Source organism: Ursus americanus, chromosome 12 (assembly GCF_024610735.1).
Source record: "Ursus americanus isolate L20-20 chromosome 12, mUrsAme1.1.p, whole genome shotgun sequence".
Lineage (NCBI taxonomy): Eukaryota > Metazoa > Chordata > Mammalia > Carnivora > Ursidae > Ursus > Ursus americanus.
In genome coordinates, this window is record NC_142138.1 from 62,930,075 (window position 1) to 63,218,432 (window position 288,358).

Consider the following 288,358-nt stretch of genomic DNA (forward strand, 5'->3'; position numbering starts at 1 on the left):
CTCACCTGATACTGCTGAGTCTAGAGCATCGAGCTGAGGCTACTAGACCTCTTCTGGCTGCAGGTGACAGATACCTAAGCTATTCAGATGTGTGTGGCAGAGCGAAGTTTCATAAGCCCGCCCAGTGACGCCCATGATGTTCTCTCGGACTCCGGAGTCTCTCTCCTGCTGAGAACAGCTCCTTCTGCACCGTGGGTGGTGTGGTCCACCCACAGGCTCACATCTCTACCCCCAGAGACCTGAAACCCTCATACTAACCCAGGGAAGGGCTCTCGTTGGCCCCTCTTAGGCTCAGTTCTTATCTCACTCTGAACCATGGATTGTGGCCAGGAAAGGGGTCAAATGATTGACCTGGATCAGGTTACATACTGACCTCTGAAACCATCACTCTGGCCAGTGGGGTGGGATCGAAAGGAAAACAGTGAATTCTATTCAAACCACATGGTTGTTCCGGGGGGTTGAGTATGTCCAGGACAATGTAGGAAGCTTGCTCTCTTGGGCATTCTGAACAACAAATATTCACTGTTCAGGGACAATCCGTAGTTTGGAATTTCATTTTTTTACATGTTAAAAAACACCAAATTGTTTTGACTTTAGAGTTAAAGAGCCATCTATTTCAAATGATTATTCCATGTGTTCCATGCACCAAGTGAAGAGGTGTTAGCATATTGTCTTCAAGGACCTGTAGAAATAGAAAGGACTCGTTGCTGTTAATGAGTAGATCTACCTGCCACACCTCCAAGAGCTCTTGCTTCTTGGCAGCCTCCAGTAAGCCTTTGATCAAATTCAAGGTGATTGGACTATTACATCCATTAATCATACTCGAGAGACTCATTTCCCGACCCCCCTCTCCCTTCCTTTGATCATGCTCTTATTCATTCACTCAACAAATATTTAATGAGTGCCTATTATGTTCCAGTTGTCTAGATAATAGAAATAGAGAGAGAGAAATAAAGCATGGTCCCTGCCCTCCAGGGCTACATCAAAGAGGGGATATTGGACAAGTAAACAGCCTGTTATAATACAGTAGGATAAGTGCTGTGATCAGCCTATTCCATTTTTCACTAGCCTCTAGGCCACAACGAACAACCTGTGCCTTTGTCCCTCAAAATACTCCATTCGCGTTACTTACTGACATCTACATTTTTTGAAGCAGGGACTCGCTTTCATTTACAAATTTAGAGAAGAATTAAAATGGGAGGCATGATGGGAAATGAGTTGACAGGGAAAAAAACAGGGAAGAGGGACCTAAGTAGAAAGTTTATGCCTTTATGAAACACCACGATATTCTGTCCCCAGAAGTTAAGCAATCAGTAAATTCACTCATTCATTCATTCATTCATTAAGCAACCATTGCTTCTGAATAAGGTGGGAACACTGGTCTACAGGGGTACCCCACTGAAGCCATGATTCTGTAAGCTCCTTACAGACGGTCCTTTCATGGAGCAGAAGTGAACTTTTGTTCATGAAGATAAATTATTGGAACCAAGCTCTACTGAATGCTTTTTAATGTATAACATTACAGGCTTTATTAGCCAACATGAAATATTCCTCACAGACCTTCTAACCAATACAATATTCTGTTACGTCTGGACATGAGCTCTGTAGTTGACCCTTGGTATTTCAGAAGAAGAAGAATTGTTCCAGAAAACCCTCCTGTCTTTTTTCGGAAATCAATGTGCTAGGGACCCACGTGCATTTCTCTTTTCCTTCCGCTCTGCTCGCTGGTTGCATGAAGTGAAATTCAGAGTTCCCTGGGATATAACCGGTAACCAAGCACCATTTTAATGCATTGTTAAACATCGTCTGGTTTTCTCCAGGTGAGAGCAACCACTGAGCTCTCTTTTACGGTGGAAATGTGAAGAAGCATATTTCGTGCACTTGTTTTTATGAGTCCTTTGGCTCTTTGAGGCTTTTCTTTGCTTGAGCTCAGCCCACAAACCAAAGTGAGTATCTGTTAATATTTCCCCAGACTGCTATTCAAGAAAAAGAACCATTTGATGTTAATCATGGCAGAACTCCCTGACTGACAGCCTTTGGTTCATTCTCGAGGCTACAGTGGCTGTGGCACACTGCTCTGCAAACTTTGTTCACCCAGGAACCTCCCTGAGGAGTTTGTTAGCAATGGCAAGTCCAAAGTCAAATTCCCCCAAGGGCTCTGCTTAAGCGGGTTTAGGCTAGGACTCAGACACTTGCAGTGGTAACAAACCCCCTGGCTGACTCAAAGGCAAGTAAGAAAGAGCTGAGGAACACAATTCAGAAACCCTGCAATATAGGTGTCTTTCTTTTTCCTTATTAGTGAAGTGGTCAGCTCCTGGGGTAAGTTCACGCATTCGTTCGTGCATTCATTCATTCACTCTTGTTATTAAGCACTTACTATGTGCCTCCTAACTTGATTTTCCATCTCCAAAGACTTTTAATTTAAATTCCATCGTCAAGTTTCACTTTTCTGGGGAGAGCTGCCAAGGGCGAGGCTCCTAAGAGACAAAGTGAAATTGGCCGCAAGCGTGGTCCCTCCAGCTGCAGGCCAGGAGGTGGGAGGGATGACATCCAGGCAGTGGAAACCATCTGGTAGGGAAGCAAATCCGATGATGACCCTCACCTAAGGAACTTGGCTGTTTGTCTAAGCCTCCGGAGGGAATGATCCCTGCCCCATAATGGGCTGAAGCAATTTTAAGCATTACGAGGGAATGGAGGCTTCAACGCGTGTGACCAGGAAGCTGAATAAGACCTTTGTTTGGAAAGCTAGTGGACTTCCTTCTGTTTTCTTTACTATTGTGCTGTGACCAACAATTGAGCATTTGACGTTTGTTATAACTCGAAGACTGTGGTTGGTGCATGTGAAATGAGGTCGTGTAAATGTTCCACGTGAAGGCAGCCCCCCACATCCTCAGAGTGTTTCTGGGGAATGACAATCCCTTAATGTAAGCACGGGCTCCACTTTAGGGCTGGCCCTAAATCAAGGAGTTGGATGTAGGCTCGTCCAAGGAGGCCTCAGTCACCCCGTGGGTTGGGGCATGTGAGCAAGCAGTTTTGAGCTTTTGGTAGGTTGGTTTCATTTTTGGGGTGTTTTTTTGGGGGGTGGATGGTGAGGGGGTGGATGGTGAGGGGGTGGGGGGTGAGAGGTAGCCCAGGGAGGAGGGAGACGGGACACCCACATCGCCCTCTGACCTGTGTTAGCCCATTTGGGCTGCTATAACAGAAGATCGTAGACTGGGCAGCTTACAGACAACGGAAATTCATTTCTCACAGTCTGGAGGCTGGAAGTCCAAGAGGAGGGTCCCGACATGGCCAGGTGATGGCCTTCTTCTGGGTCTCGGAGTTCTTGTTGTGTCCTCACATGGCAGAAAGGGCAAGAGAGCGTGCTCGGGCATCTTTTATAAGGCATTAATCTCATTCCTGAGGGCAGAGCCAAAGACCTCTCATTCAAATTCCATCACATTGGGCATTAGGGTTTCAACATAAGAATTTTAGGAGATACAAACAGAGCATAGTGTGACCTCACATTACTTAATGGACTGTGACCTGTCAGACTTGGGCTAAGTCACGTGTGTGTGCGTATGTGCATATGTGTGTGGTGTGTGTGTGTGTGTGTGTGTGTGTGTGTGTGTGTGTGTGTGACCTATGTGTTTGCTGGGGAAGGCCATACATGAGTGAGTGGGTATGCAGCATTCCCAAACCTACAACTGGGTCACCACGCTGTGGTCAGTTACCCATCCATGGTAACATATATGCCTTTTGGTTGGCTTGCCCCTTAAGTGTGGAGTTTTCAGGGTCCTGATCCTGGAAGTATATGGAGAAAAGTGATTTCAGCCCGGATACAGAGCGATGACAGACAACAAAAATCCAGGCAGGAGGGAGAAATCTCATGGTTGTTCTAGCCCCACTCAGCATCAGAGCCTGTGTTCGCCTACCCCGCCATGATAAATGGGGATGTCCATGAGGACAGGCTACCCACGTGAGAAGGTAACATGCACAGCAGACCTGGTTCTGGGCACTGCAGGCTGACACCCAGGTTCTGCCTTCCAAGAAGTTCTATCCCAACCTTCCACTTTCACTTCTTCGGTTGCCATCCCAAGCCTAAACACAGACTCAAGAGATTCTCCTGCTCCCTGAGAGGCTCTCTGGCAGGCTTACATGCCAGCCTTACTAGCACTATGGACTTGCAGGGCAGGACTCACTTCCTGGGCACATGACCTGTGCTGTCACATGGGGTCCTGTGTGTTGAAGGGCCCCTGCTCGGTTCAATACTCTACCATCACCATCTTGAAATAGTGATGTTGGGCAAAGGGCCTGGAGAGCATGTTACCGATCATGCCTTCAGGACCAGGAGGATGCTTCTGGCTCTGTGGGAGTCGGGGTAGGGTGGCTCTTCACGGGTGGCCCCTGTAGCAGAGTGGCCTGTGAATCTCTTGTAGGTCTGTTATTCATCCTCTGCCTCCTCCTTACTCCATATAAGAAAAGGACAGAGGGGAGAGAGCTCTGTTGTCATTTATTACCCTTTCTGGTAGGTTCCGGAACAAAGCAGAAGATGGTGAATGTTGGGACTGGGAGAACCTTGATGAGGTGACAGGAATGACCCTCAATCAGGCCTCGAGCACAGGGACAAGTGCTTCTCAAGGGGCAGAGGCCAGCTCCCAGCTCCCAGGGAGAAGGTCCTGCCATGACCAGCTCTATCGGCAGCCTCTGTGCCCTGGCCTGGATCCTGGGGAGGCCTCATGTGGCTTATCCTCACCTGGCTTGGCTTTGGTCTAAGGTGCTGCTGAGGACATAGCCTCTTCCTGCTGCACCTGCATGCTGAATGCCGGCATCCCACATGCCACCTTCCCTCATCATCCCAGGAAGAAGTAAGCTCATCAAATGGAAGTGTCTTGGGGTCTTTGCTGGTAGCCAGTAGTGGCTGCCACTTATTGAACATTTATCGTCTATCAGGCAATGAGACTTGCTTCCATTTAATCCTCAATACGATGCTGTCAGATAAATTATACTATTCTCCCATTTCATGGATGAGGAAATTGATATTCAGGGGACGTATAACTTTCCAAGGCTGACAAAGCTCATATTTGATTCTGAGCTTTTCTGACAACGGAGATCAGGCTTTTTCTTGTTACAATTTATTATCTCACTAACATCTACTCACCTCATTGGACTCTTGTGTCTAACATAAACCCTACATCAGTCACAGGCACATACACAAGTGTATTGGTCAGTGACACATGCGGGTGGATGATAGAAGAGGCCCATGGGTTATTCTACTCCTGTAATCCTGAGAAATCAGAATGAAAGAGTGTCCTGTCTCTTCGCAGGATGCATTTACGTCCTGCTCCACCATCTTGCTCACACCTGGTCAGTGAGAACCCTTGGTGGTGAGAGCCATGATGGCGGCTAACACCTGAGTGCTCTTCCCCAGCACTTCGCCAGTTAATACTCACAAGAACCCTGAGAAGTAGTCACCGCCATTGTCTCCATTTTCCAATGATGAAATCTTGGAGAGGTGAAGTGCCAAGTTCATGCAACTGGTCATGGAGGTCATTTATCAATTCACTTAACATTCTTTAAGCACCTGCCTTGTGCCAGACCCTGTGCCAGGCACAACAGTAAACAGCAGGCAGCACAGAGCTGGTCCTCACATGAGTCAGGACGGTCAGAGAAGGCTTCTCTCAGGAGATCCCAGGTATGATCATGAGCTCACTGGGTCCAGCAGATATGGAATATGGAGGAGATTTTCAGCTGAAGGACCACTATGTGCAAAGCTCATGGTGAGATGTAGCATGGTCTATTCAAGGAGTTGAAAGAAGGTCAGTGAAGCTGAAGTGGACAGAAGGAGAGGGACACAGAGGGAGAAGAGCCTAACGCAAAATGGCATGTTGAGTTCAGCCATTACCTCTGCATTCCAGCCAGCAGGAGAGAGGATGAAGAGAAAAGGCATGCCTCTTCCCCTTGAGGTCATTTCTTGGAAGACACATACCAAACTTCTGATTATATCTCATTTACCAGAACTCAGTCAGTGGCCACGCTAGCTGCATAAGAAGCTAAGAATTAGCACCTTTATTTTGGGCACTGAAAGGCCAGCTTAAATTCAAGGGGTCAATTACTAAGAAGGAGGGAAGAATGGATGTCAGGGTACAGCCAGCAGGCTCCACTACAACCACAAGTTCCGAGTCTGTGAGATACCAAACCACATGCTGAATGATGAAAAGTCAGAAGCAGAGACTCATGTATACTGAAGTCAATTTCTCTAGGTCTCAATTTTATGCGTATTTTCATGGTCCATTTTTGTCCAGTCGTTAGACTGTTTACTAGGTTCAAAATCCGCATCTTAAATGTAAAACGGTATTGCCATTGTGGAAAACAGCTTGGCAGTCCCTCAAAAAGTTAGGCATAGAATTACCCTACGACCTATAATTCCACTTCTAGGTATACACCCAAGAGAACTGAAAGCACATATTCACGCAAAAATGTATTCATGACCGCATTATTTACAGTAGCCAGAAAGGGAAGGCAGCCCAAGTGTCCACCAGTTAATGAATGGATAAACAAAATGCGGTATATCCATACAGTGAAATATTATTCGGCAGTAAGAAGGAATGGAGTACTGATACATGCCAGAACAGGGATGGACCCGGAAAACATGACACTAAATGAAAGAAGCTAGACACAAAAGGCCAAGGAGATCCAAGGACTGTATGATTACATTTATATGAAGTGTCCAGAATACACAAAGCCATACAGAAAGAGAACAGATTAATGGTTGCCAGGGAATGGGGGCAGGGAGGAACCAATAAGGGTCATATTTTTGGAGTGATGAATATGTTCTAGAATTAGATAAAGAATTAGATAGTTGCATGGCAGAGTGACTACAATAAAAACCACCGATTGTACACTTTAAAGGTGAATTTCCTTTCTTTTCTTTTCTTTCTTTCTTTCTTTCTTTCTTTCTTTCTTTCTTTCTTTCTTTCCTTCCTTCCTTCCTTCCTTCTTTCCTTCTTTCCTTCCTTCTTTTTTTTAGAAAGAGAGAGAGAATGTGTGGGGAGGGAGAGGGGCATGGAGAGAGAGAGAATCTTAAACACGCTCCACACCCAGCACGGAGCCCGATGCGGGACTTGATCTCATGACTAAGAGCATAACCTGAACCAAAATCAAGAGTAGGACACTTAACTGACTGAGCCACTCAGGTGCCCCTAAAAGGGTGAATTTTCTGTTATATGACTTATATATCAATTTTTAAAAACCTCCATCTTTAGCTCCATGTGTGGTTTATTTAAAAAGGAAAAAAATCTCATATATATACATATATGTTTGGTTAAATCTGTTGTGATGACACTGTTAAATTCCAACTTTTGATTCACGACCTCAAAATCATAGTTAGCAGTCGGAAGGCAAATACTTGTGTATTTTTGCCTGAATTTCAAGTTTCCTCGAAGGTACTCATCATCACACATCACGGACTGCCGTGGTGTATTGGTTATTGAGTGCTGGGTAACAACTTACACCCAAACTCAGCAGCTTAAAACAATGAGAACTGACGACCTCGCAGCGTCTGTGGGTTGGGTATCCAGGAGCAGTTTAGCTGAGTGGTTCTGGCTCAGGGTCTCTAGTAGCGTTTCAGTCAGCCATCAGCCAGGACTGGCTTCCCTGAACACAGGACTGGAGCTGTGGGATATGCTTCCACGCGCTCTGGTGTGGCTATTGGCAGTGGACTTCACCACGAACCTCCTCACAGGGCTGCTCACAATATGGCTTCCCCCCAGAGTGTGTGATGACAGAGAGCGAGAGAGAGAGGGAGAGAGAGAGAGCGAGGGAGAGAGAGAAGCCGCTGTATTTTTTTAACTTAATCCAGCACTTCTGCTGTATGCTACTGGTCACACAGACCAACCCGGCACAATGTGAGAGGGTACTCCAGGGTGTGAATACCGGAGGCAGGGGCATGGGAGCCATCTTGGGGGCTGGCTGCTCCAGGGAGACAGCAGTACTCAGGCTGGATAGACCCAGACATCGGAAGCGAGCGATGGTGCTGTCACTCAGCCAGAGAGGGCTCCAGCTTGCCTGCTGTAAAATGAAGGGCCCACTGCCCAGTCATAGTGACAGACAGAGGTCCAGCTGTTACTGCTGCTCTGGGAGCTGCTGCCGAGGACAACATGTCAGAGGGCAAAGGGCACCAGACCCAGAGTGAAGCCTGTCTGAGTCCGCGGCCACTTAACCCCCTGGGAGCCTGGACAAGCCACTGTTCCTCCCCAGGCCTCTGCTTCCTCCTTTGTGGAACGGATGATGTGATTGGAACCAGGTTTTCCAGTTAGGCTCTCTATGCCCCCAGGGAGCCAAGGACGTGCTGCCAGGGAAAGTTCCAGGTTTATCAGGCCCCCAGGTAAGGATCCATTGGAGAAAAAAATAAAAGTGTGCCGCTGATGGCAAGTAACAAAAAGAACAAAGTGAGCTTGGAATCACTGTACCGTGCGATGCTCAGACTCCCCGATGTCTTCACTTTTGAACGTCCGGATCTCAGAGTCAGCCAAGCCCGCCGTGCTCTGGGATGGCTCTCAGTCATGCGGACGGCATGCGAAGAATGTGCAGTTAGGTTCCATCCTGTGCTTGGCTAACCAGAGGGAAATTGCCCTTGTATCAGATGCCACGATAACTGTCATTCAATCATTTTCTTATTGCCTGGAAGGGAAATCATCATAAAGGAAGGGTGGTGTCGGCAGTGCTGACACAGGGCCAACCGATCTGGGTGGAAAGAGAAAGTTCCGTCACTGGGGCTTGCAGCCTAAGCAGAGAGGCGCGGGGAGGAGTGCGTGCAGAGAGGGCACGGGCTCGACAAAGGGCTGTGCCAGGAGTCCTCGGTTCTTCCCTCCTCACCTGGGATCACCTCGAGGATGGCCGGGATGACCCAAAGAGGTCGTGGCTCACTGGGGAAAGGCATGGAAAAGTCAGTGCCCTCGTCCCGGAGGCTGAAATACAATAGGGGTGGTGGTGCTAGAGGGGACAGGGAGGGGAAGTCCCTGGAATGGGGGCAGCCTCTGCTGACTCCCTCTGCCACGCAGGAATGCAGGCCAGGGTTCCCACACCTTCTCAGTTTTTAGGAGAAGCCAGAAATCTAGGTTTTTATGTGAATAAAACGTAAGATTTCCCAATTTTTGAAATACCGTGTGGGCCAAACACAACTTGTCACTGGGCCAGACCTGATCCATTGGCCATCAGTTTGCACCCCTGAATTCCAAATGAGTGACTGTATTGTAACCAAGGCACCAGGAAAAGTAAATAAAAGTTTCCATTCTCCTTCTGAGAATGTAGCCTTCCTGGAGTCACCTTAGTTGTTCAACTATTAAGTGCCTACTGAATGCCTGGCACAGAGAGGATTCTAGAATGTTCCCATTTTCTCATCTTCCCTTTGACCACAGAGCCCCCTTTCTCCCTTGTTCCATCTATTGGGTTTTCTATATATAGGAAAGTGGGAAGAAAGGAAATAGAAGGGAAGAAGGGCAAGGGCCTTAGAAGAAAAGTTTGCCATGTGTCTTATTCCACACGTGGAGGGTAACATTATGCCCCCAAGCCACCATCTACAAACTAGTCCAGAGCTCATTATTACTTATTGAAAGACTCAATAACAGTCACAGCATATATGCTCGATGGTGTATGCGCCTGCCCCAGTGGTGATATGATCCTGTTATTGGGTCATGCGTTTTATTCCTTATAACGTTTCCATTATGCACGAACCGCTTGGAGGAAACTGAAGCCTATAGGGGTTAAGTAACTCACCCCCGGGGGTTTGTAGAGCTCTCAAGAGGCGGGGCTAGAATTTGAATCCAGAGGAGCCTGACTTCAGAGCACACATTTTTAACATTGTATGGAATGAATGAATGAGCAAATGAATGAGCGAGCTGAGGTCCTGCTCCCCCTCTGCCTCCTCCCACCACCCCCAGCCCCACCCTGCCCTCCAACTCGGGTGCTGGTTCTGAGGCAGAAAGACCCGACTTTCAGTTGGGCAGATCCCAAAGGAATCTTGGGCCATCACTCTCCTGTGCGGTTCAGGCTTCTCCTCTCTGTCCCGGGCCCCCCAGGAGCTATCAGCGTTTAGACCCACGCTTAGCTCCCTTCCTGTCACACCGAGACACTCGGCATCATTTGCCTTTCAGACATGTTGGTGAAAGGGGAAGCTTCAGGAAAGCGTAGGTTTTTCGCATCAAGGAGGGCTATGATTGACCAGCGCACTAGTTTCTGTTATTTTTTTCTGTACCCTAGTGTGTAATCAGAGCTCATAATAGTGCTACTGTGTGGGAGGTCTACGTTTCCTCCCGATTAAGCAGCCCCAGATGTTGTAGAGCCTGACACTTCATGCCTCCCTGCTTCCGTTCACCTTCCAGCCTCACTCTTCCTTTTTGCTCCAGCCAGGAGCTCAGCGCCCCCCACCCTGTGGTTGGCTAATCAGTGGACATTCCCCAGCCTGCAACTCGATGTCTGCCGGAAAGTCTGTTTCCTCCTTGATGTGGTCGAGCGTCTCCTGACTGCTCTGATTCAGAAATCCCTCTTCCGTGCAAACCTGATTCCCAGCTGCAGATGGATTTCCTTGCCGCTTTCGGCAATCGCCAGTAGTACTCCCCTGAGGCAGTCAGAGCCGTCCCTGGGTGGTGCGTGCTGCCCCGATGGCCAGACGGGGGCTCATCAAACATCGCTCCACACTGCAGTTCATGAACTTGCGATTTCAGGGTCGGGACGAAACCAGGAGGCACCGCGAGTCTCCAGATAGGTCCAGCGGCTTATGTTTGCAAAGTATCATACCCAAAGGATGCCAGGGATAATCCAAATAGGGGCCTCTCCCCCACCCCCAATCCACCCAAGACCGGCTCTATGGGTTTAAGAGCTTGGTGTCCTGAGGGTTTTGGCCTTTCTTACCCAGAAAAGGATACTGCAGGGTCTTAGGATAACATACGATTTTGGAATCTGCAGAACTCGGATCACATTCTCACTGTGCCACGTGCTAGTTCTGGGATCCTAAGAAAAATGAATTGGTGGGCTTCATTTTCCTCACCTGCAAAATGGGAATAATAAGAATAAAAATTGCCTTACAAAATCGTTGTAAGAAATAAATTAGCATGTGTGGGTGTCCTTGGGACAGAGTAGGCTTTCATTAACTACCATTTATAACATTTGGGACCTTGCACAAATTGCCTAATGCCCTACAACTCAGTTTTCTCACCTCTACAATTAGGGTTAAGAAGAACACCCCATGGGTTCAGTGTGACAATTAAGCGAGATAATCTATATAAATCAATTAGCAAAATACCTTGCACATGGTAAACGCTTAATAAACATTTGCTAGTATTACCGTCCTTAAGTTAGGAAAACATTTGTTTCTGAGGTGCTTGGAAGTATTTTTTTTTTATATGTAGATGGAATATTCTTCCTGAAATGTTTTTGATTCATTGTGATGCTTTTTACTAATTATCTTCACTATAATCTTCATTAATTTGCAGAGTTAAAAGTTAGTGTTTAGCTAGAGAAAGTTCAGTGCAGCCCCTGGCATCATTATCAACACTTCCCAGAAAAGAGAAGAACTGAATTAATGACATGATCCTATCCTGTTGGCGGTCCCAGAGTCAGATGGCTGGGGGATATTATCTTTCATTCCAGGAACGAGGGGAGGAGGTGGGAATGTTGTCACTTGTTTATGCCTGATGCAGTTTTCTGAGTCAGAAACTGGATGACCAAGATATACATATACCAGCACCCCAGAGACCCACTGTTTCTGCTCCTGCTCCTCGGCACATTTCAGGGATAGTTCTTTTGCTGGTTGGAAAGGGCGTGGGGGTGCAAAGATATTTAAATATTTGTGAAAGCAACACCACGGACACTTCAGAACATTTAAGTAAAGCAGAGTTTATTCTAAGACTAACCACGAATAATTTCTTAGAATATCCAGGTGAGAAATAGCCACCTTGAGCGCAAAAAGGAACATTGACCATAGAATTTGGAAGCCTGTCTTGGTTACTGAGAGCTGATGAAACAATATCACGAACTTAGTTGACAAACCACTAATTGGTTCAAGTTCTTCTATTAATATCCTTTTACCTGAATGAACACTCACATTTGGACCCAATCCCGCTGTTGCTGCTACCAGATGGTTTATAGGTGCATGCTGAGACACATTTGAAAAGCAACATCTGGAAATCTTTGAATCACATTCTTCTTGCTAAAATATCCCTGGGGGAACAGGGGCTTCAAAAAGAGAAAAAATCCAAACTTTTAATGGATATTGCAAAGGATGTGAGATAGCAAAGTTTTTCGGTCTTAATTAAAACTTTCAGAGAACAAAACAGAAACTGACCTTAAATTCTAATTGGAAAAGCATTAATGCCACATATAAAAGAGTGTCACCTTTCGAATTGTATTATGAAGATGTCATTTATGAGAGTGCCCTCTTTAATACACATTTATGAAAATGTCCAACCACTCATAAGGTCAGTGCTCAAAACCATTTGTTCCACGGTGGTGACAGATTTGCACTGACCCTCTACACACATGTTTGCTCCAAGGGGCCTGGAGCAAACAACCTCCCTGGGTTGTTTCAAGATTTAATGACATAATGCCCATGAAAGTGCTTTGTAAAATGAAGAACACTTTATAAACTGTAAAGAGCTACATTAACACATGATTAGTTCCTGTTAAAGACAAACTGACCAGAACGCATGGTATAGCAAATACTCATGGAGTAGAGCAAAGAAAAATGTTTAGCTCGGGCAGGTTCAAAACCACAGCTCAGGCTTTAGTTTCAGACCAATGATCAAACCACCAGAATTAAAGGGTTGGTTTGCATTACAGACCTGGGGGGGGGGGATGGGGAGGCGGTTCTATCTTTTTTCTAACTTTGAAAATACCCTATATAGAATATTATCCTAATTTCGGACTTCCTTCCCTACTTGTGATTCTCAGACTTCCTGGGGCCATAAGGTGATTACACAGGGTCTGTGCATCCTTATGTGGAGCCAGCCTGGAGGGTAGCCTGAACAATGTGAGTGTAGTAGGCCCTGATCAATATTAAATGAATGAATGAATGCTCCAGGGGATTCATTTACATACTAGTATATTTCAAATTATGTAAATATCATTGTGTTTTGGTTATCTACTGCTGCATAACAAACTAGTCTACTCCAGAATTTAATGACTTAAAACAATGATTTGTTATTTCTCATGACTGCTCATGGGTTGGGTGATTCTGCTGGTTTTGCCTGGGATCACTCACGTGGCTGCATTCAGCTGGTAACTGGGCTGACAACTCAGTCGGGGCAGCTGGACCTCTCTCTCCCCTTATGGTCTTTTACCCTCAAGGAGGTTAGACTGGCTTCCTCACATGATGGCGGTCATGAGAGTGAGCACTGAGCAAGCTGATGCTGGTGTCAAGTTCATGGGGTCTTCTTGGCCACAGCAGGCTACACCATCCAAGTCCAGAGAGTCAGCGTAGCAGAAAACTAAACCAGGAGGTTTGATTCTTTACCGACCAATAGTACGAGAGTCTACAACACCATCATTCACTAATTGTAAACTCATTCAAAAGAGTTACTGAATCCATAAAAGCTGTTGGTTGGTCAGAATGTTTTCTCAATCATTAGGACGCCCATTAAAACCTCAGATACACTTGTGAGGCTCCGCTAAATTGTTTGACATTTTAAAGAGATCCTCATGGTTAGAAGAGATGGGAACCTCTGCTTTAAATAAATGCATCATCTGTCAGAAATTTAAAATATTTGCTCTTACTGATATGTTGGGGATGAGATTTGACATAGTTGGGAAATGCTGCTTTAACGTTTACCATGTTTACTACCGTACTAGCACCGTGGATATTAAATGAAGAAAGTTTAAAAAGCTAATTCATTATTGTACCTTTGCTAGAGGAATAAGATGGGGTGTGTGTTCTTTCTCACCCAGGGGCAGGCCATGTCACCCTGAATGCCTCAGGCCCCCCGCTGGTTCTCATGGCTTCAATGTGGCAAAAATCAGAGATAAATACAGAAGGATAAATACCAAAGGATAAAACCAAGGATAAATACCAGGTCAAGAGGAAAACAACAGCAACAGATCTTTCCAAACGACACTGTTTGCAACATTGTAAAACTGGCAACTGACGAATATATATTGTCTACATTTTTTGAGGTATAATTGACATACAGCATTATATTAGTTCCAGGTGTGCAACATAATGATTCAATATTTGTATATATTGTGAAACGATCACTACGATAAGTCTAGTTAATGTCTGTCACCATATGAAATTACAGAATTTTTTTCTTGTGATGAGAACTTTTAAGATTTTTCTCTCATAGAACGCCTGGGTGGCTCAGTCAGTTAATTCTCTACCTTCGGGTCAGGTCATGATCCCAGGGTCCTGGGATCGAGTCCCACGTCAGGCTCCTTACTCAGTGGGAAACCTGCTTTTCCCTCTGCCTGTCTCTCCCCCTGTTTGTGCTCTCTCTTTCTCTCTGACAAATAAAAATCTTTAAAAAAAATATTTTTCTCTCCTAGAAACTTTCAAATATGCAATATGGTGTTATTAACTATAGTGTCCATGCTGTACATTACAACCTCATTAATTTACTTCTTTTATAACTAGAAGTGTGTATCTTTTTCCCCCTTCATTCATTTTTGCCACCTCACCCTCCTCTGGCCACCACCAATCAGTTCTCTGTATCTATGAGCTTAGTCTTTTTTTTTTTTTTTTGCTTTTGTTTGTTTTGTTTTTAGATTCCACGTGTGGGCGATATCATCTGGTATTTGCCTTTCTTTGACTTATTTCACTTTGTTTTCACTTATTTCTCTTATTTCAGCATGATACCCTCAAGTTCCATCCCTGTCATTGCAAATGGCAAGATCTCATTCTTCTTCATGGTGAGTAATATTCTATTGTTTATATACAGCATATCTTCTCCGTCCGTTCATCTTTTGACCCTTGGGCTGCTTCCATATCGTTGCTATTATTAATCGTGCTGTAATGAACACGTGGGTGCAGATATCTTCTTGAGTGAGGAATTTCATTTTCTTCAGATAAAGACCCAGAAGTGGAATTGCTTTTTCTCCACTTCCTCGCCAACACTTGTTATTTCTTGTCTTTTTGATATGAACCATTTTGACAGGTGTGGGATGATGTCTCACTGTGGGTTCGATTTGTATTTCCCTGATGATTAGTGATACTGAGTATCTTTGCATGTACTCGTTGGCCCTCTGTATGACTTCTTTAGAAAAATGGATATTCAGATCCTCTGCCCATTTTTCATGAGATTGTTTGGCTTTCTGCTACTGAGTTGTGTTAGTTCTTTAAATAATTTGTTTATTAACCCCCTATCGTATGATTTGCAAATATCTTTTCCCATTCAGTAGGCCGCCTTTTCATTTTGTTGATGGTTTCCTTTGCTGTGCGGAAGGTTTTTAGTTTGCTGTAGTCCTACTTGTTTATTTTTGCTTTAGTTCCCTTTGCTTTTGGTTTCAAATCTAAAAAAAGCATTGCCAAGACTGATATGAAGGACTTATTGTCTATGTTTGCCTCTAGGAGTTTTTGGGGTTTTGTTATTTGGTTTTTGGGGGGGGTTGTTTTGTTTTTTTAAATAGACTTTATTTTTTAGAGCACTTTTAGGTTTATAGAAAAACTTTGCAGAAAGTACAGAGAATTTTTATATCTATAATAAGTCTCCCCTTATTATTAACACCATGTATTAGTGTGGTACATTTGTTACAATTGATGAGCCAATATTGATACATTATTATTAACTAAAGTCCATAGTTTACATTATTAGGGTTCTTTCTTGGCTATACATTCTGTGGGTTTGGACAGAGGCATAATGTCGTGTGTCTACCATGCTAATGTCACGCAGAGTAGTTTCACCGTCATAAAAATCCCCTAAGCTCCACTATTCATCCCTCCCTCCCCTCAACCCCTGGCAACCATTGATATTTTTACTGCCTCCGTAGTTTTCCTTTCCCAGAATGTTACAGATTTGGAATCCTATAACGCATGGCCTTTTCAGACTGGCTTCTTTCACTTAGCAATATGCACTGAAGATTCCTCCATGTCTTTTCATGGCTTGATAGCTCGTTTCTTTTTATCACTGATTAATACTCCATTGTGTGGCTGTCCCAAAGTTTGTTTAGCCATTAACATATTGAAGAATATCCACTTCCAAGTTTGGCAATCATGAATAAAGCTGCTATAAACATCTGCGTGCAGGTTTTCGTGTGCACATAAACTTTCAACTCATTTAGGTAACTATCAAGGAGCACGATTGCTGGATTGTACGGTAAGAGTTTGTAAGAGACCACTGAACTGTCTCCCTAAGTGGCTGCACCATTTTGCAGTGAGTGAGAGCTCCTGTTGTTCCAGATCCTTGCCAACATTTGGTGTTGGTGCTCTGGGTCTTGGTCATTCCAATAGGTGTGCAGTGGTGTACCACCATTTGAAGCTGCATTTCCCTGAGGGCATAGGAAGCTCAGCATCTTTTCTCGTGCTTGTTTGCCATCTGAATATCTTCTCTGGTGAAGTGTCCAGATCTCTTGACCACTTTTTGAGCAAGTTGTCTTCTTATTTGGGAGTCTTCTTCTTCTTTTTTTTTCTTTTTGCTCTGCACAATTAAGTTTCCATTTGTTGCTTTTTGTTTTTAAGAAAGAGAGAAGGGGGAGGGGCAGAGGGAGAGAGAGAAAATCTGAAGTCGGCTTCGTGTTCAATGTGGAGGCCAACACAGGGCTCGATCTCACGACCCGGGGATCATGACCTGAGCCAAAATCAAGAGTTGGATCCTTAACTGAGTGAGCCACCAAGGCGCTCCTGCCTCTAGGAGTTTTAATGGTCTCAGGTCTTACATTCAAGTCCTTGATCCGTTTTGAGTTAATTTTTGTGTCTGTTGTAAGAAAGTGGTCCAGTTTCATTCTTTTGTATGAAAAACTGGTCCAGTTCCCCCAGCACCACTTACTGAAGAGACTGTCCTTTTATTTGTTTGACTCAGTGCATTTTTCATTTCACTTTTGAGTTCTCCATCAATGCATTGGTTGTTCAGTAGCATGTTGTTTGGTCTCCACATATTTGTGAATTTTCCAGCTTTCTTCTTGTGATTGATTCCTAGTTTCAAACCATTTTGGCCAGAAAAAATGCTTGATATGATTTTCAATCTTTTTCCATTTGTTCAGACTTGTCTTGTAGCCTAACATGTGATCTATCTCGGAGAATGTTCCATGTGCACTGGAGAAGTATTTTATTACTTTTGAATGGAATGTTCTGTATATGTCTGTTAAGTCCATCCGGTCTAACGGTAAAACTTCCGCTTTTAAATACTAGTCCTATAGCACCAGATAATGACTATAAAGTGAGAAAGGCGTCAACCAGTAACAGGAGAGCCAGCAGGGGAAATAGTGGGTGAGTAAATTTTGCACATTGACAAAGAGAATCTAGTGGTCATCCGGCTCATAAAAGTGAAATCAAAAGTAGAAACTTGTGGGGCTCCTGGCTGGCTCAGTCAGAGGAGCATATGACTCTTGATCCCAGGGTTATGAGTTTGAGCCCTGTTGGGTGTAGAGATTACTTACATAGATAAATAAGAAAAGAATTTTTTTTTTAAAGTAGGGACTTGAGTTTCCTGGTGAAATGGTTATTTTCATTGATGATATGAGTCAGTGCTTTCTTTGGGCAATCAATCAGCGAGCTATGTAGGCAGACTCAGTTCCTTTCCAAAGCAGCCTCCCTGCAAGAATGCACACTGCGTATGTGGGCAGAAGGCAACACTTGGGCTTATGGCCCGACTGCAGAGAGCATTACTCCGGGGGATGGTGAGAGGTTGTCTGGGGCACGCCATCCCCAGAACAGGGTATACCCATCCATTTTGGAGCCTCCATATCCCACCCCCATAGTTTTCTGTGTGGTCTTGATGTTTCTCTTAAGCTATTTCTCGCAGACCATTTTCTCAGTTTCCCTCTGTGACTTAGAACTCCTTTCCAGTCTCTTCATTTCATAGCTCTTTCTATTAATTTACTCAACATGTATGAATGGCAACCATGTGCAAGGCTCTATGCTGGTCAGGGGGGCTACACAGTAGAAATGCGGTTGGTTAGGGAAGGAATATTCCCAAATAGCCTCCATAAAGGTAAGAAGTGATAATACAGGTCGCTAGTGGTAGAATAAAGGGTCAGAGGAAGGAAGTGTTCCACAGCTCCCCTACCTCTGCTGCTTTCCAGCTTTCTTCATGGCTCCCTTCCCTCTTTGCCAGAACTCATTTCCCACCCTCTGGTCTTCTCACTCTTGGGGCCATGCAGCCACCCCTTTGGCTTTGATGTCTCATTCCCAGCCCTGACCTGTTGCCTGAAGTCCCAACCATATTTTCAACTAGCTGTTAGATGTTGTTGAAGGCTTCCAGGCTTCTCTCACGTTTCTCTCATTCTTCTGGAAACTACTGCTCCTCCTGCATTCCCAGACTCCAACAACGGCAGCAAGCAAGCGATCTTGGATAATCCTGGATGCATCCTATCACTGGATTTCTGAATCTAATACCTGGCTGAGTGTTGGTTGGTTTTACCCTGGAAATGCCTCATCACCTCCTCTTCTTCCTGTGTCTTTTCCTGGGACCATCACACCAACCTACTCACTGAACCCCCACCTCCATGTCTTTCTTCTCTATATGATCTCCCACTGATCTTTTCTTTAATATACGAAATTATATCTTTTTAAATATATTAAAATTATATCAATAATTTTAATATATAATTAAATATATATATATAAAGCGATCACATCACTTCCCTGCTTCAGAACAAAGTGCAGATTTTTTGGCATGGCGTAGAAAGCTGTCACAATTTGGTCTCATTGCTGATACATGAATAACCCCTCACCTGACCCCAGCACCTCCCCCATCCCTACACACAGACATCTTAACTCCACTAAAAACCTCCCTGCTTTTCGGGGGGGAAAATATGTCAGAGACTTGAAAATGAAGAAAAGTGACTCCTAGGAGCACTTTCTAGGAAATTCTGGCCTGGTTTAGTGGAACTGTCAGGGATGGTCCAGCTCTAGGGGGCTGTGTACCCTCGACTGCCTTTGATAGACTAGGTTCTTCACAGCTCGGTAGGATTTTGGGTTAAGTTGTAGAACACTGATGTCATGCAAATGTTTTCTTCCACAACAACGTGAATGATCCGTGTCCATAACTGAGCAAATGAGTTTTGTCCCAGAGAGACTATAAATTACTGTCAGTCATATCTTGATTTATTTTTTTTAAAGATTTTATTTATTTATTTGACAGAGATAGAGACAGCCAGCGAGAGAGGGAACACAAGCAGGGGGAGTGGGAGAGGAAGAAGCAGGCTCCCAGCAGAGGAGCCTGATGTGGGGCTCGATCCCAGAACGCCGGGATCACGCCCTGAGCCAAAGGCAGACGCTTAATGACTGAGCCACCCAGGCACCCCTGAAATCTTGATTTAAATGGATTTTAACAGCAATTGCACTACTTGGTATTTACCCAAAGGATACAAATGTAGTGATCTGAAGGGGCACCTCCTCCCCAGTGTTTATAGCAGCAATGTCCACCATAGCCGAACTATGGAAAGAGTCTGGATGTCCATCAGCAGATGAATGGAAAAGGAAAATGTGATATATATATATATATATATACAGAACTAGAAGGTATTATGCTAGTCAAAACCACCATTTGCATCAACATGGATGAAACTGGAGGGTATTATGCTAAATGAAGTAAGTCAAACAGAAAAAGACAATTATCATATGGTTTCACTCATATGTGGAACACAAGGAATAGCACAGAGGACCATAGGGGAAGGGAGGGAAATCTGAAGGGAGAGAAATCAGAGAGGGGGACAAACTATGAGAGACTATGGACCCCGGGAAACAAACTGAGGGTTTCAGAGGGGAGGAGGTGGGGGGAATGGGATAACAGGGTGATGGGTATTAAGGAAGGCATGTGTTGTGATGAGCACTGGGTGTTATACACAACTAATGAATCATTGAACGCTACACCAAAAACTAATGATGTACTATACAGTGACTAACTGAACACAATAAAAAAAAAGAAATAAGTCAATCAGAGAAAGACAATTATCATATGATTTCACTCATGTGGAAATTAAGAAACAACACAGAGAATCATAGGGAAAGGGAGGGAAAAATAAAATAAGACAAAATCAGAGAGCGAGACAAACCATTAGAGACTCTTAACAATAGGAAATAAACAGGGTTGCTGGAGGGCAGCTGGGTGGGGGGATGGCGTAACCATGTGATGGGCATTAAGGAGGGCAGGTGATGTAATCAGCACTGGGTATTATATGCAACTGATAAATCACTGACCTCTACCTCTGAAACTAATAATACATTATAAGTCAATTAATTGAATTTAAATAAAATAAAATTTAAAGAATTAAACTGATTTTAACATCTTATCCATTCCCTCTTTAATTAAAGAGTTATTATCTTTGACACACGTGAAATTTAAATTTCTATGAGAGTCATGAATTTGCCATTTTGAAAGTCATGTTTTTGTGGTATTTGGAGATCATCACGAAGTTACTCCAGTGCCCTCTCGTGAGGGGGCAGGTGAGCTGCGTCCAGTGAGGTGTGTTCCTCATGGGCTCTTAGCCTGCAGACCTAAAGGAATCTTTGAGGTAACCCAAGGGCTCGTGGGAAGGGGCAACAATTTGTCATTTTGCCTTACAAAACGAGAGATGTTAGGAGTAATTCAGTTTGTTTGCCATGCCCCACATTTCCTAGTTAGCTCGGCACCCTTGTACGAGCTGCATAGGGACAATCACCGAATCATAAAAAACACTTAGGCCTCCTGAATTAAGTTAGAATAGGTAAACTATTATTAATATGAATATTTTTTAAATTGTATGCTTTATGTGAAGACCCTGGAAATTTTTCACTGCACTCACTCTCCATAATACGTTTTTACTCTCAAGGGAAAACATTGATTCAAACTCATCTGAAATGTACCCCAACAGAGAATTTTATTTTCCTCGTCTGGTATTATTGATCACTGTAATAATCGACCTTAGCCTTTCCATGTTTGTCATCTACAGATAATTTCTGTTTTACTTGGAAATTTGCCTGATGGCTGTCTCATAAGCTACAGGCTAGGGTTTCTGCCTTCAACTAGGAAGGAGTCAGGAACTTTGAGCTATCGATACTTCAGAAAATAGATTCTTGGGTACAGGCTTCCAAGCTGACATTTCTTAGCCAACTTCAGACCACATCAGTGGACTAAGGGGGGTTTTCAAGACTTAATCTAGTCTGGAAGCAAATAGTGTCACGAAGACAAACTGTAGACGAAAAACTCAGCAGCAGCAGAATTATTGATGTTATTACATTAGACAGAGTGAACTTGGTAAGTTTAATTGGAGCTTTTTGTTTGGAGTATGGTTCATGTTGTTTTTATGTATTTTTTTCAATGGATTTATCAGGAAACATGTTCTCCTTTTCTTAAGCTGTCTCTAACCCTCAGTTTAGCAGACTCTTTCTACCCAAAATGAAACAAATGGTATTCAATTCTCACTGGCATTCCCTTCATTCGCCAATTCAGGAAGTCTTAGGGAGTCTCCTAAATGTTTTTGAACACAATGTAGTTACTGCATAGGTTTGATAAAAATCTGGCTTTGTGTTCACCAAGGTATAATTGTAAACATCGACTGTACAACCAAGGCCATATGTGGAGTGCCATTTGAGAAAGATTCTCATTTAATCAGACATGAGAAAGAGGATGTGTGGAGTCAATCCCGCAGAGCTCTCTGTCAGAGAAATTGGAAAACACTTTGAAAGGGTCAAAGAAGATGACGTGGTGTCCTGTCTAGTATATCCTACCAGGTTATCTCCACCTGTCATTGCCTTTTACAACTCTGATGTTGTAGAAATTAACAATAAAATTGGATTCTTGTCCATGGAAATGCAAATTATAGTTAGTGAAGGTGAAATTGATTATTTCCCTGCAAAGACTGGGTGATTTCACATAATTAAGCAAATTTATTTGGACAATCCTGGTGGCCCATGCAAGTATCTTCTCTGACTTTTTTGAAGCAGTCGTAATGTCCTGTTGTTCCTCACACTAACAAACGAGTTAAATAAAATGTTTGCATGTGTTTATTTTATGTTTGAGTGAATTATGATTTTATTTTTATTAAAAATATTATTCTTTAGTGGTTTTGGAGATTATCTAAGTCATACACTGGGTGCACCTGGTACGTTGTGCCATCTGAGGGTACACCTTGTGGGGTGCTTAAGCCCAGATATATCTTTTCTCACTGACTATTGGCCAAAAGCCTTCCTCAGTTTCCAACTGCAGGGCCTTTCCATAGAGCAGATGACAACATGGCAGTCACTTCTCTCAGAGTGAGTAAGCCCCAGAGGGAGAGAGAACACCCAAGAAGGAAGTCACAGTCTTTTCGTAACATCACATCAGAAGTGACATCCCATCCCTTCTGTCATATTTTCCTCATTAGAAGCAAGTCAGGAAGTCCAGCCCACACTCCAGGAGAGGAGACTACACAAAGGCGTGACTAGCAGGAGGCAGGATCACTAGCGATCATCACAGAGACGGTCTACGATAGATCTCAAGGAGCTTTTATATAAGTGGGTTGTAACTGTCAATTTTATCCATATTAGAAATTGATACTGAGAATTTTTAAGACACTTATTGATCAATTGGATCATTTAAAGATAGCAAATATGAATGCATTGAAAGTTAGCAAAAATAACATCTTGGTACTATTAAAGTAGTTTCAACCTCATGGACCCTTGAGAGAGAACGACCAACCTAAAGTAGAAGGGTCAGTTTGTTCCAGAATACAAAAGAGTATAATGAAGGACAAAACTTGAAAAGTTAATTTATTTGCCTTGGTTCAACTGCATCTGAAAAAAAGCTATGAAATTGTTACAATTATAGCAAAGTGCATTCAACACTGATGGACTTACTTCTCGATTTACTGATTAATGTGTTTACCTCTGAAAGGCTAGTCTCTGCTTTCTTTATAATCTACCTATATAATAGGGAATCGGGTCTTGCCAGAGTAATTTCCTAAATTCTATATTCACTTCATCAGGACCTTTATCGTTTAAGGAAGAAAAGTGTCTCCATTTACAAAGGAACAAAAATTCTTTTCCATTCCACATCACTTTTTACTTTTAAATGTTTATTGTCGTTTTGACTGAACGGGTAACCAATACTGTTTCTCATTCAGCCCATGATCCTATCTTAGGCAACTATCCAAATCTCTTCTTATGACTTTTTTTTTTTTAATTTTGCCTGCTCAAATTTGGATCCCACACGCAGGAAAAAATAAAACCTTCAGTGTCTCTCTTACACCTGACATTTCCTGGAAAATCACAACGATTTATTCTTTTACCTGATAAAAGGAGAAGAATTAGAAATAATTTGATTTGATGTGCGTTTACTGCAAGAGTTGCATGGGAAGAGTCGTCACTTTAGAAAAGATCATTGACGACGTTCCCTGTGTTAAATTTGCATATGCAAATATTATTAATATAAACATTTCAGGAATTATATGCTTTGTCCCTCGGTATTTGGCAGTGCCTTTGCTGCCATAATGTTTTTTCCCTCTGCGATAACACTCATCAAAACTCTGATGAAATAGTCAGTTGCCTTTTCCTGTACTTAACAGAGTCCTAAAGGTGCTTTGCCAGAAAACAATGGTATCATGTTATTGGTGATAAGTTTGCATATTATTCAAATGCTTAATTGGCCACTTCTTTAATTTGCATAAAGCATCTTCTAGGCCAGTGACTCTTAAGTTGGGAGGCAGACTTATTCATGGAGTTTTATAAAAATGCAAATATCTAGGCCTTAGTCCGTACTTGCTGAATCTCCTTAGCTAATACTCTAAGAAAAAAAAATGTCTTGGCATTTATTGTATGTTAACCTCAAGATTTTTTAATCTTTAAACTTGAAACAACCAAAATTCCTTGACAACTGCAGTTTTCATTTTATGAACATTCCTCAGATCTTTCACACTTGACAGTCATCAGCCATAAAATAGCCACAGACTTAGGGTGTGTGTTTTGGAAATCAACAAAAACCACCCAAGTAAGAAGAAGCAAAGGTTAGTAATTCTGAGTTTGCTACAGCAGGGGAGTCACCCATTGTCACTTGCATGTTAGCTGAGACCCAAAGGCAGGCAGAGTGGGAAATCTCTGTAGTGGGAAAGAGGCAAGGCTTTAGATGTGCCCTGTTGACTTGGGAAAGCCATGGACAAACCAACTAGAGCTAACTAAATGGGCATCCTATGTGATTGGTTAGGGGGTCATATCTGGCTTTCTCTAGTTGGCCCTTTTTGGAAGTGGGGGCAAAATTCAGGGAAGCTTTCAGTTATTAATCAAGTCTTGGCCATTTGGAGCACATTGCTACAAAAGTTCTCCTTTGGATCCTTGAACAAGTGACTATATATAGTAGCTTGACTTCCTGGGCTGGCTTCTGCAGGTTGTGGATCAGTTCCACATACAGTCCGCCCCTTGTCTGTTGGTAATATTTAGTCTCTGTCAATTACAGGTAGCTTGTCTCACTCAGCTGCTTGCTTGAAGTCTCTTCTGTAAGCTACAGGCCAGCATTTATGTCTTCAGCAAAGGAAGTCTCCCAGCCCAGCTTGTTGGGAAAAGACTGCACCATGGACTATAAACTAATGATAGTTCGAAGACTGGCTCTTTGGTCCAGGCTTCTATCCTGGCATCAATTAGATGACTTTCAGGCCATAGCAGTGGACTGAGTCAGGATTTCCAAGACTCGTTTTAGTCTAGAAACAGATGGCTTCATGAAAGGAAACTACAAATCCAGGAACCAGCAGAATAAGAATTAATGACATAAGGGGACACCTGGGTGGCTCAGTGAGTTGAGCATCTGACTCTTGATTTTTGCTCAGGTCATGATCTTAGGGTTGTGAGATCGAGCCCTGAGGGGGCTCCATGTTCAGCAGGGAGTCTGCTTAAAGATTTCTCTCCTTTCCCTCTGCCCCTCCCCTCGCTCACACGCGGCATGTGCACTTTCTCACTCTCAGATAAATAAATAAATCTTTAAAAAAATTAATGACATAAGACCAAATAAAATGTTGAGGGACATTTTTGTGATTATTTTCTTTGAAGATTGTCAATATCATTTTAATGGTCTGTCTTCCATATATATAAGGAAGTCCTGGGTGTTACATGCAACTGATGAATTACTGAACTATATATCAGAAACTAACGATGTTTTATATGCTGGCTAATTAAATTTAAATTTTAAAAAAAGAAAGTCCTTTCTCTTTCTTCCTAAGCTTTCCATAATCCAAATCAATTTAATAAACTATATGAGTAAACTGAAATAAAACATTTAAAAATGTTATCTGATTATCCCTGAATCCCAAATCAGAAACTCTGAATTCGGAGTTTCCTTGTTTTCTGTGGTGATGTAGTTATTTGCATATCTTCTTACCAGGATATAATTGGACAAAAGATTGTACAACCAAGACCATAGCTGGGGTGCCACATTCAAGAATAATCCTCATAGAATTAGGTGTGACCAGGCACTTTTAAGGACAAGCGTTGACTTTACTTACAGAACTAATGCCTACAAAATTCTGCTGGGAATATGAGTTGGGCTCCTGGCTTCTAGGGTCTTATTCTCACAGATGGTAAAGAAGGTCACTTCCGGGAAAGCCAGAAGGAAAAATAAAATAAGATGAAAATTGAGAGGCAGGCAAACCATAAGAGACACTGAACTCTAGGAAACAAACTGAGGGTTGCTGGAGGGGAGGTGGGTGGGGAAAGGGATAATTTGGTGATGGGCATTAGGAGAGCACTTGATGGAATGAACACTGGGTGTTATATGCAAATGATGAATCACTAAAGTTTACCCCTGAAACTAATAATACACTATATGTTAACCAAATTGAATTTAAATAAATAAAAAAAGAAAGAAAGCTGGGGACCTTAGCAAATTTGGGGAACCTTGAGAAGAGAGAGATTTACTTAAGAGTAAAGGTACTGCAGGTAATCTAGTGGAAAGAAATTCTTGGGTTTGGCTTTCTCGCTTGCTGTCCACCCCTCTAAAATTCCCACCTGCACTTCTCCAACAGAAGGATTCCTGCACCAAACACTAATATTCTTCCAGGCCCAGCTCAAACACCTCCTCCTCCAGGAAGCCTTCCCAGCACCTCCTCCAGCAGAAGAATCCCCCCTCTAAGGTTCTCAAAACACTTGCATGTTTTCATGATCTTGGCAGACCCAGGGCAGAGCACATAGAAGATGGAAATACAGCAAAAGAATAGAAGAAATAACTTACCGCTAAGATGAGGCAGTGTCTGAATTGAGAATTCAAGAGAGATTAGATTTTAAAGTCAGAGGAGGGAGGTCAGGTTTAAGTGTCTGATGCCTAAATGCTACTTCCTAAAAAAAACGACCCATAACTGCTGCCAGACCCTGCCTCCCTTCTTCCCTTCCAGGAATGGGGACATGAAAACGCTCACGTTGAAAGCTTGGGAGACAGATCTGGTCTGGAATTCTCCATCCTTTACTCCTAGGAGAGCCAGCAAGTTCCTGACCTCTGTTAGCCTTCAATGTCCTTATCTCAGGAGTGAAAAAAAACCCATACCTACAGTCCAGGGTGGCTGATAATTTCTGTAAACCAGACAGAGCAGTTCCTGGCAAGAAGGCAAAGTATTATCATCACTCCCTCCCTCCGGGACTCCCAGTGCCTCTTACACTAGCAAGTTAAGAAGGGGCCTGATCCAACTATTCTCCCTTATTTATAATCGTTGGTGGCTGCTTCTACCTGCCAAGCCTTTGATTTCTGGAAGCCAGTTTCTGCACTCGTCATTGTTCCCCAGCTGGGTGTGTGTTTCTGGGCCTTCGGTGCCCCGGGTGACTGCACCCAGCCTGGGAGGTGGTGCCTGGAGACATGTCTGCAGTGTCTCCTGAGTAGTCTGTGTGTATGTGGTGGAGGGGGGAATTGTAGTTGGCAGCTGTTGCTGAGGCAGGAGAAGCTGGCCTGTGAGGTGTGGCCCCTCCTGGGTCAACTGCAGCTGTGGCCTCGTGTGTTAGGGAAAGCCTGGCCCACCCACCTGGAGGAAGCCAGGGGAGGTGGGCAGCCTCAGCCCCAGGCCCTCACAAACTGCTTCACAGCTGGACCAGAATTTGCTTTGTGGGTTTCTCCTGACACTTGGGGTTCCTTTCAAGGGAGGATTGGGGAGGGGATGCAAGCTAGAACTCACCTATACCAAGCACCTGCTTCCTTTTAGATGCTCTAGGACCCTCTGGAGCAGGGCCCTCCACCTTCTGAGAAAGGCCCAGTCTGTTTCCATTTCTTGAAACTTCGGCTCTATCTTAAAGAAATGGATAAAAGCAAAAATGGGGTCCTAAGACAGGCAATTTATAAAATTGTCATTAATGCTTTTTAACATACAAGCACTAATGGAATGACTACATTAGACTGGGGTCACATTTCAGGCTTCTGGAGCACGGGAGACTCAGGCCTTCCCAGCCCTGCCTCTTCATGCCTTGCTCTCCTGTGTGGTCCTCTCCAGGCTGGGCGATGGAGGTAGGGGATGGGCGGTGTGCATTGAGGGGAGTGCAGTGTCCTAGAAACACAGGCTGCTGCTGTGCCTCGTGGGGGACAGTTTCTTCCTGATCTGGGGTGCGAGGAGGAGTGGAGGACCTCAGTCCTTCCTTCAGCAGCCTACCCAGCCTTGGAACCAATCCAGCCCAATCTCCTATTAATTGGTAAATGGTTGTTTCTTTGACCCTGGGATCACAGCCCCATCTCCTTATTGCAGGACCAGATCCCCATGCTTAGCCCTGAGCCCCAGGAGTACTGCCTGGCCTGTCTGGGCTTGCAGCTCACTGCGGCCCTGAGAATGTGAAGAACAGGCCTGAGGAGTGGGAGGGCACCAGCGGCAGGGGGGTGGACTGCTCGGCATATAATGAGGACATGGTAAGGGAAAAGACCCTTGGCCCTGGGTCCCGACATCTCCCCCTGGCCAAGACCAGGCTAATACCAGAGGCACACATTATCTCTTTGAATCCTCTCCCAAATCTGGGAGATAACGTTGTTACCATTGTGCCACGTTAGGCATTAAGGAACTTGCCCAAAGTGTCTTGTGTTTCAGGGTGGGGCCTAGGTCCCTACGGCTCCAAAAGCCCTGCCCTTGTCCCACTGCAACATGATGAACTTGTGAAGGACTGAAGGCCACCATGTGTCTTCCATGGTCCCAGCTTCTTGTGCTGCATATTCTCTTCTTGTTCCTCCTGGATCCTATTCCGCCTTCTCCTCTCTGCTCTCTGTCTCAGGCTGAACTTCACACCTGCATCAAAGGGACCCCTGCCTTCTGGTTTCTCACTGGGTTTGGCCAAAAGGAGGTCCAAATAGAGATCCCAGGAAGTAGAAATAGAGATCCCAGGAAGTGGAAATAGAGATCCCAGGAAGTGGAGATGGGAGGAAGCAGGAAGTGGAGATCCGAGGAAAGTGAGTTTGGGATATTTATTCCCCTGGGTCCCTCCAGTCCTCCTATAGATTCTCCTGGAGCCGTAGCTCTCTTGCTAGATTCCAGTAATTGCCCCTTAATTGGCCTGGGAATGAGAATAGCTCTCTTCTCTCTGTAGCTCGCACTACTGTGGTCCTCAACTGTCTCTGGTTTTCCGTGATCCTCTAATCCCTTGTACATCGCTCCATCATGGAACTCTCCTCCATTACCCTATTCAGATGTGTCTTCTCTCTCCCATAGGGCTCCTCACTGAACCCTCCCCAGTTCGTTCCCATTCCTCAGCTTGTGATGCTCCTGCCTTCCCTTTTTAGGTACTCAGCTGCCGCCCTGGTCTCCTGTTCACTTCCCAGCCCCCCTCCACTAACATTCCTGTGACGCAGGAGCTCCAGCAGTCTCTTATGCCAACGGGCCCAGAAGATGAGAGCCCTTAATGCCAGGCTAAGGCTTGAGACTTTGAACAGGCGAGCTTGGAGATCTAAGCAGCTGGATACACACTGACCGGAGGGAAGGTCAGCGAGTCTGGGGACGGGAGTGCAAGTCAAACGCTGTGGAAATGGCTCCGGGGTGAGGCACTGAGGGTCTACGGCGAAGGCAGAGGGCTGCTTGGCTGGGTCCTCATTCTGTCAGAGGCTTGCAGGGCTGTGTGGGCCTGACAGACAGGCAGCGCAGCGGCAGGAGCAGGGGTTCTTGACCAGGATGTTTGAGACAACTGTGGCATTAAGAGCTCTCCGAGGAAGGGCAGAGGAGATATTGCTTCTGAGGAAAGGGGTACAAGGCTGCGCCTGGCTCTGGAGGGTGACCCCCAGCTCTCTACAGCGCGGCCCCTGACTGGGTCTTAGGAGATTCACGCCATGACCTCCCAGAACCACCTGGTGGGACAGGTGTGGTTCCAGAAAGTCCGTTGGCAGAGAATTTTACTGTTTCCTGCCGATAATTTTAGCCTCTTCTGGGCAGACCTTTCGCAGGTGACCGATAGCGCCAGGGCAGGTAGCCAGTCAGCCTGCTGTCTTTATCTTTCCTTCACAGTGAGGAAGGGGGGCGGAAATCCTTTGACAGAATTTCTTCTAAAAAACCCAGAGGAGCCTCTTACAAGTCCTTTTCCATTTTGGCTGAGGAAGCAGCAGAACTGGAGATTTAGTGTGTGTTTGGTGCCATCTAGTGACGTAGGAGCCATCTGTCACCCTGTCAGAAATGGTTGTCCCATGAAGTCAGTTTGCCTTTTCGCTGCACAGATGTTCCCAGACTTCTTCAGCGTGCATGAAAATCACCCAGATGCTTGTTCAGAATAAGGATCCCTGGGTTCCAGGCCCTGAGGTTTTAATTTCGTTTGTGTAGGGGGAACCCAGGAATGTGTTGTTCTAATTAGTGTCTCAGGTGTTTATGAGGCAAGACTCTGGACCACACTTTGGGAACAACTCTCATGAAGGACTGTGTCTTCTAACTATCCTGTTTTGCATGGATAATTACGTACATTTGCATGGTTTTAAGAATTGTGCTGACTACCCCCTGAATCTGTATCTTCAGCAAAATTTCCCAAGTTTCAAGCTGGTATTTTTTTTACTGGTTATTTTAAAAACAGATACACAGATTCAACATGGTCATCTCTGGATCCTTAATCTCTGCACCTCATCCCCAACCCCCTCTTATTTGGGGGAAGGTCAGCTGTTTTTGCTCTATTCAGGTCTTCAACTGACTGAATGAGGACCACCTACAGTCAGGAGAGCAATCTGCTCTCCTCAGTCTATTGATTTAAACGTTCAACTCATCCATCTTGATCTTAGGTCATGAGTTCAAGCCCCACATTGGGTGTAGAGCTTACTTATAAATTAATAAAAATAAAAGCTAAATTTAAAAATGTTCTTAAAAAAAAACAATTCAGTTCAACATAAATGTTAACTCATCCAAAGAACACCTACCTAGAAACACTCAGCATGTTTGACCAAATATCTGGGCACCCCATGACCCAAAAAGATTGACACTTAGAATTAATCATCACAAGGCCAACCCTTATCAATGTGGCACCCACCACATCACCTTAAATCATATTTATTCTCCAAATAAAGACAATGAGAAAGTCATAATGCCACCTAACATGACGCAAATAGCTTGCATCCTGTGTACAACTGAAAATGCACTAACGCTTCCTTGGAAGAGGAGATAATGTCCTTGAGTTATGCTTATTCTTCTCCTTGATATCATGTAACATAATACATGATCTAAAATGACATACTTAGTTCCCCTCATCTCGAAGATGGTGGACTAGTAGTGGGGCCCTATGCTTGCCTTGTCCTCGGAAAACGGCTAGATCAATACCAAATTATTCTGAATACCCAGGAAATTGATCTGAGGACTGAGAGTACAAACTGCACAACTAGAGAGAGAGAGAAGAGGCTGCCGTCGTGGAATGTAGGAGGGGTAGACACATGATTTGGGGGAGAAAAGAATCACGAGTGCTGCAGAGGGGAGGGAGCCCTGATCACAGAGAGATGAGAGAGAGAGAGAGGGAGAGAGAGAGAGATTGAGAGCAGCGCATAGGGGACTGCACAAGAAAAACACTTCCCCAAAACCATTGACTGGGAAAGTGAGAGGGGCTGATTATCATGAGTCTTTACAACCAGCAAGGCTCAAAGCCTGAAGTTCTAGAAGTCTGCCCAGTGGCTTGTCTGGAGTCTGGTGCTACTATGAAGAAGGAAGGCAGAGGCCCTAGAAGCAGATGGTGCCGTCTGAGGATTCCCTAGAGAGAGAATTACCATGCTTGGAATGCATTTGGAAGAGGTGGCAGTGCCTCTCAGGGGACAAAAGAACTGGCAGGCGCCATTGTACTTCCCGTTCATTAGCATAGGAGCAGAGACACCTGCGGCAGGCAGCTAACCTGGACACCAGCTTTTTGCCACACTTTACCATCAACTGCAAGCCCCCGCACATTCGATCGACTGACCTTCTGGGACACGCTGACACCAGCCACAGTGTGGTATGACCCTCCCCTAGAGGATCAGCACAGATCTGTGCTGCACCGGGTCCCTAAAATTTGGAGTTTTGAAACCCAGCCGGCTCACCTGAGATAAAGCACAGGAGCACTGCATCCCCAAGTGGGCAGATGGCTCAGACACAGAGAGGATGAAGGCAGGGATCTGAGGGAAGCCTGGGACACAAGAGGGGAGATTGTCCACTCTTCTGTGAGGGCTTCCTGAACAGCAGTGCGTGCAAATACCCCTTTCCAGGGACAAGAGCGGCTGACGCCATTTTCTCCCACTCACCAGCATGGAGGGACTTCCGTGAGCAGCCCAGGGCCCACAGTGGAGGCTGGAGCTGCTTACATGAAGTCCTACCCACCCCATCCCCACCCCCCCACCCCCGCAGTGCTCTACAGGTGCTGCTGTACTAGGGCAAGAGTGCATGGCAGCCAGAGCAGCAGCGGCCACTCCCCCAGAAGACCGGCACAAACCCCCCATGCGCACACACCACGTCTCCTGACCAGAGAGAGCTGCAAAGCTTCAGCTCTAGGGGAAATAAGTTCTACCCTCTGTTAACAAGCAGAACAAAACACACCTAATTAAAACTAGCCACACACTCACCAAGGTCCAAATACTCCCCACTGCAGGCAAGGAGAAACTCTAAAGAGGGCTGACATGAGGGAAAGAACAGCCAAAAGACAAGAGCAGAATGAACACAGCAGACACCAGAAAGTCTCCTGAAGCACCAGGCCCTGGACAGTATATGACCTCTTTTCCATAAAGTCATTACTCTCAGGAGCAGAAAACATAATAGGCTTTCCTAATACCGAGAAGAAGACAGAGACCTAGACAAAAATGCTAAGATGGAGGAATTCATCCCAAAAGGAAGAACAAGAAAAGGTCACAGCCAGGGATCTAAAGCCATATATGAAAGACCCCCACAGCTAATAATATCCTCAGTGAGGAAAAGCTGAGAGCTTTTCCTCTATGGTCAGGAACAAGACAGGGATGTCCACTCCCACCACTGTTATTAAACAGAGGACTAGAAGTCTTAGCCTCAGCAATCAGACAACAAAAAGAAATAAAAGGCATCCAAATTTGCAAAAAACAAGTCAAACTATCACTAATTGCAGATGACATGATGCTCTATATAGAAAATCCAAAAGACTCAACTGAAAAATTGCTAGACCTCATACCCAAATTCAGCAAAGTCACAGGATACAAAACCAACATATGGAAATCTGTTGTATTTCTATACACCAAAAATGAAGCAGCAGAAAGAGTTCAAGGAATCAATCCCATTTACAACTGTACCAAAAGTCATAAGATATTGAAGAATAAACCTAACCAAGGAGGTAAAAGATCTGTACTCTGAAAACTATAGAACACTTATGAAAGAAATTAAAAAGGACACAAAGAAATGGAAATACATTCATGCTCATGGAGTGAAGGAACAAATATTGTTAAAATGTCTATACTACCCAAAACAATCTACATATTTAATGCAATCCCTATCAAAATACCACCAGCATTTTTCACAGAGCTAGAACAAACAATCCTAAAATTCATATGGAACCACAAAAGACCCCCAATAGCCAAAGCAATCTTCAAAAAGAAAAGAAAAGCTGGAGGCATCACAATTCCAGAATTCAAGTTATATTTCAAAGCTGTAGTCATCAAGACAGTATGGCACTGGCACAAAAACAGACACATAGATCAATAGAACAGAATAGAAAACCCAGAAATGGACCCCAAACCAAATGGTCAACTAATTTTCAACAAAGCAGGAAAGAGTATCCAGTGGAGAAAAGGCACTTTCTTTAACAAATGGTGTTGGGAAACCTGGACAGCAATATGCAGAAGAATGAAACTGGACCACTTTCTTACACCATACATAAAAATAAATTCAAAATGGATGAAAGACCCACGTGTGAGACGGGAATCCATCAAAATCCTAGAGGAAAACACAGACAGCAACCTCTTCAATCTCAGCCACAGCAACTTCTTGCTACACACGTCTCCAAAGGCAAGGGAAACAAAAGTAAAAATGAACTATTGGGATTTCATCAAGATAAAAAGCTTCTGCATAGCAAAGGAAACAATCAACAAAACTAAAAGGCAACCTACAGAATGGGAGAAGATATTTGCAAATGACGTATCTGATAAAGGTTTAGTATCCAAAATCTATAAAGAACCTATCAGGGGCGTCTGGATGGCTCAGTGGGGCGCCTGGGTGGCTCAGTCATTAAGCGTCTGCCTTTGGCTCAGGTCATGATCTCAGGGTCCTGGGATCTAGCCCTGTATCTGGCTCCCTGCTCAGTGGGAAGCCTGCTTCTCCCTCTCCCACCCCCCCTGCTTGTGTTCCCTCTCTCGCTGTGTATCTCTCTGTCAAATAAATAAAATCTTTAAAAAAAAAGAACTTATCAAACTCAACACCCAAAAAACAAATAATCTAGTTAAGAAATGGACAAAAGATATGAATAGACATTTTTCCAAAGAAGACATACAAATGGCTAATAGACACAGGAAAAGATGCTCAACATCATTCATCATCAGGGAAATACAAATCAAAACTACAATGAGATACCACCTCACACTGGTTAGAATGGTTGAAATTACCAACACAGGAAACAACAGATATTGGCAAGGATGCAGAGAAAGGGGAAACCTCTTACACTGTTGGTGGGAATGTAAACTGATGCAGCCACTCTGGAAAACAGTATGGAGGTTCCTCGAAAAGTTAAAAATAGAACTACCCAATGACCCAGCTATTGCACTACTAGGTGTTTACACAAAGGGTACAAAAATACTGATTCGAAGGGGCACATGCACCCTGATGTTTATAGCAGCAATATCAACAATAGCCGAATGTCCTTGACTGATGAATGGATAAAGAAGATGTGGTGTATATATATAATGGAATATTACTCAACCATCAAAAAGAATGAAATCTTGCCATTTGCAATAACGTGGATGGAGCTAGGGCATATTATGCTAGGCGAAATAAGTCAGTCAAGAAAGACAAATACTATATGATTTCACTCACATGTAGAATTTAAGAAACAAAACAGATGAACATAGGAGAAGGAAAAAAAGAGGGAGGCAAACCATAAGAGACTCTTAACTAAAGGGAACAAATTGAGGGTTGCTGGAGGGAAGGTAAGTGGGGATGGGCTAGATGGGTGATGGGTATTAAGGAGGGCACTTGTTGTGATGAGCACTGGGTATTATATGTAAGTGATGAATCACTAAATTCTATTCCTGAAACCAATATTACACTACATGTTAACTAAGTAGAATTTATATAAAAACTTGAAACATACAATTAAATAAATAAAATTGACAACACTTAAATACTATAATATTAAGTCAATATAGCTTATGTTACATGATAAAGGAATAAGAGAAGAAAAACGAAGATATGTTATATATACATATTTTTTTTTCCTTCCATTACCAATTCTATATTCCCTCTGCCTTCGGCAAGCACATGAGCTGGTTGTGGTTCTTTACCGGTGGTTCTTTACCCAGACCTACATTTCTGAAGGATCCGGACCATTGTAGTCCTGCCCAGACTGGGTTGTTGTAGTTTTCCCATGACTTAATCACAGGAAAATTAAAGGGTAATATTAAAGTTTCTTAAGTGATCCTCTGATTTTCACACATGCTCTTCCTAACCTCCATGGTGGAGTTCCTCCAATTTCTCTCACATATTTGGGACCAATCACCCCAGCCAGCATAGTAACTCCCTTCCTTGCCCATTGATTCAGAGGCATGAGGAGCTCAAAGTGGCCAGGCAGCAGTCTCAATTTCCAGTTCAATGGGATTGTTGCTGTGTCTCTCTTTGAAACTAAGACCTCTAAGCCAGCAGAACATAAAACTGCGGGAACAGGAAGTAAAAATTTTGCTAGTGGGTCACTAAGGGCTATAGTGAGTGGTACCACGCCCAATTCCAGTCCTTGATTCCTGCATTTGTGAATCTGGGCTATGGGAGAAACAGCATCATGTACTGGATGCTGATTCGAAGCATATATAGCCCTCTGGAGAACCTTGCCCTTGCCCTGCAAGGTATTGCCACCTAGCTGGCACTATAGCTGCGTCTTCAAATGGCCATTCCACTATCCTATTAAGCCAGCTGCTTCAGGGTGATGGGGAACATGGCAAGGTCAATGAATTCCACTAGCATGAGCCCACTGACTTCCTCTTGCCTAAGTGCCTTGAAGCTGAGACATGATTTTTTTCCTGCCTTCAGATTCAAACTGAAATAGCAGCTCTTCCTTGAGACTGCCAGCCTTCAGACTGGACCTATGCTATTAGTTCTCCTGGGTCTCTAGCTTCCAGATGCAGATCTTGGGACTTGTCAGCCTTGGCTTGTGTGAACTAATTCCTTTTAACTAATAAACAAACAAATCCTATTGGTTTTGTTTCTCTAAAGAACCCTAACACGGATCTTGGCACCAGGAGTAATATTTGGCCAAATATCGGCACCCCATGGCCCCATAGAGGTGAACATGAAATTAATCATCAACAACCCTTTTTCCTTCTTTTAGCTTTTTAGGCACCACCAGTTATTATTGTTGACAAGAAACCTACTTTAAATATAAAGGCACAGGTAGATTAAAGATCAAAGGATGGAAGAGGTTGTACCATGCAAACACTAATGGAGTGGCTATCTTAATATCAGACAGAGTAAACTTCAGAACAAGGAATATTGTCAGAAATAAAGAGGGTGATCACATAATGATGAAGGGGTTAATTCACCAAAAAGACATGACAATTCTAAATGTGTATTCACCTAGCACCTGATCTTCAAGGTACAGGAAGCAAAAACTAATAGCACTGAAAGGAGAAATTAATAAATCTACAAATGCAGTTTTCAATTTCAACATTCCTTTCTCAGTAATTGATAGAACAAATAGAAAGAAAATCTACAGTGGTAGAAAAAGCCTGAACAATGCTATTGAAACAATGTGACCTAAGTAACATTTGTAGAACACCCCACACATGACAACAGCATAGTACACTTTCTTTTCAAGTGCATATGAAATATGCACCATGATAGGCCATATTCTGGGCCAGAAAAGATATCTTATCAAGTTAAAAGAAGTGAAATTGTGCAAAGTATGTATTCCAACAATTTAATTTAATTAAACTAAAAATCAATAACAAAAAGCTATTGGGAAAAATCTCCAAATATTCATAAATTAAACAAAAAATGTCTAAATAACCCATGCACAAAAAGAGGAAGTCACTAGAGAAGTGAAAAAATAGTTTGAACTCAGTGACAGTGAAATTACAACATACCAAAATTAAAGTAGTGCTTAGAGGTTGATCTATTGCATTTAATAGTTATATAAGAAAGGAAAATTTCAAGTCAGTAATCTCAATTCTCACTTCAAGAAACAAGAAAAAGAAGAGCAAATTAATACATGTGTTGCCAAAGTGAGCACAAGAAGAGCAAATTAAACCCAGAGCAAGCAAATGATGTAAATAAGGATAAAAGCAGAAGATGCCAATTACCAATAACAGGATAAAAGAGAAGACATCACTACAGACCCTACACACATTTACCAGGATAATAGAGTAGATAATAAAGTAACTACGAAAGACTTTATGCCAATAAATTCCATAAAACTTACATAAAATGAATCAAATTTTTGAAAGATACAAATTACCAAAGCCCACTCAAGAAGATAACCTGAATATCTGAATAAAGAAAATTCTTGGTCCAGACTGCCCTGGTTGAAATTATGGCACTTCCGTTTACTAGCTGTGTAAACTTGGGGAAGTTACCTAACATCTCTGGGCCTCAGTCTCCTCATATGCAAAGATACTTGATAATATCCACCTCATAACGTTGTTTTGAGGTTTAAATGAGTTCATATTTACAAAGTGCTTAGAAATGCCTAACGCCCAGTAAAGGGTTAAATGTTTATTAAATAAACTAAATAAAAACAAGTCCACTTAAAAACTGTAGCACACACACAAAAAAAAAACAAAAAAAAAAACTTCAAAGCAGAGAAAAAAGAAACTAGCTATGAGAAATTGACAACTACACAGATAATTGCCCAAAGGCAATAATGAAAGAATATAGTGGAATAATATCTTTACTTTGCTGAGAGGATAATAACTCATGTTATGTAACAATAAAAATAATTTTTAAACACAAAGATGAAATAGACTCATTTTTAGGCCCATAAAAATGCAAAAGTTTACCACCAATGCCATCCATAAAAGGAAGGCCAAAGAGTATTCTTTGGGAAAAAAGAATTATTCCAGAAGAAATAGATGAGATGTAAGAAATAATAAGGAGAAAATGAAACAGTAATGGTGTGAGTAAATCTAAGTATACTGACTATATAATATGGTAATGAAAACAATGCCTCATTAACTTTAAAGAGAGAATGAGGTAAGCATGACAATAGCAGCAGAGAAGTTGCAAGTGGGCCATCAGAGTTCCTGTTCTTGGCTTCTCTCATTCTTTGGGAGCAGAGTGGAAAAACATTGATTAACTTTGATTACCATACATGTTAAAAATTTCTAAGTAACCATTGTAACATAAGAAAAAGACTGAATAACTTCTCAACTAGTAGAGTGGAATGTGGAATAAGAAAATGTATGAAATCAATCCAAAAGAAGGTACAAAAGAAGAAAAAAATAATGGAAACATGAGACCAACAGAAAGTTTAAAAATATGGTAGAAATAAATCCATATATCTGTAATCATGGTAACCATGAATGGCCTAAAGGCTCTAGTTACAAGACAAAAATTGCCAGACTAGATTTTTAAAAATCCCAACTATGTGTTGTGGTTTTTTTTTTTTTTTAAGATTTATTTATTTATTTATTTTGAGAGAGAGAGAGCACTATTGGGAGAAGGAGAGAGAATCCCAAGCAGACTCTGCACTGAGCAACCATGTGTTGTTTAAGAGACACAGCTGAAAATTAAGGATGTGGAAAGATGAAATGTAAAAGCATAGAAAAAAATATACCAGGAAAACAGCAACCAAAAGAAAGTGCTATAGCTTTATATTAAAGTCAGTAAAATAGACTTTAAGGCAAAACGCATTACTAGAGATAGAGATTGACACATAAAGATAAAATACTTTACCAGAAAAAAAAAGTGATTCTAAATTTAAAAGTACCTAATAGCGCCAACCTATAAAAAGCAAGATTGACAGGGCTACAAAGAGAAATGTGTCATTCCATCATGCTAGATTTTATCACCTGCTCTCAGTAACTAAACTGAGTAACCCAGGTAGATCTAATGGACATATATAGAATTTTGCATTCAATGAGTAGAGAATACACATTTTCTTCAAGCACACATAAAATCAATTTTCTAAATCATGGCCTTAAAACCAATATATTTAAAAATTTAGACAAATGTCTTAATAATTCATGAATCAAAAAATTCATTATAGTAGAAATTACATATTACCTATGGTTGGCAAAACAAATCTTGTGTGCCTTCTCCTTTCTCTTGCTTGGTCAGTCGCCCACCCACATCAGGTGACCTCTACACTTGGGACTGGAATGAACACCTCACTGTGGGGTGCAGGATCTGGCTTCCTGAGAACCCAGGGAAGGGCTCGATGTTACCTACTGGAAATGTAGGCAAATGAGTATCTTTTGGTATGAATCTTGACCAGTGGGGAGTGGGAGGTGAAAAGCAGCTGGGAAGACATATTTCTCCTCCTTTCTCTCTCCTGCAGACCACTCTAGGGTGAGGTCCCTTCTCGCAACCTTTCTGGAGAAATTTAATACATAAGTGGACATAGGTGCTGAGCAACCATTGCCTTTCCACAGCTCATAGTATATGGCACAACTAGGCACTGTGCCCAATTTCCTTCCAGGTTCTCTTGCCTCACTTCTCTTCCTCTCCTCCTTATTGCCTTGGACTTGTACCTTCCAAACATGTTAACATCCAAACCATTGCTTTAGGCTCTACTGTCTAATGACCCTGGGCTACAACAACTTAAAAGCAAGTAATGATGAACATACTACCTATGAAACTTTTGGAATGCTGCTACAACTATCTAAGAGGAAACGCTGTGCTTTAACTATGTTATAAAGGAGGAAAGATTGGAAAGTAATGACTTACCTATTCAATTAAGAAGTGAGAAAAGGAAGCGTAGAAAAAAGCCGAAGAAAATAGAAGGAAAGAAATAATGCAATTAAGAGGAGTCAATGAAATGAAAAACAAAGATATGGATCAATAACCCGTGTTTGGTTTAACTGAAAACGTGGACACTTTAGAAAAACCCATGATAAAAGGATCAAAAAATAAAATAAAAGGCAACCAATAACCCAATTAGTAGTGAAGGGGGGGAACTATAGCAAGGATCTTTTAAAATAATAAGCAAATACTTTAACTTAATTTTATGCCAGAAAAATTTGACAAAAGGTAAACATGACAATTTTCTACTTACAACTTTAATACTGACACAAGAAGAGAGAGGACACCGGAACAGAAGTTGAATCGGGAATTTTGATTCCCAGAGGATAATGGCAGCCATTCAAAGGAGGATCTCTACAGACATGCGCCAAAAACTATATAGAACAATAAGGGGAACCAATAGGATTATTCTTAACGAGCACCTATACTGAAAGGCCTTTGACATAGAAGTGGGCAATGACCATAGCTATACAAGGAGCCGAGCAGAGCCAGCTTTGGAGCCCTCTCTGGAGTTGAGAGTTCCCCAGAGATTTTGAGGGCGAGGAGCAGCAAGACTAAGCAGTCGCAGATGATAAATAGCCTTCCTGGGAATGCGGAACCCACTGAGCCTTCTGTCCTGAAAGGAGAAATACTGATGGTAAATTCGAGACCAAGTAGATCAGAGAAAGTGTGTGAGCCTCAAGGACTTTAGTAGGAGAGACATAGGAGACTAGAAAGGAGGAGGCATCCCCTAGAGGCTTGACAGCGAGTGGAAAGAAGAGGAAACGTTAGAATTTAAGGGTCCTCAGAAACTGTATCACAAGATCAGAAGCAGACCACCGATGACCCTACACCCACACCCCATGCATTAAGAAACTGAACTTCATTGTACCAGCTGAAGAGGGCACTGTTGAATTAAGAAACACGGTAAACTACTGTCAGCCTGGGTTCCCACAAAAGCAGAATTTGAGACCAGGCCTTGCGTGCAGGTAATCTGAGAAGTGGTTGCAAGAAACAGGAGTGAGGGGACACCTGGGTGGCTTAGTTGGTTAAGTATCTGTCTTCGGCTCAAGTCATGATGCCAGGGTCCTGGGATCAAGTCCCACATAGGGCTCCTTGCTCAGCAGGGAGCCTGCTTCTCCCCCTGCCTGTCGCTCCTGCTGCTTGTGCTGCTCTCTCCCTATCTCTGGCAAATAAATAGATATAATCATAAAGAAAGAAAGAAAGAAAGAAAGAAAGAAAGAAAGAAAGAAAGAAAGAAAGAAAGAAAGAAAGAAAGAAAGAAAGAAAGAAAGGGAGGAAGAAAGAAGTGAGGCATTAGGGACAGGGTCAAATGAAGGAAAATCAAACCTCGTTATTGAGCTCATTATTGCTGTACGCAACTGGGCTCAGTCTTGCTGGTGACCCTCTGGGAAGCCCTGTAGAATGCAGAATCTTCTGCCCTAGAGAAAGAAGAGGGGAGTATTTAATCCACTGGTTGAAGTTTAATTTAGTCCCATTGGTTAATGTGGCAGTCATCGAGGTGTGCTGTTCAATGTCCTTTCAAGGATTCGCCATGCAGGGGCGCCTGGGTGGCTCAATCAGTTGAGCGTCTGGCTCTTTATTTCAGCTCAGGTCATGATTTCAGGGTCCTGACACCAAGCCCCACATCAGAGCTCCCCACTCAGGAGGGAGTCTTGTCTCCCTGTCCTTTTGCCCCTCCCCCCTTTCTGTCTCTCTCTCTCTCTCTCAAATAAATAAAATAAAACTTAAAAAAAAAATTGCCATGTAGCTGCAAGAAAAACACTTAGCCGAAAGCCTCTAGCTGCAGTGCCTTCAGGATCCGTCTCAACTTTGGAGCCAGCCCCACCCTTCTGGAGCAGCACCCAGTTCATGAGTGAGCACAGTGGAGGTCCCAGTTTCTTGCCATTTCTACCCAACATGAGACTCCCCTAACGGGCGGCGTTTGTTCCAAAGCTCCCTGTTGGCCCAACACTTTGTCGGATCTGCCTCACCATTTGAGGCTCTCCCTGTCCAACCCTGCTTCCTCCAGTTTCCTTTCACAGGTATCTGATCTGTGTATGGTCTAGAAGTATTTCCTACCAAATTCTCCCCCCACCCCCATTGTATATTTCATTGGAGTTACACCCCCAATAAACCACACACACGCCTAGCTCCATCTCAGCATCTGTGTCTTGGAGGGCTCAACTGGACTGCCCTACAAGGTGTTAACTCTGCAGGTCAAGGTGGGCACATGACTGAGGATGGCCAAGTGTGCTCTTGCAGGTATATCACGTGACAGCAGCAGAAAAACCGCAGAGAAAAACGCCAGAGGGATTCAATGCAGCTGAGGCCAGGTGCTGAGGCCAGGTGCTGTCAGCTGGTGGCCTCAGGAATGATCAGAGTGGCAAAAGTGACCCAAGAAGATGGGTCTTTGCACCATTCATATCCATGCCAGACATTAAGTCCAAACTTACAGAGCCTTCGGTGTGGCCAGACTTAATACAGAAGATATAGTGAAATAAACCAGAGTGTGTGCTGTTGTAAGGGGTGCCAAAGCTCTCAATTATTTTCATCCTGCCCCGCCTCCAGTGCTCCTTCTAGATTTCCCTTCTGCTAAGCCAGCACTTCAGCGGGTCTAGGTTGCTTGCCTGGTATGGTCCTCAGACCTTCCTCTTCGAGAGATCAGAAGCTTTGTTGGACCATGGAGAGGCAGTCTTCTGGGTTCCAGAAGTATTTCCATGGTCCAGCAGCAACCTGACTCCAGATCATCATGGTAACTAGGGCCAACCGTCCCTCCCAATCTTGCAACTCCTTTCTTTGCCTGCTGCTCCACTGCCAGAAGGATCCTAGAATGGGCAGGGAGCAACTGTAGCCCCATTTTATTGGAATCCTTCCTGCGTCCCCGATTTTATATATATATATATATATATATATATATATATATATATATATATATATATATATATATATATATATATACATAATGCACCCTCCCCTCTAATCCCCCCAAACGAAGAGCTGGCCAGGATGAGAAAATCAGCCCTCCCTTGACTCCCCCCATTTTCTAAAAGTGGGATTTCTGGGCCCCTCATATTTGTCTGCAGGGTAAGGGATTTCCCCCTACATGGGGGAGAGGAAGAAAACTATAGTGTTCTCCACTCCACCATCCGTTTTAGAATCTCTTGTCTTCCTTACTGATTTAGTGCTTTCTCTTTATAGGCCCAAGGTGGGCAAGAAACCTCTGGGCCAGCTCAGTCACTCCTTAGCATTTGCTGTGGGGGAGGGCCCAGGGCCTCTCCTTAGAAATCCGGTAGTACACACCACCCATGGCTTTCCACTTTGAGGCTTCAACAGAAATTCTGGGAACCCTCTCAATGTCCAATTCAAGATGAAGAAATGTTCAACCTCACTGTGGTCATAGAAATGGAAATTAAAGCAACCATGAAATATCACTTTTGACGCACAGGGTTGGCAGAAATTAGTAAGAATAATCACAACCAGTGTGGGACAGGACCTGGAGCTGCCCTGCAGGCCGCTGATGAGAATGTGGTTATGATTTTTTCTTTCCTTTTTGTGGTACGGGGAAAGAAGGCGTTTGTACCTGGATAACACTAATTACAGTTCAGTGTGTGTGTGTGTGTGTGTGTGTGTGTGTTTAATCTAATATGCAACATATTAAAGTTTTAATTTTTAAAACCTAGCTTATCTTAAACCTTCAAGTTTAGCCTTCAAATCATCTTGTTCTATTTACAAATCCAGCAATTAAAAAGAATTAAAAACATCGATTCTACTGGCTCTTTGATCAATGTTCAACTAACAAGTTTAACAGATTAAATCCTTCTTAAACATTTGTTCCGCTTATTTTTTAATTAATCATATTTTCTCAGACATTTGAAAACACAATCACAACTTTATATATTGGATTCTTCCAGGCAGTTGAGACTCTTGTTGCGGCAGACTTAACAAGGAAAATTATCCTCAGCAGTGATGCTACTTTTGTAAATTAATCAATCAGTCTTGTACCTGTGGTATTTCAGATTCTCTTACCCATTTCAAACATCATAAAGACAGAAAAGCAGACAAAGCAGCAGAATGATTTCAAGAATTGTTACAAATCCCACCCAATATAAGCCACCAGAAAGAATTCCACATCTATTTATTCATTATCTCCATACTTCTTTGTATAGCTGTCCAGGGTTGTAAATTGCTCCTTCAACCAAGAGAAACAAAATTACAGTCTCAGCTGAATGATCCTTTTCAAGATGCAGGTTGAAAAGTTGACTGATTTTACTACTGGGTCCAAGATGGGTCTGCACCCTCTTCCTTTCACAGCCCCCCCTTACCTGTCTCATCGCCCACTTGGTCTGCAGTGCTGTGTGGACACAGGTGGAGGTGATGAGCCGACAGGGGGCGGTCCTACAAGATAAAGGGGCCTCATCCGTAACCACAGGTGGTGAGTTTGCACGTCCTCACACTTGAGACTGTCACCTCTCCTCCATGCCAGACTGAACGGAAAATGCCATGCAAGCCCACCCCTCTAGAATGCATCTTCCCATTTAAAACAAGCTTCCACAACGGCTTTCCTCTTTGTAAAATTTGACTCTTGGTTCAAAAAGTTCTTTCATATTCAGCCAGGGGAGTACCAGTGCAATAGCAACACTCTTATTAATGAATCTTCTGGAAACAAAGCCCTTTCATTTCAGAATTAACCATGGTTGAAACATGCACACCCACCCACCCACCCACCCACCCACACACACACACACACTTCATAAATTATGTTGGCATGTTATATAGTTTAGCAATCGTCCACTTCTCCCTTCCCTGTTTATCTAGGAGGAATCACAGATACCCTCCTCCTGCCTTCACGTCTTCCTAGTTTCTCAACTCCCTGGTCTGCCTTTCCGGGGATGGATCCAGTGGTTGGCCACCAGCTCTGAGCCCACACAGGCTCACTTAGCAGCCTCTTCCTGCTCTGATTTGCTGGTCTGCACACAACTCCAGGCTTCAGTGTCCACGGTCAGCAAAACACTCCCCTAAAACACTAGAACCGTTCTCTAGTCTCCAGCCTCCTTGGTGCCTCAGTCCCATAGTCCTTCCCCTCCTCTATCAGTGTTTCTTCAAGGGTGGCCCATGATCACCCGACATGCTTGTTAGAATGTCAAACCCCAGGCCACAATCCACGTATGCTGGATCTATGGGAACAGACACAGCAGTCTGCAAGTTTGGAAGGTGGTCCTCTGCACTGCAGAGTTTGATAGCCATGCCCTCCATCACTCCTGTCTGTGCCTTCCTTGAACCAGTGGAGGTGGTATCCTATTCTCTGCTGTGAATGACCTTGGCGTGAAGGCTCTATTGCCCCTCTGCTTGTGGGCATCACCTCTTACCAGCATGACCTTTGCCATGAGTTCCTTATAGGGGGTAATATGCAGCCAGTTTACTTACATCTCAGCATGCCCTGTTCCATGGCTGGACTTACATTCTTGCTTAATTTGACTTGACTCCTTTTATTTCCCTTTTAATGATAATTCATTCCACAAGTGCCCCCTGTTTTAGCAACTTGAAACACTAATGGCCCTGTTAAATGTCTCTCTTGGCTAAGCGAAGATTCCACCTCATCAGGACATTCTCTGAGAGGCCACTACTCACAGACCGGAGGGCTTCAGGCTGAAGAACTACATCTGTCAGTTAATCGCAGAACTGGAAGCCTGTCCTGAATTGCGCAGCTGCAGTGGGGTGCGCTTGCAGGCGGGGAGACAGCCCCCTTTAGGAAAGGTAGTCACTTCTCTTTGGAAGATGAGGCTTTCAGGTTTAAGCTGCAAATGAACAGGCAACCCAGCTGCTGGGCTGGCCAGGTTCCTGGACAGTGCGTGTGGGCAGCTGACTCGGAGCAGCTCCAGGCACCGCTGGGAGCCCCATCTTTTGCCCCCCTTCTGAATAGAACCTCATGTCCATCCAGGTGGGCCCCCAGTCCTGCCTTGCCCAGCTGTAACACCACCTGCCTATCTTCCCTGCCTTCCCCAAGTCGACAACTGCTAGATGGACCCACAGGAGGTATTAATGGTTTGTTGTGTTACTTCATCTTCCAAGTGTATCTGCGTCTTTGTGGGAAACCCACAGAACCTTAGTATGTCAGACCTAGGTCATCTGGTCCAGCTTCTCCTCCATGGACAAAGAAATGGGACCAAAGTCGGGGAATCACACATAGTGTGTAGAAGCACACATAGTGGAGCCTGGGTAGGAGCTGTCAGAGCCCCACCCTCATTCCAGAACCTTCTCTAAACCCTCCTAAAGCCATATCTAGAAGGAAAAAGGAACAGTCTCCAAACACTGCCTTACCTCTCCCTGTCCATTGCTATCTCCAGACTTCACCTCTCCTCTGCACGCCCATGTCTGTGTCTGCTTGACAGCTCCTCTTCGGTGTCCAACCAAACCTGTTCAAAACTAACCCTCTCCAAAGTTCCTAGTTCAGTAACTGGCTCACCTGTCCTTGCAGTTGCTTGAGTCAAGACAGCTTGGGGGTCATCCTTGCTGCCTCTCTCATACTACATTCTATTATCACCACATCCACTTTCTATCCAGAACCTGCTTCTCATTGCCTACACAGTTAGATCAAAGTCCCAGCCATCATTTCCTTGTATTCCAATGGCGTCCTAGACTGTCTCCCGGCCGTCTACACTCCACGCAGGATCCAGGGGAAAGTGGGCCCATGGCTCTCCTCTCCTACAGGCCTCCAGTGGCTCCCATCAGGTAAAGCTGTGGTTCTCAGCATGGCCCAGGAGTCCTGTGTGACATGACACCCCTCGGCCTCACCTCTCCCATGGCTCCCTGCTTCCTCACTCTGCTGCATCCACTCGGCGGTTCTCTGCACTCCCTCACACTTGCCCAGCAAGCTGGGGGCTCCAGACCTCTGTTCACTCTCCCCCCACCCCCAGATCTTGGGCACTCACTCCCTCACTTCCTTCAGGCCCTGCCCAAATTTCACCTCATGAAGGGGGTCTTTTTTTTTTTTTTTAAAGATTTTATTTGTTTATTTGACAGAGAGAGACAGCCAGCGAGAGAGGGAACACAAGCGGGGCGGGGGGTGGGGGGGGAGAGAGAGAAGCAGCCTCCAGTGGAGCAGGGAGCCCAATGCGGGGCTCGATCCCAGGACCCTGGGATCACGCCCTGAGTCAAAGGCAGACGCTTAACGACTGAGCCACCCAGGAGCCCCTGAAAGAGGTCTTCTGACCACCCCACAGAAAATTGTAATAGTGACCCTTCCCCCAGGATCCCTATCCGCTTGCTTTATTTCTCCCCAAAGTACTTACTATCTGACTGCTTTGTATTTATTTGTTTAGTTATTTTGTTACTGCCCTGCTCTAGAACAGGGGCCATGATGGCGGGAGATTTGTCTGCTGCTGAATCTCCGGCTCATAGAGTGGTACCTGCCGTTAGTAGCTGCTCAAGAAATACTCGGTGACTGGACAAATGGAGGATTCTTGCGGCAGACGCTTGTGCGGGACATCGTATGCACATGATCTCATTTCGTCCTCGTGACAAACCTAGAAGGTGGGTATCATTATTCTCTTTTTACCTGTGAGGAAATGGACACTCAGGGAGTTAAGAACTAAAAACAAAAGGTTCACAGTGCTCATTGTTGGTAATTGATAGAGTCAGGATATGAACTTGGTTCTAATGGATCCAAAGCCTTTGCAATTAACATAAGATTGAACCAAAAGAATCGAATATATTACCTTACCCTTAGAAAGATTAGCATTTTAAAGACATGGGATGGAGAACATGGTACAGTATTGAATCGCTGATGGTGGGACTCCATACACTGGCATTAGACCTTCCCCAACCCCTCAAGCCATTCACGAAGGTGCCTCTACCCCGGCCCACACAGCCAGCCTGGAAGAGGAGTCCCAATATGAGCTGTCATTATTACCCTGCTGGGCTAATTCTGTCTCATTTGTAGCTGGACACGTGCATCTGACCAAAACATTAAGACTGATAGATGTGGCATATCTCCGGGGCTGTTCTGAAATTATAATAAAATTAGCAATTTCATTTTTGCCTGTCTCTCCTCCCCTTTGAATACCCTCTGAGTTGTCTCCCACCTTTGCTGGGGCACTCTCTTCCTGCCATTCCTACTCAAAGCCTTTCTTTCATTTCACATATGCAATGCAAATGCGAGGCTTTTCCCTCATCCTCAGGTTTGGACAGGCAGAATCGCAGGTGGCGGAGAGCAGCTTTGTGGGAGTGAGAAGGGCATTGCAAGTTAGAGGACACCTTGAAGAGGTCCATAATGTCAGGGAAGGGAGGGGCATGCTTGAGAAATGGCTAGTGGGTGTGTCTGCATGGTGGATGGCGGTGGGGTGGGGAGCAGGCTGGGTGTGCTGGGAGAGCATTGCTGTGAAGGTCAGTGGGGCAGGCAGTAGAGGGCACAGGGCAACACATTGGCCTGGCCCCTGAAGGCAGTGGAGATGATCTCAATGCCCCTTCACCCCGGGTGGGGCAGTTCTTGGCCAGTGAGGTTGCAGAAGCCACCGGTTCTTTGTTCTCGGTTGGTCACTGGATTCTTGCCTCTGACAGAGGCGTGAGTACCTGTGACCCTCACCCCCTGGGCAGCCTCAATTCCCCATGCGCTCTCACCTCCCAGGACCCTCAGCCTTTCCGACTGCCCCGTCCCAATGAAGACCTCATACACTTGTGGTAGCCGGGGAGTCCCAGCGCCATCACCCACCAATGCAGGACCATACTCTCTCCAAGAGCCCAGCTTCCCGTCCGTGTGTGACATGGGAGACTCACCTCTTCTGGCTATGGAAAAAAAGAATGAATCGAGGATAACAGAATGAGGCTTCCACTCAGGATGAAGAAAGCTGGAAAGAACGTTGTTCCCACACTAATAATGAAGAAAAGCTGGGTAAGCTACAGAATTGTAACTTTTACGGAGCCCATGAGAAGTCTGACTTCACAAGGCCAGCCACCAAGTAAACCAAATTCCACAGAGGGACAGAAGGCAAAATGGACCCGCAGTATCTCTCCTTTGGCAGAGTGTGAGAGACAGATGTAGTTGGCAAACAATCGAGTGAGCAGTAAACTCAAATGTTAACAAACTCTTGGAGGCCAAGGGAGGGTCAGCATGTCAGTTTAGAACAGCTGGGGGCCCTAGACACCAGGAAAGCTGTTTCCGTTGCGAGTTCTTCTTCATGACCCTCCACTGGGCGCTCCCAAGAAAGATTGGGGGCAGGGAAGGAGACTGGCGGAGTCTCTTCTCTGACACAGGAGGGAAGAAGGTAGCAGATGGCTGAGGGGGACAAAGCCCTGCTTGCTTCCCTACCCCTTTTCTCCTCTGAAGTAAAAGCATTAAGCCACTGAGTAAGGGAAGTGAACTGTGTAGATCCATGGCTTCTGGGAGAAGGTAGAAAAGCCTCTCCCAGGACATAGGCAAAGAACAATTGTTGCGGGAAGAAGAGTAGAAGGAAAAATCCTCTATCCCCAGGGACAGCAAGAAACATCTTGGGTCCAGAATTCTACACTGATACCAAGAAGACACTGACAAGGCTGGGGAAGAGTAGATCAATGGAATGGAATAGCGAGCCCAGAAACAGACTCATGTGAAGAGAGTCAACCATATCTGACAAAACCCAAGAGCAGTATAATGGAGCAGAATGGACTTTTCGACGAATGGAGCTGGGACAACCGGATATTCACATACCAAAATTGTTGGTATTGACCTGAAAATGTAAAAATAATTATACGTTCAGAACTTCAAGTCTTTTGCAATTAAAAGAAGGAATTTTATTATATCCTGGAATTTATGATTTATTTGTCTTTCAGATTCTCACTAAGGCGGGAAAGAAACACAAAGAACAAAGCAAAGGAATTTTTTTAAAGGGAAAGGTAGAAAGAAAAGTGGTGGAGGATGGGGAGGGCAGTCATCTTTAGAGAAGAGGACAGGGAATGAAGAAACAAGAAAAAGAAATCCATCTTAACGATCTGTAACTAGTGCAGTGAGTCATTCCTGACTGGGAGCCAGAAGGCCTGGGTTTAGCCTCAGTCTCATGAGCTTGAGAATGTCCCTTAACCCACCTAAGCTTTTGTAAATTATCCACTTTAAAGTATTACCAGGAAAATACCATTAAATGAGATAAGAGATTTAAAAAATGACTATTACCATGCCTGACGCATAATTTAAAAAACCAACAAATATTAATTTTTTCTCTCTGCCTCGTCATTTATATGGCTTACAAATCAGCAAAGTTTCAGAAGAAACTTACAGAAAATAAAAAGGCAAAACGAAGGCAAACCCCAATCTCTAAGGTGGATTCATGGCGGTGTCCTTCCATGCCCAGACTTCCCCGCCGCAGCACCCATGAAGACCTTTTACGACACGGGCGAGGTGGCTCTGAGTGTGGCCTTCCGTCCATACCTGTGTGCGCCACTCAGCCCGGAGGGATCTGAGCCCAAGCCTGCAGCGCCAGAGGCTGGTTCGCCCTCAGGAAGTAATGCCACCTGGGGTTCGTCCAAGTAATTAGCTTAACGCCGTATGCAGGGTGTTATTCAAGTGTTTCTCATAAATAGGTAATGGATTACTGATGATGACTCCCTCGATTAACAACAACACCGAAGGAGGAACTTGCAGGCCCCAGAAGGTATTATTAGCCGGTTCAGCCCTGCCCACGACTGGCCCTGAGTGTGATCTTCTGCACTGCCCAGGCAAGTGGGATCGCCTTGGGAACGCCTAGAAGCGCCAAGGCCATGTGCGCGGACTGGTGTCTTCATCAAGCTCTCAGCCCTTGGTCCTATCCTTCCACCGATAACAAAGCCGCAGAAGCGGAGGGGTTGACGGTAGGCTTGGCAGGATCCTGCTCCTAAGATCTGAGCCCTACCTGACATTTCGTTCCCTCCCAGCCCCCAAGGTAATGACAGCCGTAGGGCCTGGGAGTGGGCCTGCCTGCCTGCCCAGACGTGCTCAGCAGCGTGGGCATGGGTGCCTGGCCTCACTGCAGAGCCAGGAGCGCACTTGGTCTGTGGCCATGACTGCTTGGTTAGGCTCCCGTGGGCCCCATGGCTTTACACAGAGCGGAGCGCGTCTGCTTTCTGGTCTTCCGCCGACTCCACTCCCAGGTCCAACAAAGCTATCTGCTAGAAAATCCCACCATTTCAACGGTTTTTGAACATCCTACCCTCACCTCAAACTCAACTCCTGAAAGATGACAGTTCTTAGACACAGAAGAGACTTTAGAGAGCACTGTGTCTGGGGTCCCCCGAAGGCCTTCAGGGTGTGCGAGTCCATTGAAATTTTTTGAAAAACTGGGAATGTGCATTTTTCTGTGGTTTCCATCCCAGGGGTAATCCAATTCTCAAAGGCATCTGGGAAACCACCCATATGCCTCCTCTCCCTGGCCTGACTTCATCTCCCAGCTCCCCAGGTTCGGCTGGAGCTTCCTGCCTCCTCCTTCATGGAGAATACCTGGATGCCCTTGACCTCTGACGCCCACCCTGTGCGCGCATCTCTGTCTCCACCTGTGCAAGACTTGTCCTTCCACCTGTTTCCCAGGTTAGCCTTTCTTTCTGAAATTCCGAAATCTAAGCTGTCTTCTCCCGGGTCTGTAATCAGGCTTGAGGGCTTCCTCTGTCGAAACAGCACTGCAGTGGTACCCCGCTCACCTCTGCCTGTCCTGGTCTTATCTCTCTGCCTCTCAGTCTGCATTTCTCTACCCATTTCTTGCTCCTTTATCTACTGCATTGTCAACTCATCTCCAAAAACATTATGCAGTCAGCCTCCTCCCGGTACTAAGCCCACACTGGCAGAAAGCAGGGTAGATGGGACATCTGTGGTCAGCCAATCTGGGTTCAGAGCCTGGCCTTCCCTCTTAGCTGCGGTGTGACCTCCTGCAACTTATTCCACTTTTCTCTGCCTGAGTCTTCTCCGTAAAATTCAGATGATATAATACCTACAGGGTGAGGAGTAAGTAAGACCTGTAAAATACAAAGTTCTATTACTGTTTACACCCACACATCCCAACGGTACTGACCTTCAACATGCCCAAAATGGACCTTCCCTGCCCTCCTTGAACTTCTTCCTCCTGGGTCCCCCCTGCCTAGGACGGCAGCATCTGTCATGCGGGTTCCCTGTGTCTCCCCAGCCCCTGATCGGGTCTTCCCTATCCTGCTTTCACTCTTTCCTCCGCAAATCACTTTGCGTACCTCAAACCAGCTCATCTTACTGCCGAGTGCCTACCAGGTAAAGTCCAAACTTCCTGGGTCACCACATAAAGCCTTCACAACTGTGGCCTCTGTTCCCTCTTCCAGGCTGTGTCCACCCCTCTCCCACCCACCCCGGACCTGCTTCTTCCCTTATGCTCACCCCTTGCCACACTGCTCACAGGTGCAGCCTGCTTCAACATCTGGCCTTCCTGTCCTTGGCCCAAGACACCACCGGCACTGGAACGCCGCAGGCCACCAGATCTGCGGTCCCACACTACGCCCTCCCTGCCCCGCTCTCCACCAGCTCGTCAAGCTGCCCGCCGCCATCCGATACCACCTCCTGGACATGCTCTGCCGCACTTCTGTGCCTTTGCCCAGAATGTTTCCTCCCTCTTTAACTGCCAAAGACTCATCTTCTGCTCCCAGGGTCACGGCCAGGGGAAGCCATGCTGCTTCTGCAGGATGAGCTGGCCCTTCTTTCTCTGCACCCACAGTTTTCATCCAATGTCTGGGTCAGTCACAGGGCTCTCAGATTGGTTGCAAGGCTGCCTGAGCTCCTGCAGGAGAATGAGGGGCACACACCCACCCCCAGCCCTTATCTCCCATCCTGCTTGGTTTTCTCCTTAGTGCTCGTGACCATCTGACCCCAATACACATGGTGCTCATTTGTCCTTCTCTCTCTCCCCTCTAGAATATACACTCACGAGGGCAGAAGCTTTTGTCTGCTTAGAACAGTGACCAGCACATAGTAAGTCCTTGGGAAATATTTGTTGCGTTATCTATCTGTGTATCCCTAGTAGTTCAAACATTGCCTGGCGTGTCGTAGGTGCCGAGCATATGTTTTTGAATGAATGGACGGGTGAATGAACACTTTATCATGTTGCTAGCCTGTTTAAAAAAGTTCAAACACTGGAGTTGGACTCAAAATTCTCTACCTCCTATCCTGGTCACTCAGTTTTAAATGCTCTGTGTCTTAGCATGAGTGTTCATCTTGAGCCTAACTGGTCTGCCACTGCCCTTGACCATATCTCAGACACGGGTCTCCCCACGCCTCTATCCATACTCCAAACAGGAATACTATTTACCCATTTATTCATCTCATAGCTATTAAGCACTTGAGATAAGCCAATCCCTGTTCCAGCCATGTCATCCACTTCTGCTCATTCTACTTCTTTCTTTCCTCGGGATAAGAACAAGTTGACCGTGACTGACCATCCAGGCCCCTGTGACTCTCTCCTTAGACACTAATAACCCATATTCTAGCACCCCATCACTGGCATTATTAACCTAAATAATATGTGGCTTTTACATATGTGGCCTTCACAGAACATTTCTCTTTAAAGAATCAGCACTTTATAACATTGCAAACATTTTGGATGGAAATCTTTCTAATTTTTTTTTTCAATTGTTTCTGTCTTCTTAGAGTACTGTATACAGAATATCCTTTATAACTCAGGCTCATCGCTATTATTCTGTGATGAGACAGTGTGCCAAGAGAGGTCACTGGCATTTAGGAATTGAACAAGCTTCCTGATGACCCCCCTTTGCAGACCCTGGGGTTTCCTGAGGTCACCTCCTGCTCTCCATTGCTAAGTGTCTAATCGACCGTGGGTTTAGCAATCAGATGATGAAGCTTATTAGAAAGGTTTGTAAACAAAGTGTAAACAGTATCTAAGTGAGGGTGTGAGAGATTCTCCTCCTTATGAAGTGGGTCTACTTCAAAGCGTAGATTTTGTACAGTCTACTTTGTTGATCAGAAGCCTTTCTCATTTAACTGCTGTTTTTCAGGTGTATTCAGAATCCTCAAGGCTGGGTAAGTGACTTCTTAAAAAGCGTGCCTTAGTGCATTTAGCATTTTATATATTTTCTTCTGTTGTTAACCATCTTTATGTGCATATGTCATAACTTTTCAATTAGATTGTTCCCTGATTAGATTATTAGCTTCTCAAAGGCAAGTGGTATTTTAGAGTCATTCATTCATTTGCTAGGCTTTTTTTTTTTTTTTAAGCAACTACTACGTGGAAAGATCTTTGATGGAAAAAAGATAAATAAGACATGGTACTTACACATTACTAGGGAGCGGAATAACCAATACAAGGTAAGAAGGTGAGTATAGAAACCCAGAGTGCTATGTGAATTCAAATAGGGGAGAGGAATGTTTTCCGCCTGTGAGAACTAGGGAAGGCTTTGGGAAGAGATGGCATTTGAGTTGGAGCTCGGCAAACATGGAGAATTTTAGTGAGTAGCATTCTACCCATGAGAATGGGCGGGAAGGGAGAAATATGAGCATGGATTTGTGAAACATACATAGTCATGCTGCAGTCTTGAGAGCACCCAACACAGTAGCACTTCCCTAGTTGAGTCTGGAACAAACAGAGAAGTGAAACAATGGAGTAGCAGATGGAGCGCACAATTTGACCCTCATTACTAATTCAGGTGAAGCTGGAGAACTCAACTTTAGGCAAGAGCTAAATAAGCCTCACCCACTTGCTGATAGAAAATGGGAGCCAGGGCAGGCCTCCAGGTTACACAGACCATCCTTTAGCTCCTGACAAGTTTCCCAGCTCTTACCTTTTACACTTGGATACTTGAGAATGTCAAATTAAATCACAGAGTAGATGGCATTTAAATGTGAATTTATTGTCTTAGAATAGAGTTTATTTTGCACTATCCCCCTTTCCCACAAAAGCACACAGTAAGGTAGCCAGATTTCATAAGCTACAGTGAATTATAGTCACTTCCCATCAAGATTTAGTGAGGATCTGTGTATTTCATGGGGGCTAGTCAGAAGCATCATAACTAGGAACGGAAATCCCTGGCCTGTTGTAACCTTGAAGGGTCTACATTTTAAAATGAAAGACACACGTTTTTATAAGGCTCTGTATTTCTGCACCTGGCTTTCCCCTTAGGAAGCTGGCTACCGGAGTCAGTAGCAGCTACCCTCTGGAGACAGTTGACAGGTTGGTGAGAGGTGGGCAGATGTCCTGGGTTGCCAAGGGTGAGCAGTGAAACCTGGTGGCAGCCTGGGGGGGGGAGGGGTCAAGGTTGGCACATTGAACATGTGATGTCCTCTGAAGTGCAATACATGGGAGAGACCATGGGGACTACAGGGATGGGGGAGAGAGATGGTGAGGGGACAGTGGCAGCTTTGGGGGCTTAAGTTCCCCAACTACCACTGGCTCAGGGTGGGTGTGTGTTTCCCCACACCAACTGCCCACAGTAGTTTGTTAGACATGCCTCTACAAGAGAGCTCAGGGTGTAAGCAGCTTTGGTTTCCAGCCAGATTCCAGACTCTCCGCAGGGATCCCTAGTCCTACCCACACAAGACAACTAAGTAAGAAGAACGCAAATACTCATAGAAACAGTTGACAACTGTTCGGCGCCTACTGGGCACCAGCCACTGTCCCTAATCTTCGAGACGATCCCACAAGGTTGCCGTTCTCATCCTCTCACTTTTTGGACAGGGAAACAGAGACTCAGAGATGGAAGCCGACCTGGTTGAATCAGGACTGAAACCTGGGGCTGCCTGCCCGCCCTCAGAGGTGTGCTCTTCCAGCAGTTTCCAGAAAAACGGGGGCGGAAGGGGGGCGGCGATTGATTGCTCTTTTCGAGGAGGACAAGGGGGAGGGCTGGCTGTGGGGGTCTGGGTGTCTGTGTGTGGGGGGTCATTTCTTGGGCTGTGTGTGAGTTTAAGTGTGAGTAACGTACATTGGTTGAGGTGTGGGTGTACATGGCTATTTGTAGTTCAGTTCTTGTAATGTGTGCATATGAGTGTATGTGTGTGTTGTTGGGGGTTAGTCCCTGGACTGCATTCGTATGAGGGTCTCCGGTGAGGGCAAACAGGCTTGGATTTTGTGCATGATTGTGAATGTGAGTGTGTGTGTGTGTGTGTGTGTCTGCGCGCGCACGTTTGAGGGTTCAAGTATGTTGGGGTGCAGGGCGGGGTCAATCCCGGGCCATGTGTTAACTATGTGTGAATGAGTGTGTGTGTGTGTGTGTGTGTGTGTGTGTGAGGTCAGTACCTGGGGTCTGTGTGTGCATGAGTGTGCACGCGCGTGTGTGACTGTGAGCGTGCCGCGGGTGTGGAGAGACAGGGGCAGGAGTGGGGGAGGGGCGGGGAGACGCCGGCTGGCCCCGCCCTTCGCTGCAGGTGGGCCGGGCCCGCGGCGGGGCCGGCCGCGCTCGCTGCTCTTGGCTCGCGGCCGCGCCGGGCTCCCAGGGCTGGGCTCGGGCTGCGGGGCGGCGCCGGGACAGGAAGCGGAAAGCGGCAGTGCAGCGGCGGCGGCGGGGCTCTGCCTCTAAGGGAGCCCAGCGCAGGCCGCAGAGCCGGGGCCGCTGTGAGCCGAGAGCGCGGGCCGCGGAGCCCGCACGGCCGGCGCAGAGGTGAGTCCCGCGAGAGGTCGGGCGCGGGGTGCAACCTCCGGCGCAGAGACGCCCCCGCCGCGGAGCCCCCGCTCCCCCACCCCGGACTGGGACCCCCGGGTCCCCTCCCTCCTCGCCTCGGGCTGGGATCCTGCTCCCCGCCTACGCACCGCACCCCGATCGTGCCTCCCAGGATCCCACTCCTTTCCCAAGCCCGCGAGGTGCTCCCCTCTTGCCCCGGCCCCTGCCCCGCGTTCTCTGCTACGCCCCACTACCCCGGCACTCGCTCCCCACTCCTCGGACGCCACCTTCTGCCGTGGCCGCACTTTGGGGTGCGCCCCGGGGTGCGCGTTCCCGCCGGCCGGCGGGGAGTGGCCGACGTTCCTGGGGCACCCGGGTGGCCGTACCGGCCCTGCCGGCGGGGACCGGGTCGCCCTACGCTCGCCGGGAATCGGGCGCGCACCGCGGTTCCCACCCTACCGCGGGGCTCGACCCGGTAACCGCCAGCGCCCGGAGCCGCCGGCCCTGGGCCAGAAACCGGCACAGAGCCGGCCTGTGTTCGCACCTCGGTTACAAAATTGAGCCGGCCCCGGAGGCCTGGGGGGCGAGTCCGGTTGCGCCTGGGAGAGCGCAACAGGCAGGTAGGAGTTTACTTTCAAAAACGCCGGGGTGGAGCAGAGAGCGTCCGGCAAGTCTCTGCCCGAGGTGTCCGGGTTGGAGGAAATCTCACCGCGCCGGGGCAGCCTTCGCCACGGGCAGGACTTCATTTCCTCCTGCAGTCTTTGAACTGCCCCAAGCAACGCGCCCAGAGAAGTGTGAAGCTTTATAAAAATTTAAACGCGTCGCCGGTGGAGGCAGGCGTGGGGCGGAGCCGTGGCCTGGCGGCCCGGAGATGAGCTGGTGAGCCTGGGAGCTGAGAAATCTCTTGCTCGGATTTCCCATCTTCAAACCAGGTATAATGGCCCAGCCGAGAAGGTGTTGTGAGCCCGTTTAGCTCCTCGTTAAGAGATGTCAGAGTGCTTTATTGTGATGATTGTGTGGCTGGCGCGTTTTGTGAAACCCATAGACCGGGCTGTGGTTGGAAATGCATGTATTTTTAGACCTTTATGCCAAAAGCTAGCAAGCTGTAAAGAAGCTGGCATTTTCCCTGATATGTTTATAAATTTTACAGAGTTGCTGGAAAATATTACAGCTTGTGTCACCAATCAACAAGGCTAATTAGCATTCTTCTTCCTGGGGGTGGGTTATTTGATTACACAGCTCCTAGGCTTTTTAAGTGACATGGCAGAAACTGTCTAAAACCAGGGAGAAGTAATTAGTCATTTTATGTAACCACTAATTAGAGTTTTTAGAGTTGAATTAAATCAGTGTGATATAGCTGGGGCTTTGATTTCAGGGAGGAAACTGTTGTATTCTGCAGTTCAGAGAAACAGCACTCTTCACCTACCCGTGGGCATTTAGCATTCCCAAACATTGGTGTCTCTCAAGGTAATTAGTGAAATACCTAGTGTGAAGTTTTCACTGTTACAGCCTTGGCAGTGTGACTTGGTTGCAACTAAATTTGTAAGTAAAATGGGAGAAGAATTTTGAGAATGGCATATTTCTAAGGACAGCTTGCCAGGCATTAATTTTTATGGTCTTAGGTGTTTGAGCAACGGGACAGAACCATAAAGGAAAGTTTCCATACGAGCACCGATTCCATGTCACCCCAGTGGGTTGAAGAATAAACAGGTGTTGAGTAAGAAAGGAGGTCTCCCCTCCATCCCCCTAACACACACAAACACGCCCCCTGTTTGTTACCCCAGACCTGCATCACATGCGTGCTTATCACCGTGTATTTTAATAGGCAGTGTCTCCCTTTTGGGCTGAGAACTCCTTAAGGAGCTACAACTGTCTCAGATTCTTTTCTCCCGGACTCCCCACAATGCTTGGGCCACGGAACGTGTGAGCAGGAGTTGGAATTGCAAAATTCTTTGTGGGATATGTGTGGTTTGGGACAATTTGTGATTGTTGCCTCCCCTCCGATGTGTAAATAAACAGTTCCGGTAATTGCTATATTGTTAACACGTTTTCCATAGTTTAAGCCCTGGCTCCTTCACTTTGACCTTGCTTTCCTTCACTGTCACTTGACATGAATACTTGTCCCTTATACGGCTTGTTCTGATGATTGAGATAGTACATACAAATGATTTAAACAGCCCACAACACATAGTAAACCCATGATGAACTCTACTCTGTTGTATTATTAGTGCCAGGCTCTCTCCCTTAGAGTGAACTCGCTGTGGTTAGGGGACTAGCCGTGTACGGGCATGTGATATGGGCATCGTGCTGTGCCATTTTCTAGAAGGTGGACTTGGGCCTGGACCATGTTTTTGCTAGTGGCTTCGGTCTCGCCTGAAGCCCAATGAAAAGGCATGTGCTGCTGTCCCCATCAGGGTCTTTCTGAATCCCATTTATTGGACAGGGATCATTGGACTTGGCACCATGGGATTTACAGAGGAGGTATAGTCGTCAAATCTATTTTTTGAAGCTTCAAAACCTAGCAGGGGATAAGGGGGTCACTTGAAAGAGGATCTACATCACAGAACCCTGGACACGTTAACCATTCACAGCTCTTCGGAAATCTACACCCAGCTGCCGGGGTGTTTCAGAGGTAATTAGGGCCTGGAGCCAAGAGCAGTTATTCTAGGAAGGGAAGTTGAAATCATCGGCAAAACAGGTCAAATGAGGTTGATATTTTCTTTGCTTGTGTATAGTGGCCCAGGATCGTTCATTTATAAGAGGTCGATTGTAATGTAAGTATCACTGGGTTTGTCACAGATGCCACAAGCCCTCTGATCCCCGCATCAGTGACCTGGATGATGTTTTATGGTTTATAGACCACGCATTCAGCAAAATGTTTTGCAAAGCTTGCCGTACTTCTTCCCACCCTCCCTTACAACTCCAAGGTCCTCCTAATAAATGCAGTAAAACACAGTTTTTTCTGATCTGTCTGATACTCACTTCTAACATGGGACTGGTAAAAGGAGGCCCAGGGAACAGAATGGAAATCACTAGATGAGCTATGGTATTCATTCAGGGGAGAGTCGCACTGACCAGACAGTGTACGTGAAGTGTCATGCAAGGGATACGGAGGTCTTGTGCCATACCAAGATATTCTTCCTAACCGAAGGACTTTTACTTTACTGATAAAGAAGAACACCTAACAGTGGTGCTTTCCGTGTGCGAGGCACTATTCTAAATGGCTGTGAATTCTCTCATTTGATACCCACCATGAGCCGATAAGTAAAATATCATTCTGTTGTTAGGCTTAGGGAAATAAGGTTAAGTAACTTGATCTGAGGTTATACAGCTGATATATACCAGAGCCAGGATTTGAGCGGTGACAGTGTTAACTCCAGAACTTGTGTTCGTTGCTTCTCCTCTGTCGAAGAAGAGCTGACCGTGAACAAAATTATTTCCGTTTACATCTTCCCCTTGAGTGCCATATAACTGAAAAGGGGTACCTTGAGAAAAATGTCCCCTGCAACACATAATAAAAATAATAATTAATGGGAAAAAATAACAGAGTAAACCCTCTAGCATTATATGCGTGATGAACAGTAACATGCAGGGGGCCTGGGTGGCTCAGTTGGTTAAGCATCTGCCTTCGGCTCAGGTCATGATCTCAGGGTCCTGGGGTTGAGCCCTCCACCTGGCTCCTTGCTCAGCAGGGAGCCTGCTTCTCCCTCTCGCTCTGCTGCTCCCCTTGCTTGTGCTCTCACTCTCTCTGTCAAATAAATAAATAAAATCTTAAAAAAAAAAAAAGTAACATGCACAGTCTACATAAACATGACTATACCAGAAACTTCTTTACCTCCACTGCAGGAGCAGCAGAACGGCTCTTTAAATGCAGCCTGTGTCTCTGTACCCCTCGTGAGATAACTTTCTACCCTCCAAACCAGAGTTCCCTTAATTACTTAATAGCTGTAGGCAGAGCCGTTGATGTTTTTATAATTTCCTTTTCGTCAAGGTTAACTTACTGTTTACCACTGTCATTACCGTAACATGTTATTTCCCTGAGATGATTTTCGGAACACTGTTTTTTTCTTTTAAGTAGTAGTCAGGTATATTTTATGTGGGTGAACTTAACTTTAGGGAAAGAGTCTCTTTGAGGCCACCGATCTTCACTTTGTTTTTAGGAAAGGGTGGCGAAGGGGGTTCTCCGTGACCTTTCTGCCCGGGGACCCCAGAAGATGCTGCCAGGCAGGCGACAGTGCAGCCCTCTCAGCACTGCCCTCCTTGGCCTTCGGAGATGTGGATGCACCAGCTCTAGCCCCGTCCTGGCCTTTGCCCCCTGCTGTCCCCCAAGCAGTGCCTGGCTGCTCCTACAGCGGGAGCTGCAGGGGTGAATGGCAGGAAGGCAGGGGGCGGTGGCTGCTCACGGTGCTCTCCCGCCTCGGGCCTTGAGCCGAGACTGTTGCTGACTTCTCCTTAGTGTGTCTGGAATAGAAATTTGGCCGCTGAGCGACACTGCCGTGGGAGCAGAAAGCTGGTGGTTCTGACGTCCCTGCTAACCTAATCTCAGCGTTGCTGTCCTCTCCTGGCCAACTGAGAATGGAAGATGGGCAGCCTCTAAGGTTCCTCCACAGTGGCTCCTGTGGCCTCCACAGCCTGGGCTCTGCCGCAGAAACCCTTCCTCATCTCACGTCTATTGAGTGCCTGTTCCGTTCTAGAAGCCGTACAGGCCGTCATGAACGTGGGCCCCGCCGTCTGCGAGCTTACCCTCTCTCTGGGGGGCAGGCGTGAAGTAATGATGCCCATGTGCGATGGGAAGTTGTGATGTAAAGGAAAAGTCCGGCGTGCTGTGAAGGGGCCTCCCACAGACTGAAGGATCTGGAAAGGCCTCTTGAAAGAAGCAGGCTTTAGTTGAGAGGGATGAGTAGGAGTTGGACAAAACGGGGCACGTGGAGGATATAGTAGTCATACACGGTTCTAAGGCTGCGAAGGGCCTGGAGTCCGAGAAGAAGAGTACGGGGCCCTGCAGACCAAATGGAGCATTTTGGGTTTTATTCCAGCTGTAGTGGGACACCACGGAAGGGTTTGAAGCAGAGAAGTGACATCCACATTGTGTTATGGACCATCACCCTGGCTGCTTGGTGTGGGTCATCTCCGGGGTCAGGATGAGAGAGGGACAGTTCCAGATTCCAAGAGCCATATTTGCACCTTCATGTGACGGTCCTGTGCAGGCCAGTGCGGCAACCTATTCGATTATTACCCCGGGGAACCTGATCCTTTTCATTACTTTATTATCTTCCTGATAAGGCGTCCCTCTGACCTTATTTGAGTTCTGCTAATTTCTTGTGCACACAAGCGAACTATCTAGTAAACCTATCATTGCAGTGATAAGCTTCACCATGGTTGTTTCTGGGAACTCTGTCCAAGCTCTTTCATTGGCCCTTAAAATGAGTCCCCTCAGGATTTTGTCAGTTTGCCTCCTGTTGCTCATGCTTAATCCTTACTCAGATCTGGGACAGGAGTTGATAGCTGTGAGAGAAACAGCATGACTTAGGAGAAGGAGCCTGAGCTCAGCGTAGACGGTAGACCGGATTCCATGGGGAAACCTGCAGGCGTTGTAATACGTTAGCCCCCTGTCCACGGAGCCTGGGGGAGGTGGGTGGCTGAGCACCAGGAGAGTGAGGGGAGGCCCCTGGGGACAGACAGTACTTAGTGGCAGTGGGATGTATGGGAATCACGGGAGAGAGAGGGTATCAGAAATGACACGGGGCTGGGTGGGCGGGATTGATGGGAGGACTATATCCCCCTGGCAGAGAACACTGGAAAGAATCGGCCAGGACTCCAGAAAGCACTCGTGGGGATAATGATAATCCCAAGGGCATCCAGGGGCAGCTGAGTGGGATATGTGCACTGGGGATTTATTCTTTTAGTGTTTGTCGAGTACCTATTACGTCCAGAGTATCCTGTGGTAGGGAAACCGTAGCTCTGTCTCCAAGGAGCTTATGCTAGAGTAAATCCATGGACGGAGAAGAAACAATGGGCGAGTTTTGAGCCTTAAGGGTTAACTTGATGGGGGAGAGGGAGGAAGTGTTGGAGAAGTAGTAGCATGAGTACCGTCTGTCAGAGGATAGCCGGCCTCAGAAAGCTCTGGGAAGACAGACAAGGAGCCGTGTGTGTTCCCTTGTCATTGCTGTGTCCCAGGGTTACTTGGCGTGCTCTCCCGTGGCTGCTTGCTAAATACAGAGAGAGATGAATGCAGAAATGGGATCAGAAGGTCTAGGGAAAGGAGGACGAGGATGTGACCTTTGGAGCTGGCCCACTTACAGCTGTTTCAGTGGAATGTTGAGGGAGGAGGATTGGGGTGACAGTTGAGAGGGAGGGAGTGGCAGCATATACAGACCACCGCTTTGAGGAGTACAGGTGGGACTTGTGGGAGAACCCGGACATGGTGCTGGTAGAGTTAGGTAAAGCCTTTCCCCAGAAGGCATTTGGGAGCCCATGATTTCCTTTGAGGGACGTGCCTGGAGTTGTCTTAATGAATGGCCAGAGATTTTAATGAGGACTTGGAATGATGTCCTCTTGCAGAGGGGGAAGGGGAATGGAGCCCGGGTTGCCATGTGCCTTATGTAGGGAGCCTGGTTTATTGCTCTCAGCGACCTAGGAAGACCTCATGTTAAATGGCCTCATTTTATGGGGGGCGGGGCAACAGTGGCTCAGTGATGTTGAGACCAGGAAGTATGAATAGCACCAGCCCAGGTCTGCAGGGCCTGGGTCATCTGCCTCTGCGACACCCCAGCAGCATTTAGCCAGAATTAGCTGGAAGTGGGGACCGGAAGGGGGATGACGGGAGAGCCCGGCCAAAGGTCTTCAGGGAAAGAGGCTCATGCTGGGCAGGCCTGGGGATCTTGGCTCACCTCCTGATGTAGGTGTGAGCCAGGTACAAAGCAGATGAACAAGCAGCAAAGCCCAGAGCAGAAAGGAGGTGAGAATCGAGGGCGCTGGCAGCTCGCTGAAATTGCTGGTTGAACACGGTGGGAGGCGGAGTCGGGAGCAAAGAGGATGAGTGGCTCTTGAAGCCTTCTAGGAAAGTGGAGGTGGTCCAGGAGCAAAACTCACATTCTGAAAAAATGCCCCTATGTTTGTTTTCACAGCCAGCCCACAAACTAGGGGCCTCATTTGCATTTTACGGGTGGGAAACTGCCTTGCTCCGGTGCACAGCTCGTTAGCCACCCCGGGGGCTGAGATGCACAGGTGCCGTGTGGAGATGGGCTGCAGGTGGCAGGGCCAGCGGGGCACCGGCTCTGCCCTGCTCCTGTCCAAGCTTTTCTCTTGCTGAGAAAGAGGAGGTGGGACATCAGCTTTCAGAGCCTGAACGGGGAGTACTGATAGCCGCAACTCTCACTTACCCGCTGCCCCTGCTGCCCTTGCTGGGCCCGCTCGCAGCCGGAGCCCCCTTGTCTCTCCCAGCAGCCCTGGTACTCACACTTTACAGAGCTGTAGTAATTTGACCAAGGATACATAACCAATACGTGGGGAAAGCCAGGGATTGGAACCCAGCTCCAGATCCTGTATGTGTTTCCCTTCTCAGATCAGCCCTGTGATTTATCCCAGTTTGACAGATGAGGAGTGAGAGGCCGAAGAGGGCAAGCGGCTTCTCCAGGTTGTATCAGACAGCGAAGAGCTCTGGCTAGAACCCACTGCTTGCCTGGGGCTCTTGATGGCGGAGGAGGAATGAAACCATGAGTCACAACACCCAGGACAAGGGAGGCTAGCCCCGTGGTCACAGCGCCTGGAAGTGACTGCACCTCACCTCCAGACGGAATGACTCTAAGGGCAAACACCTCTGAAGCGCTGTTTGAGGCTGGGAGCTGTGTTGGTGCATGGAGGTGGCCAGGAGATTGGCTCCAGGCCTGCAGGTTGCTGGGGAGGGGGGGCTGGTCAGCGAGCCTTGGCACCCTCCCAGTAGGGGTAGGGCTGTGGCATTTGCAGCTCCTTTGTTCTCCCTTCACACTTATGTCACTGGCTCTGTTTGCAGTTTCAGCTCCCAGGTTGGGGGGAGGGGGGCGGGGGGCGGACACTGGAAGGAGGAGCCCTGATGGGCGGAGACCAGCACTGGGGTGCAGAATGCCAGGAGAGAGGAACTTGTGTGTCCCTGGCCTTTAGAAGTAAAGGCCTTAACACGTGGGGCTCAGGAATGTACTTGGAAATGTTTCCAATTTATTTTTATTGCAAAGCAATATCTAATGAAAATATGAGGGGACAGAACCAGGAGCTGGCAAAGAATATATCACCTGCTTTCTTTCCTTTTCTGATGTTCCCTCTTAATCGCTGTGTTTACATAAGCCTTTCATATGATTGTTAAGTGTAAGGGACGTTCAGCATGTATCTACAATGCTGTAGTCTGCTTTTTAAATTTACCATTATGTTGTAAAACTTTCCATTCTTACTGATTATTTTAAACAGCTATATGGTATTTCTATGGGCGGAGGGATCGTGTTTTCCTTACCTATTCCCCTGCTTTCGGGGCATTTAGGTTATTTCTTGCTTTCTCCTGTTGTAAACAATGCAGTAATAGTTGTTCTTTTTTTAAAAAAATTAGTTCCCTAAGATAAATTCTTGTGAGCTTGGATTCCTGGTTTAAAGACATAGAGAACTTTTTTTTTTTAATTGTCTTACGGAAACTATGAGCAAAATCCCTTAAAAGCTGCTTCCCTGGGTATTGTTCTTGGAAGCAGCAAACTGGCGGTGGGGGCTGGGCACTGTCTGGGCTGTGGGATGGGAAGCCACTTCCTCCAGCCTGAGCCCATGCAGTGAGGCTGTGTCCGGGAAATGGCCAGGGGCCAGGTCTCGCCCATGTCCGGTATGCCGGCCTTAGCCCGCCCAGAACCTACCTGTCTCCCTGCTGGACACCTGGGGAAGCATTTAGCGTTCAGATGCTCCTTCCCTGCTTACTTGTTCTGTAACAGAGACCCCAGAGGGGAGGTGGCTGCTGTCATTTATCTTCTAGAATCTTTAGGTTGCCTTTGAAAGTTGATATCTTTTTTTCTCCCTGCTTTTCCTAGAATTTGTTCCCATCGACGAGTGACTCCTGGATCTCCAGACCCTTTGCGGTTTTCTGAGTCTAGTAGGTGAAATTCTCTCCCTCTAAGGAGAAACACTGCTGCTCCTTCCTCAAGAGCAAGCTCCCCATTGCTATGGATACCGAATCCACGTATTCTGGATATTCTTACTATTCAAGTCATTCGAAAAAATCTCACAGACAAGGGTATGTAAGCTCTTGATTGTTTCACATGTCCTTTGGGGGAGACTCGCAGGTTGGTCGAGCTTTCTAGACTTGCTTTTCAAATGGTGAAGCTGGGTTGCGGTACTGTGGCTGCTGGAGGTTCGGTCCACCAGCGCAGGAGAAGCCAGGCTTTAAGAGCATTTAACATGAGCTGGGAGTAACTATACCACCAATTTACATTTTATAGCTGCCATTACAGTTGATGACCTTAATTTCTCACAACTGATTTTAAATTAAAGTTTCTCCCTGCAGTGGAAATGTTTTTCATTTCTAAATACTTCTCATGGATGACTGTTCTCCCAAAGCTTTACCAAGAATGTAAATGAAAGTTTTAAAAAAAAGTGTTGATTTATTGCTTTCTACCTAAAGTTGCTGACTCATTGCCCGTTAGGCACTTGCCGTGAGGTTTATACACTAGGTGGTGGGATTGGCCCAGTGCCATATTTCTCTCTGATGAGTTTTCCCAGTGAACAAGCCTGGTAATGAAAACCCGCCATCCGGGGTGATGGGGCCAGACTCCCCTCCTCTGTGCAAAATGTGCAGGTCTGCACTGGTGTTTGTAGAGCCTGCTGTATTACAGACCTACGGAATGTTTGGTGAGTAAAGGAATGAGGGAATGAATGGAGGGAGAGGTTAGGAAGCCAGTTGGTGAAGTTGTAGTGCCGCCTCTTAGACTTCTCACTGTGAAATGGGTACAGCTGTCTCATGGGACTGTTGAGAGGATTCAATAAAATTGTGCATATGAAGCAGTTCACACGGCACACAGTAGAAGGTCACTAACCAGTGACTGTATTAATGCTGTTAACGGCCGTGGCATTTCAGCACCACATTCAAAAGGTCCCAACTGGCCACGGCCCAAAGGCCCAGCTGTGGCGGCAGCCCCCGGGAGGGCTGGGAACGGTGCTCGTGGTGGGTGTTTCCCTGACCAAGCGGTTCCTCACACAAGCAGCTGAATGCAGAGTGGGGCTTTGTTTTGTAATGCAGCAATAAGACGTGTCCATCTAATTGCCTTATTCATCTGTGAGCCTGTCTGGGTGCACACAGGCAGCCAGAGGTCTGGAGGGATACTCTCCGAGCTGCCCGCAGCGGTCACCCACAGGGAAGGGGCTGGACACGAGATGTTGACTGATGGGAGTTTTGTTTTTGCTTTATCTTTCCGTACCCATTCAGTCTTCTACAAGGGTGTGTCTTGTAATTAAAAATCTGAATGGAATAAAGAACATAAAACAACAATTTTCACAGATTGTTTAATGACCTGAGAAATCACGTTTATGATGCCATGATATAAATAACAAGAGCCAAAACTTTGTACATTATAATAGTTCTGTCTTCTTATGAGAAGATGAATGCTAACGTTATTGGCCATGTGTGTCCTGTCTCTGAATATAGGGATTATTAAGATTATGGGTGGGTTGGTTTTTTTTTTAAACCTCCATTATTTTCTAAATTTTCATGTATTGGTCTTAAAATCATAAAAATGTGGGGAAAGGACGTGAACGAGCTCTTCCTGGAGCCTGGGTTAGCCTTTCTGGCAGGATGCTGAACAGAAGCCTGCTGAGGGAGGCCTCAGGTGACAGGCAGAGCCCAGGTCTCCAGAAAGTCAGAAGGCCTTTGGTGATCAAAGATTCATCACAAATTTCAACCAGTGGGTGAACATATCAGATTCGTTCTAAAACACCAGAAACGGCCGTTTGGAAACATCCAACTGGAGAAAGCCATTCCCTTGTCAGTGTGCCAAGCTTCTGTTTTCCACACGGCAGTGACAGAAGTAGGAATTTGGGGTGCCGCTGGGGGTGCTTGGGGATGAATCGGGGACGATGCATTACAGGATTCTGAGGAGGAACCATCTCTGGTCCCCTCTGCCTACACGTGGGTCCCAACTGTCCTATGTCAGGGCCCCAGGCTCTGCTCTGTTTTTTTCTCAGGTCTCTGAGGCCCCCACAAATTGATTCAGCAGGGCTCTTGTGGTGACTGTAAGAGACAATAACTTCCAATTAAAACGGCATGAGGAACTCTTAGTGCCTTCTTGGACCCATGTGGAAAGTACTTGGCAAATGGTAGTACAAGCTGAGCCTTTTAATAAAGTATCAAGGAGTATTACTGAATGCCTTTTCAGAAAAGCTCTGGGTGGAAGGGATGGCCATTAGAGATTCCGTGGGTTCTTGAGGGAAAAACAACACCCGCATGCGGTGAATTCTCTGAGGGCCCTGCAAGGCCTAGTAGCTAACTACGGGGCAAAGCTTGTGGTCTGTACATGGTGTGTGTCGGGGTATAAGGAAGATTAAGTGGTAAGAATACCCCTCACTGGTGTGTAAGCAGGCCCTAGACCCAGTCAAGGGTATGGCATTCCCCAGGAGGGTTCCCATGAGGGCTGTTCTGCTCAGGGATTTGTCAGGAATTTGAATGGAAACATAGAAAAGGGGAGGAACCTTGCTTTTGGTAATTGTAGTAGACCTCTCACCCAGAGAGGAATAATGAAGTGCAGCAAACTCGATATGCCCAGTGACGCCGTGATCATCTTTGGGGGACTGGCTGGGTTCCAAACAGATGACAACTGACTCTTTTCCAACAAAGAGGTCAGCGGTCTGGTTTTGTGATGTCTGCTCTCTCCAGAGGGTGTCCAGTTAGTCAGCTTGCTGGGACAATGGTGTAGACTTCAGCCGACCTTGCCTTACCTTTGAGCCCGATGTAGCAGTTTGCTGGGTCACATACAGCAGCAGCCAGCGATGCTAAGGAACATTTGGTGGGTGCCTGCGAGGACCCTCACCCTGGCCCCCATTCCTCATGGCAGTCCTAGAACCGCGGGAGGTGGTACCCCCATTCAGGTGATGGAACGGGAGGTGTGGAGAGGCAGTGTTGTTTGCCTGACGTTACAAGGCTAGCAGGTGCCCTTGGCAGGTTTCAGGCCTGACTTCTTGGTCCTTTGGAAGCCCAGGCTCCCGCTGGGCTGTGCTAGATGGGGAGTAACTGGTAGGGGAATGAGGCGGGGCGGGGAGGGGGTAGAGAACTCACGTGACTAATATGCTGAAATGCCCAATGTCTGAAATGAACAAAAGAGAGTGGCCAGAGTGCGGAGGGAATTGGCACTTTTGTTTACAGGCGGCCTCAGAGTCCGTTTGCACTGTGCCCAGCCCTCCCACCCGAGTCTGATACGAGCCAGAGGAAGCAGCCAGGCAGCCCCGCCGTCAGCAGGGCAAGGACAGGTAGTGGGTGGTGGTGGAGAAGGAAAGGGAGGAGTGACTGGTGGGGCCGGCTTTCCCCAAATAGAAATAGACCAACAACAGAAACAGCTAAATAGTCTTCCCAGGAAATGCCGACTGTAGTGGGAAGGGAACAGGAATCGATGGGGGTTCTGGCTGGAATGAGGGGTTTTACAGCAGCCCCAATGGCCTAGCTCTGGAATTGCCTAAATACATGGGTTTACACACACACGCACACACAGACACGCACACACACACACACACACGTGCAGGTATGGCCACCTGCCCGGGCCTCCTGCGTGCTGTTTCTTGCTCTTCCCACCCTCTCGCCTGCACACGCACAAGCACAGATACACTGATCTGTGCCCTTACGGGCAGAGGGTGCATGGACACAGACTCCGAGGTAAAGATACAGCGATTCCTGTGGCTGGCATGCCTGCCCGGCAAAGGCACACTGGGGATCCCTACCACTCGGGCAGAGCGGGAGACACTCCCCAGTGTGCATGGGGTTGTAACAGCCCTTTTGTAGTTTGATAGCCATATACCCCCCCCCCACCTCTCTTGTTTCCACTCTCAGACCCCATGAACTGATTGTCTTCACCCCTGGGAAGCCCTTGCCCAGAATACACTTGGCACTTGCTTGGAGTCCCAGCGTGGGGAGCTGTCGAGATGAATGTGTGGGCTCCTTGTGCAGTGAAGCAGCCATCCTGTGGCCCGAGCTCTGCGCCCTGGATAACACTGAACGGCAGTGTTTTTGTTGGGCTTCTCTATTTAGTTCTGGCTCAGACACCTTCCCGGAGCAGTAATTCATGACCGGTGATTTTTATAAAAGCTGCGTGACAGGTCTTGCTCCTTGGACAACAGGGACCGGCACAAGGCTGATGCACACCGAGGCTGAGTCTGATGCATGCTGGCCTGAGCCTCTCCCCAGCCTCATCCACTGAATGCTATTTTAATACAGAAGCCACTCTATACCTCGTTGTACAGCTGAGCATTACGCTTACCTCTCTGCGCCCATTATTGAGCTCCTGCTGTATATAGGCATTTCACAAACAGCCAGACTTCCCAGCACTCACGCCCACAGCCCTCTCCCCAGGAGCATTTGGGTGGAAGAACCGTGGGGAAAGTTTCTTGGACCACCTGCATCCTGATCACCTGGTGTGCTGGTGAAAATGCAGATTCCTCTTGTCTCCCTTCCAGAATTCCCTAGGGGCGGGGCCAGTGACTCTGCACTTAAATCCCCACCCCGGGTGGTGTCTCTGCACACTCAGGTGTGAGAAGCAGTGGTCTCGGGTTTCTGGCTCTGGTGGATGAGGAAACCTTCCCAGGGTTATCAGATAATAGGCTTCTATCTGGTTTACCAGATGTCACCAAGGGAATGGTTCAGGCTATCCCTTCTCCTTTGGATGTCGTTGGGCCCTTTAAGAGCCAGGTGGGGTGGGCCAGGGGTCAGAGTGATGGCTGGCCCTGGAGAGGCAGTTTCCAGCCCTGGGTGTGTCCCCTACCTGCTTTCTGCCTTGGCCATGGTCAGGCTCCAGTATGTGGCGTTCAGTGAAAGAATTTTGATTTCCAGTGGAATTTGTGCTGTCACAGGATTTGACCCAGGGGACTAGTGAATAGATAGACGGGGTTAGGGAAGCACATGACTTGGCTGATGACAGAAAAAGTTGAGAGCTGGGGGAGCAGTTAGGGGTGATGGAAACACAAGATAGAAGAGGAGGCTCCTGGGTCTGGCTGATGGAGGCCCTGGGAAGCAGGGGTTCTAGACTGCGTCCGCACAGGTCATCCTGAAGACGGCCTAGGCACCTGGGAAGCCTCTCCCAAATTGTTTATTGTTTCTCACACTGGGGCCTTTTGAAGTGATTGTCGTTGGCAGCCCAGAGCGTTGGGCTCATCGCATTGTGCTGTCCAAGTTCACAGTGCGTTTGTGGCTGCCAGCAGTAGCCCCGCAGGCAGATTTCAGAGCTCCGGCAGTTCAAGTAGAGGGCGTCAGGAAGAGCATTAGGAATATTCGTACTACCAGGTCTTCCAGTTGCTCTTCAGATCAGTGCAGCATAGCGAGCGTGAATCCAGGTGGTGGGAGCAGACCTGGGGTCACGACTTCGGCAACTTAGTTAACCTCCGTGAGCCTCAGTCTCTTCATCTCTAAAGTGGGGACAAGACTACTGGCCTCATACGGTTATTGTTAGGATCGATGAAATTAACATCATAGAGCACCTAGTGAAGTGCTCTCTAAATTGGAGTGGGGAGTGGAATGATTGGCATTGATAGATACATCTCTTGGTAAACCGTTTTTCTGCTGTTCCCCTGGTTACCTGGTTAAACTGAAACACCCAGGTTGATCGGAACACATGTATTTCTAGACTCTAATTTAGCAGTTGATCGGGATGATGAGTGATGCCCTAGAAATTAGAAATGCTCTCACTGAGAGTGTCTGGGACCGAGGCCGCCTCCCTGCTCTTTGAAGGAGCTAACCAGTGCTTATCCTAGAGAGGCGCTGATAAGGTCGGAGTGTGCCCACAGGAAGTCTGCATGTGATTTTGTTGGCTAAGTAGCAGGTTATTAGGAGACGCACTACGGAGGGGAAGGAGTTGGACTATGTTTATAGTTCCTTCTACATCTCTGAGGCCCCTGTACCGAGCTCTGCATACATTATCTGTGTGGTATTATCATTATCCCCATTTCACAGAGAGGAAACTGAGGTTTTCAGAATAACTTGTGCAAGGTCACACGTCTAATAGGGGCAGAACTGAGATCTGACTCTTGTCCCCAAAGTCTGTGTGTGCAGTGCTCTGTCCTGCCTGGGCGACCGTGGGAATGAGAGCAGGTGTTTGAAGGGAGGACTGATGTCAAGGCAGCCTCTAAGACAGGAGGTTGAGGGAACTTACTCTTGGCCCCCGATGGACAGGCTCCTTCTGTGGGGCTCCTGGACTGACTGTTCACAGTTGGGGGACAGGAGTGCCAGTTTCCATAGGTGGTTCATGGCCAGGTTGTCACTTCTGAGCTTCGCGGTGGATTCCTTTCGTAATTTCAAGATTGACCTGTGGCAGGGTACTCTCGCAGTTACCCTGGAAGACCGCCCAGGAAGTTCATCTGGGGTAAAATGAGGCAGCAGCCTGCTTTCCTCAGGAAGCCTGAAAACACACACATATGCACACATGTACCTTTTGGTATCATTTGTCCTGGCTTTTATTGTTCCTCTGGGTGCCTTTGAATTCAGCCAGAACCTAGGGGAATGACTTTGAATTTGTAGGAATGAGAAGTAAATGCATCTTTGTACTGGTTTTGAATTTCCTTTCTTCTCAGCTTGTCCAAAGGTGTAGGGTGACAACATGGCCCAGATTTTTTTGGACAGACCAAAGCGTAAATATTTTGCAGTGTTGTCCCCACAAGAAGGCCCTAGAAAATAAATTTAGGCAAATTATAACCAAATCAAGTCAGTAATTTTACAGTAAAATTTTACAGTAAAAATTTACAGCTACAGAAATTCTAAAATTCACAATTTTAGGCTTTGAAAAAAATCTATTTTCAATTCCACTGTTGAGGGAGGAGTGACAGTCTTTGTTTTGGGTCTTGGAATGGCAGAAAGAAAATACTAAGTAGGGAGTAAAAATGAGCTTACTCCTTGCAGGGGGGAGGCTTGGGTGAGTATTGGCACTGTGTGTGTGTGTGTGTGTGTGTGTGTGTGTGTGTGTGTGTGTGTGTGTCTATATATGTGTGTATAGAATTGTCCTAAACTCAAAATGAAACGTATAATCTATTCCGATGAGAGGTGAGTCACACGGTATAAATGTGCTAGCTGATGATCTTTTTTTTTTTCAGGGAGAGAAATAGAGAGAGACACAAATCGCCCCGGAATAAAGATGGCAGAGGGTCAGAAAAATCTGTCACCATTCAAGCTCCCACCGGAGAGCCCCTGTTGGGAAATGAGTCTACTCGGACGGAGGAAGTTCAGGTAAGGATCAAAGGCAGTCTGTAAGCACGCTGCCCCTGGATCAAGACTCTTTTCAGTAAATGTTTTCCTAAGTCTTGTTGCAGTAGGTTCTCTTGGGTTTTTATCTTTATTTTTCTAGCATGGTAATTAGTTTATCTATGTCGCGTGGTTTCTCGTTGGTCTAAGGACAGCTCTTCCTGCCACTGGCTACCTTGGGGATTCTTCTGAAGTGTGATTGGTTGGCCTGCTTGGAATGGTGTTGAAAAGAAGCCGGCCAGGCTGATGACAGGGCAGAGAAAGGGAAAGTTACAGGCTGTCGTCTCCGGGGACGTGTTCCAAAGTGGAACAGTACGCCAGGGAAGGAAACTCTCTCCAGAAGCCCCAAGTACTGTGGGGAACAAGAGGTTCAGAGAGCCCAGACTGACCACTACGGGTTATATGAAGTAAATCGGGCGGGCTCCACTTAGAAGCCTGACAGGGGTGAATGAAATAGGCCCAGGGTCACAGAGAAGGGAGGGGCCAGAAGGTTTCAGGCAAGCTTGGTGGGGGTGGGGGGTGAGCAGCAGCACCCTGCATGGCACATCGTTATCAGGGCCATGGCGTGGAGCGATGGGGTCTGTAGCTAACTGGAGAAGGCAGCTCCTCTCTCAGAGGAGCTCAGGAAGGCAGGAATTCAGTGCTCCTGGGTCTAGTGGCATTTAAGAAAAGCTGGAAATTAGGATTTTTGTGAAATCAGCCCATTTTTAAATATTGGCAATGTATTAATTTTTAAAAGACACTGTGTGGGTTCTTCTCACGGGGTCCTAACTGTCTGGCAGCCCACCTGATCTAAATAAACATCCGAGCTGTCCTCAGAAACATGTTTGCATGCCCTGCACAGCTCCTGAAATGTATGCGTGGCCAGCCGTGGCCCCCAAGAAACCCCGACGTATGCTCACACAGGCAGGTACACACACGTATGCATTTATAAGCAGATAGATGGACTGAAATCGGAATTCCTCCGAGCACATGAGGGGCTCTTGGGTCCCCAAGCCCAGCTGTGGGATGAACGTGGAGTTTGTCCAGTGAGGAGTACATGTTGTCAGTCCTTACCGTTGCGCTACCTGCCATGGCGCTGGGAGGGCCAGAGGGATGGTTGGATGGTCGGGGCTAATCCCAAGATCGGACACCTTGAAGCGTTGTGCGCGGGTGGGGTCAGTTTCCTTCTAGATGAGGATTCAGAGGTGCTGGGGGCCCACTGTGAGGGCATCTTTTTTTGCAGCTTCTCCACATCTTGTGGCTCACTGGGAAGCTGTATTGGGAAGCTGTTGGTGTTTACACCAAGTTGATGTGGTGGGAAAAGCATGGAAATGGGCATTTGGAGGCTGTGTTTCTCAGTAACTCAGTGACCTAGGGCAGTCCTGACTTTTGTGGCTCTCGGGCTCTTTAGTGGAGATCTTGGGTATCAGATTAGAGGATCTCAGATCCTTTCTGTTCTTAAGAACCCCAAGCTTAAGAGGACCCTTTGGACATCTATATTTTTTATGTATATCCATTCTCAAAATGTATAGGGGATGTAATTCGCAGCTCTTTGGTGGGTAAAAGGGTGAATAGTTAAATCATAGCAGTGCAGTGGTCAACAAAATGACCATGAGATACTAGTAATAATTTCTTCCACATTGATCATCAACTGAATATTAGGCCCAGTACAAAACGTGGAATCTGGTATTTGCCCTTCACTCTTTCAGAGTTTTACCAAGTAAATTATTTTATGAACTTACCTTATATTACAATGAGTTGTCAGTCTTTGAATTTGTGGCTATTTTTTCCCCTATTGGTGATTTTTTTTAATTGAAGTCAGTCGACGCACAGAGACATGAACCAGATCTAAAGTGTATAGTTTGAGAAGTTCAAACAGCAGAATAAACCCATGTAATGTGTACTGTCTCTATATATATATGTATTTTTTTATTACTCTACAAAATCTCTTATGTTCTTCCCAATCAATTCCTGTCCCCACCCCCACCTCTCCAAGACAAACCCTGTTTTGATCTCTATCACTGTAGATTAGTTTTGCCTGTTTTAGAACTTAATATAATTGGGATCATACTCTTTTGTTTCGGACTTTTCCCAGTCAGCCTAATGATTTTGAGACTTACCCATGTTTTGGTGAGTTTTAGCAATTCATCCTTTTTTTTTTTTTTAAAGATTTTTTGTTTATTTATTCGACAGAGTTAGCGACAGCCAGCGAGAGAGGGAACACAAGCAGGGGAGTGGGAGAGGAAGAAGCAGTCTCCCAGCGGAGGAGCCTGATGTGGGGCTCGATCCCATAATGCCAGGATCACGCCCTGAGCCGAAGGCAGACGCTTAACTGCTGTGCCACCCAAGTGCCCCAGCAATTCATCCTTTTTAATATTTGCTGAGGAATATTCTGTTATATGAATTTATTACCCGTTCTCCTGGTGGATAGGTATCTGAGGTGTGCCATTTTGGACTATCACGAATAAAGCTGTTAAGAACATTCTGACACAGGTCTTCTTGCAGACATTATGTTTACATTTATTTTGGATAAAAACCTGGGATTGGAATTTCTGGATCATACATTTGAGCATATAGTTGAATTTATATGACACCGCCAGGTCCATTTTCAAGAGTGATGGTACCATTTTAAGCCTCCCTCAGCCGTGTGTGAGAGTCTTGGTGGCTTCTGGCTGTTGTCCTAGAGAGTCATTTATTTCATGGTATGTGACACTTGCAACTAACTTTCCAAGTTGAAGAACTCTTTATTCATAGGTCAAGACCTTTGCACCGCCAGCACTCCTTGCTGTAGCCTGTACATTCATAAATCCTATTTTTCTGACCATTAATAGATATAAGGTTATTGTTGGGTCATTGGAATCCCTATCTTGCTGATTCAGCTGTCAGCTTACACTAGATTTTTCTAAGTTGGTGTCTTCCACATGAATTTCACCCGGCTTGCCCCTACATCGGACTGTTTTTTCCAAGTTAAATCATATACACCAATCTCTGAGGCAAAACCTCTTTGGACCCCCTGTGGCTTTCATTGCCTTCTTGTCTTGTTGCTTCGTAGTGGAGTCAGGGTTGCCAGCAAAACAGCAGAATTGTTTAAAAATCCTAAACACTGGATCTTGTTCAATAAAGGGACTGATCGGTCCTACTGGAAACTACCTCAGGGTTTAAAAGGAGAGAGAAAGCCAGAAAGTCAAAGACACATTGCAATAGCCTGGGAGTTCTGTGCCCTCGATGTTCAGCGTATCATGAGAACGTGTGTTTGGGGAGGAATTTTTGAGCTGTCCTGGCCAGCAGTACTTGAATTTGCATGGCTTGCTCAATGAGAAACATGGTCAAAGAGTGCTTGACACTGATAATTATTAAAAAGAACCCAAACCAAAAACTAGCTATAGGTCAGCTGTGATTTCTACGTATAGCTTTTCAGAGCTGCTGGAGGGCATTATAATACCCCACTTCCAGAACTTGGATTTTGTCAGCCTTTTTAACCCAGCCATGACCTGAGAAGAGAATGCAGAGTCTTCTTCCACCATAGGTGAGCCCTCTTATGTTAGTCTCGCAGCGGGATTGCTTCCTGCGGGGCCCAGAGCCTCTCCAGAGATTCCAGCATTCTTGTCCAGGATTCCTGTTTCTGGGCAGGAGTTTCTCTAGATGGTCTTACACTGTGTTAGTGGACCATTTTTCTGTTTTCTGCCACAAATTGAGGCGGGGGCTGAGGACAGGGGCTGTGTCTCGCTCTCCTTGCCTCCCCAGTGCCTGGCCTGGAGCGTGGCATACAGTGGGCACTCACGTGGTTACTGGTGAGTGGATGAAGGTTCACAGTTCCTGTATTTGAAGGGCTCAGCTTCCATGTTCTGGGGTTGCCCGTGGGTGTGGGTTGGTTCGGGGAGGCGGGCCCTCTGTGTGTCCCAGTGCTGGCTTTGTGACTTTCACTAGTGCCCTGCTGCCTGCTGCCCTTCGCGCTCACTGTTCTCTCCCCATCAGGATGACAACTGGGGAGAGACCACGACGGCCATCACGGGCACGTCCGAGCACAGCATATCGCAGGAGGACATTGCCAGGATCAGCAAGGACATGGAGGACAGCGTGGGGCTGGATTGCAAGCGCTACCTGGGCCTCACCGTGGCCTCGGTCCTCGGACTTCTAGTGTTCCTCACCCCCGTCGCCTTCATCCTGTTACCCCCCATCCTGTGGAGGGACGAGCTGGAGCCCTGTGGCACCATCTGCGAGGGACTCTTCATTTCCGTGGCATTCAAGCTCCTCATTCTGCTCATCGGGACCTGGGCGCTCTTCTTCCGCAAGCAGAGGGCCGACGTGCCGCGAGTATTTGTGTTCCGCGCCCTTTTGCTGGTCCTCATCTTCCTTTTTGTGGTTTCCTATTGGCTGTTCTACGGGGTCCGCATCTTGGACTCGCGGGACCGGAACTACCAGGGCATCGTGCAGTACGCCGTGTCCCTCGTGGACGCGCTCCTCTTCATCCACTACCTGGCCATCGTCCTGCTGGAGCTCAGGCAGCTGCAGCCCATGTTCACGCTGCAGGTGGTCCGCTCCACCGACGGCGAGTCCCGGTTCTACAGCCTGGGACACCTGAGGTAAGGGGCGCATTCGAGAGGCAGAAGTGATCGCGGCCTGACATCATATGATGCTGGCAGACAGCACGTGAGGGGTAAAGACAGGTGCCGGGTGCCGGGCCCAGGGGCTGACTCCTTTCTTCAGGTTTTGGGAGGAGCTCTGTGTGTGTGTGTGGAGAGGGGGTGTCCCCGTCCATTGACTTTCCTGACTGCTGGGTGGGGTGACACCATTGCTGGCTTCATTCAGGTTGGAGTCTTACTGGGCCAGCTCTCAAACTCGGCAGCTCCTTGGAGGGATGGAGAGGGAATGCATCGTGACGGCTGCTGGCCTTGCCCCTGAAGTTGCCCGGTGAACAGTGAACAAAGTGACCAGCCCCTCCAGTTTGCTCAGAATGCTACATCTATTTTATACCCTTGTCCTGCTGGAATTGTTCCTCCTTCCTTTCTGTTTTCCACTCTCAGAGGTGTCTGGTTTTGGCACTAAATGATATGGCCACCCTAGGGGCCCTCAGTAAAGAATCAGGTGCAGGTTAGAGACCCCAGACTTGTGAGAGTTGAGTGTCTTGGATGTATACACATAATAAAGTTAGAAGTACATCGAGATGTCGTACTTCAAATCTATGCGTGCAGTCTATTTTGTGGTTAACTAAAAAAGGGATAATTGTATTTTATTTTATTTATTTTCATTTATCTTGAGGTAAGCACTTTGTATAGATTGTCAACATTTAGTCTTCATAGAACGCTTTGATTTAGGTATTATTCATCCCCGTGCTACAGATGAGGAAATGGGGGATTAAGGGATTTAAGCAATTTGTAGAAAATAACATGGCGGGCCTCATTTAGGTTTTACCCAGTTGTCACGAAGCTGGGCTTCAGTTAACGCCCCCATATGGCATCTCTCACTTATGTGTTTCTCCAGAGGGTTGGTGGTTTTTTTGGGTTTTTGGCCATTAATGTTATTTCAGTTTTATTTTATTTGTTCGCTATTACAAGCACAGCCGTTATGATCAGGATTGTGATTGTTCGGGATTCCTGGTGCACACGGGCAGAAGTTTTCCTAGATGGTCTTACTTTGTGTTTACTGGACCATTTCTGTCTGTTTTCTGCCACAAATTGAGGTGGGGGCTAAAGATGGGGGCTGTGTCTCGCTCTCCTTGCCTCCCCAGTGCCTGGAGCATGGCATATCATGGGCATTCACGTGGTTGCTGGTGAGTGGATCACCTGGGATGGCTGAGTTTGCCATCTCCTTGGGCTCTCCTGCCTCCTCCGGCAATACGCGCCGATGTGTGTAACCTGCTTGACACATGGTGAGCGCTTAGTTAATTGTGGCCATTAGGACCTGTGATCGTGTAACTGGTAAAGCAGCCAGGACCAGCAAGGCCACCCTACTGGGTATCAGAACAATGGGCTTTGTCATATTTTTGGCTGGGACACAAGAAGGTGGCCCAGCCCTGGTTTGGAGTTGGGTCACGCTGCCAAACCGTCTCGGTGTTGGCACGCACCCTCTTTCATTCCTCTGGCTTAGCTTGTACCCCCCGAGGACTGGGTGGTTTAGCACTGGAAGCGGCTGCCATCCTGACCGGTCCTTGGAAGGAGTCAGTGTGTGAGTCATGTGCTCTGCACAGCAGAGTCGTATGTCTCCGAGTCCTTTGCAGATGCCTGTGGGGCTCTGAAGGCAAGGAAGTCACTGCTGCTTATTCATCTCTGCTTTCTTTCCCCCCTTTTCTGGTGGACAATGGCCAGCTGACTTGCATTCAAAATCTGCCCCATGCAGAGCCCGGCCCTGGAGGGCTCCTGAGACACAGCACTGGCTGCGCTCAGGGCTCTGTCTGGAACTCCTGGGGCGCACAGTCCCTTGGTGGGAGACCAGTGTCCTGCTGTGCTTGGACAGTTGCCCACAACAGGCGTGGGTACGGGTGACGGGCGCTCAGGAGGACAAGGTGGTGGCGCCGGTAGAGCCAGTGGGAAGCGGTCTGTCCCAGGACAGGATGGGTTTTGCTCAAGCTTCAGGGGCTGGAGAGAAATCCAGCTCTGGTTACAGTAGACGTGAGTGATACTAGGGACTCTTAAGGTAAGTGGCCAAGACGTTGGCCTCCACCCTCATTGGCATGAACCCCATCGGTGGGGTGGAAAAGTGAAGCGAGTCGTCTCCCCTTGGGTCATCCAGGTGGTGGGGCTGACTCCCCCCCTACCCCCACAGCTCCCGCTTGGCCCCCCCCTCCAGGACTGGTTGCTCAGCCTGCTGGACAGGAGGGGGGGGCGGCGGGGGGGGGGGGACGAACAAAACAGCCCGGAGGCAGTACGCCTGTGCTGTGTTCAGAAAATTGGCAGCAGCCCTGGCACCTTACCCCACAGCTATGCTGCGGGGGGGCGGGGAGACCTGGGCGGGAAGGCAGGGCCGACTCTGCTGTATGGCCCGCAGGCTTGCTACACACCTCTCATGCCTGTCCTCGCCATGACCAAAACGGCCCGGCCTTGACTTGCTAACCCTGAAGCCACTAACGCCAGCTCCCGGGGAGACCCAAGGGTAGCACCTTTCTAGCAGCCCCGGGGTAGGGGGGGCAGCATGTCGAGGTGGTGCACGTATCTTTTTCTTGGCTTCTCTCCAGGACCCTTTCCCTGCCCTCAGGAAGGCCCCCTTGGTCCCTCACATGGAGGGAGACCCTGCTGATGGGATGGAAAGATGGCCAGGGAAGGGGCGGCGCCTTTGCTCTCAAACAGAGCCCTCGGGCGGGGCTGGCTGCCCATAGGCCAGCCAGTCTTTGCGAGCTGGAGCGGGCTTGGCCTCTGTCCCTGCTGGCACTGTGTGGGCTCAGTCCCCCGCTGCTTCTTGGGCTAAATCTGGTCTAAACCCAGCGGTGGCTGCAAGAGTCATGGGACCAGAAATATAACTTCTAACCCCCTTTGTAGAGTGTGGAGACAGACAGGAGGGATGGGGAGTCAGAAGAGACAAAGAGCGAGTCCGGGGATCAGAGTAGCAAGCCTTTCTCAGCGGACTGGCAGGCTGATCGGCCTTCCGTTCATGGAAAGCCTTCCCTGTGGCGGTGACCCACCTGAGGGGCTTAGGTGCAGAGTGCTGGTGAGTGCTTTTCTGCTGGTGTTCTCAGAGATGATTTTATGGCATCAACTGAGCTATTTTTGAGAGTTGTCAAAAGAATGACTATTCTTTAGTTTCTTAAAGATGCTTCTTGTTAGCTCTCCTAAAAGCCACAGTGGCCCCACTTGTTGGCAGGAATGGAGTTATGGGCTTATTTGAAAATTTTCAGAAAAATAAAAGGTTCTTGTGGTACAAAGTGAGATACTGTAAATAGATTAAGATACTTCCTAACCTTTCTGCCCAGGGCTTGGGGGATGACAGAGGGCTTTTCAGATGTCCGATGTCATTTACCCCTCCTGCCCTGTCAGGGCGGGGCAAGGGGTACAGGGCAGCCACCCTGTGCAGAGGAGAGCCCTAGCCGCAGGTTCGGGGACTGCGTGCTCCCTGGGGTCGCACCCCTCCCCTGTGCTTCTGGATAGACGTGTTCATGGTCACAGCACTGCTTCCAGAAGGCTCGAATGAACTCATAAGCATTTTTGAGTTGCGTGCCATGTGCCAGGCTGGGTGCTAGCTATTTTGTTAAATACATGATTCTGTGTAACTCCCAGCTTCAGGGCCGGACAGGAGAGAATGCAAAGGATTGTCAGAGATGGCTCGCTTGCACTGTGTAGCCATTCCTTAGCCTGTTGGTTCTTTTGCTTAGTCAGTTAGCAAACAAAACCTGGACCTTAAAACCAGTAGGGGGCGCCTGGGTGGCTCAGTGGGTTAAGCGTCTGCCTTCGGCTCAGGTCATGATCCCAGGGTCCTGGGATCGAGTCCTGCATCAGGCTCCTTGCTCAGCGGAGAGTCTGCTTCTCCCTCTGGCTGCTGCTCCCCCTGCTTATGCTCTCTCTCTGTCGAATACATACATAAAATCATTAAAAAAAAACACAAACCACAACAGTAGATTTGAGCCTTTGGTCAAAACTTTTTAACTGTTCTGTATGTCACATGTTCCCAAAGGGCCTCTTTTAACCACTTCTGTATAACCCCCTGCCCCCCACCAAATGTAGTAGTGTAGGGCAAGCTTTTATTTTTTTAATATTCTTGTGGGCTGGTCTCAGCTGGGAGGTTCTTTTGCCGGTCTGACCCACATTTTCTCTGTGATTGCAGTCACGTGGTGAGATGGCTGGGGCCGGGCTTCTTTCTCTTCCCACATATTCTGTGATTCTGCCCCTCCCCAGAGAGCCCTTCAGGGGAGTCGTTTCTTCATTAGGGTAGGTAGACTTCTTCTCAGGCCTCCCAAGAACACAAAAGCCTTCTAAGGCCTGTGTCTGGAACGGGCCCAGCACGACTTCCACAGCATTCTCTTGTTAAAGCAAGTCAGAGCCCCAGCCCAGACGTACAGAAGAGGGCTGCACGAGGCAGGGGTCTGGGAGGGTAGGTTAATTGGGATCCACGACCTGGCAGACTCCCGCACCCACCTCGGCTCTCATTCCTGGAGTCTGCTTCTTCTCACTTTGCATATAGTTCTAACATGTCATTACTAACTTCCATACCTCAGAAAGTCCGCAAGTAACTTATTTCAAGTGAGAGCTGCTCTAGGGAGGCATGTGAGCATGAATGAAAAGTGGTAGTCATCAGCAGAGAGACCGAAACCACAGAAGCAGGTAGAACGCTTGTCTATCCACAGTGACCCCTGTTCTGTAAGATAGTCCCCCATTTGGCTAAAGCTCCCTTGTACCCAGTTCAGCCAGTGGGCTTTCACGTGGGGTTCCTAAGCATGCTTCATTCTTTGACACTGAGGGTGTCTTATAAATTGGGGCTGACCTACACCTTTTTATCAAAGGTCTGGCTACTGACCACAGAACCACGTGTGCGTTAGGAGAAGCGATTCTTGGATTGCTTTTCAAGCAGTGCCAGTTCATGATCATGCGTGATTGTAGCATTGCTGTGTTGAAGGGAACTGTTGTGACCCCCCCATTCATAGTTGGAAATGAGAAACAGGTCATTGGGTAATGGTGGAAAGATGGTCCTTGTTATAAAATGGTAAGGACCTTGGCTGAGCTGTGTTCATGTTCTCGTGTTCTGTGGCAGGTGGAACTTGGGAGTAAGTGATGGAACTGGATATTTGGCTGAGGTATTTATTTTTATTGTTATATGTGTGTGGGGGTGGGGGGCGGAGGCAGAGGTGGAGAGAGACTCTTAAACAGGTTCCACATCCAGCGTGAGCCAGTCACGGGGCCCAGTCTCACAACCCTGAGATCATGACCTGAGCCGAAATCGAGAGCTGGACGCTTAACCGACTGAGCCACCCAGGTGCCCCTTGACTGAGGAATTTCTAAGCACAGCGTTGACGTCGCACCCACTGGGTCCCTCCATCACCCAAGCGATGCAGCTTGTGTCCTCCATAACTGCTAATACGAAATGTGAGAGGAGGGAGATGGGTTGCAGAAGGAATTGTTTAGCAAAGGGAATCCGTACTTGAAGATTGGGAAAATTTCTCAGCCTGTCCATATTGCAGTGACTGTGTACTGAAGAGAACACCAAGGGTGTGGTCACACAGCTGTTGGACATTTTTTTAAAGTTTATGTATGTATGTATGTATTTATTTATTTAAGTAATCTCCACACTTATCGTGGGGCTCGAACTCATGACCCCGAGATCAAGAGTCACACATTCCACTGCCTGAGCCAGCCAGGCGCCAACTGTTTGATTTAATTAGGATTTAATTAGCCCTTCCAGCAGAAGCCAAGAATAAAGGTGGGAAGATGGGATCGTACCAGTACAGCACCACTGTCTCCTGGGACTAAAGGAAACAAAAGCGGGGGGGAGGGAGTGGAAGGAAGGCTGCAAACGTGCGATATTCTTCAAGCAAAAGGAAGAATGACCCCAAAGGTGATCCAGAGATGATTAGGTCACCCTCCCACCACAGGCCTAGGGGACAGGTTGCTTCCTCATTGGCTTCAGAGGATGGGCCCCCCACCTTGGTTTCGGTGGGCCAGGCGGCCACGGCCAAGAGCTGCCTGGACAGGGCCACCCGCAGAGCCCCGAGGACACAGCATTGAACCGAAGAGGATTATCCTTAAGATCAAGATCTTAAGATCTAATGAGACTGGCCTTGCTAGGTTTTGGACTTGTTCGGGGCCCATCACTCCTTTCCTTTCAGTTTCTCCCTTTTGGAATGGGAATGCCTATCCTACGCCTGTCTCGTGATTATATTGGAAAGTTGTCTGGTAACACAGGTTCACAGCTGGAGAGGGGTCTTACCGCAGTGTGGGTTATGCCTTGAGTCCTGGCACTTAGATGAGACTTTGCGCTTAGAGCTGGTGCTGGAATGAGTCAGGACCTTCGGGGCTGTTAGGACAGCATTGGTCTATTTTGCGCGGGAAAAGGACATGAATTTTAGGAGCCAGGGATGGAATGTTATGGACTGAATTGTGGTCACCCGGAATTCATAGGTTGAAGCTCTAAACCCCATGTGGCTATCTTTGGAGATGGGGTATCCGAAGAAGTAATTAAGGTTCAGTGAGGTCATAGATGTGATAAAATCCGTGTCCTTGTGAGAAGAGACACCAGAGGGCTTGCAAACACTGTGTCTCTCCCCCTGTGCCTATGGACCAAGGAAAGGCCACGTGTGGATATCATGAGAAGGTCGTCATCCGCAAGCCAGCAGCAGGGCTCTCACCAGAAACTGAATCAGCCAAACCTTGATCTTGGACTTGTAGGCTTCAAAAGTCTAAGAAAATAAGTTTCTGTTGTTTCAGCCACTCAGTCTCTGGTATTTTGTTATGGCGGTCCAAGCTAAGACAGGAACAATACACACTGATGACTCTTGACCCCAGAGCCCCAGGAAACCGTGGGATCAATGGGCATGGTTCAACCCTGATGAAACAGAGCTCATATTATCCCTTCTCCAGCTCACGCCTGCATCCTCCCGGCTCAAGTGGGAGCCTGGCTTCTCTCGAATGTCCTTCGGTTTTCTAGTTAGAAGTGAGAAACGGAGTGTCTCCTGGGGAGGTTAAGGTTACTCCCGTAATTCCAGGGTAGATCCAGCTCCCCTTGAAATCTGACGTCTGTGATTGTGGGTCAAGTGATAGCCAAGCCAGAGATTACACCGCTGATCAGGTAGGACTGTTGCGCTGGGCCGATGGCCCTCCCTCCCACATTCAAGACTAGCATCAACGGTTTGCGGAGGACCCAGCGCCATTGGCTGTGAAGTTGGGGAGTATTTTTATTTTTTTTATTTTTTTAAAGATTTTATTTATACATTTGACAGAGATAGAGACAGCCAGCGAGAGAGGGAACACAAGCAGGGGGAGTGGGAGAGGAAGAAGCAGGCTCCCAGCAGAGGAGCCTGATGTGGGGCTCGATCCCAGAACGCCGGGATCACGCCCTGAGCTGAAGGCAGTCGCTTAACGACTGAGCCACCCAGGCACCCCTGGGGAGTATTTTTAAATGGCCACCAGTGGTTTTGGTTCACGTCACTTATGATCATGATTTCATACACAATTTCATTTTTAGAAACGCATGTTTTGTTTAACTGCTTTTCAGTAAAGACGTTGGCCAGTCTTCACTCCCACCTCCTTAAAAAGCAAAGGATAAAAATGAAAAAGAGCTGAAGGGTAGAGTGGAAAGATTTCTGCGCAGGTCTGCTTTGCTGTGGGAGAATTTTGAGGGTGGGCACAGAGCTGCCGTTTGTGGTTTGGCCCTGTGGTGCCTGTTCAAAGTGGCTGTAATGAGCACGGAAGGTGCTGGACACTGCAGCCCTGTGTTTGCACAGCTGCCTCCTGGCACCCGCTGCAGCTGGGAAGGCTTTCCTCGCACAGCGTCTGCCCGTAAGGCTTGCTCCAAGGCCGAGGGGAGCCACGCCTCACAGAGTGCAGCCACTGAGGGCCAGAGAGCTCGTGGATGCAGAGCCAGTGTGGATGGCCTTCCCACGGGGCCACAGGTGGCTGGGTGGTGGACCCCGCACCCTGGGTGGTGTGCCATTCCTTTCCTGCAGGACTCACGCTGCAGACAGGGCCTGGCCTTCTGCGTGTCTCCCCGCGGAAGGATGGGTGTGATTTGATGTGGTGTGGTCTGTGCTAATCTCAGTGCACACGGACGGGGGTCTGCTCTCCCTGTCCTACAGAGCCACTGCCCAGCTCTGCTCTTCGGCCAGGCTGGCTGCCCTCAGACTCCAGACCTTTCATGCTGTGCTCCTGGGGTTCTCCCCAAGACCAGAGGTACTGCCGGTGAGAAATGTGAGTCCGGATGAGAGAATGCCAGTCAGGCCTCCCAGGTGGGTGTGGGGTACCTTAGTTCCTATCTCAGTCTCGGTCTTAGAGAGCCCTAAGCAGGCAGTTGTCTTTGATGTTTATCTGGTGTGGTTCAGCACAGTCATTGGAAGTCTCGAGAAAGCTGCTTTTCCATCCCAGGCAGGGCAGGGGCAGCCCGAGTTGGACGGTGCGGGGAGGTGGCCGCGCGGTGGCGTCTGGGCCCTGGCCTGGAAGCACGGCTGCGGGCACTTGGACAGACTGTGGCAATAGCCAAAGCCGTCGCTTCCAGAGAAGTGTGTCTCACAAGTTTGCCAGCATCTCTCTGCGGTGGGAAAGGCCGTCAGGTGGACAGCCGGCCATGACGGAATCATCTGCTCAGAAGGAGGCTGCCTCAGGGTCATCGCCACACTCAGAGCCGCCTGGTGGATAGTGGCATTTTGGCCAGAAAGGATGACATGTGGGACAGCTTTCTGTTGTTTAGTCCCTGAGCCCAGAAGAACCAGGCCGGTGCATGTAGCCGTTAGCTCCTTCTTGGCCTCCCAGACTCCCCGGGCCAGAGAGCGGTCTCCTCTGGACACGTTCTCAGTGGGTCTGACTGACATTAGAGAGGGTATTTTCCAGCGTTATCCTTCACTGGGGACATAAAGTGCATAGGGCGGTACTCCAGTGCTCCCCCAGACTGCACTTTCGAGGCCATTCCACAGTGACCAACTCCTGTGGATTCTACCTCCTTTGAGCTGCGAGAGTCGATGTTCCCGGCTTCTAGTCTCTGTCGCCTGATGAGGATACCGTGTAGCTTGTCTGCAGCCCCGTATTTGGTGCCTGGGCCAGGGACACTTTGCAGCCTGGGAATATTGGTTCAAGAACTAGGTCGCGCTGCAGCTTCCATGGAGCTGGGGAGCCCACAGGCCGGGCCCCGCTGGGAATCCATGCGGCCTAGAGAAGGGCCTCCACAGGCCTCCCCTGCAGGTCGGGGCCCCAGCTCTGTGTGTCCTCCGTCGGGGTGGGCAGTCTGCCTCACGTCCCACGATCTCGAGCAGCAGTGTGTGTCCATCCCGGCCTACTGTGACGGAGTCCCTGAAATCCAGCCTCCCCACGCCCCCACCCCCAGATCTTTCTACTGTCTAATCCAGATCTGTCAGGAGACACAAGCCATTCCTTGTTTTTGGCCCTCCCTGCCCTCAAGTTCCAAGGTGGTCATTGCCTGTTATCTGTGTGGGACTCATGGAAGCCACACCCCAAAGGCAGTTGCTAGAGTAACGTTTTAATTAAAAGGCAGGAGGGCCGGGAGATGTAAACACTCGTGTGCCGGGCTCCCGGCTGAGTAGCAGCGGCATTCAGGGGCGGATTCTACTCGCGTCCCTGGGACTCCCAGGAACACTGCTGCAAATCGTCCAGACTCCTGGTCACCCCGAAGTCACTTGGTCTCTCCGTCCCGGGGACAGTGAGGCCCACACATCCGGGTTGCGGTCTTGCTGACTCGTCCAGGGAGAGGTCAGTCAGATAAAACTCGGTCCATCAGCTGGCTTGCCCCCATTGGGAGTTTTCACAAAAAGCTGAACCATTTTCGTTTTCTCAGAGACCCTGGCTTCAGGCCTAACATGCAGTTACCAGAGCAGGCAGGCCGTAAAGAGAGGGAGAGAGGGAGGCCTTGGTACCCAGGCAGCCTTTACTGTTGCCGTCCTTCGGGTCTTCACGGCCAGCTTGCCCTCTCTCCTGCCCACACCCTCCGTCTCTGTCCCACCCTCCCTCCTCACCCGCTCACTTTGCCGTCCTCTCCCTCTTTACCTGCCTCCATCCTGCTTGCCCTAAATACACATAGTCCGTTTCCTAAAGCTGTGGTAGCAGAGGACCGTAAACTGGGTGGCTTAAAACAGTGTTCTCTCGAGGCCTGGGTGGTTCAGTGGGTTAAGCGTCTGCCTTTGGCTCAGGTCGTGATCCCGGGGTCCTGGGGTCGAGTCCCACATTGGGCTCCCTGCTTAGCGGGGAGTCTGCTTCTCCTTCGGCCCCTCCTTCCACTTGTTCTGTCAAATCTCTCTTTCAAATAAATAAATAAAATATTTTTTAAAAAGAACAATAACAGTGTTCTCTCTCAGTTTTGAAAGCTAGGAGTCTAAAATGTGGGTAGGGGCAGGGCCATCCGCCCTCTGGAGGGTCTAGGGAAGAATCCTTCCTTGTCCTCCTAGCTTTCGGTGGTTGCCCGGATCCTCGGTGCACGTTGGTTTGTGACCATGTCACTGCAGTCTCTGTCCTGTCATCATAGGGTGTTCTCTGCCTGTGTCTCCCTTTCTTTATAAGGACACCAGCATGACCTTCACTGACTAATCACATCTGCGAAGATCGCATTCTGCGGTTGGGGGTATACATGTGGATTTGGGGAGACGCTCTTCACCCCACTACCACAGATTGTCACGGCCGTTCTGTGACTCAACAGTGTGGCCCTGTCACTCCTACTGAAGGTGTTTAGGAGGATTCTTCCACACCAGCCTGCTTCTGCCCACACTGCTTCCTCTGCCCGGAAGTGGCTTTATAGCCCGTGTCCACATGGTGTGGCCATCATTCATCATTTAAGACTTAACTCAGAAACTCAGCTTCGCAGAGAAAGACAACTATCATATGATTTCTCTCATCTATGGAACATAAGAACTAGAATGATCAGTAGGGGAAGAAAGGGATAAAGAAAGGGGGGGTAATCAGAAGGGGGAATGAAACATGAGAGACTATGGACTATGAGAAACAAACTGAGGGCTACAGAGGGGAGGGGGGTGGGGGAATGGGATAGACCGGTGATGGGTAGTAAGGAGGGCACATATTGCATGGTGCACTGGGTGTTATACACAACTAATGAATCATCGAGCCTTACATCGAAAACCGGGGATGTACTGTATGGTGACTAACATAATATAATAAAAAATCATTATTAATAAAAAAAAAAAAAAAAAAAAAAAGAAACTCAGCTTCGCCTCCTCAGATCTTCCCCTGAGGCCCCCACCCCCACCCCGGTCACGTGTTCTGTCCCAGCCCAGGGGTCACCACACCGACGGAAGCTTAAGCCTCTCGAGGTTCTGTTCACATCTGTCTCCGAGTCCTTGGGATTTAGTGGGTGAGCTTAATTCATACTGGCCTGTGAATGGCGTTGGAGAGACGGGTTATTAAGATTTTTGGGTGTCAGCATCCTTAGGTGGCTCGCAGCGTAATGAGTAGTTGCCCTGAAAGCAGGCCTTTGCAGATTTTTCTGTGCCTAGAACTCGGTCTCTTCAGTGCTTTCCCCTCAGCACACACGGATGTGATCAGGATCGTGGTGGCTGGCATTTACGTGGGGCGTTAACATGTGAGAGAAGCTTCCACGTTTTCACACATGAAGAAGGCTGTTTTTTGTTGACAGAGCTAAAGAGGGCAAGTGAATATTTCAAAAGACATGGCTAAAACCTGAATGAGGCTGCCCCACCCCGCCCTGTCTGGCAGGGCCTTTCTCACTGCCCTGGGAGACAGTAAAGATGTGAAGTGTGAGGGTCTCAGACTGACTGAGTGCTGAAGCCTGAATATTTCTGGTTTTAATAGTATTTTTTAAAAGATTTATTTATTTGAGAGAGTGAGAGAGAGCAGGGAGAGGAGCAGAGGGGGAGGGACAAGCAGACTCCACGCCGAGCATGGAGCACGATGTGGGGCTTGATCTCATGACCCTGAGATCATAACCTGAGCTGAAGTCAAGAGTCGGATGCTTAACTGACTGAGCCACCCCAGCGCATTACTAGCATGTCTTAATTACAGAGGCCACAACCAAACCCAGGGAAAAGTGAATGAAATCGGCACTTTACGTGTGCATGTGTGTGTATGCGTGCATGTATGTGTGTATACTCATGCTTTTCTAGGCCTCAGTGCCCTTATTTGCACAGTAAGAGAATGAAAAGTGGGGAGGTTTATGGCCACAATTGTTTCCTTGAAGTATTTGATGAACTTTCACAGGAAAGGAGGATTTGGGTCCAGAAGGAAGCAGTAGGTGGACCACTGCGTAGAACTTAGAGAAAGGTCATTTCTGGGCCAAGCGAGAGTGATTTTTCTTTTCATGGAGAGGCCGGTTGCTGTCTGGGGTGTTATAAAGAAAATGCATACATGGATTGGGAGTTTGGCCTGGCTGGACTCTGGTGTCTTTGCTTCTTGTGTCTCTGCTTGGGTGAGCACGAAGGTTCTCTTCGTGCTGTGACGAGTAAAATTTTGTGATCTGGTGTAAGTGGAGTTGAAGTCGTGCTTTTATGCCTAGAGACTGTGTGAAGAATCCAGCCACCAGCCAGCCTCATCCCTTGCTGCCAAGTGCTCGTGCTCCTTAGTAATAGGACCGTTTGTAGTTATCTGATGCCTCGTAGTTTATAAACGCGTTCCCCGGCATTATTTCGTTTGCTCTTCCCGACGTCTGCACGCAACAGTAGGTGCTCTCTGTCCATCGTGGACCAAGAAACAGGCCCAGAGAGGGCAATGACTTCGACAGGGCTCCGCAGGAGCAGATCTGGGATCTAGGCCTTCTGACTCTGAGGCTGGACCTTTTTTACCAGGCCTGATTTTTAAGGGGGTGAGAGTTGGCAGGAAATGCCGCCTAAAAGCAGAGAGTGGCATCACCGTAGGGTCTAAGTCACTAAGAAAGCAGTGTGGAGGGGATCTGTCCTGGGTCATTTCCTGTGGCAGTGCCCTCATGGTGGGCACTTGGTGGGGAGGACAGAGCAGGGGCACCTGGGGACAGAAGGGCTTCCCCAGCATACACGGACCTGGAAGCTCACGGTACTGCCATATTATGCACCATTTGCTTTGGGTCAGGTACTTGGGGGAATATAGTGTCTCGTTTAATCTTTAAGGCACACCTGAACCAGGCAAGCAACTCCTCCTTAGGAGCAAGAAAGTAGAGGGTGGGCTCCCCACTCTCCGGTATTTTCCCCCAAACTCGATGCCAGCTGACTCTGAAGTCTCGGAAAGTCATAGAATTTGGATTTGCCCCATTGATATTTCAGCTCCGGAGTTCACTGCCACAGGTGATACCAGGCTCCAGCCAGCACCTGGCATCTCTGGATCTCACCATCCGTCCCTGGAATTTCTGACCAGCGACCCACACCGGCCTCAGTCATTTCGTTGACCTTTCAGTAATACATTTTATGGAGTTCGGTGTTTTGGAGCCCACTTACGTTTGTAGCGCGGCTTTCTGTATTGTTCTTCCCATCCTACGGACAAGGAATCAGAGGTTTAGAGAACTGAATTAATTTTTTCAAGGTCAAAGAATAAATGATAGAGCCAAGAGTCATGCTGCCTGGGGCCAAAGCCTGGGGCCATTTGCTCTGTACGTACTTTCTCCCACAACAGATACGCACGGGACAGCAGGAAGCGTGGCTATGAGGACATTCGTTCGGTTTGGGTTTTGGTTTTCAGAATTCGTCTTTCAAGAACACATCTTTCAGGTTTTTATGAACTCAGATGTCAACTCTGTTTGGAGCTGCTTCTCTCTGCTGTAGCGCGAGCCCCTGGTCTCTGTTGCCATGGTGGCTGTGTGACAGTTGTCAACAACACTGGAAATGTTTTTGTGGTTGGTAAGACACAAAAGGCCACAACCCTTCTCGTTCCACCGTTTTTGCCCTGAAAGGAGAGTAGGCCAGTCAGGCAGCGTGGTCGGCGGTGAGTTTGACGTTTAAAAGTGGCTGTTGAATTGCTTTACCTGTGTGCTGATCCGTGGCTGGCCTGTCTTTTCCACAAGTTCAAGTTGGGATCAGCCCGGGCAGAGCTGAGGGGTTTGCTTTCACACGGGCAATAACATCAGCTTCTTCTGACCCTAAATATTGCCTCGTCCGTGTTGCCTTTCATGTGCGTATCTGGGAGTCGTGTCTGTGCAAAGGTCTGTGACAGCTCCGCGTATCACCATGCTGTTTTCCACAGCTGCGTGTGATCTGTGAAGGGGTGTTTTCCCGGGTGGGGAGATGGGAGGGCATGCTGGAACGCGGTATCGAGCCCAGCTTTCTCTGTCCTGGGAGAGTCTTGCCGTGGGTTTTTGGTGGGGCCACGTCTGTAATCTCTACATCAGGCTCAACCTGCCTATAATATGGGGTTTCCACGTAAGGATTGTTTAGTCAGATTACTATTTCTCGCAATAGGACGGTGATAAGAGAGATGGCAGGTTTCTCACCAGCTTGATTTTTCTTGCCTCCCTCCTTCCCCAGAGTTGATCTGATCTGGAGACGAGGACTAATTGAAGGATTTGCTTTTCCCCCTCTCTGAGGCCCTTTTTGCCTTGGAAACCCCATGGTTTTAGGAAAGGCATGCTTAGGACCGATCCTTCACCTGTTGGAGTTCTAGGGTTTCCTACACGAGCAAGTTGAGCCAATGAGTATTATGTACTTGGGGGAAGTCGTAGGAGGTATCCCTTGCGCACAGGGGAATTTCATGGCCTTGCGGAAGAGGGAGAGTAGCATGCTTGAAGACCTGTCAACTGCTGTGGGGGGCTATTGACGCTGTGCGTTTAGGGGCAGATGAGTGGGGGCCAGAGAGCTAGAAAAGGCTTCCTAAAAGAAATCAGACCTGCTTTGGCTTTGGAAGATGGCAAAGAATGGAGGCAGGAAGATACTAAACGTTGACATTGGCCGAGGAGAAGGGTGCCCTTGCATCCTGGCATTGTAGGCCATGGCTGAGGCCGATGCCGGGTGGCCGGCAGGATGTCCCTTCAGTGGGTGCTGAATTGCTCTTTTACTAGAGAGCCAAATGATGTATTAGGGGCATGTTACTTTGAACCTACAGTCAGGTATCTGACAAACTCATTCAGTCCACAGCATGAATCAGGATCCAGAACGGAAATGAAAAAGACCTTAGGCGTTGGATTGAAATAGACCTCAGACTCCCATGTCACAACTGGTATCACTTAGCTGGAGCGGAGTTCCTCACTTCGGTCCCTTGAAGCCCTTTTCCCTGTTTATACCTGAGCCGAGGGTGTATGAGAACAGAAGAATGATGGCCAGAGGCAGGTAGGTCGACGGCCCCTGGGAAGGACTCTGATGGCCATAGTCAGGGGGTATGAGGAAAGGATGTGAAGAAACAGCCGAGCACTCAGACTGCCCTGCGGCATGGGACATGGGGACAGGTGGCCTCTGTCTCCCGTGGGGGCTGACATCCTCACTGGACTGCCTATGTGGCACAGCTCATGATTAATGCGTGAAACATTCATCCTGAATCATCAACAAGGCTTAAGTCATGTATAGCTTATTCTCTTTAAAAACATGAGAAAAGGCATATTGGATTTTAATCCAGATTTCACAACCATGTTTTTTTTTTAAGTTGGGTACTTCGGTTATGCGTTGTTTTCTGTCGCGTGGACCTTCTCATGACGTTGCTAGATCTGTTGGGTGTTGCGCGGACGGTTTCCCGTAGGTGAGGTCGTACAGCCCTCTTAGAGGCATTTCTGAGCTTTCCGGGAGAGTCCCTTAGCTCCTGGGTTAGCTTGTCAGCCCAGGGGGGCTGGCTGGGTGACCGTGGCTGCTTTTGGGAAATTCAGGTGCCTCTGTGGAGATGATGGTGCTGGAAGAAGCCCACACTGCCCTACTTTTCCCCCTTGTTCCGTTCCCCTGAGCGAAGGCTCTCAAAGGCTGTGAGACCCACACACGTCACATTGGCAGCTCCTGCCCCATCTTCCCTGCCCCATCCCTGAGCACTCCCTGGGGCCACCTTTGGCGTGAGCGGGCTTCAAGGGGGGCTGCAGATTTGCCCCAGTGTGGAGAGCATCTGCCTGCAGCCCTGTGCTGAAGGGGGCAGGGTACAGGGTGTGTACCCCAGCAAGGGAAGGCCTGCCAGAGCTGGGCAGGGGCAGACACCCCTTCTCCACACAGCACAGTGCATTGTCTGTGGTTTTGGGGTGGAGAGGTTGGGAAATAGGGCCACCAGGCTCCCTTGCCTGCCTAGCAGGCCCTGGCTGAGTTAGTGGGATCCCCTGGGCTCCTTTTTGTGGCCTGGCTGAACAGAAGAGCCAAACCCAGCAACCACAAAAGGGTTTGCTTTGAAGACGGGCCTGAGAAGAACCTGAGTTGCCTTTTAATTTTTAAATTTTGATCAGGGTAATAATTCTCTGCTGGAATCCAGGAGCCTAGAGATGTTTTCATGCCCATATGGGAGCGTGGGAGGAAATATTTGCACCCCAGCATGTCTGTTATGCATGAACTGGGACATTTCAGTGTGGAGGGGCGTCTTGTCTCACCAGGCCCGGAGCCTCCAGAGAAGCACGGGGAGGGAGGTGGGATGGGTGCTTACGAGGGCAAGTTTTTGTGTGTGCGCACGTGTCCTCAGGCCCTGGAGAGTCTCTGAATGGAAGGGGGTGGCGGTGAAGAAATGCTTGCCCCACTTTGGAAAATAGCAGTCAGAGGTCAAGGAGGAGACTGGGCTGTGCTGAGCTGGAAGCCACTGGGGAGACTTGCACGGGAGCAGGCGGGACTTCGGCACAAAGACCTATGCCACGAAACCTCCACGCAGGGACCACTTCCCTTGCTTGGGGTGGGGGGGCTGCTCTTGAACCCTCTGAATCTGGGCATTCCAAAGCTCTTCTCGACGCTCCCACGGCCCACGTGTATTCCAGTTAGCTGCCTAGGTTCTGTGTGGGCCTGGCTAAGGAACAGCTCCTTGCGTCATGTCTTCGCACTCCCAGGACGAAGGCTTTCAAAATGTGGGTTTGTTCTTAGGACTCTTCTACTTCCATTAACGAGGGTGAGTCTCGCCAGATCCCCACCTCCCTGTCTCCCATGAGTGTATGTAGTGAGGTCGACCCCGAACAGCAATGGAGCGCAGATCGAGGCACTGTCAGGATGTAAGTGAGAAAGCTTTGCCATGACTCTGCTCTCAAGGAGGTTAGCGGATTGACTTCTAGATCGTTGTTACTTCTCGCTAAACAAGGGGAGCCCAGCGGTGGGTCAACAGAGTGTCCAGCTGAGAGGTTAGAGGCTGCGTTGTCTTGGTGTGAAGAGAGCAGCCCTGAGCCACGTGGAGAGTTACAGTGGTCATCCGGGCACAGAAGGCAGCCCTGTCCTGGTGCCCAGGTTGTAAGGAATCCTTGTCGGCACAGCCACTTAGCGGGGGCCAGGAAGGAAAATGTAAAGGGCAAGATAAAAAGAAATTTGTGGGGTCGGTGTCGGTACGTACCCTATCCCACAGAGGCCACACGTCGCAGGGAAAGAGCACAGGTTGGAGGCTTGTAACTTCAGATTGGAGTTCTAGCTCTCCTGTTTGGTAGACGCATGCCGTGTGCCGGTCAGAGATTTTCGAACCTCAGTTGTCTTGCCTTGAATGATTGTGGAAGTCAGACAAGATGGTCCATGAAAACCCATGCTGCATGAGTACAGGTTTCTCTTTGAATTGGTGAGTGGGCTTGCACCCATGGCCAAGAGGAAGTTCTTTTGCCGCTGGTCGGGAGTATGGGCCCCCAGCCCTCACCCACCCTCCCACCTGCTGGTGTTACCTCTTCTTTGCTCCCTTGCTGCTGTCCGAGGGGCCAGATAGGTGACAGAGTAGAGGTTGCAGGACGTTAGAGCAGAGAGAGTCCCCTCTGTACACCCCTGTAGTCCAAGGGACAGAAGGCCTCACAGACCAAGAAAGATCAAAGTCTCAGCTGAGGGCTCGGGAAGGGGTCTTTCTTCCTCTGCAAGAGGGAGCTCCAGCTGGCCTGGGGCCGAGAGGACAGAACCCAGAGGAGGGGTCAGATTCACTGTTGTCTGCCGCCAGCTTCTTTTAGTCGTTCTGATCCATGGAGAACCCAAATCCCAGCCTTCCCTACAGCGGGGGCCATGAGGCCTAGGGGGAGACCCTGCCCTGGGACCTGAGAACCTGAATCTACACTTTGTTCTTTCACCCATGAGCCCTGCCACCATCGCTAAGTCTCTCGACCATACGGGGAGCCTCGGTTTCCTCTTTCGCAAACTGGGAAGAATAGGAAAGTTCTGTGCAGCCTAAACAAATCTGAGTTATAACTGATTCCTTCCTCAACTATTGGCTAGGTGGGATGTGGCTCACGACACAACCTGGGAGAAGGCCGAGAAGCCACTTGACGACTGAACTCAGTCTCACCTTTAAATTCCCATCCTCGAGACAAATGGTGTGATAAAATCCAGGGGCCTGCCGTAATGGGAGGTTTCCCATGATGCTCTGCTGTCCTACCTGACTCCAAAAGAGGGTTTTTTTTGTCAATTAGGACCTGCTTCTTCAAAGAAAAAGCATTGCATTAATTTTGCCCTCTTTTCTCAGTATCCAGCGAGCAGCATTGGTGGTTCTGGAAAATTACTATAAAGATTTCACCATCTATAACCCCAATCTCCTAACAGCCTCCAAATTCCGAGCAGCCAAGCACATGGCCGGGCTGAAAGTCTACAATGTAGATGGTATGTGCCTTGAAATGGTGTCTCTGGTTGGGGGGGGGCATAGTTTGGGCAACTCTTCAGCTTCGACTTTATGGTCCATTTGGTTCTTCCTCCCCTCAGTGTCTGTCTTTATCGTACATTCTCGGTTCAAAACAATTTTTTTCTTTTCTTCTCTTCACTTTTCTTTTCCTTCCTTTTCTCTTCCTTTTCTTTCTTTCTTCCTTTTCCTTTCTTTCTTTCTTTCTTTCTTTCTTTCTTTCTTTCTTTCTTTCTTTCTTTCTTTCTTTCTTTCAGCAAACATACTTTCAAAAGAATGTTGATTTACAGTCTACACATGTGGGAGGTTCATTCATTTTGGGATTTTCTGGTTGAAAACAATAGTGATGTCTGTTTCCTGCCTCCTGCTGGGAACATCTATGGAAAGCTGCTTTTCAAATTTTGGATAAGTTACCCAAAGACTCAGCTCCCCAGATCCGTGAAGTCAGTAACTCTCAGTAGTTCAGGCATCTGGTGAGCTACTTAAAGAGATTTCTCAATCCTGGCTAGGAACTGGGGCTGAGTGGGTGGCAGGAGGCCAGAGGCCAGGCTGAGGACGTCAGCGTTGCATTTCAGGCTATCAGATAGTTAAGTGCAAGAAACAGGACCCAGTGTCATTTCTTGCCTGGTGCCTTGGGTCAAGGCAAGAGCTTTGTAGACCATAGAAGAGGATCATATTGTTAGCAAATCAAGTGATTTATGGATGGTGTCAATTTTTAGGGGCCATGTCCTTCCCATTTTGGTGGGGGCGGCGGGGAGGGGTGAGGCTTTATGAGATGTGCACTCAGTGTCCGGAGTCTGGTAAATTTCACCTGTGATCTGAAAACAGTGAAAATTCCCACTAGCGAAACCAAGTCATTAACCAAGTAGTTGATAGAGAAGAAAACATGTGATCTGCCTTGTCCTTCTGAAATTGAAGGCGATCTGTGGTCAGGGGAGCAGGGTGGGGAGTTCTAAGTCTGTATTCACAAACGGGCCATATTGCAAGTCCTCAGGTTGTTTTTGTTTTGTTCTGTTTTTTGTTTCTTTTTATTAAACGTTGTGACTACCGTGACATTCCAGCATGGCTTGTCGTCCTGCACGTAATCTGCGTCTCCATGTCCCTTGACTTTCTTTTTTTCTCTGTCCTCCTCCCAATCCCTCTCCTTCTCTCTCATTGTCTTATTGCTGAAATGTGATGCTCAACTACTCTTATGGCCAAACTGAAACTTTACGTAACAGATGGTGAGTAACATCTTCAGCATTCTCTTGTGTGTTATTTTTGGCCAACATTTTCATTGTCTGACATTCTTCATCTCCTTCTGAGCTCTTTTTTCCATTTCCACTGATCAGATTGGGTTTGGGGGAGATTTCCTTCCTCTCCTGAGCATAGTGAATGTGAGGCAGGAGTAGTGTTCACCCTTCTGGAAATTTCTTTTGAGATCTGTGGATGTGCTTCTCAGCGGGTGGGTGGACGGTATTGACAGACCATGGTACTCGTTTCCTGCTCTGTTTTACAGCCCCATGGCATTAAAACTGTTCTTCCTCCACTGTCCTTCCCCGAAGGCCCCAGTAACAATGCCACTGGTCAGTCCCGGGCCATGATCGCTGCAGCTGCTCGGCGCAGAGACTCAAGCCACAACGAGTTGTATTATGAAGAGGCAGAGCACGAGCGGCGCGTGAAGAAACGGAGAGCAAGGTCTGTTGCCCCCGCCCACCCCCGACACTAACACCCTGTCATAGCAGACGTTTTCTTTTTTTCTTTTTTTCTTTCTTTCTTTTTTTTTTTTTTTTACTGCTAGAATGAAATCTCAGTGTATAAACGTGAGCCACTCAAGCTTTAGGAGTGTATCTTGACCCATTGTTTCGCATGCGCCAGCGTGACCAGAAGGGCTTATTAAAGCACAGATCTGAGGTTCTGGGCCCCACCTGCCAAAGTGACTTACTCACTGTTCAGTGGGGCTGGAGCTGGGCCTCAGAATTTGTGTGTCTTCCAACTTCCCAGCTGGTGCTAAAGCTGTTGGCCCACAGCCCACGCTTTGAGGGACTCCCTAGTCCACCCTCAGGCTCTTGCTAGCTCTCAGGTTCTGATCATGTTAACTGAAGTGGACAGTGCTGGACTTCTTCCTTCCTTTTTCCCAGGGGCTGCTGGTGTGGGTGGCGGGATCTAGGGGGATACAGCTCTGCTTCCTGGCAATGCCGCTTCCCTGTCACCAGCCCCCTCTCAGGGCATGCAGAGCCCTTTGTGGCCAGATTTTGAGAAATCTTTGAGCTCTTTTCATCTAACCCTTCATGGTAGAGATGGAAGGACTTAAGTGAGTCCCCCAAGCTCCTTAGTGGTGGAATTGAGGACAGCAGTCCATCTCCTAGTCCCAGGGCTCCTTCCCTCGTCCCAGGGCTCCTTCCCTCACCCCTGTCGCCCCCTGACTTCCTTTCTCCTTTCCTCCCCTCTCCGCCATCTGGAGTGACTGCTACGGAGGTGAGCCTTGGGTGAGCTGGTGGCAGGCTGGGACACAGAGGTGGCCGGGAGGCCTTCCGGGCCCTGGGTGACCACTCCATTGTCCAGCCTTGCAGCACACACCATCCTGATGACCGTCTCGTTGCCCCCCCGCCCCCAGGCTGGTGGTTGCGGTGGAGGAGGCCTTCATCCACATCCAGCGTCTGCAGGCCGAAGAGCAGCAGAAGGCCCCGGGCGAGGTGATGGACCCGCGGGAGGCGGCCCAGGCCATCTTCCCCTCCATGGCCCGGGCTCTGCAGAAGTACCTGCGGGCCACTCGGCAGCAGCACTACCACAGCATGGAAAGCATCCTACAGCACCTGGCCTTCTGCATCACCAACAGCATGACCCCCAAGGTGCGGCTTGGCACGAGCTGGCACGTCCTGTTCGCGGCGTGCCCGGGAGCGGTGGAATCAAAGGCCCCTCGCGAGCCCCGACTCATGAGGCTTACCGGTCCCCACTTACTCTGTAGTATTTTGGTGCAGTTGTTTTTTTAAACGGCCTTTTGACAGCCTGCAGATTCAAGCAGAGGAAAGACTTTTCAGCGAGAGACAGTAGAGGTAGCGGCTAGGGGCCCTCTGCGGCCACGCAGATGCCTTCCGACCTGGCTCCGCCCGCAATGAGCTGCTCACCTTGGGCAGGTCATTTAAGGGCTCTCTGCCTCAGTTTCCTAACCCTGTAAATTGGGGCTCGGTTGTAATACCTACCTCATTGGGTTGTTGTGGGAACAAAAAGAGATAGCTATGTGACGTGCTTAAAACGGTGCCTGTCGTATGGGAAGGGCTGAATAAATGGCTGTTCTTGGTGGTGGAAAGGGTGCCATCACTCTTTTGGGCATTTTGGACGTCGTGGAGTTACTTTTACTTGAATGGTCTCTTGAATTCCAATAGGAGCACACATTTAGGGATGTTGCGGGAAACAGCCGGGTAGTGAAGAGAGGGGTGGGGCCGAGGCAGCAGACTAGAGTAAGGGTTAGCAAATCACCTGTCATCAGACAGAGGGGCGTTCAAAGCCTGGCTCTGCCAACTGATGGGGTTGTGACGTTGTCGAAGTCACTCTACATTTGTTTCCTCTTTTATAAAATGGGGATAATAGGAGCATCTACCTGATAGGGTTGTGGCGTGAACATTTTATTCAGGATGGCAACGTGACATGTCAGTCACGCGGTGGAGAGTAAATGAGCTTGACCTGTAGTGCACGTGGAGTGGCTTTTGTGATAAGGACTCACGTTCATGCGTTGCCCTGTACGTGGACGGCATAGGGTTGTGTCATCACCAGTAACACCCCTGAGGAAAGCAGTACAGAAATATTCAGTGAGAATCCGTAAGGGTTTCCGTATGCTTTCACTCATTAATCCCTCTCCTAGAATAAGTACTCCCCACAATCCGGTACACGCACAGATGTAACGAAGGTGGTTTTTGCAGAGTCATCTGGAGTAACTCCAAACTGGACGTAACTTAAAAACAGAACAGTGGCTTACAAATTATGGTATATCACCTATTAAACATAGAAGAATCTTCATTAGAATATTAAGTTACAAAAAGAGAATGCAAAAAAGTATGAGCAGCGTGTTGTCCATGAGTACAGTATGTCTGTATGTGCGAAGTGATAGCCTGTACCACGTAGAACAGAAGCCTTGTTTTCCTTTCTTCAAGATCTTTTAGTCTCCTGGTTGCTTTCATTTTTGTTTAAAAAAAGTAGGCTTTTCTGAATTAAAAATAATTGATACTCTTTCTTTGTGTAGAAATCCAGGCCTTAAAGAAAAATATAATGGGGACGCCTGGGTGGCTCAGTCGGTTAAGCGTCTGACCCTTGCTTTCGGCTCAGGTCGTGATCTCAGGGTCATGGGATCGAGCCCCGTGTCAGGCTCCACACTCAGCACAGTCTGCTTGGGATTCTCTCTGTCTCTCTCCCTCCACCCCTCTCCCCCATGCTCATGCACGCACTCTCTCTCTCCCTCTCAAATAAATAAATGAATCTTTAAACAAAAAACAAAAAAGGAAAAGGAAAATATCATGTGGAAAGGAAGTTCCCCCCCCCCAAACCGTTCTTGGTGATAAGGAGTTGGCGTGTATGTTTTCAGAGGCGTGTGGTGTGTGTTTAAAGCTGAAGTGGAAAAAAAAAGCAAACCGCAAATGGGAGTTCATACCACACACACACACACACACACACACACACACACACACACACACACACTCACACACTCTCTCTGCACTGTTTTTCCCTGTCGGTGCTTCCCCATCTCTGTCACACAGATCTAATTCGTTCTCTTTAATAGCTGCACCCCATCCCCCTGAACACCACGATTCGTAACCGATGCGTGGGACGCACATTTGGGTTCACATCTTCCAGTCGTTTAAACCAGGGCTTGGCTGTTTTTGTTAATCAAGCTTTATTGGAACACAACCACACCCTTTTATTTCCATGTCATCTATGGCTGCTTTCTCTACACAGGCTGAGTTGAGCAGTCGTGACAGACTGTGGCTTGTGAAGCTGAAAATATTTATGTTAGAGAAAAGTTTGCCAGCCCCTGGTCTAAACAGTGTTGCAGCGAGTATGTTTTTCACATACATCTTTGTGCATCTGTGCAAGTACTTCCAAAGGAGAAATTTCTGGTAGAGGAACAGCTAGATCAAAGGTATAAATCCTGCCACATTGTCCTTCCAAAGGATGTTACTGTTTTACACTTTTGCCTCTGGGATACGATTCTGTTTATTTCCCCCACACACTTGGCGTATTGGGTGTTATCTTTTCTTTTGACTCATGGCCCACATAAGAGGCAAAAAAAAAAAAAATCTGTTATTTGAATTCATATTTCATGAATTATTAATGTGGTAGACTATCTTTTTGTTATGTTAGTTTTCTATTAATATTGATTATCCTATAAATTATCTTACTAATTTCAGTTCTCTCATTGCTGAGTTTCTTTTTCTTATGATTCATAAGAGCTGTTTTTATATGTGTTTAGGCCTGGCTCTGCTTCCTGCCTTAGAATATATGCTTACAGATCAGAAATGATGTAGTTGTCAGCAGCAGTGAGGTGTGGATGGAAGGGGATACCACGTAGAAACTGCCCTTGACCTGTGTCTAGGGCCAGAGTGACAGATCCCAGTATATCCTGTCTGAATCACTGGCTCCCTCTTTCTTCTCTCTTCTTACAGCTAAATCAGAGTATTTATTGATTTAATACACATGCCATTGAGATCCTCTTATGTCCAGGCACATTGGAAATTCAGATTTAAAAAATAGTTCCTGCCCACCAGGGGGCTAGAGACCAGTGTGGGACACAGACACGCAAGTCCACAGCGATCGTTAGGGAAGGAAATGTCACATGGGTGTCAGGCCGGTGATTATAAGCACTTGGAGGCGGTGTGTTTCAGGGGGTGGTCTGAGGAGAAGTGAAGGCCCAGGGGGAACAATGTGGACATGTGGATGCCGGTGGGTGGGTGGGGGTCCAAAGCCTCCCCTGGGGCAGGGGACTCGTGAGAGGGATGGGAACGAGGACTCCAGCATCCATCGGACCTGCCCTGTGCCCACTTGACCCCACAGGAAACCACCACTGCCACACTGGTTGGGCTTACCTTGTGCCATTAGACGGTTAGAGGCAGCCATGTCATCCTCACTGTGGCCCTGTGAGGAGCTGTTATACTGTCCCCACTTACCGGGAAGGCAAATGACTTGTCCAAGGTCACACAGCCCGTGAGTGGCGGAGCGTGCTTTTTTGTGCTTGTGTGCAAGTGTATCCTTTTCCTTGTTCAGCTTCCAGTTCCCCAGTGCCTCTCTGTGCCCGGCCCTTGCCCCAAGGAGCTTTCGGTGTGGGGCAGGCAGGCCTAGCACAGGTACAAGCGGTGGCCTGTGCCATGGGGCCATGCCTTGGCCGGGCTGGTGCCTCAGAGATGGCCTCCGGGCTGATGGAGGTGCCAGCCACCCCACCCGCCCCGCCTCTGGTTGGAAGTTGGCAGAGGGCAGTGAGGAAGTCCAAGGAGGTTTCCCTCCCCAGCAAGGACTCCATTGGGGGGGTCTGATGGGCATGCAGCCTGATTAGGTGGGCTCTGTCTTGGTTTGTTGGGAAACATTTTCATTAGGTGGGTACTCCCCTGACATTGCTGCCCTTGGCGCAGGGTGTTTCTTCTCTCATGGCTTCTCTCCTCCTTTTTCAGGCCTTTCTAGAACGTTACCTCAGTGCGGGCCCCACCCTGCAGTATGACAAGGAGCGCTGGCTCTCGACGCAGTGGAGACTGGTTAGTGATGAGGCTGTGACCAACGGATTGCGGGATGGAATCGTTTTTGTCCTGAAATGCTTGGACTTCAGCCTCGTGGTCAATGTGAAAAAAATTCCATTCATCGTCCTCTCTGAAGAGTTCATAGACCCCAAATCTCACAAATTTGTCCTTCGCCTACAGTCTGAGACATCGGTTTGAAAGTTTTATATTTGTGGCTTTATTACAAAAAAAGAAAAGAATAGAGAGATATATAGAGAGATATATATATGTATGCCAGAGCGGCGTCTTTTTTATTGTTATTCTTCATCGCTGACTGAAGCTGGCAGATGAAAGACCAGTACCCTTCGACCGTCTGCACTTTACTTGGAAGGAAGCAGGGGGTGTCCGCCCTGGAGAAAAGCGACGGACGACATCTGACTTGTGCGGATGGGACGTCTCTCGAAGCTGTTCGCTGGCATTGCTGTGACAGCTATAAACCAAAGCGGAGCCGGTGGTTCCTGGGAGCCTCGCCTGATGGCAGCGAGCCCCCGCCTTCCGTCCAGGGCCACGCTGTCCTCTTGCTTCCGGCCCACCCCCCTCGTCCACCTCCAGGGGGACGCGTCTTCGTTCTGTGTCGGGAAACCAGACGCGACATGTCCACTAGATGCTTGTGTCTGTGAACGCCCAGTACCACGTCCCCCACGGGGCCGCGGCCCGTTCCGGACAGGCCTGCCTTCGTCTTCGTTCTTTGTTGCCTTAGGTTGTGCTGAGAGAGGTCACCACAAAAAACGGGCACTATCAGCTGACAGCTCCGAATGATTTTAGCTTGTTTTCTCCCCAAAGAGAAAAGCCACCTGTCCTGTTTCTGACCCCGTTTCCCTAGGTTTGAGCAGGGGGCCCCTTCTTGACCCCGTGACGGTGCACGCGTCTCCCTCCCTCTGCCCTCGCCCACACACACCACACCCCCGGCTGGCTGGTGGCCCTGGCTAGCGAGCCCAGCCTGCAGAGCTGCCCAGGACCCACTCTTGTGTGCTCGCGGGTTCTGAGCGCTGCCTCCTGTGGGTGTCATGGAGTGTTCGTGTAGGGAAGCATGGGATGCCAACCAGGTCAAACACAGGGACAGCAAGCCTGCCAGACTGTCCCTTTTAGGCTGCAGCAGGAGCCGTCCCCCCTCCCAGTTCTCCTCCCCACTGCTCGCAGGGACCAGGGGGGGAGGACTTACACCTTGACTCAGGGACTGGCAGGTGCAGCTTGGAGCCTCCCGTTTCCCGGGGAGGGAAGTCCTCACAAAGCTTCGTGGCAAGCTGCCCTGCCAAGGGAGACCAAACAGTGCCCACTGCAGTGACAGCTGCTGCTGTCCGGCCCCGATTTCTGACCACCATCACTGTGCAACTCATGACCTCTGCCGCTTGCTACCAGGGAAGGGGCTGCTTTGGCGCCGGTGTTGGAAGTCCTTGTAGTTACTGTGAAGTGGGAGAGGGAATGGGTAAGCAGCAGAGCCTGGGGAAAGGAAAGGTAGGGAGCCGATCTTAGGATCCTGGGCGGCGGGGGGGGGGGGGGTGGCAAGGCGTGCTCGCGGAACCCTGCCGTGGGGGAGCTCTTGTCTGCCTCCGTTTGCCTTCCTGTATCCATGGCCAACATTTACAGAGTATTTGGCCTTGCTTTTCCCAGGGATCGGGAGTAGCCAATCACCTCGCTTTAGACAAGGAGGACACTGTCAGAATGCTCTTCGCGTTCGCGAGGACCCTTCCTGGTTTGTGCATTCCAAAAGTGGTGCAGTGTTTATGTATCTTTTTTTAAAATCAAAATGGGCTTTGGACATTTGTAAGACACCTGTACCTGCAAAAGTAAACAACATTCTTGAACCAACAGCCTGCAGCTCGAAAAGATGTGTTGGAACAGAAGAAAGGAGGAGCCAGTCCTTATGGCGTGGAGCCAAGATGAGATTTGTGACTACGTGGTTCCATGGATGGAAACACATACCATGTAACCATGGTGCTTTTGTTCTTCTTAGTTTTTGAACTGGACATTCCTTATGCTGATGATGTCTTTCTCAGGAAATATATTTGGGGAGATAGGGCAAGGGATGGTGAAAGCGTATGGGACTCTGGTTGGGTCACGGTTGTCATGCCCCAGACTAAGGCTTCTGCATCAGGAGCCCAGCAGCTGGAGATGCTGTCAGTACTTCCTCTAGGTCATACACAGAGCATGGAGTTCATGACGACACTGTTCATCTGCATTCTAAAATACTGTGCTCTCACCCCGTCTTAAGTTGCCAGGCCAGAAGGGGTTAACATGGAGTCATTGCTTTGGTGCCTGTATTCCCAGCAGGGTGAAGAAAGGTTTAAAATAAGGAATTTATTTTCTCTCTCCCCTCTTCTGTCTTCCCCAGTCTTTGCATAGGAGAACGTCAGACTTTCTGAAATTATTGTTTCAGTTTTAAATTGGATATCGATTTTTTTACACTGACTTTGTATTGAGTCCCTTTTGAAAGAATAACAAAATAAAATGCAGGATCTTTGTATAAAGCCTTTGCACTTTCAAAATCTTAATAATTTGAGTGACTGGTGCGGTGGGAACAGTGTAAATGGCATTAAAAAGAGTTAAGGTTTCAGAAAGCTGCATCACCCAGTCGAACGTGATGCGTTTTTATTTCAGTCCTTGGAACCAACAGGCCATTCTTTTTAAAAAGAGGGTAGACTGCCCTAGGGCTAGTGAAATATGTAAGACTTCACAGTGGAGGAGGCAAGATTTCATTTGCCTTAAATGTTTATAGATTTTCTATAACTTTCAACCCAAGTTATTAAAACGTGAATGTTAAATGTTCGGAGTAGGAGACTAATGACGAGCGAGCGCAGGCCTGAGATCATTCCCTCCCCTGGCGGTGTTTTAACCAGTGGCTAACTATTGTTCCTCCGTGTCTACTTCTGAAGGGGATGATAACTTTTCATCATCCAGGAACTGAATGTGAAAACGTCTGCATGCTTAGAGTTGGAAGGAACTTTCCTGTTTTATAGTTCACCCATCCTTTGCATTATCCGTGAAGTCAGAGCTCATAGGACTTTTCCTAAAGTTCACTCTAAGGTAAGCCCTTGAGAAAATGTTTGAGCAGGTTTTTGCCCAGCTATCGTCATCCCCTTCTCCCTCTATGTCCTTCCCTTTCAAATCTACAGACAGGACGAATTCTGTACAGAAGTGCGTGGGAGTAGGTGGCCCCCCTGCGGGGGGGTGTCTGTGCGAATGCGCGCGTCACACTGGGGTTCCTTGTTGGAGTTGGAGCTCCTTTTCCGTGGGGAGGTGGTGGCTGGGCTGGTGTGGGGGGAAGGAGATGAGGTTTCACCGTACTTGGTGGCTTCTCTTCGTTTTGCACGCATGTATTTAGATAGGTCTCTAGCTCTGCGGCAAGCCCCCTGCCTGGGGGGGGTGCCAGACATCATGACCCTACCCCCACCCCCACCCCCACCGGGGGACGTGTTAGTCACTCTGTGAAACCAGGAGAATCAGGTCCTCGGTTCACACTCCCTCTGGCCGAGTCCTGCGATGTCAGGCTCCCTAAATGGGGACGCATGCGTGTTGGTGGGTGTGCGTTTCCATATCTGTGTGCATGGCTCTGAGTGTAATTACCGCATGGACGGCACGTCTGTATGCTAGCCGTCCGAACATTTGTGTCGTCTGTCGCTGGTGGGTGTCATGTCAGGTACCTTAGTGCATGTATTTGTATGGATGAGTGTCTTCAGAGTGTGCCCTGTGCTGGAGAGATTTCCTAACGGCCCCCGTCTTTTGGAAGGCTGCTCTAAAGCCGGTTTACTTCTCCCTTGGCTCCTTTATTCCTTTCCCTTCATTACACTGGCTTCTCCCCAGGAGTAAATGGGTTTAGCCTAGAAGAGTCTTCTGGAAAGCTTGATGTCCTGCAGGCAATCCATTAGACTCTTTCTTGCCCATCAGGACCCTATGACGTGAAAACAGCAAGAAACAGAGAAAGGTCAAGCTCTGTGATAATTACTGCTCCAACTTTACTACCCTGGAAGCCTTACTGTATATTTCTCCATATAACTTAAACATTGAGCTTCATAGAGAAAAAATAAGACTGATGACTAAAAGTAGCACAGAATGTTAACATAATATTTAAGTCGTCCAAAAGAGATCCTTCCTGCGATTGTAAAGTGATGTAAGTATTTCTGGGTAGCATTTATGCTTTATGGATCTTGTTACAAAAAAAATAATAAATCACTACTGTGAATTTACTATGTAACCTTGTGGTCATATTCCATCACAAATAAAACATGAATTGTTCTGAAGCCCACAGCACAGTCCTTGCATGGTATTCAGTGCAGTAGTGAGCCCGGGTAGCTCAGACACTACGCCGAAGTTGCTGTTCGCACTTTAACCGAGGGGATGCTGAGACCATTAGCTCTCAGGTCATGTTTCTGACAAAACGTATTCCGGTCAAATGAGGAAGAGAAGGGTACCAACACGTGTTTATCTGGTGTTGTGTGTTTAGGTGCAGTTCTAGAACGTGAACTCCTCTGAGGCAGGGTTCTCTCAATGGAACAGGTGAGGAAGAAGATGGTCACAGAGGGAGGGACTTGTCCCGGGTCTCCTGGCTAGCGAACGGAATTTCAGATCTAACGTCCGACTCCAGCCCCTTGCTCACTGCACCTTGAGGTGTGGTCTAAATGATCTGGTGTTTTGGAACGTGAGGACACTTAACCTGGAATCAGAACCTGGGGTGAGATATCCTGCGAGGTGGTGGGATCCCTTCTGTCCTTCCACTTTGCACCAGAGCTGTGGCCCCAGGGGAACCTCTCCATTGCGTTGGCAGATTTCTTGGGATTTCTAGTTGAAAGAACTTGAGAATGCTCTCCCCCAGGAAAACCAGCCCCACCAGCACCACATCTGCTGGTAGACCCAGGGGCTGTGGCTCAGCGGCCATCCTTTGCTTTTGCCCCTCTGGCCCTCCGCCCCGCCCCTGCTGGCAAGGGCAGGCGGGCATCTCGGGCCTTGGGCGCAGGGAGCTGGGCAGGGGTGAACCTGGCCTCTTCCCGAGCGGAGGAAGCTTCTTGCTCGTGCTCCATTACCCTGGTTAGCAGGCGAGAGGGACCACCTGCAGGCCCAGCCCCCAGAAGTCTGGAACTGGGGTCCCCTGACCTCCCTCCTTGACCTTTGTGTTCTCAGCAAGCACTTTCATCCCACTGTTTTCCCCCACAACTGCCCTCATGAGTTTTAACAGAATAGACATAAAACAGAAGTCTGAAAACACGGTTTTCCTCTCCTCCAAGGTCTTTAAAGTTTTGTTCTGTTGTGCACAAACTGCCGTTTTCTCCCGGGCTGTTCACTTTCTGTAGAGCACAGGAACACGAAGATGATACTCGCTTCTCAGCATGGCTGCTCATTTGGAATCAGGAAAATTTTCAAAGCGTAGAACAGACATGATAAAACTGATAAAATAGAATCTGGGGACTCGGTGACTCTCCCTTGCCAGGCCCTTTCCCGTTTCTATTTAGATAACCCAATCTGCTTTGTTTCACCTGTAGAATAAATCTCTTTAATGGGTTGTTTTCGAGTCTCCCCAGTATAACAACAGATCTCTAACATCTGAAGCAATACAAGAAAAGGTCACTTCCAATACGACACTAAGAATCTACAATTTATATGTCTCACAGCTTGAAAACACCAGTGTGTTGTCTTAGTGGGATAAAAGTACTTACTCATCTTCAGCCTGGGAAACAAATGTGACAAAGCCCAGACTTCTATCTGAAGAGTGTCTTTGGCACTTCTTTTGGCACTGAAATAATATTTTCATAAAAATATTTGAATGTATGGTTGTCTGGTTTTGTGTTCGCTTATATTCATCGGGGCCTTCCCTTGTACCGTGAGCTTTTGCTCTGAAGGAGCTGATCATTTAGGAGTTGTTAAGCCCAAAGCCTAGGAAAGCTTCATCTCTGAGGCCCAGCAACTGTTGCTCAGGGAATTCGCATGGGACCCAGGCAGCTGGTCTGTGGGTGACAATAGTTTAACTCACGTCGTAAGGAATTTAGACTGTTGCACATTGTCACCATTCCAGGGTCCAGGTAGAAAGAGGCGGCAGTGGCTTTTCATCTGCCAGTGCCCCTCAGTCATAGAAATAATGGAATGTTCACTTAATGTCGTTCCTTTTTTTTTAATGTTGTTCATCATTCTTAAGAAAAAGAAACGTAAAATTTGAACGTTGCTGGTAATTCCTTATTTTTATAATGGATTCACTGCAGGCTTTAGTTATATAGCACAGTCTCCCAAGACCCCTGAATTATGACATTAGCCAAATGTGATTTCCAAGCGGTTGTTTCTGAGCACAACTGTTGTGGAGAGTACAGGACGCTAGCCAGAATGAGGACGGGTGGATACTGGCTCACTGGGGTGGTCGACATAACTCGCCTTGTGAATGACAGTTCCTCAACCAAGATGCCAGAGGGAAGGCCAGGGATGCCCAAATCAGGTCTTCTTCAGAGAAGTTCATTGGACAATTGCTCTTGTGTTGAAAGAACTTTTCACTTCTGGGTCTTGAACCCCGAAAGTTCCACGACAAACCATCTGTCTCTCTCTGATGGAGTCAGCACTGTTCGTGCAAAGATGTGGCCAGAGGTCTTTGTGGTCTTTCTTAATAGTTAATACTGCACTTTGTAACCAGGAGGGGCAGTTCTGCTCATCAGTCTCTCCTCCGTCAGTATGTATGTAGGATTACTGGCATAAGCGGGTGGTGGGCTCTGTTGCAGCATTTCAAGCATCTAAACGAATGATTCTACCAGCAGCCATCTGCACAAGCACGTTTACGAACGTTCGTAAGGTGTAAGCTATGAAATGTCTTCTCATCGTGACGTCCATCAGTAACAATGTTAGCGTTTACAACTGACGTGGTGTACCTGGCAGCCAAGTCACTTGGTCCCCCTTTGGGTCCCCCTTCCCAATTAACTGTAAAACATTTTACATGTTACATTTTTTTATACTGTACAACTTGAAAAATAAACTGAAATCCCAAATTGTATTTTGCTTCTTTTTTTCATGTGATTATTTCGATGGAAAAAGTTGTTTGCTTTTTTCGGGAGCGTGTTCACTCTTACATAATTTTCATCCCCTCTTAAAGACAACCTGTCAACCTGAGAGGCTCAGTTGGTTAAGCGTCCAACTCTTGGTTTCAGCTCAGGTCATGATCTCGGGGTCCTGGGATTGAGACCTGCATTGGGCTCTGTGTTCAGTGGGGAGTCTGCTTGAGATTCTCTCTCCCTCTGCCCCTCCCACTCACTCACTCTCTCAAGTAAATAAATAAATCTTAAAAAAAAAAAAAAGGTCTGTCGAGTTTCTATGAAAACCAATATAATTATGATAGATTGAATCAGAAAGTGGATTGTCATTGTAACGAAAATGATCTGTTGCAATCATTTTATGCTTAAGAGAATATTTTAAATGAATAGGTTACTGAAATTTAAAATCTTAGGCTCTACAAATGAAGATGAAATCGGCCTTTTGAATAAATCGGCAAGTGAATAAAGATCTTTGAGTCGAGTAAGGAGGAATAAAAGTGTCAGACTCTGGATTTGTGAGGGGGTGAATATTGGATTGTTTTGGTGAGTGGCTTGGTAATTCAATTTTGATTATCGGTGGATTTTAAAATAGGTCTATTTAAAAGGAACTTGATAATATGACAAAGAAATGTTGGTGGGGGTAGGGGGCACCTGGCTGGCTCAGTTGGTAGAGCATGCGACTTTTGATCTCAGGGTCGTGAGTTCAAGTCCCACATTGGGTATGGAACCTACTTAATTTTTAAAAATGTTGGAACTTGCCTTCTGCTACACTCAGCTATTTTTTATCTGTATAGAGTACTGATAGCACACAAATTCTTACCTATTCCATGGACAGGGGCTAGAGAAAGCAATTGATTTGAAGATATTCATTGTATAGATTATCGATAAGCTCTGTTTCTCTGGGCCATCGACCAAGATGGGCAAAATTTATATCTGCCCAAGCAAACCCTGCTAGGGAAAAGATTCGAATTGACTGCAGACATAAGCCAAGGACTCTTCTCTTTTTCATTCATCACCCTTCATACAGCTATAGGGTTTTGGAAGAGTTTTGAGACGACCAGACGATAAACTATCAGATTATGGACGTGGAGTGAGGGGTATCAGGATGGCACCAATTAAGTCACTGTCGGTGCACCCAGGGCCAGAGGTGGGGCCCACTGGCTATGGCATAGCAATATTCCAACTGGGCAATGCCCTGTTGCTGTCAACGGGTCATGCAAGCATCTTCTAGTTATACAGGCTAACGTGGACATGGAAAAACAAAGCTACGCTTGACCTTTGGGTGTGTTCTCTGTATTTACATCTCAATGTGTAACTGAGGTTCTGAATATTTGTAATAGTTCAGACAAAATAATGATGACACAAGGTACTTTAAACATTTTCCTTTTCTAGATGTTTGCTCAGGCCTCTGATCTCACCTTTGCCTTCTGGGATCTGCATGTACTAAACACACTTTAAGGGGCCATTTATTGACTGTGGGAATGAATGAGTGAATGAGAACATGAAGATCTACTCAGCACGGAACCTACCATCTGTAACCTAATCATCTATGATTATTTTAGGGGAATCCCTAAGATTTTGCAGGATCCTAAAGTTAACAGTAAGAATTCTAGCCGTCACTACTCTGAAGAGTTCAGATTGGTAAAAGACCAGGTTCGTTCAGAAGAGGTCCTTGCAAGCATTTGGGCCTGCAGATAGAGGAAAATAAATGCATGGGCACTTAGGTGGCTGAGGGCATTCTGGTTCCAGGGAATGGGGCCTGGGACTTCTGCTGTCAACCCCATGCTGCTTTGCTTGCCCTCGTGATGCCTATATTTCTAGGAGACTTTGCTGACCTGGATAAAGAGCATTGCACATCAGAAACTCCTCACTGAGCCAAAGAGATTCTGTGTTCTGATTTTTTTTTAATAATCCCAGTTTGCTATTCTAAGCAGATCTGAACAGATGATACCATTGCCAAAAAGGTTCTGGTTGACTTTTGATAATCACTAGCTTATTTTTAATGGTACTAAGAGCTTTTGATAATCACTAGCATATTTTTAATGCTACTAATCACTGTTAAGTTAGCTTTACATAGGGTTTAGAGAGTACTTAGTCAAACAGGTTTACTAAGTACCTATCAGAACTTAGGCACTGAGGATAGAACAGAATCCGCTCAAGTCTTTTCCCTAAGCAGACACGCATGCATGATACATTGTAACTTCTGTAAGAGAGCTTTCTACACACACAGTAAGTACAGTGAGGGCTCAGTGGGTGAGTGGCCAATTCACCTGGGGTACGACTAGAACAGTCACAGAATGTACCTTAGTTTACACTTCAGGTAATATAGGTGAAGTTTGCCAGACAGGCACAGATGGGGAAGGACAAGCATTCTAGTGGATGGAATAGCATGAACCAAGGCTTGGCATTGTTAAGGAGCCAGGCAGCTTCTACCAGCTTCTGATTGTAAGAGTAGAGGAGGCAGGTGGCTGGGAAGCATTGTGAGAGATGAGGCTGGAGAGGTGGACAAAAGGCAGCTCACACAGACCTTGAGTGCCCTGCGAAGGGAGTTGGTTTTTACCAGTTACATTCTACGCCCGACCCCTGGCCTGGTGCCAGGGGTGCTGACCCAACTTCTGCTAAAATAACAACTAGGTGCTATATTCCCAAATGAGGCATGTGGACGCCCTAATCCAAGACAAATACTCCATGCATGCAGCGGAAAGTGCCCCATTCAGTCCGATGCTTTCCTACTCCAGGAGCCCAGACATCGCCAGCAGCAGCAGCAGCCCCACTCAGACTTTGCTTTCGTCACAGGGAGGAGAGGCACTTGGAGGACTTTTGGTTTTACAAGACCTGTCCCTTCTCTCCTCCCCAAACTCCCACCACATGGTCCAGCTCTACATTCAGCAGTCAACAACCTCTCCATTCATAGCTCACTCTTCGGCCTCTTAGTCTTAAAAAAAAATTTTTTTTCACACCTCCTGGGAATAGAGAACCATTGAAGAATTTGAAGCATGTGTGTGACATGATCAGCTTCTCATTTTAGAAAGATCACTTGATGGCAGCATGCAGGCTGGAAGGGGGATGTGAGAGCAATTGGAAACTTGTGGCAAGCCAGGTGAGAGACTGTAAAGCCTCTGTTACGCAGTGGGGTGGGCGCAGAGGGGAGCACGACACCTGCTCCCTATTCTTTTTTTTTTTTTTTTTTTTTTAAAGATTTTATTTATTTGACAGAGATAGAGACAGCCAGCGAGAGAGGGAACACAAGCAGGGGGAGTGGGAGAGGAAGAAGCAGGCTCATAGCAGAGGAGCCTGATGTGGGGCTCGATCCCAGATCTCCGGGATCACGCCCTGAGCCGAAGGCAGACGCTTAACCGCTGTGCCACCCAGGCGCCCCTACCTGCTCCCTATTCAAGGCAGAAGTGGGACCCAGTGGAATGGTGCTAAGGTTTCTGGCTTGAGCACCGTCAGAGGCCGGTGTCTCTTCCCAGCTCCTCTGCTTCTACAAAGACGGATCTTTTCCTGAACGCTGTGGGCCTTTTGCCTAAACCTTACTCCCGTCCAGAGATAGAGTGAGTTACCTGGTTAGTGGGCAACAGCCCTTTGTCCATGTTTCTTGGGGTGAAGTTTTGGGGTGAAGTGACGGTCTGGTTTTTTCCTCCTCCCTTCCATCCTTGCCTGCTGAGCGGTAATGGCCTGGGTCCGCTCTACAAGTCTGACACCCTTGGGTGGCCTGCAATTGGAGGTAGGAAGCTGGGAAGCCCATTTTCCTCATCTCTGGTCTCCAAATTTCTGTTCTTCTATAATAACGGTGATTATTACTAATTATTATTAATTATTAATGTTACACTGCTGACTTCTTGACCTAATTTTGGGGAGATCTTAAAAGCCCAAAGCTGTGTTGATCCAAGGTCCCTATGGGAACTCCAGATGAAGTTGTTCAGGAGAGACAGTTGGGGTGAGGACTTTGGAAACAGGACAGCCTGGCTAGAGACGGATGATGTTGGTAACCACGGGCTGGGTGAGATGACCTGGGGGAGTGGACGAGCTTTGGTCCCCGCCCTGGCTTGTGTCAGTCCCCGGTGACCCATTCTAAAATGCAGACAGTCAGGCCCCAGCGTGGAAGTGGCATGTCACGGTGTCTGGGCTGAGGACAGACGTCTGCGTTTGCTAAATAAGCCCAGCAGACAGTACTCTGATGCTCACTGAGCAGGGCTGAGACGTCCTGGTGAGAGTGGGAAGGTGGAGGGCAGAGCCCCAGGACCCAGCCGCACTTTGGGGGCGGGTGTCTGCACGTCTCAGGGACTGGTGATCAAAAGCTACTTAGTAATGATCGATGACAAGTGACATTATTACCAGTGTGGGCTTCTCGCATTATAGGAATTAGGGCCTAGACAGTACAGAGCCTTATGGAAACAACAAGCTTGTTTCTAGTTATGAGATGTTATTTTTTAAAAATCCACTTGGGGGTGGGGGGGGGAGCCTGGGGAGCCCAGTCCGTTGGGCATCTGACTCTGGTTTCGGCTCGGGTTGTGATCTCAGGGTCCTGGGATCAGGCCCTTCATCAGGCTCTATGCTCAGCAAGGCATATGCTTCTCCTTCTCTTCCTCCCCCCATACACATGCTCTCTCGCTCGCTCGCTCGCTCTCGCTCTCAAATAAATAAAACCTTTTAAAAAAATACACTGAAAATGATGGTGCATTCTTGGTGACACAATGAATTTTTTTCCCCAATAGGATGGCCAGACCTTGCAGTTCTAATTAGCCTCCGTTTCCAATACGGGATAAGATGATTATGGCCTCCTAGAAGGAAAGGAGAAAGAGTATCCTGGAGTAAGCAGTGAGAAGGATTATGGGAAATTCACTTGAGTCCATCTCAGGACACTATCTGAGGAAAAGAAATGGAATCCTTTGATTGATTAATTTAAGGAATTTAATGTATAGTCTAAATCCTTGATTTAAGTATAAAAATGGGGTTATACTTATACTCCTCTAAAGTGTTTGTGTGACCCAGGGAAAATTACTTGGGCCCCTGTGTCTTAGTTTCCTCAGCTGTAAAATGGGGATAATAACAAGACTTACTTCATAAGAACTTTGTAAGAATTAAATGACCCAATACTTGTAAAGCACATAACCTAGTGCTCCAGGCACATACCAAACATTCAATAAATACCAGCTTAAAAAGGTTTGGACCAATAACTAAGCAACACGACTACTTACAGAGAGTACTAGCTTATGACTCAGTACTTCTAACAGGGGAGTACCACAACACGATTTAACTTAATGCATATTACTCAGGTCTCTGAACAAGGGAATTTCCTGGGCTGGAGAATAGATGACTTTCATGACAGACCACATTGCTTGGCCATTTGAAAGAGTAGCTTCAAAGATTATTTTGAAAATGTACGTCCCCAGGAGCTTATTAGAGGTGTGGTTGGATCTGGCTAGATGGCAGCACAGTCCAGCTGGGGAAGTGTTTGCCTTGCTTTTTGAGGGAGAGAAATAAAAATAAGTAGGCTCGTAAGCATTGCTATCCAACAGTGCTGGGGAATTATAAATATTCTGGTTATCAATTATTCACCTACCAATTCAATAAATGAGGATTTACTTCGTGCTGGACAAAGTGCTGGCTGCTGAGGATACGAAGATAAATAAAGTCCTTGTCTCTGAGAAGGCTACAATTTAGCGAAGGGACAGACAGGTAAATATGTACTACCGTTTAAAGCACGATTTCCATGACTGGGGGTATGTGCAAAATGCCCCTTCCGATCACCTAGACAAGTGGATACGTGCTGATATCACTCTTCCGATCTGGGACACCATGAAGAGGAGGAGAATTTAGGGGAGAAGGTAATGAGTTGGGGTTTCGCTCTGTTGTTTGAATTGCTTGTGCAACCTCCAAACCAAGATGAGTGAGTGGATCTAAAACCAAGAGAGTGGTCAAGGTTAGAGACCCAGACTTGGAGGTCATTAGCACACAGGTGGTAGCTAATGGGCATGGTAGTAGTAGTACCCTGGAAGAATGTTAGAGTCGAGAGATACTGTGGAACACTATCATTTAAAAGACAGGCAGGGGAAGAGGCGCCGGAAAGGAAAACAGAGAGGGAACAGAGAGGTAGGTCGGGAACCGAGAGAGAATGAGCAGGATGGGAAAAACCAAGAGAGGACTTTTAAGATAGTCTCAATATTTTCAAAGTATAAGTTTAATGACAGAGTTAGTTGGCTACTATTCCCTAAAAGGATTACTCTATTTTCAAAGAATTTGCAGTGTCTTACACATGTGTTGAAAGATTGAGAAAATAAATTAGAACATGATAATGCACACTTAATGCTAAAACTACTGAGCACAATGTAACTTCTAGATAGTTTGGAAGGCACTTGGGATTTTCTCTGTGCCTCAGGGCACCATTATGAACTCTAGCTGTTGTCCTGCTCAAGTGTGGGAGGGCTGACAAATGGAACATTGATTGACCTCTGGATAAACCAACTTTCACTCCCAATGGGAGGACTCACTAGCAGCAACAGAAAAGGGTATCCAGATCCCAGCTCAGGCTAGGAAGTCAGCTGACTCAATCAGGGGCACCAACCCAGCAGAAAAAATTAAAAACCTTTAATCCTTCCAGTTCTCCCACTCTCTTGCTTATAACGTGAGACTCGTCACTCAAGGGAAGTTCAGAAAGCAAATCAACCTCCCACCCCATATCCTAAAGTACTAGAAATAATTGTGACATCTGTACACATGGGTTTCAAGGCCTCCTGATAGGTATCCAAACACTTGGATCTGAGTTCATAACGGTGTGACATACACTTGAAATAATAAGTTTAATAGAGTCAAGAGAACCTGATTTAGAAACCTGTTTCTAAGGCTGAGCCTTTCCTAAGAGGGAACCTCTTGCCTTAAGGTGGGATGGTCACTGATGTTCTAGGCACGGGGGCTAAACGGATTAATCGTGGGTCTCCCTGGGCTCTGACTGTAAGGTCACTCTATGCTTTGAGTTTGCCAGCTGTCAATTCTGTTACCGTCACATCAAAGACAACAAGTAAACTTGAGTGGAGGTGTCAGGGGATTGTTGGCCCCAGACCTCCAGATTCTGGCACTGCCATGACCACTGATGGTCTGGCTTTTCCAAGACAATCAAGACAGTCCACATGGGAATAATTCTCTGATTGTCCCCTGCTGAGCGGGATTACTAGGTTTAGAGGCATTTGCTGAATGGTACAGCTCCTGATGAGAAGGGGATGGGAAAAGGGATGGGAAAGGGGGAAGGAGCTGGTGGGAGGGGGCTGGGGCTGCTGGCCGCCCCCCAGTGCTGTCTGCATGGGAGTGGGCAGCTGTGATTGTGCTTTCATCCACCACCCAGAGTCCGGGCTACTCGTCATCATCATCGCTGTCGTCATTAGACTCCTCGTCGGAATTCTCGCCATCATCATCGTCATCCTCATCGTCATCGTCATCTCCGTCATCCCCATCTTCATTGTCATCATCCTCAGTGTTTATCTTTCCAGAAAGCACATCCTCGATCCAGTCCTCCAGCTCCTCAGCCGTGGGCAGGTCATCATCATCAGGGATCTCCATCCAGACACTATCCGCCTACAGCGAAGGACCGAGTGAGTGAGTGAGTGAGTGAGTGAGTGAGTGAGTGAGTGAGTGCCGGAAGGACCAGCCAGACCAGAGGGTTCCGAGCAGCTGGGCCCAGTCATCAGGGACATGGGCACACTGTTTCATGGGAACGCCCCCATGCAGAACGCTATGTGTAGCAGCCTGCTCGTGCAATGTCAAAGGAAACCTCTATTCCATCTTGTGTGTGTGTGTGTGTCTGTGTGTGTGTGTGTGTCTGTGTGTGTAATTTGCCCACAAATGTCTCTGGGGAGGGAGAGTGGGTGTGGAGGCAAGGCTGTGGAAGGCTGGCAGGGGAATGAGCCAGGCCTAGCACACTAGGACCGGCAGCTGCTCCCACCCTACCCGTCCTTGAGATGCCACCTCCCCTACTACCCATCTCGAATGTCTGCCTTGCCTCCCCACCCTGGAGTAGTTCCACCAGATCAACAGCCCTGCCTGGCGGAGCCCTGCCTGCCTTCCTGAGCCCCGCCAGTAGGGTGATACTGTGGAAAGTGCTGGGGGTGGGAGCTAGCCCAGGATTGGGGCAATTCACAGGGGTATTGAAATCAAGTATTATTATGAACCATAACCATATTTGCACTGTTTTTTCCCTTCTGATGTCATGAGCATATCTACAAGATACCTATATAATAACAACAAGCATGTATATGACGTTTCTGGTGGGATAGCCATGAAACTATCGCCAAAGCTTCCGTCGGGGCATGGGAGTAGGAAAGGGATCAGGGCAGTGGGAGACACTTTTGCTTTTCACCTTACAGCCTACTGTTTTATTTACAAATGTTTTAACTGGAGTAAATTTTTAAAATTATTAATTATTATTATTAATTTAAAAAGCAGTGTACAGAATAAATAAATGTAGAATCCCCCAGGTGACTGGACACCTACCAACAGGATAACAGGACATTGCTCACTGGCCCCCATCCGCAAGCATTTCCACCACAATTAATTATGGCTCTATTTTTTTTTAAGTCATCTTTGAGCTTTTATGTACATGTTTTCCTGTTTATCCCCTCTATTAGCTTTTCTTTTTTATTGAAGTACAATTAACATACAGTGTTATATTAGTTGTAGGAGTACCATATAATGGCTCAACAACTCTTTTTTTTTTTTTAATTATGGCTCTAAAGACTTCTCTGTGCCCATCTCTTTCTGTCCATTACTTGCTCATTATCTGCGGTATCTGTCTCCCCTTCTGTTTTGCTGTGGTGGGGCTGTATCAGCCGTCGAGACTAAGGTCTGAAATTCCTCAGGCTCTGCCGGTCCACACCAGCTGTTTCCACCCTCGCTTAGTTCAAGGGTGTCTGCACGGTGAGGAGCGGCCCCTCCTCCTCCTCCGTGATCTTCCTCCTGCCCCCCCTGTAGCCTCCCCCCCCCAATCACCCACTGTGCAACTGTATCTTCACGTGTGGGTTCCTCTGTGTAAAAAGAGTTTGTTGTTGGGCTTTAGGAGAAAACACAGTTTACTTGGCTGGAAAGTTCCAAATAGTCAGTAAAACAGGACAGGCTGGCCCCACAAGCAAGGAAAGGTGCCCATGCATTTCCCAGGAAGTGCCCACGGAAGACAGTCCTGAAGCCATAGACTGGGACTGGCTCAGAGACTAGGCTCCGGGCCACACTGGCAAGTCTCCTGAGCTTGGGCAGGGCCGAGAGTCCTGCTCCTTTCAGGGGAGGCTAGACTCCTGTACATGGTGTCGCAGTCTGGGCTGCATGGCAGAAAACAGGACAGGCTGAGGGTGACTGACGAGCTCATGCTCATGGGGTATACTCACGTCTGTCACATTCACCACCCCAATCTGGGGCTTGAATAGATCGATCTTGAAGGTCTTTTCCCAATAGGCGACGAGCTGAAGCAACAAAAGATAAGATTAGACAGCAGGCAGAGGGCATTCCTTGTCGAAGCCACGTGTTGTGGCTGGACCCACCTGCCATCCCATCATTGGTCACCATTGCTTAAAGGTCTCCAAAACAGCTGTGGGCACTTATGAAATTGAAGGCTTGGCCTCAGCCCTCAAGCACTTTAAATAAGTATGAAAAAAAGAGGTCCAACACCAACTAGGAAAACAGGTCATATAAAAGCTTCTACAGCTGTAAGGAAGAATATTACAGAGATGGGCCAATGTCGGTTCCCAAATGACTGTGGCTTTTTTATAGTTCATGTGTGGTGGGAGCTATTTTCCTCCACTTCTCTTTCAATGTCCCATTTAAAAATCCCTTACCTAGCGCTACTCGGATCCACAGGATGGCTTGGGAAGGCAGTGAAGCGTCACGCAAGTGAAGAGAGGACTTTTTCTCTCACCAGGCTTGGGATACTAAGGACTGATCTCTGACTGGGGCGGGACTAAAGGAGTCAGGGGCCATGTGGCTAAGGCAATGCTAATGTTCCGTGGCAGAAAGTCTCCCAGGCAGATATACGGCCTGATGGGGACCGGGGCAGTCAGGAACCTGGAAATCCGAACGGTCTGAAGATTTCTCCTTCGTAAAAACCAAGGCGAAGAAACTATAGAGCAGGTTGGGAAAACTGCAGACCATCCGCCAGCTTGCATAACAAAATAGTCCAGATAAACTCAAAATACAGCCAGGCAAAGGCTAACTCAAAAGTTACAGTAGGAGCTCCTGGGTGGCTCAGTCAGTTAAGCATCGGCCTTCAGCTCAGGTCATGATCTCGGGGTCCTGGGATCGAGCCCCACATTGGGCTCCCTGCTCAGCAGGGAGTCTACTTCTCCCTCTCCCTCCCCCCCCCACTGTCCGTTCTCTCTCAAATAAATAATTTTTTTTTTAAGTTATAGTATTTAGAGTCTTATGAGGCCATGGCTTTGTTATGATTACCCAGAATTACAACATCGGCTTCAGGTATCACGGAAGTCTCTGCCCCTGAGTTATTCTGTATGTAGGATTGGGTTTCAGGATCCTTGAAATCATTAAACTCCCTCAATTTTGACTATTTAATTATGACATGATCAGTCCTGTCTTATGCAACAAATGGTAATTCTTGGAAGAAGAGAAGTTATCATTTGTAACCTAATGATAACCAAACTTGTACCGATTACCAGCAGTTAGCTCAAACTAAAGTCTATTGACTGATGAGTAGACGAGTCTTTGGCATCCGACAGACCTGGGTCGGGATATCCCATCTCCCACTTAGTAGCTTTAACCTTGCCAGCAGTTACTGTTTTATCTGTCAGATGGGATTATGGCAGTCCCTACTTTATAGGGTTGATGGGAAGGTTCGATGAAATGGGGCCTGTAAAGAATTTACTACAGTTCCAGGCATACAGAATATTAGCTACATCCATTGTCATCACCACTGGGCTCGTGTACCATACACATTCTTATTCTCTTTAAAATTCAGTATATTCAAGGCTTTCAGGCCATTGATCACTGACACTAGCAAGAGTTTGGACTTTAAGTTTCTTACATATCCAACATGCTAGGACCTGGGAGAACACAATGAACAAGACAGGGTCTCTGCCATCCGAGAGGTTGCTCCTTCTCTCCAGAGTTTTTCGCTCTATGCAAAATGGTTAAGTCCGATTTTTATTACATAGCAACTCAGGCTGCCTGAGAATGACGGTCCCCACCCAGCACATGAAGGAGGTTGTAGCAGGGGAGGTGGTGGGACGGGGAGACAGGAATGGAAGTGCCAGCAGAAATTTCCCCCAGCTCACTCATGTGGGCGGCTGGGATCCCGGGTCTCCAGGGAGTGAGAACGGTGGGTCTAACCACGTCAGCGCCAGCACCAGGTACGAAGTTCAATGTCGCCCCACAATGTGGCCAAGGTCTTCCGCACCGGATGGGGGGTTACTGTGTATCTGCACGTGCTTCTATTTCACACCCCCTTCATGCATCCGGGTCTCACACGGAACACACACTCACCAGAGGAAAGTCATCTGGGTCAATCCACACGATGCTCAGGTCGGGGTTGTCGGTGTTGTCCCTGGCAACCTGTTTCAGGATCTCCAGGAACTCGTAGCCATCTGAAGCAAGATTCGAGAAGTCTGAGTAACCCCTGCACATACATGGTTTCCGGCACGAGGAGCAGGGAGTGTGGTTTTTCCACGAGGGTTTCTTAGGCCCTTTGGTGTATACCCGCAATTATAGGATTATTCTATAAAATAAGTCAGATGAGAACTCCAGCCACGAAGCAGCTTACTCAAAGGAAACAATAAAAATTTTAAATAAAAAAATATTAAAAGTTCACAGGGAAGTGGCTGGTTCTTAACTCAAAGCCGGGCTGTGTTTGCAGATCTGCATGTGAAAACCGACCAGCCTTGAGTCAGCCAAGTGTAATCCCAGATCACCAGAACCCCCGCCTGGTCCTCAGTGCTCTGTGCCCTCTCTTGAAACCAATAATCCCTCAGAACTCTACGGACCGAGAACATGCAGCCTGGACCCTTAGTCTTCTGCAATCTGGAATTTCTAAAACCTTCACACGAAGCTTCTGATTTATAGCTGGCTTCATAGCTTTGAGATAGTAAATGGGGTTTCCCTCCCTGTCTCACCATTTCCTTGTATGCTCTGCCCTCCCCCTCTTCAGGCAGCAGCATTTACGGCCCCCAGGGGAGGGATGATTCATAAGAAAAGCAGAGACAAGCCTTGTGAGCCTCAAGAACGCAATTTTTTTTTAATTAAAAAAAAAATGAAAGTCTAAAGCTTTATGGACTGGGAGCATGAAATTTATACCATAAACAAAAAGTTTTGGGAGAACATTTAGTAAGAGAAAGCACACCCTAAACCCTCAACATCCCCACCCCACTGCCAACTAGAAACAAAGCGTTAGATTCTGGGAAGTCCCTGAGAAGAAGCTCTGGGCCTGTGTGTACGTGTGTGTGCGTGTGTGCGTGTGTGTGCACGCGGGCGCACAGATGCAAGCCAGTGTGTGCACGTGCGTCCACACACAGAAACTCCATAGTTCCAGGGGACCTCAGTGCATAGGGCACCCATGCTTTGTTTCGGAATGAAACTCTGGGAAATGGAAAGGCCCCAGAATTTCTTGGAGAACCCCTTGGTGCAGGAGCATGGGGACAGAAAAGTCTGTCAGGAGGCCCCACCGGTTCTCTGTGGCTCTGAGGAACATGGATGAAGCCACAGCTGGGATGGACAGGACCAGTGGTGACCTCCTGGGAACAAGGAACAAGGGCTAGAGGCCACAAGGAACCACAGCCCACTCCGACCAGATGTATCTCCCACCCATCTATGCCTGGGAAGCCGCGAGACACCAAACTTTTAGGGACAGTGGGGTAAGGGTGGGGAGCCATCCATGAGCAGACCCAGTTCCCACTGGATACAATACAGGTTTGGTTTCTGGACTGGTGGAACACGTGGCCTGAAATGCATACCTTCTCTACCAGCAGCTCCCCACCTGCCTCGGAATTCCAAATTCCGTCCGGCAATTGCCCTTCCGTCGTTGTAAAGGTTTCTTCTTTTGCCTGAGGTCCCAGCCACTTTGAGCCCTTCTGTTTAACAAGTCTCTCCTCTCCCTGAGAGCTCTAGCCTTTGTTTGGCTACTTGGGGCCCCTGGGTAAAGGTTTTTCTCTGCACTTCCTCATCTCCTATACATTCCGGGCAAAATGCATGCCATCCTTGGCGGTTTTGCTCTGAGTGGGTGTAGTCACTTCCAGTGTCGTTAACTCGGACTGCTAACTGTACGATCCAGGCTGGGGCCCCACGGGCCTTGCTACCTGGAAAGCAGAGGCCACAGCCCCTTTCTGCAGAGATGACCTCTGGCTGCGTGATTTTTCCATCTATTTCTGAATTACAGGTTTCCCCTGATATCCAAAAGTAGAACGTTCCTAGGAACCAAAATGTTGTATAGTAAAGAAGCAATAACATGTCATAAAATCAAAAATCCTCTTTGGACTTCTTTTCATCAGCAAAAACAGGTACTTATAAATATAGGCACTTTGTAAGAGCAAAATGACTTAATGAGAAAGTTGTGAGAGGGAGGGAAACCTGTATATCATGAATCACCATGTACAACAGACCCCTGAAGTGAATAGGACCACACGCTTCAGGGTTCATCATCATTGTGGGGATTGGGTGGGGTCGGGTTTGGGGGATATTAATTCTGCTGCTTGTAGGAGTGGCTGAGAAGATCGAGCCCCTCCAGAGTGCCACTGGCCCCTGCTGTCTGAACACTGTGGATCCCCCTTCTCTGGGCAGAGAACTGTGTAAGAACAGGGAATCTGGGGGTTGCGTATCATAATACACAGCCCACAATGGGGAATTCTCCAAAACACTTTGCATGACTGCTTTCAGTAGCCAGAGGAAGTACTCTGGTAGGTGAGAACCGAATTTAAAAGTGAACTTGACAAATCAGAAATTCACAAAGAGGATAAAATTCAAAGACAGACCCTGATTCACATAGAAAATAAATCTGAGGTGCAAAAAACAGACTTGTGTAAAGGGAGGGGAGAAGCCATCTAGGCACCACATTGTAAAGGGACAAAGGCGTCATCAGTACTACAGCTGAACATGCATGACAGCGCTTAGGTTTCTGATGGAAAGCCCCACAGAGGGTTGGAATTAACGAGCAGGAATGCTACATACAAAAACCTTTTCTACTCTACACGTGAGAGCAGGTTTGGAGATAAAAATGAAAAGACTGATGGGGCGCCTGGGTGGCGCAGTCGTTAAGCATCTGCCTTCAGCTCAGGGCGTGATCCTGGTGGTCTGGGGTCAAGCACCACATCAGGCTTCTCGCTGGGAGCCTGCTTCTTCCTCTCCCACTCCCCCTGCTTGTGTTCCCTCTCTTGCTGGCTCTCTCTCTCTCTGTCAAATAAATAAACAAATAAAATCTTTATAAAAAATGAAAAGACTAAGGGAATAAAAATTGGGTTCTGCTGGAAAAATCAAATGGGTGGCAGTTTTTACATAAACAAGAGAAATTGAGATTTTGGCTTAGTGCTTAATTTTAGGAATACAAAAGGTTTTTGCATCTACAGAGGAGTAAGGAAAACTCAAGAAAACATTCACAGACTAAATCGATAAATGAGGTTGACATGAAAGCAAGAGAAACCTCATCCAGATCCAAGGACAGCTTTTCGACTTTCAGAATCACAAATTCCATAATGGACATAATCCTTCCGCATCCCTGGATATTTTCAAGAGCAAAACAGAGGGAGGCAGCCCAGCATGATGCGTAAACACACAGACACGCGGGGCAAACATCCTTGGTCCAAACCCTGGGTCTGCCACTCCGAGTGTGACTTCGGGCGAGTTATTTAAGTCTTGGTTCCTCCTCCATAATATAATTGGGATGATGATAATAAAAATACCTATTTCATAAGGGGGTTATAGGTTACATGAGTTAGGACCTCTAAGTCCCTGAGACGGTGCCTGGCACAGAATAAGCTTTAGCCATCATCCCTAAATGATCTGGATTCTTCTGCCTGAATACAAGGAACCTGGCCATTCATCTCTCCATTCAGGGCGCAGGTAATAAGTACAATGATCTGGGCACAAGCGGTGTATTTGATACAGTCTTGGCCCCACGCGGTAAAGAAGACAGGTTCATAGGAAGTTACGCCAGGAGATAGTATGTCATGGGGCGGTTCCTTCTGGCCCCTGCTCATGATTCTGTGACTGAAGGCCTCAGGGGTGGCCTTGCCAGCAGGTGTGACTATGAGAACCTTGCCCCAATATGTGGGTTAGAGCAAGGTTTAATTCCTTTGTTTTAAAGTCTTTAAGCTAACTTGGATGTTCCTGATTCAAGGTTCACAAGCCCGATACACTCTATCCCCTTGTAGTCCCAGCCTTGGACGCGGACCTGCTGGAACGGAATCTCCCGCATCTGGGAAAGCTGTGTTAAGGCAGCTAAACAGATGTCCCAGGTATTTAGCTCCTGAAATTGCAAGTTACGAGTTCAATTCCTCTTAGTGAGAGCTTCTGTTTCTTTGTAAAACAGGTGTCCAGGCAGGTGTCTTGGAAAAGGGAAACAGTCACTGTGGGTTCTCCCTTTTTGACCAGGAAGGCAGGGCAGGAAGTCATATTTCACTTTTGTAATTCAGTGTAAAGCCCAAGATGAGGCCACAATTGCAACTGCATGAATGAACGGATGCATTTGAAATGGATAAATGTTTCCTTGTATCAGTGATGCACTAAACTTAGAGGCCTTCTAAAATTGTGGCCAAGTATCTTTCAGAAGGAAGAGTCCATAATTTTTTTCAAAAAGCTAGATTTTTAAAAAAGGAGGAAATATTATTCCGTGATTTGGGGGTTAGCAATTATTTAGCCACCAAAATTACAGGACTAGTCAGTGCTTTTAATCTTCACCTCTAGTCCCGATGGAGTCAGGAAGATTTTCTTATTTCCATTTTAAAGAGGGTGCAGTTGAGACCCAGGGAGAGTATGGGGCTTGCCCAGCCCCGTGTGGGAGCAAGTGGCAGAGCCAGGAATCTAACTCAGTTCTTTGGTCTGCACATCCAGAACCATTTCCACAATCACTGTCCCTCTGAGGTCTTGGCATTCCTACCAAAGCTGTTGCCATCTTCCTTCCTCAAGGTTGTGCTTGAGATCTGTGAGCCGAGTGTGAAAGCTTCCATAGGAGGAAGGCAAGGGGTTCAAGAAGGCAGTGCAGGGGCAACATCCTCCAGAGGACGGAGCTCCCCCCCACCCCCTCCTCCTCCTGGCCACACTGTGCTGGGTCGGTTAACTCAGTGAGGTCCCTAAGTGACTAGAGTCTCAGAGATCGACCTAAATAAAGAAGAGGGACCTGGTGCTGTGAGAACCACGACTCCCTCCCTGCCACATGGGCTTGGAACCTGAAGTCCCATGACGCAGGGCTGAGGGCTCGTGTGGAGCCAGGTTTCCCACGGCAAGCAAGAGGCCTCTGGGAATCACATCTCTGTGGGAGGGGAAACCGGTGATTATGCTCTCCTCCTTCCCAAGCAGGGAGGATCTGGTGGGAATGAGGCCACACCAAGTCCTGGGGGACCAGTTCCAGGCAGGCCACAGCCCTGTCAGGAGCCAGGGCCGGGTCTGGGAGAGAAGTGTGTATCTCGGGGTGCAGCCTAGGGGCTGGGAGCCTGGGTTTGAATCCCAGTTCCACCACTTAGTAGCTATGTGACCTGGTGACATTATTTAACTTCTCCATACCTCTGTTTCCTCATCTGTACATGGGGGGAGACCGTAAGGATGGTACCTAGTACGTAAGGTGCTTGTGAAGATCACATGCTCTGGTAGCACTCAGCAAGAACCAAAAACGTTAAATTTGATAAACCAGATTTACATCGGGAAGGTCGAATAAGCAGTCAGCACTCCTACTTGAGACAATTGATCTCAAAAACATTTTCCAAGAACCCCGGGTGGTTGCAATCCGGTTGGAACCGGGCTTGGAGACGTTCATTCCAGGGCCAGTCCGCGCGCGCACACAGCCGCCTGTCCTTGCGTTTCCAGCTTGTTAGTGCTAATACTCCCTGGGCCCTTGGAGGATATCCATCCAGCATGCGCTCATGTAGAAACGCCGCTCTGCGAACCTTTCAGCAGGTGTTATGAAGAAGATGTCAGCCTGATGCAGGCACATCTGGAGACGGCAGAGGAGAGGTGTTCATTTTCAAACCTGTCAAACAGTGGCTCCGGGGGGCATCCTGAGCGCAGGAGCCGGAGAGGCTCTGGAGAAGGAAGACCGAGCAGCTCGCAGGGCCTGGGGCAAGAGCAGAGCGCCGGACCGTCCTTTCCGGGCCCAGAGAGCAGACAGTGCAGCCTGGGGAGCAAGCTCGCAGCTGGCAGTGTCGGAACAGCTCGGAGAAGCGCCCTCGGGCGACTCAGGTCACTCGGATAGTCACTGTATTCCAAATCTGGGAACGTCAGTGGACAGCAGGGAGGACGGCTGACTTCTCTCCCTTAATTGGCTCTCAAGCCTCCAGGTGGCTGCCCCCTGTTCTCACTTCCCGCGATCTCCCGCTCTCCCTACCCACCCCCCCCCCCCCCCCCCCGTAGTGCAGCAGCATCGCTGCGCATGTTCAGAGCCGGCCTGGGGCCCGGCAGCCGGACAGGTGCTGTGCTCAGCGGCACTGTGCCCAGAAGAGCCCGCAAGAGATCTAAGCTCGTGGGTCCGCTGTGCGCCCTAGCCACGTGATCTCGAGTACGCCATTGAACTTCTCTGGGTCTTTCACACGGTGGAGGTGGAGGGGGTGGTGAAGGGCAGCAGAGAGGAAGGAGGGCGGGCTGAAGGATCAGCGGAGGAGGGTGCCAGGGGTAGTAACTGGGAGGGGCACACACGTCTGCAGCAAGGCCCGGTGCCACCGTGAAGGAAGCCCGACCACCCTCAGCTTCGTTCCTGCTCTGCTTTCCCCCAGCAGGTCCCCCTGTCTTGGCCTCAGTCTCCTCACTTGGAAATGGGAATCAACCAGCAGCACCCTCATGGGGTTCTGTCGGATCAGCATAAAGTGACCATCACCATCTTCATCATCATCAGGGCGAGCTCAGAGGTCAAGAACGCCTGCTGGAATGTGAATCCTAGCAAGCGATTTGGGCCCTTTAACCTCGAAGACCCACTTTTCTCCTCTGAGCTGGGATGGTAATAATCATGCACTTATCACAGTGTGGCTTTAGGGACCAAGTGAGATCCTCTCCGTACAGCACAGTTCCTCAAGACTGTTAGCTCTTTAAGGAGAGCTGTAAGGACTTCCCGGATAGATAACCTTCTTTCTTTGGCCAGTGAGCAGGGGTCTGCTTGGGGCACTCGACCACGTCCAGCTTAGTAGGAAGAGCAAAGGTATATGAGGAACCGCTGTCTGGGCGGGAATGAAATTCCTCGTCTTGCAGCCAGGCCCCTCCGCCCCGGGTCACACATCAGTGACCTTCGGGTAATGAGTGACTAGCTGCAGCTAGAAAAGCCTTTCCCTTTCCTAGCCCCAAGTGGGCCAGGCCCTCCCTGGATGAAAAAATATGCTTCAATCCCCCACGCCCTGCCCCCCCCCTTCAGTGCGTTTCTTGCAGCTTCCCAGGAACAAGCCCCAGCTTGGGCTCCTCTGGGGAAAGACACAGCTTCAGGCCCAAGGATATTTGTGCAGGGAGGAGGTGGAAGTAGTTTCAGGGGCTCGATTCATTGCGGCAGCAATCTCGGTCAAACAGGTTCCTGCAACTTCTTGGAGGCCTCTTTGTTCCATTGTTCCAGAGAGCCAGACAGGCTTCCCCACAATCCTGGAAGGGGGCAGGTGGGGCGGAGGGAGGAAGCCCGCTGGGGTCTGGCCAGCAGTCTGCTGCTGATGGCAATTTCATCTCTGTTCACACAACACCAGGGATCCGACTCTGTTTGATTGTAGCTTGTAAACCCTGGGCAATTGGCTTCCTTCGCTATTTTCCCCTGAGGGGACACAGGGGTGGCCAGAAACTGCTAGAACCATACTGGCATTTTTTTTTTTTCAGACAAAGGGTAGATATCCTTGAAGAGTTTTGCCAACTCTGCAAGTCAATGATGGGAAAACTGAGACATCAATGAGCATTCAAAAATGTTAATAAAAACAAAAGAGGAGGAACCCTTCAGATAATTTGGAGCATCAATTTGATTTTGATACAATGGAACACTGGCCCTAAAACGGAGTGAATTACTGATACACACAACATAATGGGGGAACCTTGAACACATTATGCTAAGTGAAAGGGGCCAGGCACAAAAGGCCACCGATTACATAACTCCATTGACATGAAATGTCCACAATAGTCAAATCCATAGAGATAGAAAGTAGACTAGTGGCTGCCAGGGGCTGGGGGAGGGGGGGAAATGGGAGTGACTGCCAATGGGCATGGGGTTTCCTTCTGAGGTGATGAAAATGTTCTGGGGTTAGGTAGTGCACAACTGTGTGAATATACTAAAATTACCACCGATTCGCACACTTTAAAAAGGTGAATACTATCACGTGTGGATTCTCTCTCAAGTTTAAAAACTGTATGATAACAGCATTTAGGTTTCTGTCTGTAAGAACAATGGAGGCTGATAATGTATTAACAACAACAACAAAAATGGGTGCGGCGGTGAAGTGTTGGGGTTCAGTCTTGGTCAGTCATCCCCTTATCTGACCACCTCCCGACAGCTGTTTATGGAGTACCTACTATGCGTCACGGTGCTGTGCAAGGCCCAGGTACGTACTGATGACCAAGACCGCCTAGGGCTCCTTCATGACCTACCATTAACTCCTCGTGCCCTCTCAGGAAGTGTGCTCAACTTCTTGAAGATTCCTTGTCTGTCCCTATGAGTGTACAGGAGATCTCAGGCAAACACCACAGTGCTGCGTTCCCCGGGCCAGCGGGTCCTAACCCTGCTGCTGTCTTCACGCTCGCCTCCGAGCTCCGTGAAATTATGGGTTTCCGAAGGTCATGTTACACTCAGCCCCAGGCGGCTTTGGTGCTTGTGGTTCTCGGCGCTGTCAGGTGTGGGGACCCCGGCCAGGCACCTCATGGCCCAAGGCCTGGCCCCTGAGCCATCGTAAGTGAAGTTCCTTGCCTTCTACGTGTGTGGTCTCGATCGTGCCCGGTCTCCCCGTACGCACCTCAGAATGCCCACTTATGCTTTCCCTTTGGGGACCCTTTCTGTCACAGAGCATTGCCAAAGGGACCTGGCATTTTACTGGCCACCAATATTGATTTTTCCTGCACTTTCCTCTCCACCGATGCTAAAAAGATTGAGGCCAGGAAAAAGTCATCCAGGTTCCAAAATAAAACAGAGCCACTCATCCATTTATAGGGTCATTTTGCACTTTAGAAATTAACGGCTAGTTTTGTCCAGGTGTCACTATTTGAGGGAATATTTTCTATTAAGTGTCCCAAGCACACACCGTATTTTACAAACCAAAGCATACGTTGGTTGTAATTGTAATGTAGGATTGCTATTTATGTAGGCTAGACCACAATACTGTTAAATAAACTTTTAATGTGGACAGAAGTTCTCTCTCTCTCTCTCTCTCTCTCTCACACACACACACACACACACACCCTGTAAAGTTATGGTGTTTTTATATCCCCCCAGTACTCAGTGCTTCTTCCTAGCTTGGACAGCTAAGCAGGCTAGAATGAGGTTCTGATCCATCCACATTTCTGGTCTTAGCCTGTGCACAACTGACAGCGGAGTCATACCTAACCAGCAACCACCAGGGGGTGCCCAGTATCTTGCAGAGGCCTTGCAGACAGGAAGTGAGGCAAGAGCAAGGAATGAGGGCTGGCAAAAGGGAGAAGTCAGATCTTGCTTAAGGTGGCAAGGGACAGATTGGGGATTTCCTACCTGGGTCACTCCTCTCTGCAAAGGCCACAATATGGATCCCGTTCAAATCATCTTCCTGGAGGAGAGAAGAATCAGAGGTTAACGCTCCCAGGTGGAGAGAGAGAGAAAGAAACAGGTCAGGGACAGACACAGAGGCTGGAATGGAAATGGGCAGTGGGAAGGCGGCGGAGGGGCAGTGAACACAGGGGGCAGGGGAACAGGGGGGCGCACAGTAAGGAAGGAAATATTGATGAGCAACTGGGAGGAATGCGTGCTGTTTGACACGTGGGTTTGCGAGACAGGAAAACTCCCACTACACACAAGACATCAGCACTGAATGGGCCTCACTCCTGTGGGCTGTGGGGTCCAGGAGAGCAGCAGTAAAAGGTGAAAGGAAAAAGAATATGAGTCTGGTTCATCAGAAGCTCCGAGGGCAACAAGCACTCTGAATATAGCTCCGTAAATGCAATTGTCAGTGTTTTGAGAATTCACCACCAGCAACCAGCAATTACAGGAACTTCTGAATGCTGTGGACGGATCCTGAAACTGTCCCCAGACTGGCAGCAGAGAGCAATCTTCTAGGTAAATTAGGACGTGGGTCTGTTCTGTGCACACAAGAATCCTATACAAGCTTAGGGCTTCTCCGTGAACCCTCCTCCTACTAAAGAACCCCTGTAGTCAGTAAGGGGACGCCTTGCTGGCTGTGACTTCCAGGTTCCTTCCTTGGGGTCCTTTCTGCTCAAGTCCAAGGCTTGCTGAGGGCCTCTAACGCATTTCTCTGAGTGCGGGAGGCTATGGGAAGAATTCATTTGGGAGCTCCGGAAAGTTCAGGGTGTGACGGTGACAAGTGGGTGTGGCTGTGGAGGCCAGGGTGGGGTGGGGGGGCAAAGCCAAGAATCCAGAGTATTTCACATCTCTGGGCAAGCAAGCGGCATTGCATGGTTCTATGTCCTGGACAGAAAGCACCATACACCTGTGTCTCCTTTGCATCAATTCATCCCCCAGAAGGAAGAGCAGGAGCTTTGGCAGAGGCTCTGTTATGAGCGAGGTGATTCCCAAAAAAAAACGTGGAGAGGAAGATGTGTAAGGATGAGGCACCGGGGACAAATCTGAGTGAATACAGATTATCGCTGACACAGGGAAAGGGAGTCACTGGGTACCCTGGATGTCATGTCAGAATCATCCTATGGAAAAAAATTCCAGGCGTCTCCACCCTCCCACGATCCCCGTTTCCATTTCAATTGATTTTAATGCTGGTGCAATCCTATCTAAATGCTAATTTTTCCCCTTTGAGTTTGAATGGACAAAACCTCCAAAAATTCTGAGAGATTAAATGGAAAATATTATTATTAAAAACAAGAGAGTGGGCACGGGCTTGGTCAGATGCTCTGGGGAATTGAATTTTACAGATCTATACGTGTGCACGTGTGTGTGTGTGTGCAGGTTTATTACACAAATCCGACAGCGACCAGAAGGGGAGTCCGAGGTTTCACTGTTTTACATTTGCTATTATCGCCAAGCAGAATATCCTGATCAGTTCTCATTAGGCTGCCCTGTGTCTCTGTCTCCTGCCATCAGCTGGAAGTGAGCAGTGTTAACTCTGTGAAGCAGTCTTCATTTCTGTGTGCCCTTCTAGAATGCATTTGGAAATTGGTTTTGGAATTAAGAATCCATATTCGTTTGCTAAGAGGCCACTCATAACGCGGCTGTCACTCCCCACGCCTGAGATGGTGCCTGGATGGAGGGCTGTAATCAAGGCAAAGAGTCCTTCTCTTTGTTGGGATCAAAGAGCCAGCGTACGAACCTGTACTGAATACTTGCAGAGAAGCAGGTGCGTGCAGGGTGCCAGGTATTTTCAGTAATAAACTCACAGAGCAAGAATCCACGGGCAAGCGTATAAAGCAGGGTCACTCAGTGAGAATCCGATGTGCAAGGGGTGAGGAAGAGCCAAGCTGACCATGCATAGGACGGAAACCCCCGGGGGCTTTCTCTGAAACCCACAGCCTTTGCTTCAGATCACCCATTTGGTCTTTGGATCACATTGTCTTGGAAACTATCTTTTTAATAACACGAATCTTCCCTTCTCAACCAGAGGGCAAGCTCTCTGAGGGAAAGGATCATGCCTTAAAATAACAACGATTACAATGGCCACAATGGGATCTGCCCCCTGACGGCCGTTCTTTGTATCAGTACTTTGTAAGTACATTACTTCTAAATCTCAAATGGAAGTCTTATTCCTATTTAGTGCTTAAAGAATTGAAGTGACTTACCTAACGCCACAGAACTAGTGACATAACTGGGATTCAAGCCCGTTTTGTCTGGCCCCACGTGCTTTTTCTTTCTCACCGAAGGGGTCCAGAATAAGCCACTGTGGCATAAAAATTATTTTGAGCTGAAACCATATGAATTCCTGAATGCCTTATCTACCTAAAAACAGAGAATCCCAAAAGAACTCAATTGCCATAAACCCGTCCCCAAGAGCAGCTCTAATTTCTCTTCTCAGACAGACATCACAGACCTTGCAAATCTCCCATCTATTCCCCAAGGCCCATTTCTCTTTCCAAAGAAGTCATTTGTTTTTCCATAAGTTCCCTTTCTCCCCAACCTTCTAACAAGTCATTAGTTCTCCCAGAAGTGTCTCCTGCCTCTCCCATTTCCAATGAAGATGGCATATAAGCCCTTTCTTGAGTCACATTTCCTTCTAAACGCCCTTGCATAAACAGGTCATTAAATGTGTTTTTTGCCCATGCTAACCTGTATTTTGTCAGTTTAATTTGCAGCCCTTCACTACCGAACCTAAGAGGGTAGAAGAAACAATTTTCTTCCTTGACATCACCAATAGCAACAGAATGAATCTGTTGTCCCCTGCAGGGTTTGTAGATGTTTCAAACTCAGATTAGTGACTCTTAAGTTAAAGGAGGCCAATAAGGGGCCTTTATGTAAAATGACTGAGCTCCAGAACCCCAAAGAACTGAAGACTTAGGAATTACTTGGGTGAATACCCTACTCTGAATTCTCTTTCACTTTGGATGTCCATCTGTCACAGTAGGAGCATACTGGAGTGGCGTTGTATGTTTTGAGACTGTTTCGTTTGCTCAGCCCTGAACTCCTATGGACACAACAGCAGTGTTCATTTTCATAACTCCCGTGCTTAGCGCAATGTAATAGGTTCTTATTAATGCCTTAACTCACTTAAAAAAAGAATATGGTGATAAAAATCTTACACATTAGTTGAAGAAAATAAAAAATAGAGAAACCAAAAAGAAACCACACATCAGTTACCCACTAACCAGATATATTACCACTATTCCTGTTTTGCTCTGTTTCCTTCCAGGTTCTGTTGAATGTTTGTTCTCTTGAATGAAGTGATGCAGAGAAAAAAACATGCACTTAAAACTGCTGACTCCCTGGTGCAATGGAACATTCCAGGGGCTTATCTGGAGGTTTTTGGTCCCCTTTTGGAAGTACTCCTTTGTTATTGCCCCCAGAGAGGAGTTCTTTCCGAAGGAACTGCTGACTCCCATCCCGGTAGGCTTTTGCCCAGGACTCTGACCACTTGCCAGGATGGAGAGCTGGTTGGAAGGTAGAGTATTGAAGGGGAAGGACAGGTCAGCGCTCAGTCCAGACCACCTTGCTCCACCTTGATGCTCTTTGAATATTCTAAATAAGCAAATAGCTATTCAATTTACACACAGCAAGTGTGGTTAGCCACCAATTTCTTTAGTAATGATCAAGTATGTGTTTTTTATGGTTTGCTCTATAGAAACCCACACAATGGGGGAAAGAAAAAGGGCAATATGGCTTTAGCTCAACTTAGTTTTCCTATCTTATTTAAATATTTTGCAATGTCTGGGGAAGTGGGAGTTGAAGATAAAGTCTTCCAAGTTCATAACCGGTCACTTTCCCCAGCTTCTGTGGTTTAATTTGCTGAGGCCAAGTGGTCCACGGAGATGCTGCTCTTTGGAGCAGTGCTTTCCTAGGTGACGAAGGTAGACAGGGAAGGCACATGGGAAGTGGCTCCCCAGAGATCCCTCTGACAGATTGATTTCTGCTTCTCTTTTTTAAGGATGGGAAGACGATCCTGCCTTCCCTCCCTAGTTGGAGACTTGGGACTGGTTAGGTCTGGTTACAGCTTCTGGGGAAGTCACGTGAGTATTCCGTGATGATGGGCAGGAAGGAAGTAAACCAGTCTAGCTGCCCTTTTCTCTACCAGGTTAAATTTAATTCACAGCCCTTTCCTGATTAGGAAACAATTGAATATATACTAATGTGGAAGATATAAGCCATCATTGTTATATTATAGCAAAAGACTGTAACTTTTCTTTTTCCTTAGGTGAAAAGGAAGCAGAGAATGAGTTCCAGTGAATCCAGAGAGTGAACTTCTTTCTGAACATCTGCCTGTGATATATGAGAGGGAGCATTTCTGCCGGGCATTGTGGGGGACAAGGGGTGTTTGTGGTCAGGGGGAGGGGGCAGGACACATGTTCTCATGCCATGGCATATGGTCTCTCGAATGTGATATTGCTGTGTCAATAAGAAAAGGCCTGAAGGAAAGGCCTCTCTTAGGGATGAAGAAAATAAAAAGAACGAAGAACAGAGACATAGCAGAACAGAACAGTGATAATCACTCTCAATTTAAAATGGTACCCTGTGTCATGAAAGACAAAGAAAGACCAAGAACTTATCCCAGATTAAAGACTAAAGAAACATAACAACACACTACAGTTGTGAGATCCAAGATCAGATCCTGGGCCAGGAAAAAAAATTTTTTTCTTGTGCGGTAAAGGACATTAGTGGGATACTAGTCAATTTGAATAAGGTCCGTAGATGAATTTGAGTTATACTAATTTCCTGATTTTGATAAGTATACTGTGGTTATGAGACACATTCTTGTTTTTAGAAAACACCTGAAGTACGTAGGGGTAAGGGGAGTTGCATCTGCTACTTACTCTCAAATAATTCAGGGGAAAAATGTTTATATCCACTATCTGTCAAGAAGTATGTGATCAAGCAAAGAAGATAAAATGTTAACATTTGGAGAATCTGGTAAAGAGATCATGGAATTCTTTACATTATTTTTTGTAAGTCTGAAATAATTCTAAGTAAAAGGTAATGATATTTTTTAAAGGAATATTATTTTTAAAGCACTGCTACATTCTTTTTAAATATAGTAACAAGACCTTTTAAAGATTAAATTTTTGGAAGGTTTAAGTGTTAGGAAAATATGTTGCCATTGTGTTGGGTTGTTCTTCAATAGTCCACTGCTCCAGACTGGATTACTTGCTCTTCAGTGTCTTATGAAATGTTTGTTCTGCCTTCGGACGTACAAAGAAGTTACCAGCCAGTAAGACATCAACTGTTAAGTTACTTCATGGTTCTGTTCATCTGTCATTTTAGACTCTGAATCAAAGAATAAATAAATAAACGCTTCCGTGTTAATTCCTTTCTTCTCCCTCTCTGGCCCTTGACAAAATGGTGCCTCATGGGGATATGGCTTACTCTGGGGAACTATAGTGAAGAAAACATGAGAATTGGCTCCAAATGATGGAAATTTAAATCCCAAGATCTAATGCTTATTAGTTATGTATCCTTAAGTAATTAACTTAATCTGTATGATCACCAGTTTCCTCATGTAAAATGAGGTTAAATAATACTTGTTCTACATCACTTTTTAGAACTCTTGAGACATCCAGGTTAGAAGGATACATGAAATGCTTTGAAAAATGCTCCACAGACTTTGGTTGTTATTGGTTATGGAATTTGTATAAAGCTGGTGTGGGATGGGAGGCTGTATGTCCATGGCCCTCTTTCTATACTGTTTGACCTGCCTGACACATCGTCTATGGCGTAGACCTAAGGGATAATGTGACTCAGTGCCTTCCAGTGCCTTGAGTTGATATTTATGAAAATAGCTACCATTGATTGACCAAACACCTACCAGGTTCTGGGCTCTTCGCAACCACTCATCCTCACCAAAAAGCCCTGATTGGAGAAGCAGAACCTAACTAAAGCTCAGAAAGACGACATGACTTGATAGAGGATGCAGAGCCAGCCGATTCTGGATGTGAACCCAAGTCTCTATGACTCCACAGCCTTAGCTCCTTCCATTATGCTACCCTGGGCCTCTGGTAGTCAGTGAGCAGAAGTCAGTAGTCACTGTGGGAAATGAACTCAAAGATGGAGTAATTTTGCCTTGTGGGTAGCACCAAAGAGGCTTAAATTAGATCCACAGAGAACTGGGCTTCAGTTGAGCGTGATGCTGTCCATGCTTCAAATACTCCACCATCTAGACATCCACTTCAGCAAAATAAAGTGTGGTTTAAATTTGGGGACTCAAAGGGGTACTTCTCTTGGGCAATATACTGGTGTCTACAAGGCAGGAAGAGTTTGCCATTTCTTACCCATGTTTCAAACATATCTTCTGGACGGAGGCGACGTAGGGTGGGTCTGAAAAAAACAAAGATAAGCTTCCTTGAGTAGGGATTACCAAGGCAGACACCGCAGCCTCAGCATAGGGAAACGTAAAATGAGAGGGTGGTTCATTTGCAAGGGTACGAAGAGCTCTAGAAATCCCCCCTAAGGAGATGGAGATGTTCTACCCTGCTGCATCACACAGGGAGCTGGGCCTGAAGCTCCTAGCCTTTTCACAGACCCATTTGATCCAAGGATTATATAAAGCTTATTAGAGGGGTTCCTGGGTGACTCAGTCAATTAGCATTCAACTCTTGATCTCAGCTCAGGTCTTAATCTCATAGTCATGCGTTCAAGCCCTGTGTTGGGCTCCACAGTAAGTGTGGAGCTAAATAAATAAATAAGTAAGTAAATAAACAAATAAATAAAGTCTATTACAAAAAATGAGTCAGAGGGTGCAGGGTCAGCTTATTCCTAGGGCAAGAAGCCATTTCCTTCCTCATAGACAGGGGCCACTCCTGAGAGCCCAGAGCAGGCCCAGAATGAGGAAATCTGGGAGAGAAAACAGAAGTCTTGGTTTTCCCAGCCCAGGACTGCATTGTCTTATCATCAGGACTACCATTCAAAAGCTCTTTAGGGATGTTTGGAGGAACAGGTAAAATGATATTTTGCTCATGGTTTTATTTCTTTCTGAATTGGCAAATTGTGTTAGACACATTGAGATTTGCTTCTTCAAATGCTGCCTCCCTATGGTGACCAGGACAACCAGGTGATGGAATCATAGTGCTCCAGGTTCAGAGGACATATGTGAGCATGTGTTGGAGAGGGTGGGTGGCGTGGTGAGGTAGTGGACCCACTACCACGTTCCATGTTTCAATATTGTCCCTCCCTCAAGAACAGGGGTCAGCGAACCATAGCCGGTGGGCCAAATCCAGCCAGTGCCTCCTGTGTTTAGAAATAAACTTTTATTGGGATACAGCCATACCCATTTGCTTACATACTGTCCACAGCTGCTTTCACACTACAACAGCAGAGTTGAGTATTGCAACAGAAACCATCTGGCCCACAGAACCTGAAATATTTATTCTCTGGCCCCTTACGGAAGAAGTTCGCAGATCCATGCTAGAGCTATTCTAAGTGGTATCAAATATTCCTCTCCCAGAAGTTCTATGTATAAAACGTTCATCCATGGCTAAGTTATTTAACTACTCTGAGCCCAATTCTTTGATCTGTAACACTGGGATAATAATACTCCATAATGTTGAATATTAGATAAAATAGCTTCCATAAGCACCTAGCATGGTATTTGGCATATAATAGGCCGGCACTAAATCTCTATTGTTACTATTGTAGAATTTGACTTGTAACTTACTCTGACTTGGAGGGAATTTGCTGATTGTGGGGAGTGGGTCTACTTTGTTTGCAAGTGTAGGCCCATATTCAGAAAAGGTAGCAATATCACTGCCCAACTGATCAATGACCAACAAAGCCATTCTACTGATTTCCGTTCTGCTGGAGTAGTAACTCCAGGTTGTTGGTCTTGGGAGGCCTAAAAATGTTAGGACTAAGAGGTTCTTCTCCATCCCCCAGACCCTGGACCAACCCCCCTCACCCACCCACCATCCCTTGCATGCCATCTGGGGCACCTTTGGTGTTCCTTCACAAACTCCACAATCTCCTCTTCTGTGTAAGGTTTGTCAGGGATGGCAGTGGGCTCATCCATAAATGGCTCGTAGAAGTCAACCTCATTCATCTTCAAGGACAATTTCTTTGCAACCTGTAACAATTAGAAATACGACAATAGTTTCCTTGAATGCTAGTCTAGAGTTGCCCATCTATAAGGAGTGCGTGTGTTTTCTGGCAAAGACAGGAGAATCTACCTACAATTTTAACTTAAATGTTGAAGTGGTAGAAACTCAGTGCCTGAGCCCTAGCTTGACCAATCAAAGAAGGACAGATAAGAAGGAAAAACCCTCTCTGGCAAATGAGGTCCAAGCAGGAGCAGTAGGAATGAAAAGTGTGGAATCTAATTGTACAACCATCATCACTCCACTGTATGTGCCAGGGCTGGAGGAAGAAACAAATGTCAAGAGAGCAAGCTCAGTGTTCTGAGATGCGTGGATTTAATTGAACCAATTTTGATAGCACAGGCAATTGACAGAAACCATTTAAAGCATACAAGTACTCCAAATCAGAGATCAACCCATTAATCTGTCCTCGATCAGCTCCCAACCCCGACTTGTGATTTAGGTTGAAGCGCTGGCCCCAGGGTTATTTCTGAGTACTGGCTTGTCTGATGGTTTCTTGGACTCTGGGAGCTGCCTGCTTTGTTACCAGTCAGAAGGTGACCAACCATTCTGCTTTGTCCAGAGTGGAGGGTTTTCCCAGGGTTCAGATTCTTAGTGCAAGAACTAGGATAGTACCCAGTAAACTAGAAGGAGCTGCTCACCCTCTACCAGATAAAAAGCTTGGGGGGCCAGCCTGCAGCCTGGAAGACATCTGCTCTCTTGATTAAAGTGGCCACAGAGTCTGCTGCTGGAGCAGAATGGTTGCTGTGTTTGCCTGTAGAGCTGCTGAGCTCAAACCTCTTTTTGTGAAATGATTTGAGAGGCTTGGAATGTGCAACGCTTTGTAGAAAACCAAATGCCATTCTTTTCTCGTTTGAGCTGTGGTCCAAGAAAGCACAGGGATGAACAGTGGTTCCCTTGAAACTAAAGGAGAATTGCCTAAGAGCTGACGGCCTGTGGTGGTAACCCACGGAGCAGAGGCCCAGGGCAGCCGTGACTAATTGGGGAGGGGGAGGAACTGGGTATTACATAAGCCGTTACACAAGGAAGGCCATTCTGAGCAAACACTGGTGTCCCTATGGCTTTTGTCATCAACTGCTATGAATTCCAGGTCACTATATTCCAAAAGACATTTCTTACAGGACTTCGGGGAAAGAACCTCCAGCATCCTATCCAGAGCTCAAGAAAACAGGCCATGTTAAGAGCTACAGTCAGTCAAAAGAGATTTTATCACCATGTTGATTTGGTTTTAAGGGACAGGAAAGTGTGGGTTTTTTTCTTCCTTTCCCTCCTCTTCGGCAGGGTGGGGGTGGTGTGGATGACGCGGTGGGAACGTGGGAAGGAACCAACAACCACACCACCGGTGTCTGGGTTTTCACACTGTTCTTCACAAAGCTGGCCCATCATAGAATGGGCTTAAAATGACACTGGATTCTGGATTTCTGACTTCACTGACTACATATTTTAGGAATCAGGAAACTGCTTAAAGGAAGTAGGGAGTGACCAGATGAAGGAAAACAGTAATAGTAGTAAGTTCGCGGAGTGCTCACTCTGGGTCAGGAGCTAGGGCAACCGGTGCTGTCACGCACCCTCACTTGGCTTGCTGAAGTAAGAACCATCACCATTACTTAATTTACAGATAATGAACCAGAGGCCCAATCTGTGTATGCAGTTTGTCAGGCTCTCATATGTGGAGGGGATAGAGCCTGAATCGAAACCCAGGCAGTGGAGTGTTCTAAACTATCACCTTGAATAGGGGTCTCTTTTCATTCTCAGCTTCTGATGTGTGTGTGTGTGTGTGTGTGTGTGTGTGTGTGTGTGAGTGTGTGTGAGTGTGTGGTCCTTGAATGCCAGTGTCTGGGTGTGCAATGTTAAGACCACGAATGTAAAGTTGGATTGTGATATTCTTAAGTTTAAGTCCTGGGAAACCCGAAAAAAAATTTCTGGAGGCCTATTCATTATTCCCTGCCACCACCATGGAGTGCCCTCAGCCTATATCCCAGAAAAGGCCTTTCCTTCATTTTTTTTCAGTTGTAACTTGGCCAGTAAGCATGCCATCTTTAGTCCTCTGGCTCTCTGGTTCCATTTGATTCAGAGATGTTGTGGCTTGGTTTAGGATCGGTAGGCATCGATCAGTGCTGGTCCCAAACCCACAGGCCAGGTAGAACTCCCCAGGGAGCTCTCTGGAAGTGCATGTTCCTGGGCCTGGTCACAACATTAAAAAAAAAAAAATCCTACCTGTGGGGCCCAGGAATTCATGATTTTAAAAGCTTTTTGGGGGAGACCACTACAGTGGTTGGAAACTACTAACTCCCAAATCTACATCAGCAGATTCTCTGACTCATATAATACATTGAATACAACATATTTATTGGTTTGTTTACTTACTTTCTGTCTTCCCATCTTCTCCTTGCCCCTCCCCCACTGCACTAAACTCTAAATCCCACAGGGGCAGGAATCTGTTTTGCTCCGTGTAGTGTCTCTGGCATCTAGAAGCGCTTCTGGCACATAAAAGGCACTCAATAAATATTCTCTGAATGAGCAAATGAATAAATAAATGAAAGATACTTCTAGTTGTACGTCTTCCCCACTTGGAGAAAGAGAACTCATCAACCCCATCATCTGTTCCTCAGTAGATGCTTTTCCTAGATTCCCTAATGTTTTCAGGAGCTTCAAAATCTTTGCTGTCTCAAAGAGGAGACTTGCAATCTTGTTATTTTTGAGCCTTCTCTTGGCTTTCTCTCCTCCACCTCAACAGTGACCAAGTCCTCTTGTCATCTCCACGTCTGCCAGTTGGCTTTTCATCTTTGGGACTGTATTAGTGCCTCTTTGGCCCTGGCCTCTTCTGACTTCACACCTCCACAAAGCACCTCCCCTACCCCTGGTCCCTCCGGGATTCCCTAAGTCTCAACAAAAGCTTTTTCCGGCTCCCTCTTCTGCGCCAGCGCCCCCTGCTGGACACCACTGAGGCTTCCTTGGGCTCTGGCTCCCTCGCTCCCCCACAGCTAATGGATGCAATTTTCAAGTCCTAAATGGCACTGCGTCCTCAGACTGTGACGGCTCTTCTTTCCACGTAGAGCTAGAGAGTGTGTCTTCCTCCTTTTAAATGTTATAAAATCCCACAAGGTTACATGAATGGGGACACTTATGACTCAGTGACTTACAGAGTTTTGAGGGAAGAGGCTTCTGAGTTTTTAATTATAGCCTGACCTCACCTTCTTTATGGGCCACGGACACGAAGCCATATGGTTGGGCTGGGAAGCAGGTCTGAAAACAGATACTACCCTGAACTCAGCATTGGGCCAGCCTTCGAAGAACTGAGGCTTTGTTGCTTGGCCAAGCCTGTCTGCCTGGCTATGTTCTCTCAGATGAGTTCTTACACCCAGGAGCCACCTCAGCCACTGCTGGCCTGTCATAACGGAACATCAGTGATGTACTCAGTTTAAGCTTCCCTGTACCTCCCCTTCTGTGCTAAAGTTCTTGCCCAACCTCCATTCTCCTGGGCTTCGATGGCTGCCTTTTATGCACAAGAGGACTAGCTACATTTACTGAATGCTTACCAGGTGCCAGATGCAGCTAAGCACTTCACATGTATTTTCCTGGCTCTGGGGTACAGCAGTATAGAGCACTTGACTTTGAAGTCAGGCTGACCTGAGATTATATCAAGCTTTACTACTCACTCACTATATGACCATGGGCGAGTCACTTAATCTCTCGGTGCCTTGGTTCATTCTCTGTAGATTGAGAATACTAATGCGTCCTTTATAGGCACGTTGAGATGACTAAAAGAGCTATGTAAAGATCTCAGCACAAAGCCTAGCATGTAAAAAGTACTTAACAGGTGATAGTTATTATTGCTCTCGGTATTCTTGCTCAAGATCTCTCTTGACTCTAATCCATCCAATTAAGGTAAATTTTCTTCAGGTTTAGATTATATTACTCAGATTATAGACTCTCTTCTGGATTATTTTCAATCCAGAGTTTTTAGACCAGGGCATAGACTGGGATCTCAGCACTACCATTAATTCATGGGAAACTTTGGATATCACTTAATCTTTCTAAATCTGTTTTATGATATGGGACATGGGGCTTCTTGCCTCCCAAAATTGTTTAAAGAATTAGAGGTCATATACATACAATATCAAGTTGTACCCAACACACAGGAAAGCACTTGATAAATAGTAGCCATTTTAGTCATAACTGGAGTTAGAGTGGTGTACTCCACCCACAGTGGATCCCAAATAAATTACCCACTGATTCAAGGTCCTTTGTATATGATGTTCTTTGGCTTACAAAAGCACGTGCCACAACCAGAAAGAAAGAATAATTGAATTGCAGATGAGTATGTTAATGACATCTCTTAAAGATAATTGGTAACTTATGGAAACACTCCAGGCTTTAGATGACCAATGGTCCTCCCCAATCCTTCCCCCATTCTAACCCAACAGAGGCGGGAGTATGCAACCCTGGGAAGGTAGAGAATAGCTCTAAAGACAAGGAAGCACTGACCAGTGTCCAGGCACACTCTGCTCATGCCCTGCCTATTCCTAGTGTTCAACGTGGTTAAATGGGGTCATCATTTTTCATTGGCTGTTTTCAGAAATGGGCTTACTTCCTCTAAATTAATCATCTTTGTATTCATCACACATTCAACAGTGACTTATTGCTGTAGTTCTAACACTTCTGGAGAAAGTGTTAATGGATGGAGGATGGCAAATGTTTCTAAAATTTTAAAAAGTTACTGCAAAGTTCAAATTTAATCCTTTGTGCCTACAGAAGTATTCAAATTGGGGTTTCATAGGTACTTACCCCTTTGTCAAAGGTAGCAAAAAATTTGATGTAAGGTTGGAAGTGTTCAGCTGCCTCTTCAAAAGCCTTGTAATCTGAGAGGGAAAAAAAAAAGATCAAAGAAAGAGACCTTTTTAAGATGCATGCTAAAGACAGTTCTCTTTTTAAATAATGTAGAGAGAGTGGGGAGCCAAAATTAATCCTGACTGGATAATTATTTAGTAGATATTATTTAGATAGAAAATTATTTAGTACTATTTAAACCCACAATTTCTCCCAAGGAGTTTGAATTGACTGGTATTCAACTGAGCTAAAGAAGAGCCCTTTAACCATATTTTTATGTGTTTTCAGAAATTGGTAGAAGGGAAGGAGAAAGTGAAGGAAAATGAGAGAGGGAGAAAAATAGAATATTAGACTCTAAACCCAAAGTTAAACCATTAGTTGTAAGTGCGTAAGCACAGCTTCCTATAAATGACCACTAAGTGAGAAGGAAATCCACCTTGGTATATAAAGCAACCTCAATCAAAAATGACATCACAAACGTACTTCAAACTTCTTAGCAGGAGTCCCCCTTTTGGTAAATCCTCATTTTTCTTTGCCTTTTTTTAAGTTTTCATTTTTATTCTGATCCCTTGAGAAGATGATTTAAAATCAATCAAGCCGATGTTTGACTCTGGTCCCAAACTTGAATCCGAACTGGTCAAGTTAAGCATGAGACACATGAGCATGGCCATGCTGTGCTTTACCACATCTTGTCAGTCACCTGGTAAAGACACCTTAGAGGTGAGGGTGATGGGACTGGGAATGGTGGTGGTGGTTCTGCATAACTTCTATAATCCTGAAAGCTGGTGATCCTTTGATTCATTCTTCAGAAGATTAACCATTTTCCATTTTGTGGAGTTCCCCTATCTCTTAATCTTTAGAGGCACAAGCTTTTGCTAGAGTTCCAGGAGCATGAAGAATTTTCTAATATTCAATCAAAAACATTTCAAGACTAATACTGGCTCAGGGAACACCAGGATGAGTAAGACAAAGACACTGATCTCAAAGGCACACAACCCAGAGAGGGTATGGACCCTTAAAGAACCACAATGTAATGTGATAGTTGCTAGAATAGAGGTATGTGCAATAAACACAAATGAGAGGGGATTGAAAAATTTACAAGAATGCCTATACATACTGATACACAGTCACACAAACTCATCCCCATAAAAGTAATTAGGTAGTCAGAAAATACATCATATAGCCTGATAGCTGGGGTAGAGAACTGGGTGGATGGGGAAGAAGATGGGTGAGAGATTTGGAGAATGAATAGAGAGAAGGTGAGAAAGAATGGAAGGGTTAAAGCCATACCTAAGTCATTTATGTCCATCTACAGCTGTAGTGGTCTCCAACAGAATCTTCTCTATCTTCTCTCCCTAACCCCCTTGTCCCTGATTAATCTGTCCCTACCTCCTTGAACTCCTCCCCTGCTGGGAAGGATGGCCTACACCTGTGTCCAGAGAATTCCCTTCTTCACCTAGGGAACCAGTCTATATCCCTTTTAAGCTGAAAAGGGGTAGAGCAAGGTAATTCTCCAGGGTGGCGCTTCAAACTGTGGTTGAGTTTTTAGCCTTGCCCAAACAGCGGTTGTCTTCTAGGGTACCTGGTCTAATCTCCTGCTCTGTCTGATCTCATGTGATCCCAGGTGTTTCCTGCCTTCATGTCCTGTTCTGATGCTGACCAGCTCCTTCCTGGCTCTTCCAGTCTGACCCTCAGTTTCGCCTTCCGGAACAGGCTCCTGAACATTCAGCCTTCAACCTCCAGCTTACTGCAGACTTACCTTAGCATTTCCTCACACTCCCATCTCTCAGGGTTTTCCATACTGGATATCGGTCCCCTACCTCCAGATTTCCCCCAGTTTGACATCTTAACTATCAGCTGAGTTCCCCCAGGAAGTTCCTGTCACCCTCTCTCAACACTTGCGTCCATAGCTACATGCTCAAGTTGATGTGAACCTTCGTATCCAACTTCCTTGGAAGATGTAGCCCCCCAGTTCTTCCAAGTCCTTTCTAATTTGATCCCAAATTTCTTGGGAGCCTTTCTCCCAAGACCAGTCTACCTATGTGTTCAAGCCCTCCCATTCTCCACTGTCCCTCCATTGTGCTTGCTCTATAGGATAGCTTGGGATCATTTTGCAAAGCCAATGCCTCTGTGCTGTTAAACTTCCTTGACCAATCAGCCTCAAGCTACAGCAGAAATACAAGATTCTTCATGACTGCTTCCCTGGGTGCCTTACCAACTCCCCACCCACGGGCCCTGTGTTCTTTTGGAGGGAAAGAAAAAACAGACAGAGAGATGTGGGTGTCTGATAAAACATCATGATGCTTTCAGTCAGTATGTGACAGCCACCGATGTGTCATAACAGACATACATTTTTTGTGGCGATAAAGCTTTCTACATGTTTTCTACAACCATTTAAAGTTGTGCAGTGGTTAATATTATATCTGAAAGTAATTGCTCTCTCTATAAACTTCTTGTATTTTATAACAATTATTTTCTGCGTAAGATGTCAGCAAGCATGACAGCTAGAGAGAGAGAGGCTGCTCCCCTGACTTCCTCACCGGGTCTTCTCAGTTGGTGTGACTACGACTACAGTCCAGGCTAGTTTGTCATCAGTGATGTTTTTAGTTTGTGACACTCTGTAAAATATTCAGGGTTTTGGGTTGTTTTTGTTTGTTTGTTTTGACTTAATATACTCTCATGTTCATATTGTCTACTAACACCAATGGAATGAATGCATGATTGCTATTTTTTATCATGTTCATCATCATCATAATCAGTATTATTAACATGATCTGGTATTAGGCTTTCCTAAAGACAAAGTTTGTCAATTTAAAGATAAAAATTCAACCTTAAAAAGGAGGTTGAAGTGGCCTGCTAGAGATTTTATGATTTAAATCTTCAGAAAAAAATGGTAAGACCAGTAGAGTTCTACCTGTGTATCCCTAAGGAAATGCTTCATTATTATTTTGAAATACATAATATGGAAAACTTTGATTGAATTTGAAATCTATTCAAATTATCTTAAGTATATTACATTTGTCGATGAAAACGAAAGTAATAGTCATTAGGACTGAAAGAAGGCTCACACCCTTGAAGGACAATTTAGAAATTAGATTTCCTAAATTCTGTTCAGTGGTAAGAAAAGACTGCTTATCAATCAAAGGAAAAGCAATGACTGTTGCCTTGTCATTTGCCACCATCCACGTGTCCAAGCAAAGTCTCTGATCGACTGTGACCATCAAGAAGAGATCAGTTAAACCCTTCACCAGGCATTGCATGTCGTTGTTTCAAAAGCTATAGTTTTAGAAGCAAGTACAACATTCTCATTCAAAAAATCTAAAAATATTTTATTTATTTGAAAGATTTATACAATGCAATATTGATAACTTTTCTATTATCTTGCTTTAGTAATAGTAGTAGTAGTATATAAATAAAACAAAAGAACGTTTTGTTTTGTTTTTCCACTAAGTCCAAATCTCTTCCAGTTTACCCCTGGGCTGGACGAGCATCACCACATTTTGCGTGTGCTATGACCTGAAAAAGTGTGTAAAGTCTTGAAAGTACAATACAGTGTTTAAGTGTGTAAGCTTATCAAGTCAGATTGCTAGGATTTAAATCTTGGCTCTAGGACTTACTAGCCGTGTGATAGTGTGTTAATTTAACTTTTTTTGTTCTTTTCATTTCTTCCTCATCAAAATGCTGATAATATGGTAACTACCTTACAGGCCAGAAGTGAGAAAGAAGGTGAGGCATCAATATGGAGCTCCTAGCTTAGACCCTAGTACAGGACGTGTGTTGATTAAATGGAGTTGGTTTTGTCATTGGTTTAGTAGGGAGGAGAGGAACTAGAAGATGTGCTCTTTATCCCAATCTTTGCCTTGCCTTCTTATCTGCTATGCTGAGCTTAATGGAGGGGAGAGAAACAGAGGACGAAACAAATTGAGGGATGGAGACAGAAGAGGATAAAGAGAAATAGGAAGAAGTTAAGGAGAAAGAAGAAGGGGGCAGGTGGGGCACCCCAGAGTAGTCAGCATCTATAGGAAACATAAAAATTGAAGTGAAGTCACCCAGAAGAGGGCTGGGCAAACTTCCCTGGCTAGCCACCTTCCCCCAGCACACTGCTAAGGAGAGTGAGGAGAGGCTTTTATATAGCACAGAAGACAGCTAAGTTTGGTCACAGGAGAGAGAAAATAGGTGGCTTGCTGATGAGATGCCCAAGGGTGCCAGTTGGCAGATGGGTCAAGAAACAGCTTTGCAAATAATATTCAAAATATTTTCAAAGTATTTTGGAGTATCCAGAAACATCATAAGCAGCCCTCCTTCGCATGTCGCCCATGTACTAATGCTACCAGATCCTGTTTCGTGGTTATGCCACAGCTGAGGCTCCAGAAAAAGGCTTACCTCATTGGGCCATGCTGCTAAAGTTGTTTAAAAAGACATACTCAAGGAGTTAGCCTGCCCAGTCCCGCCTCTCCCTGACTCCCACTCTCCACCCTCTTATCCCCATATGGATTGTGGTGATGCTATGATGCATTCCCGTGCCCACCCAAAACCTGGCCACAAAGTGTTCAAAGGGATTACACCCAGGGGTGAGGCTGTGCTATTGCAGGCAGCCTTGGTGGTCGGCTGTGGGGTTGGCCAGCATTTTTCCATATTGTGTGGCAGCTGCTGAGCCCTGCCTACCTAAATTTTCCTCTAATCACATCCAAGTGACTGAGAAGCTCTCCAGTTGGTGACCACAGGAGCTGCCAACATCAGGGAGAGAGGCCACTCTTTACCTATTTTAGGGGAGAGTCCCACTGGTAGGTGGACAAGGAAGACTATTCTCTCTTCCGTAAAACACCCCCCCCCAACACCAGAGAACATGGCTCAACCTTAATGGCTCTTCAGGAATCCCTGCCTGCTTTGCATAATTTTTGCAGATGTGTCCCATTGCACAGGGTGCAAGGAAGATTGTCCCTCTATTCCACCCAGCACTGGATATGCTGATGGCCCATCCTCTTTATCGGCAACATTCTAACAGATCTGGTTGGGAATCTAGCCTTTAGACTCACAAGTGGGGCTGATAGACAACTTACACTCCGAATCCTCACTCTTGAAAAAGCCAATGAGTTTGATCTGGTCCTCAATGCGTTCGAAGGCTTGGACTTCCAGTTTGCTGTTGATGATCTCCACGGGATCTTCAATCAGCTGGAATGCCACACACACGTACACGAGATATGTTCCAATAAAAGAACTGTCCCCTCCTCAGTGGGGACTTCAGACACACATATAGGACACTTTGGCAGGAAGCTGTGGACCCCATCCTCCCCCAGTGTGCACAGCAGCAGTGCCTTCTGAGGAATTGGCTTAACTCAAGGAGTAGGCTGAGACTAGGCAATTCTATTTCTCTTGACCATCATTGATTTAAGAATGGCGTGTGACCCAATTCTGGCCAATGACTCTTTGGGGTAGATTTGCTGAAAGCTTTGGGGAAATTCTCCTTTCCTTTTAAGGGAACAACGGAAACTAGATCCTGTCCCCCACCCCCCACCCCTCATTGGATATGAATGAAGAGAGGTGACATATCAGCTCCAACCACTGGTTATTTCACAACCAATGTGAAAAGAGTCAGCATGACAAAAAAGCCAACACGCTCAGAGCACTATCTGTGATTCATCAGTCAGTTTAAAATCTATCCCCCTCTGCTGTTGCATTTGTGTTTTTGTGTCAGGGAGTTGAGCACGGTTTCTGCTATGTGCATCTAAAAGTCTCCACTTGGCTGACAGAGATTGGCCCAGAATTTTCTGTTGCCTCCCTCAATTTTTTTTAGGGCTTACGGGGATGGGTCCATGAGAGAGCCGAGCAGAATCTATGGTGGCCTTCAACTCACTTCTGACTCACTGTCTCTGAGTTTTTAAGGCTGTGAGGAAATGGCACCGGGCCGCTGAGGGCCAGCTGGTAGACAGGGAGTCAGCAGTATGGACGTCCTTTACCTGCACAGGAATCTGTTCAAAAGCATTGAGCTTCACAGCTACTATGGAAAGTGTGAGTTTATCTATGGATAACATATTGTTATGGTGTTTGTTCCTCTATCTGCCTGAGCAGATGGATCTGAGAGTGGGGTACCCCCATGGCTGAGAGGGAATGTGATATTGGGGGGCTCGTTATTCTGCTCTGAGGGTAAGTCGGTGGATTGTTACTCCATCTTTGGGTGATTATGCACCTCTCTTTCCCACTCTCCCCCGCTCCTCTTCAGAAGCCCTGGAACAAAGCCAAGGGGATTTCAAGGGACAGTGGTGTATAATGGCTAAGAGACTCATGTGTTACTACACAGTCCCGATTAGTGACCCTCTAGTCACTAATAAAACAGTTTCTAAGGTAACTTAAGGACCAGCTTCCCAGTGGGAGAAAATGGCCCTGTGGAGTAGGCACTCCGTAGTTTTTTGTGAAGTGTGGGGAATCTGTCCTAGACAAGAACAGATTATCCAGCTTCTCTGTTCTTACTTTGGGATTTTACTTTCCCTGATATTTGAACCCAAACAGCTCCATGCAGGGCCACTGTGCATAAATGCTTACATCTAGGAGAAATTCCACCAGGACGTCAGCTGCAAACTCGCCATCAAACTCGATTGTGCGATCACCCTTAAGAACATACAGGCTTCCTTCTTCGTCAAAACCTGGAAGAAACAAAGAGTCCCCAAGACAAGGTCATCCTGAGGCAAGAAGAGCCATCCTGTGGGCTGAGGTCTGGCTCGGGAGCCCTGGGTGACAGTGAGGTCAGGATCAGTGGGGCTAGCATTCAACTTAGGATCGGTTCCCTTGAAACCACCCCTGTAAAAGGCTCCCAAAGTACACATTTAAATTGAAACCGTCAGGAACCAACAGCTCCACCTGGACTTCAATTTGAAAGAAAAATCTATTCTCTACCCTACCACTGCTTTAATTTTCCAAAAATACTGCCAACCCTATTCTCCCTATCTAAAGTTTCAATGTCCCCTGCCCACTTGACTTCTTAGCCAGGCATTCCAGTGCCTCCACAACCTAGTGCCAGTCCTACACTCTACGTTCTCCCCTCGGCAGACCTGCTCTCTTAATCCTCTGGGCAGCTTCCTTGCTTCTTGCCCTTGTGCTGATGTGAAAGAGTGTGTAAAGGAAAAGTCACAGCTGTTCTCCTGGTTCCCCAAATTTGCAGTGACCTCTACTCCTGCCCCCCCTCCCCCAATCCTGCTCAGTTCCTTCGGGTCTCAGCTTAGGACTCATTTTTCCCAAGAAGGCCGCCCTCTTGCCACTATTGCCCTTCTCTTGGCTCCATTTACAATACTCACTGGAACAGTAAGCTCTTCAAAGGCAGAGCTGGGTACCCCAGGACCTTGCACAAAGCCTTAACACATCAAGCACCCCATAAATGTCCATGGCCAGAATGAACAGCTTCCCTTTCTATCGTAGCTGAATTCTGCACATCTTCTTTTCCCAGTTAGCAGATAATGCCACAAGGGAAGTTTCTGCATCTTTTCTATCCTCCATTGCTCCTGGCATAATCCTGTGTGCTTTAACAAATGTTTGCTGGAAAACTGTGTTTCCCCCCAGGAATGCTAAATAACTGAGGCTGGCATTTCGTCCAACTGCATGGCATCCTTAATTCCTCAGACTAATTGTTTGCAAGCTCTCTATTAGCTGGAGAATGCTTTCTCCAAATGAACTCTCCTGCAGAACCTTTAGGGAAAAGGAGGCTGGCCCACTGCCTGCTGTGTCCCAGAGCGCGTCTGAAGAGCCCTGGGCACACCCTGGAGCACCATTTGTAAATCCAAAGGGCTGATGTACCAGGTATCCTTGAGGCCGGCAATGACAGATCATGAAGGGTACCCTGGGAAAATCAGCTGGTGTCCCGATGTCGGATTTAGCTCTAAGTGAAATCAGTTAGGAGGCTTTTGTAGTAGTTCAGGCATAGCCTGATGGAGACGAAACTCGGGCAAATGGAAAAGAGGATGAAGGTGAAGGAGCAGGTTCACAAAACACGACTGTCCTGTAAACTTTGGGGACCAAATAGTCCAAAAGAACCTGCCCCAATTCCTCCCGGCTGAGCTTTTGGAGAAAGGCTCATGTAGATTTTTCAAGCTCCATCCACTGTGAGACTATCCACTGGTCCATTCTTATGAAAGCTCACCCAGCTTGTCTCCCTGCTAGATTTTTAGACCATTGGAATAGTAGTGTTTTTCTCTAACTAAATTCACTGGAAATTCCCCCCAAATTCGGCTTCCCATGAAAACAATAGGAAAGAAAACTAGGGAATCAATAGGTTCTGGGAGAAGAGAAATGAGGCACTGAATTGCTTTTGACTAGGGAAAGAGTTTAACATACTTTGTTCTCCTGCTCAAAGGGAAAACACATTCCTTAATTTATCTTCAGGGAAAAAGATAGCCCAGACATTCTTAATAATTCATTATCACTTTATAGTCATGAGTTCTTGTTTGTGTCTAACCTAAATACAGTCTCAAAAAATTTAAATCTTAAAAAAAAGGGGGTCTTCTTGAAAATAAAATAGAGGACAATTGTTTGTAATGCCCTAAGATAATGAACTCTCATGTACCTGACACCACTACTAATCTTTCCCCCACCCCTGTGTTTACTACTCCAAATCCAATTAACCTTTCTTCAAAGGTCCTGTTTTATAACCTCCTGCTATTTTTAAATAGCCATTCTTCACTGGTCACGCAGAAAAGGCAAAATGGACAGTACGCATGTGGTGGTGTTCGGAAAGCAGAGGAGCTCCCCATATTCTCTCTCCTTGGGATGAGGGGTGTGAGAGTCTTAAAGTGCCCCTGCGCTTAAGCATGACGTATGGACACAGGGGATCACAACATGCACTGTCGGTCACTTCACCATGCCTCATCTAAATCCTCCCTCTCGCCCTCAATGATAATGTCCAGCTGGGGTTTAGCTTTACATTATGAAAACACTGGAACCCAAGAGTCCCTACTGTTCATGCTATCTTGTGTTGGCCGCTTCAGCCAAGAGGTAAGGAAATAAGAGGTGATGGAAGAAGAGATTTTTCTCTCCCCCAGAGAGACTACCACGGCAGTGAGATAAAGAGGCTGGGCTTTTAACCCTCTCTAGGAGCCGAAAAGAAAGGCTTGATTCTTTGGCATCGGTTTCTACAACGATACAAAGATATATTAGATCATTTGTGTGAAAGCATTCAATTCAGGCCGATACTGCTTTCATGAAACTCTTCCCCATCCCAAGACTAAGGTCTGCAGAATCACTTTGTATTTATTTAAAAATAGTCCAGTTATCACGCACGAAGAAATGAAACTGTACTTTTTTTTTTTTTGCATGACACATTTGTTTCTTCCTGGTATACCTCAAAAAGTCCCACTTACCCAGTTTCTTGGCAAGCTTGGCTTCTTTCTTGGCATCCACCATCACAAAGCCTATATCTTTATGTTCCAGGACCTGGGCCACAAGCTGAAAGGAAAGACAAGCTGGAGGGTGAGCAGGCCTAGGGCAGAAAGATGGTAGAAAATGTCACAGGATAGTATTATGATGTACTGACAAGAGGATTTTCCTCCATATGTCCTGTTACTCTGACCAATTCAAGTGGCAACAAAGGGATTCCGTGCCATCCTCCCGAGGGAAGGATGGTTTAGCAGAATGCTGGGAACCAAAGAGAGAAAATGTGAGGACCAGAACTAAGACAAAGGATTTGGAAGAATATATCCTCTGTCACATACCCTCCTCTGCCCTCAGGGTGGGTGAACTTTGAATTTGGGAAGAGAAGAATCAAAAAGAAAGCAAAGAGTACTTGGATGACTGTGGATACATGACAAGCGGACCACAGCCCTTCCCTAGCCACCAACTGGCCCTGGAGTCAGGTGGGGACACGAAATCACAATGCTCCCTGTGTGGTCACCTGACCGTGCCCCATCTAAATCTTCTCTCTCATCCTTGAAAAAGCCAAAGAACACCAGAAAAGCTGAGAAAACCGAAAACGAAGGAAACCTGTGTCCCTACTACCCAAGCACAGTTCTTGAGCTCCCCAGGCCCCTGGGCTTGTGGAGTAGGAATGTGCACTGGGTGTGTCTGGCAGATAGACCCAAGATGGCCTCTGAAGTGTTCCCACAGCCCACTGAGAGGAAGAACCAGTAGAACACTGGAATGGAACCATCAGCCACAACAGGTAAGAGGGTGCAGCAGTGTCCTAGGTGGACAGATGGCTGGAAGCTACTCTGGACACCAGCACAGATGATGACTCCAAGTGTGGGACTGGCATTGTGTTAACCTCCCTGAAACTCAGATCTAAGGAAGCAGGGAGGCCCTAACTGACTGAGGTCTAGGTCCTGTCATCTGGTGAATGAGAGAGGTCATGAAATGATCTATATCACTTTTCTTTAAGCTTTTTAAAAAAGGTAATTGTAGATTACCGTGCAATTCTAAGATCTAAAACAGAGATCCCTTGTACATTTTACCCAGTTTCCCCCAAAGTAACATCTTGCAACACTGTAACACAATATCACAAACTAGACACTGGCACTGATATGGTCAAGATACAGAATATTTCCATAACCACAAGTACCCCTCATGTTATCCCTTTATAGTCATATCGGCTTGCTCCCGCCTTCATCCCCTTCCTAAAAAGATTTCTATAACATTTTCACTTCAAGAATGTACATAAGTTGAGTCATGTAGTATGTAACCTTTTAGGATTAGCTTCTTTAGCCATCATATTTCTCTGGAGATTCATTGAGATTTTTGTGCATATCAAAAGGTCATTTATTTTTTTAATTGCCTAATAGTATTTCCATGGTATGGAGGTACTACGGTTTGGTCAATTATTCATCCATTGAAGGACATCTGAGTTGTTTAAAGTGTTTGGCTATCATGAACAAATCTACTACAGACATTAGTCTACAGGTTTTTTGCGAAGGTTGGTTTTAATTACTCGAGAAAACATGCTCAGGAGTGTGAAGGTTGAGTATAGTAATTGCATGTTTAATGTTCAAGGAAACTGCTAAACTGTCTTCCTGAGTAGCTGTACCATGTTACATTCCCATCAGCAATGTAGTTATGAGTGGTTCAGTTCTTCCACATCCTTGCCAGCATTTGGAGTTGTCACTATTTTTAATTTTAGCCATTTTAATAGATGTGTAGTGATATTTCATTATGGTGTTAATTTGCATTTCCCTAATGCAAATTAATGAGTCCGAACATTTTTTCATGTACTTATTTGACATCTGCATCTTCTTTTCCATGAAATTCTTGCTCAGGTCTTTGCCTATTTACTAAAAGTGTTGCTTTTTGATTGTTGAGTTTTGAGAGCTTTTTAATATTAGTCCTTTGCCAGAGATGTGGTTTATGAATATTTCTCCCACTCTGCAACTTATCTTTTTATCCTCTTAATAGGGTCTTTCACAGAAGAAAAGTTTTTAATTTTGATGAAATCCAATTTATCAGCTTCTCCTTTTATGGATTGTGCCATTGGTGTTAAGTCTAAGAACTCTGTCTAGCCCTGGAGCCTGAAATTATCTCTTAATTCTTTTTCTAAAAATTTTTTGTGAAAGATTTATTTATTTTAGAGAAAGAGAGAGAGTGAGCAAGCAGGGGGAAGGGCAGAGGGAGAGAGAGAATCCAGAAGCAGACTCCCCACTGAGGGGGAGCCCGATGCAGGGCTGAATCCCAGGACCCTGAGATCATGATCTGAGCTGAAATCAAGAATCGGATGCTTAACCAACTGAGCCACCCAGATGCCCCTCTTTTTCTAAAATTTTTGTAGTTTTGATTTCACTTTTAAGTTCATGACTCATTTTGAGCTATATTTTGGTAAGGTATGAGATTTATGTTGAAGTTCTTTTTTTTTTTTTCCCTGTCCAGCACCATTGTTAAAAAGTCCATCTCTCCTCCATTGAATTGCTTTTGCCCCTTTGTCAAAGATCAGTTGACATAATTACATGGATCTATTTCTGCTTTCTCTCTTCTTCTGCCAATATCACATGGTCTTGATTACAGTCGCTATATAACAGAACTTGAAGGTGAGTAGACTGCCTCTTCCCACACAGTTCTTTTTTTTTTTTTTTAATGTAATAGCTACACCCAACGTGGTTCTCGAACTTACAATCCTGAGATCAAGAGTTGCATGCTTCCCTCACTGAGCCAGCCAGGCACCCCCCACACGATTCTTCTTTTTCAAAATCGCTTTAGCTAGTTTAGTTCCTTTGCATTTCCATATAAACTTTAGAATAATCTTGCCTATAATTACAAAAAGTATTTCTAGGATTTTCACAGGCATTGCATTGAATCTTTAAATCTGTATATTAACTTGGGGAGAATTGACATATTTACTATGTTGTCTTTCAACTCATGAAGATAGTATGCCTCTCCATTTAGTTAGATCTTCTTTGACTTCTCTCATCAGCATTATGTAGTTTTTAGCATACAAGTCTTGTGCATGTTTTGTTGGGTTTATACCTATTTAAATGTTTTGAGTGATTTTTAATAGTATTGTATTTTAAATATTGGTGTCCATGTGTTTATTGCCAGTAAAATAATTGGTTTGTGCATGTTTATCTTGCATCTTGCAATCCTGCTAAGCTATTATTAATCCGAAGAGTTTTTTGTTTTGTTTTTTCAGATTCCCTTGGATTTTCTATATAGACAATTCTGTCATTTACAAATATGGATAATTTTCCCCCTGATCCGTATGTGTTTTGTGTGTGTGTGCGTGTGTGTGTTTCCTTATTGCACTGACAAGAACTTCCAGCATTATATTGAATAAAAGTGGCAAAAGTGGACATCTATGTCTTGTTCTCAATCTTAGGAATTTGTCTACTTTTCCTTTCAGTTCTATCAGCTTTGTTGCACGTATTTGTGCTTCTGTTCTTTGGCGCACATACCTTTAAGATGTCTTGTTTTCTTGGTGGAGTGACCCTGGATCTATCTGGCTCTACAGTCTGTGCTATAAACCCCTCTGCTTCCTCTTCTGTGGTTGCTTCTCCCATTTTCTCTTCATTCCTATGTCTCCCTTCACTGTTTCGGCATCTGTGGCTTCTCCCTTGGATTTCCTCTCTTGTTATAACTTCTTTGAGGACTCTCTCTGCCTCTTCATTCTTCCCTCCTTAACTTTCTCACATGCTCCCCATTTTCTTTCTTTCCCTCTGCTCCTAACCATGTCTGTTCCTTTAAGGCTAAGGATATTGGTCACAGCATAAAAGCTACTCTGTGGAGTGCCCCGGGTGACTGCGGGTGGAGGGGCAGGCAACAAATGGCACCACCTGACCCTTGGGCAGTTTTCGCTCCTTTCTTGGATTTTGGCGAGACTAGGGAAGGTTTAGGATGAAAGACATCATCATCAGTGTTTATGTGATGACTCATCTGAGCTTTTCTGCAGTGCTTAAACAGGCCAATCTTTCTGCAAAGTCACTTGGCTTTTGTCTATTGCATTCAATTCATTAGACAAGGTCATTTTTGAAATGTAGAAATATAAGCCACTGTGCCCTACTTAGTGCTCTCAAAATGTTTATTTAAATGTCCCCTTGTCTATCATTGAAAATGAATGATGGAGAGATCTAATGGCTTTGTGATATTAGTAAGTTTCCCCACTCCTGGAGCATGAGCCTCCAGCAGTGGGTCCGAAACATGCATTTAAATCACTGGCTAAAATGGGGCTTCCTGGGCCTCAGCACCAGAAAGTAGAGAACAGAGCTGGGGTGGGGCTTAGAGATGTACGTTTTTATAAGCCGCACTACCACACGCCATGATTCTGACACAGCAGATCTCAGGCCGCATACCACACTCTGGAAAGCACTGCTCTAAATGATTGCCAGTTCATCCAAAAGTGATACGGTATCATGTTTTTCAACTGTGACCCTCAGGCCCATGCTTGGCTCTGTTGACCCCTCTACCTTAGGCATAGGAGAGAAATATTAATAATAGTAAGAATATAAGTGATGAACTCTGAGAATTAAACAGAATTTTACCCTGACCTCTCCTAGGCACACATCACCATGTTTTGTTGGGCTTTAAGTGGATGCAAAGGCGTGCCTCCCCTCGGCATGGAAAGCATGGCCTCTAGTTACCTTATCCATATTTATACGTGACTTTTGTACCCATATGAATGAGAGGTGCTGTCTCTGACAAGCTCAGTCCTATTTCTTGGTTTTCCTGTTTAACTAAGCATAGCCAGTCACTGTCCTAAAAACAGACGGATGCACAGAGCTGGCAGTCACAGATGGGCCAGAAACCCATGCTAGCTGAGACCTGCCCACCTCCTCCTTGGTACCCAGAGGCACAATCCCTGCAGTGCCCCGTCACTCTCGCCTCCCACCCTGATTAGGCCCAAAGCCTGCGCACTTGAGCTCTGTCATCACTCCCATCAGCCCTAGCAAGCACCCTTCATGAGCTGAGCCAAGGGTGGCCAGTGCTGGCAGCAACCCAAGAGAGAGCAGTGAGACTGGGTTGGGGGAGAACATCTGTGGTGAAAGCCCGGGCCCTTCTGGGCTGAGTCCTGACATGACCCAGGTCCCCCGGACCAAGAATCTGGGCCAAGCTGATGGGGCCAGCCGGACATTGTCTGCCTCTCAAACTTGGCTCCATCTTGTCTCCGCCTTCACTCTGATCCTAAATCTCCAGCTCATATGTTCCTTTCTCCACTCTCCTGCAGCCCAGTCTCACTGTGCACTCCTAGTTGCTGCCAGCCTTGGCACCTCTGGCTGTAAAGCCGGCTCCAGGCTCATCTTTCACCCTAGCCTCCTTTCTGTGAATTCCAATAGCCCATGGCAGGGACATGGCACTCTGACACTGATTTTGCAGTTATTAGAGTCATGTATAAGTCTCTCTGTGTTGTCGATCTTTCCTCCCTAAGGAGAAGGACCCCATTTTGTGCCCCTGGTCTCTTGTATAGCTCCTTAGAGACACTCAGCATACTTTGGATGAATGGATGGACTGGCCCAAGCACTTCCTAAGTTCAAGGGACTTTTGAGACAAAGTGGGGAGAGGCAATTGTCACTAATTACACTAATAGTTACAAATATGAGGAAGAGAAAAAAAATAGTCAATATCTCCTGAGTTCTCAGAAAACTGTAATACTCTTTTCCGATCTGACTGCAGTTTTCTCCTGTTGACTTGTAATCTTTTCCCCACTGGTTTTGTTTGTTTGGTTGTTTGGTTACTTCTCAGATGGTCTTGTCTATTGTCCATCTTAGAGAATGGGGTTGTCACTTATTGGTTGTACACACAGCCCTGGTCACTGGTGCAATGCTCATTCTTTCCAGAAACATTAGGATTTGCTTTGACCCCCAGATGATTCTTTTGAGTACAAACTAACCTTACAAAAAAAAAAAAAAAAAGCTTATACTAAGTAATATGCACAAGTCAGTTTAAATAAGTAGATATTCATAGTATACCCTTTCTCTCTCTTTTTATGTTGCATCTTATATGTATTTATTGCACCATCGTTATCTCTGCAATGATGGATCAAAGCAGATCTCGTCTTTAAATGAATGAATGAATCCCATCTTTAAATAGTTTAGCCCAATGGTTAAGAATACAACACTTAGTATCAGAGACCTGGATGCTTGACTGGATCACAAGTGCTGAAACTCTGTTATATAATATGGACAATAATAATATCTATTTCATGAGGCTGTTTTGAAGAATAAATGAGATAATGCATGTAAAGTTGCTGACACAGCGTTTGGCATGCAGTAAGTGCTTAACAAATGTTATAATTTTTTCTTAATTTTATGACAGCTGGATAAGGTTCTGGACCTTGTGCCAATTCAAAAGGACCAAAGCCTAATGTGTTGGAATGGAAAGAAAGCAAAAACAATTCAAGTACGTGCTATGATCGAGGTTCATGCTCAACAAAAGCGTGTAAGACATGTTAGAATGTCAAGGACACCGTGATTTCACTAAGGAGGAAGCTAATGAAAAAGTAACTGGTAGGTATGAAAGGACAAAAGGTAGAAAACAAGGGTTATGGAGAATTAGATGGAGAGAGAGCTCGTGGGTTGAGAGGTCAAATCATGCAGAACTTAGTGGGCTGTGATTAGCAGCATGGATTTAACTTCCATGCACTCAAAATGAAATCTAAAATTCCTAACACGGCCAATAGGACCCTGTACCGTTTGGCCAGCCTGCCTGCCTCTCCAACCTCATTTGGGGTCACTCTGCCTCTTAACTTAATACACTCTTCTTCAATTCCTCAAACTATCAAGCTCTTTCCTGCCTCAGGAGGTCTCTGCATGGGATGTCCCTGTTTGGCTGTGTCCCCAAGCCCTAGGCTGGGCACCAACTGCAGTTGCCTGCAGGGAATGCCTGGTTCTATTCACAGAAAGGCACTGAACATGCTCTGCTTCCATTTACATCCTTCCCTCTTTCTAGAAGACTCTTTTCTCCATTTGTCACCAACTCCACTATCCTTGAAGTGTACACATAAACATCAGTTCCTCAAAAGGTATTCCCTGACTCCCAGTCTAAATCAGGTGCCTTCTGTACTCTTGTCCAAGGCACCCGGTGCTTTTCCTTTACACATCTTTCTCAGTTCACAAGCACAGCTTGACTTATACAATCATTTAGCTAAACCTACTCATTTGATAGCTGTAAGTTCCGTGTCCATGTCTGTTTTTCTTCCCATGCTCTCCCTAGTACAGTACTTGACCAGAATGGATCTCAAAAGATACTAGTTCCTTGCCCTTAGTATGATCTCATTTGAATTGTGGAATCCAAAAACAAAATAAAACAAAAAACCAAAACTGAACTCATACATACAGAGAACAGATGAGTGGTTGTCAGAGGTGGTGGGGGGTGGGTGAAACGAATGAAGGGGGTCAAAAGTTACAAACTTCCAGCTATAAGAAAAATAAGTCCTGGGCATGTAATATACAGCATAATAGGTATAGTTAATAATACTGTATTGTATGTCTGAAAGTTGCTAAGAGGATAGACCTTAAAGGTTCTCATCACCAAAAAAAATTAGTTAACTATGTATGGTGATGGATGTGTTAGATAAACTTACCTTGGTGGACATTTCATGATATACTTATGTATCAAATCATTATGCTGTACACCTAAAACTAATACAATGTTGTGTGTCAGTTATATCACAATAAATATAGTTTCATTGAAGGGCGCCTGGATGATTCAGTCAGTTAAGCCTCTGACTCTTGATTTTGGCTCAAGTCATGATCTCAGGGTTGTGAGATGGAGCCCCGAGTTGGGCTCCATGCTGGGCATGGAGCCTGCTTAAAATTCTCTCTCTTCCTCTGCTCCTCCCCTGCCTTTCTCCCTCCCTCTCCAAAAAAAATAATAAATTTGTCTTATTGAATATTTTCATAAAATAAAAATAACAAGAAGATTTTAAAGTCATCTGGTTACATTAACTGATAGAAATATTATATTACTAAATCCCCCTGTAAAATGAAGAAGTGATGAACACTGCCATATTTTTGTCCTGTCATTTAAATCCCAAATTCATAGGATGAACAACCAACTTCCAATTTGCAAGAAAATCTACTTTTATAGATCCCAAACCCTTCCTGAAAAGTAGAATTGTTACTCTTTTTTGTCTCTGTACATTGAATATATTACTATTTCTCATCTATGTTGCACATGAAGTGTCTATAAATTGTAATGTTAAGGGACTATGTGCCTCTGGTAGGTACCATCTTTACAGCCTGGTGTGAAAATTTTTAAATTAAGCAATTTCACATGGAAATTGAGATTTCTACTTTTCCTTGAAAAATCAAAAGAGCTGGAACCACATCGCTACCTTGTGGTAACTAAAAACACAATTAGTTTCTCAAGGAAATGAATGAATGCAAGAGGAGACTCCTTGGGAGAGGAGAGGCCCCCTAGACCTTGACCAAGGAGCCGCGCACGGATAGGCAGAGGCCAGCAGCGAGGACGTCTCGGGAAGAGGAGATGGCAGAGGTGGAGGTTTGGAGACGCAGATGTGCAGGGTGGGTACAGAACAGGCTGGTTTACTTGAGCAGAGAGCTTATCTGAGGGTGCTGAATGGAGTGGTGTAGTGAAGGCACATGAGAAAAAGAAGGTAAAGGGTTTGAATAGGAGGATGAGCGGTTCTCAGCTGAGAGTATTTGGGTAGGAGAACAATATGGCAAATCGGAGTTTGAGGAGGGTCCATCTGAGGGCATAGACCAGAAAGACGAAAAGGAAAGGTGACCAGATGAGAGGCTGATGCCATTGTCTGAATGGTAAATGACCGGTCTCAGACCGAGACAGTGGCAAGGGATGGGTGTAATGTGGGAGGTGACGTTACAAGCGAAGAGTCAGTCAGACTGGCAACTCCTTCGTGGCTTTGGAAAGAGAAAGGAGATAGACCTCACAACAAGAGGGGCAAGATGATTCCAGAGTCCCCAGCCAGGGAACAGGCTGGAGGACGAAACAGTGACATCAGGAGGGCATGCCAAAACCGGAGGTGAAGTTCTCAGCTTGGATTTAGATGCAATGTGTTCATGGGAATTGAAGTCCAGCCAAGAGCTGGAAGTGCCAACCTGGCACTCAGGGGGGGAGGTCCCAAATGGAGTGGTGGAGGTGAAAGGTAGAGGCGTAAGGGCAGGTGCCATCTTCAGGGAGGCCAGTGTGTGAGAAAACCACAGGGTGGAAGACTGGCCATCTCATAGGAGGAAAGAGCAGGAAGAGGAGCGTGCCTGGAGGCAGGGAGGAGTTGGGGGGAGAAATCGGAGGGGACAGGGAACATAGTGTGGTGACTCCAAAGTCACGGCAGGAGAGAAGGAGCAGGTGGTCGGATCAAATATTGCAGGGAGTCTCAGACAGTGGGACCACCATGAGGTCTCTCCTTTCAGGACTGGTAACTCACTGGTGACCTTTTAGAGAAGAGCCGGGCCAGAAGCCAAAGCACTGGGAGTTAAGCAGTTGAGTGGGTGGCAAGGACATGTTAGAGCAGGTGTGGGTCTGGTTCAAGAAGTTTGCCCATGAAAGGTGAGAGAGAGTCATGTAGCAGCACCGGGGGCACGTTCTGAGGGCCTCGTGACCACTCCCTGGGCCTTGGGACAGCAGATGCAGACCATCAGGGGCCCCGTGTTTGCCCCTCCAAGTGCAGTCCCTTCGTGGCACTCCTCAACTCCGGGGACAGACTGAAGAAAAGCTACATTAGTACCACGTCTCGTGGCAGAGGGAAGGTGGGGAAGGCATGGAGCAGTTCCGCTAAAGGAAACTGAGTGTTGGGGGGGGGCGGTACCCTCTGCAGGGTCAAGAATCTGCACAAAATCGAGGACTGAGGAGCCTGGAAAAAAAATGTCACAGATCTTTGCTCCAAGTGAATGTCCCTCGGGCCGGTCATTAAAAATACCCTGGCTGCAATCCTGCTCTTTCCATGTAAGCCAAGAAGTGCACTGTTTTCACCCACTGTCCCTGATACCATCTGGCGACATGTCAAGCAATTCAACAACTGCGTGTCCTCCCTTGAAACTGGAGAGCTGACGTTTATCCCCGGTAATCTCCTGTCACTTTCTGCCACCCTCAGATGAGGCCCGGGCTATGTTTAGCTGGGCATTGGCACGTGATGGCTCCATGCAGGAGGCAGGCGAGGGAGTGGAACAGCTATTTTATGAGATGGAAGTAAATATTGGGGCTTCTTGAGGCTGGAATGGTTGGCCTCTGCGAGAGCTTTGGGGAAGAGGGAGGCTATTGATTGTTTCTACCGGTGCTCTTAGGCTCTGTCTTTGGTCAATGCCAAGGAAGAGACCCAAGGACCAAAGCTCTGTGTTCTTGCCGCCATGCTGAGAAGAGTATAACAATAATAAAAAATAGCACCCATTGGGTGTTTACTATATGCTAGATACCGCTCCAGTGCCTTACATGGATTATCTTATTGGATCTTCCCAAAACCCACAGAAAGCAGACATTTGTAGATGAGGAAATGGAGGCATAGAGAGGTCAACCAACTTGCCTAAGGCCACACAGCACTTAAGTAGCATAGCTGGGTTCCAACCTGACACTGAGGCTCCAGAGCCCAGGCTCTCATCCATTACAGTCCACTCTACACCTGGGCCTCAGAGAGACCCAGGCCCAAATCCTGGCTCTGCTATTGTGAGACTCCGAGCAGGTCCCAACTTCTCTGATCTCAATTTTCGAATCTAAAAATGAGATCTAGGGCACCTGGGTGGCTCAGCCAGTTAAGCATCTGCCTCCTGCTCAGGTGATGATCCCAGAGTCCTGGGATCGAGCCCCACATGGGGCTCCCTGCTCAGCGGGGAGTCTGCTTCTACCTCTCCCTCTGCTTGTGCTGTCTCTCTCTGTCAGATAGCTAGCTAGCTAGCTAGCTAGCTAGCTAGCTAGATACATAATCTTTAAAAGTGAGATCTAATTCTTATAGAAGTAGCATGGAAGCAAGTGCTTAGGGAATGTTTGTTCCCTCTCAATTTAGATAGATAGATAGATAGATAGATAGATACATAATCTTTAAAAGTGAGATCTAATTCTTATAGAAGTAGCATGGAAGCAAGTGCTTAGGGAACTTTTGTTCCCTCTCAATTCACTTGGGGCAGCCCTGTGACACTAAGCTGGCAGTTTCAGCATTGTCTGGAGGGAAGCCTCTGTATAAACACAGATTCCTGGGCCCAGCTCAGAGTTTTTGATTCAGCAGGTCTGGGATGGGACCCAAGCCCCATCTCTATGACAAGAAGTACATCCCTGGTGATGCTGCTGCTGACCCAGGCCCACACACTGAGAACTGCTGCTTTACAACCGTCTCCAATCACAGTCTTTTATCATGTATCTGATGATGTCCAAACCCGCTGAATGAGAGAGGCCAGGTTTTTTCCTTCTCATATTAAAAGCATTATTGCAATGGAATTTTTTTTTTTAAATGGTTTTGGCTGACACAGGACCAGGCCGTGCCCTTTACCATTTTTCTCAGCAGAATTCTGTGCCCCAGAGGCGGTGACAATGTCATCTGGCAGCCCCAAACCTGACCTCTTCTGGCAGCTCCCTCTTCAGCCCGTCTCAAGAGCCCCACAAAGTAGTCACCACACTCCTGGAGCCAGGGAGAGATCAGCCCTTTTCTAACTAAACCTTCTATAGTTTGGTGCATCTCATCGGAAAAAAAAAAAAAAAAAAAAAAAGAAAGGAAAGGAAAGGAAAGGAAAAAGAGAAGAAGGGGCACCTGGGTGGCTCAGTTGGTTGTGTTTGCCTGCAGCTCAGGTCATGATCCCAGGGTCCTGGGATCAAACACCACGTCGTGCTCCCTGATTGGTGGGAAACCTTCTTTTTCCTCTCCTTCTGCCCCTCACCCTCTCCCCCTCCCCCGCCCTGCTCATGCTCTCTTTCTCTCTCTCTCTGTCAAATAAATAAATAAAATCTTTAAAAAAAAGAAAAGAAAAAAGGCAGAGGGGAGCTTCAGCTGATGGAGAGGCTGTAAAACAATGACGAGACCAGGAGCTCTTTGACTTGTCGCTCCACGGTGTGCTGTGAAAAGCGGAGGAGAAGCCTGTCACTGCTTGGCTGAACTTTATGAAATGTGTGACCTGTACTTACTTTGGTAGCATCCGCTAATGACAACGAACCACGGATAGCCAGTGCGTGGGGCAAGCTGGGGCTCGAGACATGCTTTCACACACACAGGGATCTCAACAACAGCCCTTTGCCACACACGACACATGGGCCACTCACTTTACACATCACCTCTTTTCTCTTCGTAAGACTCTGTGCTGAAGGTACTGTGTTACAAAGGAAGCCCGGAGGAGCCGAGTGACCCGCCTGTGGTCACACGCTACCGCAAGGACCCCAACCAGGTGGGTCTAACTCCAAAGCCTGTGCTTCTTTGCCAGGCGGTATTGAGGGCTGCGTTCATGCATTGCGTTCGCTTTTTCTTTTGAGTCTGGGGGACGCTCTTGTTTCCTTCATAAACAAATTGGGGGTGTGCAGTCAGATTCGTTTGGTGTCCTGTGCCAAGTTGGCCGTGTGTGTTGGTGTGAAGTAGAGGCAGGTGAGCGTGTGAGGGAGTACCTGTTGGCTTGCCTGGTCTGCCTCCCTGCCCAGCACACAGCAGATGGCGAGGAGAGGCCTGCCTGGCGCCGGCGGCAGGCAGCAGGCGGGCACTCCTGGAACAGGCTCTGCGGGCACTCAGAAGCAGCTTTGGCCTGCCCGGCCCAGCACACTGCAAGATGGCGCGCTGGCCACCTTCCTGCATGGCTGTCCAAACAGAAACAGCTTATCTGGATCGAATCACATCCAGTTGCTAGAAGAGGGAGCCTCCCAGGCTCTGTGGCACAGACTCAGTACTTTGGAGGGCTGGCTTTCTTGCTGGAAGAAGTCATTTTAGATGCTAACGCTGAGCTGTTAATGAGATGAAAATCCTCCAGACCAACCTGGGAAGCTCAAACTACAAGAGACTGGGGTTGCTGTTTTTAAAGAAAAACCATGTGATTCCGAAACATTTTATTTCTGACTTTTTACCTTATAATAGTTTTATAGTGGTGACTTTCATGGTATCTCAGGTCTTCGCTTAAAAATGTATAACATTGGGAGAAGGTCTACCTAAGGGATATAATGGCCAGACACTTTATCTGGAATTGAATACTAGAGTGAGAGAAGAAAGTTCCAATGGCCTACAAACTTCTGAATCAACAGTGTGTTTGCCATCTTGTAAAATCTCTATTAATTTTCTAGGTGGAAGGAGAATTAATCTCCTTCCATCAACTCAAGCCATAATCTCCTAATAGCACTTCTGTCTTTCCACCATCTGCCCCTGGGAAATGCACAGTAAACTCTCATCAAATATTTGGGCGGCACTGGGGCTCTAAGGAGATCTGCAATTTCAGAGTGGGCATGGGTATACATCGTCTGAGAGAGGACTGGCTCTAGGGGAGCATTTGTTCCCAATGCCAAACCAGAATAAGCCTGACCTCATCAGATTTTACAGAGGGCAGCAGGTGCAAGCTTGGAGGATGCCATTTTTGGGCAGTGAACAGTTGGAAGAAATACCTGAATCCTGTGTGTGTTGCTATTCTCTGCCCACGGTTCCCACATCATCCCATCTGCAGATTCACTTGACTCCAGCAACTTCATTTTGCCTTCCTCTCTTGGGGTTTAGAAATGCAATCGTGGGGACATTTGCCAGTGCTAAATAGGTCTGAAGGCAGGGTCAGCCTTACAGAGCCCAGAGGTTTCTGCCCATGCTGGATATATACTTGGGACTGAGTGTCCTGTGATTTAAAAAAACACATCAGTTTTACCCATTTTTCAGTGGGATTAAGCAAGGATAACAAAAACGTCCCTGAATCTGACAGAGTCAACCTAATTTTATACTTTTCCACTCAATGCTTTTATTGAATTAATTTAACTTGAAAAAGAGATCAATGAGAAATATATTTTTAATATAGGTAATAGATTTATAATTACTTGCCTTTCCTTCTCTCTCTTTTCATCCATCCATCCATCCATCCATCCATCCATCCATCCATCCATCCAGTGTTTGCTGGATTTTTATTAAGTCCCAAGTAGGTGTGAAGCATTAGCCCATTTGCTCACACTGGTCATCTCAGTTCAACATAGTCCAACTGTACAATTAAATGTTGCTCAAGTGTGGGTGAAAATCCAGAACACAAACTAAAGACGCTTGTCCCTTTGTAATTTAGCACTGCTTACAAACACGAAGCAATCACTTTCAGCTGTTCCTTGGTGTCATGGAAGGAACATGTCACTTGGAACCAAATAGATATGAGTTCAAATCCTGATTCCTGCTCTGCCGTTTTATAGGTTTGTGACTTTGGGCAATTTCTACTGAACTTTTGGGATCATTTCTTTGCACTCATTGTGAAAAAAATGCTGTAAGAATTAAGTAAAATAACATATATAAAGCACCCATATTGGGTATGGTTTATGGTAAATTGATAATAAGTGCTATCTCCCTTCTCCTCCTTCTCTTCTGTTCGTTTAATATTCACTCAACAAACACCGCTGAGTGCCCAACATAAGTCAGACACTGATGTAGGTGCTGGCATACAGCAATGAAGAGAACATTTTGCCTTTGCCTTTGTGGATTTTACATTCTGTAAGGGTGTCAGGCAACAGGCAACACGTCAGCTGAGTGCTATGGAGAAAGACTGAGTAGGGAAGAGAGGTTAAAAGGAGTGCTTGGACAGAGAAAGACAATTATCATATTGTTTCTCTCATTTATGGAACATAAGAACTAGGAAGATCGGTAGGAGAAGAAAGGGATAAAGAAAGGGGGGTAATCAGAAGGGGGAATGAAGCATGAGAGACTATGGACTCTGAAAAACAAACTGAGGGCTTCGGAGGGGAGGGGGGTGGGGGAATGGGATAGGCTGGTGATGGGCAGTAAGGAGGGCACGTATTGCATGGTGCACTGGGTGTTTATACACAACTAATGAATCATCAAACTTTACATCAAAAACCAGGGATGTACTGTATGGTGACTAACATAATATAATAAAAATATTATTATGAAAAAAAAGGAGTGCTTGGAGAGTGAGCTATGTAGGTGGTCAGGGGAATAATTTCTTTCATAAGGTGCCATTTAAGCAAAGAACTGAAGGAAGTGAGTTCTTAGCATTAATAAAAGAACATCTCTTTAGCTATAGGGAGCCATGTCATCTGCATTTTGGGTTTTTTTAAGGATTTTTTAAAAGATTTATTTATTTATTTGAGAGAGAGAGAGAGCACATGAGCTGGGGGGAGGGGCAGAGGGAGCTGGAGGAGAGGAAGAGAGAGAATCTTCAAGCAGACTTCCCACTGAGCTCGGAGCCTGACCCAGGGCTTGATCCCAGAACCCTGAGATCATGACCTGAGCCGAAATCAAGAATCAGCTGCTAAACTGACTGAGCCACCCAGGCGCTGCTCATCTGCATCTTGTAAGGAAGCAGGTGTGAATGTGTGATGGATAAATAAAGAAGGAATAGTTCTCTTTGGGTGGTCACAGGGCTGTTTCACATTGTAGAATACTCCCTAGTTTTCTCTAAGCTGCTCCCCCATAGTTTCCTTTCAAACACGTTAACACCTTAGTATCCCATATGCTCCAGGGTTCTCAGATTTGTCATTTCTTTGTGGAAAAGGGCAATGTGACACAGCAACCAGATAAATGTTTTTTTTTTTTCCTTTCTGAAGGTAAATCCTGTATCCTGACCAAAGATTACCCTCTGATTTGGCCTTAGAAAACCCCATAATTCAACTGGAAACTTCTCAAGCAGGGTAAGGCTTCCCATGGGCCCAAGCATGCCCTTTTAAGGAGGTCCAAAATGTTAGTCACTGACTGTGAGAGGGGACAGTGGGAGAATACTGAGAGGCTTGTTTGAGTCCTAGAGCAGACCTGAACCCCGACAGCCCCAGAACCAATTCATGCCAGCGGTTCAAATCAAAGGTACGCTACAGATCCAACACCATTTGAGAGAGTCAACAGACCAAAGATCAAGTAGTTACAACACGATTCTGGTCGTCTGGAAAATTTTTCTAGCCCAAGAGACCACTTCTGTGCTTTGCAGCCTATGATTCACTTGGAGAATCCCATTTAAATGCAACAAGCCCCCAGGTGACACCTTTGCCGCTGTCCTGGGGTCTGCATTTTGGGCATCAAGTCTCAAGTGTCTACAAGCTTGACTGCCCATGAGACTCACCCACGGAGCTTTTAAAAACTGTAGCACCTGGATTCATCCCTTACCCCATCACCAATTAAATCAGTAACTGGGGGGAGGAGACCTAGGCATCAGTATTGTTTTTTTAAAGATTTATTTGAGAGAAAGAGAGAGAGAGAGAGAGAGGAAGAGCGCACATGCGAGTGGCAGGGGGTAGGGGAGCAGAGGAAGTGGGAGAAAGAGAATCTCAAGCAGACCCCCCCACTGAGCACAGAGTCTGATGCAGAGCTCTATCTCATGACCCTGAGAGCGTGACCCTGAGAGCGTGACCCTGAGATCATGACCTGAGCGGAAACCAAGAACTGGACGCTCAACCAACGGAGCCACATAGGCGCCCCCCGGTGCCAGTATTTTTAAAACACTCTTCGGTAATTCCAGTATGCAGACAAGGTTGAGCACTAATGCAAGGGGCCAAGAACATGGGCTGGATTTCAAGCAACAGGTGAAGAGAATTAGCATTTGATAACACTGGGTATACTTCAGGCACTCATTTAGGCATTCTACATAGATTAATCTCCTAAATAGCAATCGCATAACAAAATAACATCTGATTCTTGTACAGCTTCTTATAATTTTATCAGAAATTTTTATTCATCTGCTTTCATTTAAGTCTTTTAACTCACCAAGAGAAAGTACACAATTAGTATTTAATACCTGAGCGAAATGAGGTCCCGATTTGTGACTTGCTCTGGATCAAAAAGCAAGTGTAAGAGAATTTCGGGCACTCCGAGCTCCCATTGTCTGCTTTTCCTGAGCATGGCTCCCTCCTCTGAAGTTGGATACGAGGGCTCTGAAGTTCCATACTCAGAAAGTGCACATGAGTCATGTCAGTGACACTGGGCATACTGTAGGGTCTGAAGAGGTTGTGTCACTCACTCCCAGCCAAAGAGATTTCACTGATATGCAAATTGATTAGGAGACTCAGTTCTGAATAGAGAAGGGAGCTCAGTCTGTTAGGGAGCTTGGTAGACTGGGAGCAGCAGTATCAAGAGACTTCCTTAAATAGCAACAGAACCCGGAGCCCTACATTGACTAGGATTTTAATTCTTGATTCTGCCAAACATGGTGGAACCAGCCTCCCCCACCCCCCACAGGGCCTAATGAGTAGTCTGTGCCAGAATCACCATCAAAAAGTACTGGAAAATAATCTGCTTACCAGCATTGGAAAACTGGTCATAACAACAAGCTGTCTCCCTCTTGGTAGACGGGCCATTTCCAATCATTTTATGTGATGATGCTGCATTCAGCATCTAAGAGGGCCTAGGAGAAAGCCGCCAGGCAGGTTGTATGTGGATGGCAGCAGCTTGTATGTGGTGAGTGGAAGTGGGATCTCCTTCAGCAGGAAGGGGGACGCTGAGGAGCAGCCTCGGACCTCACACCCTAGTTGAGGTCTGTTGAAAAATACCAGGAACACCGGGTTAACCTGGCATGCCACTCCCCGGGTGGCGTGGCTATTCCTGCAAGACCCCAGGCTGCCTGCCCGTGTAAGCGACCTAGCTTACCCTAAACAACCGACGCGGTTGTCACCATGCACGATGAAGAAAGCACGGCATGTTCATCATCTGTCCTTGGACTCGGTCATTCATGCATTCATGCTAACGTGACTCAGAGTCTGCTAAGAGCAATGCATATTTGATGAACTGATCTTTCTGTTCAGGGATTCACATTACTTATCTTCATGTTCTAAACCATTCCGTAACTTGCCTGAGAAGATCCCCCGTGGTTTCTCCTAATCCAATACAATGTGTATTGGTTACAGGTTGGTCTATTTAGTCACTCCCACAAAACACATGTACACAGTTAATAGTATCAACTTTGAACATGAGATGTGATATAGAATGCCCAGAGATCCTAACACTGAGGTGCATGCATGTTTCCTTTCTCCTTTCCTTCTAGAGATGTTGAGGTAGCCATGACATTGTTTCTATATGAGCATGAAGCTCCCTAGGAAAAAGTTTTGGTCCTTTTCCTTTCTTCTTGTTCAGGCTGGAATGCTGTTTTCCTGGAAGTGGAGTGGTGTAGAGGAAAGGAAGTGGGCCTTGGACTTGGGGATAATATCCGTGTGAAGGCAGGTGGGGACAGGAAGAAGTAAACAGTTACCACACCTGGCTTGGATGTTTAGAATGCCATTTCCAGGGAGCTTAGGAACTCCTAATATGGATGCCATATTGCTTATACACAGACCACTCAGACTCCTTCTGCCATCCAGGTACCCTTCCGCCACATTGTCACACCCTTAGATCATTCATCCAGTTGTGTTTTTGACTCACAAGCAGATTTTGGTCCTTGTCCTTATGAATTTGATTCCAATTGCTTTTTCTACCTCCTCTATTCCCAAGTTTGCTTTGAATCAGGTTGCCCTCAGGAGGCTTCCAATCCAGAGGGAGAACTTCAACATATGTCTCCGTGGAGAAAAAAGTTTAGGAGCTAAAAGGAAACCAGAAGCACCCCTCAAAGACAGACTTCACCGTGACTGAGAATGTGGAAGGGGCCTAGTTCATAAATGGCATGGGCGGAGTGGCTGAGTGTATCAGGGACAGACCTGGCAAAGCCTTGGTGATCAGAGGGAGAGCTGTACATGGGGGGCGGGCATCAAGAATCTGTGAGCACGGGCAAGTGCCTTCTGCTCTCTGGGGCTCAGCTGGCTGTGAATAAGCAACACGGCACTGTGTTACCAGTCCTGAGCTCTCTGAGAGTGGCCTGGTGTCCTCAGTCTGTAAAGTGACGGGGTTAGGCTGGGTGGTGTCTAAAATCATGACTGGAAAGGGGGGCATGGGCTGCAAGTTGTCAATATTTGTCGAGTACTTTCCGTGTGCCTGAAGCCACGCTCTTGCCATGCTAACTCATCGTCACACCACCACTGTCTCCACTTTACCAACAAGGAGCCTGAACGAACACAGACAGACTTCTTGGGAACTGGACCCAAGTCTGTTTGATTCGGAAGCCCATGTTTTAGAGCACACCACCTCTCAAACATTCCAACCCAAGAGAGATTGGTGACATTGGAGGACTTTCTCTGGCAACGTTTGTGGGGTACATGATAGCAGCAGTGGCTTGCATTGCAGTTTCAAGGGGGAAGTAGAAGCAAGAAACAAAAGAGCAAGAAGAAATTGAAATCATTGGGCAGATCCTCCTCGTGGGTCTCAGTTCTGTGATGCTAATAGAATTTGGCCACTGTGGTGTAACTCCGCATACTGTCTTGGCTGAGGCTGAAGGAAACAGCATATAAAATTGCAACTCCCTTTGTAATGGCATTGACACCTCAATAGAAAACTGGGGGAAAGGCACAGAAAAATAATTCATGGGAGGAAAAAATGTAAATGGCAGATAATTTTATGGAAAAATTCCATCTAGCTAGAAAAAAAAATCAAAGAATTTCTGTTAAAACTAGACAATGAAAATCTAAACAGACAAAGATTTCTAAAACTCTGAAAATTGTGTCAACATCCTAAAATAGACCAATTATCTTAAAAATATGCTTGGTCGTACAATGGAATATTAGGCCAGCATTAACATTATGTTTGCCAAGAATATAAAACTCTGTAATGACACAAGAATACTCACAATACACTGAAATGAAAAAAGCAGGAAACAAAACTATATATATGGTACAAACCCTTTGAAAAAATGTAATGTTTATATACAGACAGAAAATATGGGACAGAAATCTCTCAGAACGTGAACTGAACTGTGTTTCTTTCTGGGTGGTTATTTCTATTGCCTTCCTTTTTCTTTTCCATGTATTCTGACATTTGTAAGTGAGTATGTGCTATTTTGTGGATGAAATGGCCAACTGGGTATCGGGATTACCAGCTGTATGAGTCCCATCGCTAGAAAGTCACAGCTCTGAAGTAAAGTGTTCAGAACATTCTAGATGGTTCTCAAAGACAACATTTCATCTGACATGTCATTCATTCAGCAAGCCTCTACACAACACCTCTAATGAACTACGTACCCCGCACCACCCCTGGTGCCTTCCAGAGCTAGACTCAGCCAAACTGGACAGCAGTTTGAGCTTGGTGCCTCCTGGTATCATTTTATTTGCCCTTTTTCTGCCTAAGCTTTTCGTGACCTTACATTCTTTCCCTACTCCCCTTCCCCTTATCAAACCTTGTTCTCACTCAGAACTCAAACTTGGTCAGATGCAGGTATAAGTGATTGGTAACATTTTAAAGGACTTGCCCAGAGGGCCTTAACCAAGTATGGAAAAAAAATCCTACCCTAAAGGAATGAGGCCCTCAGGCCAAATTTTAGAAGAAGTTGGTGGGGAAATACTTGAGTGCTGTCAAAATTCTTGCTCTTGCAGTTCCTTCCCCAGCTCTTGCTTATTGCCTGGTAAATTCTACTCACTGTCACGAACCAGTTCTTCCTTGATGCCTTCCACATCTCTCCTGGAGAACGGGGCTCTTGCACCTTGTGCTCTCAGAGAACCTTATAAGTTGCTCTACTATTCCAATGACCCCCTCGCACTGTGGCTTTTTGTATGGTCTTCTTCCATAATGGGCCATAAGCCACCCGAGTGTCTCATTTCCCTGTATCCACAGCATCTACCCCAAGACCTAACCTGCAAGTGACAGATGTAAGTGTGACTGATCAGCATTTCAAGACCCCGAGTCAGGGAGTGAGCTCCTCACCCTGCAGACAGGGCTGTTGCTGAGTCTTTTCATGGTCATCCCGAGAGTGGCAGGCAAAATCCCTTAGAGTGGCAGGAGCTATGGTCAGCTCTTCTGGGTTTTTAACAGAATGGGGTGGCCCTTACATGACAAGATATGAGCTCCTAATCCTTAAAAATCTCTCAGGTGTTTCAACTGGGGGGTGACAGCTCATCTTTGTAGAATGAAATCAGTTTAATGGGCGGGAATCAATATTTTTTTAAGTGAAGAAGAACAAAACAGAAGACAAAAAAATTTGTTAAAAATCCAAGTATTCCCCCAACAATAAGAAGTGTCCCGTGAAATCTGTGTTTCTCTGTGTGGGTATGTATGTGTGTGTGCACTAGGGCACAGTGAGTTACGATTAAGATGTTGGAAGCCACCTTCCGGAACTAGCTGGAGGAAAGAAGCCGACGGTGCCTGCGCTGCCCGCCCATGCCTGAGACCTCACTTCTGGTAGACATTCACTAGGAGTTGCCTCTTCTCTTAGCCCCCAACAGCCACAGCCCTGGAACTGGCAGAGTACTTCCCCTAACGCAGGTTTGGGGACCAAGGAGTTAAGAGGACAAAATAATTGTTTTGATGAGGAAAGAAAGGCTTATATCCTTTTCTTTCTACCCATGGGATTCCTGGAACCATTTCTGTCCTAGACTGAGAAAGAGCTTGCCCCTGACAGGTACCCCAACAAGCCCTCCCTCCCCTCCCCTGTCCTCACTAAGGAAGCCCAGGCTCCTCCCTGGTGGGATATCTACGTGACTAGTGTCCTGGTTTGGGCAGCAACGCACCCTGTTGCTGATATAGCTGGCCTCCCCAGGCTCAGGCCCAGGGGCAAAGCCACTCTATTTAAGGCAGACTCGAAAGGATCTTGAACAGGGTATCTAGCCGCTAACTAAACATCATCTCTCTTGGTTACAGCAGTAGTGCGATGCCAGGGCTAAGGCTGCCTTCACCTGCACTAGTTGAGTGACCCAGGGCCGCTTACCCTTTCTGTGCCTCAGTGTCCCCCTCTGTAAAATGGGGATAGGAACTGCGCCTATGCCATAGAAATACTGCAAGGATTCAACAAGCTAACATATTCAAAGCGCTTAGAACAGTCTCCGTACACAGTAAGCATCCAATAAATAGTATTGTTGTTTATTTCTTACATGTGTATGATGATTGTTTTTTCCGTATTTATACATAAGAAAAGGAGATTCAGAGAAGTTAAGTAACCGGCACTATATCACTTGCCCAGGAAAGGCAAAGCCAGAATATAAATCTAGATCTCCTGACTCCACGTTCTATGTCCTTCTCCCCCTAATGAGGCCCACCTCAGCTTTAGCAGCCTGTGGGACATCACTAATGTCCCAATGGTCTCTGCTGGGAACTCTTAGATCAAAGGTGTCTGAGGGATGGTGAGCCCATGGGAAAGTCCCAGGTCTACTTGGCCCTAGGTCTTTGGGAGAGACACGTTTTTGGGGGAGTATGTATGTATGCATGTGCAAGTGTGTGTGTGTGTGTGTGTGTGTGTGTGTGCACGCACATGTATTTTAATATGCTGGGGAATCAACACTGAGAGGTCATTACTTGTATTGGCATTCTCTTCGAGTTCTAGGCTACTGGACAGTGATGAGGATATAGAGTAGAATCCTTATGCCTTCAATGAACTTTTTCAGAAAAATGTCTCGCAATACCTGAGTCGGGCAGATTGAAACAGAGTTGATGATGTGAGTGAGGATTTCAGGGGCTAAGCAGCAGCTATGTTATATGTCCTGATTTTTTCCAGCCTCTGATGTTGCCATATATAGTACAAAGATCTAAAAACTGTCTCTGCCTTCTCTTTGCTTGCAACCCACAGAGGGAACTAAATTTCCACTTTCAGTCCCCAGGATAAGCCTGAGGAAAAACATGATGGTAGTGGTGATATTTTTTAAATGCTTAGGTTTTTGTCAACCCAATCTCTCTGTAATAACCACGCCACCATACATAAGAGCTCTGAAAATAGGTGTTTGTATAATGATCAGGAGACTTAAGAATCTGAAGCACTTTTTTAATTATCGAAGATATTTTACTGTATCTGAGATGGTTTTCATGGAATTTATTAGACTCTATTTTGGGGGGATTCAAATCTACATGTGTTTGATACATGGTAACTCTGTTAAAGTATTTGATTACGCTGAGCTTTCTGGCGTGCTAGTTAATAGGCTGCTGTAATTCTCAAATAGCCCTGTCCCCAGTTTTGTGCCTGGGCTGCGCATGGGGCTGAGAAGGGATCTTGGTGACTACCAGAATGCCTGGCATTCACAGGTGCTCCTAAAGTGTAAGCAACCTTACACTGTCCAGGAGGCGCTGCAGGAATTGGCCCTGGGGCACTCACCAAGGATTAGAGAATGGGGCCCCTGTGCCAGGCTTACAAACAGGATAAAATAAGAACTGACTTCAGCATCTGCCCTGAACACACACCAAGAACTTTCTGGGGGAAAAAAATTCCCGTTAATGAATGTGCAGCTGCACATCTTCATACATGTACACCGTGCAACGTTGACTGAACCCAGATCACGAGAGGCAAAGATCACTTTGTGATATTCCTCATTGACCCATGGAGAGAAGCAAGGTCAAATGCCTCCTGTCTCTCCAGGATTGTGGGGAAACTTCAGGGAGCAGAGAGGGGGGAGTTTGTACACCGGATGAAACCCACAAATAATCTCTGAATTGCATTTCAGCCAGGCTTTTCAATGATAGCTTTAACATTATCTCAGAAAAATAGTTGCTTGGGACTATTGCCCTTGAAAAGTCAAGAGGACCATCATGTGACAGAGTTTAAATCAGAACTATGCATTGTGCAACATGTCTAATGGTCCCCATTTTAGGAGCCGGGACCCACCCTTTGCTATTCCCACACCCCAGCTTTGCAACAAGAATATCTTCAGATTCAAACCAGACTAAAATGCAGCCGGACGTCAGGACAGAGTCCTGAACGCACCCGTGTTCCCACATCCCCGCCGCTGGCCAGCCGGTGCTCACTGGGACAATGTGGTCAGCAGGCCCCCCTGCTTACCTCGAGCACAATTTCTTTCAGCTGGAACTGTTTCTGCGCGACTTTGTCTGAAGACACGGACTCGTGGTAGTAGAGGCAGAGCACGTTGTATTTCTTCAACACCTGCTTGAAGTTCTTCTCCGTGAGACTGACCACGCGGTCCTTGCCGTCATAGGTGGGGAAGTTGAGCCCCTCTTCTGCCCAGCAGGAGGACAGCAGGTAGACCCCCACGATGAACAGGTGCGTTCTCTTCATCTGGGAAAAGTTTCGTTTTACTTTCCCAGAAAGACTGAGTGCGGGAAAGCGGCCGGAAGACTCTCAGAGGACTGGTTGAGAGAAGTGGGGAGCAGAGAGGCGGATTTGGTCCCTCCCCTCTGTCCCTCCTGGGCCCGAGGACCGACTCCCCACTGCCTGGGCTCCACCTAGCAATACTCGTGGGCTCAGGACATATGCGTGCAGAGACTGAGGGCCAGGCTGGGCGGCCAAGCCCCAGATACCTCGCATAGCTCGGCCCAGCCTCTGTCTCATCAGGAACTCCATTTTTAGGATGCAGTTGTTTCAGGCTAAAAATAAATCATGCAATGAATAAAAAAGTTAGATATGACTCTGTTGAGGGATTCGCTGATACAGTCTGTCAGAGTGGTGGAAAGGGAGGAGGCAGGAGGAGAAGAGGAGAACGAGTGCACAAGAAATAAGGAGGCCAGCAAGGTCAAGGAAGAGAAAGAAACTCAAAAAGGAGGGAGAGAAGATGAGACGGGAAAGAGATGGGACAGTAGTGGGACAAGCCAAAGAAGATGTTTGCACACACACAGGGCCACCCAGACCTCAGATTCATTCAAGTACTACAGGGAGAGAATTCAACCTGTCCCCTCCTGGCAAGCTGCTTGTCCCCTACCTATTCACTGCTCACACAGAAGCCAAGTGCAGCCCCAAGGTGAGCTTCACGTTCTGCACCTGCCTTTCCCTACCTCCCATCTTCTCTTCTTGGGAACTGGGCCCTGGCTGGCCGCCGTGTCATGAATGCTCACATGGCTCTGCCAGGCACTAGGCGAGGGATATAGGGGCACCCTTCCTGCCAGCCCACCCAGGGCCACAGTTCCTCTTGATTTTGGCTTAGGTTGTGATCTCGGGGGTCGTGGGATTGAGCCCCACGTCCTCCATGCTCAGTGGTGAATCTGCTTGAGATTCTCTCTCTCTCTCCCTCTGCCCCTCCCCTTGCTCATGCACTCTGTCTAAAATAAATAAATACAATCTTAAAATAAATTTTAAAATATTTTAAATAAAAGTTCAACAGTCTTCCTCAGAAACCCTCTTAGATTTTTTGCTACCACCTCTGTCATATTTTTTTTTTTACCTTAACCCCGAATATATCATTTTTGCCCCTTTCCTCTTCATCAAATACAGACTGGTACACAGAACTAGAATTTGGACAGAGAGTTCCAGTCCCCATCTGCCTTTTAATGGCTGAATGCACTTTGGAGGGGGTCACTCACTCTCTCTGGTTTTCAGTTCTCCCCTTGTCAAACGGGAGAAATTATGACTATATTGTAAGGTTTGGGACATAGAGATGGAAAAGCATTATAGGAAGCAGGTGCCCAAACATGGTAGTTATCGTACTTCCTTCATTCTTGCTGGAGATGGTGGAATATGGGTTATTATAATACTTGTCAATTTCTGATAATACGGTTTGTGAATCCTTTCTTGTCCATTTTCTCCTTGAATCCAGCAGGCAATTGGGGAAGAAGTGATTAGTGCTTATTTCACAGGTGAGCTAACTGAGATTCAGAGAGATCAGCAACTTATCTGAGATTGCCTTCCTAACTGCCAACATGAGGATTCAGGAGTCTGGTGCTCCTGGGTGCTTTAACTCTGACTCAGGGCTATTCTCTGCAAATACCCCTTTTCTTAAGTGGTTCCTCAACCATCTCTTGTGGTCAAACAACAGTTCAGTCATGTCTTTTCACTCTGTAGAGTGGTTTATGGCTCTTATAATTTGGACCAAATTTTGTCTTCCTTTGGTTGGAAATCAGCTTTGGAAAGAGCGAGGACTTCTTCGTGCATGACATTTATAGAGGACTGAAGGAAAAGAGAAGTTTGTCATCCTACTCGAGGGATGCATCCAGAGGGCCTTATGCTGAGAGGCAGGGTGACAAGGAGCTGTCTGTTAGGACACTTTCATGTCCAGAAAGCCAGGACCTTGGAGAACCCATTACTGAAACCGTGAAAGCCTTTAGCTCTTTCTAATGGTGAATTCCGTATGCTTTTAAAGATAGAGCCAAAAATAGCCATTCTAAGGCGTGGTTAACTTTCTAGGTTATTGGCAAGCATGAGAGATCTCTGCTTTCTTTAGAAAATTTAAGGGGAACAAGATTTCTGAGTGAAACAATATATGTGTTGTCTTTTCGAGGTCAGTTTCCCAAAACTGTTCCCATTGTCTCAATCTCATGGGGTTACCTTTATTTAGAATGTGCCCCACTTTTCTTAATATGTTTTTTAAAATTTTACTGAAAAACTGGGAGATATTTAAAGTCAGAGTCTTTGAATTTCCTGACTTGAAACAGATGCAAAGTACCAAGAGAAAGAAAGAAATTTTTAAAATTTAGTTTAGCCTTCAAGTCTGGCTTCTGACCAACTATATATTAACAGAAAAAAGCTCCAGTGTGGAAAGTTCCTGTCCCCAGATCCTGGACTCTACTGGGGGCTTCACGGTCCAGCCCTGAGGACACATGCTGTAGAAATCAGGCTTTTCTTCGTCCATGGTCTACTTTTTAGGTAACAGCCATTTCTCCAGCTGTTTTTCTTTTTCTTTTTATTTTTCCTTTGCTCTCTTGCTCACCAGCTCTAATTTATTCATTTGGTAAACGGGGAATGCTTCGGACATTTCTCAGCCAACTTTGTATCTACAGATCAGCTGTCTCATTCTGGTTTCAGCTGCTGCCCTAGTCTGTGTATCACACACACACTCCTAGTTTATGGGATCCTGTTGAAATAAGTGTATTCTTATGTGCCTGTAGCAGGTATTTTTGTTTTGTTTTGTTTGAACAGGAAGGGATAAAACAAAATAAACAAATCGATACAAATAGATGCTAATTATCGTTACGATGCAGGCCCCTTGTTTTTGCTATCAATATCTAGTCCTCCACTCTGTGAGTGGGCACTGAAAACAGTCCTTTAACCTAACCTCTTTCATTTTTTTTTGTTCTTCATAGTCGGCAGAGTGATTTTGCATATATTATTTAATTTTTATTAATTTACTCTTAATCTTCACAATAATTCATTTTACAGATCAATCAGGATTTGAAGCCATGGTCTTTCCTTTTTTTGTTAATTGTATTTTTACTGGGCATCTTCTCTGTACCAGACACTCTTCTGGGTACCGGGGATTCTTTGCTAATCTGAACTCACTTGAGTTTATATCTTCGGGGGGAGCTAGACAATAATCCAAAAAGCAAAATGTAAACGTGGGGTGCAGGTGCGCATGCGCACGCACATGAGTATGTACGTACGCGCATGTGGGTATGCGTGCGCATGCGCGCATTCACGTGTGCGTAACAACGCCAAGTAGAGGCGTGTGCTCTGAAGAACAACTGGGAATAAGGGACCGCCTGTGAGCATGGGTAAGTGGCGAACACTTTGGAAAGGTGGTCGAGGAAAGCGTCTTCAGGAGGGAACGTGGGTGCAGAAGGGAGGAGAGGGGCGAGGCAGGGAGCAGGCTGCTGAGGAAAGCGAGTCCCAGGGAGAAGAGGCGTGAGCCTCCACGCTGGAGACCCAGGGAACTCCACCACCAGCGAGCTGTATCCGCCGCCTCCTCGCTGCATTAGTTTTCTTGCAGAGACCGTATCTCCTGGATTGGGTCACACCTGCACTGGAAGGTCTACAGGGCAGGGGCCCTGCCTGAAGGACCCGGAGGCAACTCAGCGAGAGGGCTGTGACAGGCAGTCGAGGGACCTGGGTTCTGAGCGGGTCTGACGCAGCCCTGGCTGTGCAACCTTGGTCAACACTGCTCACTCACCTCTTGGCCCTCAAAGTTCTTATTTGTGGGGAAAAGAACCAGGCTCCTTGGTCTCCCTTGGGCCCTGACTGGCTCTAAAATGTTTAACTTTATTAACGCCTATAGAGGATTTTCTTTTACCAGGATAGGCCTTGGCACAGCCCACAGGTTAAAGAAGTATGGTGACGTACCTGCGGCAGGAGGGTTCGATGGGCGTGACTCTGGACATGTCCAGCAACTAGGACTTCCCTGCCTCCAAAGGTCCCTTATTTGGCTAAAATACTCCACCCCGTGGACAAAGCCGAGTATGGCATCTTTCTTTCCTGGATCCTGTTCCTCCCTCCCACTGGGCCACTGGCCGAGAAGTCAGCCTGCTGGCTTGGTGGAGAGTCCCAGAAGTGCTTGTGTCTAGAGCCCTGCTCTCCCGGGCTTCAGGCCTTCCTGTAGTAGATCAGAACAGGCCTGTTAGCAACCCCAAGACCCTCCTTTTCTTTTGCCTCTGAATATCAAGCAGCCCCAGGAGCTTGCTCCCCAGCACCGGGAATCCCCAAACAGAACCAAGCAGAAAAAGACCAGTGTTAGTAGAAGAAGGCCCCAAAGCTCTACCAATAACAAGTCCAGGTTTTAACTAATGTCACTGCCTCAGGGAAGCTCTCAGTGTAGCCTATAGACTGACTCATTCCCCTTACATAATATTTCTTCCTGAAAACATTTCTACCCTGGGGATTTCCGCCCCCCACCCCCGGCCAGCTAGACTGAGCCTTATAGGAGCAAGGACAGCATCTGTTCACAGTAATCCTCAAAATCAGCCTGGCCTATCCTAATTCTCATTAAATATTTATTAAATAAATCTGAAGCACTTAATTTGTGCTATGCCTTATTCTAAAGTACTTTACAAATTTAACTCATTTATTCTTTTTAACAACCCTATGAAGTTGGTAATTTTAGTATCCCTGTTGAACAGATGGGTAGATTGAGGCACTGGGAGGTTAACTAACTATAGGCATAATTATGCCCATTTGACAAGGGGGGAACTGAGAATCAGAGAGAGTGAGATATCCCCCAAAGTTTATTCAGCCATTTAAAAGGCAGAGTGGGGATTGAAACTCTCATCTGTCCAGCTTCAAGACTGCACCAGTCTCTTACAAGAATGTATGGAATCATATATTATCTTCTCTTCTTTTTTTTTTTAGTTTGGCTTCTACCACTCAGCATAATTATTTTTTTGAGACTCAGTCATGTTATTGCATATATTAATAGTTTGTTCATTTTTATTGCCAACTAGAATTACATCGTATCAATATAAACAATGTGTTTATCCAGTCCCTACTGGTAGACATTTGGGTGGTTTTTACACATAAAGCTCCTGTAATATTAAATTTAGGTCTGTGATTTGAGTTAATTTTTTAATATGGTGGGAAGTATGGATCAAATTTGGTGATGTGTGTATGCATGTGCGTGTGTAAGGATATCCAATTGGTTTTGCACCACTTCTTGAAAAAACTGTCCTCCACTCAATTGCCATTGTACCTTTGTCAAAAATTAGTTCTTTATATACCTGTAAGTCTATTTCTGGGCTCTGTACTTTGTTCCTTTGATCTGTTTATCTTCTTAAATGTCAGTACCACATAGGCTTGATTGTTGTAACTTTGAAAGTCTTGAAATCAGGTAATGTTTACCTTCCAACTTTCTTCTCTTTCAAGTTGTTTTGTCTTTCCTAAGGCCTTTTCATTTCCAGGTAAACTTTAGAATGAGCTCATCAAATTGTATTACATATTCACTGTGTTGAATGTATAAGTCTATTTGGGGAGAATTGACATCTTTACAATACTGAGTTTTCTGGAACATGAGCAAGGTTTATCTCTCCACAGATTCAGGTCTTTAATTTCTTTCAGCAGTCTTTTGTAGTTTTCAATATACATACCTCTCATCTTTTGTCAGATTTATCTGGAACTATTTTATATTTTTGATAATTAAAATGATAAAATTTTGATTTCCATTTTTTGTTGATAGAATATATACACTTGATTTTTATATATTGGTCTTATATCCTCTAAACTTGCTAAACTCAATTATGAGTTTCTAGAAGCTTTTTTGTGGATTCCTCTGCATTTCCTATATAGTCACGTCATCTGCAAAAAGAGACCATTTCTTTATTTGAATTTAGGTGCTGTCTGTTTCTTTTGCTTGCTTTATTGCACTGACTGTAACCTTCAGTACAGTGTTGATAGACGTGGTGAGATGGATATCCTTGCCTTGTCTCTCATCCTCTGAGAAAAGAATTCAGTCTTTTTCACTACTAGGTATGACATTAGCTGTAATTTTTTATAGATGCCCTGTCTTAGGTTGAAGAAGTTCGTTTTTTTTCTTGGTTGGCTGAGAATTTTCATCAGAAATGGATGTTGAATTTACTTTTTGGAATGGATGTTGGATATACTTTTTCTGCATCTATTGAAATGACCATACAGTTTTTCTTTTTTACTTTGTTGATTTGGTGAATTACCAAGTTTATTGATTGATTTTTCAAAGTTAAATCAACTTTGGATTTCTAAGATAAACCCCATTTAGTCATGATATACGGTCCTTTTTAATAAATATTGGATTAAATATACTAAAATTTTGTTTAAAATTTTTGCACCTTTGTTCATGAGAGATATTGCTCTGTACTGCTCTGTGAACACCCAGATTGCCCATTTGGTATTTTCCTTCTGCCCAAAGGACTTCTCTATCATTTTTTGTGGTACAGTTCGGTTGATAACAATTGTTTTAGCTTTTGTTGGTCTTAAAACGTTTTCATTTTGCTTTTGTTTTTGAAAGATATTTTCTGTGGATAAAAGTTCTAGGCTAACAGGGCTTTTATTGTTTTTAGCACCTCAAAGTTTTTCTGCCGTCCTCTTGCTTGCCTTGTGCCCTACAAGAAGTTGCTGTCATCCTTATCTTTGTTCCATTGTACACAGTTTTCCTTTTTCCTTGGGCTGTCCTTAAGATGATCTTTTAATCTTTAGTTTTATGCAATTTGATTCTGAGATGCCTTGGTTTAGTGATTTGGTGATAGAGTTTTCTTCATGTTCCCTGTGCTTGGGGTTTGTTGAGCTCCTTGGAACTTCGGGTTTGTAGTTTCCATCTCATTTGTTACATGTTATACCACAATTTCTTCAGATATTTTCCCTGTCTCCTCCCCTCTGAGGAACGCCACTTAGTTTTTTTAAAAGGCTTTATTTTTTATAGCAGTTTTAAGTTCACAGGAAAATTGAGAGGCAGGTACAGAGATTTCCTGACTACCCCCTGACACTCATTGATGCACCGCCTCCCTCATTATCGACACGACTCACCAGAATGGTACGTTCATCACCAAGTATAAACCTACACTGACACATCCTAATCACTCAAAATCCATAGTTTTTTTTTTTTATTATTATGTTGGTCACCATACAGTATATCATTAGTTTTTGATGTAGTGTTCCACGATTCATTGTTTGCATAAGGACTCCACTTATACAGACAGAGCCACTTGGGCTCATAGCTCCCTGATGCTGCTTCCATTTTCCAAGATTCTTTTTTTCTCTCTTTCATTTTGGATCGTTTCTCTTGCTATGTCTTCAAGTTCACTAGTCTTTTCTTTTTCAACATATAGGATTTGTTATTCCCAGCCAGTGTATTTTTCATCTTAGATATTATAGCTTTTATTTCTAAAAGTCTGATTTAGGTCTTTTTATACCTTCCTCGAATTAATTTTTTGAACAGATGGAATAATAATTATCTTAATGTCCCTGTCTGCTAATTCTGACATCTGTGTCAGTTTTGGGTCTGTTTCAATTATTGTTATTGTCATCATTATGGGTCTTGTTTTTCTGCTTTTTTGAATGTCTGATAATATTTAACTGGATGCCAGACCTTGTGAATTTTATCTAATTGGGTGCTGTGTTTCTTAAAATTTTTATAAATCTTCTGAACTTTGTTCTGTGATGAAGTTAATTTTGGGGGGAAGAGTTTAGTCTCCATTCTGGTCTCAATGTTAAGAGATTTTTTGCAGGACCAGAGCAGTAATTGACCTAAGACTAATTATTCTCTATTTTCAAGGCAGGGCTCTTCTGAGCAGTCCACCCATTGTCTCACAAATTATGATGTTTTTTCAGTTCGGCTAGTGGAAACAGGCCTTCTTAGGCCATGTGAGCCCTGAGTACCATTCCCCCTCGTCTGATCCTTTCGGGTTATTCTTTTGCCTCATCTCATGGAGTTTCCTGACTCACATGCACTCATCGTTGTTCTGCTCAGTACTGGAGGAGGGCCCTCTGTGGTCTTGATCTTCATGGTTGTCTCTTTGTGCAGCTCTCTTCTCTGCTCCTATTGCCTGGGAGCTTTAGCCTCTTTGCACTCCCTGGGCCCTCAGCTCCTTCTCCTCAACACAGGGACACTGCTGTGGTTATCCCTCCCTGTCTACCACCTAGAAGCTCTCTGCAGGCTGTATGTTGGGGCAATTGTAGGGCTTACATCATTGGGTTTCCTGTCTCTCAGGAATCACACTTTCATTGCCTAATGTGTAGTGTCTCAAAAACTGTTATTTCAAGTGTTTTTCTGGATTTGTTTTTGTTGTTGTTGTTTCAGATACAAGTGTAAATTGGCTGTTGTTACTCCATTTTGGCTGGAAGCAAAAGTCTTGGAAAAGTGAAATTTAGCTATGGACTATATAAGCAGAAGAGACAAAAGCTGCTTTTATGATCTAATGTTGATCATTCTCATAGATTGCATTTATCTCCGCTAATTTAGTTTTTATAATTTTTAAAGTTTATTTCTAAATGGGAAAGCTAAAGGTGTAGCAATGAAATTATGTTAGGATGCAAGTAACAAAAACCCGATGCAAGCTGGCTTAGCTAGTTTTACTGGAAGCGGGGAGGGCTATAGTGTCGGTATAATTCATCTGCCCGACAGTGTTATCAGGATTTCTTCTGATTTCATCTCTCTGTTCTACCTTCTCTTGTCTTAAACCCTCATCATATTATTGGCTTATGCCTCGTTGTTGATAGATGACTACAAACAACTCCTGGCTCCAGGCTTTCTCTTCCACTTCGAGGAAGACAATGTGGGTGACTTCCCCCCCCAGAAACCACCTTCTTCTCCAATCTCCTCAGCTAAAATTAGGTCATGTCCCCACTTCTGAAAATCAGAGTCCAGGGGATGCACTTACACCGAATCACTGAGACTCTGATGGGGTCAGCTTCCGCCAAAACCCTGGACTGCCAGGAAGGAGTCATTGTCAAAAGTCAGGGGAATGGGAGGAAGCAGTCACAGTGTACAGCTGAATGGGGATCAGGCTGTTTGTAAGCTCTTTGGGATAAATAACACAGCAGGTGTGCAAAATCTCTTTGTTCCTAATAAATGAAAGGCTAAATTCACTATAATAGCATATTTTGGACTCTGACTTTAGAAATGTTGGCTGGATCTGGATATGTGAATTAGGATTTGGGTTGGATAAAGTAAACTCATGGATTTAGGAAGATCATTTCCAGATGCAGTTGTAGAATTAGTTAATTTCATATGCATCCTCTTGTGTTTCAGCACCAGTGTTCTTATATTTTTTGTTTTTGTACAATAGTGTGTTATAGGCACAGGTTAGAAAAAGTGATGACTGAGAATAAAGATAATTGAAAGCTCTGCAATAGCCAAAAGCACTGTGGCAGCTGAGTGATAATCTGAGTGTCTGAGTCAGGAGCTGGCCTATCTGACCCAACTAAGGGCCATGTGCACTGATATTTAATTGCAGGCTCTCAAACAGTTTTATTTTAAGTGGCAAGATATTTAAGTTAGTATTTTGGGGACTTATAAAAAGAAAAAGAAGTCTTAGTGCCATTAATGTCATGAACGCTTGAACACTTGGCACACTGTCACAACCCCCATCTGAGAAGTGCTAGAATAGATCATCTTTAGGGCTCACCATTTGCCAAACACTATTCTGAGTGCCTTACATATAACAACAAATATATATCCTCAGATACCTAGTGAAGTAGAGCCTGTGATTATCCACAGATAAAGAAACTGAGGCACAAAGAGATGAAATTCCCTTGCCCAGTGCCACACAGTAATAAGTGGTGAAGCTGGAATCCAGGTAGCTGGGATTCATGTCCTTGAGTGTGTGTAATTAACCACTCCCTCTGTTAAGTCTTGGGGCAAATTTTTATATAAATAATGGCTTTTTGCTTCACAGCTATAAGTAAACAACATAAATACTGGGTTTTGAGCAGAGGTCCCTGTATTTCACACTAAGCTTTGGTATCAGGAGATACTGCTAGTGCCATCAGTTCTTCTAAGGTGTAAGTCCAGAAGGCCAGATCAGTAGTTCTCATTTGAGGGCGATCTGACAACCCAGGAGAGGTTTGGCAATGCCTGAAAACATTCTCAGTTGTCACAAGTCAAGGGGAGGGGATTGGGGTGTTACTGGCACCTAGTGGATAGAAGCCAGTGATGCACGAAACTTTCTACAATGCACAAGATAGCTCCCCACAACAAGGAATTGTCTCATCCCAAAATGTCACTAGTGCTGAAACTGAAAAAACCTGGGCTAGACCAAAAGGTAGCTGCCGATGTGCTGACTGAGACTCCCTCTCTTCTGGACGTTACCCAGCGTTTTGGTCTTTGTGACTTAAGTAGCAGTGATCTTAAGCCTGCTCACGGAACCCGAAGAATTCGTTCCTCGTTTGGTACGTGAGCACTGGCTCTGCCTGTGTCTCCAGCCTCAGCTGTATAGCTCGTTGCTCTTTATAGCTCTGTCTCCTTGCCTGCAGGATAAGTTTAGATTGGGAGAGACACTCTGTCCTTAACTGTTCCAAGACAAGTCGTCACAGCCTGCCTTGTTCTTTTACCTTTCCTGGGGTCATGCTGTAATATGGTCCTTTGAGCGCATTGGATTAGTCTTTCTGCCCGTCCTGTTTGCTGGGTCCTGTGGTAGTAACCACCCATTCTCTGAATCTCCCTGATTATCCTTCATCAGCAAACAACCAGCCTGCTAGAAGGAGATGCTGGAGCATGTGTGAAGCGTTGTCCTGTGGAGAGTTCTCAAGTGCTAAGGAGGGTGTGGACACATGACCAAAGTGGAACATGGGGCAGATCGTTGCAGTGTTGGTGCAGCGGCACCCTGAGACTTGTGTGCTCTTAAGAGCAGGAATGACATCCTCGAGATCATCATCTCAGCAATGTTCTGGGAACAGCTACTGTACCTTGCAGCGTACGGTCTGGGCTTGTAGCATCCAGAAGCATTCCTCTGCCACTCCTTCTGAGGGCAAAGGGACTGCTAATCCACCTTCTGACTCATAACTAAAAACAGCTTCCAAAGCAGTGAGGTTGTAGATCTTCAGGGAGGGGCCACATGGCCACAAATACCTCTTCCACCTGTTTGCTGCTTCAACAAATTCCTGCCCGTTCAGTTAACATTATCACTCAGTTCAATTTTATAGATGATCATTCTTTTTTTTTCCCCTAGATGATCATTCTTAAACTCAGAGAAATTAAGTGACTTTCCTGAGGTGATACAACTAATAAGCTAGATGATCCCCATTTATATATTTCAAACTCCCTACTCTTTGGTAGGTTATTCTAAGAAATTCCATGGCCTTACTAAATACTGGGTAGGACCAGTCAAATTATTTAAGTGTCTAAGTGACAAGAGTAGGTCCCACTGAAAAACTTAAATGGAACTTTTAGACATGAAAAATAAAATATCTGAAATAAAAAATACACTAGAGAGATTAAAAGCAGATCAGACATTGGAAAAGATAGTAGAAAGATCAAGAGTTAGAATGAGGGGAGGGATGAATAGGCAGAGCAGAGGATTTTTAGGGCAGTGAAAATACTCTGTATGCTGTCGTAATGATGGATACATGTTATTGTACACCGGTCCAAACCCATAGAATGTACCACACCAAGGGTGAACTCCAGTGTAAACTATGGACTTGAGGTGATTATGACGTGTCAGTGTAAGTTTGTCAATTATAACAAATGCACCACTCTAGTGGGGAATGTTGATAACTGGAGAGGTTACGCATGTGCTGGGGCAGGGGGTATGTGGAAAATCTCTGTACCTTCCTCTCAATTTTGCTGTGAACCTAAAACTATTTTAAAAAGTGAAGGCTTTTTAAAAATACAGTGTTTGGATATTCGTACGCAAGAAATGGAGTTCAAACCTCACTTCATACCATGCGCAAAGATTAAATAGACTTAAATATAAGAGCTAAAAAAAATAATAGTTTTAGTTATGTGGGAGAAAATATTTGTGACTGTGGGTTGGGCAAAGATACTATTAAGAAAATAAGAGCCCAAAATCAGAGAGGGAGACAAACCATAAGAGACTCTTAACTCTAGGAAACAAACGGAGGGTTGCTAGAAGCGGGGGGAATGGGGTAACTGAGTGATGGGCACGTGAGGTGATGAGCACTGGGTGTTACATGCAACTAATGAATCACCGAACTCTACCTCAGAAACTAATAATACACTATATGTTAATTAATTGAATTTAAATAAAATAAAATAAAATAAAATAAAACAATGGTTAGATAATCGGCAAAGGAAAAAAAAAGAAGAGCCACAGACTCTTTAGAACATTTTTACAAAACATACATCTGATAAATAACTTGCATCCACAATGTATAAATAACTCTTACAACTCAATAATGAAACAGCTTGACAATAACAACCCAATTGATAATTGAGCAAAAGATTTGAATTGACACTCCACCAAAGAAGATAGATGAGTGGCAAGTAAACACATGAAAAGATCTGAACATCACTAGTCATTAGAGAAGTGCATATCAAGATCAGAGTAAGATATCACTACACTACCTGCTAGAATGTCTAAAATTTAAAAGACTGATCATACTAAGTGTTCGAGAGCGTGGGGAGCAAGTGGAACTCTACATTTCTGGTATGCATGCAAAATAATAAGCTCACTTAGAAAAACATTTATGTGGTTCCTTTTAAAGTTAAATGTACACTTAGCATACAACACAACAATGTCCTAGATATTTATCCAAGACAGGTCAAAACTCATGTCTGTAAAAAGACCTGTATACAGATCTTTACAGCAGCTTTATGCTTAATAGTCAAAACCCAGAAACAAACCAAAATCATGAATGACTACAACTTTGTGGTATTATTCATATGATGGACTATCCTTCATCAGGAAAGAATTACAAACTCCTGAGGCATGCTATAACATGAATACTTCTAAAAAGCATACTTAGCAAAGGAAGCCAGATAACAAAAGACTACCTACTGTATGATTCTTTTTTTTTTTTTTAAGATTTTATTTATTTATGTGACAGAGAGACAGCCAGTGAGAGAGGGAACACAGCAGGGGAGAGGGAGAGGAAGAAGCAGGCTCCCAGCCGAGGAGCCCGATGTGGGACTCGATCCCGAAACGCCAGGATCACGCCCTGAGCCGAAGGCAGACGCTTAACGACTGCGCTACCCAGGCGCCCCTATATGATTCTATTTTTTAAATATATTTGAGAGGGGGAGAGAGAGAGAGAATGAGCATTGGGGAGGAGCAGAGGGAAAGGGAGAAGCAGACTCCCTGCTAAGCAGGGAGCCTGACGCAGGGCTTGATCCCAGGACCCTGAGATGATGACCTGAGCCAAAGGCAGACACTTACCGACTGAGCCACCCAGGCCCCCCCCCATATGATTCTATTGAAATGAAATTCTAGAAAAGTCAAAACTGTAGCTGTTAATTTTCTAAGAATTTTGTGAAATGATTATTAAACACTGCCAATATTAAAAAATTATATATGAGTCTATAATTAAATTAATTACATTAAAGACAAAGCAAATAAATACTCAAAACTCATAAACTTTATAATTAATTTATGACAGTTTACTGATGGATATGCTCTCGAGAGTCTTTAGATCTGTTGTATCTGTATGGTGGGAATTCTGTGTAATGGTGCTGTATTGCACACTTCTTTCCAATTCTGCATTCAGCGACTGTCATGCTGAGAGCAGGAAATCGACCATGGTAGGAGTATTTACACCATGGAAATTGACAAGTGAAAAATCAGGGTTTTTTTGATTCTTTGTTTTTCAGGAGAGTGGTTTTTAAACATTTGCCAACACACCACTGAAGGTACAGGCAGGAGATCCCTTCTCCTGGAAAGGAAGGAATATACAGGATGGAAGAAGAGGCATTTCTGGGGGAGTTTGGATTTGAACTAACCCTTGAAGAATGGAGAGACTGGAGACCAGCTGAGAAGGGAGAAAAGGGCATGTGAGGCAAGGGAGACAAAGCAAAAGGCAAGAGACAGTCTGGTCAGGCTGCAGTGAGGCTGTGTGCAGCCTTAATGAGCAGTACTGCTTGAACACACATTGGACCCACACCGAGGAAGCCTAGGAATGGCAGGTACAGTGGACATCTGTTTTTCTTTTCCCTTCCTCTTTCCCCTCCTTTTCATAACAGTCGCACTGGAACCAGCCACATGGCTCCAGTGGATTCTGCCCACCACGGAGCATACGCTGCTCTGGTCCGTAGCAGTGGGTCCCAGGAGGGATGCCCAGCCCAGGATGGTCCAGGCAGAGCCTCCCTTTGATATTTTTTTAACTGGACATGATATATCAATGGATATTTCACCCTTTTCTAGTTACTAAGCTTGAAGAATAACTGTCCGGAGCTGATGCTGCTCACTTTGGGAGGTGATAATGGAATCAATATATAACAGAAACAGAGATAGAAGGAAGAGAAAGAGAAATTTTGAGTCTTCAGTTCTAGTTGACTTGAGATGAGCTCCTCCTGTCCTTCTTGAAGTTGAGTGTGTGAGCCAATACATTTTCCTTTTCTTGCCTGACCTGGATCAAACTTGTTTTTTGTTCCTTGCAACCAAAGATTAATGAGCAGTACCCCATGCTCAGGATTTTATCATGTATTCTTTATCCCTGAAAACCTAAATTTGTGCGTATAAGAGCAAAAAGGGAAGGCCCAAGCCTTTCGCAGACAGGTGTCCTGCTGGGAGAGGTTTAGTTCCAACCTTTTACACAGTCTCCGAGGGCACTCTTGCCGATGAGGTGATCCCCGCAGCCTTGGAACGGGAGGGACCTTTGAGGGCATCTAGGGCAGAGATTGGCTTTGGCTTACAGACTGTGTCTGTACAGCTTTTCGCTTCCACAGAAGTGCTTCATGGAGTATTAAGGGGCCTGTAGAGAAGTTCTAGGCTCCCTGCCAATAAGAGCAGCTTTGCTTTTTATGTTAGGTTCCTCTTTAGACTTTATTGGACAAACGTGTTCCATGACTTAGAAGACAGGAAAACAAAGAGATCGAGTCTAGTTCTCTCCTTCCCTTATAGGCATAGCGAGGGTGGTGGCCTATCCAAGGCATACGGCTATCCAGGCAGCAGGCGCAGCAGCAGGCCCACAGGCTCAGTTTCCAGGTGGGCACTCTCTCCTTCTGACTTGCTGAGTCTCTCCTACTTGTCTCCACATTACTCCCCGTAAATTCTTGCAAAGCCAGTACCTTGAGGTCAGTGTGCGAACTTTCACATCTGCCCCCTATTTCTAAAAAACGTGTGATTGCCTAGGAATACAAAGTCTGTGAGGGAAGAGGGGGTTAGAATTCATCCCCTTTGACTGCACTGCTTCATAGCATCTTTCATTTCTGAGCATTTCACAGCAAAAAATGATAAGTCACAAATTGTATAGAAACCACATATGCAGTCTAAGTATAGACCAAGAGCTTGAAGGTTCGTGGTCTTCTGATCACATTTTGCACCCAGCTGGAGTCCTCCCCACCCTCTCTTATCAGTAGTCCCTTCACCCCTTTTCCAGCACTTTCAGGAGCAGGAGTGTTGTACTTCAGAAGTAGCCATTTCATTGGCAGACAACTTTGGTTATAGGTTCTTTATAACCAGATCCAGGCTAAATCAGTTGACTGACTCAATCAATTGGGATTAAGCCTAAAAATCAGTTTCTATAGACCTTTTCCCTTTTTCCCTGGAAACCGTATGTAGCCGGTCCTGATCCCCACCAAGGTCTGACAAAGGTTACCCCATACTTCGACATTCTGATCTAGCTAAGGTGGCAGTTTCATTCCCTTCATTTCCTAGAAGGAACAGCCTTGGTTTCCATATCCCTTGCTACTCGAAGTGTGATTGATGGAGCAGCAGTGTCAGAACCTGGGAACTTGTTTGAAATGCAGACTCTTAGCCCACCCCAGGCCCACTGAATCAGAATCTGCATTTTAACAAAACCCCCACGTGATTCCTTAGCCCATTAAAGTTTGAGGGGCACTCTTGCAGGTTGGAGCCACTGGCGATAAGAAAGAATGGGAAGAGGGTCTGGCTACCCTCTGTGACACAGAGGTTGACCTGCATTTTGAGTTTTAGTGACAGATCCTGACCACCTCCAGCACTGTCTCTTAGGAACAGCATGGAAGTGTTTATAACTTTCCAAAGCATCACTTTCTAAAATAAGAGTGTTGGTAAACTGCGCTTGCCCTGGCTGGAAATGAAGACATGTCTGAGGTCTGGTGTGTAGAGTCCTGCCTTGATGGTGAGAGCAACTGGCAGTGGCTCTGGAGGCTTGTCTTGCTGATGGCAAGACGGCTGGAAGCATCTTGGTTTAGGATGGCTAGCAGTTGTATCTACTATGCTCTATACTGACACGGACGCACACTGAAACTGTTTTCTTAGGAAATCAAACCCCAGAATCCTCCGAGGAGTGAGCAGAGAAGAAAGCTGGAAGGAGAACCCATTTGGGGGAGGAGGGTGATTACTGAACAAGAATTCTTGGAAACTTCCCCTGAGTTTCATCTCCCACTTGGGATTCTCACCCTCGGGTACATCGGTTTCCATTTAAAACTCAGGCTCGAGGGTAGACAAAAGTGTTTCCCCTGGTTCTTCATAAGACAGCTGAGACAAGCTGACATTTTCAAAAAGAATTTAACTAAATAGTAAGGGAGAACAAAAAGGAAATAATAGCAGACAATACAAATAGCGGGTTTCCAGAGCACCAGTTCCTGATCCTAAGATAACCACATGCTGGTCTTAAGGATGGTGTAATAATTTGCATTATTGTTCAGCAAATATTCCTTCCTACCCTTTCCCACTGTGGGTGGAATATACATCCTTGTCACATTAATGTTGGCTTTGGCCATATGACTTTCTTTGGCTACTGGAATGTTCATGGACACAACATGAACAGAGGCCTTAAATGTGCTTGCGTGGTTTGCTTTTGTATCCAGCGATCTGCCATGACAAGAACGTGCCTTGGGTAGCACTGACTGTTCAGCCTGGATCCTAGAATGACACATGGAATGGGCCAGAACCCAACAGGAGGCCAGGAACCCTGCCTAGCTGACCCACAGCCTGAAACAGAGCCTCCCAGGTAGCCCCTTCTACATCAACTGAATCGCAGAAAAACTGTACACCATGAGCATGGGTATAAATCTGGTGTGGTAATGCACTGAGCGCTGGGCTGACTTGTTTTTCAGCATCATTATGACAATAGCTGACTGATACAGATGATGCAATGTCACAGGCCCTGTCTAAAATCCCTTCCCTGGGAGCAACTCCTGCCCATCTCACTGTCTGCTACCCACGAGCTGTAGTAGAGCATCTTGACCTTGTTCCTGTTAGCTAGACAGCTGAGGGAAGCATGAGAGCTGCCTCCAGCCCCTGTAGAGGGTGAGGTTTACCGTCCTACTCAGGAGGAACCTCTGCCTCGTCACCCACCTCCGTAGTAGAAAGCAGCCTTGCCTTGCAGCTAGCCTGGTCCCATGCTAGTATAGGTATAAAATGTTTGAATCAGACAATAATTGATGCAGGGAATAATAAGACCTCCCTGCGATTGCAGAAGCCTTTTTTTCTCATCCATCCAAGCTGCTTGGAATGCCATCCTTCCCTTCCACATGGTGTGAACCCCACTTGATCTCTCAGCTCTGGTGTCACTTTCTCAGGGGCCTTCCCCACCTGGATCACGTGCCCCGTGGCCACTCCCATAGCTCTTTGCTTCTTCATAGCACTTAGAGATGCAGTTTTACATTCAGTCATGGGAAGATTTGTTTAACGGCAATTTGCCCCGCAGACTGTAAGCTTCATGAAGGCAGGGGCAAACTTCTGGTTGTTTTTGCCTGCCATTGCATACGCAGGGCACAGCAGGTACCTGGCACACCAAGCCTTTAGTCACTCCAGATCGAGTAGAGCAGCCTCATTCTCTCTCCAAGCCTCAGAAGCACCCCTTTCCTTGGTCATTATTTGATTTCTGGGCTTTCCTTCCTTTCTCTAGCACTTTTTATCTTACAGCTCATGAACAGCTTACACATTCTGACTGTAATGGCAAGGTCCCTTCCAGCTCCCCAAGGACACACACATGCAGGAACAGAAATAGAATCTTCTTTCCCAGAAAGAGCTTATCATCTGAATCTCAGATGTGAGGGCACATTCCTCTCAATTACAAAAGAGGGAAACCGAGGCACATTGTTTCATTCACGTTTACTTGGCCCGCCATTGACAAGCTGTTGACGGGAAATTTGTTCTGCCCCTTTCGTTGTCACTGTGGGCATACATTTTTTTCCTCCTCTAAAGATGACTTTGGCGCCAAATACCTTTGGTCTGAAATGCCCGTTCTTGTTAAGCAACCCTGGCTTTAGAGGGTCTGTGGGTGAATAAGGACGGATTGGGAGCCGTCCACTGGCCAGGTGTTTGGTAGCAGCTGCCACTTTCCTTCCTTTGTTTTTTCCACCATCACTGGTTTTAACCCTCATCGAGAAGGCCACTTTGTCTGGGACAGGGAGGTAATTTAGTCTCGCGTCTGTTTGGCAGCTCCCTGATTACCAGCTGAGCCTGATTACACAGGCTGTGTGCCTGTCCCAGGACAGACCTGCTGCTGCCACGCTGGAGGAGGGAGGGGGCTCCAACTGTGAAATTGCATTTTGGAGTCTCACTTCCAGCACTTCTCTGTGGCTAACCCAGACCCAGGTCCCATGGGAAAGGGCTCCCGGTCCCAAGGTTAATTTCAAAGCTACTTGTGCTCACTTTCTCTGTCCAGGAGGGCGTTCCCGGTGGATAGAGCAGGCTCTCCTCTCGCTAGACCTGTCTGCCCCTTTCCTAGGTGTTCCTTGGATTTTCTGGGGCTTATTTCCTTTCTCTAGCAAGAACAACTTCCATTCATTAATTTAACAAGTTTAATGAAAACACTTGGCAAGTATTTATTGAGGATTTCTGTGCCAGGAACTTGAGGTATAGATTGAGTAAGACAGTTCTGACCCAGGGAGCCCTCACAATAGAGATGGAGACAGATACGCAGCATGTTGGGAGTTAAAATAGTGGGAACCCAGAAGAAGAAACCCCTTTCCTCAGAGAAGGAATGGAGCAGAGTAGTTCTGGGAAGGCTTCACAGGAGAGGTACCATCTTGATTGAGCCTTAAAGAGAACACTTGAGATTTTGTTTCCAAGTGAGGAAGTAACGGCACGGCAGGACGGGAAGAGCATTGCAGGTAACACACAGAGGCATGAAAACCCCCGCTGTGTGAGGTGGGGGGGATAAACAGCATGGGTCACCAGTCTGTGGGGGGTTGGACCAAGGCGGGATGTGCTTGGCAGATGCACTGTGAGGGGCCTGGGGAAGAGGGGGAAAGAAGGGCGGCTAGAAGGCCTGAGATCAGAGAACGAAGGACACTATGTGACAGACTAGTCCACAGTGAGGCAGTCAGAGCTACAGACGTCAGCCCCTGTTCAAGCATGGACCAGGACATCAAGCTTCTACAGGAAAATACCACTTTTACATGGCAGATTAAATATTTTTCCCAGAAATACCAATTTCTGGAAGATGAAACAACATGCCATAAATAAACCAACGAAGATTGTTTTTAAAAGATCATTTTATAAAGTGGTTATTAGGGATAGATGGTGAATAATTGTCAAACGGAAAGCTGTGGTTGGCATCTCTTGAGCAGTTATGGTGTACCAGACATGATATAGGCATTTTATGTATGTTTACGTCATTTGACCCTTAGGACACTATGAGGCAGCTATTGTTATCATCCCTGTTTGGTAGTTGAAAGTGCCTGGTAGTTAGTATTTGGAACAATGGGCATTTGGTGAGTCATGCAGTTTGAAGCCAATCAGGCTGACTCCAGGGCTGGGGCAGAAACCTGTATGCTCTTTGGGAGACAGCCAGAATCCCAGGCAAAGGAGTACCAATTTTCTGCAGGCACTGGGGAGCCACGGAGGGTTCAGAGCAAAGGGGAGATCTCATCAGTTGATGACTTCTCTGGTGAGCAAATACAGAAGGCTTGCAGAACTTTCAGGGCAGCACTTCAGACAGTGAAAGGGGTACTGGCAAAGGGAGGCCAGGTTGGTGGTAGCTCGTCCTGAGGAAAGGCTTTGTGCTAACTGTGCATCTGAGGAGCCAAGCTGCACAGAATGACAGGCTCTGAGGACAGAGGGCTGCCGGTACACATCAAAGAATGGCAGGGACCTGGTTGCATACTGGTCTTTCAATCATCCATACTCCGTAAATCACCCCTCGGCAGGAGCACCTGCAATTATGAAGGCAGAGATGAGATCCTAACTTAAATTCCCGTTGTCGTCTTGTAACTAAATTCAGCAATCTAAAGACAGTCTCACAGACCTTTACCTTGCCAGTCCAAACACCTAAAATGTGTGGGGTGAGACTTGACAGCTGCCAGGATGCTCTCAGAATTCCTGCAGCCTGAGATGCCTTTCACCTGCCACAATGGAGCTATTGCCCCGTGATTCCCCATCTTGCTGCTTTCCAGCCTTCTTTGTCCTTTCCTGACCACCTTTCCAAATGAACCTCTGAATTTCATTCCTGCTCTTCCTGGGGTCTGCAAATCCTCCGTAATGAGTAGCCATCTGCAGATTTCATTTTTATTCAGTCTCCCCTCCCCCTTCAGATTGGTAATAAAAATATTAAATAGGACTAAAGCCAGTGCTGACCCCCGCAGCGCCCTGCTAGACAACCCCCCTTGGGATTGGCTGCCTTTTATCACTGGCCTTTTTTCCCTGCAGTTGTTTGGCCAATTTATAGTCCTCTCCCTCTGCCCTCAGCCTAGTCAATCTGAACCGATTTTGAAAATAAAAATGCTGAAAGATATTCCAAGATTTTCTAGTTAGAGTCCAAATCTGTGTTTTCTGTATACAGCGGGAGACAATTATGGTATACAACAGAGTTCATTTTTTTCTAACGGGATATTAAATATGAGCATATTTTGATGTGATCTGGATAGTTGACAAAATGTTTTATTTTCAACAGGTTCTTTTGAATCCTGTATTCATGAGTTACCAATTACTAGTAAAGAATATAAATTCTACCTGGTTTCTCTTTTTGATCACAAACTCAGGCTTGGAGCATTTTGTGCTTCAGTTTCTTTGGGTATAAAAAAAGTAAACTGGCTAATTTGTGTTCATAACAGACTCCAAGGAAATATTTCATAGAACTATAAAGGATTGTTTATCACCTAGAAATGCTTGTTTTTGGATGCAAATATTCCCCTGTGTTTGGGGGAATCCCTCCAAGAGAGATGCCACAAAATCCATTTCATCTTTTCAAAAAGTAGACTTTTTTCTTTTTTAAAAAATCGACTTTATTTTTTAGAGCAGTTTTAGGTTCACAGCAAAATTGAGAGGAAGGTGCAGAGGTTTCCCACATACCTTCTGCCCTCACACATGCACAGTCTTCCCCCCTCTCAGCATCCCCCACCAGAGTGGTACATTTGTTATAGTTGAGAATCCACATTGACACGTCATTATCACCCAAAGCCTGTAGTTTACATCAGGGTTTACTCTTAGTGGTGTACATTCTGTGGGGTTTGACAAATTTATAATGACATGTATCCATCATTATGTTATCTTGCAGAATATTTTCACTCCCCTAAAACTCCTCTGTGCTCCACCTACTCATCTCCCGTTTCTCCCAACCCCCAGCAACCCACTGACCTTTTAACTATCTCCGTAGTTTTATCCATTTCGTTTTTATTCTGCATATTCGACACCGTTGGAAGTCCTAGAAGAATAAAAGTAACATCCCACTCCTCTGGGACTGCGCTCTGAATGTATGAATGTGCTATGAAATATAAATGCATCTGTTCCTGGGCAGTGTTCCTTTTTTCCTCGCCCTCCTGAGACTTGGGGCTCATGGAGGCAAAAGCTCAGGTGGTAGCATCTGGCCATGAGAAGACATCTTTTCAGGCTCTGTTTATCTTTGCCTCAGTACCCTCATCATAGTAATGAGGATGGACGGAGATTTAAAAGCAAATATGATCTAACAAATAGGCCAGACCACTCTCTAATCCAGCATCCAGAACAAAAGATAGCACTTTCCAGAATTAGCTCACCAGGGGGAAACACCCTCATCTAGTTCTGTAAAGCCTTTCCCTTTCTCTTAAGATACATATATATTTTTAAGTCTTTTATAGGAGCCCCTAAAGAGAGAGCCTTCAATATTTGGACCATATTTTTTAATTTTTTGTACATTGTTCATGGTCAGGAGCTTTAACAAACAAGGCCGTACAAACTAGAAACCCTAGTAATAATTTTTACATTAAAACTGAACACGAGAGAGGGAAATAATAGGAACCCCACAATTCTCAATATATTTAAACTCTATTGTATAGAGAGAAGATGTGATAAAAGGGGAAAAGGATTTTATAATTCACAGAATACCATTATCTTTCATCAGAAATATATTTGTACCCAAGATATCACCATACATGATAAAGAAATTTCTGAAAGTAATGTACTATATATAGTATATATAATAGATTGATTTTTCTATACATATGTTTGCTTGTGTTGTATGTTATATAGGCACATATTTTTGTGAATGTATTTATAAAAACATATATAAATGTAATTTCACTGGTTAGCTGCCTCATTGAAATGGTGATGTGGGTCCTCGGGCTGGCTCTCTTTGTATCTCAGTACATCAGGTCTCAATGGCAATAGAGTGGGAGCTGTCCCGTTTCAGAGTCCCTGAAGCCCAGGTTTGTGTTTGTGTATGGGGAGAGTTAATGAGAACAGAATGGCTTTCTTTCCCTGCTTCCCCAATCCCATCTGTTCAAACAAAAGGCTGAAAGGGAAAGAGAACGGAGACCCTGCTGGTCAAGGGGGGAGGAATAATAACACATATCCTTGGGCAACATTTCAGCACATGCAGCCCTTTTATATTGTGCTAAAGCTTTTACTCAGACAAAAGGAAGTCAGGCCAATGTAGGTTCCATTGAAAAAAAAAATCATTATTAAAAAAATACATTAGGCCCAAAGGCTAGTTGTTGGTTTTTTTCCCAATGACTGCATTTATAAGTCTAGATTAAAAAATGGAAAACATGTAAGGGAGGAGAAAGCAATCTGGTTGTAGTGAAATCTGCTGAGTAACCTACCTGTATAGGGAGGTGTAGAAGACCAATTTTCCCTTACTTTGCGTGAAGTTCAAGGTCCTAGTAATTAACATTATTACAAAAGGAGTAAAAGAGGGCACTTTCTGCTCTTCCTAAGGAAAGTCTATGAAAACACTGTAATTTCCAGTGGTTAACAAGAAAACAGGATGCCCTCTGCCCCTCAGGTCAATGGTTTGTCAACAGAAGCCCATCAAGGAACTTACTGGAAGGTCGGAACTTTCCCTGGAGCAGTTCATTGAGCTTGACTGGCTCCTAAATATGGCTTCTAGAATACCAATGGGGTACCTCGAGGTATTATTTTACAAGGTCTGTTGATGTTCTGAGACATTGTGCTACTTAGCAAGGCAGAAGAAAAGGCTTTTGGGGTATTACTCCACTGAATACAGGGCTGAGCTATTGGACGCTCCTACCACAGAGGGGAAAGTGAAGTTGCCATCAAATGATTAATTTTCTTTTATCTAAACTATAAACCTTACATTTTAATAAATCAGTCATCACAGTAGCTGCATTGCTATCACATACAGACAGTCTTCTCATTCTTTTGGAAGTGTATAAAATTAATGCTATCTTCTTTGCTTGAGTTAATTCAGATGCTATCACTCCAGTGACAAAGAAGATAAAAGCTGAAGAGAGTCACAAACAGAGATTGCGAAGGAGTTAAGAGGTTTAGCTCACTATGTATTTGGGAAAGGAAAGAGACCACATCTTCAAAAAACTTTCCAAAGAATGAATAAGAGAAAGGAAGAGAAAATAAAAAGCAAATATGAATGTTAAGAAGTGCCATTTTCAGATCCCCTGGGAATTGTGAGTGGCTGAGGAAATTTCATAAGGAAATACTATTAGGAATCCCTAATAGGGACACACCGAGGTATGGAGTTCCCTAGAAGGTCCATCAGCTCTCAATGAAAGGCAAACCAGACCTAAATTCTAAAGGGGCACAGACTGTGAAAACAGAAATTTCTATGAGGGGGCCTCGAAGTTTTAGTAAAGCACACATTTAGCCCCTCTTGGTCATCTTGACAGCAATATTTTCTCATAAGTGTTCCTTTTCATCGAGTAGGCAACATTCAATTATGCATGCAAATGGCAGAGAATGCAGGGAAAAGACAGTCCAAAGCAGTGATTGATCAAAACCGTATTATCTGGCCTTCACCTGCTTCATATTATTCTTTTTTACACTGCATTTTCTTCCCTCATTATTTATTTTTGCTTGGGCTAATTTTAAAATGAGTTTTTATTCCCCAGGTACTTCCATCAGTGTTGGCCCAGAATGAAAAACACACCCCTTATAATCCACAGAGAATGTAATCCACAACATTAATAACTGGTGAGCCGAATGCATTTGCCTACTCCATTTACCTCCTCCATCCCTTTAGGAAAAGAGGAATATAAATATACCTACTTTATAGAATAGATGAGTTTTTAAAGGTTTGGCTACAAAAGAAATGTTTAGGTAACAGAACTGTATTTTGCCAGAGATGTTCATCTGGAAAGTAAAGTTGTGTACTAGATAAACAGTCTCGTTCTAGGGGATAATAGGAACCATACTTAAAAGATAATAAGGCTTTAGGGGCGCCTGGGTGGCACAGCGGTTAAGCGTCTGCCTTCGGCTCAGGGCGTGATCCCGGCGTTATGGGATCGAGCCCCACATCATAGCCTCCGCTATGAGCCTGCTTCTTCCTCTCCCACTCCCCCTGCTTGTGTTCCCTCTCTTGCTGGCTGTCTCTATCTCTGTCAAATAAATAAATAAAATCTTTAAAAAAAAAATAATAAGGCTTTAAAGATCATATATTTGAAGGAAAGGTGGTCAAGGCTAATTGTTAGGTGACTGTCATACTATCCACGCTGAGTCAGAAGAGACAAATTACACTATGGTTGGTACAGACTCCTTAGGACGAGGACTCCTCTGTCCCTGCCCCCAACCCTACAGTTTCAGGCACCTTTAAGGAATGTTTGGTTAGTGTTTGCCATCGTTTTGTGTAAGAATGTCATGATAAAGTAAGTGGGACCCCTTCTCTGTGCCATTCTTGACAAAGCATATATGCATTTGAAAGAGTGGCTGTCTTCTGTGCATTTGACTTAAATTTGGATACATCGATTTATCCCATAATCATTCATTGTGAGAAACCGAACGGAGGCTGCAAGTGATTTGGAAAGGCTGGCACCCAGGTGCATGTGAGGGAGCAGATGACATAGTCTGCCAGGTTTGAGGCTTGGATATTTATTTATCCTGAGGGTGGTGAGGAGGCCCTGGAGGTGGTAAACAGGGTAGGAGCAGGTCACCGCAGCAGTAGTGCTTATATTCTTTATCTGGTTTAACTGAACTCTTCCTCCCTAAAGGAATGTGTGGCATTAGGAGATTCCTGGAAAGAAGCAGCAGATGAGCAAACAGGAGAATGGTAGGGCCAGCCCTCTACTCTTGGCATGAGCTGTCAGCGGCAGTATGGGGTAGAAGCAAAGTGAACATACTTAGCTCCGACAAAAAGTCAGACAAAAAATTACAATTTATCAGGACTCTTTGAAATATGGATTAGTAACATTAACTACAGGGTATGAGCCATAGGTATATATTGTAAAATATATATAAAAGATAATGAGGTATCTTTTTGGCCAAGTCTGTCATGAAAATCTAATGGGGAGGGGGGTCAAAAGGTACAAACTTCCAGTTATAAAATAAGTAAGTCCTGGGAATGTGATATACAGCAGCATGGTGACTATAGTTAATAATAGTGCATTGTATATTTAAAAGTTGCTAAGAGAGACCTTAAAAGTTCCTATTGCCAAAAAAAAAAAATGTATGTGTGGTGATGGATATTTAAACTAGACTTATTGTATTGATCACTTCAAAATATATATGAATATTGAATCATGTTGTACACCTGAAACTAATATAATGTTATATGTCAGTTATACCTCATTTTAAAAAAATTTAGTGGGAAAATAAACTGGGCATAGAACCACAACTTTGAATTATTGCATTGTAAATTTTTAAACGAAGTTTGTTTGATTTTTAATGAAGTCTATCCAGCCACGTTGCTCTCACTAAAAATGTCATTATGAATTATAATATTAGACGAGTATTAGAGTTTGTGTATCCTGGGGCGCCTAGGTGGCACAGCGGTTAAGCGTCTGCCTTCAGCTCAGGGCGTGATCCCAGCGTTCTGGGATCGAGTCCCACATCGGGCTCCTCCGCTATGAGCCTGCTTCTTCCTCTCCCACTCCCCCTGCTTGTGTTCCCTCTCTCTCTGGCTGTCTCTATCTCTGTCAAATAAATAAATAAAATCTTTAAAAAAAAAAAAAAGAGTTTGTGTATCCCTAAAAAGTAAAATAATTTTAGAAATATTTTTTATTTCATCTTTTTCTTTTTCCAGTTACTATGGCTGTAAAACAGATCATCCCCAAACTTAGTAGTTTCGAACAACAACAATATTGACTTTGCTCACTATTTTCCAATTTGGGCGGTGCTCAGCAGAGATAGCTTGTCTCTGTTCCACATGGTGTCACCTGAGTCAGCTCAAAGGCTTGGACCCGAATCACCCTGTCAGGGAGTTGATGCCGACTGTCGACTCTCCCCCACCTCGGCCATCTACTCTTCTGTGTCAGCTCAGGGCCCCTAAGGCACACATGCCAAGAGAGAAAGAGGCAAGCAAAGCAGTATCTCCTTTTATGACCTATTGTAGTTGGGTAGTCACAAACTTCTGTCGAGGTTCAAAAGGAGGGAACACAGACACCACCCCTCCTCAATCAAGGAGTGTCAGTGTCATGTTGCAAAAAGAATAGGTGGGAACAAATTATGTTGACATAGACATCTATGGGAAATACAATTTTCACAACGTATCATTTTTGTTATCTTGCTATGTTTTATAGGTTTTACACAATGCATCGGTATATGTTCACATTTTACCCATAGCTAGATATGTATATATTTATAAAATTGTCAGAATGTTTTATGAATTAGGGCATGTGAGAAAAATTATTTGAAAATCTCTAATTTAGATAACTGAGGGCAAATAAAACAATGTATTTGCATACCATGGCAAGCATGCAACATAATTTTAGCTTTTTGGTTCTTCCTCATTGGCCTTTAGATTAGCAGGGAGATCAATACCTTGTAAAAGCAGTATTACCAGTACTCCTCACCTGAATTAATCTCTCTTTCCGCTACATTCTGATAGCATATTATGCCTTTGGTATTACATTTCTTACATTTTTTTCTCATTCGAGTTATGTATGTGGATACCATATTAAACCATGTCTTACTCAGCTCTGTATACTCTGCAGCTAGTAGGATGCTTTGTACATAGTGGGTCCCCCCTCCCTAACTATTGAGTAGAATGGACTTGCCATAGTTTTAGGAAGCCTTTCCTCCAGGGGAGGAAGGTGGTGGCAGGAGAGCCGATTAGCTTAGGAGGAGGAGAGGGGGAAGGGAGCATGCTCTGATGCCTGTTCCTCTGACCAGCAGCTCTCACTTTCATGTCATATATGTCTTCCAAGCCGATTCGAGAGCCATAATACTAAGTAGGCCGAGGAAGATGGCGAGGCCCTTAATCCAAAGGATTGTAATATCTGCGTTGTACCTCTGGTACAGGTACTGATGATGTCTTTGCTCCCATAGCTCATGGGGAATGGAAATACCTACAGATTATCAGTTATGACACGTGTCACTGAAGAAGACTTTGGGCCAATTAATTCTTGGTTTCCTCATCTGTAAAAGGGTAGAATTGTTTTGGTTCTCAGGTACCCTGCAGCTCAAAAATGTGGTTCTCAAAACCCCTGAGATAGGATTCTGTGTGGGTGGTCATGATGTGAAGTAAGGGTGGTGATCCCGATTCCTAGTCGCGATACGGCACTGTCCTGGAGCCTTATGGCTTAATGAAAACCATTGAAAGTATAGATTATTCCCCAGTGCCTCACGTAGTACCTGGCCCAACATAAGTGCTAGAATATTTGTTGAGTGTGATATAATAAAAAACACAGCAGGTTTTTGTCCTTGGTTCCTGGCACAGAGTTTCAAAAATCCTTGGAATTTCCTGTGTGATAGTAGAGTCTTTTATTATCACAAGCTCCCCTTGACCATACCTGAGTTTATGCTAATGAGGTGACTCTTGATGGGCCTTATTAAATAGTTTCAAGGGAGGGACTGGCCATATCAGAAAAACCAAGACTTTTATGTTTCGAATACTAGAACTTTCAACTCTACCCCTGACCTCTGGGGAGAGCAGAGGGGCCGGAGATTGAGTTTCAGCATGTGACCAGTGATTTAATCAGTCGTGTCAATGTAATAAAAGCCGGGATAAAAACTGAAAACCAGTGTTCAGAAGAGTTTCCTGGTTGGTGAAGAAATGGATGTGCCAAGAGGCTCACACCCCCAGAGACGGCAAAGAAGCTCTGTGCCTTTCCCCCGAGAACTTACCCTATGTACCTTTAACGTTTGGCCATTTTCAGAACTGTAGCCTTTAGTCATTCTAGTGAATTATCAAACCTGAAGGTGGGGGGGGGGGTCATAGAAACCCCTGAATTTGTAGCCAACTCACACAGAAGTGCAGGTATCCTGGGGCTACCACTTGTAACTCATACCTGAAGTAAAGGCAGTCTTGGGAACCTTGCCCTTTATCTTGTGGGATCTGGTACTAGTTTCAGATTGATAGGGTCAGAATAAAAGGACTTTGCCCTTAACTTCTGGGCTCTGTGCTAAGTCTGAGTAGTTAGTATCAGAACAGAATGGAATTGTAGGACACCCAGTTAGTGTCAGAGAATTGGTATTGAACACAGTATTTGCACAGGTGATAATAATGACATTAATGAGCACTTACTCTGTTCCAGGCACTGTTCTGAGTGCTTTACATATATTACCTCATCTAACCCTCACAACGAAATTGTGAGACAGAAGACATTGTCATCCCCATTTTACATGTAGGAAACTGAGGCATGGAGGTGGTAAGTAGGCAAAATTGGGAAATAAACCCAAGCAATTTGGCTTCAGAGCCCACATCCCAAACCACTCACCTCACACAGTCCCACCTCTCAACTCTGTTTTCTTCACCCTCAGGCAGCTGACACAGAACTAGAAGAGTCAGACTTGAAGATGTTGGGCTTATCTGATGGCAAATATTCAGAAACATGGAAAGGATTTCTTTTAAGACACCTCATAAAAGAGGCTGTGATGTAGTTGCCAGTTCCCTGAGAATTGAAATGATGCCACATGCCTCATCTCAATTCAGATATTAAGTGTGAAATTCCTCAGACCCTATTAATCAAAGCAATCACCAGAATCAGTATTCATTAAACAGCCATGTGCATGAACAAAAGTTAATCACAAAGAAGGCATAGACGCTGCGCCCAAGTTGGCTCTGCCCAAACGGAAAGATAACACTAATGGAGACAAACCTTCCTTCCTATCTTGGGGAAAGAGAAGGTAGAAGAGAGTTCCACTTATCCGAATGGATGTGAAGCACTCCACATCTGCCCCAGTGCCCTTCTCATATCTCTTCATATGTAAAGTATTTTCTATTTGGAGGACAGAGCAAGACTAGATTAATAGCAGGGCTGGTGACCCCTATCTGTAAAGGGCCTTGGCCTCTCATAAAAATACTTAATAGAGTTCTTTCCCTTTAATTGCATGCCACAATCTTTGGGGGCCCATCCATCTCTATGGATGCTCCAGGCACTAACCTCCCTTTGTAATGTGGTTCTGCCTAAGTGTGGAATCAGCTGATGAGGCCAGGGGTCCCAAGGCAGTACACCATCTGGTCAAGGTCATGGGTGGCAGATTACCAATTAGGAAGCATGGCAGGGAGGATGTTGTGTGGCTTGGGGCCAGGAATAGATGGTGGATCAGCCATTAGTAAGGGAACCAGTGTAGGTGTTGCAACAGATTAATACACAAATCCTTGCTCCCAGGGGATCTTGCATGAAATCTTAGATTTGGTCACTAGGAGCTTTCAGAGGTAGATAATGAAACAATTTCATTAAAAGATGAGCATGCACTTAGAGAGTGAGTCTCAAACTTTAATGTGCAAATGAATCACCTGGGTATCTTGTTAAAATGCAGTTTCTGATTCAGTGGGTCTGAGGTGGGCTTGAGATTCTACATTTATAAAACCCAAGAGATGCTGGTGCTGCTGGGTCATGGACCACTGTTTGAGTAGCTAGGTCTTAGAACACATCTTACCAGCTTCTCTCCTCTTCAGAACACCTCTTCTGCAATAATCTATGTCATTGGAATATGGTTTCTATAGACTTGCCTTCTACCCAACTCCTTAGATTAAATGAGGTCTCTCTTGTATGTTAATGGTAAAGAAGAAAGACCTGATCTCTGCACTTTATTTTTTCTTATACTTTTCATTTATATTTTAATTATACAAGTAATACATGAATATATCTGGAATATTTTAGCCAACTCAAATATCATCATTTAATCTGTGACTGCTTCCTTGTATGTTTCTAACATAAGGACTCTTTTAAAACTCTTTTTAACAGGCACAATACCATTATTTTTCTCAAGAAGTTGTTAATAATTCTTTACAATATCTAGTTCATGTTTAATTTCAGATAATCCCCCCCCCACACACACAAATCCTTTTTTATGGTTGGTTGGTTTGAATCAAGATCTAATTCAGATCTACAAATTACATTTGGTTGGTTTGTATCTTAAATTTCTTTTAATCTCTAACAGCTCTTATTAATAGTTATTATTTTGCTGTTTCATCCCATTTATTTGTTGAAGAAACTAGATTATTTGCCCTGTAGAATTTCCCTCGTTCTGAATTTGTCTGAATGCGTTGTCTTGGTGTCATTTAACCTGTTCCTTTAACCCCATGTATTTCCTGTTATTGGGTAGTTAAAATCTAGAGACTTAATTAGATTTAGTACTCTTTTTTTTTTTCTCCAGTAGTACTCCATGGGTGGTGCTGTGTGCTTTCTACTCCATCACATTGGGAGGAACATATGATGGATTGTATCACTTTTCAAGATGTTAGGATTGACCACTGGGTTCAGATGATGTTAACTTGAATGGTCTACTGTAACCTATTGTAACATTTTTGGTGATCAGGACTGTGGAGTTGCTACTTTGCATCTGAAGACTATAGTCTGGGGACACCACTAACTGTTCTACCAGGCACAGGACAGCCCCACAGCAAAGTATTATCTGGTCCAAAATGTCAATAGTTCTGAGGTTAAGAAATGCTGCCTTAAAACAATCTTTTATCTATTCACCAGTTGTCATGTTCAGTACATGTCATGTTCAGTACAAACTCTCAGACTCTTAAGTATAATGTCTTCCAACTAAATTCCTTAAATCCCACTCTCAAATTCCTTGGACTCTTTCTTCAAAGTTATTCAATGAATAGTTCTGGCATCTTCAAAATTAGAGGTCCCAAATGTGTGTCTCTTTTACTAGCTAAAATCTCTGCACCCCCCCCTCCAGTCCCACCTTGGAGTACCGTATTCTCTTTTATGTTGTTTTTTAAACTCTGCTTTTCATACCTCATATTGTTTTAGGAAATAGAGAACAATTATATAGAGCAACAAATGAAACAAATGAAAATCTCTGGCTAAAATACCTACTCTTTCTGAATAGTCCCTACATTCCCTATGTCAGAGTTAAGGGAGGTCCCTTTAAGGTCCAGTTAATCAGGGCCCTTTTGGGGGCCACCGGCATCCAAAATTAAGAGATTCATGTCTGACAGGAACAGCTAGGACATTTTAACCTTTACCGAATTGGAAAGCAAAAAGCTACGCCATCTCTACCATCACTGAGTTACCTTAAATATTTTGATGAAGCTACGTAGCAGAAAACCCAAGTGATAAAGTCAGAGAGTTATGGAACCTCTCAAGTTCTAGCTCTTTTCCTTTAAATAAAGGGTTGTTTTCAGGATCCCTTCCAGCTTCAGACCTGGAGTCAGTGTCCACTCTTAGGAACAGGGGGCTACACTGAAAATAGAAGAGATACCAGCTAAGAGGGCAGGACAAGCTGGAAATAACTGCTTGCTAAGCAGAAGGCAGTGGAGAGGGAGACGGTAGCAGAAGGCATACTTGCCTCTTTTATGTCCTTCTCTGCAGATGGTTGTCTTTTCCCATTCAGGATCCTGGTCATACATGTAAGGTTAGATCCCGAAGGGGCCTTAATGGCCTGCAGTGGGTGCAGCCTATCTCCTGACTCACCTCCACCCTCATCTCCTAGTATGTTTTCTGCTGAGAATGCTGGAAAGTTCCCAAGCTTCCCTCACGGCTAGGGTCATGCATATACTTACAATGCACAAGCGGGATTTGAATTGTGAGGGAGGGGCCATCTTCTTCCTCCATTGGTTGTCGTCGTTGAGCAAGGTCAAGGACGGAGGGGAGTCCAGCAGTGTCACTCTCTAGCTTCCTGGCATATGGAGGTGGCTGTGGAGGAGGTAGCAGAGGATGTGGGTCCTTGGTTAGCAGGCATGGCAGTGCAGACACGAACTGTACACTTCTGGTGCTGGCTTTCTGGAACCCAGCCTAGCATCTGCATCTCCAGCCCTTCCAGTAACTTGCTACCACCTCATTTCCTGTATTAAATTCCTTTCTGCTTACAGTACCCAGACTTCTGTTTTCCACACGGAGCCCTGCCTCATACGAGGTCATAAACTGGTGAAGAGCCTCCTGTCTTGATCCAGGTGCAGAACTGAGGGCCCCAGTGTACTGGAGAGAGGGAGATAATGAAGGGAAAGCAAAGCCAGGACGTGCCAGGGCCTGGGGAGACTCAGACCTGGCTTTACAAATATGTACAAGGATGTGTTCTGAAAAGTCATTAGTTTAACTGAAATTTGTAAAAAGTTCCTGGTGGCTAGGCTTCGAGTTGATACCAAGAATGGGTTTGGACTGCAAGTTGAGCAGAAACACCTGTTAATCTATATCCTTCTCTACATAAATGTGCCGAGGAGGTGGATACCACTCATTAGTGACATCTCGTGTTCTGTAAACAAACTGACCGAGTGGTAAAGTGGAGCGGAAGATTGCACACAAATAGCTTCTATTCACATAAAATTGAACCTCAGATTTCCTGGCTGTAGATCATACCCATTGCTGAGAAGCTTAATTTCCCTGTTGTATCACAGCACGTTATTTAAATAACCTATAAATTTACACCACAGTGATGTATTACATTTCTAGGGCATACTGTAGATTCTCACATCTGTTATTCAGGGCAAATTCTGTTTTACAGAATCTGGAAATTGCCTGCAGTTATGGGTCCAATTTTGACACAACTATCTGGCAAAAGAAACAAACTGGAAGGGTGGATGGAGGAAATTAGGTTTTTTGCAAAGGCTGAAAACGAAAAGGTGAAGTGCTTTGTTGGGTAATAGAGGTCAGAATCAAAGCAAGTTCCTAGAGGCCACAGGGAGAACAGCAGGGTGACCTTGGATTGCGGAGAGGCTGAAAAATATCCATGCCGTGTTTCAGGCATTCTTGCCCACTCTCTGAAGTACACGAAGTGTCCCACTTAGCTTGTTTTTGCAGGACCTGACTCTAAAGTTGCCTACTCTGGGGTGAAATAGTGGGTTTGGGCTGTGTGCTTTTCCCAGCTGTCTCTTCTGTCACGCCAAGGTAGAATGTGTTGGGGTACCCAAGACTACCCTCAGTCTCTGTGATTTGTTAGAGGAACTCACAGGATTCAGGAAAGCTGTTTTACTTATGGTTAGGGTTTATTACATTAAAAGGATATAGATTAAAAATCAGCAAAGGAAAAAAGCATATGTGGTGAAGTCTAGGAGAAACCAGGTGCAAGCTTCCAGGTGTCCCCTCCCAGTAGAGCTGATGAGGATATGCTTAATTCTTCTGGTGGCAGTATGTGAGAACACATGCAAAGTGTTGCCAGCCAAGGAAGTTCACCCAAGCCTTAGTGTCCAGGCTTTTTATTGGTGGGATCTGTCATGCAGGTATGCTATGCTGTGTGGCTGACCTCAGCGACTAAGACCTCAGCCCCCAGAGCAAAACAGGTGTTCACCACAAATCACGTTGTTAGCATAAACTGTCTGATCAAACCGGTAACATATGGCCCAAGGCTTCAGGCATACAAAAACACTCTCATCAGGCAGAATATTCCAGAGACTCAGAGCTCATCTCCCAGGAGCTATCCAAGGGTCATTCCTGAAGTCAGGTCTTTCTTGAGAACATGCAGAGTTCAAGAGACTCAGACTTACTGAACTAAGTTTTTCCCAGGTGGGGAGAGGGGTACACCCTCCCTTGGCTGGTGACCCCTAGACTGAAGCCTCACTCCATGGTGACTTAACACCCCACAAAAGTAGTGGCTTGGGACCCACAGGCATCCAAGTAGGCTGTCTTCACTGAGCATAAGGATTGACTGGTATCCACACTACCTACAGATGGCCATTGAGAGTGGACCAGCCAGTGGAGGCAGTTGAGCACATGAGTCATCCTCAGGGGGCCTCAGCCCTTTGTTCCCTTCCAGGATCACTTATTAGGAGCCCCTATGTTACCCATGAACATTCTTCAGATCTTCTTCCCTCTGCTCGGCATCTCTGTTGTCCCACACCTGTACCATTGCAGCAGCCTCCTGCCTCACCTCCTGGCCTCCTGTCTCTTCCCCACTGCAGCCTGAGGGAGCTTTATTCAATGGAAGTCTGCCCTTCAGTGGCTGCCCCTGGCTTGCAGGGTGAAATTCAATCCCCATGACTCTGAATGGTGCATTCTCTTGCCCCCACTCCAGCCTCCTGCCTCCTCTGCCTCTCATCTCTGCCTTTGGCAACCCAAGTTGCTTCTCATCTTTAGTACAGAGTTCGTCATTTCTCAGGCTGGCCTGTGCACTTGCAGCAGCCCTACTGGCTGGAACATTGCTCTCTTCTCACTTCCTCACCTTAGCCTAGCCATCCTCTACTCCTTCCTGACTGAGCCCAGGCAACACCTCTGAAAGTCTTCTTCAGTTTCCTCTTCACCTCCACAAGCCAGATTAGCTGCCCTGCTCTGTTCGCTTGCCTGCCTCCCCTTCTGAACTGTTCTCATTGAGGGCAGAGACGGCATCTTAGTAGTTCGTTATCCTAAATACCCAGCACAGTGCCTGCCACATAGTAAGTGATCAGTAATTGCACAATATATGAATAAATGAATAGACTAATATCTGAATGAACAGATGTGAGAATGAGCCCAGCTTGAGCCACACATGGCTTTGTGAGAAGTCCTCTTCCCTGTAGACAGTTTCATGCACTGGCCAGAAGCATTGACTTGGCGCCATGTGTGTGTCTCAGTGCTGCCCCTTAGTAGCTGTGTGAGCTCACGTCGGTTACCTAATCTCTCTGAATCTTGGTTTCATTATAGTAAAGCAGTATAGTAATATTTTGAATATTAAATCACGTGAGGTCTGTCAACGCATAGCTCTTAGTTCATATAGGGCGGGCTTTTATTGCTCCCAGTTCATTTGCCTCTGCATCCTAGCTGGTCTTCCACCTGGACCAACTGGAAGAACCCTCATTGCTATAACTTTCTTGAATCTCCAAGTCTCATAATTGGCTGATGGGAAAGTGCCTCATTCTCTTGAGACTGGGAATTTGGTGTGGGGGGGGGGGGGTAGGGGAGCAAAGTCCCAAGACTCCTGACATTGTTTACCTTTGTTTTCCTTCTAGATCTCCTAGTCACTGGCACCCTTGACTCCAGGAGCTAATTGGCCACCATTAGCCATTCTGATTTGACTCTCTCAGAATTCTAATGCCAATTCTCATTGCTGCTGCCAGTAGGCTCGAGCTTAGGCCCTTATCCCTGAACCCTAGCCCACTGAAATCATGTCTTCTGCCTCTCTCCTGACCATTCTTTCTCTGACCAATCCCCAAACTGCTGTCCCAGTTCACCGTGCTCAAGGGGTCATTACGAAGGCAAAGTAAGTGAACGCCTGTGAAGTGTTTAGTAGGATGCCTGGGTCACGGTGAGTACTCTGTAGTCACTGTTAGATCTGATAACTGCGTAAAACCTCACTGGTTCCCCACTGTTTACAGAATGCGGTCCAAATTCCTGAGCACAGCATTCAAGGCCCTCAGTGATCAGAGCTCCACCTACCCTAACCTTTTCCACCTTTGTCCTTTTTTTACTCGCTTCTGCCCTCTGGAATACCTTTTCTTCCGATTTTGTCTGTTGAAACCTGCCCACTGAGGCCCAGTGCAGATACAATTTCCATGAAGCATTTCCTGATTCACTTTGTTGTAATTAATCATCTTTTCTCTTGGTCTCCCATAGGGTTTAATTTATATTTCCACTCTACTCCTTCTGGCCCGATGTTTGTATTAGTTAATTCTGTTACCAGATTTTTTTTACCTCCATTCAGCTAGAGAATAAACCCACAGTACAAACAAATGTTGGCTGAATTGTTGACTATAGGAGATGTTGGCACCCAGCAATAGAAAATACGTGGGCAGGGTAGAGCAGGCGTGTGAAACAGAGCTGCAGGAAAGGTTGCTGGAGTTGAATGAGAGAAGGTGCGTGAGGGCAGTATGCCAGGGAAGCTTGTCAGGGCGACCCTGCTGGGCTTCCAGGCACCACAGATAACTCGGCAGTCAGTCGTCCCAGGAAGGTAGTCTGCTCTTCAGAGAAGATGTGGACTTCATCTGAGTAGAGACGGTTTAAAGATTAACTGACTCCACAATTCCATGGGCTGCACTGCCTCAGAGACTCAAGAAAATGGAAGCAAGACAGGGTAAGCCTTGGGGCAAAGGAACACGTGTGTCCAGCTCACTCTGTCACAGTACCCTCTCAGACACAGAACTTCTCTTTTCTTATTGCTGGCCCTCTCTTGTTACTTCTTTCTCCTTCTTCCTCACATACCTGAGTCGCCTTACGTCACCTTGTCTTTAGTAATTGTCCCAGTGCGCAGACCAACAGCTTCCCTATTCCAGTCTAATGTTCACAAACATAGCTTATTTTCCTGGAGTAAGTATATGGTAATCCCCAATGGCAAGTATCAGGAAAGCCACATCTGGGGGTGTTTTCCATCACATAGGATTTGGGAATGGAGGATTTGAGACCTGACTGTCCATATACTGACTGTGTCTACACTCTGCTCTCGTGGTTGGGGTGGAAATGCAAAATATACCACTTTATTACTTTGTCCTTGGCCAGCCTCCATAGGAGATTATCACTGTTTTATTTAATTAGCCTTTGATGGGCAACTTTCCTAGAGAGCTAACACCTAAGGTGCTCCATGGGGCCTAAGGGGTGTTTATCATTGCACAGTTTTTCTCTGTGCATGAAAGAGGTCTGTTCTGCTGCACTCTCCAGCTTTCTTTGCTTTTATTCCATAGTCACCAAGAATGCCTCCGATTATAATTCTTTACCTTATAGGCTCACCACAGGAGACGTGGTGGTCAGCAGACCTGAGAATCCAGCCTACTTAATAATCATATTTCTCATGGTAGATCTAAAACTTGGAAATTGGCTTGGGAGAGAAAGGGGAGAAATGACCTAAGACTGAAGACAGCACCATGTACTCTGTCTCATGTTCCCCAGTCCCACCCTTTACCCATCTGTTCACACATTCTTATCTAAATGAATAAATGGAGAGCCCTAAAGAGTAAAAATAAAAGGCGTAAAAGAGCAACTGTTTGGCCAGAGGGGAGCAGTTGGCAGTGGGGAGAAGCTTTGTTGAGAAATCATGGAAAGATTTGGGGCTAGTTGTTGATGGAACCTGAGGCTTTTCAAGGCCCTAGCTAGGGGAGCCTCATTCTTACTCCATTGCCTACTTCCCCATATCACCGCCTGTGATTGTAAACTGAATTCAGCCAACCCACTTCAATTATTTATAGCCTACTTACTGTTCCTATTATGCATGAGTAATCAAATCATTTAACCCCTAGATTTTAATAAAAAGAAAAGAAGTCCCTCTTGGGGCACAGGGATCAGATGGAAAACATAGAAAGACAGCGCCAATCTAGTTCTTGTTTCCCCAGCTGTGGTGTGGCATGCTCCTGCCAAGGGTTGGGGTTATTGCTCATGAATTGGTGAGCAACTTTCTGTCTTTGCTGTGCAGGGGAAAACCTCCAAAATATAGTTGGGTCTGTAGGTAGCCGCCTGATGAAAGGAAAGCAGCAACCCAAGCTTGAGGGCAGAGCTGAAATTGTTTAGGGTGTCCTACTTTCCATAACTATCCATTAAACATATTCCCATGGTCCTCCAAGTCATTGGATTATCATTGTTAAAACATTCCCTGTTAAGTCCTGTTAAGGTCACAGTGCTTTAGCTCTATATACCTTCTTGACCCTTCTTCCTTCCCACGACATAGTAACATAACTATGTTTTAATTTCTCTAACTTCAGTAGAAATATGTAAACCCCCCTCTTTCTTGTTTTGTCAGCTCTGGATTTCTCACTTCATTAAAGATAATAAAAGCCCTGTACTTCTTTCTGCTTCTCACCTTCTGTCCCTCAACTACAATCAGCTATGCTTTTTCTTTTCTATTTCCAAAATTGCTAACATTTTGTTTTGTAACTATTACAATGTCTGCCACAATTTGTCCGTAGCTTTATTCTATAAGGTAAAAATCAGTAAGCCAAATAGACTTAAATCAATGAAAAGTTATATGTTCTTGAGCAGGAAGGCTCAGCATCATAAAGATTTTTTCTTCCTAAGTTCGTTTATAAATTTCATGTAATAATAAAAATACCATCAGACTTTCTTTTATGGAGCTAGATAAATTGATTATAAAGTCCACTTCAAGGGAAAAAAGTAATAGTAGCTAGAAAAACTGAGAAGAGCAGTGGGGCCAGATTGAGGGCCTTAATCTACCAGATATTAAAAGCACATCACAAAGCTTCTCTAAGCCTTAATAAAAACAGGATGGTATTTGCCCATGAATAGACAGAACAATGAAAAAAGATTTTATAAAATACAGCAATATTCAATTGCTTATGGAAATTGAGTATATGATTAAGGAAAAATTCTGTTATTAGTTGCATGCACATTTAGGATTATGTCTTCTTGTTAAATTAACCTTCTTAACATTATGAAGTATCCCTCTTTATCTCTAGTAATATTTCTCGTCTTAAATTCTACTCGGATATTAATATAGTCACATCAGATTTCTTGTGATCGCTGTTTGCATAGTATATCTTTTTTCCATCCTTTTGCTTTTAACCTATTGGGACCTTGAATTTAAAGTGCATCTCTCTTTGAACTTGTCATTATTTGAGCTAGGAGGGGGTTGGGGTTGGCTGAAATTTCAGATATTTTTGGTTCACCTTTAGACTGTACTCTGATAAGTTTCCAGAATGCAGAAAATGCACAGAATTGGATGATTTCTCTGCTTATTAGCCCCTCCTTCACTGGAAAAACTTGAGTAAAAATCCCATTTCTAGGAATATGCCCTAAATATGCACTGGCAAAAATGCCAAATGACATATACACAGGATTATATGTTTACTATGTAAAAAATAAAAACAACTTTAATGTCCATCAGTAGGGAACTGTCTATAAACTATGAAACATCTACACATTATTGTGCAGCTACAAAATGGTATTACCTAGGAGTGGAATGATTTGAGTTCTGTGCTAAGTGTATGTTTAGCTTTTGAAGAAACTAACAAGATATGTTCACACAAATACTAGTACTGAATGTTCATGGCAGCTTTATGGGTATTAGCCAAAAACTGGACATAACCCAAATACCCATAAGTAGGTGAATGAGTAAAGAATGTGGTTTTTCCATTCAATGGAATACTACTCAGCAATAAAAAGCAACAAACTACTGATAGTTACAACAACATGGATGAATCTTAAAATCGTTGCGCACAGTGAAAGATGCCAATAAAAAAGATACCTATTATTCCATTTACATAAAATTCTAGAAAATGAAATCTGATCTGTGGTGACAGGAGGCTGATCAGAAATTGGCTGGAGGGGTGCCTGAATGGTTCAATTGGTTAAGCATCCAACTCTTGATTTCGTCTAGTTCATGATTTCAGAGTCATGAGATGGAGTCCTGTGTCCAACTCTGCACTCAGCGGGAGATCTGCTTGAGATTCTCTCTCCCTCTCCCTTTGCCCCTCCCCCTGCTCATGGGTGCTCGCTCGCTCTCTCTCTCTCAAATAAATAAATCTTAAAAGAAATTGGCTGGGAACAAGGGTGGTGGAGGGATAAATTACAAAGAGGCACAAGGAAACTTATGAGAATAGTAGAAGCGTCGTCTTGACTGTGGTGTATACATATGTAAAAATGGATAGAAGTTTACATTTTAAACATTTGCAATTTATTATTATCTTTCAACTACACCTTTAAAAAATATTTTAAAAGAAATGTGACTATTTCTGCGTGTTCCTATGGAGCGATTTCCAGGATTTATTAAATGAAAACAAAATCCAAAAAGAGGTACATATAGTATGCCACCATTTAAGAAATTGAAAGATATGATATCTACCTATATTTTTATATATATTTGCTTTTAAACATATTTGCTTACCTGAAAAAGTGAAGGATAAACCATAAAAGCAAGTTTTCTTTAGGGAGAGGAAGGGAATATAATAAGAGGTGGTGATGAAAACATAAAGTCAATTCTTTAAATACATCTAATTCCATAAATTTGGCTTTTGAAACATGTAAATAGTTTACAATAATGCTAAAACAAAATTAAATTTAAAAAAGCAATTCTGGAAAATTGAAAGCAAAATGAAACAAGGTATCCCAAATATAAATCCAGTTGGTGGTATTACCACACAGAGAAAAAGTATTTCAAGTAACTTACAGTAAATGTGACTGTGTATGTCTAGTGGTATATACCTTAAGAAAAAAATTTCCAGAAAAAAGATCTTAGAGTGTTTTAGTTATATTTTTCACAGTAGTGTTGTTTCTGTTATTCTAAGATTGTATTGTGTTTTTCGGTAGGATAAGGCAAATAAGTAATTATATTTTTGTCATTGAGGACTGGTGTATATTCAGCATGGGAGAAAAGAGATATAAAGTCAAAAAGGCAGCTAAAAGCCCTGTAGTCTTGAATTTCAATTGGGAGTTATGATTTATCCTAAAGCAAAACAAGCAAACACAAATGTTTTCTAACTCTTCAAATTGAAAACGTGTAGTAACAATGACCAGGCCAGTGGTGATGAGAATCCCTATACCCAGACTGTGGTCTATAAGCACCTCCGTGCACCAGATAAAACTGGAGCACCTTGGAGGAATGGCTGGTTCAAGAGCTGGGGAAGGAAATATATATAAGATGATGCTGGAACATCCTGCCTTATCAGAAGCAAGAATATTGTGAAACGTACTGAGGTCATGTCAAAAGGATCTAGAAGCCAACCTGAAAAGGCTCTCATTGGTCAAGGATGGGACAGTTTGAGCAGTAATAAGGATAATAACTGCAGTGGGTGGAAACATATCAACTAATTTGGATCCATGATTTTACAAACCTATTTTAAAAACACATTAAAAATTCTTTTTAGTCGTCTTGTTAGGGTGCTAAAGAATTAACTCATTAATAAAAACAGATAAGTAAAGTGAAAGAAATAACAGTTTATCCTATCTTTCCTATTTGAGTTATACCTCAGGTTAACCAGATGGTTGATGACAGGAAGTTTATCTTTATAGAAGTGTTTCAAATAATAAGTGAAGAAGGAATGATAGAAGTTGGAAGACCCAATTTATAATTGCCAATGAATTAATGATCATCAAAGGCTGTTAATCTCACAAAAAGAGACCAGCCTAACATTTTGAGCTTCCTAATGGAAGTACATACCACTGTCTAAAAAGCAGGCTTGCCAAAAATTCAAACCTGTATCAGGCCAAACTTCTGGAACTACTTACTAATTTATAGAAAATGCAAAAGACAAAGGACGACAAGTAGAGATTTAATTAGAAAAATCCAGACCACAAGAAACTCATTAAGAAAAACAATTTGGTTGCCATAAAAAATAAAAATAAATGCAAGGATGGAGGGAGATCCTACAAATTAAGGAGACTTAAGGGGCATGGCAGCCAATGTTTAAAGCTCATTGAAAGAACAGTTATCATTTAAAGCTGAAGACCGAACTATTTATGGATGTAATGTATTTCCAAACAGTACGGGAGGTGGGGAGAGGAAGGAAATATAAATGAAACAAAATTGGCCCTGAGGTGGATCACCATTGAGGTGGATGACAGGAGTTCACTGTTCTACACAGCAGTTTTATATGTGTTCTGAATTTTTCATAATAAAAAATGAAAAACAAACTACAAGTTATATCACATAGCAGCATTTACATTTGACATAGCAACACTTACATTTTATAACCATGGAAATATTGATCCAACAAAGTTGAGTAGTGTGCTATGGTTCCAAAGTCCCAGTCTCTGTGCTTCTCAAATGTTTCTAACATCAAACAAATGTAATAGGTACAAACATAAATAAGCAAACATAGATTCTCTTTTCTTACAGTATACTAATGGTTAACTATTTTGCTACATCTTAGTGTTTTGTATCTAGGCCATGCCTTTGGTACACGTTTCACATTTCAGAATAGATTCCGGTTTTGTTCTTGAAGTCCACTGACTTCTTAATCCTATTTGGGCTTAGCTGCTTCATATTTGAACATTGACATTTTAATGAAGCTTTGTATTTTCCTGATGTTTCTAATGACCTTTCTAATTGCTTTAGTGGCATAGCCTCAAGTTTATTTTTCCTCAGCTATCAAGTATATGGCTTCCCTTTTATAATCAAAGATATCCATCTTGATACCTTCCAACTTTCTGCTCCAAACTATTTATTTACTTTCCAGGTTCGCTATGCCATTGTCATCTGGACTTTGCTGCTTTGCTCTCCTCGATAGGACCTATTCTTTGTTTCATAATATCTTGGTTTTTGGGTTAAACTCTCATTTTTCCTGCAGTATATATTCGGATAATTCACTGAGAAAGGATCTGTGGCAGGCAAGCTTTCTGAGGTCTTACATGATGGAAACAGGTTATATTCTGTCTTTACACTTGATTGATAACTTGTTGGGTATAAAATTCCAATTTCAAAATCTTTTTTTCCTCAAGTCTTTAAAGGTATTGCTTTATTTTCTTTTGCTATGATATATTTTCTTTTGACACAATAAAAATTTTGTTCTTTTGTAGGACATCTTTTTTATTCCTGATAACTCTTCTATAGAGTTTCTCTGTGTCTTTGAAGAGCTAACATTTCCCAGTGATGTCTTAGATGTGTGTTTCTGCATTTATCTTGCTCAACACTGACAATATAATAATCACAATGAAATAAAATTTACTGAGTACTTATTATATATCAAGGATTGTTGGAAGTGCTTTATATGTATTATCACACCCAACAGTCCTGTGAGGTAGGATTATTTCTCCCACTTTACGTATGAGAAAACTGATGCAAAGAGAGACTATATGACAAGGCCCTTTTAATTCAATGTTGTATACTCTTGTCTGTGGAAAATTTTATTGTATTCTTTGTAATTGGCTCCCCTTCATTTATTTCATTTTTTCTTTCTAGAATTACTGTTTTAGTTCTCTTGAAATGAATCCCTGTATTTATCTTTTCTATTTTCCATATTTTTGTGCAGTGTCATGAGAGATTTCCTTATCTTTATTCCCTAACGTTTCTATTTATTTTTCCTTTAGGAAATACCATGTTTTACTCCAAAAAATTATGTTGTCTCTGATTTTCCTATGACCACATACCTTTATTAACATAATCTCTAAAGATACTCCTCAGGGGTATTTTTAAAGTTGTTATTATTTTCTTTTTTTTTTTTTTTGTTAATTCTAATGTCAGATTTATTTTAGTGTTTCTCTTTTATGCTATAGCAGTCCTTCAGATGTCTGGTGGCATTTGGTTATTTGTATATATTTTTAAATGAGGAAATAAAAAGGTTAACCATGAGCTCTATATATGTGGGTGATATTTGTTGATTGTTGGGCTTTATTTCAAAGTGAAATGGTGGGAATTTAATATTATATGAAATTTGAACTATTTAGCACCATAAATGTTAAAACAAGGAGAATTTACTTGGGCTCTTAGCACCCATGTGGGGTAGTTCTTTTCTAAAGAAATTGAGAAGAATCCTATTTTTTGCCTAAAAGTAAATGTCTATCTGCCTTTTCCCGTGGAGTAGGAGTAAGGATGGCAATGGCAGACAAGTTCATCTATTCCATATATAAATCTTCAATTACTTTATCAATTTTCAGCTTCTCATCTCAGTCGCAACTTTCATTGTATCTTCTGTTCACAACCTGAAACTCAGAATATGCTGGACACATCCTCTGACGAAGTCCCCTCAGTGCATAGTTTAATTAGGCTGGGGTTTCCCCAGTTCAGCTCATCTGTCAGGATGCTTCCACCTTCTACCAAAAATGTGTTGAGGTTGTTCTTTTGCTGCTACCTTGCCTAGTTTTTTCTTCATTATTTTGAAGTCGTATCCATTTTTATTCTTTTATTATAATTCTAATGAGGCCTTGGAAGAAAGAGAAGATAAGATGTGGGATCAGTCTGCTCACTTGCTCTCTTAAACTGGTTACTCCATGACTCATTCTTTTTTTTTTTAAGTTTTTATTTTAATTCTCACTAGTTAACATACAGTGTTATATTAGTTTCAGGTGTACAATATAGTGATTCAGCAATTCCGTACATCACCTGGTGCTTTGTCCATAACTCATTCTGAGCTAAAATATACTCAATATCTATACTTTAAACATTATTTTATTAGTTTTTTTCTTAAAGAGAAAACATACAGGCCAAAATCTCCCTTACTTTAAAAGATTCTAGGGGAGACTGGGTGGTTCAGTCAGTTAAGTGTCCAACTCTTATTTTGGCTCAGGTCATGATCTCAGGGTCCAGGGATCAAGCCCTTTGTTGGGCTTCCTACCTGGCTCGGAGTCTGCTTTCTCCCTCTTCCTTTGCCCGGACTCCGCCCCCCCCCCCCCCCCCCAGTGTGCATGCTCTGTCTCTCTCTCAAATAAATAAATTTAAAAAAAAAATTTAAACCCCTTTTCAAGTTTAAGTAATCACTATTAAAACAGTAAAAAGTATCTCCTACATTTATCAGCATGTGAGACTCTCCCAAATGTAGAGCCTGAAATCCCCCATACACTATGTTGTGGAAGGGAAGAGGAAGGGGAGAGGAGTGGGGTGAGCAGGAAGGTGGGGGGGGACAGGAAGGGGAGCTGTGTTAACTTAATACATCTTTGATCCAAGTAGGTGGGGGAGAGGGAACCTTGGCTCCTCAGTCTACCTGGAGGTCAGACAAGCATCCCACGACTCAGCCACACTTAAACTTGGGATTGGTTTTTTGGTTGTTTTTTTTTTTCTTGGTCAATTTGAAAATCCATTTAGCTTAGCTTATGAACTCCAATGTGAAGGCATTGATACAGAAAAGATGTTGATTTTTTTCTGGTATGAATCTGTTAGAGAGGTAGATGAAACAATGACTCAGTCTAGAAGATGATTTTTTTAAACAGGTGCATCTAGAAAAGCATATAAAAAAAGAAAAAGTTACTTTTACATGGCTTATGATTATTGAATCTATACCTACTTTTGTGAACAATACTTATTTTCCCAACACTCTTAAGACCATGTATTATATAATAGATTTTAAAACATTATTGGGATGTTATGTTACCTGGATCATTCTATAATCCAAGAATTTTCTCATTAAAAATTTGCCCAGCTGCTACCTTATGTTAGGTCTATTTCCCTTCCTGGTTCTGGAAAGTTTATCTATAACAAATCTTTAATTTTCTGGAAATTTTCAGGATGCTAATTTTTAAAAGTTACCTGGGTCATTCTATAATCCAAAATCCAAAAGTTACCTGGGTCATTCTATAATCCAAAAATCCATTCTATAATCCAAAAGTTACCTGGGTCATTCTATAATCCAAGAATTTTCTCATTAAAAATTTGCCCAGCTGCTACCTCGTGTTAGGTCTATTTCCCTTCCTGGTTCTGGAAAGTTTATCTATAACAAATCTTTAATTTTCTGGAAATTTTCAGGATGCTAATCTCATTTAGAGATATGATTTATGTTCTTTTTGGATATATAGTTCGTTGAATATTATATAGTCCCATAACTACCATGATCAAGATATAGACTATTTCCATCACCCCAAAAGTTTCCTCATAATTCTTTGTAGTCAGTCTCCTCACCCATCCCAAACCCTAGCAATCTCTGGTATTCTTTCTGTCTTTGTATTTTTGCCTTTTCTAAAATGTCATGTGCATGGACCAATACAGTATGTAACCGTTTTGTCTTACTTCTTAGCATAATGTTCTTGAGAATCAGCCGAGTGAGTGTATTTATGGTTTATTCCTTTAAACTGCTGCATAGTGTCCTATTGTATGGATGTACTGTAATTTGTTTATCCATTCATTGGTTTGTGGACATTTGGATCCTTTCCATTTTAGGGCTATTATGAATAAAGATGCTAAAAAACATTCAGGTATATGTCTTTGTGTGAACATATGCTTTCATTTCATCTGAGTAAATACCTAGGAGTGGAATTACTGAGTCAGTTGGTAAGTGGTTGTTTATAGGAGATAATCAAATTGTTTTCCAAAGTGGCTGTACCATTTTGCATTCCCACTCACAGTATGTAAGAGTTCCAGTTGCTCAACATCCTTGCCAGCACTTGGTATTGTAAGTTTTTGGTTTTGTTTTTTAAATTGTTCTAATAGTTGTGCAGTGATATCTCATCACAGATAGAATTTTCATTTCCCTAGTAATTAATGATATTGAGCATCTCTACATGTAGAGATGACTATTTACCATCCTTATCTCTTCTTTGGTGAAGTGGCTATTTAAATCTTTTGCCCAATTTTTAATTGGGATTCATGTTATCTTGTTGAGTTTCGAGAACTCTTTTATATATTCTAAATGCATTCAAAACATCATTCTAAACACCTTACTTCTTTCAACATTCCCTTGAAGAAAGTGCTGTTGTTAGACCCATTTTATACATGATAAAACCAAGGTACAGAAAAGTAACTTACCACAATCTCATGGCTAGTAAGCAGTGGTACACTGGGATTTGAGACCAGGTGTTTTGATTTTAGAGCTCTTGCTCTCAACAGTGGTTTTTTAACTTTCTGTAAGGAGCCAGATAATAATTATTTTAGGTTTTATGAACCATACAGTCTGTTGCAACTACCTGATTCTGACCTTGTAGCTCAAGGGCAGTCATAAACCACAAGTGAACAAATGGGTGTGGTTGTGTTCCAATATAATTTTATTTACGTACACTGAAATGTGAATTTCATATAACATTTACATCACAAGTATCGCCAATCCTTGATCTAACCATACTTTACTGCTTTGTTTGAACTTACGTTTTCCACTCATATGTCCTCAAACACCAGTCTTAAGCACTTCTGCCAAACAGTTATCTTCTTGTCTAAAATTGTATATTCCTTTTACAATTATACTATATATGATGCACAATGGCATGTAAGTACTCAGTAAATACCTGTTGAATTGAATTCAGATAACTGAATTGAATTGGCATATGGATGAGGTAACACATTTCATTCCTAATCCTCTCTCCAGCTATTTTCTCTTGATAATTACTGGGTACCTCCTCCACTGCTGCTGTTCTTTTATATGTCCTCCATAATAGGGGATTTATTATATCCTCTCTAATAGTGGATTCAATGATTTCATAAACATTTGTTTTCCTCTCTGTCAAGTTTCCATGTCAAACCCTCTTTGGCAGTTTGCAAAGCTTTCCATGATGTTCCTCCAGGTCATTATTCACATATGAATTGAGGACACATCCCAAGTGCTAATGATTCAGTGGCCAGTAAGACTGCCTGCCTTCAAGTTGCTCATAGCCTAAGGGACGACTCAGAAAAATAAATAGGCCAGTACGGTGCACTGACATCAGTGATATGACAGAGGTTGGTACAAGGGTTTATGGGAGCATTGAGAAGTCTCCTCACTTAGGGGAATCGCAGTGTATATAGATAGACCCTTGCTAAGAGCCTTGCATTTGGGTATTGTAAGCCGTAACTTACGGGGGGCAGGGATGAAGGGGATCTTCAAAACCGTCTTTGGAGTTACCTATTCATTTTCTGAAACCTCCTCTTTACCCATTTAATGACTTTAGATATAAGAGGCCAAAAAGTCACCTGTCCTCTGGTCACTTTATTTGTATTCAGGAACTTCATATATATTGAAAACTGCTTGTTTTGGGTGCTTCTGGCTGCATCATTCACTTTTGCATGGGTCAGAAAGACAAGCAGCAGGTTCAGAGCCCTGGTGAATTTCCACTCAAATATTGATACCTGCTCTCAGGAAAGAGCAGAGCTCTAGCTGAATGGTCAGGTGTGCAGTCCAGATCAGCATATTTGCCTCTGGGTCTTCTTGAGACTATTTTCCTGTAACCTGCCATTGCCTATTAGTCTTTCCCAATTTGGATCTCAGGTTGTAGCTTTCTATTTTGTTGTTGTTGTTGTTGTTGTTGTTCACACTGTGAACAAAAGGCCAAGATGCCTTTCTCCTCATGTTTATAGGTGGTTGAGAATACTGTTACCTGTGCTCATGCAATTGATACCAGTATTAACGGCCAATGTGTCTGTGTTAGTGTTTGTATTGCAGGGGAGGGGGGGAGAGTGCCACGAGGAGCAACAAGTTGCTGCGCAAGCTGCTCTATTTGGACAAGAAAGGCAGAATGGGGTGGGGCGAGTGTTGGGAGAGAAGGGTTTCCAATCACCAGCTTGTTATAGACACCATCTTGAGATTATTTCCTCTTTTTATAGTCATAATTATTATGTGAATGTTTTGCATACTGATTGTGCCTTTCTTCTGAGGACCTGAGACTGGCTCCTTTCTGCAAACCCCATTGTGCTTTGATTCCAGGGTCCATCTCTTAGTATCACTGTCTCTCTCAGGGGCACACCTTCAAGAAATACAGGCTGTCCAGTAGAAAAGAAACCCTGATAAAAATTCCCTCGTTCTTTGTACTAGAAAATAATTTTAGCATCATACTCCGTCCATCTGGACATCATTAATATTGTCAGCCACTCCCTTCAGTAGCCTTTAATGTCTAAATAATTACTCCCTGTGGCCATAATCCGACATGATGTCACTCCCCTCCTGATTTGCATTTCACAGATAACAGACAGCTTGGGAATTACAGGAGGCTTTGTGAGCTGTTCTGAAAGCCCAACACTTACTCCCACCATCACCTCAATCACATCATGTCCCCTCCTCTAAATCTGTCACCAAACTGCACAACCTTCCCCCAGTCAATTACCCTTTTCCTTCTGTTACACCATCCCTGGTTCTGTCGATACCAAGCTCCTCATCCTGATTGATAACTGGAAACAAAGTTGACTAATCGGGACATTTCAGTGCTTTGCTTAACATGGACATCCTTGACTGGAATTTCGACTTTTCGTCCTGTGTGATAACCACTTCCCCTGCTGTGTGACTCACTTTTCCACTTTGGAGTCTCCGCTCTCTGCAGACACACATTCCCCTGCCCTGGGTAGGTCTAGAGTCTGTGCCCAGACTGCTGCTCTAGGTCTCCTCCTGGGTATCTTCCTGCTCGCTCCTTTGTGCTTTTGATAACCCACCCGGGCAAGCAGAGCCACTCCTCACGGAGCCAGGAAAGAGCGAAGCCAAGGTGCAGGCTATCAGGAAACTAAGTTGTTCTCTTTTTGAACATTTACTTTTATTTCCTCTTCTTAATCCTTTCACATGTGTTTTTCCCTTTAATTTCTCTTTCTCTTCCCCCACCACTATGCAATCTCCCTTCTCATGGTCTCCTAACCAGCTCTTGGCACCCCTCTGTCCAGGGAGTTATTTTGCTTCTCTGTGTCTAGGTTTGGCCTTTGTCTACACAATACCAAGCATCTGGATATATGGTAAAAACATGCTGTCAAGTACCCAGATGTTTGGAAACATCTGGATATTTTGGCACCCAGCAGCAACAACAGCTGGATAATGGAATTCATGTTTCCCTTTTCAGTCATCACTTGACATCAGGTGGACAGAGCCTCACCAGCCACCATCCAAGCACAGCCATTATCTGCTAGCAGTTCTTTTTTCATCTCACATGGGGAATTATCTCTGTCAATCATTTTATTGTCGAAGAAAAGGGGAAGGAATTTGTCTCTTCTTGGGCTGGCAGTGCCTCATCACTGCATGCCTCAGTTCTCCTCTTACTGAAAGAGCGAGTGGGAGCTGACAATTGCTTTACCCCGGCCTACCCCAGAGGCAGGGAGAGAGAAGACGGCATGTGAAACACTGTTTTCTCCACACAGGTCTGAAGAATTTGACAAGAACGTGTTTCGTGTTAGAACCACTCTTTCTGCGTTGAGATCTCTTCCCCTCTCATTCTCCCTTACATTCTTTGTACCACTGTGTCTACCAGAGAAAGCAAAATGATGGCAATTTATTATTCCTGTCCACCGTGTTCCACAAAAGGCCCACATTATCTGTTTGTATTTTTCTCAGGTAGCTTAGAATAACATTGCTCTGCCCCACTGGGGCCTTCAGGAGAAGGATGGTCTCTAGAGGCTGCCCCAGACAGCAAAGTGTTCATTGTTCTCCCTGGTTATATCGGGCAGCCTCCAGGTCACTTGCGGACGGTTCATGAAGCTGCAGGACATTAGCAGGTAGTATCAGCGTGAAGTCTCTCTGGCTGAAGGACAAATCCCAGCAGAGGGGCCGGGCTGTGCCCACCCAGGGCTACAATCAGGGTGGTGCATCTAGGCCTACACGTACAAATGGTGTGGCTTAATTTAAGAGTGTGTGTGTGTGAGCACGCCGTTATTGTAGACCAAAAGACTAAGGCCATGGATGTGTTGGATGCTTGTTTTCAGTAGATCTGATGGAACAGAGACACAGACCCCAAGTCTGTGCAGTCAGAAAATCCATCAGTCAATTTAGTGAAACCAATTCCAGTGTGAGTGGTTGCTGGCGCCGCATAGACATGGCCGAAGTGGCTGCGGATCTCAGAGGGTCAGAAAGAGCCCCAGGGGCCCCAAGGGTGGCAGTGTGGTCCCTGCTCCCCACGTCCCCTGCAGTGCAGTCTGGTGTAAGTAGAGGTGTCTAGTGCTGGCTGGCCTTCCCCTTCGGCAGTCCTCCTGCAGGCCTGCCGAGCAGGATGCCCAGTTCTCTGTTCACCCGCCAGCGGGGCCTCTCCCCTCTCCCCCTTCCCCGCCCCCCTCCTCCCCTCCCTCCCGGCCCCCTCCCTCCACCTTCTCCCAGAGGAGGTGACAGACGGGCCTGTAATTTGGTTCCATTCGCTCGACTGGAGCAACACCTGCCCCCCTCCCCTGGGACGCGAGGGTCTCATCCCAAACCATACAAGAAGCCAAAGACAAATCCGGGCCCACATGCAAATACGGAGACGCCAGGGACTGGGACGTGGGCCTGCAGCACACACCCCACCGACATCCCCTCCCACTTCTGCCCGCAGACCAAGAAAATCAAACACCTCTTGAAGTCCCAACTACAAAAAACCACCCAAAACTTTAATTAGGGTTTCAGAGGTTATAAAAAATTAATAATTAGCTCCTGCAGTAAGTACCATTTCCTCTTGCCCATACCACATGACCAAACAGTGTCTGGCATGAGGCAGTATTGATAGCAAAGTCCCGAAATAGAGCTAGGTATAAAGAACAAGGCGGGGAGGCAGCTGCAGGTGTGTGTGTGACTGCTGTAGGCCTGTGGCGTCTGTCACACCGAGGACCTGAGGATGCAGGGGATGTGTGAGTCCTGGGTGGGCTCATGGTCTTTGTGTGAGCCTTTGGTGTTGGCACGCAGCCTCTCTAGTGAGAACACTCGTTTCGTTTTCCATTTCTTTAGAATTGTCCAAGGAGCCTGTGTACTACCACAGAGGCTTTCTGAACACTTCCCAAAGTCTAAGTGTTTTCAGGGTCATCCTGCAACAGTGACTCATTCTGGACCTTCCCACGGCTGACCCAGTGCAGCCTGATGTGGTCAGCGCTCAACTTCCCAGAGCCAGGCTCAGAGCCACGCCCCCCACTTGTGCCCTAGTCACCTGCTCCACTTGCAGTTGAGGTCTCTCCCTGTGCTGATGCGAGGACAGGTCCAGGGGACTGGGCCGGTGGCTGGTCCACGGCCCAGGCTGCTTAAGAGAAAATGTGTTCTTTCAATTCCTGTAGTTTTGTGTGGTGTTTTGTTTCCTGCAAAAAAAAAGAAACTTGTATTTTTTTCAAGGTATAAACTCTTGAATTTTGCTGCCCTTCAGCTTCATTTCCCATTCCAAGCTTGCTAGCTGGGTGACCTTGGGCACGTTTCTTAACTTCTCTGTGTTTTGGCATCTTTATCTGTAATTTAGGAACAATAAGGGCTCCTGAGTCACTGATTGTTGGAGGATTACATGAGTTAATAAGGGACAGTGGCTGGCCCAGGCTAAGCGCTAAGTTTGTGCGGTTCTTGAGGATATGTCTGTTAGTCACCAGGCTATGACCCAGGGCAGACAGTGTGGGGTCTGTGTGTGGAAGGAGCACAGGATCGGTGTCAAAGGCTTCTAGGTGGCTCTGCTGCTGAGCCACTTAAGCACCCAGGATGTCAGTCGGACATACCCCTATCCTAGGGGCCTGAAGGACTCACAAAGATAGCATATGTGACAGACTTTGTGAGCTGAAAGGACCAGGCTAGGGGCATTTGCTGCTGTTGTTAATAATCCTCAAGCCTTGACAGGTGTTGCTATCAGGGAAGGAGGGCTGGTAAGTCCGTACTTTTAGTTTCCCAGAATTTTTCCTTCTCCAAGGCATCTCTTTACCCCAGTTCCCCACCAACAGCTAAGAGAATTACCTGATTTTTTTGTTTTTAAATCTTTGAAGTCTATCTGAGTGGGGCTCTGGCAGTGTGTCTTTTAGCCTGGGTTGTAGTTAACCAACTACTGCCTGCTAGCTACCCAAGCATACCCCCACAGCAGCTTTAGACTGTGGAAAGAAAGGAGAGAGAGAGAGAGAGAGGGAAAAGGAGGGAGGGAGGGTGGAGGGAGGGAGGGAGGGGGGAAGGGGATGGGGGAGGGAAGGGGAAGAGAGGAGAAGGGGAGGGGAGGGGAGGGGAGAAAAGAAGAAAAAAAAACTGGGAATGGTGGGTTAGGCCAGTTGTGAAATTCCCCTCAAATATGTAGGTGCTCACTGATGTTATTCAGGAAGTACTGCTAATTTGTTTCACAGTAATAATGGTAATTTAGTTAAGTTAAAAGAAAGAAAAGTCTGTATCTTTTAGAGATATTTACCGATACATTTATGGATGAAATGGTGCGGTTTGGAATTTGCTTCAAATAACCCATAGAGGTAGGGGGAGAGTATGGGTAAGAGTATAAATGAAATGTCGGGGTATTAGAATCCAGTGTACTATGCCCTTCGCTTTTGTAGATGTTCTTAAATTCTCCATTAAGTGGGGTTTTTTTAAATGTAGTTGCTCAGAAAATTCGTGCTGATTGATTTTTACTCACCAGGCCCCAATCGACTCACACCTGAACCAAGGCACCCTCCCTGCATCGCAGACCAACCTCCAACCTCCAGCACAGCTTACCTCCCACTGTTCCACGGACAGTCCCCAGCTCTTGTTCCTTTTATGGACCAGGAGGAGAGGATGCACTAGGTCCTGCTCCACAGAGTCAGCTCTGGAGGGTTTCAATTATCTCCTTCCGTTGAGTTGGTCCGACCCTCTGAGCCTTTCAGGCAGACTGACCCCAATGTCCTTTCCCCCTAGTTATCCCCTCTTAACCCCAGGAAATCCCGGAGAAGGCCCTACCCTTCTCCTATAGCCTCGGATCTTACACCTTTCCCATGATCCCTAATATCCCTTTCTCCTCGTGTCTTTCCGGAATGGTCAGCAAGGAGAGGAGGAACTTCCCTCCTGATCTGGAAATACTTAGCCAAACTGGACAGGAAATTCCAACAATTCCTCTCTTCATTACCTCAAAAATAATTTAACTTTTGAAAAGCCATTACAGTAAGTACTGTTGAGCTCTTAACATACACCAGACACGTTCTAAGTGTTTTACATAAATTAACTCAATCTTCCTAACAATGCTACAGGATAGGGACGACTAATCACCCTCATTTTACAGGTGAAAAAACTGAGGCAGAGAAGTCAGTAATTTGTTCAGAGCCAAAGCCAGTTAGTAGAAGAACTGGGGTTCGAACACAGGTGTGCTCTGTCAGAGTCCATGCTCCTGACCACTCTGCAGTAGTGCCTGTGACAGCATCAGTGCTGAGGGAGAACCACGATGAAAAGAGAAAAGGCGTAGGGCAGGCCTCCCACATGGACTGGGGTGGGGGCTGCAGACATGTACGTAACTTTGAATGTATGCTTTTATGTTTTATTCTCTCACATCCCATTTACGTACCTATAATGTTTTCTGGCTTATAGGACAGGGATTATTTCTGTGTGACTTTTTGTAGAGCTAGTTACGTGTCATATGCAGATGGATAAAGTTGATGGAGACCACAGATCATTAACACATTAATGAATTATTAATGTATTATTTTTGGTTTCTCCTATACAACTTCCTATGCGTGCTATAAATGGAATAGTAATTACAATAGCTCACAGTCATCCAGCTGTTACTGTGTTCTTCCTCTTCTGGTAAGCACTCTGCATTATCCCATGGAAACACAGAGTTGAGATGGGTGTATATACCATCCCGTCCTACACATCCAGAAATGGCTGCTTAAGGAAGTATAGTGACATGTTCAACATGATACATGCAAGGATGAGTGGAGCCAGAGTCTAAACCTGGCCCCAGACTCCTGGGTTTCAAACACAGGGATAGGAGAAACAAATAAATTCTGGTATAATGATGCTTGTACATGGGATTCAGAGAACAGAGCAGCTAGTGCTGCCCAAAGAAACTGAGGAAAGTTTTTCAAGTGTTTACATTTCAGTTGGGTGACAATGGAATAATTGGAATTTTCCAGGCAAAAAGTAAGAATGGAGGAAAAGCATTGTAGGCAGAAAGAGAGTAAGTACAAAGGCACAGGTTTGAAAGGACCAGTCCTCTCCAGGGAAGAGAGGAAATGTGAATTTGGCAGGAACATTTGACTTCAGGGAGAGCGGCTGAAGATGATGCTAGAGGGTATCTGCAACAAGCCTGGGAAAGATTTCTACGCTTGGAGAAAGAGCTTGAGCTTTATTTATAAGCAGCGGGAAGTCAAGAAGGCTTTCAGGCAGGGAATGGCACTCTAACTTTAAAAGATGTTTCTCAGGGCAATGTGAGAATGGGCCTCAGTGTGCTAGGGAATGTGGGTGGGGTAGACAGAAGAGCAGGTGGGGAATAGTAATGTCTCTGACAGTGTCAGCTTAGCTCCAGTCTCCTTCAGGAGGAGCTGGTCCAGGGCTGCCACGAGCCTGCAGTGTCTTCCCACAATGTAGAAGGAGAATCCCCTGCCTCCCAACAGCTTAGTTCCAAGCTCAGGCGCATGCTGAACTTGGCAAGCAGAGGGCAGGCTCAGTCTTAGCCTTCCTCCGTCCTCTTGGTTGTGGGACCTGCAGTCCTTAGGCATGACCTTCACTGAAGCGTCTCCTAAGCACTTGGATGGGGAGATGGGGTGCCAGGGCCAAAGGTAAAGTGCGGGCATGGCACGGCCACCCTTTAGCAAAGGAAAACTGTTGAGTATGACCTCTGAAGGTGAAACCAACAAACATGGCTTCGTGAACCTGACAAAGTTATGTCATTTCTCTAAGCCTCAGTTTGCTCATTTACTAAGTGGAGACGGTAACAGTACCTACCTGGTTGGGTTGCTGTGAGAATTTAATGAGATAATAATGCATGCAAAGGCATTAACTCGGTAAGTACCCTGACTGCATGTTAGCTGTTAGTATCCCTACTATCCCAACAGTGATCGAGAGCTCTCCTAGGCCTGGAAAAGGGTTTTGGCTGTCCCCTGCCCCTTATCCCCTGCTCCCCCAAACCTCAGTAGGAGGAAGACTGGCATCCAGAGAGAGCTGGCAGTGATGGGAACTGGATACATCACAACATTCCAGAGGTTGGCTCTGTCTACTTACTTCATAGCACACAACGTGGTCACAGGGCAGGGCCACTGGAGGAAGCCCCAAGAACAGGTTTCATATGGGAAGCAGGCTTTCTCTCCTCCTCCATCCAGCCCCATTTCTTTCCATATGTAACCCCCGTCCGTAGTCTGCTCTTCCTTTCCTGATCCACCCCACTACCCATACTCTCAGCTGCTTGCCCTTCCATTGCCCTCTCCCTGCAAGGGAAGGGTTTTTTTTGCTCAAGACTTTTGCCCCTTTTCTCTGGATGTCTCTGGACAGTGGCAGAAGTGAAGCACCCATCTGGGCATAGAAATACTCAGCACAAGTGGCCTTGTTGGCTGGGCCAGTGGGGCTAGGTTTTCTGGGGAGTGGCAATGCACTGGCCAGTTGGGCAGCTAGGAGAGAGGGCAGAAGGTAAGAGGAGCAGCAAAAGGAACTATGTTCCCCAATCTATGTAGGGAGAGAGCAAGCTGGGGTTGAAGGATGAGGCCAGTAGGGCCAGTGGGGCGTGGTGAAAGATTGGCAGGGGCTGTTTTTTGCAGCCTCAGCACGGGACATGGTAACAGGATACAGGGCACTACAAGCAGCAACAACCTTGGAAGCTGCCAGCGAGGCAGATCCAGGTCTCCATCTCTTCTAGGGGCCTTCCCTAACAGCCCTAAGATCATACCCTTGCTACCATTGTCTTTTTCTTCACCCTGCTTTGTTTTTCTTCGTAGCATGGAGCAAAACTTGAAATTAAATACTGTTTATTTATTTGTGGTCAGTGTACTGCTCTTCTCCAGTAGTCTTTATCTCATCTGTTGCTCTGTTTTCAGCATCGAGTAGAACAATGCCTGGCACACAGTAGGTCCTCAGTAAATATTTGTTGTAAGATTGAATGCTCACCGTCATGATTCAGAGAAGAATCATTACCCCCTTACCTGTTGCTGAACAGCCACTGAGTCTGTGCTACACACCAGGGATGAATCAGTTACCCTCTGGTCTAGCAGAGTGCCGCAGTGCTCCCTTTCTCTTTGGAGGGTGCTACACAGCCTTGGATTTGAAATGACATTGCAAAGATCCTCTCCTGGCATCACAGGAACCATGTCGCTGGGAAGGGATGTTGTGCTTTGCCCCTAGTGTCCTCGTCCGCCTTAGGTTAACACCAAGGGTGAGGGCTATAGTCTGGGGGGTGAGTTAAAACATCCTTTCTAGATGTCACTGGAAGGTCTGTGTAGGTCATTTGGAAATTGTGCTTATAAACCAGGAAAAGGGAGGCCCTCAGAAGGTTTTTAGAGGTTAGAAGCTGACTCCATTTCTTTGGCATAGGAGCAGGGCCAATTTTTCTGTCACGTAATAGAGAAGTGCTCTCGGGACTGGGACCACTCCTACAGGTGGGAGGACCTCAATCCAAGCAGTCAGTCCAAAGGCCGCATGTCTGGAGGCCTGATTAACCATCCACTGCTGCAGTGGCCAGGACTCCAGATACAAAGCCAAAGAAGGCACCATTCCTTTTCATGCCCTAGAACGTGCATTCCTACTCAGCACCTCCATGTGAAGATGAGAAGGAAGTCTCACTAGGTATCTGTGACCCTGACTACAAGATACCTGGGTGAAAAGTGAAAAATGCTCATAATCCCAGATGTTTCACAGACATAAAATCAAGTATCCATGGAATCACACTTTTTACTTGGCAACCAGAGATTTGGTGTGATATAAACTTTATAATATTCTATACGTGTGTGTATGTGTATGTGTATATTTTGTACATACGTATGGAGTTTTAAAGTTATTCAGGCGTTCTGCTTATAGACAGACAATTTCACTTTTTTATAGGCTTTGGTAGAGGACATTCTTCATATCCCAAGGTTGATCCAGGTCTTAATTTTTTTTTCTCGTTTGCAGGTGTCATGTCTTAAATCTATGTCCTAATTAGATGTTGAAGTGCTGCGGTATACACCTTGTTCTTAACAAGTGCCATGAGGACTGAGTGTCGTCATCTTGAGGTCTTCTTACTGCCAGTTAAGTAGCCGTGTGATTTAGTGCAGGGCATTTAACCTCCGTGTGCCTCAGTTTCCTAACTCAAATTTGAAGAGGTTGAGTTAACTAAGTTTCTTTTTAGGGCAAAAGAATCCATGATTCAAGTCATATTTTTATATAAAGACTGAAATTTACTCCTCATTCAGAGGAACGTGATCTATGTCACCATCATATGTGGAACATCTGTATAGACTGGTCAGTATCCAAGTTTAGGAAAAGCATCAAGTATCTCAATACACAAATATGTTAAGGTTTGAGGGGTGTGTGTGTGTGTGTGTGTGTGTGTTAAACTATTTCCTTTTTGAGGATTGTATCCATTAAGATATTTCATGCTCAACCGGTATGTTTATTATTTTTAGACAGTATGCTTTAAATAAAGGAGAGGACTTTATTTGATACCTTTATTTATATGCAAAACAGCGCACCATTCATGAGATATGAAAAACTTGTCAGATAGAAACCAGATTATATCTATTTTCACTACAAAATATTGCATTATATAAAGCAACAGAGACACAAAAAAACCCTGAAAAAGACTAAAATCTTTGGATAGCAGATGCGGTTTTTTTTTCCCTTGTCTCTAAAATACACTCCTTGTTTTAAGAGTTTCACAGCTGAGAACATGAAACATTTTCAGGTTATAGACTTTTCTTTTTGGTTGTCACAGAGGAAAGTAGTTTTGAATTTTTTTTTTTTTTTAGGAAAATAACTTAATTTCCTAAAATCATCCCACGCACAAACAGCACACACACACACACACAAAGAAGCTACTCTCCTTATAAACAGTTTGTAAAGTACTTTTCAGACATAACTACAGATAAGAATAACAACACTTACTTTTTTTAAAAAACTATAATAGTGAAGTGCTAGTGTTGCTGATCTCACAACAAAAGAACCTTTCAAGAACAAACATCTTAATATATAAAATATGTTTAGAAACAGGGAGAAGTGGGAAATTTGTTATACAAGTGCAATATAATTAGAGCAAAAAGAAAGACCACAGTATAATCTCAACAAACACGTAAAAAGTTAGACATAATTATTCCACAGGAAAAAGTGTAAACACTTGACTATAAATAAATTGGCACAGAGTATCCAAAGTAAAATTATCACCACTCTGAAAAATAAATGTCTTGAAAAAAATACTCTACTCCTTCTAACATAAATAAAAATAGGTTGTCTTTTTCTAACTGCACCTATGGGTCCACATGTTTAAGGTCACAAATAGATGTTTTTGGATATATAAAGGGGCACTTCGCCTGAAAAAGCAATCAGATATTAAAATTTCCATTTAAATACGGATTCTCTTGTCTACATCAGTGTCATACCTTGGGGTTAAAATCTCACCCAGCTCAAATCTTCCCACAGTGTGTCTATTCTCCATATATCTTTTAAGCTTACCAGTATTGAGGGTTTGTCTCTTTTATTTGGATTCTAATATAATCTTCCTTTTCACAGCGGAACTGAAACTTTCCTGTTCCACCTTTCCGTGCCTTAAATCTCTACACTGGAGGAGAGTCCTTCCCAAACCCTCCAAATGTTAGGTGATTTTTCAATTAGAAAAATCCCAGATAGTCTAAAGTTAGGAGTCTTTACTCTGAGCTTCTGCCCTCATTCTTTCAAAACATGAAGATCTGTGGGAGATAAATGTAGGAGAACTCAGAGTCTCCGGCGAGCTAAAGCAGCCACCATTAAAGGGATCCTAACACACGGAGGGGAGGCCTGGAGTCGGTGCGTCTCGGGTGCCTCCAGGAGGCACGCCTGGCGTGGAAAATGCCCCCTGCAAACCCCAGGCTCGCCAAACAAGCCCACCTTCCCGAGTTGGAAACCTTCCCTCGTCTCCCTGCTGACCGGAGAGAACTCGAACGCGTGGCGAGCTTCCTCCCGCGTCCAGGCCTCTCCCCGCGGCCGTCCCGCTGGGCGGCCGCCTAGTCCGCCAGCCCCACCGCGGCCGCCCGGGTCGGTGGCGCTGCCCCGGCTTCCGGACCCGCAGCCCCCCGCCGCGCCCAGGCCCTACACGTCCAGGACGTGGTTGAGATAGGAGATGTAGCAGATGGCCAGGCGCAGGATCTCGATCTTGGAGAGCTTCTTGTCCGGGGGCAGCGTGGGCAGCAGTTTGCGGAGCTCGGCGAAGGCCAGGTTGAAGGCCTCCACGCGGATGCGCTCGCGGGTGGCGTGAGCCGAGCGGTACTTGGCGGTGGCGCGCCGGCGGCGGCGCTTCTCCTCGCGGCTCAGCTGCTGCGGGTGCGGGTAGAGCGCGGCCCGGCTGCCGCCCTTGCCGTCGCCCTCGGCCTCCTCCACGGGCTCCAGGTCGGACACGCTGCCCAGCACCTTGGCGTCCGCGCCGCCCAACGACTCCGGGTCCGAGTGCGCCGAGCTGGGGTGGTCCGAGTCGGCGGCTTGGTCCGGACTCAGCATCATTTTGGAGGCTGAGGGGGGAGTCAGAAAATCAATCAATAAAAGGAAGCAGGGTCTTCTTTGGATCCTAGGGAGAGCAGGCCAGGGTCTACCAGGTCGGCCCTCGGCGCGTCTCGGGTCCCCTCCCCACCCCAGGCGGGCGTGCTCGGCGGAGCTGGCCTCGCGGGGAAGGGAGCGCGCCGAGAGGGGCAGGCCCGAGGGCCCGAGCCCCGCGCCTCCCCCACGGAGCCGGGGCCAGCGAGGTCCCGGCTGGGCCCCGGCCGCATCCCGGACCTGACTCCTCGGCCTTCGAGAGGCCGTCACCGGTCTGTGGGCCTTGTCCCCCCGGGGAGAGAGCAGGCCCAGGAGGCTGTGACCGCGTTCTGTGCCGCCTCCGGCCAAATACCGACTCCGCAAGGCCGCCTGCTTCTCGCTTCCCCACCCCTGACAAACGAATGATGCCTAACGGCGAGTACTTCTGGGGTTTACGCAGGGCGGGGAGACGCTGAGGGCGCTCCTGCCCCGAGGGCCTTAGACCCAGCAGCCGTAGGCAGCGGCACCTGTGGCCCTCTCGCTAGTCTGGGGCGTGCGGGGCGGCCGCGGCTGCGGAGGGCGCCCCGCGCTGGGAATGAGCCCGGGTCGCGAGAGCGGACGACGGACTGGCGGCCCGGATCCGGAGGCTTCGCCGCAAAAACAATGCAATGACTGAACAAACGCGAAGGCTCCTTTCTACAGAAAATTGACCCTTATGCCCTCGCGGCTCCCCGAAGCACCATCTGTCACGCAGACAGCCACACACATCGGGGACCTAGGGACGCGGCGACGGGGGAATGAGACAATGCGCCCGGCAGTCGGCCGACCACCTCACGGGAAAATGCCGGCGGCCGGATCGCGGCGGGAGCAGAGGCTGGAAGGGAAGGGAAGACCAGGAGCGGGAGGAGACGGCCCGAGCGTCCTTTCCGCCGGCCGAGCCCCGTCCTCGGGCGCCCGGAGTCGAGAGCCCGCAGCGGTCCCGGGGCGGCCTGTAACGGCGCCCTCCTGGAAGACCGCCTCGCCGGGCTCCTCTCGGGGCCTGGAGCTCCAACCCCGACCGCGCGCCTTCGTGGGGGGGGGGGAGGCGCCCACAACCGCGGGGCTTGGGGGTATTCGGCCTCCAAGAAAAGGGCCAGCAGTAGGAGCCAGCAGCAGCGGGTGCAGCGCGCACCGACCGCAGGCGCGCTGGGGCGGGGAGCACCAGGCCGCGGGCCCCGGGAGTGCAGCCCGAGCGACGCTCGCCGCGGGAGAAATCCGCGGCGGCGACGTGTAGGAGGGCTTGCTCCTAGAGAAACAAAAGCCAGGATGTGTGATCCGCTCCTAGCACCGCACTTGCCTAGGAGCGAATTTGTCTCCAAACTGGCTTTCTTTGCGCTGCAAGGAAAGCAGGTCCTCTAAGGCAAAATAAAAACAAATGCTCCAGATGAACTACATGTGACTCCCTACGGGCTTTTTACAGATACATTTATAAAGTAGAACAACTTGCATCTACACATTGGGCTTGAAAGGGCATAAATAAATGGTGGTGTAATGGAAAATCACAATAAGCAACGACATAGTTGTAGTTCGGCTAAAAGTTCCTGAGTTGCCCTCAAAGCATGTTAAATTATCCTCGAGATATCTTTTTAAAATATTCATAAATAGTATGTCGTGCGTACATTTTATTTAACAATTAGCTGAAGTACACCTATAAATCCAATATGAATAATCTAACTTAGTTCCAAGGTGGAAAAAAATTATTTAAAGAAGCCTTACCTTGTAAAAGCCTTTTCGATAATCTTTTCTCCAATCTTTTAGAGTTACAAATTCCAAAGAATAGAGGGGAGAAATTCCGAAATATATTAGAAGCAGCAAATATTTATTACATTCGAATATGAAAAAGCAGCTGTCATCTCGCTGGTGTCCACAGCGAGGGACGATAATATCTCAGGATGTGGACGATATAAATGATTGTTCACTTAGTTGATAGACCAAAAACGCCTTTTCCTTTTAATTGTTCTCAAACATTTCGGGAAATTCGTTGTTGTTTTTTTTTAAGTGAGGTGTTGAAAGTCTCGTGCCTTTTTTCCTCTTCTAGGTCTCTATAAATAACAAAAGAGATGCAGAGATAAACACAATCACATCAAAGGGCTGATTCCTCCACTTTCTAATAGCGGAAGAATCAATAAGAAAGATGGTTAAGATAAGATCCCACTCCGGTAGGACTCCTTTCCTTCCCTTAATACCGTTGAGCAGAAACTGGGAAGTGCAAGGCAGAGATGCGATCTTCCTCAGAAGTGATTTTTTTTTTTTTTTTTTGAGATAAGGCTTTGTTCAGCTGATGTCTCCCCAGTTCCCAGGAACACAATACTGTAACTCGGGGCTAAGCTTGCCTCTTCCTCTTTCCTCATTTACTTGTAGGTTGTATAAACAGACACCTATTTGCAGTTTCAAAGTCTTTCAAGGCTCGCTTGCATCTCCCACCCCACCCCCTCCTTTCTTTACCTTACAGCAAAATATATATAGTCTGGCTTGGAGACGCTTGGAGAAGGTTGGTGGAAAGTGAACGTCTCCCGGAGTAACAGTGACAGGGAAGCGGAGAAAGACGGGAGAGGGTGGGAGAGCCAGAGCAAAGAGGCAGAGATGCGTGTATGGCTTCTTGGCTCTCCTGGTACCAATTGATTCAGCCTGGAGATGGTGGAAGAGATAAAGGCTTAGGAAGGGGGATGGAATTTTTTTTCCCCTAAATTGATATTTAATGGGAAATCCTATTGGACAGAAACCTGGACATGAGTCACTTAATTGGACTTGACATCTGTCACAGTGTGGGAGTTTTCACAGCCCAAATATTTTAGCAGATCAGATTCCCACTGAATCTGTGCCATAAAATATAACAGTTGAAAGCAGTCCATGATAGAAATCTTAGCCTTAAACAGAGTCTCTAGCCATTATCAGACTATTTCTCTTTTTCAGATTACTGATGCAGTATTTAAGTGCAAATAAACAACATATTGACTATGGAAAAATTCTCCTCACATATTAGAAAAACAGTATCTTCCCTTAATGTTAAGGAAAATATTTGTGTCCAGAACATGAAAATATATATGGTAGGTACTACAGTAAATATATTCAGATATGCAACAGCTAACATTTACTAGTGATCATTTACTTTATTTTAGTGATCATTTACATTTTAAAAGATACTTGAACAAGACTTGATTGAACATATTCATATTTTTAAAATATATCCTGCCACTGGATTAATTTTCCAATATATGATTTTAAAAACAAACCGTTTTCAATAGATTAAGTCATTGGTGGAACTGGGAAGAGAATCCAGGTATTGTAATCTCAGAGAGCACTCTACCACGAGACCATCCTACTTTTCTAAATATGTTTGTTTTTCTCTTTGCCCATTCATTCATTCAAGTTAAAATATGGCAAATTACATGTGTTGATTATTGCACCTCATTTTTGCTTATTTTACCATGTGAATATTTAGCGGTGAGGCAGTGCATTGGGCCAGGATGTAAACCCATACAAATCACCAGTGTATTGCAGCACATTATGCCTTTGCCTTACACGACCCCATGGCCTTGAATTTATATGCCTTCTAACAAAAGGGAAAATCTAGTTCAATTACTTTATCACTTTGTAGAGGTACTGTTAGTCTCCATCAACTACATATTATTTACAATCATTTTAGCTTTTTTGATCGTGTAAGCTTAAAAGAAATAAAAGAATATTGTAGCCTTATTCCCCACCTCACTAATTCCTGGGGGAACATTTGTGGAGAGAGGAGTCCTCATTTTTCCTTCTTTTTCAATTTTGCTCTAAAAACAGGTTTTATCATCAGGGGAGAGGATTGATCAGCATACCCCTGGGAGTGACCCTCATGGCTGCCACCAGTCCTGTTTGTCTTTGCACACATTTTTCAGCTTATGGGAGATGCCTGGCCCGGAATGGGGTAGAGGTGGGGGAGAGTAGGAAGTGTCTCCAAGGAAAATGGAGACCAACACTTTCTAGCCTTGCTTCTGCCTAGCCGCAGCACAGAAGTACATTTTAGATATTCCCAGGACATTTAAGTGGAGGCAGAAGCCAGCCACATTTAGGTGGCAGTGGAAACAGGTGAGTGGGTGAACTCCAACAAGCTGGTGAAGATGAAGGGAAAAAGGAGATATCCACAGTCTGGCTAAGGCAGCAACACTAAACGTTCACACATAGCCAGAAGTGTGCACACAGGTGTGCACCCACAGAAAACTGTACTCCCCGCGCCCCCCCCCCCCCACATAAGCTAGCTGGCTTTATTAGACTGCTACACATTCAGATTTCACAGAGTGAAAAACCTGGTGAGTCTAATCACCATAGCTCGTGAGACAATTGCTACAGTGGGAAGATACTAGTATCTCTGGTTACCCTGGTGGGGTACCAGGGCAGGTCAGATTCTGCCAAGGTGTGTGTGGATCCAGACACATTCTTCTTTACATTCAGGCTTACTGATTCCACACTGATGGACTGCGTGCACATACATTACTACGTGAGTAAGCCCTTATAAACAGGTACACCTTCAGACCCATACAGAGCCATGGCTGGATGCACGGTCATGGTCACGAACAGGGATTCACACACACATGCATTCTGTCTTCCAGGAAAGACTCCCCCTCCCCCGAGGCCACCTATGCCTTTTCTAAGACCTCGAGGCACAGATGGTCGCTCCTTCTGTGCTTCATAAGCACTTTTTTTCCTATCCCCCTTAGAGATTACATATTGTATACGGTGATTCTCCGTTTCCGTACCTGTGTTTCCCACTAGGCTGTGATGCTTCCAGGATGGGTCTGGAGCTCACAGCCCCAACACAGATGTCTGAGTTTGACACATTGTAAGTACTTGGTACATTTATGGTGAATGACTCCTGTGTACAGAGGCAACCAGGATGTTTGTAACACAGAAACACTTCTACTGAAAGACTCCCATGGTTTCAGTTGTACCAGTTTCCTCTCCTATAAAAGTGAGGATAATGATCCTGCCCTACTCACTTCACAGGCTGGTTATGAGACTCTGTATGTGAAAGTAGCTTATGAAATACCAAACATACAAATGAAGATATTGTGGAGTATTAGGAGTAATATTTAGTAATATTATACCAGTGGAGAGGTGGCAAGCAGTGATTTAAAAAGCCAGACTGGGGAGCTGGGTGACTCAGTTAAGCGTCCGACTCTTGGTTTCTGCTGGGGTCACGATCTCAGGGTCATGGGATTGATCCCGCATTGGACTCCGTGCTCAGCTCAGAGTCTGCTTGAGATTCTCTCCCTTCCTATCTCTCTGCCCCCCCCAATAAATAAAAAAATAAAATCTAAAAAAAAATGAGTAAATAAAAGCCAAACTTCCTGGATCTATCATATGCTAGCTATGTGAACTTAAGGGAGTTACTTTACTTTTCTGGACCTCAGTTTTCCCTCTAAAATGGGAATAAGAGAAGTATGTTATGTCATCTTTTTCTAAAGATGAACAAAGATAATCTGTGTAAAGTGCTTAAATGAATGCCCAGAACTCATATTAAGTGTTGACTATTGTTAATAATATTACTGTTATTCAAAATTCATACATACTGTGAACTAGAAATGTAAAATAAAATTACATGAAATATACACATATCAGTATATTCACCTCAATTGTGTGTGTGTATTTGGCAACTAACCTGCAGTGAGCACTTTCTGTATGTCAGACATTGGTCTAGGGACTTTACACATATTAACTAATTTTATCTTCACCACAAAGCGATGAGACAGGTACAGCTGTTGTCCTGATTATGCATATAGGTAAGCTGGGTCACAGAAGATGATCTATTCAAGGTTATGTAGCTAATAAATTATGGAGCCAAGATTTAGACTCAGGTAGTCTAAATTCAGAAACTGCCACCACTGAGCACTACTGCTTCTGAGGTGATGGTGTCCTACACAGATATACTCAGGCAGAGGAATTAGTCACCCAGTGAAATGCATATTCTGAGGTAGAAATATACATACACACAGAATATACAGAAACTACCACATTTTGCATTCAGAGGTGGTCACTGAGCAAACAGTTTTAAATACTTACCGTGCATCTAACATTGTGTCAGACGCTATTGGACTACAAAGGCTTTATAATTATTTGTTAATTCCACTAGACAGCTGTTTCCAATTTGTTTTCTTGAATTTTGCACCCCATCAGTAAAAATTTTGATAATACACATCCAATCTATGTATGCTTATTATTAACAAACTTTATACATGGGCTACTCTACAAGCATATTCTAATTATAAAGCATAAACAAAAAGACATTTTTAAAGAATGCTAAACATAAAGTTAATAATCTTTGTTAAAATGTTTTATTTATTGTTATTTGTTATCATTAAATACAAAAGCCTATTAATAGCACAAGATAATACACAGTTTTTGGAAGCAAAAAGCTTTATTTTATTGTAATCATTGCTTAACCCTTTCTGAAAATGTGACCTGATGGTCTGGTTTTTAAGCTCAATTTACTTAGAATCTGGGTTTTATGGCTAATATAGCAGAAAGAGGTTTAATACAAAAATTCAAAGCTCTAAATAGTAGTTCATCATTGACTATTAACTGAATTATGATTCTAATTTTTTCTATCTTATCTACCAAATATGCCAAAATTTTGTTGAAATTTGGCTAGCAAATTTTCTTCTAATGGGAATTCTTTATTCTTTTAACAAATGAATTCAAAAGCCCTGAAACTCTTTATTTGGAAGTTTTTTTTAACAGTTTAGATTTTTCTATTTCTAAGTATTTTAAGTATTGACACATAAGAGATTTTGATATATGGGCATGTTTCCATTACTTTGGGCCACAAAAATCACATAACAGTAGAAAATTTTTCAAATCTCTATCTATATTTTTTCTTTATTTTTAAGAGAGAAAGTGTGGGGCAGAGGGAGAAGGAGAGAGAATCTTAAATGGGGAGCCCATCGTTGAGCTTTATCTCACAACCTTGAGATCGTGACCCTGAGATCATGACCTGAGCTGAAACCAAGAGTCAGGCGCTTAACTGACTGAGCCACCCAGGCGCCCTCCCAAATATCTCTCTTTAAAATGTCTTTTCCATAGCACAAATTTCTTTTTTAAAAATTACCATTTAACTCTTAAAAATACATCATTGAAGAGAGATATTCAGGGTGTTTTGTTTGTTTTTAAGCTGCTGTTAGCATCCTACTGGCACCCCTTAGTCATGAAAGAAAAATAAATTTAGAACACTTAAAGTCAAACAAGGTTCTTTAAGAGATTCTTTAAGAGCTTTGCTACATACTAACTAATTCTTTGTGGGACAGTAGAATTTCATGGTCTCTTCCAGTTTCATTTATCGCAAAGATTCTACCATATTTTAAAAGACGTGTCCTTCTAAAACTACACGGTATACCTGGTACGCTTCAACTTTCTTATGGAAAATTCTTACATAGGAATTATTTAGTGGATACATGTTGTTTGTGATGGTATTTCTGGCATCCGGCTCTCTATTTGAGTTAAAGCAGCCATTTCCTCAGTAGCTATACGTCCACAATTTTTCCATAAATCATACTTTTACTAAAGATCATTTCAGTTGTGAGTAGCTCTTCTCCCATACATTTTACCTTCAATACCCCTTAAAAAGAGAAGCTCTTCCTGTATTTGATTATTGAAACAGAATATGTAAAGTATCATGAGCTGAAACATGTTATAAATCACTGCTGTTCTTTCTCATCCAGCCAAGTAGCAAACTGCCCCCACTCCACGGATTGGTCTCATGCTTGTTTCTTCGAATCTCCTGCGGTGTTTCCCCAGTGTCTATCAGTGCAATTTGCCAACATGGGAATGCATATTTGTTACCTTATTGGTTCCTGTTCACTATTTCAGCCTTTTCCCCAAGAGTGGCTTTTGCTATAAAATATGAAAACTCAAGAAAAGCTCCTAAACATTTACCATTATATTTAGTGAAATGTTTAAAAGTACTAGATTGAGTATGACATGACTTCAAGCCTCACTGAAAAACTTCCGGAGTTTGCTTTCATGGTTTGGATGCTTCATTTTTAAAATCAGTTCATTGAAGTTTAATTTATATAGAGTAAAATTCACCCTTCAGAGATGTTCAGTTCTATGAATTTGACAAATGTATACATTCGTGTAACCAACACAGTCAAAATATAGAACATTTCCATCACCCTAAAAGCATCCGTGTATCCCTTAGTAACCAATCCCTCTGTCCACAATCAACCTCAGACAACCAGTGATCTGATTTCTGTTCCTATAGTTCTGCCTCTTCCAGAATATTGTAAAAATGGAATCGTACGGTATGCAGACTTTTTTTGAGTCTGGCTTTTTTACTCAGCATACAGCTTTTGAGACTCATCCGTGTTGTTGGACGAATCAGCAGTGTGGCTCATTTTGGTTTTGTTTTTGTTTTTTCTGAGCGGTAGCCCATTGTGTGAGGTAGCAGTTTATTTATCCTTTCACGAGGGAATGGACATTCGAGTCGTTTCGGTTGGATCCGAAGCATACGGCTAACTAATCTGGTACAGCCATGCACATACAGGCATGTATGAGGACGTATGGATACAGTTCTCCTAAGTAAGTAACTAGGGCTGAGGTCGCTGGGTTGTAAGGTGAGTGTTGGACTTCATGAGAAACCGCCAACAGTTTTACACAGTAGTAGTGTCATTTCTCATTTTTGCCAGCAATGCTCCAGCTGTCCAGCATCTTCCCTACTATTTATTATTGTTACCTCCTAAAAGCTTATTCTAGTAGGTGTCTAGTGGTATCTCTTTGTAATTATATTTTACCTCGACCTCCCTTTCGGCTTTATTGAGGTATAACATATTTAGTGAGCTGCGTGCATTCTAAGTGCACAGTGTAATGAGTGCGGGCGTGTGAGTGTGGAGCCGGGAAACCATCATCGCCATCAGGGTGGTGAACATATCCATACACTCTGCAATCCATCCCCGCTCATCCTCCCTTCTCCTCATCCCACAGGAAACCATTGGTCTAATTTCTGTCATTAGAGATTATTTTGTCTTTTTAGAATTTTATGTAATTGGGATCAAATACTATGTTTTCTTTCTTCTGTGCGTTTTTTCAGTGGGTCATTATTTTGAGTCTATCCATGTTGTTACAGGTATCAATAGTCTGTTCCTTATTTTGCAGGGTAGTACTCATTTTACCATCTTCAGTGCTCCTTATATGGTTTCATAAATACAAGTTTCGACCTGGTAACATATTTCTTCTGCCCTTTAACATTACACAGCATGCCTGCTGGCACTGAATTTTCTCACCTATTGTTTTTCTGAAAATGTCTTTATTTTGGTTTCATTTTTGAAAGATTTGCCCTGGGTATAGAATTCTAAACTGACAGCTGTTTTTATTTATTTTTTTCTTTCAGTATTTTAAAAATGTGCTGCCTCTTTTTTTTTTTTTTTTAGATTTTATTTATTTATTTGACAGAGAGAGAGGCAGCGAGAAAGGAAACACAAACAGGGGAGTGGAAGAGGGAGAAGCAGCCTCCCCGCTAGCAGGGAGCCCGATGTGGGGCTCAATCCCAGAACGCTGGGATCATGACCTGAGCCAAAGGCAGACACTTAACAACTGAGCCACCCAGGCGGCCCTACTCTAATTCTTATCTTTATTCCTCTTTATAGAATGTGGTCCTCCCTCTTTTCCTCCAGCTGCCATCAAAATTTTCTCTTTTTGGGGGTTTTCATCAGGTCACCTATGATGTACATAGGTGTGTGAAGTGTTTTGGTTGGTTTGTTTGATATATATCCTCTAGAGGGTTGTCTGAGCCCCTTGGATCTGTGATTTACTGTCATCATCATGTTGGGGACATTCTTGGCCATTAGTCTTTCAAAATCTTTTCTGCCCCATTCTGTTTCTCGTAGCCTTCTGAGATTTCAATTATAAGTATGTTAAAATATTCCACACTGGCCTAGATCTCTCAGGTGCTCTGTTCTGTTCTTGTCATTGCTGTGGTTTGGTTTCATTTTTCTTTCTCTTTGTGTCTTTTTTTCTTTTTTTTTTTTTTTTTTGGCGGGACATGGTAACTTCTGTTGATAGATCTTCGTTAGTCAGTTCTCTCAGCTGGGTTCAGTCTCCTGATGAACAATTCGAAGGCACTCTGCATCTCTGATGTTGGGTTTGTCATTTGTAGCATTTCCCTCTCTCTTCTGAAACTCCCCATCTGTTTCTACACGTTGTTTACCTTTCCCACTCTACCCTTTTACGTATTAATTATAGTTATCCGAAAGCCCCTGCCTGCTCCTTCCATTATCAAAGTATTACTCGAGCTTGTGCCTGTTGACCGCATTCTCTCTTGGCAGTGGGTTTCGTGTGTGTGCACGTATGTGTAAGATGTAGTTTTGGAGTGAATACCAGATATTTCATGTAGAACGGTAGAGGCCGAGGTAAGTATTATTAACGCCAGGAAGTGACCATGACTCTTCTTTTGTTAGGCCGTTAGTATGGACAATTGAGTCTGAGCGTCAAGTGAGTCAGCAGTGGAGCCAGCTCTTCGGGTTTTGTTGTTGCTATGCTGAGCGTCAGTACACCGCAGACTTCAAGTCCTCCAGTGCTGGGCTGCTTTTGCCTTGTGGTTAGAATGAGAGCTGTCATGACGGAAGCTTTTCTCAGGATAAGCACTCCACCTTCAGCTTTCAGCTTAGGTCCCTCACCGGGTGCGTGCCCCATCCCCCGCCTTACACTGCTGGTGCTCATTACTTTGTACCAGGCTTGTGTTGGGAGTATGAGGACTTCTCTATTGTTTCACCTGGTCTGCGTCTTAGGGAAGGACCTGCGTACTTCAGCCTCAGGTGTGGGCCCCTCTCTGCATTCCTGCCCCTCCTCCTTATGGCAGCCAAATTCTGCCTTATATTTGTGACTGATCTTGAGCGGGACTTTTCTTCCCCTCCCCCACTGGTAGGAAACCTCTGCTTGATAATCGTTTAGGATCATGGGCCCAAGATGGTTTTGCGCTTCTCCCCCAGGATAGTCTTTTTTATACCCCACTTTCTTCCCACAACACATCTTTTCCTGTGCCTTGGGCAACAGTCTTTGCTGCCAGTCCCCCAAGCTTGAAGCTTTTGTTTCGCACTTGAGAAGAATCTAGGGAAATGCATGGTGTTTTCTGCCCGAACCCCATGCCTGCCAATGACCTCCTATACACCTGTTGCATCCCTATTCTCTTTCATGAGCATTCAGTAAAGGCTTAAGGATAAGAGCTTGTGAAAAGTATGAACTGCTCTTGGGAGGGCCCTCACTCTTCTGGACTGACACATAGCCCCCACTTGGCCTTTGGCAATGCCTTAAAATGTAGCTATTCTTCCTCACATGTTTCCTGGCTTACACCTTTTTCTCGTGTCCCCTTCCATAGGTGAGAGAGTTGGTCTCCCACCTCTCATTAGAAGGATTTGTCTATCTTTGAACTCAGGTTGTACCATTATTTCATGACCCCAGCTCTCTGAAAGACTCACTGAAATTTCCCATTTTGTTTTTTATCTGGATTTTTCTCTTTGTTAGGATGGGGCTGCTGTCTTTGCAGTTTTCCACATCCTAAGGAGAAGTGAAACTCCATGCATAATTTTTAAAGCTCTTGGTTATCATGATGGCATGGAACTCTCAGCAGCTCTGTCTAAAGGTGAACGATACACTTAGGTTGAGTTTCATTGTTAATTAGTTAACACCCTTGACAATTTTAAAGTTTTAGGTAAGTTCTTGGTGGATCTGCCAAGATCAACATCATTTTTTACTGAAATGTGGCTGATGAGGCATTCATGTCTGCAATGGGGAGAGTGCCAGCTGCCATTTTCTTGTTGTTTGCTGGTGCCTGCATTATTAGTATTATGTTTAATTTATGGCATCTTTAAATGGATTATTTTTAAGCCATTTGTCTCTTTGTGGGAGTTAATTTTCTTAAAGCTAGATAATATAATTGCAAACCCTCTTCACTGAGCACATTAAAGTATAATACATCAGAGTATGCTGGAAGTGATTAAATGGCAGAGGTCTCCACTGTGGACACCTGCAAGTTTGAGAACTCCACTTTGCCCCAAGGATCCTTTTACACCATATGCGACATACGACTATATGACATAAACACCAGCTGAAGGAACCGGGATCGATCCACATATTATATATCTGTAACATTTGATTTCTTTCTCTAGATAAAACATTTGCTATAATATTAGAGATGGAAATTAGACATAATAGAAATTCGAGTATTTTTCACCCTAGACTTCAGTAGATCCTCTTATGTACTTCCTGGAATGCATACTCCTCAGAGATGGTGAACTTGACTGAGTTCCTTGAGGATAGAACTTATATTGCAATCATTGTTTGTTTTCCCCCATCCCCCACACACCACCACCTGCTATAGGCCTCATGCTTTGTATGTAGGCAATACACTTTCTTGCTGGATGAGCAAACTTGTGATTCCTGACTTCAGGAAGCCTTGTCTTTCACCAAATGGATTGAGTCAATTATGACAGCCAAGTGATTAAAAAACCAGAAACCTACCTAAGATCATTTGTATTAAGTAAGGTGTACCACACTGATGATAACAGCCACTTGGTTTTAGAGAAAGAGTGTTAAAAACAAATTGCAGGAGACTTGGAAAGAGGTACATGGAGAATGTCCACTGGGCTGAACCTTCACGCTGGGGAGCACTGCCTTAGTCAGAGCTACAAACAGCCTTTTCCATCAAAGAGACAAGACAGCAGAGTGGAGCATGTGTAGGTCTTGGTGAGGACAATTGCAGGAGCGGGAGCTGCAGTTCTTGTGATTTGATTGCACCAGCAGAGAGCACAGGGAGGGCTGAGGAACTTAGTCAGGCAGAGACACACTCTACTGGCCCTAACTGTGATGGCAATTTCTGCTCTTCAGTGCCTTCTGGCTCATTCAGCAGAAGCCAGGGTGCTAACCCAGCCATGGAACCACAGGGGCCAAAAGTACGATGTCGGCCACCATGGCCTCTTCTTTTTTTTTTTATAATAATTTTTTATTATGTTATGTTAATCACCATACAGTACATCCCTAGTTTTTGATGTAATGTTCCATGATTCATTATTTGCGTATAACACCCAGTGCTCCATGCAATATGTGCCCTCCTTAATACCCATCACCAGCCTATCCCAATCCCCCACCCCCCTCCCATCTGAAGCCCTCAGTTTGTTTCCCAGAGTCCATAGTCTCTCATGGTTTATTCCCCCTTCTGATTACCCCCCCTTTCTTCTGCTACCAATCTTCCTAGTTCTTGTGTTCCATAAATGAGTGAAACCATATGATAATTGTCTTTCTCTGCTTGACTTATTTCACTTAGCATTATCTCCTCCAGTCCCGTCAATGTTGCAGCAAATGTTGAGAAATCGTTCTATCTGATGGCTAAGTAATATTCCATTGTGTATATGGACCACATCTTCTTAATCCAGTCATCTGTTGAAGGGCCTCTTCTACAGCTCTCCCTTTTGCTTTAACGATATGTCCTGGAAATCACCCTATTTCATTTCTGGGGTGATCCGCATTCCTTTTCATAATTGCAGGTATTCATTCCATTGTGTGAGATCCTGCAGTTGATTCACTCAGTCCTATGTGTGGGCATTTAGGGTGTTGCAATATCTTACAATTATAAACACTACTTACACCTGTATCTTAAGTAATGTCAATTTTTTAAAATAATATGGTGATTTTGTTTCAGGCTTTTCTGGGTAGTTTTGTCCATCTTAAGGTCCAAAGAGAAAAAGTGAAGTGCCCAGAAGACATCAGGGAATGGATAACCGCCTGCACTTCTAACTTAGTGATGGAAAACCTACACTGTGGGGAAAATGATACTACCCTATGGTGGGGACAGTAATGAAAGGAAGAGCAGATGCCTGGAATATATTCTTGAAGTCAGCGGTCCCTAAAGACGCGTGTGTGTACCTCAAGGGAAGTGCAAGTTAATCCTTTCGGTTACAGGAAGAAAAGATTAGAGCTGTGTTTAAATTTTAGCTAAACTGAAATAAATGTTACTATTCTTTAATACACAGAGTGACAACCCTGACCTCACTGTCACAGTGTCTTGTGTGCAGCCTGCTGCAGGGAGGGGCTGGCACTAGAAACCTCCCGCGTTATTTTGCTCTCAGTGAGCTGCCATGCACTGTAGGCTAAGTGCTAAGAGGGTATCCCTGGGATGGCTAGTTTCACTGAAGCAAGAACTTTCAACCATCGCAGAATCTTTAGGGTACATTCTAAAGAGATGAGGAGTGACCTTGAAAATCTCTTCTACCTCATGGAAATTTGCTAGTGAACTTATGAAAAATTACTCTGAAGAACCATGCACTTAGAAATGGAACTTAACTTTTTTTCTTTTTGCAAAAAGGAGGTGTTCAAGATATACGGACCTTTCTATGGCAGCAAATGAAGAAGGTAGTTTGTAACTAAGAATATACTTTCCAAAAAACAAACCCACTTAATCTGCTCCTTTAAAGTAACAAAAAGTAAGCAAGTAACAATGTTTCAAAAGAAACCGGTGCTTTTGAGAAATCATTTTGAAGAATGGAAATTTCTCCAGAAAAAAAAAAATGTGTCACCTATAAAGAAAACTCAGACTTGTACCCTTAAAAACAATTTAGAAACTAATTAAAATTAAAATTTTCCAAAACAAGGGCTTTCGATGATGTAAATATTAAATGCAATGCCTTCGGAGTAATTTGTAAGAAGTGCTTTATAGCAGGGAAAAATGGAGTTTCACTAGCAAAATCTGAATGAAAACCACTATGTGCAGGCAACGATAAACCTCTTTCATCTAGAGCTGCACCTGTTGTGAGATATCTTTTTCAATATGGCAGTCTTTAAAACCAAAAATCAGGATCGACTAAGCTTGGAGACAGAACTTTGAATTGCTGAAACAGAGTTCAGCCAAGATTTTAAAAAATTAAGCATATTCAGTAACATTGCAGTATGTATTATTTGTTAATATTCATCGTAGTGACATTAAAAGGGACTTTCATATTATTAGTAAAAAACACATTTTTAAAAATATGATTTACTATTCATGTATTCCCTATCAGTACATTAGTACTCTATGTAGTTTATAAATAAACCAACAAACACATGCTGGGGGAGTGTGTTTAAGCAATTTTTTTTTACTGATTGTGATATGTGATCAAATGTCTGGATGACCTTTTCACCATTAATACATGTCTAGTAGAATTTTTTAATTATTTTTTTTATCTCCCAGTTTTCAGTTCGGGCTGGTAATAGAAAAGGTCTTATCTACTTCTAAAGGTAACCAATGACACTTTATTTGCACTCTCTAGATAGCTATAAATAGGTAGGTAAATAGATGGATTTAGATGTAGATGGATGCATAGGTGTATATAAATACATATACATGCATTCACACAATCTTTCCTTTTTTTAAGATTTATTTATTTTAGAGGGAGAGAGCACAAGCAGGGGGAGGGACTGAGGGAGAGAGAATTGTCAAGCAGACTCTGCACTGAGCTGAGAGCCCAACGAAGGTCTTGATCCCAGGACCCTGAGATCATGACCTGAGCCAAAATCAAGAGTCGGACACTTAACCAGCTGAGCCACCCAGGCGCCCCTGGTCTTTCCTTTTTTAACCATTCGAGATTGAGGAGTAGATTGTGTTCCTTTATTCCTAAATACTTCAGTGTCTGTTTCCTAAGAACAAGGACATAACCACACTACAGTTATTCAAATCAGGAAATTAACATTGATATTGACAGAATTTAAAGATGTTAACTTAATCTGATAATAAACATAAGACCAATGAAGTCAAAAGGTAAGAATCAATCAAGTGTCTGCCTGAGTTGACTCATCTGTAATATGAAAACTAAAACTTGCCTTACATATGTCACAATAATGCTATCAACATTAAAATGTTGAAAGGACTGAAAATTTTTTTAAAAGTCACACGTTAAAGATTGTCATAATTACTTCATCAATTTTAATTGTGTTTGTAGTTTTTTCTTAAGTCTAGCTATTGTAAGCACTGTTTTAAAGTGCTAGGCTACCTTAATTAAAATAAAAATCCAGGGGCGCCTGGGTGGCTCAGTTGGTTAGGCTTCTGCCTTAGGCTCAGGTCCTGATCCTAGGGGCCTGGGATGAGCCCCGGATCCAGCCCTGGGGTCAGGCTCCCTGCTCAGTGGGGAGTCTGCTTCTCCCTCTTTCCACCCCTCACCCCTTGTGTGTGCTCTATCTCTCTCTCAAATAAGATCTTAAAAAAAAAGAAAGAAAAAAAGAAAAATCCACTAGTTAAGCTTACCATTAGACTGAGAGGGAGAGTCTTAACACAGGATAATACAGTCTGCATTTACACTGAGGAGTTGAGCAGCAAAACAGCTGGCATGGCAAGTGGTGGGGAGGTATGCGTGAGTCATTGCCATCGTGGGTCTGTGTGGGATCAAGAAGAACACTGCTGCCTCACCGTGTAAACGGCAAGGAACTGGACTTGATTCATAGCTGGTGCAATTTACTGCTAATTACCAATACCTTGTACATTATCAGAGGTTAGGTGGGAGGGGGAGGAAAACAGCCATGTCAGCTTAATGGCACTGCTACCAAGAATCCCTGACAGACCAGGAACTCAAAAGCAAACAGGAACAGAAATTTATAGAAAGAACTACAGAAGGTTCTTTCTTCAACTTGACTCTCAGGTGGTAGGAACATGAAAAGGAGTATTCTGGAGTCTGCTTACTTGGTGTCTCTCTGTCTCTGCCTCTCTCTCTCTGCCTCTCTCAGATGTGCTATAAAAGCCACTGATCTCCCTGTAGAAGGCAGAAAGCCTTAGTGGAGAGAACAAAGGGTTCCTAGACTGGGTGGGAGAAATAACCCAGCACATACTAAAAATGGGAAGTTTTTAAGAGGACAGAGGGGTATTCCAGCAGGTGTATGGCTTGGAGGAAAAAGAGGAAAAAAAAAAACAACAGAAAATTTCCATCTTGGAGCTCTCTTTCCCCCAGCCCTGAAGACCTTCCTGCTCAGGATAAATCCAGATCCGAGGGAAAAGCAGCATTTTGTGTCCTTAAGAGTAATCGAGAGAACACCCAGACACTGCTGGGTATAAGAAATCCTGATCTGGACTCAGGCAAAGAAAGGGCTAGAAGGTGAATTACTCCTTCAGGCTGATGGAGAAACCCACCCTGATCTGACAAGGTGAATCAGGGTTTCCCATTTCTTCCTCCAGTTGAAGTTTGTAACTTTGGCAGAGAAGGGAGGAGAGGAGAAATGAACAGTGGGCTAAATAGTTGGTATAAGAACCCAGGATTGGTTTTCTAAACCAATCATTTCTGCCACGATGAGCTCCTGGCAGGAAGAAGAAGGCATCTTTCAAAACCAGGATAACACATTTGGCAAGAAGCCCTACGATCTGATAAAAAGGACTTCAAAAGGAAATCCAGGGAAGGGCGCAGAGAAATGTACTCAGATCAAACTGTAAAGATCCTGTGCTACGCATCTTCCACTCGCCCATCCGGAGCCACTCTCTGCCCTTCTCCCTGCGGCTCTGTGCCTGGGAAGCTGACCATACAGCCTGCATCACCGGGCCCCCATGCCTTCTATTTGGCTTGAGCCAATGACAGCCACTGTATAGGAACTGTCTCTGAGTTCAAATAACCACGTCCTCCTCTTGCCTCTTCAGTCCTAGACGTGGTACTGCCTCCCTACGGTTCCCACACACACAGTGCTGCAGTATCTTGCCTCAGCTTCCCCAAATCATGCTCTCTCCTTCATAAGTAATATCTACTAACTGTTTCTCACCTTGCCCTTCTTGAGTATGCCAGCTTCTCCTTCCATGATTCTGACAGGTATTTAGATATATGGAGGATGATGGATGTGAGGGTATGAGAAGTGCTCACTGAGTTTCTACCAAAAAGTCAAAGGGAAGAGACACAGCAGCCATGACAGTTGTGGCTGAAGCAGTGGTAGTTAGGGCTTGGGAAGACTGTGTGGCAAAGAACGTGTTTGCATAACAAAACGAAGCAGTCCTCAACTCAGATTCTTAAATGCAACCCGGGCAGTGAGGCAGTAGTTCCAAAGAAACCGATGGATCCCAGGAGTTCAGAATCGCACTACCTACCAGGACGGTGCACACCTGTGTTAACATGAATTTGTTTCAGAGAGACTCATAGCAGATTGCAAATCGGTGAGGAGAGAGAAGGGAAGCATGGACATATGGGAATATCTACAGTCGTGGCTCTCAACCAGGGGCACTTTTACTCCCCAGAGAACATTGGCAATGGGTGGGGACATTTTCAATCAGCCCTGAAGCAGAGGGAATTGTGCTTCTGGCATCTCGTGGGTAGAGGACAGGGATGCTTATCAACATACTGTAACACACAGGACATCTGTGACCGAATTCTCTGGCCCCAGTGTCCGTAGGGCCTGGCTGGCTGGGTAGAAGCTGAAAACGGTGTAGTTTCTGTGGGGTACAAGCGCAGTCTCTAGAATTAGCTAGACCTGGATTTGAACCCCAGCTCCAGTTCTTACTGGCTAGTGATCTTGCCTCTCCAGGCTTCGGTTTCTTATCTTTAAGATGGGGGAAATAATAAGGGCCATCTCATAGAGCTGCCGTGAGGATGGAAAGAGACGATGCATATCAACTGTTTAGCACGGTGTTTGACACATAGTTCAAATTCTCAACAAGTGTTAGCTCCTGTTAGGGTAATTACCCTCTTCCAGCACAGATTATAACTCCATTAAAACTAATTTATGAGGAAGAGAGAAGTTTCAGCAGAGCTGAGAGGTTTCATGTTAGGTGACTGTCGGGGTGTGTTCACTTTGTGAAAATTTATTGAGCTCTACACTTGGGATTGAAGGTGTTTTCTGTTCCTATGCTATAATCCAATGGAAAGTGTGCTTTAAATCATTAATGAAAGTCTCATTGTCTTCCTCCAAAACAAAACAAAACAACCCCAAACTACGACATCTAATAAATTATTGATTCCCTTGCTAGTGAGTCCCTCAGAAGGTGGAAGAAGCAATGAAAGAACCAGTTACTTTCTGCTTTTTCCTGACCCACACTGCCAGACTGGAAGGAAAGAAGTAGAATTGACAGCTGTCTCACATCCAAGGGACTTCACATGATAGTGTCGAAAGAAAATGTTTGTTCAAGTTCTGACATATACCCTGGATTTTTAGAAAACAGAATTCGAAAAGTTTGAATTAAATATAGCTGTGATCCCATAGGCTGAATTCAAAACAGGAAAGGTGGCTTACATTCGAACTCTCGTCGTACATTACCATGAACAGATGGGTGGGTAGCAGCCAAGGAAACAGGTCAGCGTGGCCACAGAAGGGACTCCGTGATGAGTTCAGGTCCCCTACGAATGAAGAAGACCCAGCCAGGGGAGAACACAAAAAATATGGGCTCCCTTTCCTGTACCTTAAGGGCAGAATTAGGGGAGGCTTGGAAGCATTACTAATACTTAAAAAGGCATTTTAGTTATCTTTGGAGTTGGAAGAAGAACAAGGAAGCCTATGTCCATGGCTGTTTTGGTGTTAACAGCAGCACAAAGAAGGCAGATGCCTTCATATGTTTCTTTAATCTTTTCTCTCAAGGAAAATGATCTTCGAATGACAATGGACAGCATGGACAGGATTTGAGCACTTAACGCGTTGAATAAAAAGTAAGAGTCTACGTTACTTGCTTTATGGGTTTTTTTTTTCAGATTTTATTTATTTGAGAGAGAGAGCACAAGCAGGGGAAGGGCCAGAGAGCAAGGGAGAAGCAGGCTCCCCACTGAGCCCCTTGCGGTGGAGCGGGGGGGTTGCTCAATGTGGGGCTACACGCGGGGCTTGACCCAGGGCTCCACGCAGGGTCTGGATCCCAGGACTGTGAGATCATAACCTGAGTGGAAGGCAGACACTTACCCGCTTACCCGATCAAGCCACCCAGGCGCCCCTACCTTATTTGCTTTAAATGGACTCAAATCTCCTGGCTGGATGAAAGATAAGCAGGTGTGCCGGTGGAACCCTTACACAAAACCTGAGGCTTAACAAGGACAAATGTCTTGCTCACTCCTAGAAGTGGGGTACGTATTTCAGAAACCAACATCTAGTGGGCTTGATGCTGATCCCTGGCAAAATGCCAAGCTGGCTTAATTAGCGAGTACTGGGTGGAATAAAGGGGTAAAAATTCCTGGACTCAGCGTGATTTTCCAAGGAAAGGTGTTAGACTAACCATCAGCGACGTTTACTGAGCACACACTGAGCCAAGCTCCAAGCACTTCACTCATTCAGGCCTCACATAATCCTATGTGGCAAGTATTACCCTTATCCCCATTTTTCAGATGAAGAAACAAAGGCACGCGTGGTCAATTCATTTTCCAGAGGTCACACAGCTAATTTGTGACAGAGCTGGAGCTCATGCAAGGCAGGCTAACACCAGCGCCTCTGTTCTTCCTTTTTATTATGATTTTAGGAAAGCAACTAATAATGTGTACCCAAACATTCTTCAGGAAGGAAATAAGCGCTACTCTGTACTACATGGAAGCAATCTTAGAAAACCCAGTGTCACCAGTCTGGATTCATCCCTTGGTGCCCCCTCGAGGCTCCCCAGGGAGCCTCGTGTTAGTGTTTTCCCTAAAGGGAAAAAAAAATTGTTTCTCTAGTATTTCCTGGTAATCCTTTTTTTTTTTTTTTAAGATTTTATTTCTTTATTTGACAGCGAGCACAAGCAGAGGGAGAAGCAGGCTCCCTGCTGAGCAGGGAGTCGAAATCAGGACTCGGTTCCAGGACCCTGGGATCATGACCTGAGCCGAAGGCAGGTGCTCAACCAACTGAGCCACCCAGGCGCCCTCTCCTAATAGCCCTAAAGGTAAAAGTACATTCCCTGGGCTCGAACGGGTGACTTGGGTGTTGGTGAGACACTGAGAGAGCGTTCTGCCCTGGACGATCCAAACTTTCCCCGGGGCTCCATCCGATTTCCATGGTGAAGTTCTAGCACAAAGTTCCAATGAATCACAATGAAAATTTATAGTGCTGGGGATTTTACCAGGTGACTGCCCACTTATTTGATCACATCTGTTAGCATTTTCTGGTGCCAGGGCGTGATGAAGACCTATTTATTCATAAGACTGTTGCCAGGGTACCTAAGTGCTTTAATCAGTTCTCGAAATAGTTCTTTGCCTCACAACTGAAAAGCAAATATTTTCCTGTTTCTCTTTTACATACAGTCTCAAGCTGTTGCTGGAGGAGCCCAGCGATGTTCAATAAGGTTAGAACATTCTCCTCATGAAAACTCTTGTTTGCTAGGTTGGTGGGATTATGGGTGATGTTTTTTTATCCTTGCAAAGGTGTTCTTTAATGTCGACATAAAGTTCTTTGAAAAATAAGCATTTTTTAAAAGGTTACAAAAAGGTCTTTTTCAGGAGGTAAAACAAAATATTTTGGGGAGTTCCCAGTGTGGGGACATGGGAATAACAAATGGATCAGGAAATGCCAATTTGAAGAACAATTTCAACCTAAAAGGAGACAGCCAGATCGCTAACTTCTGTGAATAACCAAGCATATTCAAGTTGTTCCATAGACAAAACTTAAACACAATTCATTAAATACTGCAGCTTTTCATCCAGATGTTCTGGTGTCCAGCAAATAAGGCCTCAAAAAAAAAAAAAGAAAAGAAAAGAAAAAAAGCCTCAAGGGGCATTTCAAAGCCATCGTTCCCGTCAATATAATGCACCTGAAGAAAGTGTTAATCTCCATCAGACTAGACCATCAAATTTGACCTGACTGGTGTCTCATTTCGGCAAGGCCATGAGTGACTAGGGTTAATCTGATAAACTGATCTCTGTTAAGGCGATTGTCACTTGCAGTGCCTCATCACTAAGGCTTCCCATCCTGTTCATGATGTCTTAATGTTTGATCCAAAGGAGTTTGTGAATTTCAGGTCCCTGGAAATTTCAAGTAACTGGATCTGGCTAAGGAGATACTTGGATTTGTAGGTGACTCAACCCTTACCTCCAGCTCACGGCTTTCTCATGCATTAGGATGGGGACCACAGAACGGGGACTTTGACAGCTTTGGAGTCTGTGGTCAGCTAAAGATGCATCCACACCCCCACCCCAAGATACCCACATAAAATTCCGGGAACCTGTGAATGGTACTCTAAATGGCAAGAGGTGGCTTAAGTTGCAGCTCTTGATGAAGTTAAGGTGCTTATCCCGGTCCGGCCATGGGGGCCTTAAGTCAATCACATGGAACCTCGTAAGAGCGAGGCAGACGGAGTTTTGAGAGACACACGTGGGGGAGGTGATGTGAAGAAGGAGCAGAGCCAAAGTTAAGGCACATGGACAGCCACCCGAAACTGAAAAGGCAAGGACTGGGCTCTCCCCTAGAGACCCGGGGTGGGGTGTGACCTGCTGACATCTGGATTTCAGGCTTCTGGCCTTCAGGACTGTGAGAGAACACATTTTCTTTTCTTTTTTTTCCTCTCTTTTTTTTTTTCTTTTTTTGATTTTATGTATTTATTTGTCAGAGAGCAAGCACAAGCAGGGGAGCGACAGGCGGAGGGAGAAGTAGGCTCCCCACTGAACAGGGAGCCCGATGCAGGGCTCGATCCCAAGACCGGGGGATCATGACCTGAGCCGAGGGCAGACGCTTAACCGAGCCACCGGGCATCTTTTTTTGTGTGGTTTTTTTTTTTTTTTTAAGAGATTTTAGGAGAGAAGCACTTGTATTAGCCACCAAGTTTGTGGTAGTTACACAGGCACAGACATTGGGACAGGGTCTGCTACCCGGGTTCAGATTCTGGGTCCGGTGTTAACTCTGTGTCACCTTAGACGTAGTTTGTTCTGAACCTCTGTTTCCTCATACATAAAATGAGGGCACATGTGTGAGGTATCGAGTACATTGTGATTGGCACCCACTGATACTACATGACTGCTGACTCTGCGGCTAGAGCTTCCATCGGTATGTCCGCAAAGACGCCGAGGTTCTCAGCTTACAGAGACGTTCTGTGAGCACGTATGAAGAAAACGCGCGTGTTGATGGGTGTGAGGGAATGGGCACCGACGTAGATGTTGGGCCAGTTAGCAGCGGGGGAGGTGACAGAATGGGGGGGGGAGAGACTGTGTCGGAGGTCAGCGAAGGGATCACAGGATTCTTGTATGATTATAAAGCAGATGGATGAAGGCCCTCAGAATTTAATGGGAAAATTCCCTGGTTTCTTCTTGAAGGGCTTAGCTTTTTATATCCACATCCATATTTTAAACCTCATAACTGAAATCTAAGTACACTCTTCATTTGTAGCTTGTCAGCTGAGGGAAAATTACAGAATGGGTCACAGCAGTGAGAAGATTATGGGTTGCATCTGATAAATGGCTATTTATATGTACTGAGCCGGCTCTGGGGTATTCTCAGGGTATAATTTCATAGCAGAGTTAACATCATCACATAAAATATGACAACAGGTTTTACACTGCCGATCTGAAATGAAATTGCAGCCTTCTATAATGAGCAAGTGAGGCCCAGAGGCAGAATGCACTGAGCTTCACCGAGACCTGTCACCTCCAGTCACAGGCCCTTTGAGTGGAGAGAGGACAAACGGGCAGAGGTGACAGGACATTCCTGGTTTTCTCATGGCACCCCGCAACCCACTTTAGGAGAACGGTTTCCCACCTCCACATCACCAAGACCATTCCCTTCATTCCACGGACACACTTCCTAAAGCACTGGGTGTAAATCATTACCCCATCCCTCCCATTGACTCACAGCGTCGTCATCTCAGGGACGATGCACCTTCACTTCTATTGATCTACAATTGGCAAGGACTCTGAACTCCCCACCACTACACGCCCTCAGCCCGTGCTTAATGATTAATGAAAAATCCAAATGCCCCAGAGGTGGTCCACACTTGAAGGAACTACCCGAGTAAATATTTTAAGTGGATCCTTTTTGAAATGAAAATAATCACAGCAGTGGTCACCTCCTTGGTCAGCTGGGATTTTGCTTCCTCTAATTGTGGGAGGGAGGTGCTGTTTGCATGTTGTTTGGGGAGCTCACCTGTATCTTCCAAGCTAATTTTCCTCGGTGAGTAAAGTGGGTCTCACTTTAACTGAAAGCAAAACTTACTCTGTTTATAGCCTAGAACCATGTGGATTTCCATGTAGTAAACTCCATTGCTTCAAAGAGTTCTGGCTCAGAGTCGGGGCACCTTTGAGAGACGGAAATGTGTATCAGGGCATGACATTCAGTAATGGAAGTTATTACTCAGGTTTTTAAATCCATTGTCTTACTCTCTTATACCTCATCAGTGCCACCCATTTTTTTCCCTTTGGGTCATCTCAGACATGCAGAACCTTTTTCATATTTACAGAACACATTTGAATCTAAATTCCCATTCCCACCATTCCCACCCCAAATAAAAGGCCAGCTGGAACCGCATGCAGGGAGAGTTAAGCAACCACAGGATTAGCTGAAACTCTGACTCTATTGCTCTGGGCAAGATGGCGCTTGGACCCCAGCTCTTCCCGGGGCCAGCATCTGCCACATGGTTTCAAGTTACTTGTCAGCACCAACCAGGAGCGAAAGGAATTCTTAAATTTTCCAATCAAACACCATTTCTCCAAGTCCTAAGACCTACTTCTGACTCCTCTTAATATCACGAGTTACACCCTTCTTTCCCCAAGTCCACGGTAGACCTGCAGACACAGGAAAGTCCTAGAATAGATTAAATTGATTAGCAATTTGGGTGGAAAATCAGACTCCTGGAAATCTCAAAAGTCACATTTGCACATTATGCAGCTTAATTCCCTTTCAAAAAATCAAATTGTCCTTTTATTGTTAGAGATTATGGTATACAGTAGGAACTCCATAAAGTCTTCAGTTTCAGAAATCACAGAGTAGAATTCACATTTTGGTGCACAGTAGGTACATTGTTACACAGGTGTAGATTCTTATAACCAGCTTTCCAGCCGGGGAATAGAACAAGTACAATATCCCAAAGAATTCCCTCCTGCTACCTCTTTTTTAGTTAGACCCTCTTCCCACTCATAATCACTGGAAACCACTGATCTGTTCTCTGTACCAACACTGTGTCTTTTCCAGAATGTCCTATAAATGGAATCCTAGAGTATGTTACCTTTTGATACTGAGACTTAGCATAATGCCCTTGAGTTCACCTCTGATATTGTGTGTATTCCTAGTTCATTCATTTTTATTGTTGGGTAGTGTCCCATTATGTGGATGGATTATAGTTTTTTCATCCTGTCACCCACTGAAACTCTTTGGCTGTTTCTCGTTTTTTGGTGATTATGAATAATGTTGCTGTAAACATTTGCGTGCAGTTTTTTGCGTGACCCTAAGTTTTCATTGCTCTAGGAAGTGGGATTGCTTGGTCATATGGTTAGAGCATATTTAACTTGATCAGAACCTCCCAAACAATCTTCCAGAGTGACTGTACCATCTTATATTACCGCCAGCAATGTATGAGAGCTCCTGCTGGTTGGCATCCTCACTGACACTTAGCATTGTCATTTCATCAGCACATCACTAATAAATTATATTGAAGCATCTTTTCATCCATGTTATTAATCTTACTAGTCTTAAGCAGCTTATTTGCTATCCATATATCTTCTTTGGTGAAGTGTATGTCAATGTATTGCCCATTTTTAAATATGGTCTTTGTTTCTGGTCGTTGAATCTTGAGTTCTTTATGTATTCTGGATACAAATCCTTTTGTCTTACAGGTGATCACAAATATTTTCTTCCAGCTTATGACGTATCTTTTCATAGGATGTTAACAATGTCCTTTGCAGTGTAAAGGCTTCTTTATTCTGATGAAGTCAACTTTGACCATTTTTTCTTTATGGACGATCCTTACTTCTTGTTTCTAAGACATCTGTCTAACCCAAAGTCAAAGCTTTTTCCAGTTTTTCTTCCATGAGTTCAAGTTAATTTTATATTTAGTTCTAATTTAGCTAATTTGTTTAAAATTAAAACTAATTTTTATATTCGCTTCTGTGATCCATTTTGAGTGAAGCTTTTTGTCTGTGTCATAAGCTAGAGTTCCTTTCCAGTCTGCTGTTGAGTCTTTCCAGTGACTTTTTCAATTCTAAAACTTCCATTTTGTTCCTTTCGATAGCTTTTTTTTTTTATTGCAAACTTCTATCTTTCCATTCATATACAAAACATATACCTTCTTGAAGCATATTTAAAACAACTACGTTAGGGTCTTTGTCTAGCAATCCTAATATTTAAGTCTTCTCAGGGTTGGCTTATATTGACTGCCTTTCCCTTGAGAGTTATTTAGGTCTCCTGAATCTTCTGTATGTGGAGTGATTTGGGGTTGTAGCTTGGATATTTTGAATATTATGTCATGAAACTCCGAGTCCTTTTTAAATCTAGAAAGTTTGGACTTTTTTTTTTTTTTTAATCCAGACAGGCAACCTCGTTAGGCTCAGACTGCACAGCCTGGTCTGCTTTCTATGGTCTGTGATTCTAATGTCCATTTACATTTTTAAGTATTTACAATGCTCTTCTGATCCACCCTGCCTGTACACCACTCAGCTGCAAGTCTGAAACCTGGGCCGTAGTCTAACCTGTAGTTCCGAGTTCAGAGTCTTCACTGTGCTGATTCTAGGCCATCTTACACACGCTCAGCTCACCCGTGAGCCAGGAACTTCACACGCAGTGGTAAAGGAGCGATTTCTCCGGCTCCTTCCTCTTGACTCCTCACCCCACTCTGTAATCTCTGGTTCCCAGGGTGTCCCCTTCCCAGTGTTCTGGTTGGAAAGCTGGGGCTTTAGCTTGCCCATGGGGTCAGCTGTGGTGGTGAGAAGGAGCTCTGCCTCTTTGCTAGGACTTGGCTTGTGTAGGATGGGTAGGGTAAACAGGACTCTGTCCCTTAGTGACCACTTCAGCTACTGGGGGAATGTGTATGTGGAACGGTAACCAGTTTTTGCTGCTATTTGCCTGGAGAAGGGCTGGTAAAGTCAAAAGGTTTTGCTCCCACTGGCTCCTACCTTTCCAGATGTTCTGGCTTTCTCTGGGGCTTTTTTTTTTTTTCCCCTGCACTCATTGACAGTTCCAGGTTTCAGGCTGTTTTAATATCTGGGTCAAGATATATAAGAGGCAAAAAGAGGACCTGACCCTCCCCCTCAAAAAAATCCCCCAAAACCAAAGACTTCAGAAATCGCTACCAGGTCATCTTCTTGAGTCCAGTGATCCTTACCCACTTGGCCTGTTCTCATCCACCTGTCAGAGTTTTCCGATAGTTAAATTATGTGTGATTTTTGTCTAGGGTTTTTAGTTGTACTTAATAGGAGAGGTGAGGTTCAGTGTACTTACTTGATCTTGCTTGGAGCCACAAAAAAGTGAATATAAATTTTTCTGAATGAATGGGACAAAGGAAAAAATTCTCTCTTATTCTAGGAACTGCCTATTTTCTATTCCCAGATTCACCTGTACCTAAAAATGCTAGCCTTCTTGTCTCTTAAGAAGTAAAAAATTTCTTTATAATCAATTTAGGCTCCAGAGAGATTAACATTGGGTTTTATTTAAATGATTAATATTACACTGCCAGCATTGCCACCGCTCTTCCCACGTGGCTGATGTGGACTGGAATGACGGGTACACGCATGACTTTCTAGCTTGGGCTCAAACGCTTTCTGGCTGTATGCCTCCAGAAAAGTTCTGCAGTAGCTCAGGGCTCCATCCATAAAACAAGCAACTAGGACTAGGGGGTCTCTAAGTTCTCCTCCAGACTTCCCTTTCTAATGCCCCAACCCTGGGTAACCCTGGTGTTACCACATTCTTCTCCCTCCCACCCAGGACCCACTGCTCATTTCCTCCTGTACACAATTCACACCTAGAGCCTCGGGGTTTGCCCTCTGCTCCAGCTCTCTGCATCCACCGTCCTGTGTCCTTGATTCTCTCTTCTTTGAACTGCAAGTTCTGGCCCTCCTTCTGTGAGGAATCTTGATTTAATTTTCCTCAGACTTGGTAATGACAAAAGGGGGTTTAGTCTAAGCAGTCTTGTGCAATCACACCCACACCTCATGGATCTAGACTGCCATGAGGTTGACTGTCAAAGACCATGCTCTTGAAGTTTTACACTTTGCGGAACCTTGCAGAACAGTTTGGTTGATTTCTCCTGACACACTTGTCAGAGAAGAGTCTGGAATCAATAGAGGCACCAATAGGTTCCCGGGGGTTTCTGAGCCATTCCTTGGCCAGACATCATTCTTCTTATTGGCCTCCTGCCCAGTGGTTCTCAATTGTGGGATCTCGACACATTGGCGTTCCGGAGCCACTTAGGGTTTTTCTGGCTGGTTGCTTGTTACTATCCATATTTTAAAAACTCATGTTTAAGAGAAGGTTTCCTTTTCACGGTAGTTGTCCCTTATTTGTGGTTTTGCCCTCCGTGGTTTGTTACCCATGGTCAGCTGTGGTGTAGAAGCAGATGGTCCTCCTTCTGACATATTGTCAGAGGGTCAACAGTAGCCTAATGTTATGTCACCTTACACCCTTCACCTCACTTCATCTCACAACCTCACAAGAAGAAGGATGAGTACAGTCCAAGAAGATATTTTGAGAGAGATTGAGGAAAACCACATTCATATACCTTTTATTACAGTATAATTGTTCTATTTTATTAGTTATTGTTAATCTCTTAATGTACTTAATGTATAACTTTTATCATAGGTATGTACGTATGGGAAAAGGCATAATACATACACAGTTTGGTACCCTGCACTGTTTCAAGCATCCACTAAGAGTCTTTAACAGATGCCTCACAGATAAGGGGGGACTACTGTATTTTTTAAACTGGTATTTATGATCATGTATGAACCCGGATTGTCTACACCAGCCTGAAGGAGTATTTCACTGAATATTAGCCCCACAGGTTGGAAGTCAGATTTATTTGAAAATACGATGCCTCCATGATCATGTAAGTTTTAGAAATATTGGGCTAAGCAATGTTGATCTTTCCAGTAGGACTTGACCTTGTATATAGTTACTTTGTTTTATGACTCTCCAGAGGTGCTAGGTAGTATACAACTGCTTTGAAAATTTATTTGAATGCAATACTTTTTTTGAAAGCCACACCTTGAAGGATTTGTGTTCAGGGGAACTCACTCTAGCAAATGGGGTCTCCATTGTCCCTCCTTCACATTAGCAGGATACAGCAGGGAACCCTAACTCCACAGTTAGGTTACCGAAGGTCACTGCTGCTTTTTCATGTAAGCTATCCCTCTCTGGTCCTCCATCCAGAGATTCATACAAAAGGCCTTTTGTCAAGGCTTTTTGTTACAGTTAAAATAAAGACCAAGTTCTTAATATAACCTACAGCATGGCTTTGTCATCTACCACTCTCCCTTTCTACCTCCACACTCTGGCCAAACTTTTTGTTTTGTTTTGTTTGGGGGGGGTTTAGTTTTAAAAACTGAAACCCTTCTACTCTAGACCTTTTGCCCCTGTATTTCTCCTTGCCTAAAACCACTTTTTACCCCTAAACTTGATTTGTTCAATCCCTAGTTCTTCTTTAGCTATCACCTCCAACATTATTTCTAGAAAGGCACCTCTGAATGTCCTCCATGCCCCTCCCCCTTTCACTTTCTTTCCTTATATCCGGTCCTATTGTTACATGTTTTCATAAAATGGTGACCTTTTCCTTCAAAGTGCATATATCAATTTTAATTATAGACTCATTTATGTGTTTGTTTAATGGAAGTCCTCTCCACTGCCCCTGCACTGGTCTGAAAGTTCCATGAAAACAGGGGAAACTTGTGCCTTGAGAAGAAAAATGAACCATGTTAATAGTCATCATCATCTATGCAATGTTTGCTAAATGTGAACAAATGGTATCTGTTGGTTCCTGAGTGATTAATTCAAAGTCAATAGAAGACCCTTGTAGGCTTTAAAGCAGTCCAGTAAATCCACTCAGAATGGCCACAGGTGTCACGATGAAGTGGACTGGAGCCCTGTGTCATGGACATGCCATTGATGATCTTGTGGATTTTCTTTTTGATCCAAAGAAATGTATTCTTCTGTCTCCTTCAAACACACTTTTGTTATGCCACAGGAGATCTTTCACTTGGCTTTGTTAATATTTAGTGGCAGCAAAGAGCATGGAGCAGTTGATCCACATAGCAGAAATGGTTACCCAGGGGACCTTTCCTTCCAGGACTCTGATATCAGAAAGTACACAGTAGAGGGGGCCCAGAAAATCCATGTGGGGGCCTCAGCTAGTAATCTGGAAAAGTCACTTCAGGAGCATTCCCTAGAAGTCACTCTTCACTCTTTGGTCCGTTGGTCCCTAGAATATGTCTCTGCTATTTATCAAAGAGTGACCAGGTGCTTCTAGGTGTTAGTGATAATGAACATTAAAAAGACACGGTCCCTTGGAAACACAGTAGACTGTTAGAAGAGGGACATGTACATAGACTGAACTGCCTTTCTGGCTCTTCCTGGGTATCCTATTAATGTATTTTGGCGGGCTCTACAGATCTTCCAGAATTATTATAACTAGCCCTTAGATAGCACCAGATAGGTCACAGTTAGTTGAATTGTTCACAAGTACTGTGCTTCTCCTTCCTGTAGGAATGTGGTAGGCTCACAATTCCTTGCCTACTTGAAGCAGTCACCTTCTTCAGCCAATGAAATGTGTGACATTATCTGAGAAGAAACTTAAGACCAGTGCACATCCTGTCACGTCTCTTTCCCTTGCCAAAGCAATTGACAGTTCTAATAGTGAGGCTATCTACCTAGATCTTGCAATGTGGAGATACAGAACAGAATCTGAGCAGCAAAAACCACATGGGGCTCAATGGGCATTTCTTGGTGTTGGGTAGATAAAGCCGTTATAATGGCTATCCTAAGCCCTGGCTTTGTGGATTTCTGTGCAAGGGCTCAGAGACATTCCATTCCAAAGCTTATGCATGGGATTTCTTGCCTTGTGCTACTTGGCCTTCTATGCATGGAGAATACAACTTTTTTGTTAAGACACTGAGTATTTGGGATTTCCAGTTACTATACCATAACCTAGCCCATTCTGACTTCTATTATTTCCCAGGCCCTGTTCTAAGCAACTTAGGTATAATGAGTCATTTAATTTTTATCACCACACTACAGAGAAAGTACTATTATCCCTGTTCTAGAAGTGTGGAAGTCAAGGCCCAAAGAGATTAGGTGACAAATGGAGAATGTGGTAGAGCTGGGATTCAAACCTAGGGAGTTTGACTTCAGAGTTCATGATCTTAACCATTGTGCCATGGTGCCTCCTGATAACCCTGTGGCCTATTTCTTTTGCTGCCTCCCTGCTCCCTTGTACCTGACCCAGAGGCTAGGTCTGTACTCCAAAATTCTGAACTCCTGGCCCTAGTTTGTCTGAGAAGGAGATCACCAACCAATCCTTGGAGAAAGCCCATGTACAGCAGTGCTATTACCATTCAACTATTTTCTCTGCCCCGACTTGAGCACCTGGACTTTGAATACACCCTAAGATATCCTCAATTGGGACATCCCAATTCCAGATTACCATATTGGGAAGATCCTAAAATACCTATAATTTAATCTGTGATATAAAGGCAATGTCTCATCCATCAATAGCTCAGCCAGTAACAATTAGAAATAAATCAGAGCTTAGGAGAGAAAAGAGGCAATATCTTTAGACTTAAAGTCACAGAATTAGATTAATGATAATTCCTTTCTCATGAAACACTCTCATTTTTGATCCATGCATGGCCCTCTTTGTTTCTATGCATGTTTTCATATATATATATATCCATATACATATACATATACATATGTATATATATATATTTACTGACTCATTGTTCTTAAATAGAAGTAAAAGGCATAAGCCCTCTATTAACGTGGGAACAAAACTACTGGAAATAGCTTATGTTGCAATAGCTTCTGTACTCCTCTTGGGCCCTCTCCTTCTGCGCCTCTCCCCACTATCCTGATTCCTGTGTATGTCATTCCCCTGCTGTTTCTTTTTTTTTTTTTTTTAAGATTTTGTTTATTTATTTTGAGAGAGAGACAGCCAGTGAGAGAGGGAACACAAGCAGGGGGAGTGGGAGAGGTAGAAGCAGGCTCCCAGCAGAGCAGGGAGGCCAATGCGGGGCTCGATCCCAGGATGCTGGGATCAGGCCCTGAGCCGAAGGCAGATGCTTAACGACTGAGCCACCCAGGCGCCCCATCCCCTGCTGTTTCTAACGTGTAGTTTTGTTGTGGTATTTTTGTTTTTGTATTTAACTGTTCTTTATACTAAAAGATATTTTCCTGAATGCAATCTTCTTGGTTTTATTTCCCCATTCAATATTATATTGCTAAGGCATCTGTGTTGACCATGAGAATGTGAGTGTACTTGACCAAGGGCCCTCTTCTGCGCTCTCTATTGTGAACACTGCCTGGCTGCACCAAGACCACGCCTCCCGCTGCTCCCTGGGGCTTTGCTCCCTACTGGTGATTGAGTGTGGTTGAGACACTGAGGCAGCCCCAGTTCTGGGAGACTCAGGGCTCCTCTGACAGCTGATGCTCACTCAAAGACCCATGGGTGATCTTGCCAAATCATCTGTAGACCTAGTACAGTCTACATCCCTTCCATCCCACCTTCCTTTCCTCCTCCTTCCCTTGCGGTCAGACTTGCATCTCAGGCTGTGGCTCTCCCAGCCTTCTTTCCATTTTCTCCCACAAGCATTTCTCCTGAGAAAATCTTTCCACAGTTAATCCTGCCTTGGCATCTTTCTGCAGAGGGCCTGGTCAAACACAGCATTCACACTGTTGCATGTAACTGAAATTTACTGCTTCCACTGTTGTATAGTGTTCGATTATATGAATATACCAAGAGAATGAATAAATACATCGTAGTATATTCAGATAATTGTATATTTTGATTGTTTCCAGATTTCCAGATTCCATTATGAAGAATCTGCTATAAACATCCCTTATATGTTCAGTAATGTGTATATATGTCTAGAAATTTCTGGGTCGTGGGGAAGGTACCTGGCTAACATTTAAGATAATGCCGAGCTGCTCGCTAAAGAATTTGTACACGTTTACACTCCTACCAGTAAAGTAAAGAAGATCCTGTGGATTCATAGCCTCTCCCATACTTAGTATGTTGGAATTCTTCATTTTTGCTACTTAAGTAGATATAAAATATCCTTGTGGGTGTCATTGGCATTTCCCTCGAGCTGAACAACTTTCGATGTTATTTCCTTTTCTGTAAACTGCCTGTTTATATCTTTGCCATTTTGGGAAGCAGAGGGGTGGGGTGTTTTCTGACTGAACTGAAGGAGCTCTTTATGTGCCACTGATAGTTATCCTGATAATTCATTGCTGGTTACATGTGTTGAAAATATCTCTTCCCAATTGAATTTGTAAGTTGTCTTTCACGTTCTTTAAGCTGTCTATTGATGAGCAGAAATTCTTAATTTTAATAAAACTTACCAGTTTTTAAATTCATAGTTAACATTTCTGTTAAAACTTTCTCCCTATCCTAAGATTAGAAATACATTCCCTATATTTTCTCCTAAAAAGAAAAGAAAGGTATTGCTTTTACCATTTAAGTCCTTGAAATATAAGGGTTATTTTTGTGTATGGTACAAACTTAGAACCAGTTTCTTTTTCCCCCCAAGCATATGGAGATCCTTTATTTCCCCTCAGGTTAATTTATTATATGGTCTTTTTTTCCCAGCTGACTTTCCATGCCGAGTATTTCAAATATCAAAATTCCATGTATTCAAGGGTCTGGGTTTTTTTAATTATTTAAATTCAATTAACTGACATATAGTGTATTATTAGTTTCAGAGGTAGAGTTCAGTGATTCATCAGTCTTATCTAATACCCCTTCATTACATCCCATGCCCTTAATGTCCATCACCCATTGCCCCGTCCTCCATCCCCCATCCCGCTCCCCTCCAGCAGCCCTCAGTTTGTTTCCTATGATTAAGAGTCTCTTATGGTATCTCCCTCTCTGATTTCATCTTGTTTTACTTTCCCTCTCAAGGGTCTGTTTCTGAGGTCTCTATTGTGTTGGATAGTTCGTCTCCACTAGAAACACAGAATCTTAATACAGCTTCTTACAAATTTGGTATCTGGTACTCTAAGTCGCTCTTCCTTATTCTTTTTTTTTTTTTTAAAGATTTTATTTATTTATGTGACAGACAGCCAGCGCGAGAGGGAACACAGCAGGGGAGTGGCCATCTGCAGAAGGTGTGGAAAACTGGGTCTCTAAGAGTGTGGCCACCAATGTCTTTAATAGATGAGCCATTTCATTCTTCACTGGCAACAACATCCACCTACTGTATCTGTCCCTATTATAATAAAAATCCCATGATTTAAGAGGAGTTAAGGAGAGGGTCGTGACTCCCAGAATCTGATTTCTTCTCAGAAAGAGAGCGACTTGTTCTGCTTTGTTTATTTTTATGTGGCTTTCTTGGTCACGTGTTAACTGTGGTGCACACCCTTCAGCCCGGTTTGTGATGAGCAGGGAAATGCTTTCACTTGTGAACCTCATCTGCCCTACACCCCAAAACCACACAGCAGAGGATATACAAGATCATACAAGACTTAAATCCTCACATCATCATAAGCCAACGTATAGTTGGCTTATGTACCATTCCTCAGATGTGCATAACAAAGCAATTTCATAGTGCCTTGGGAAGTAGGGTAGGTGCCGCTGTACCCACTTTATAATGAAGAAAGTGAGACCCAGAAAAGTGACTTGTCCAGGGTCACCCTGCAGTTGAGAAATAGGAGCTCCAGCTCACCCCGTGGAGACTGGGGTTCTCTCTACCTCTCCATGGACGGTCCCCTTTAGGTTCTACTTCCCAGAGCTGCCAGGGAAAGGCACAGCCTCGGCAGTCCCTTTTCAGATGCTCCACTCTAGAAGAGGGTTCATTTCCTATGAAGGCAGAGAAGCACCGAGCTGGCCAGATAGCCCTGAGCATCACAGTCCAGATAATCACTGGCTTTCCCTTCTCTTCCTCAGTTTAAATTCACATTCCTGATAAAGAGGCAGAATTCAGTCTAGCTCTTCTCCAAGCCAGAGTTCTTTTCACTGTATATTGAAAGGAAAGAATCCTATAGGAATGCTGCGAGGACCCTGTGACCCTGGGGGGCAGGGGGGCAGGATCTGGAAGAGCACTTCCTGCCCTGGAGTGATCCTAAGTGCTTTGGCTATGTGAGTGAAGGGCTCCCTTTTCTCCATCATTGGACCTCCCATATCCCCATAGTGAGGACCAGACTTCCTTCTGCATAACCATGCCAGTGCAGAATCAGTTTCCCAAGTGGGCTAGAGTCCTAAACCTGAAACTCTAGCATGCTCTTGAGGCAGAATTTGGTAACTATGGGTATTTTCTTCCAGTATTTTTCAATGTGTGTATTTTGTTTTATTACATAATGAAATCACGATGTATAAAGTTTTATATCCTTTCTAATTAGCATACTTGTGGCATCTTTGAGGTCCCCAAAATTTTTTAAACTTTTATAATTTTTATTTTTTATTCTTTTATTCAAGTATAGTAGACACACAATGTTACATTAGTTTCAAGTATACAATATTAGTGATTTGGCTGTTTTTTACATTATGCTATGCTTGCCACAAGTTCGCTACCGTCTGTCACCATACGACACTATTACAATATCTTTGACTATATTCTCCATCCTGTACTTTTTATCCTGGTGATTATTTATTCCGTGGCTGGAAGCCTGTACCTCCCACTTCCCTTTACCCACTTTGCCCATCTCCCCGTGCCTTTCCCTCTGGCAATTATCAATTTGTTCTCTGTACTTATGGGTCTGTTTCTGCTTTTTGTTTATTTGTTTTGTTTCTTAGATCCCACATATAAGTAAAAGTATATAACATTTGCCTTCCTCTGACTTCTTTCATTTAGTATAATACCCTCTAGGTCCATCCATATTGTTGCAAATGGCACAATCTCTTTCTTTTTTATGGCTGAATAATACTCCATTGTGTTTATAAACCACATTTTCTTTATTCATTCATCTATTGGTTGATACTTGGGTTGCTTCCCTATCTTGGCTATTGTAAATAATGCTGCAATAAACATTGGAGTGCACATATCTTTTTGACTTAGTGTTTTTTGCATAAATACCCAGTAGTGAAATCACTGTGTCATAGGGTATGTCTATTTTTAATTTTTTGAAAAGACTCCATCCTGTTTTCCACAGTGGCTGCACCAATTTATATTCCTACCTTCAGTACCCAAGGGTTACTTTTTCTCCACATCCTAGCCAACACTTGTTATTTCTTGCCTTTTCGATTCTAGCCATTCTGCTAGGTGTAAGGGGATATCTCATTGTGGCTTTGATGTGCGTTTCCCTGATGATCAGTGATGTTGAACATCTTTTCATGTGTCTGTTGGCCATCTGTATTTCTTTGGGAAAATGTCTCTTTAGATCCTCTGCCCATTTTTAATTGGATTTGTTTTTTGGATGTTGAGTTGTGTAAGTTCTTTATATATTTTGGATATTAACCCCTTATTGGATATGTCATTTGAGAATATCTTTCCCCATCCAGTAGGTTGCCTTTTCATTTTGTTGGTGGTTTCCTTTGCTGTGCAAAAGCTTACTTTTTTTTTTTTTTTGCGTAATCCCAATAGTGTATTTAAAAAATTTTTTTTTAAACTGACTTTTAAAAGCCTGTAAAATATTCCATTATTTTGATAAACAACCATTTATTCAGGCAGTTACACATCCTTACTCATTTAGGTAGTTTTCCTTTATTGTTAAACATCTCTGCGTATAAAATATGTTTGCCCTTCTGATTGTTTAGGATAGATTCATACATGTGGAATTCTTAAGGGATAAGACCATTTTTAAGATTTTTGATACAAGACTGCCTAACTGCTTTCCAGAAAGACTGCACTAATTTATACTCCCTCCACAGTGGGGGAAAAAATGCTGATCTTACCAGATTTTGGGTGTTGTCATTTTTCAAACACTTTGTTATTTCAATAGATTTAAAAATGGTATCTCAAGGTTATTTTATTTGTTTGGGTACTCCTGAGGTGAACTTTTGTCTTTGTAAGTCAATCATTTATATTGTCCTTTGCCTACTTTTTTTTTTTTTTATTGTAACGACAATGCTTCTCTTTCCTTCCTTGGTTATTAAGGATATAAATCCGTTTTCTGAAATACTTGCAGCAAACGCTTTCTGCCAGACTACTGTAAGGCTTTTAAAAATTGTAATAACTTTTTGATGTACTTAAGTTTTGTGTTTTCATTAAGGAATCTACTGTTTTGTTCTGACTCCCCTCTTAGTTATCTGTACAGGAAATCCTTTCCCCCCAGAACTCTGACAAATATTCATCTCAATATTTTCATATTTTGGTTCCATTTAAAATTTTCTCCTATCCATCTGGATTTATTTTGATATATGGTGTGTGAGGCAATAAATTTTCTCTTTGTTTGCAAATAGCCAGATTTTTCAACAGATTTGCATAGATTGAATCTTGACGTTAAATTGGACCAAAAAAGACAGGGAAGGGGGAGCAATAGGAAGATTTGATGCTGGAGGATTCCTACCTGGGGTGTTGAGAATGCTGATGGATTGTTGGGGAAGTACCAGGAAAGGAAAAGAGGAAAAACAAATACTTGACAGCTACTGAGTGGATTCTAGATTGTTCCTCCTTTCCCCCTTTTCCACAAGTATGGGATCTCCCTGTACCACAATGAACTGTCGTAGGTTCAAGCAGTCAAAAGTCAGGGCAGACCCCACATTGTTTCCTGGTGTTAAGACCTCAGTCAACCACTGGAAAATGAGATTCTCTCAGAGCCCATTGACAAGGATGCCAGAAGGGATAGAGAACTGTAATTCTCATGTAGATCGATCTCAGCTGGAAGACTTGTCCACAATCAAGCTATTTGTGCTCCTTCCATGTTCTCCCATAAAACCTTAGCATTACACTTACAACATTATAATTTTTCTTTATGTGTTTTCTTCCCCCTTTTCCTACTTCTGGGTTTTGTTTTTTAATATTCGCTAATAGAGGAATAATAACAGTAAAGTGCATAGATCTTAAATGTACCAGTGAGTTTTCATAAATTTAAAAACTCATTTAACTAACACCCCAAATAAGGCATAAAACAGGGCAGTTACTCTAGAAAATTCCTTTGTGCCCCTTTCTTGTCCTCACCCCCTCTATCCAGAGGCAACCACGATTCTGGTTTCTTTTTTTTTTTTTTTTAAAGATTTTATTTATTTATTTGACAGAGATAGAGACAGCCAGCGAGAGAGGGAACACAAGCAGGGGGAGTGGGAGAGGAAGAAGCAGGCTCCCAATGGAGGAGCCTGATGTGGGGCTCGATCCCATAACGCCAGGATCACGCCCTGAGCCGAAGGCAGACGCTTAACCGCTGTGCCACCCAGGCGCCCCCACGATTCTGGTTTCTATCCCTGCAGACTAGTTGTTCATGTTTGGGGACTTCATATTAATTTTTAAGTAGAATCCCTCTGCATCTGGCTTCTTTTGGTCTACTACACAATATGTCTGAGGTTCATTCATGTTGTTTCAAGTATCCATAATATGTTTATTTTGCTACTGAGTAGATTCCAGCACCATTTGTTGAAGAGCCTGTCCCTGCCCCATTGATTTGCCTCGGCACCTCTAGCAAAGATCATTAGATAGTAATTGTGGGTTTTTTTTCTGCCCCATTGATCTATTTGTCTGTCTTTACACCAATAACTTACTGTCTCAGAAATTGACAAGCTAATACTCACATTTATATGGAAACATAAAAAAACAAAATAGTCTTTAAAAAATACCATAAAGCTTTACAGTGACACTTAAAATCAGGTTGTGTAAATCCTCCAACTATTTTATTTTTATCAACTCATCAATTTCTACAGAAACCTTGCTGGGAATTTGACTGGAATTGCATTTAATCCCTAGATCAGTTTTGTGAGAATCACCGTCTTTCCAATATTGGTTGTACTGCCCCATAAGTATGGTGTATCTCTCCCTATTTATCAGTCTGTCTTAATTTCTCTCAATAATATTTTATAGTTTTAAGTGTAGAAGTCTTACACATCTTTTTAAAAAGTGATATGTTAAGTATTTCATGATATTGATTCTATTGTAAATGCTATTGACTTTTAATTTCCTTTTCCAATTATTTATTGATTATACATGGAAATATAATTACATTTCCTATATTGACCTTGTATCCTTAAACCTTGCTGAATTATTAGGTTCAGTAGGATTTGGGGGTAAATTCCTTTGAATTTTCTATATGCAAAATCATGTCTTTGTAAATAAAGATAATTTTATCTTATTTAAACTTTGTCTTTCCCAATCTTCATGACTTTTATTTCTTTTTCTGCCTAATGGAAAGAAGTCATATCCAGTTTTGACTAGTACCAGTGATGGTAGACATTCTTACCTTGTTTCTGACCTTAGAGGGAAAGTGCTCCGTATTTCGTCATCCACTGGGGTGTTAGGTATAGGTTTTCATAGAGGTCTTTTATCAGACAGGAGGTTCTTTCCCATACCTAATATGCCAAGAGGTTTTATCATGAAATGATGCTGAAGTTTGTCAAATTCTTTTCTTGGATCTGCTGAAAAGTTCATAGGATTTCTCTCCTTTATTTTTTTAATGGGATGGGTTACATTGTTTTCTCACTTTAACGGACTTTGCATTTGTGATAAACGTCACTTGGCCATGATACGTTATCCCTTTTCTATATTGATGGACTCGATTTGCTAATGTTTTGCTGAGGATTTTTGCGTCTCTGTTCAGGATTTGCATATTGGTTGTAATTTTCTTATAGTGCATTTGTCAGATTTTGGTGTTAGGAATAGAAAAAGTCAAGAAGTAATCCCCTCCTCTTTGGTTTCTGTAAGAGATTAAGATTGGTATTATTTCTTCCTTAGGTGTTTGATAGAATTCACCACTAGTACTATCTGGGCCAGAAGTATTCCTTGTGGGGAAAAAAATCTTAATGGTGAATCTTTAACAGATTTCAGGTCATTTATTTCTTCTTGTGTCTGCTTTGAAATCACACTTTTCAAGGGATTATTCCTTTTTCATTCGCATTGTCTAACCTGTTGGCATAAAGTTATTCCTAATATCCCCTTATTACTCTTTTAAGATCTGTAGGATTTGAGGGAGTATCTTTCCTTTCATTTTTCATATTGGTCATTTGCATTTTCTCTTTATTTTTTTCCTTGTTCAGTTTAACTAGGGATTTATCAATATTATTGGTCTTTTCAAAAAATCCTTTTTTTTGGCTGTTTATTTTCTCCATTGTTTGTTTTCTATTTCATAGATTTTCGCTCATTATTATTTCCTTTCTTCTGTTTACTTTGTTTACTTTATTAGCTTCTTAAGATAGAAGCTTAAATCACTGATCTTTGACCTTTTTTATTTTCTTTTTTAAAGGAGCTAGAAGTTTATTGAATACACTGCAGGGGCGGGGTGTGCGGACAGCAGAGGAGAGGCTGTCTGCTAGACCTTTCCTATTTTCTAATAGAAGCACTTAAAACTCTGAATTTTACCCTTGGCATCACCTTACTTGCATCCCAGAAATTGAGATATTATGTGCTTTTATTATCTTTCAGTTAAAAATATTATCTAATTTTCCTTGAGATTGTTTTCTTTAGAAGAATATGGTCTAATATCTAAATATTCTAACATTTTTGAGATCTCTTTTCATTACTGGTTTATAAGTAAATTCTGGTGTGGCCAGAAAATAGACTCTGTGTGCTTTTTATGTTATCCAAATTTTTCTTGGTGTTCCTGCGGAAATGAAGATGTGCTGCGATCTTCGACGTGCTGTCCCGAAACAGAATTCTCCCCCTACTTCACTTAGTTTCTCTGAGGCAGGAATTACTCCTTAGTGTTTTTACATGGCAGTGCTTGCCACATAGCAGAAATTCAGTAGATCCAAGAATTAAGTTATTTATGTTGAAGATGGGGGATGGAGTTATGACTAAACATGGATTTACTGTCAAGTAACTCACGGTATAACATGTAAACACAAAGCTCCATACAGTTTTTAAAAGAACTATAGGAAGACAGAAGGATGGGTATGAACTCTAAAAATCTGAATATTGCTGAAATTGATCTCAAAGTATAATAATACAGTATCATTTTATCATTTTAAGTGTACTTTCCAGTTGATAGTTTACTTTTTCTCATAGAAGGGAAGGCATAATCTAGAATGATCCATGTGGTTTCTAGAGAACTCGCTATTGAGCTTAGAAATTTAGTGGACATAAAAGAAGAGAGTGGTACATAACCAAGAGCAAATGTAATAGAATTACAAGAATCTGTTAATGCCCACCCCCACGCACTCTCTCTCTTTCAAATAAATAAATAAATCTTTTAAAAAACAAAATCTGTTAAGAAAATGGATATGTAAGAAATGTAAAGTACGGAAGGCTGGTGCTAATGAGGCTGATAATAACAGCCAACATTTACTGAGCATTATTTTGTAATAGGCATGATGCTGAATGGCGTGTGCTCCCAACAACCCTGTCTTATGATGCCCACCTTACAGATGAGGTGACAGAGACAGGAAACTGACTTGCCCAAGGTCATATGGTTAAAAAATGAAGAAGCCAGTATTTGATCCCAAACACTGTGACCTTAATGAGATTTGTGAAAACGTTCTAAGGGCTGTTATTCCTTACTCCCGGGACTTGTCATAAATGGGGACCTTGGCTGTCCAGGTAGGGGATAGGATTTTGCACACATACTTGGTCTGTATTTCCAGAAGTAGAGTCAGCAAGGGATTTTCAGCGTAAATGGGGTATTGTCAAAAGCCCAGTGTGTGGGGGTGGGATGGAGGGGGCTGAAGCCAGTCTACAAAGGACAAGTAGAAAATTCAAGTTTGAGACAGACCTAGCACAGGCTGAGAGGGGCTAGACAAGGGACTGGTGACAACGGTAGAAGCAAATAGGGACAAGAACAAGGCAGACACCAGAAGGTAATAGTGGACTACCACTATTCAACCCCACATGGGCCAGGCACTCTACATGGTACTTTTAAAGCCATTTTATCCTATCATTTTCACGGCCATTCTGTGAGGTAATTTTTAGTGTTCCTCCCTTACAGACTGGCCCCAGGCCACATGTAGAGTGTGTGTTGGCATTTGATGGACTTAGAATTCCAAGATATTAACACTTTCTCGGCGGGGGTAGTGGGGGTTTTGGACCAGAATCTGAGGGTGGGAGATAGAGGCAGGGACAGTCAGGAACCCAGGCACTGGGACAGACGCCCTTTAACAAGCTACTGCCATTGCAAGCGGGCTTGTGGTGAGCCTTCTAGGTTTTTGTTGATACTGCTCCCAGGGCTGCTAAGAGACACCCAGACTCTTCAAACAAAGAAAAGCTTTTAGTTCATGTTCAGCAAAGGACAAAAATGTCCGCTGCTTGATCAATATTGTTATTGGCACAGTATGGGAACAAATGACGAAACAGACCTGTTCAGCATTTATATTCTTTCCATATTCCCTATCCAGGAAAGTAACTTCAAGTTGGAAGAGGTAAGGTTCACACAGATTGGTGACAAAAAATGGAAGCCCAGGCAAGAAAGAAGGTTCTAAAGGCCACCATAGGGTCCCAGGGCCTGGCCAGATAAGTTAAACTCTAGGAGGCTCACTGTCTGCTTTGAGGGGCTGAACTTTGAGAAAAGTGCTAGAAGCCCAGCCACAAGAAAATTGTGACTTATTTTATTTTTATTTTTAGGGAAAGAGAGAGAGGGCATGCGAGCATGAGCGGGGGGGAGGGGGAGGAGGGAGAGAGAGAGAATCTAAAGCAGGCTGCCCAGCACAGAATCCTGACGTGGGGCTCGCTCTCAAGACCCAGAGTTCATGACCTGAGCCAAAATCAAGAGTTAGACACCTAACTGATGGAGCCACCCAGGCACTCCTGTGATCTTTAAAAAATAAAATAAAATAAAAAATGGGCAGGCATTTTAGATGATCTTTGGTCAGGTGAGCTAGATATGGTCTCCAGGTGAGAGACAAGGAGTCAGTGCATTTTCCCAGACTTAGCACGTTTCTGAGAGTTGCTAGACTGGTTTTTGGGTATTGTGCAAACAGAACACATTTGGGTTGCAGCAGTCGTTTTGGCAGATAAAGTCCCTGTCCTTGAAGACAAGAAGCACCTCTGGGCAGGAGCTGAAGGTAGCCAGGTCGGGTCAGATGAATACGTGATTGAATATAGAGTACTAATTAATAGATTGATGATGATCTGGAGAAAGGATCCTTCCCACCACAGGTTTCTGGCCTCCGTCTTGCCTTGTTAACTATTTTTATTAATGACTTGGATGAAGACATTGATGGCCTGGTGATAAAATTTGTGGGTGACACAAAGCTGGAAGAGTGAGCTGATATGTTGGGTGGCAGAATTGGGATGCAAAAAAGATTTGACAGACTGAAAAAACGGACCAGATCTAACAAGATTATGTTTAATGGGGATAAATGTAAAGTCCTGCATTTGGTTAAAATAAACAAGCAAATAAGACGGAATAAGCAGCAGATGTGCTTTGATGGTAGCCTATGGGAACATGATAGAGATGTTTCAGTTGGTGATCGGCTCAGAATGAATCGCTAGTGCACAGTGAACTTAGATTGTAATGGGAGGGCGGGTCAAATATAAGGGAGGCGGTCACCTTTCTTCCTCTCAAATGATGGCTCACATTTGCAGTGTTTGCTATCTGGTAAACAGCTTTCTATGGATTCCCTCAATCTGGTCTCACTAGCCTTTTGGGGGCTACTATGATCCCATTGTACAGATAAGGAAACTGAAGCTCAGGGAGAGTAACTTATCCAAAGTCACATACAAGAGCCAGGCTATGAACACAGTGTGCTGACTCTACTTGCTAAAACCGCTCCAGGCTGTCTTTGAGCCCTTTAGTTTGTACCTAGAGAACTGTGCTAGGTTTCAGGATATCAGCTCACCTTATGAAAGTGACATCTCTAAGCAGACAGAGCTGAGGACTTGAAACCATAGACTACAGAATGAGAAAGGACTGGGGCTGGGCCATGGTGGGAGGGATGCAGGGGAGAAAACGAGCATTAGGATCCCTGTCCTCATATGTGCAATAGGCTTAGATTGTTCCTTCCTGGGGTCCTGGAGGACAGAGCCATGGCCAAGCAGGTGAAAACACAGAGGCATATTTAGATCCAAGCAAGCATGAACTTTCCAGTAATTTGAGCACTCTGACAATGAACTGGCCCACATCTCATGGGGGGATATCATTCGATGGCATCCAGCATGGGCCAACTAATCACTTGTCAGGAATGGACACTGGACCAAGTGACCTTTGAGTTCTCCTCCTATTCAGGGCTTCCATGCTTCTGGATAGGTCCTAACATCTGGACGAGAGAGTCCAGGCATTTTCGGGCCCAGGGGAACATCCTGGGGTTTTCAATTTATTGCATTTCAACAATGAACACTGATAACTTGTTCCTCTCCAGGGAGTTGCTTTATTTTTTTAAACATTTGTTCTTTGGGGATTTTTGAAGTATGTGCTACTCTTCATTCATATAACAAAAGCTGCCAGGCCACTGCCTTGGAGCCACCGTGGAAGGATTTAAGAACAAATAAGGAAATAAACACGTCCAATGTTCTCTATTTCATTGTGCTATTTGTGCCTTCTCATTTACTGTCACATTGTCAGATAGCACTTTTTGATACTGTCAGGATTTTATGTATATCTTACAGCTTCTCCCTCCATCTCTGCTATCCCAAAGTTGGCCCTTCTAAATTCTCTCTGTTCTGCCTTGGTCTAGTGAAAGAATGATCACATTAATAGTTAGAATTACAAATAGGAAGAGAATAAATAGGTTCAGAGCAAGGAACTGAAGGACCCGTTCAATTAGTACTGCCTGATACGCTGTCTCTATAATACACGGACTTCGGTCCACCGATTTAATTAGAGCCTTCCCTCTCCCCTGCTTCCAAAAATCTAGAGTATTTTGTATCTTTGTTCTGGGTAAATTAGGACACGTGGACTTGTGGCCTCATATATAAAATGTTTTTAAAGTACAGCCTCCTATATCAAGAGAAGACACAGTGGCCCAGCAGCGAGGCCGCCACCCCGTCCTGCACCAGACGGCTAATCCTTCGGTGCCGCTTGTCCGGCTCCCTCATGGAGGGGAGAGCAGCAGCCGCCCGGTGCAAAGAGACCCGGTCCGGCATTGTAGGCAAACACGCTTGGGCCTACGCTCCACAGTCTCACGCTGCAGTTGTGTGCTCCTAGGGAGCCCACACCATCTTAATCATGCCTGCCAGGGAGGAAATTCTCCTTTCTCTTTTTTTCCCCAAGACGTATTTCCCCGGTATCGTTTAAACATATTAAATCACTGTTAGTACGCAGAGTGGGCATCATGTTAGCATAAGATCTAATCAGAGCGAGTCTGCTGGTCTCCAAAGGCTTTATTCTTTTTGTCTCTTTCCTCTGTTTTCTTGTTAGACTGAAGAGCCTTTTCTGACATCCTCATTTGTTCTGCTGTGTAATAGCATGGGATCTTTTCGAGCTGTCGACATCTGCTCCACTCTAGAGAGCTGCAGAACTGAGCCAGCAAAGCAATAATAATTATGCCCGAATGGACTGCAAAGGATATAAGAGATAAGAAGGAAGACGAGAAAAAAAAAATACATTCGATGCAATGGTGTTCCAACCTGGAGTGACTGTGTGTGTGTGTGTGTGTGTGTGTGTGTGTGTGCGTGTGCGTGCATATAAATGTACATGCGCTGAGACCATACAACTGTACGTGCATTGTGGACACAAATCATTTTCCTGAGAGCAGTGGACTGGGAATCAAGCCAGCTCCAAGTCCCCCAGATTCCTAGTCCTTGCTCCTTTCCCCAGACGGCCACACGCAGTGTGGGTGCTGCTTCCTGCATCGCAACGGTGGTTTATAGGACACTGGAGACAGGGGCCTTTTTCCTTCTGCCCCCGCCTTTAGACACAGCTGTGTCTTCTTCTTCGGACACTACTCTGGGGATAAATTAGACTTGTTGGGGAGATGCTATAAGTCTTCCCGATTGTCAAGAAACTAGTTATTAAACAGCTGCCCTCTGGCCTTATACTAATATGAAAATGAGCAGTTGGCGTCTATTGAACGCTTAGTATTTACTGGGCACTGAGGAAACCTTTCGTGTGCAGCAACATTCTTCCTTAAAGAACTTGACAAGGCTGGGGCACCTGGGTGGCTCAGTCCGTTAAGCGTCCAACTCTTGATTTTGGCTCAGGTCATGATCTCAGGGTCGTGGGATCTAGCCCTGCGTGGAGCCCCATGTCGGATTCCACACTGGGCATGGTGTCTGCTTGTGCCTCTCCCTCTACTCCACCCCCCCCCCCCCGCTCATGCTCTCTCTCAAATAAATAAAATCTTAAAAAAAAAAAAAAGAATTCTATAAGTTGGTGTTACTATTATCCCCATTTCTAGATGAAAAGATTGGAGCATGGTCCCACAGCTAACAAAGGGGTTTCAAAAATTGACCCAAGGCCTCGATGATCCCGGCATCTGCATTCTTAGGTACAAGGCCATATTCCCGGAGGCCTTGCTTGTGCACTAAAAGAGACTGGTTTTCTGCGGCTGTCATTACACGAGAACAAAAGAACCGGCCGTGTCATTCATTTGTGACTCTTCAGCAAAACAGCCAGGCTGCTCAGTGACACACTTGGTCAGTTCCATGAACAACCAGTTAGTTTAACAAAGAGAACGAAAATAAACTCCCCAAACCAGAGAACCCAGGTGTTTTTTTTTTTTCGTTGGGTTGGCTGATTATTTTGCAGAATCCAGGAATCCTACCAAGGCCAGTTGTCTTGAGGTCAATTAGGGCTCAGGACTAGCAAGCCCTGCACCTCGTCTCAGGGCCCTGTGTCATCCGGAAGACAATGCACCTAGGGTGGACCAGCCCTCAGCAACAGAGGAGACAAAGGAGTCTCATCAGTCGAGAACATATTCTTCCTGCCTGTGCCATCCTCCTCCCTCGACCTTTTTCCCACCGTGGCCCCACCATACGGCCCCACCATTCCCACTCTGGAACTTACACCATAATCTCCTGACATCCTTTGCTTCTTCAGAAGCCTCCTTAGGAGGCCCAGGTGACTCATTTATGCCGAAGCGACCCCTCTTAGAAAGATTCATTTTAACTAGAGGAAATGCCTTAATTAGGCCAAAGGATTACATCTCCAGTAGTGGCCTCAGAGGCTTCCCATTCCCCTAACAAGGGAGTCTGTAGCTGGGAGGGCAGCCTCCATGGCATTTTTATTATCATACTCTTGGAAGAGGGAAGACCTTTATCCATCTACTTCTTTGGCTGGATGAGGATGGCAGAGACAGGGGTGCGGAACTTCACACAGGTGCCCAGCTCAAGACTGGGGAGTCATGAGGGTCTTCATGGGAAAGCATTTCAGCATTTCACAAAGTTAACATTGTGAAATATGAAATGCAACACTCAGTGACATTTTAGGGAAGAAAGAGAAAATGACTGACCTAAAAATTAAAAGCTTGGGCAGGAAAAAAGGCAAACGATGATTATTCTGGGGAGTGAGGAAATAAACCTTGAGTGAGTGGAAAAAAACCTATGTGCATCACGAGGTCTGTCTGCAGCTGTTCTGCTGAAAGTCCCCCACCAGGCAGAGTGGACAGACAACTGGATAGATACTTCCCCTGCGACCAAGCGTCCAAGAGGGCCAGGGCTGGTGGGATCCAGAGATGAAACTAGAGCATCTCTGGTACCAAGAAATAATATGGCTGCCCTCTGTGTGTGCCCAGCATCGGCACATGTGTTGTCAGGCCCAGCCTGGGCCATAATGAGCATCAATAGCCCAATGATAATAGTAGCAATGGTCACACCATATTTATAGATGGTAGCTCCTAGGACCACGAGTAGCCAGCAGGTGAAACATACTCACCCAACCACGATTCAGGTTATAACACCTTACATTGTCTTTTTGGCTTTTGGTTTTTAATGTGATAATTCTTCTACCTCCGCTAAGAGTTGTAAGCCATCCAGAAACTCCAGCGACAATTTAGGAATTCAAAGAGTATCTAGAAGATTCTATATTGCTTTCCTGAGTCCCCAAGTTCAGTCATTTGGGTCTATAGTTGATCTTGCCCAGTGAGCTGGAGCAATGTTTCTGGAGCCCCCTAAGGAGGGAGCTCTGAGATCCCAGTGAGGCCAGTGGATGCAGAGTTCCCATGGCCCTTTCTGGAAGGGGTACAGATGCGAGAGAGCTGGCCCCTGAGAGTATCTGTGCAGCCAAAGGCCACTGCCTGGCTCAAGTCCATCCAGATCAGCAGATCTGCATATTGTAGTTCAGTAGGGACTGCTGCTCTTGATTTAATTAATAGTTTGTTTGCATAATTTTCCTTAGGAAGGACTATTAGCACATCAAAAGGACATTAAAAGTATCCTTGGCAATAATAAATACAAACCTAGTTTATCACTTTGTCAGTTTCCACAAACACCACTCTGTTGTGCTAACCTTGCCCATCGAGGCGCCCTACTTAAGTCAACAGCCAGCCAAGTGGGAAAAGTGAACAGAGGCCCCGTCTGTGAACTGGTTGATGGTGAAAGCCAAAATAATTTTTATAAGGATATATATTTTTTTGAATTCCCAAATACCTGAAGAATGCCATAGGCATGTGTATGACTCTCCCCCGCCCTCCTCCCGCTTAAACGCTTTCATGGAGAACGTGCTGTGCCATTGCACTTTCCTTCACATCTCAAGGGAGCACTTTGTAAAAATGTTTTTAGAACACTAATTTTTATAACACCCCAGGGGAAGAAGGAAAGGTGGGTCATTTACATAAAATTAAAGATTTCCTGTACAGCCCATTTCTATCCCACCCCCAAAAAAGAGAGAGGGAGAACAGCCAATGTCCTTGAAATGTCAGTAGTCATGTGAGGTTTGACTCAAGAAGGAAAATGCCTCTGGAGGCAGGAGGTAGAGAACCAGAGAATCTGACCAAGCCCCTCAGTGGCTCAAGATAGGCCAGAGTGCAGGTGAAAGCAAACCACCTCGTTAGGGACACCTCGGGGCAGGATCAAGGAAGCTTGGTTCTGTGTGGCAAGTCTACTCTGTGAAATCTCGCCAGCCTCTCCATGGAAACTTTGGCAGTTAAAGCCTGTGGACTATTTTCAAAAAACTAAAATTCAACTCCTTTGGCTAAAAAAAGCAGTATTTATTTTAGCCATGTACTAAAGATACTAAACATAATGAACTTTTTAAGTAGTCATCACCTAGCATGTCTGAGCCTGATTTCACTAACCGGAAACTGGAATAAGTTCAGAAATTAACAAAATCTCACCGAGGCCACTAGAATGACATCCAACGTGGCAGGGCAGTGTTGCCCTTTGCCCGCATCTGTTCGCGTTCCTCCTTGGCTGCTTGGACCTCTGGCTCTGTCTGGCATTTCCCTCTTCACCAGGGAGCCCGTGGGCCTACAGGGAAGCGGATCCAAACCCAGCTCCCACCTCTACTCGCTGCAGGGGACGGTCTGTTCTGGTCAAGGGCAATCTCAACCCACTGCCAGTGGTTGGTTCAGAAATGAGAGTGTAATTATTTGGGCCAATGAGGAAAAGAAGAGATTTTTCTGAGAACCTCTGGGGGAAATTATCCTTGTTCTCCAGAGGCTGCCTTGGGGAGGGTTTCTCTGAACATGGCCATTCGTTGGGTGCCTCTGCTACAGCTGTCCCGTGGCCAGGCTGAGGATGAAGGGGCAAGTATAAGAGGGCAGAGTTACGAGAACGACGGGAGAAAGGGGCAGGAGCCGCAAGACCCCGCAAACCCCAAAGCGTCAACTACCTCTAGACTTTGGTTTTGTGAGCCGCACTTTACCTTGGCTTATAAGCCAGTTTGAGTTTTCTGGTTGCTTGCAATAAAAAAATCTTAACTAATATGAGTTGTCAAAAACTAAAAACTTCAAAGTTGCTTGCAATAAAAAAATCTTAACTAATATGAGTTGTCAAAAACTAAAAACTTCAAAGTCGTACTAATGAGAAAGACAAAACGTGTTGCCTGTGTAAAGAAAGAATGTAATATTGACTAATGGATAAAAAGAAGAGAAACTCAGCGTTAATACAACTAAGATAAAATGGCTGCCTCCTCCGTGCAAAGGGTTTAAACTATTAAATAATTTAGGGTGGGACCCAAAGCACTGTCATCAGTCAGGATGGTTTGAATATGACCAGGTTAAGTGAAAAATCTTAGCTACCTACCAGAGCTGTACTCAACCTCAGCATTAAGATCTGTTGTCGAGCATGAAGTAGATACAACCAATTTAAAGTGGCCCTCAAAACGCCCTGGTCAAGAGACGAGACTGTTCTGGAGACTCTGACAGTATTCATACAGTTCTCAGTGAAAGGGCATGGGCTGGAGGAAAGTCATTTAAATTTGTGGAAGCCAAAGTCCGTTATGTGCATAAATAAAAATGGCATTAAGGAATTGGGGGAAAAAATGGAAGGCTTCATGGAATTGGAAACGTGTTCTCTCCCCATCTGAAATACACCCCCCAAATCCCTGCTGTTTGCAATTGTTACCTCAGGAGTAAAGACAGAGGTAAAGGACCTCAAATGCAAATTGCCCCGAGAGCACGAATATAGTACTAAAAACCTGGTCACTCGAAAGTCTGTCTCACTAGCTCTAGAAAGGAGGCTTTTCAAGGCCAGATATTTCTCACTTGTTCGTTACTTTATCCCTTATTCCTAAAAGGGTGTCTAATCCACAATACATGCAAAATAAACATTAGCGATTAAATGAGTGACGGATATCTGAGTCTTACCAAAGGCAGACTTTTCTAGGAGAAAAGAGAATCTCCAGAGGTGGATTTATCACACAGCTGGTCAAAGGTAAATGTGAGTGCCCCTCCGTTTGCTAGGAGGAACCCTACCAGTGCATTCGCTTGTCACATGTTTTAGCAAAATTTGTAAAAGTTAGATATTATAGTCTCGACAGGTCAGACTTCTGTCTCTTTCTACTCCAACTTGCTCTCCAACCA

The 288,358-nt window shown here is 45.0% G+C and overlaps 3 protein-coding genes and 1 non-coding gene across 6 annotated transcripts; 2 read left to right on the forward strand and 2 right to left on the reverse strand.

Annotated features, from left to right (window-relative positions):
* The first annotated feature begins 56,033 nt into the window (after nucleotides 1–56,033).
* Nucleotides 56,034–109,800, forward strand: VANGL1 (VANGL planar cell polarity protein 1). Of its 3 annotated transcripts, XR_015726394.1 has the most exons (9): nucleotides 56,034–56,166; nucleotides 65,205–65,407; nucleotides 72,448–72,580; nucleotides 76,553–77,160; nucleotides 95,665–95,798; nucleotides 97,359–97,491; nucleotides 98,411–98,645; nucleotides 102,450–105,575; nucleotides 106,437–109,800. XR_015726394.1 is itself a non-coding variant. In XM_045801435.2 (8 exons), exons 2-8 carry the CDS (start codon nucleotides 65,337–65,339, stop codon nucleotides 102,708–102,710), a joined length of 1,575 nt encoding a protein of 524 aa, XP_045657391.1. In that variant the 5' UTR covers nucleotides 56,034–56,166; nucleotides 65,205–65,336; the 3' UTR covers nucleotides 102,711–109,800. The 3 variants fall into 3 exon arrangements, 2 of the variants coding, with proteins under 2 accessions (XP_045657391.1, XP_087722322.1); XM_045801435.2 differs by having other exon boundaries at nucleotides 102,450–109,800; XM_087866196.1 differs by lacking the exon at nucleotides 56,034–56,166 and adding an exon at nucleotides 56,332–57,098 and having other exon boundaries at nucleotides 102,450–109,800.
* Nucleotides 109,801–110,198: 398 nt separating this feature from the next.
* Nucleotides 110,199–110,271, forward strand: TRNAK-UUU (transfer RNA lysine (anticodon UUU)). The gene has a single exon. It is a non-coding gene; the product is annotated as a tRNA-Lys (tRNA).
* A 5,427-nt stretch (nucleotides 110,272–115,698) lies between these two features.
* Nucleotides 115,699–177,119, reverse strand: CASQ2 (calsequestrin 2). The gene is made up of 11 exons (XM_045801434.2): nucleotides 176,674–177,119; nucleotides 152,740–152,824; nucleotides 149,936–150,036; nucleotides 148,456–148,567; nucleotides 143,354–143,427; nucleotides 138,404–138,534; nucleotides 136,748–136,793; nucleotides 130,368–130,422; nucleotides 121,025–121,125; nucleotides 118,921–118,995; nucleotides 115,699–117,121 (listed from the first exon to the last, which is right to left on the reverse strand). The coding sequence occupies exons 1-11, from the start codon at nucleotides 176,905–176,907 to the stop codon at nucleotides 116,900–116,902; spliced, it is 1,236 nt and encodes a 411-aa protein (XP_045657390.1). The 5' UTR covers nucleotides 176,908–177,119; the 3' UTR covers nucleotides 115,699–116,899.
* A 58,954-nt stretch (nucleotides 177,120–236,073) lies between these two features.
* NHLH2 (nescient helix-loop-helix 2) lies at nucleotides 236,074–237,423 on the reverse strand. The gene has a single exon (XM_087865757.1). It carries the CDS (start codon nucleotides 237,397–237,399, stop codon nucleotides 236,992–236,994), a length of 408 nt encoding a protein of 135 aa, XP_087721883.1. The 5' UTR covers nucleotides 237,400–237,423; the 3' UTR covers nucleotides 236,074–236,991.
* Between the last annotated feature and the right edge of the window lie 50,935 nt (nucleotides 237,424–288,358).

What these genes read in the sequence shown, in the direction of transcription:
- VANGL1 (XM_045801435.2), top strand. Translation starts at nt 65,337, where the DNA reads ATGGATACCGAATCCACGTATTCTGGATATTCTTACTATTCAAGTCAT. An exon ending in GAAAGTCTACAATGTAGATG is followed by an intron (nt 95,799 to 97,358) that starts GTATGTGCCTTG and finishes CCTTCCCCGAAG; the next exon opens with GCCCCAGTAACAATGCCACT. An exon ending in CCAACAGCATGACCCCCAAG is followed by an intron (nt 98,646 to 102,449) that starts GTGCGGCTTGGC and finishes CTCCTTTTTCAG; the next exon opens with GCCTTTCTAGAACGTTACCT.
- CASQ2 (XM_045801434.2), bottom strand. Translation starts at nt 176,907, where the DNA reads ATGAAGAGAACGCACCTGTTCATCGTGGGGGTCTACCTGCTGTCCTCC. An exon ending in TGGTGGAATTTCTCCTAGAT is followed by an intron (nt 148,568 to 149,935) that starts GTAAGCATTTAT and finishes GTGGCATTCCAG; the next exon opens with CTGATTGAAGATCCCGTGGA. An exon ending in TTTGTGAAGGAACACCAAAG is followed by an intron (nt 136,794 to 138,403) that starts GTGCCCCAGATG and finishes TGTTTTTTTCAG; the next exon opens with ACCCACCCTACGTCGCCTCC.
- NHLH2 (XM_087865757.1), bottom strand. Translation starts at nt 237,399, where the DNA reads ATGATGCTGAGTCCGGACCAAGCCGCCGACTCGGACCACCCCAGCTCG.